Raw genomic sequence first — 285,217 nt, 5'->3', positions numbered from 1 at the left:
ATGTGGCTAGCCAATTATTCCAGCATCATTTGTTGAAAAGGGTGTCCTTTCCCCATTTTATGTTTTTGTTTGCTTCGTAGACGATCAGTTGGCTGTATGTATTTGGGTTTATTTCTGGGTTCTCTATTCTGTTCCATTGGTTGATGTGCCTATTTTTATACCAGTACCATACTGTTTTGGTGACTATGGCCTTATAGTATAGTTTGAAATCAGTAATGTGATGCTTACAGATTTGTTCTTTTTGCTTAGGCTTGCTTTGGTTATTCAGGCTCTTATTTAGTTCCATATGAACTTTAGGATTTTTTTTTTCTAGTTCTGTGAAGAATGATGGTGGTATTTTGATGGGAATTTCATTGAATTTGTAGATTGCTTTTGGCAGGATGGTCATTTTCACAATATTGATTCTACCCATCCATGAGCACGAGATGTGGTTCCATTTGTTTGTGGTGTCTATGATTTCTTTCAGCAGTGTTTTGTAGTTTTCCTTGTAGAGGTCTTTCACCTCCTTGGTTAGGTATATTCCTAAGTTTTTTTGTTCGTTTGTTTTGTGGCTATTGTAAAAGGATTTGATTCTCAGTTTGTTTGCTGTTGCTGTACAGCAGAGCTACTGATTTGTGTACATTAATTTTGTATCCTAAAACTTTGCTGAATTTATTTATAAGTTCTAGGAGTTTTCTGGATGAGTCTTTAGCGTTTTCTAGGTATATGATCATATCATCAGCAAACAGTGACAGTTTGACTCTTTACCAATTTGGATGACCTTTATTTCCTTCTCTTGTCTGATTGCTCTGGCTAGGACTTCCAATATTATGTTGAATAGAAGTGGTGAGAGTGGGCATCCTTGTCTTGTTCCAGTTCTCAAAGGGAATGCTTTCCACTTTTCCCCATTCAGTATTATGTTGGCTGTGAATCTGTCATAGATGGCTTTTATTACATTGAAGTATGTCCCTGGTATGCCAGTTTTGCTGAAGGTTTTAATCATAAAGGGATGCTGGATTTTGTCAAATGCTTTTTCTGCATCTATTGAGATGATCATGTGATTTTTGTTTTTAATTCTGTTTATGTGGCATATCACATTTATTGACTTGTGTATGTTAAACCATCCCTGCAACCCTGGCATGAAACCCACTCGATCATGCTGGATTATCTTTTTGATATGCTGTTGGATTCAGTTAGCTAATATTTTGTTAAGAATTTTTGCATCTATGTTCATCAGGGATATTGGTCTGTAGTTTTCTTTTTTGTCATGTCCTTTCCTGGTTTTAGTACTAGGGTGATAGTGGCTTCGTGGAATTATTTAGGTAGGATTCCCTCTTTCCTCTTTCTTGTGGAATAGTGTCAATTGGATTGTTACCAATTCTTTGAATGTCTGATAGAATTCAGCCATGAATACGTCTGGTCCTGGACTTTTTTTTCCTTGGTAACTTTTGTATTACCATTTCAATCTCGCTGCTTGTAATTGGTCTGTTCAGGGTTTCTAATTCTTCTTGATTTAAGCTAGAAAGTCAACAAAGAAGCAGTGGATTTAATCTATACACTAGAACAAATGGACTTAACAGATATTTACAGAACATTCTACCCAACAGTCACAGAAAACACATTCTATTCATGAGCACATGGAACTTTCTCCAAGACAGACCATATGATAGGTCACAAAACAAGTCCCAATAAATTTAAGAAAACTGAAATTATATCAAGTACTCTCTCAGAACACAGTGGGAAAAAATTGGAAATCAACTCCAAAGGAACCTTTGAAACCATGCAAATACGTGGAAATTAAATAACCTGCTCCTGAATGATCATTGAGTCAACAATGAAATCAAAATAGAAATTTGAAAATTCTTTGAACTGAATGGTAATAGTGACACAACCTATCAAAACCTCTGGGATACATCAAAGGCTGTGCTAAGAGGAAAGTTCACAGCCTTAAATGCCTACATCAAAAAGTCTGAAAAAGTACAAATACATAATCTAAGGTCACACCTCAAGGAACTAAAGAAACAATAACAAATCAAATCCAAACCCAACAGAAGAAAATAAATAACAAAAATCAGAGCAGAACTAAGTGAAATTGAAACAAAAAAATACAAAAGATAAATGAAACAAATAGCTGTTTCTTTGACAACATAAACAAAATTGATGGACCATTAGCAAACTTAACCAAGAAAAGAGAGAAGATCCAAATACGCTCAATTAGAAACAAAATGGGAAATATTACAACTGACACCACAAAAATAAAAAAGATTGTTCAAGGCTACTATGAACACCTTTACACACATAAACTAGCAAACCTAGAGGACATAGATAAATTACTGAAAATATACAACCCTTTTTCTGTTTTCTTACTCAACAATTTCTGCTTTGATCTTTACAAATTTTCTGTTTCTGGTCTTCCCTTTGTTAATGTTGTTTATATGCTTCTAATCTCTTCGGCAATTTCATTTTGTTTTGTTTCATTTAAGTTCATTTATCCTTATTATTTTCGTTAAGTAATAGAAGTATTTCAGGCTATTAAGTTTTCCTACAATAAATATCTGTGTACAGTATTCATTAATATATGATACTTTTATCCAATTTTTTTAAGATTGCTTACAATTGTTTTGAGTTCCTGTTTAATGTAAGAGTTATTTTTGAATGACTTTTTAGTTTTTCAATTTTCTAGTAGGTGGGGTTGTTTTCATAATCATGTCAGTTTTATTATTGTCATGGAATCACTTCTGAATTGAACAATCCTTCTAAAACATGTCCTTGGTAAGACTTAATTGAATATGTTTAACACTAGAAACTTACAATAGGAAAAGTAACTGATCTATTGAGTTTTACAAGCAGAAGAAGAACTGGCACCAGATACCCTTCCATCCCAAGCAGACTGATCTCCTGGCTTGAACCTTCCTGGGAAGGGAGTAGTTAGGATTCAATGCATCAGCTAAAAGGATGGATGGTGTCTGTCAGGTACAGAATCCCAGGTGTGCAACCAGGAGTGAGGCTTTTTTCATTGCTTCCTTCCATGCTCCGTCAGAAGCAAGTTCACTCTAAGGTCATTATGGTAGACAAGGGTCAGCAAATTTGTTCTATGAAAGGCCAGATAGTAAGTATTATAGATTTAGTGTGCTGGGTTACTAATATTGCATATGGGACATACTCATAATAAAAAAAAGTTTATATTTATCTCAAACTCAAATTCAACTGGGTGCCTTATATTTTTATTTGATAAATCTGGTTGCCCTACTCATAAGCCATATGGTCTCTGTGGCAACTACTTAGCCCTGCTGTTGTAGTGGGAAACAACCATAGACAATACATGAATCAGTGGGTGTGGCTCTGTTACAGTTAAACTTTATAAAAATTGGCAGTGAGCTATATTTGGCCTGAGGGCCATGGTTTGTCCACCCCTGCGTGTTTTTTTTTTCAACATTTAATGTGCATCAGAATACCATGGAGGGTTTGTTAAAACACTGATTGCTGAGCCCCATCCCTGGAGTTCATGATTCCCTAGATTTGGGGTGAACCTCAACAGATTGCATCTCTATCAAGCTCCCAGGTGAGGTGGCTCCTGGTGGTCTGTAGGCCACACTTTTGAGTATCATTGCATGCCAGGAAATGCCTTATTGCCCTTTTGTTCCTAAAACCCACTTAGAGTAACATAGGCATTTTTATTGTTATTCAAAGACTTCATCAATCTTATGAGACAAAAACTTTTAAATGCTGAAATTGAAATATTCTCATGTCCAGAACTTCCTAGCCAGCAAGGCTTCTCTAACACATATGGAAACTTTGGGCTAATTACAAAAAGTCACTCCCACTCAGGGAAGAATCAGAAAAAAGGCACAACTTTTTTTTCCTTCAACTTTTATTTTAAGTTCAGGGGTACATGTGCAGGATGTGCAGGCTTGTTACATAGGTAAAGGTGTGCCATGGTGGTTTTCTGCACAGATCATCCCATCACCTAGGTATTTAAGCCCAGCATCCATTAGCTATTCTTCCTGATGCTCTCCCTCCTGCCAGCCCCCAGTGGGCCCCAGTGTGTGTTGTTCCCCTCTATGTGTCCATGTGTTCTCATCATTCAGTTCCCAAATATAAGGGAGAACATGCAGTGTTTGGTTTTCTGTTCCTGAATTAGTTTGCTGAGGATAACGGCTTCCAACTCCATCCATGTCCCTACAAAGGACGTGATCTTGCTCCTTTTTATGGCTGCATAGTATTCCATGGTGTATACGTACCACATTTTCTTTATCCAGTTTTTCACTCATGGGCATTTAGGTTGATTCCATATCTTTGCTATTGTGAATAGTGCTGCAATGAACATACACGAAGAACTGCTTTTTCTGTACTCACATAGCCCCTCGCCAGGATACACAGTTTGGTCAGCTGAGTGCAGGCCAGATTTCAGCATCTATTCTTCCCTTCAGGAGCCTCTATGCAGTGCACAGACTGCATGACACTGCTGCCTGACCAGAAAAATATTATCTACAATTTACTTAATCAAAACAACACATTCTAAATTTAAAATACTCCATATGAATGTATTTCTTTTCTTGCAGTGAAAAGAAAAACATGAAAGAATATTCTTAAGGAAAATCCCATACACAAGCTGACACCTGCTCTCCTTTCCTCATATCTCAAGGGGAGAAAAGAAACAGAAGTTTAAGAAGTGTTTAAGAAAATTTAAGAAATAAACAGAATTTTAATGTCTAGTTTTAGTGTAGTGAATATAGTCTGAACTGTTTTAGCTTTCTGGAATTCATTTCAGTTTTCTTTATAGTCTAATATGTCAACAGTAGTATTTTGTAAATGTTCCATGACCCTTCACAAGGAGGTATATTCCCTATTTGGAGATGATAGACTTTAAAATATTTCTACTGATAAACATATCCTTTTCTGTTAGTAATGTCCATATGTCATGGATTCTCTATATTCTTACTTATCTTCCTGATAGAAGGATGACTTGGGATGTAAGAGAATCCCAATAAGGGAAGGGAGAGAGTTTCCATGTGTCATTTTGTATCCCTGCCACATACCACAATACTTACAACATAACAGGCACCCACCTATTAATTGAATAAACTCTTTTTGGCTGTAGAGTAGGTGGAGTGCAATTGGCCCCAGTGATCCATTCAAATAAAAATGGATTTCTATCTTCTTTCCTTTCTCCCTGCTGGGCTTGTAGTATATTCCCTAAACTGGAGTCAGGTATAATTGGTGCATTTTAATTTAAAAAATCAGTTAATTTTTTCTCCTATATTTCTTCTCTTTGGTTTTGGCCTTATTCATTGAGGTTACACAGACAAAGTAAATTCTGTCTTCTAAATGGAAAACTCGTAAATATCCATGTTTGGCTTTCAGCAAAAGAACTATAGCAAAAATTAGAAAAATTTGTGAACCCCAAAATAACAATGAAACTACACATAATTTTGTGGAATATAGCTAGGGCAGTCATTAGGGCAGAACTTTCTCTTAAAAGAAGTTAAAATTTTAAAAATTAGCAAACAACTTAATCACAGAATAAAATACATTATGCAAGGAAAGTGAAAGGAAGAAAAAATGCACATGATAGATGGATTCAATGAAATTCAAAGATTAAACTAATAAAGGTCAAAGAAATTAATACTTTGACAGTCCTCTGGCATGACTTATGTTTTAAAAAACAGGCTTAAATAAACAATATTAAAAATGAAAGGGGCACAGATGTTGCAGACTGATTTATAAGGGGGGCTTCTGATTCTAATATTTATAGACCAGGTAATTTGGATCAATCATCTCAATAAAAACAACCAAAAGCTCGACACATTTTAAAATATCTACAATAAGGTCATTAAAGAACTAAATATGCAGTGAAGAATTTTAGGGCCAAGATCCAGGAGCATTCACTATGTATTTAGGCACATTAGAAATAGCTGATGTGGCCGGGCATGGTGGCTCACACCTGTAATCCCAGCACTTTGGGAGGCCAAGGCAGGTGGATCACCTCAGGTCAGGAGTTCGAGACCAGCCTGGCCAACATAGTGAAACTTGTCTCTACTAAAAATACAAAAATTAGCTGGGAGTGGTGGCGGGCCCAGCTACTAGGGAGACTGAGGCAGGAGAATCACTTGAACCCGGGAAGCAGAGGTTGCGGTGAGCCAAGATCATGTCATTGCACTCCTACCTGGGCGACAGAGCAAGACTCTGTCAAAGAAAGAAAGAGAGAAAGAAAGAGAGAAAGCAAAGAAAGAAAAGAAAGAGAGAAAAGAAAGAAAGGAAAGAAAAGAAAGAGAGAAAAGAAAGAAAGGAAAGAAAAGAAAGAGAGAAAAGAAAGAAAGGAAAGAAAAGAAAGAGAAAGAAAGAAAGAAAGAAAGAAAGAAAGAAAGAAAGAAAGAAAGAAAGAAAGAAAGAAAGAAAGGAAGGAAGGAAGGAAGGAAGGAAAGAGAGAGAGAGAAAGAAAGAAAAGAAAGAAAGAGAGAGAGAGAGAGAAAGAAAGAAAGAAAGAAAGAAAGAAAGAAAGAAAGAAAGAAAGAAAGAAAGAAAGAAAGAAAGAAAGAAAGAAAGAAAGAAAGGAAGGAAGGAAGGAAGGAAACAGCTGATGTAGCTGATGAAAGAACTGGTAAAGTAAGTGACTCACGCCTGTAATCCAGACATTTTGGGAGGCTGAGATGGGAGGATTGCTTGAGCCCAGGAGTTCAAGACCAGCCTAGGCAACATGACAAAACCCTGTCTCTACAAAAAATACAAAAAATTATCAGGGCGTGGTGGTGCAAGCCTGTAGTCCCAGCTACTCAGGAGGCTGATGTGGGAGGATAGCTTGAGCTCAGGAAGTCAAGGCTACAGTGAGCCATGATCATGCCACTGTACTCCATCCTGGGCAACAAAGCAAGACCCTGTCTCAAGAAAAAAAAAAGAAAAAAAGAATTGGTAAAGTGGAAGGTATGTCATAAAGAAGATGAAAGAAAGAATGGGTAGAGCAAAAGCAGTATTTGAAGAGAAAACAGCTTGGAATTTTCCAAAACTGAAAAAGACATCAGTCCACAGATTAAAGAGGCCTTAAATATCTCCAAAATATTTTATTTATAAAAAGAAAGCCATAGCTTGACACATCACTAGAACTTCTGAAAATGAAAGGCAAAGAGAAAAACTTAAGAGGTGCCTGGGGAAAAAAAAAGGCAGGTTACCTTCAAAGGAACACAATGAGGTTGACAGTGTTTTTCTCAATGATGCAAGTCAAAATATAAAATGTTCTTGTCACACACCGGGGCCTATCATGGGGAGGGGGGAGGGGGGAGGGATTGCATTGGGAGTTATACCTGATGTAAATGACGAGTTGATGGGTGCAGCACACCAACATGGCACAAGTATACATATGTAACAAACCTGCACGTTATGCACATGTACCCTACAACTTAAAGTATTAAAAAAAAAAAATTCTTGTCTAAAATTCCATTGTAGCAGACTAGAGAAGGGTTGTAAGTCACAGTGATATGCTCCTGCTGGCGTGAGCAAACATCCATGCTGTGAACTGCCTGTGGGGGCTGTGTGGCCAGGAATTCTAGGAGCTGAGACCAATCCCCAGATGACAGCTAGTAAGTCATACGACTGCAAAGAAATGATTCTGCCAGCAACCAGTGAGCCTGGAAGAAGACCAATGCCTCAGATGAGAATGGCAACCCCAGCTGACTCCTTGATTTCTACCTAGTGAGACTGAGCAGAAGACTCAGCTAGTTCATATCCAGACTCCCCACCCATGGAAATGGTGAGATAATTTTCACTTGTAATAGTAGAGAAAAATTGTAAGCTAAACTTTAAGATATTGTAAGATAAGATAAAGCAAAAAACCATAAGGTACATTTAATATAAGCCACTAAATTTGTGGTAATGTTACACTGCAATAGAAAACTAATATATGTTTTAAATATTTTTAAGAAAATACTATGGAAAGTTTCATGCCATTAAATCTGATACTGTAGATAAATGAAACGTTAATAGAAAAATATAATTCTCCAAGTTGAAGAACAGAAAACATAAACACACATATAGGCATGAGATTAAATGAAGAGTTTAAAAATATTTCTATAAATAAAAAGCCAGACATGATTTTAGGGCAGATGCTACCAAACAATTAAGGAAAAAAATGCTAATTTTGAATACAGTAGAAAACAAGGAAGCACCTCAACTTTTTTAGTGATGCAAATATAACTTTGATACTAAAATTTGCCCCACCCCACCAAAAAAATATAATTTCACTCTTGGACATAGTGGCAAATTTCCCAAGCAAAATTTTAGCAAATTGTATATTACAATATATTTAAAAGATAATACCTTATATTATGACCAAAGTAAAGTTTATCCCACTAATTCAAAGTTGATTTTTTATTTTTATTTTTTAATTTAATTTAATTTTTTAGAGACAGGACAAGGTCTCTCTTTGTCACCCAGGCTGGAGTGCAATGGTGCAATCAGCCTCAACCTCCTGGGCTCAAGTGGTCCTCCTGCCTCTGTCTCCTGAGTAGCTAGGACTACAGGCGTGAATCACCATGCCTGGCTAATTTTAAAAAAATTTTTTTAGAGATGGGGTCTCGCTATGTTGCACAGGCTGGTCTCGAATTCCTGTCCTCAAGTGATCCTTCCACTTCACCCTTCCAAAGTGCTGGAATTACAGGCATGAGCCACTGTGCCAGCCTTGAAGTTGATTGATTTAACATTAAAAAATGAATTAATATAAATTACCACAGGAACAGAAAATGAAGAAAAATCACATAATCATCTTAAGAGATGCAGGAAGACCATCTATTTTATTGAAAATTCATGTCTGCTTGTAATTTTTTTTTAAAAAATCTCAGCAGACCAGGAATAGAAAAGAACTTCCATAAGCTATTAAAGTGATTTTAAATCAAAACCGCATAGCAAACATCATCTTTAGTAGTGAAACATTAAAAGCATTATCTATAAGATCATAAACAAGCCTAGGTAACCATTATCCCTACTTTTATTTAAGATTATATTAAGGATCTTAGGTGGTACAGTAAAGCAGGAAAAGAAAAAATAATGTAAGAACTAGAAATGAAAAATAAAACTCTATTTACAGATGATACGATTGTCTTCATAAAAACTAAAAGGATGCACAAAAAAATTATTAAAATTAATAGAATTTAACAAAGTTACTGGAAACAAAATCAATATGCAAAAATCTAACTGCATTTCTGTTACCAGCAAACAAAATAGAAAATGTAATTTTAAGATACCATTTTAAATACTATGCAAAGTATATAAAAAATGAAAACTATATGATCGTCTCAATAGATGCAGGAAAGCTTTTGATAAAATCCTGTATCTCTTTATTATTTTTAAAAAAAGCCCTCAATAAACTAGGCATCAAAGGAACATATCTCAAAATAACAAGAGCCATCTATGACAAACCGACAGCCAACATTGTACTGATCGAGCAAAAGCTGGAAGCATTCCCCTTGAGAACTGGAACAAGACAAGGATGCCCACTCTCACCACTCTTATTCAACAGAACTGGAAGTGCTAGCCAGAGCAATCAGACAAGAGAAAGCAATAAAGGGCATCCAAATTAAAAAAGAAGTCAAACTATCATTAGTCACAAATGATATGATTCTATACCTAGAAAACCCTAAAGACTCACCAAAAGTCTCCTAGACTGACAAGCAACTTCAGTACAGTTTCAGGATACAAAATCAATGCACAAAACTCAGTAACGCCACTCCACACCATAACATTCTAGCTGAAAGCCAAATCAAGAATGCAATCCCATTTACAATAGCTGCAAAAAAATAAAATACCTAGGAATGTATCTAACCAAGGAGGTGAAACATCTCTACAGGAAGAACTACAAAACACCACTGAAAGAAATCGTGGATGACACAAACAAATGGAAAAACATTCCATCCTCATGGATTGGAAGAATCAATATTATTAAAATGGCCATACTGGTCAAAGCAATCTATAGATTCAATGCTATTCCTATCAAACTACCAATATCATTTTTCATAGAACTAGAAAAAACTATTCTAAAATTCATATGGAGCAACAATAACAAAAAAAAGCCCAAGTAGCCAAAGCAATCCTAAGCAAAAAGAACAAAGCCACGGGCATCATACTACCCAACTTCCAACTATACTACAAGGCTACAGTAATCAAAACAGCATGGTACTGGTACAAAAACAGACACATAGACCAATGGAACAAAATAGAGAACCCAGAAATAAAGTTGCACACCTAAGCCATCTGATCTTTGACAAAGTTGACAAAAATAAGCAATGGGGAAAGGACTACCTATTCAATATATGAAGCTGGGATAACTGGCTAGCCATATGCATAACAATAAAACTGGACCCCTACCTTTTACCATACACAAAAAGTAACTCAAGATAGATTAAAGATTTAAATATAAGACTTCAAACTATAAGAACCCTAGAAGAAAATCTAGGAAACACCATCCTAGACATTGACCTTGGGAAGGAATTTATGACATTCCTCAAAAGCAATTGTAACAAAAACAAAAACTGACAAGTGGGACCTAATTAAACTAAAGAGCTTCTGCATAGCAAAAGAAACTATCAACAGAGTAAACAGACAACCTTCACAATGGGAGAAAATATTCACAAACTATGCATCCAACAAACATCTAATATCCAGAATATATAAGGAACTTAAGCAATCCAATAAACAAAAAAACAAAAACCCTCATTAAAAAGTGGGCAAAATACATGAATAGGCACTTCTTAAAAGAACACATACAAGCAGTCAACAAATATTTTAAAATGTTCCACATCATTAATCATCAGAAAATGCGAATCAAAACGATAATGGGATACTATCTCACACCAGTCACTATGGCTATTATTAAAAAGTCATAAAATAACAGTTGCTGTTGAGGTTGTGGAGATACCTCAACAACTGTTGGTGGGAATGCAAATTAGTTCAGCCACTGTGGAAAGCAATTTGGAGATTTTTTAAAGAACTTAAGGGGCGGAGCAAGATGGCCGAATAGGAACAGCTCCAGTCTCCAACTCCCAGCGCCAGCGAGCAACACAGAAGACAGGTGATTTCTGCATTTTCAACTGAGGTACTGGGTTTATCTCACTGGGGAGTGCCTGACAATCGGTGCTGGTCAGCTGCTGCAGCCCGACCAGCAAGAGCTGAAGCAGGGCGAGGCATTGCCTCACCTGGGAAGTGCAAGGGGGAAGGGAATCCCTTTTCCTAGCCAGGGGAACTGAGACACACAACACCTGGAAAATCGGGTAACTCCCACCCCAATACTGCGCTCTACCAAGGATCTTAGCAAAGGGGCACACCAGGAGACTATATCCCATACCTGGCCGGGAGGGTCCTACCCCACGGAGCCTCCCTCATTGCTAGCACAGCAGTCTGCAATCTCGAGGCAAGGCAGCAGCAAGGCTGGGGGAGGGGCGCCCGCCATTGCTGAGGCTTAAGTAGATAAACAAAGCAGCTGGGAAGCTCTAACTGGGTGGAGCTCACAGCAGCTTAAGGAGTCCTGCCTGTCTCTGTAGACTCCACCTCTGGGGACAGGGCACAGCTAAACAACAACAACAACAACAACAACAACAAAAAGCAGCTGAAACCTCTGCAGACGCAAATGACTCTGACAGCTTTGAAGTGAGCAGTGGATCTCCCCAACACGGAGGTTGAGATCTGAGAACGGACAGACTATCTGCTCAAGTGGGTCCCTGACCCCTGAGTAGCCTAACTGGGAGACATCCCCCCCAGGGGCAGACCCACACCCCACACCTCACACGGTGGAGTACACCCCTGAGAGGAAGCTTCCATAGCAAGAATCAGACAGGTACACTCACTGTTCAGCAATATTCTATCTTCTGCAGCCTCTGCTGCTGATACTCAGGCAAACAGGGTCTGGAGTGGACCTCAGGCAATCTCCAACAGACCTACAGCTGAGGGTCCTGACTGTTAGAAGGAAAACTAACAAACAGGAAGGACACCCACACCAAAACCCCATCAGTACGTCACCATCATCAAAGACCAGAGGCAGATAAAACCACAAAGATGGGGAAAAAGCAGGGCAGAAAAGCTGGAAATTCAAAAAATAAGAGCGCATCTCTCCCTGCAGAGGAACGCAGCTCATCGCCAGCAATGGGTCAAAGCTAGATGGAGAATGACTTTGACAAGATGAGAGAAGAAGGCTCCAGTCCATTAAACTTCTCAGAGCTAAAGGAGGAATTACGTATCCAGCACAAAGAAACTAAAAATCTTGAAAAAAAAGTGGAAGAATTGATAACTAGAATAATTAATGCAGAGAAGGCCATAAACGAATGGACAGATGAAAACCATGACATGAGAAATACGTGACAAATGCACAAGCTTCAGTAACCGACTCGATCAACTGGAAGAAAGAGTATCAGTGATTGAGGATCAAATGAATGAAATGAAGCGAGAAGAGAAACCTAAAGAAAAAAGAAGAAAAAGAAATGAACAAAGCCTGCAAGAAGTATGGGATTATGTAAAAAGACCAAATCTACGTCTGATTGGGGTACCTGAAAGTGAGGGGGAAAATGGAACCAAGGTGGAAAACACTCTTCAGGATATCATCCAGGAGAACTTCCCCAACCTAGTAGGGCAGGCCAACATTCAAATTCAGGAAATACAGAAAACGCCACAAAGATACTCCTCAAGAAGAGCAACTCCAAGACACATAATTGCCAGATTCACCAAAGTTGAAATGAAGGAAAAAATGTTAAGGGCAGCCAGAGAGAAAGTTCGGGTTACCCACAAAGGGAAGCCCATCAGACTAACAGCAGATCTCTCGGCAGAAACTCTACAAGCCAGAAGAGAGTGGGGGCCAATATTCAACATTCTTAAAGAAAAGAATTTTCAGCCCAGAATTTCATATCCAGCCAAACTAAGTTTCACAAGTGAAGGAGAAATAAAATCCTTTACAGATAAGCAAATGCTTAGAGATTTTGTCACCACCAGGCCTGCCTTACAAGAGACCCTGAAGGAAGCACTAAACATGGAAAGGAACAACCAGTACCAGCCATTGCAAAAACATGCCAAAATGTAAAGACCATCGAGGCTAGGAAGAAACTGCATCAACTAATGAACAAAATAACCAGCTAACATCATAATGACAGGATCAAATTCACACATAACAATATTAACCTTAAATGTAAATGGACTAAATGCTCCAATTAAAAGACACAGACCGGCAAACTGGATAAAGAGTCAAGATCCATCAGTCTGCTGTATTCAGGAGACCCATCTCACATGCAGAGACATACATAGACTCAAAATAAAGGGATAGAGGAAGATCTACCAAGCAAATGGAGAACAAAAAAAAAAAGCAGGGGTTGCAGTACTAGTCTCTGATAAAACAGACTTTAAACCATCAAAGATCAAAAGAGACAAAGAAGGCCATTACATAATGGTAAAGGGATCAATTCAACAGGAAGAGCTAACTATCCTAAATATATATGCACCCAATACAGGAGCACCCAGATTCACAAAGCAAGTCCTTAAAGACTTACAAAGAGACTTAGACTCCCATACAACGATAATGGGAGACTTCAACACCCCACTGTCAACATTAGACAGATCAACGAGACAGAAAGTTAACAAGGATATCCAGGAATTGAACTCATCTCTGCAGCAAGCAGACCTAATAGACATCTACAGAACTCTCCACCCCAAATCAACAGAATATACATTCTACTCAGCACCACATCACACTTATTCCAAAATTGACCCCATAATTGGACGTAAAGCACTCCTCAGCAAATGTACGAGAACAGAAATTATAACAAACTGTCTCTCAGACCACACTGCAATCAAACTAGAACTCAGGACTAAGAAACTCAATCAAAACCGCTCAACTACATGGAAACTGAATAACCTGCTCCTGAATGACTACTGGGTACATAATGAAATGAAGGCAGAAATAAAGATGTTCTTTGAAACCAATGAGAACAAAGATACAACATACCAGAATCTCTGGGACACATTTAAAGCAGTGTGTAGAGGGAAATTTATAGCACTAAATGCTCACAAGAGAAAGCTGGAAAGATCTAAAATTGACACTCTAACATCACAATTAAAAGAACTAGAGAAGCAAGAACAAACACATTCAAAAGCTAGTAGAAGGCAAGAAATAACTAAGATCAGAGCAGAACGGAAGGAGATAGAGACACAAAAAACCCTCCAAAAAATCAATGAATCCAGGAGTTGGTTTTTTGAAAAGATCAACAAAATTGATTGACTGCTAGCAAGACTAATAAAGAAGAAAACAGAGAAGAATCTAATAGATGCAATAAAAAATGATAGAGGGGATATCACCACCGACCCCACAGAAATACAAACTACTGTCAGAGAATACTATAAACACCTCTACGCAAATAAACTAGAAAATCTCGAAGAAATGGATAATTTCCTGGACACTTACACTCTCCCAAGACTAAACCAGGAAGAAGCTGAATTCCTGAATAGACCAATACCAGGCTCTGAAATTGAGGCAATAATTAATAGCCTACCAATGAAAAAAAGTCCAGGACCACATGGATTCACAGCTGAATTCTACCAGAGGTACAAGGAGGAGCTGGTACCATTCCTTCTGAAACTATTCCAATCAATAGAAAAAGAGGGAATCCTTCCTAACTCATTTTATAAGGCCAACATCATCCTGATACCAAAGCCTGGCAGAGACACAACAAAAAAAAGAGAATTTTAGACCAATATCCCTGATGAACATCGATGCAAAAATCCTCAATAAAATACTGGCAAACCGGATTCAGCAGCACATCAAAAAGCTTATCCACCATGATCAAGTGGGCTTCATGCCTGGGATGCAAGGCTGGTTTAACATATGCAAGTCAATAAATGTAATCCAGCATATAAACAGAACCAAAGACAAAAACCACATGATTATCTCAATAGATGCAGAAAAGGCCTTTGACAAAATTCAACAGCCCTTCATGCTAAAAACTCTCAATAAATTCGGTATTGATGGAACGTATCTCAAAATCATAAGCGCTATTTATGACAAACCCATAGCCAATATCATACTGAATGGGCAAAAACTGGAAAAATTCCCTTTGAAAACTGGCACAAGACAGGGATGCCCTCTCTCACTACTCCTATTCAACACAGTGTTGGAAGTTTTGGCTAGGGCAATCAGGCAAGAGAAAGAAATAAAGGATATTCAGATAGGAAAAGAAGAAGTCAAATTGTTCCTGTTTGCAGATGACGCGATTGTATATTTAGAAAACCCCATTGTCTCAGCCCAAAATCTCCTTAAGCTGATAAGAAACTTCAGCAAAGTCTCAGGATACAAAATTAATGTGCAAAAATCACAAGCATTCTTATACACCAGTAACAGACAAACAGAGAGCCAAATCATGAATGAACTTCCATTCACAATTGCTTCAAAGAGAATGAAATACCTAGGAATCCAACTTACTAGGGATGTAAAGGACCTCTTCAAGGAGAACTACAAACCATTGCTCAGTGAAATAAAAGAGGACACAAACAAATGGAAGAACATACCATGCTCATGGATAGGGAGAATCAATATCGTGAAAATGGCTATACTGCCCAAGGTAATTTATAGATTCAATGCCATCCCCATCAAGCTACCAATGAGTTTCTTCACAGAATTGGAAAAAACTGCTTTAAAGTTCTTATGGAACCAAAAAAGAGCCCACATTGCCAAGACAATCCTAAGTCAAAAGAACAAAGCTGGAGGCATCACGCTACCTGACTTCAAACTATACTACAAGGCTACAGTAACCAAAACAGCATGGTACTGGTACCAAAACAGAGATATAGACCAATGGAACAGAACAGAGTCCTCAGAAATAATACCACACATCTACAGCCATCTGATCTTTGACAAACCTGACAAAAACAAGAAATGGGGAAAGGATTCCCTATTTAATAAATGGTGCTGGGAAAATTGGCTAGCCATAAGTAGAAAGCTGAAACTGGATCCTTTCCTTACTCCTTATACGAAAATTAATTCAAGATGGATTAGAGACTTAAATGTTAGACCTAATACCATAAAAACCCTAGAAGAAAACCTAGGTAATACCATTCAGGACATAGGCATGGGAAGGACTTCATGTCTAAAACACCAAAAGCAACAGCAACAAAAGCCAAAATTGACAAATGGGATCTAATTAAACTAAAGAGCTTCTGCACAGCAAAAGAAACTACCATCAGAGTGAACAGGCAACCTACAGAATGGGAGAAAGTTTTTGCAATCTACTCATCTGACATCTACTCTCTGTTTCCAAGGCTGACTTTTTAACATTCCACATATAAGTGAGATCATGTGGTATTTGTCTTTCTGTGCTTGGTTTATTTCATTTAACATCACATCCTCCAGGTTCATCTATGTTGTTGCAAATAACAGAATTTCCTGCTTTTTTTCTAAGGCTAAATAGTGTTCCATTGTGTATATATTCCACATTTTCTTTACCCATTTGTCCGTTGATGGGCACTTAAGTTGATTCTCTATCTTGGCTACTGTGAATAATGCTGCAATGACTGTGAGAGTGCAGATGTCTCTTTGACATACTGATTTCGTATCCTTTGGATATATCATATGGTAGTTCTAATTTTAATTTTTTGAGGAACCTCTATAATATTTAACAAATGACAATACCAATTTCCATTCCCACCAACAGTGTGCACTTATTCCCTTTTCTCCACAGCCTCACAACACTTATCTTTTGTCTTTTTGCTAATAGGTGTGAGGCAATATCTCACTGTGGTTTTAATTTGCATTTCCCTGATGATTCGTGATGTTGAGCATTTTTTTCATATACCTGTTGGCCATTTGTCTGTCTTCTTTTAAGAAATGTCTATTCAAGTCCTTTGCCTATTTTTAAATTCAGTTGTTTTCTTGCTATTGAACTATTTTGAGGTTTTGAATCTCATAAATACATAACTATTTGCCTCTTAAAAAACATCTATTTCATAGTCCAGGACGCTCAGTGTGTTTCAAATTTTTCTCTTCTGTAACTTATAGCTATAGATGATAGTACTAATTCTCTCTGATAGGAATTCTGTCTCTCTCTCTCTCTCTGTCTCTCTCTCTCTCCTTCACTTTCTGTGTGTGTGTGTCCTCTTTCTCTCTCATATCTCTCATTCTTTCCCTTTCTTCTCTAAGCTGTTTAGAGTTAGTCCAATTTTTTTCAGGCATTTAAAATAGCAAAATAGCTCAGATTAATCAATGCCATGGAACAGCTGAAGTTATTATCCAGTCCACTGATGTATCGTGGTTCTTCTTGATTACTAAGTTCTTTTGAACATACACACAGAGGAGCATTATCATGGGTAGCTTGGCATATCATTTTCTCTGTCTTTCCCTTAGATTTCTGGTTGTTTTACTCTTTGTTTAAATCTCCATATTGAAGGTGACTGTGAGAAGGGGGAGGAGCAGCAAGTCTAATCTGGTTTTGTTATAGCTTTTCTAATGGAATAGTAGATTCACTTTAGTGCTCAGCTGGAGAAAGAAGGGATAGGGACCATGGAAGGTGATCATGTCTTATGATATAGAGGGAGGCACAATACGGAATTAAAACCTCCACTATAAAATTAGGATGAGGTTATTTTTGGTATTTTCATTATTTATTATGTCTTCTGTGGAGTCCTAATTAGGGAAAAGGAGTCAGGCTGGCAGGACCAAGGGAAAACAAAAAAAGAAAGCAGATAAGCTATAAGTCTGCCTTTCTTCATGGTCCAGGACATATAGCCCTCCTGCACAAATAACTCACAATCTTCCTGTACCCAACTATCACCAGACACCCTGAAGTTAGCTCACTGCAACCTTGGCATTATCAGTACTGCACAAAGCTCTCTTCAGCATACAGCATAAACTCTATTCTATAATATAAACTCTCCAGCAAGCCTGTTTTTTTGCAGTCAGCTTCTCTCGTGCTGATACTGCCAGTTGCCTCTCAGCCAAAATATTTTCCTACTTTCTCTAGTAAATCTGCCTTTCTGCACCTACAATTTGCTTGGTAAGTTCTTTTACCCCTGCACCATCAGCTCAGATAGTTGTTTCTTCCCAGTAACATCTCCCTTTAATGCAGTAAGTAACCTCCCTTTAACCAATAAGAAGGACCTTCCAGGACAGTTTGTGCCCTACACTTACCTTTTGTAGATCACAGGGATCTGTCTCATCACAGGGGTCTGGCATGCCAAGTCTGGATATATTCATAATACTTGGCCTTGGCTAGGTGTCTTCAGGTGCTGCAGGTACTTCAGAGATCCTCACTTTCCGAGGGATGTGGAGAAATTGAAGTGGATATGGTAGCAAAGAGGTGAAAGAAGCAAAGTGAAGGCAGAAAACATGGGGAGGGAAGCAATGAGAGAATTTAGAACACTTCTACAATTTAACTTAACAAATCTGTTGCAAGGCGTGGCACCATGAAAGGCAAACTACTCACTGTCCATCTTGCTGAAGAAAAGGGAAATGGGAATCAATTTAAAATGGAAAAGAAAGGAAATGGACAGGCCTGTAGAAGCACTTCTGAAGTGAGTTTGTGAGACATCGGAATGAGTTGCTACATTGCAACAGAGTTGTAAGCAGAGGCCTCCAGGAACTCACACTAAGGCTTAGTTGCCCTTCATTAAAAGTCATTTACATCTATCCTCCAAATGTCTCCCCAAACGTGGGTCTACATGCTTTTGTCTCTACAACTTCATTAGGAAATACATGGCAAAAGTTTATTGTTTGTTGTTTCCTGATTTTATTCCTAGCAGATAGGTCTTAGTGAAAATCACAGAGTTCCGAATTCTCAAATTTTAAAATCTTTAAAAATGCCATAATTACAGGGCTTTCTGGGTTATATGTAAAATCAGATGGAGAAACAGCTAGTTTTTTTCTGGCCATTTAAGGATAGAGTAAGGCCTGACCTTGTGTTTCTAATGGGGGCTGGTGCTTGGTCAGAGAGGTCTGGCAGACAAGGGCTCTGATTTTTTTTTTTAAACATAGTCTGGTTCTGTTGCCCAGGCTGGAGTGCAGTGGTGCGATCTCAGCTCACTGCAACCTCTGCCTCCTGGGTTCAAGCAATTCTCTGCTTCAGCCTTCCCAGAAGCTTGGATTACAGATGCCCGCCACCATGCCCGGCTAATCTTTTTGTATTTTTAGTAGAGACGGGTTTCACCATCTTGGCCAGGCTGGTCTTGAACTCCTGACCTCGTGATCCGCCCACCTTGGACTCCCAAAGTGCTGGGATTACAGGCGTGAGTCACCATGCCTGGCCAAAGGGCTCTAATCTTACAGGGACTTTTGCTATGGGCTGTTCTTTTTTGATTTCTCTCTTTTTGCTCCTGGTGAAGGGTCTGTGTAGTTTCCTCTCTTTCTAGCATTCCTGATGCAAAACACCTACCCAACCAGATGCAATTACTTGGTTCTCTCCTTGCACAAATAGGCAGCTGAGTCTTACAAATGACACTGCAACTTGTGCATTCTCCCCTTCTCTCTCCGGTTCTGGGTAACCCTGGTCTCACTAATAAGGACCTCTGGAAGATCCTGGTTGTGTTTGTATTTTAGCAGGGCTACTTCCAGGGCTCATTCCTCGTTGATTTCTAAAGCTAGTCATCTTATCTGTATTTTAGAATGACTACAGGTCTTTTCTTTGCTTTTATTAGTCTGATTTCTAAATTCTATTAGTTTTCCCATTTAACAAAAACATATGCATTCTCTTAGTTAACAAAGAGAAATTGACTTACCACTTTAGGGCAAACTATGTGCTCTCTGGGCTAGAATCAGGAGGGTGGATGGTTTTGCCTTCTTCCTGTAGACTGCCTGTTGATTTAATCTTATTCGACCAGGGAATTTTCACAGTGGGAAGAGGGAAGAAAAGTCCTGTAAATCCTAAGTGCTGGCTCTAGTTCTCTGCCTTGAGTAGCAAAGAAAATGTCCATTCAATTTTCAAATAAGTCCTAATTTAAATCTTCTATATATTCAATTTCAAAATGATTAAGCATTGGCCATTATAGGATTTACTACCTCCAATCAGTCCACTCATTATCAAATTCAGGGACAGGAATCTCTGTTGTTTATCTTCCTTAATAAAGATGAAAGGGAAACTGCTTTTCCTCACTGAGTGTATGTTGTATACCACAATAATCACACATCCACGAACAATTCAATTACCAAATGAACATTTTTTGTGACTACTTTCTGCCTCTTAAGGCATTCCTCAAAGTTTAGGTACAATTTCAAGTTTATACCTAAATGGAAGACTTTCTGGACTTAATTCTTGTTCTCACTTAGATTGGTCATATTTTGGTTGTTATTAAAAAACGTCTTTTTCCATGAACAAGATTCTTTCAATCTGTCAGTTATTAGTAGAAATTTTCTCTCATACCTATTTTTAAAAATTATTTGTGCATATTTTTCCTATTTTATTGTCTCATTACTGTTGGGATCCACCAGTACTTTATTGAAGCCCTATTAGAGAATACTGGTGGTAGACGGCTGCTCAACTCTCTCTCAATCACTCTCCATTGGAGACACTTTTGAGGAAACAAACAATTCAGCAAGATAAAAGAACACTTTTTCAGACCAAATAAATCTGTGGGAACTTTGTGACTTCAAATCAGAAATTTTTAACCCTTCATGGGCTCCAGCCGCCTTAGGGAAGTTGATAAATTGTAGACTCACCAGGAAAAATGCTCTATTGCTCACAACTTTTCCTACAACATTTCAGAGATGCACGGACATGTCGATTGATTCCCTGGGGAGTCCATGAACACCACATTAAATGTATCTACTATAAAGTTTATTCACCCAGAAAAAAACAATGTTTTTCTGCATCGTAAAATGATGCATTTAATTTAATCCAAAAAGTAAGAGATTTAAGTATGCATTGGATAAACCAGGTTTTAAGTGGTGTAAGGTTTGAAATTATGAGAGGCACGTTTTATTTAAAGCAGACCTACAGAAGATAGTCAAGCCTCACACAGGCTGAAGTTTTCTAAGAGAAGACTTACATGATTTAAACAAGGTCGATGAGTTCATTTACAATGTAAGTGCACTAACCCCATTCCTAAAACAGATTCCATAGACTAAACCATAAAATATGTATTATATTTTATTTCCTGTGTTTATAGCATGCTAAGAGAACAACAGAAACACTTTGCTGTTGAATGTATTCAATACTGTCCTGCCCCTCTTAGGTAAATACGACAAGAATCAGAGCCTTACATTATAATAAGACATTTTCCCACCAGTCTAGTCTACAATGGGATACTTTGTTCATTGTACTCCTGTGGTCATGGAATGTAGACTTGTGTCCCTTAATTCACCCACATTGTACTTTGAGAATGCAAAATATGTGTATCACCAGCATCCTTTCCTTCCAGGACCTGCTAGACATTATTATGACTGAGTTTATTTTAATTATAACCAAAACTCTATTGTTTTCTTTGTTTGCAATTTTATTTCCACACATATAATAATATCACTTAAAATAATTGTTTGGGACCTTGAGGGGGATACAGTAAACAATATTACTCTTCCCATGTGGTTCTGAATCAACTGAGAAATAAGACAATGAGTCTGCAGATGGAGGTCAAAATATCACCTTTATTAATAAGCAGACATGGACTTCCTAATACAGAAGCACAGAGTCAGACAGACAGACAGACATACTCATTCCCCTGTCATTGGCAGCACTGGCCAACAACAGAGGCTTCCCAACAAGGGGCAGAGCCTGCCCTGGAGAAGTCCACTCACTCCCAAGAGGAAGGGGAGAAGAAAGGGATAGAACACATGTACTCAGTTTCTCCTTCTAAAATCATCAATCAGGTAAGCCACTCCACCTCCTGTGGAGAAGAGAAAGGTCAGGAGTATTATGTTATTACAATTTCCTTCAAAAAGAAGGAGACATCAAGAGTATGGAAGAAGTTATTTCTCACTCTACCACACCCCTAACAGTATCCAGCATTTTATTCTCTTAGCCGATGAAGTCTATGCCTAACCAGGAATGCCATAATTAAAACAGTTCTAATTCCATTCTCATGTCGCTGCTCCCCCAGTACCAATCACCGCTGTTTCGAGAGGCTCTTGGAACTGTTGGGCCATTTTGATTTTGCCTGCAGATGGTTCTAATATGGGTCAGAATCATAGGTTAATTAAATCAAACATGACACCACTCTAGATCCACAGCTGAAAATTAATTCCCTCTTTTTTTCTCCTTGCCACACTGTGTTCAGCTACATAGTCCAACATATCTTATCAGAGGTTCTTCACTGAGATTAAATCACATCATTTAGATACAGTAACAAAATGGAGACTCAAATGTTGTTATGTATATGAGCTACTTTGTAAACTACTGTTAATTTAAGAAAGATTACAGACCCTCAACTCTTTAAATAGGAAACCCAAGGAGTCATGGTTGACTTTTTATTTTATCTCTACGCACCTGTGATTAAAAAAAAAAAAAAAAAAAAAAAAGATCCTCTTCCAGTTTAACAAAGAAATTTCCTAAGTATATACTGTGTATCTTTCAGAAAACAGAGATATCTTTTTAAATATTACTATGGCCATGAATTAAGACAACCAATAAAAATTACATTTTAGAGTTCAAGATTTGTTGTAGAAGACCTAGCAACAATGTCTGAAGTCCATTCTTCAACGATTCTTTGTTAGAAATGGTGTGGTGGCTCACGCCTGTAATTCCAGCACTTCGGGAGGCCAAGGCGGGCAGATCACAAGGTCAAGAGATCAAGACCATCCTGGCCAACATGGTGAAACCCCGTCTCTACTAAAAATACAAAAATTAGCTGGGCGTGGTTGCACACACCTGTAGTCCCAGCTACTCGGGAGGCTGAGGCAGGAGAATCGCTTGAACCCAGGAGGTGGAGGTTGCAGTGAGCCGAGATCATGCCACTGCACTCCAGTCTCGTGACAAAAAATAATAATATGTGCAAGGACAAATTTTATGTTACAGAATGACATGTGTTTATCTGCTGTTACAGGAATAAAGACATGAGTGTTTTTATTTTCTTGCTGGTGTTTCTTCAACTAACGGGGGGAATGTCATTTTCAAGTCAAGGTGCTAGAATTCAATTCATTAGCACCGAGACAGAATTTTTAAAATCTGAGAAGGTCCAAATATACCATCTGAAAAAGATGGGGCAGAATGAGATTTTTAGCAAACGGTATATGGGGTGTCATGGAGTCAGAGATCACCTTTAACCCTCCTTTTAGATCTTAGTGAGCTCTTTAGCTGGATTTAGAAACCAAATTGACACTAAGCAGATTAATAAAAGGATACAAATTATATTAGTTTTATATATACATGAGGATCTTGACAAGAGAGTGGTCAAAGCAAGGCGTTTTGTATTGTTTTAGACAAAGAACAATGATTTTGAGAAGAAATGACAGGACAAAGAAAATCTGGCTAGAGGCAGTAAAATGTTTTAGGAGAGTCACTAGGAGATATATGGGAGGGCGTGTGAAGCAGGTGGAAGGTGGGGTTACTTTGTTCAGTATGTTTATTTAGGTTTATTGTAGTCTTTAAGTCTCTGGTGATAAGGGCTATTTTTTCACCCTGGTATGAAGAAAGTACCCCTGCCAGTGGAATCTTTATGGCTCGATGTAAGAGACAGGTCAGCTCTGAGACTACAACTTTTTCCTTTTTTTTTTTTTTTTTTTTTTTTTTGAGATGGAGTCTTGCTCTGTCATCCAGGCTGGAGTGCAGTGGCGCAATCTCAGCTCACCACAACCTCCGCCTCCTGGGTTCAAGCGATTCTTCTGCCTCAGCCTCCTGAGTAGCTGGGATTACAGGCATGCACCACCACACCCAGCTAATTTTTAGTACAGACGGGGTTTCTCCATGTTGGTGAGGCTGGTCTCGAACTCCCGACCTCAGGTGATCTGCCTGCCTCGGCTTCCCAGAGTGCTGTGATTACAGGAGTGAGCCACCACACCTGGCCTTCAATGTGTTTAACTCAAAATAATCAATATTTGGGAGGCCAAGGCAGGCGGATCATGAGGTCAGGAGTTCGAGAAAGCCTGGCCAACAGGGTGAAACCCCGTCTCTACTAAAGATACAAAAAATTAGCTGGGCATGGTGGCACGTGCCTTTAATCCCAGCTACTTGGGAGGCTGAGGCAGAAGAATTGCTTGAACCCAGGAGGCAGAGGTTGCAGTGAGCCGAGATCATGCCAATCCACTCCAGCCTGGGTGACAGGGCAAGACTGCATCTCAAAATAATAATAACATACCAGTCTGGCATATTTGGGGATGGCACATCTTTCACTCCTTCAAGGGGCATGTAAGTTTTCACGCCTATACTATAAAGTGTATACACATGCAACTTATCAATGTCATTTAAGTAGACATTCATCTCTAAAAGTATAAAAGAACAAAGTCATCAGACACACCTTCTCTTCCAGAGTGGCCGGCCAGGTCAGATGATCCTACCTGGACCAGCTTCTCTTCAAACACTATGAGATGTTTTCTGTTACTCATTACTTGATTCAGTGACAAACATCATTATCAGCCAAGAAACAGAATGAGGTAGGATGTGATTTCCATGATATTGTCCCATTTATTTAGACAAATCCTTCACCGATTAACCTCTAATGGTAGCTAACAAGGCGCTAAATGCTGGGTATCACAGAATTCTTTCTGGCACAATAAACCACAGGCAAGCATTTATCCTCCAGTAGGGCCTAGTAATTCCTCAGGTCAAATCTCAGTTTCTTCTTAGACAAATCCCAGGCTTCTCTGGAGTGTAGCTCACTGACTTGTTTTGCCCAGACTGTGACCTAAGCCCCAACATGTCCACTGAGCACAGGCTTCCAAGAAACATCTTAAACAGTGCTTTCTGCCCTTCTCTTCCTTTTCTGGGCCCCCAAGAGAAGTCCTAGGCACAAGAAAAGTATCCCAAAGTAAAGATGATGGGAGTAGCCTACTGCCCAGTCACTACCTTGACCTAGCATCAAATCACAACTGGAGGGAATCTAGAGCTGCAAGGAGTGGCAGTGAGAGGGTAGGTAGCTCTAAATCCAGATCGAGAATATGTGAGATTGAGAGACATGGAGAAGACAGGGGAGTTTGACCAGAGTAAGATAAACGGCAGGCAACCATCACCACAAATGGGAAAAGGAGAGGGAGAAGAATGAGGATTGGAAGTAGATTGAAAAAGGAAAAAAGACTAACAGAGTGTAGAGTGAGACTGTATAGAAAAGGGAGTAGGAGAGGAGAAAATGAAGAGAAATGGCTCGCAGAACTGAAAGTTAAGCAGGAATATAGTTATCATCTATAGGCATCTGAAGGTGAGGAGGCTGGGTGCAGTGGCTCACACTTGTAATCCCAGCACTTTCGGAGGCCAAGGCAGGAGAATCACTTAAAGCCACAAGTTCAAGACCAGCATAGGCAACATAGTGAGCACCTGTCTCTATAATTAAGTTAAAAAAAAAAAAAAAAAGTATAAGCATCTGAAGGGAAGGGATCTGATACATCCTAACCCCAAAACAAGATGAAAAGCATAAGACAGACTTAATATGAACATAACAACTTCCTAAAAGTTACAATAGAGAGATAAGAGCATAAGAATTGTGACTGCTCATTCTCTGAAAATGGAAAAAGAACAAGAGTTATTGCCAGAGACAAAGGGACAGCTGAAAGTTCTCTGAAGGTCCATTCCAGAAAGGTTAAATATATGCCCTGCTCATAGCTTCCCTTTTCACACAGGGATAGTTGGATCCTTTCCACCTAATTGTGTGTAACCGTAAATTCCAACCCCAGGAGGAAAACTGTCTCCTGTTAGGAAGGCATGCATGAGCGCCCACCCAGTCCCCAGCTCCAGCACGCACAGCATGGGTGGCTGCGGTAGCAGCAGGAACTGCTGGGCGAGTGAGTCTGGAAATAGGTGGGTGACTGGGAAGAGCTTGACATGTCTCCAGAAAAGGTGCAAATCACTGTTAGCTGAGGGACAATCCTGAGGATTAGAATGTTTTTATTTTCCCTGAAACTTCAACCCATTCATCATTTTTTTTAAATTATTTATTTATTATTATTATACTTTAAGTTGTAGGGTACATGTGCACAACGTGCAGGTTTGTTACATATGTATACCTGTGCCATGTTGGTGTGCTGCACCCATCAACTCGTTATTCACATCAGGTATAACTCCCAGTGCAATCCCTCCCCCCTCCCCCCTCCCCATGATAGGCCCCCGTGTGATGTTCGGCAGCCGGGCGCCGTGGCTCACGCCTGTAATCCCAGCACTTTGGGAGGCCGAGGCGGGCAGATCACAAGGTCAGGAGATCGAGACCACGGTGAAACCCCGTCTCTACTAAAAATACAAAAAATTAGCCAGGCGCGGTGGCGGGCGCCTGTAGTCCCAGCTACTCAGAATGGCGTGAACCCGGGAGGCGGAGCTTGCAGTGAGCCGAGATCATGCCACTGCACTCCAGCCTGGGTGATAGAGCGAGACTCCCTCTCAAAAAAAAAAAAAAAAAAAAAAAATTAGGCACACAGAGATTCAGCATTTTTTTCTTCTAGAAAAATACACCTTCAAATAGGTCAAGTATTTCCTAAATACAATCTTCTATAAGCTGATAGCCACCATCCCTTTCCCTCACACACTCCATTCTTCAATTCCTAAAACTTTTCCTCATTTGGCATGGGCCCCAGACCCAATTATTTTATTTTTTCACCTCTGAACACATCCTGGTTAGTGGCTAATCCTTCAATATTGAGGGTTCTGGAGCAGATGCAATACTTCACTTGATGCCTGATCAAACCAGAGTAAAGCACATTACAACCAGCACTTCCTTCATGTTTTGATATTATGATTCTATGTATGCAGCCTGTGGTGACCCTGACATTTTTACCACCCCATAACACTGCCAAATTACTAGAGTTTACTAAGTTCCAAAAGGATGACCACCATTCATCTATCCTGTTTTATAACTGGGCTTCTGGGACCAAGTTGGTACCTTCTGTTACCCCACAGCTATATCCTTGTGCTTTTCCCATCTTCCCTCCTCAAGCAGGCCCCAGATGCTAAGGAATGGCAGCACAGTGACAGAATTTATCCTCGTGGGCTTTCAGCAGAGCTCCACTTCCACATGAGCATTGCTCTTTGCCCTCTTCTTGGCCCTCTACAGTCTCACCATGGCCATGAATGGCCTCAACATCTTTATCACCTGAACAGACCCCAAGCTCAACAGCCCCATGTACTTCTTCCTCAGCCACCTGTCTCTCCTGGATGTCTGCTTCATCACTACTACCATCCCACAGATGTTGATTTACCTCGTGGTCAGGAACCACGCTGTCTCCTTTGTGTCTTGCATGACCCAGATGTACTTTGTCTTCTGTGCTGGTGTGGACGAGTGCATCCTCTCGGCTTTTATGGCCTATGACCGTTACGTTGCTATCTGCTACCCACTTAGCTATGTCCAGAGCATAAGCTAGAAGGTCTGTCTCAGGCTTGTGGGAACTGCCTGGTTCTTTGGACTGATCAATGGCATCTTTCTCGAGTATGTTTCATTCCGAGAGCCCTTCTGCAGAGACAACCACATAGAAAACTTCTTCTGTGAGGCCCCCATGGTGATCGGCCTCTCTTGTGGGGACCCTCAGTTTAGTCTGAGGGCAATCTTTGCCGATGCCATCGTGGTGCTGCTCAGCCCCATGGTGCTCATTGTCACTTCCTATGTGTGCATCCTTGCCACCATCCTCAGCAGAGCCTCCTCCTCAGGTCGGGGGAAGACTTTATCTACTTGTGCCTCTCACCTGACTGTGGTCATCTTTCTCTGCACCTCATTCTCTTCCATGAACCCCCACAGCACACACGGGCCTGACGGAGACAAACCTTTCTCCCTCCTATACACCATCATTACCCCCATGTGCAACCCCATCATTACAAGGAAATGAAGGAGGCCATGGTGAGGGCACTTGGGAGAACCAGGCTGGCCCCGGCACAGCCTGTCTAGCAGGAAGGCCCTGAAAGGAAAACTCCTTCACCTGGGGTATGGGAAAGTTACCCCTTCCCCAGCGCTGGCAGAGGAGTAACTCTCCTATGCTGAAAAGCTCCAGGAAGGAGCATGGCTTCCTTGGTTCATGGCTTCCTTGGCACTAGAATCAGACCTGAAAGTTCCTCCTGATGTCCAATGTCCTGATGTTATCTCTCTGACTTCACTTCCACATTGTTTTTTCTTGGACCTTCCTCAGGTCCAAGAGGAAAATTTCAGATTTTCCTTAGTTTCTTTTCCTCTTAAGTTCTCACAACAGGATTCAATAAATAAGCATACTTAACTCCGTTTTATTTGTATTTACATGCTAGTCCCCCAACCTGAGTTGCGTACATACATTTAGAAGTAAACTTTTTTATTTTTCAGCTTTTCATTTTACTGTTTTTCTTTCTTAAATTTCACTCTCACTTCCTGAGTCTACCCTCATCTACCCAATTCCTATGCAAAGTAGGTAAAGAAGCAAGAAGAAAAGAGCTGGGTGCAGTGGCTCATGATTGTAATCTCAGCACTTTGGGAGGCTGAGGAGGGAGTCTGAGACCTGCCTGGGTAACATAGGGAGACCCATCTCTACAAAAACTTTTCAAAATAACTGGGCGTTGTGACACATGCCTGTAGTCCCAGCTACTGAGGAGGCTGAGGTGGGAGGATTGCTTGGGCCTGGGAAGTTAAGGCTGTGTGAGTAATGATAGCACTGCTGCACTCCAGCCTGAGCAACACAGCAAGACCCTGTCTCATTTAAAAAGAAAAAAATAAAAAAGGAAGGAAGGAAGAAAGGAAGGGAGGAAGGGAGCAAAGGAGGGAGGGGAAGAAAAAGAAACTAGGGATAAGTATTCACATAAGAAAAGTCAGAGAAAAAAAAAAGATCAGCACCCTGAACTTCATCTTCTTAGCTTCCACCAGTCGTGGGGGGAGAATGATACTAAATGGCAACAGTGCACTCAATTTGTCTGTGTAGTGTGTTGTCAGGGAGGGATGGGTGACACAGGCCTGTGTGCCAAACCCCTTCTCCTAAATCCTCTAGCTTCCTTTAGCAACAGGACCGTCTGCATATTTCCCTTCCCATGCAAGTGGTAAGTGCGTCTACCAAGCTTCTCAGGTTACCTATTTCCTTCCCTGTTATCCATACCCCAAATTAACTCCCCTCTTCCCCTACTGCCTTCCTTTTTCGTTTCCATCTTTCAATTCATTCCACCTCAATCCTACTCCACCTTACCTCCTCATCTTACACGGATCCCTGTATTTTAAGGAACCCTTCTGCATACTACCTCCACCATTGCAGAAGTCTTTTGATTTGTAACCCTGCCCTCTGTGGCTTCCTCTAGCTTCTCACCTTAACCAAATATAGCTTTCTTTGAGAAGGTACTACATTCTCAGCAGTTCTCTTTCTTTGAAAATTGCATTTTTCTCATACCTCTTCATAATAAATAAACAAAGGGGTAGTCCTGTTCTTTATTTCCCAGTGCACTTCCATAATATGAATGGATCTCATTTGGGATGCTCTCAAATAGATGTACCGCCCTTTTCACTCATGCACATCACACATTACCCTTTGCAATGATGACTTAAAACAGTAGCTTCTGGCAGGGCGTGGTGGCTCATGCCTGTAATTCCAGCACTGTAGCAGGCCAAGGTGGGCAGATTACTTGAGGCCAGGAGTTCAAGACCAGCCTGGTCAACATGGTGAAACCCCATCTCTAATAATAATACAAAAACTAGCTGGGCGTGGTGGCGTATGCTTGTAATTCCAGCTACTTGAAAGGCTGAGGCGGGAGGATCACTTGAACCCAGGAGGCGGAAGCTGCAGTGAGCCGTGATTCCACCACTGCACTCCAGCCTGGGTGAGAGAGTGCGACTCCATCTCAAAACAAAACAAAACAAAACAAAAAAACAAAGCAAAACAAAAACAGTAGCTTCACTCCACAAAACTCCAATCTTTTGAGTCCAAATTGATTTCTCTAGAAATCAGAGGATGTAAGAAGCTCTTCTTAACAAGGAGAAAGGAGAAATCACTGTAATTGGGAAGAAACAATAAATGCACAACCTAAAATTTCCATTGTCAAAATTTGCATCAAAGTTAAACAGGCAAGAAAGACCTTAAGACTACTGCAATATGAGATTAAACTCAATGCTACTGAAACAAAGGTCTGGGAAGTTTTCAAGAGCTGCTATGGGGGAAATCACATGACTTCTATGTTTGCTAATTGCAAAGGAAAAGGAAACTTTCTTGTATCTTCAAAACAAGCTGTAGTTTTACAATTCCAAACAAGGCACCCACAGGTTAGGCTCCCACCCTCCCACAGAGCCTGAGAGGGGTGCTATCTTCCTTGATAATTACATTTCAAAGGGATGGCTCCCAGGTCCTTGAGAAAGACATTCCCTGGGTCGTAAAACTGGCATAAGCTTCTAAGGAGATTTATATACATTTCAAAGGAGCACAGAAGAATTTGCAATCACAAGTTTTCTAAAGTTAACACTCAAAGAAAGGGGAGGTCAGGGGCCTAACGTCCAGAAGAAACCTGTCTAAAGTTGTCAGACTGGGGTGAATGTTAAGGCTCTTTTGGTCACCATGGAGAAAAACAACAAAAGGTCCCAATCTTTCCCCCTAGGGTCTCAGCTTCTTCTGTAGGTTTGAAAATTCCTATGTCAAAGAGGAAAAAGTGAAGGAAAGGAAGAAAGGGAAAGGAGAAGAAAGACTGCTTTTAAAAAGTTTTCTAAGAAATCATTTCTTAGCTTTACATTTGCCCAGCACTGATAGATGCTGAGATTATAAACAAGACAGTTCCAACTTTTGAGAATCTCAGTCTAGTAGGGCAGACAAGAACAAATAATGGTAATAGAAAGGGCAAGAGTTATAAAAGGCCTACACCAAAGTACTTTGGAAGCACATATGATAACATACTTATTAAGCACTTGTTGTAAGAGCTTTCCATTTAATCCTCACATAACCTTATGAGGTATTAGTATTATCTCAATGCTAAGATGCAAAAACTGAGGCTCATAGAGGTCAAATACTCAAAACCCACAGCATTTACAATGGCATAGAGGCCTGCGCCTATAATCCCATAGGCTGAGGCGGGAGGATTGCTTGACCCCAGCCTGCAGTAAGCCATGATACCGCCACTGCACTCTAGCCTGGGCGACACAGCGAGACCCCACCTCTCTAAAAAATGAAAAATAAAAGCAAAATTAAAATAAAGAAAAATAATAAAACGGCATAGCTCCTGTTCCTAAGCTAGCACGGCGCAGGCTTTATACCAAGGAGGTGATATTGGCTGAGCCGTTAAAAATACGCTGGAGTTGTAAGGTAGAAAATTGGGGCAGAGGGTTCGATACCAGGGACGAGTGAAATTCCAGGCAAGAGGAATCGCTCGCTTCGTCGTAGAACTGGTGCTGTCAACACGGATGGCAGAAGGCGAGCTGGGGCCCGGAATGCTGGAAAAGCAGGCCGAGTGACCTAGAACTGCTTTTTCAAGGGCGAGCACTGTCTCATTCAAGGACCTGGGCTGACGGAGGGACGGCCGCAAGGCGGGAACGGACGCGAATGGAGCTCGCACAAGAAGCGAGCTCGCACAGCCTTGGCTGCGTCTCCCCTGCCGTAGCTTGGGCCCAGGTCCCTGGTCTCTGAAGGACACAAATTGCCCCCAGACTCTGCGAAAACCCATGAAAATGTAATTAACCAGAAACTACCCTGAAACTAAACGGCACTTTCCAGTCCCCTTTCATGTCCTAATGCAAAGACACTTCTCGCCGGTGGGCACGCAACTAGGCTCTGGGGTTACCACGGCGCAGCCCAAAGACCGAAAATGTGGGAAGGGTACCCAGGAATTGCCCCCCGCAGGGTTTGGCTGGGCCCTCGGCTCCCTCACACCAAAACCTGAAGTTGACGCCATATTTCCAGGGCCGGCTCCGCGACGCACTTCCAAACTACCCAAGAGGCTGTAGGGCCACTGACCTAATTAGAACCTGGAGAGGAGATAGGAGTGGCCTGCGCAGACAGCCTGTGACGAATCAACCTTCCTCCCCCTCTCGGACTGGGGCTGTGGCAGCCAATGAGCGCCCTCTCTTTGGCCGCCTTGCTTGCGCCGAATTGCGGTAACCTGACAACCTCTGGGGAACAAGATCTATTCTGGGACACCAGTGCGGCTGCTCAGTCCCTCCAGCGGGAGATGCGGACCTTGAGGCTTAGGATCCCCTGCTAGCCGAGTGGAATGGTTGGGATACTGCGCCCCATTGGCGCAGGATGGGATGGGAGCGAAGCAAGACTTGACGCAGACCTGAGCAGAGGTTTCTGCCAATCACATCCGGCCTCCATAGCTCCCAGCTTTGACCGCGGATCCGAAGCCAAGTTCTTTCGCAGTGATAGCCCCGACTCAGCGAATTGCATAATTGTTGAATCCTCTTCCCTCCATTGAACAAGTGTCCTTTGAGCTGCCTTACCTCCCCTTTCCAGGTACCCACTCGGTGAAACCTCCCATAAGCCCTAGCCCTTTCTGGGTTTACTAGACTTTCTTTGAGTTCCCTTAATAATCTGTGCGTTTTTCTGTCACTGTACTCCCTTATTGTTTTAGAGTGTATTTACTTTCCTATCTTCTCCACTCGTCTGTGATTTATTTTGTAATTCTTCGCACAGTATCTGGCCAGAGGAGGTACTGTTGTGCTGTTTCCTCAATGACCTCTTAAGCAGAATCCTGATATATTAACCAAATAAAAACAGAGCTGTTCTGATAGGAGTGGAGCGGTAATGTCCAGGGCCCTGAACCCTCACGGAAGCCCCCAAGGCACCTATTATTGGTGACTTCCTTTGAAATATTCAGTTTAACATATAGAAATATGGTTTATCTAGGAGATGAAAAATATATTTAGAGCCTCAAGGAGCACTTGGTTTGGTTCAGCCTTGAAGACCCAGCTGCATTCTTACTCTTGGGTTCTGTGAAATAACCTTACGCCCATATAACAAATGCTTTTTGTTGTTGTTTGACTTAAAGCTGTCTGAAATGGATTTCTGTTTCTTGCAACTGAAGAGTCTTAGCTGAAGAGTCTTAACTAGGACAACGATGTTTCAGTGTGGTTATGAGGATTAAAAACATAAAGATTTCAAGCACTTCAATTAGCACCTCAAGAAATGTTTCTCCCCTCTTCCAACTGTTAACAGCATCCCATGTGCCCAGAGCATCAGACTTACCTGTGTTTTGTACATGATCAAAATAACAAGTCCAGTTTTTGAGACAGAGACGGAGTTTCGCTCTTGTTGCCCAGGCTGGAGTGCAATGGTAAGATCTCGGCTCACCACAACCTCCACGTCCCGGGTTCAAGCGATTTTCCTGCCTCAGCCTCCCAAGCAGCTGGGATTACAGGCATGCGCCACCAATACCTGGCTAATTTTGTATTTTTAGTAGAGACGGGGTTTCTCCATGTGGATCAGGGTGGTCTGGAACTCCCAACCTCAGATGATCCGCCCCCCTCGTCCCCCCAAAGTGCTGGAATTACAGGCGTCAGCCACCGTGCCCAGCCAGTTTTCTTTTTTGCAAGTTTTTCCTCATTCCAGCCTTCATCTTTCAGGTGTTGTTATGATTTATGTTTGCTTTTTTTTTTTTGGCTATGTTTTGAAGTTTTGTTTGTTCCTGAAAGGATTGAGTTGGTCATACTCCTCAGTTCATGGCACACTATCATCGGACCCTGACAGTAAGGCCCTCTTGTTTTATTTTTTTTATTTATACCCTTCAAATCCCACTTTCCCCTATAATAGGCAATTTTCTAATGTGCTTAATGTGCATATTTCCATTTATGTGTTTTCTAAACATAGTTATTATTTCATGGGCATGCATTATTAAATGTACTCCAAAGCTACTCAGATATTTGTCTCATTCCATGTATTTGTTTAACCTAAGCACTGTTTTTTAGCTCCATCCACATTGCCAGATGTTAATATTTAATCTGTTACTTCACATTGATGCCTAATAGTCCGAGGTATGCATCTGTCCACTCTTCCATTGATGAGCTCCCATGCTGCTTCCAACTCGATGCTACTACAAATAACCCTGCACTGAACATCCTTGTATTGGTCCCCTTGTGAACTCGTAAATAATTTGCTTTATGTTACTTAGGGGAGGAATTGCTGCTGGGCTACTGGGTATGAATCTGTTTAATGTGTCCAAGTAATGCCATATTGCTTTCCAAAAGTGGTGGAACCAATCTTGCAGCAGTGCAAGATTCTGTATTTCCACGTCTGACAACACTTGCAATTTTTCTTTTTCTTTCTTTCCTTTTTTTTTTTTTTTTTTTTTTGAGACAGAGTCTCACTCTGCTGTCCAGGCTGGGGTGCAGTGGTGTAATTATGGCTCACTGCAGCCTCTCAGCCTCAACCGATCCTCCTGCTTCAGCCTCCTGAGTAGCTGGGACTATAGGCACATACCACCATGCTCAGCTAATTTTTAAAATTTTTTTGTAGAAGTAGGATCCCACTGTGTTGCCCAGGCTGGTCTCAATCTCCTGGGGTCAAGAAGTTCCCCCGCATTGGCCTTCCAAAATACTGGGATTACAGGCAAGAGCCACTGCACCCAGCCAACACTTGCTATTTTCTAGATTTCTAATCACTGGTTTGATAGGAATAAAGTGATATCTCATTATTTGTTTAGTTTGCATTTGATTACTAATGTAAATTTCCATATACTTACTAGCTTTCTCCTCTGCAATTAACTGCCTGTTCATATTCTTTGCTCCTTTTTAAAAAAAAAAATTGGGTTGCTTTTTCCTGTTCATTTGCAGGAGTTCCTTATATATTTTAGAGTGATATTACACCCTTGTCAGTTTTAGACAAAGCAAATGTATTCTCCATCCTGCCATCTGCCTGTTAACTTGGTTAATAATGCTCTTTGTGGAACAGAAATCCTTGATTTTTTAATAATGAAACTCCCCAGCTTTTGCTTTATGACTTGCACTTTTAAAATGTTGAAATATGGGTACCACTTTCTTAGTTGTGCTTATTCTTTGTCAGATATCTCTCAATCTGAATTCACTGGTGAGGTCTCTCTAGGCATTCCATTCATTCCTCGTCACTGAACTCCAAAGTCACTGTTCTGACTGAATTTTTAACCCTCTTTGAACCTTTTCCCTCATACAGTCTCAAGCTATGAAAATCATAGCCTTTAACTATTTGAAGTCAAGTTTTTCATCACCTTAGACACATATTTCACCTTATTTCCTTGGCTACGAGAAACTCAGTGACATGGTTACTTTCTCTCAAAGAGTTTTCTTCACTTCCATTTCACTAATCAGTTCCACCTTTGTGGGTCAGAATTAGATCCAGAATAGCAATCTGTACTATGTCACCTCTTCCTTCTGAGGAATGACATTTACGTCAAATAACATATCCTCCGATTCTGGAACTTGGTTTTGTGCTGGTTTCATTATTTGCTTCTGGGATCTGTAATCCAGTTTATATATCTGTTTTGTTAGCCTTGGCACATTTTAAAAACAACGTGACTTATTTGCTCTCCTTTATATTTACCTAAACGATTCCTTTCTTGCTTCCATGCTCAAGAATATAAAAAGCCCACACAAGACTCTACCTTCGTGATGTAAAGGGCTACTCTGACTTTCCTTCTATCATTTTCTTTTGTTTTTATTTCATTCCTTGCACTTATTTTATCTCTTTCTTTCCTTCCTTCATCCCTTACTTGCCCTTTTTTTCCCTCTTTCCTTCCTGAATTTTACAAATGCCGGGGCAAGGGCTAATTTTCTGCAGATCACAGCAAAGCAGCTGCTTCTTACCCAGAAGCAGGTTTCCCACAAACACATGGTATGTGTCCCATAACCTGCAACCCTTTTTTAGCTGCGCATCAGAACTTAGTTATGTTTCTATGGAGCAACATACTGTACCTTTTTCCCTGCCAGGTTCCAGGTGTGAATCCCATCCTACCATGTTTCTGTATGAGATTTTCTTTTCCTCATCATATAAAATCTAAAATTCTATTGTTTTATTACCTGTATTTTGTGCATTGGTGTGGACACCATACATAGGTTTTTTGTTTTGTTTTGCCAACTCCATTGTACTTACTTTTTCCAGAAAATTACTAGGATGCTGCCTCTGCCATGGCTCTTCCTACAGTGTCATACTTGATGTCCTCTGTAGCATAAAATGTTGTGGCTTTTCTGAGCATTTTTTAACTTCCTTTTTTTAAAAAAAATTATTTTTACAAGCCCACAGCTAACATCCCACATTTTTTTAAACTTCTTCTCCATTTTACCTTGTCCCACCTGCATACATACCTGTGCCTCCCACACACACACCATTCCCATTTTAAAACTGAAGTGCTTTCAATTTAGTGGGCAATACTCATAGAAAACAGATTTTCCCTTTGATCTTCCGAGAAGCACCCTGTCCTGATTCAAGAACACTCTGTCTCAATTCAATTATTCTCTTATAATTAGACTGTGAGCTTCTTAAAGGCAGGGACCATGACTTCCTGGAGTCTGCTGCAGTGCCCGCTGCCTTCAATGACACATAGCAGGCAGTTGGTAAACACTTGCTGACAAATTCACTCAGTCATGGTTCTCTTTTTGGATGTATTTTTCCATCATGCTGATAAGAATTATTCACCAACTGTAAAAAAATTTTTGATTCTTTATTCTTAAAGCTGGATTCAAATCACAATAAGCTTTCCTTAGCATATTGTAACCATTTATAGCAGATTAAAGTGTAGTACCATTTAATGGGAAAAAAAAATTCTTGTATAGTTCAGGTGAACAGGCTTCTGTTCCTAACACTGTCATTAACTGTGTAACCTTGGGCATATCACCCATTTCCTTAGTTATGTACAACGACATAATTAATATTTGCTCACCGGCAATTCTCTTAGAAGGAGGCTGTACTTTTTAATGAAGTACTTGGGGTAAAAATAAGATAAATTTCCCCTACCCGGGGGGCTACGTGTGAAAGAAACTATTTTTCTCAAAATATGAGAATGCACTGGTAATGCTGAGCAAGCAGGCAGGAGCAGAAAGAAAGGAAGGAAGGATGGGGTGGAGGAGCCTGTTAAAGGCGTAAACTTCTTCATGGGACTTTCCCCAGGATCCCTACCCCACCCACCTCCATTTTCCTATTCAATCTACTGTAAAATATTTTAAATGCCTAGCAGGATTATGTAATAGTTCTTCTTGAAACCAATGAAAGGGTTTTTATGAGTCCTACAGTTGATAAGGAATGAAACTGAGGCAGCCTGCATGGACTCAGGGGTGTGGATGCGAGGGATTGGGGATGGGCTGATTCTCTCTTTTTGGAATCCAGGATCTGGTATAAAAATGAGACCCTTAAGTTCTGGAAATCTGTTTTTCCTTCCATCTCTGTCTGCTTATTAAGCCATTAAAAACTGCATGCTTTAAAGAGAAACTTAAAAACTGGCAAATGAGAAACCTTACAACTACAGGATCTTCTGTCTATTTATATGTATTGTGTGTGTAATGTTTATATAAAAGAGCTCTATTAATTGGCTTAAAGAAAAGCACTTAAATATTTTCTCAGAAAAATTAAAACTAATGCTTTTTAGTTCATGTGACTATGGTAAACTTTCAAAAATAAAGACAGTTTTAAAGACTATTGGTAAAATAAAAATGTCTTCAAAATTTAGATATTTGGTCTAAATTAGGTCAGATATTAGGTTTTCTAAGTGTTTTAAGGTCATAAACTGCTTCTTTGACTTTTGGAAATTGTTCAGTGTACCTACCTTGAAGCAATTAAATTCTAGATAAAGCCTGGGGACATGTGGAATTAGCCATGCCCCCTAGCTATGCAAAGAAGGTTATAAAGAAAAGAGATTTTTATATAAGAAGTGATCTTGTATGGTAAATTATTATCCTAAAGCAAAATGACTGGTTGTTTAAAAAAAGGGATGTTTAGGGCAAGTAAGATAGTCCAAGCATGTGGTAGGTGATCTGTGTGAGTCATGAAAGGACTTGTGAAAGGGAATTTATGCAAGAAAAGTTGTACAATTCAAAGGTTGTTAGACCTCCTAAATCCTTCGTAAAATGCCACTATGACTCTTACTGTACAACTTGCCTAGCTTTACAGTTAGGTAAGGCCTGAGACATGTGGAGAATCAAGAGGAAAATAAACTATGAGACACTGCAGAAATTGTATGGAATGCTTTGGACTTCCCAGGTTTGGAACTGAAATTTGGGTCAAATTTAATCAGATTCTTAACAGACATGGGTACTCCCTTCAGACGTCTGAGTTACATACAAAATGGCTGTATGAGGCCTGGCGCAGTGGCTCACACTTATAATCCCAGCACTTTGGGAGGCCAAGGTGGGCAGATAGCTTGAGGTCAGGAGTTCAAAACCAGCCTGTGCAACATGGTGAAACCCCATCTCTACTAAAAATACAAAAATTAGCCGGGTGTGGTGACACATGCCTGTAATCTCAGCTACTCGGGTAGCTGAGGCAGGAGAATTACTTGAACCTAGGAGGCAGAGGTGCAGTGAACTGAGATTGTGCCACTATACTCCATCCTGGGCGATAGAGTAAGACTGTATCCAAAATAAATAAATAAATAAATAAATAAATAAATAAATAAATAAATAAAATGGCTGTATGATCATCACTAAAGTTTATTTCACCAATAACATTTTCTAAGATTCTAAGGGATGGTAACGTGTGTTTTTTTATTCCCAGCTCTAAAATCTTGTAATTCTTTAGATGTTATATACTTGTTTCAATTATACACATTTTCTCCCTATTATAAGAAAGATCCCTTACTACTAATTCCAGACAGACTTCCCCGGACCCCATGTTGTAACATCTCTGAAATGGAATGTGTCTTACAATTGATGGCAGCCTTCAATTACTGTTGGCCATGCAGCAGTCATGACACAGTTGTCATTGCATATACATGCCTGATCCTAGTTGTTATCCTAAGTGGCATGACTGCACATCTATAATCCCTTGATGTTTCAGTTAATCAACCATTTAATGACCATTTGAAGGAATACTAGTCCTAGTTGTTGTCTGAACACCTTCCCTGAACATGTTCTAGCAAGATCAAAAAATGTGCCAGCATTAAAACTTGCACACTCGGTATTGTAGCCTGGAAGAAATTCCCATAGCCAGTAGTAGAGGACTTTTTTTTTTTCTTTAAGAAATGCCACTTCATGAATATTCAAAATGGCCCAGCGAATAGAAATGCATGGGAAAATGCATCAACAATTCTGAGTCAAAAAGTAATTCAAGTGTCAGACTCAATGTGAAAAAAATTAAATAATACCATAATGACTTAGTTATTTCAGTGCATAGTAGTGATTTTTTTTAAGTTCTATTCCTAAACAACTCTAAAAGAGTTATTTAAATAAGAATGAAACTTTAAAATATAAATGATAAGAAATCATAGTGATAGTTTGACAGTATTTTTTCCTTTCTTAATGGTACCTAAAATAGGATGCCATACAGTCAATGGTGCCTTAAAGTCAATAAAATAGATACTTCAGAGACTATAAAAATGAGAAAGCAGTTCCAGCTCTCAAGATAACTGATAATCCAGAAGGGAGAACGTAAAAGCACATAAGGAATAATAGAAGTAAGGCAAAATGCAGTTACCATCCCCCAAATAGGTACAAAGAAAAAGATTTGGACATTTTAAGGAGGAAGAGAGCACATCAGGAAAGGCTCCACGAGGGAAGTAGCATTAGAGAAGGGCTTTAGAGAACCGATAGAATTCTAACTAACAGACATGATGGAGCAGGAAAGTAAAGAGAATGACCAGAGAATCAGATGCAGGAAAATAAGGGGCATTTCTGGGAAATGGTGAGTAGCACATTTTGACTAGAGTTAGTTACCCTTTCTGACTTTACAGGCTTCTTTAATAATTTGATGAAAATTATGAACCCTACTTGAAATAAATGCACAAATTCATAGTCAAAGTTTTGCATGCTATTTCTGTGGATTTCCCATTCACAGGTAGCGTGAGAGAGGGAAAAGGGGCAAGGGGAGGTGAGGAACACCTCTGAGAGGCTCGTGCAGGTGGCCCAGCCTGCAGAAGTCCTTTTTCTGGAGGAGATGTGCATCCGACTGCACTTGGAAAGAATGAGTGAGAGATACGGAATTGAGGCCAGAGGGCGCTCATTTAGACAGCTCACTCAGGGATTAAAGAAACTGGGATACCCTTGGGAATCATTTCCAGCTTTGACTTGTATGATATGGGCTTCTCACCTGGTGGGATGGTGTCCAGAAGATGTAGTTGGGAAATGAAATATACAGATTGAAAAATATTCCGGGCCTAATTAGGGAGGACCTTGACTCTCCACGCCCACTGGATTTTAAACTTAGCTTAGGAAGCACTAGGGACACACAGATTTCTGAGAAGAATGAATGTTCAAAGCTCTGGTTTAGGAAGATTAACCTTCGGATGAATGGTATGTGAGCAAGGCCAGGGGAGACCAGTCAAGAGTTTATGGCAGTTGCTCTTTTACATTCTTCAAATACATTCTATTTATTTACTTTCCCTTCTCTCCTCGCCACCCACCATTTGGCAGAGAACCAGGCCTTTAGCAGGTATCTGATAGTGCTTGCTGAAGTGAAAGCCATAAATTCCCTTAGAGGCTCCCCTTGTAATGTCCCTGTTCCCCGACAGGTGGCACCATTACAGCATTATTTACAGAGCAGGATTCCTTCTACAAGCACAGTGCTTCCAAGCAGAAAGAGAATTCACTTTCTGGGGACAGTCTAAATGTGAGGGGGAAATGGTAGCTGGAATAAAGGATTCAAAAACATGTCTTTTGTTCAAAAACATTTCTTACCATAGCAAAGTATCCTGGCTGAATTTATTCTTCAAGGCATATAAATGAGGAAGATGCTTTTGAAAACCTGCCTTTTCAAAGATGCAAGCAATTTTATGTCTTGCAAGAAGTATACATCTAAATATATTTGGGTAAGGACTATTCCTTAGTTCAGGGAAAACTACTAGGTGAGCCATTTCATCATACATATCAAACAGAGACTATCATTTATGGTGATCCTGAGATCATGTAAAACTAAGCGTTCATGTTGGAGGCTAGCTTACATCTCTTAGGGAAATAACAGTTTCTCTAAGAGCAGATTTTAGCCCTACCAGGATAAAATTGTAGCTTACTTCTATGAAGCTATACATGTTTTCATCTTGAGAATAGGAGCTAAACCCTGAGGGAGGCGCCTTAAACCAGTGTGAGACGGGAGTGCCAGAAACTGAAAGAGTTGTGATGAGTTACATGCAGCACAGCATGTGCTGGCCCCAGACATAAAATGGTATGAAGCCATGGCGGGGTTCATTTCCTCACCTCCACATCAGCAGTGCTCCAGCAAACTCCTAGTACTAGCAGACTTGGAAGTATTGGGAGACAGGATTTTTAGCACATCATGGGTGTCAACAAAATTTGAATGTGTTGATTAGATGGTGAGTAATCAGATTTCTGTAAAAATTTCAATTCAGTGTGGAAAACTCTGGAGGAAAAGGTGCCAAGAGTACCAGGTTCAGGAAAAGTCATTTCCCCTAGGGTATTTCTCAAGTTAAAAAGTCTCATTACCCTTTATCTCAGTGATTCTTACTTTTTTTAACTTAATTCTTATTTTTTAAGAATAAAGTTGAAACAATGTACCTTTCTCTAGAGAATGTATATACTTAAATGACTTTGCATTCAATTTCAAGGGGTTGTGGCCCTCTGGAGTTCAACTGTGACCCTTGCCCATGAGTCTGCACTTAGGAATCCCAGCTGACACTCACTCATCAGAGAAAAGAAGAGGCCGGGAGGCATTACAAAGGAGAAATGCAAGAGAAGAGTGGGGAATAGGAAGAAACAAGGACCTCCTACCTGTGCTGGATCCTTGTGAGATGCTGGGTGCAGGTGACTGAATAAGGTTGAAGGATTGCTTTTTCTGGAGAGATTTTCGTCTATCTGGGACTTGAGGGGCAATGGTTAAAGAACTTCAAAGAGGCCTTAAGGGACTGAGGACAGTGGGCATAAGAAGGGGAACTGGAGTCAAAGGCTAAAAGACTCTGCCAGAATGTTCTACAGAGGCTAAAGAGCTAAACTTCCCTTGGCTTTTTTTTGAGACATGGTCTCACTCTGTTGCCCAGGCTGGAGTGCAGTGACACAATCATGGCTCACTGCAACCTCAATCTCCTAGGCTCAAGTGATCCTCCTATGTCAGTCTCCCAAGTAGCTGGGATGACAAGTGTGAGCCACCATGCCCACCCTAAGTTGCCCTTGGGATTCATGTCAGACTCTGGAGAATCTGAGATATAGAGAGCGGGAAAGAGGCACAAGAATGGAGCTGTGTGAGAGAACACTTGGGAGCATCGGCTTCTTCCTCCTGGAACAGGTCCAGGAGGCTGTCTTCTTGGTGCTATTATTATATTACCACCCACTGGACTCTGGGAAGGGTCGCTAACCAAAATCTGAACTGCAATTTCTTTTTCCAACTAAGAAGATGAAAAGTAACCAAAACTAAGGTTATTTCCTTTTCAGGATTCGTTCAGGCTCTTGATTGGAGAAATACCCTTATTTCTCCAATATGAAGATTCCTCTCTGAAGATCCAAATAAAAGAGCAATTAGCAAAGTGGTTCCATCTAGGGCTTTTTAAGTCAGACAGACCTGGGTTTAAGTCCTGGCTCTGCCAAGTACTAGCCTGTGACCCTGAGTGTCTTAGACTCTGTTTCTGAACTGTTATATGAAAATAATAATAGTACCTATTTCATAGGGCTGTTGAGAGATAAAATTGGGTACAGTGTCTGGCACATAGTAGATGCTCAATAAATGACAGTTATTATTGTTTTTCTTAGTGCCTACTGCTGGAACTATAATAGGAACCTATCTCCCAGTCCTCAGGGACACTTTCCCACTTATATACTTTAGCAGCTCTCTCTAGGGCCCCCAATACACATTCTCCAGTCACTGCATAACTCAAGATTCCTCTGGCCAGCCTATGTGTTCAGGGCTGGCTGCCCCCAAGACGTTTTTGGCCCATAGTTACATGACATTCATGATGACCCTTTCATTTATGATGAAAAGGTCCATGCTAGCTTAGGAATCTCACCATTCCCCTTTCCTTAGCTCCATCTAATTCTAAATAACTAGAATTCTGTAGATAGAATCAGATAAGTAGAATTAGATAGAATACCTAATATCTAATTCTAAAGAAGGATAAGGGATCTTTTGTTTTTTTGTCTTTTTTGAGACAAAGTTTCACTCTTGATGCCCAGGCTGGAGTGCAATGGCACAATCTTGGCTCACCACAGCCTCCGCCTCCCGGGTTCAAGTGATTCTCCTGCCTCAGCCTCCCGAGTAGCTGGGATTACAGGCATGTGCCACCACGCCTGACTAATTTTGTATTTTTAGTAGAGACGCAGCTTCTCCATGTTGGTCAGGCTGGTCTCGAACTCCTGACCACAGGTGATCCACCCGCCTTGGCCTCCCAAAGCGCTGGGATTACAGTTGTGAGCTACTGCGCCCAGCCTCAAGGATTCTTTGGATAGGAAAAGATTATATAAAAAGAAAGTTTCTAGAGCCTTCCGTGGGTAGCTTTGTTTTCCCAGAGGAGCCAGTCACCACCCCCCCCCCCCCACTCCAATAAAACTATAAGGAAACTAACATTTGCACAAGACTTCTTAGGAGTCCTATATATTTTTCTCCCCAACAACTTTTTGTTCCCATTTTACATATCCAGAAACTAAGCCTTGAGCACTCAATTCAGTGTTGGAACTGAGTTTTAAGTCCAGATCTGTGTCTTTAGTGCTCTCTCTTTCCACCACTCCACAGCTACCAGCAGCAAGAAAACACACACACACACACACACACACACACACACACACACACACGGCACCCTAGCTCATTCTGCTCTCAGATTTTGTTCAGGGTCTCCATTGCCCAAGGGAGTAGACTAGAGCTGTCAGTTAAGCCCTCTGGGGAACACCTTCCCCGGGTTCTCCACTAGAGGCCTGAGGCAGTTATTGTGGTTTCCCTTTGTGATGTGTCACTCTATTTCCAGAGATCCCAGGTAATCCCTCCAGAACAATACCCCCACCCCACTCCCTCCACAGAACAGGTGCAGTACCTGCCATTCCAGGACGCAGATTTGGAAATCATCTCCCAGGGGCCAGATGCTTCACTGAAAAGTCTCCTGCACATTTGGAGTTCTGGCTACTAAAAACTCATGTTAGCATAGGAGTCTCAACACTTACCACCTCCTTCCCCAGGGCAGCTTGAGGTCAAGGTCCAGGACAGAAGGGAAAGCAGGCGGAGCTGGCAATGCCTGTCCCAACCAGGACAGGAACAGTCAACTCCTTGAACTGGAGCCAAGGAGAGAGGAGGGAAGGTATGGTCCCTGCAGTTCCCACTAAGCCCAACCCTGATATCCCTCTAGTATCAGTCAGCAAGGAGGGGAGATGACGCCTTTTTATTAAGGTTAACACCAAGGAAAGTATTGCGAAGGAATACAGAAAGGAGGGGGAGGGCACACAAAGTCACCACTTGAGGAGGTGGGAGGGCGGCACATCAATAAAAGAACCTCAGGACAGCCACATGCTCCATGCCCTGATTGGGAGAAGAGGGAGGGAAAAGCGCCATGATAGCTTGGAGCTCATAGAAGGGTCTGAAGCCCCCTGAACCTAACATCAGAGCCACAAGCCCTGACCCTGAGGGCTCACACACTACTACACAAGTAGACACACATAACACACACAAGACATGAAGGCAACACCGAGAGGCAGCGGGCAGGGACATATTGACAGAAAAAGGAACTGAAGTTAAGCAGGTGTAGCCAGGAGAGACAGTTTTTGGCTGCGGCCCCGAGTCCCTCAAATGTCCCCTAAATCTGGGTTGCTGCTGAGCACCCCCGAGTCTCTGCCTGTGAACCGGGCTCTTTGTTCTGTAAGCCCCAGTGAGTGGAAAAGCAATCCCAGATGAAGTCAGTGACAAGGCAGGATCCGCTCTGCATGCAAAATCCTAGAGGTTGAGCTATTATGTCTTCATGCACATTCATAGCCAGCTCCTCCCAGCCCAGGGGCCCTTGGAACCCCATTCACCCAGATTCCTAGGGCTGCAGTTCCCTCCTCAAGCTTCCTTTACCAATCAGCAGCCGCAGAGATCTGTGAGGGGGAGAGGCTTCTGCAGAGCACTGAATATCTTGGATTTCAGCAGAAGGGTAAATTTCCTGTTGCCAGAACAGAATACCCCCAATTCCTTAATTTCTAGGTAAATTGTTAGAGATTATTTGCCATGGTCCTAGATAAGTCCTTTTTCAGAATAGAAAAAGCAGAATTTTATTTACACATTTCAGGGGTTCTCCTGTTGTCTGGGGAGGGGGAAAGGACAGGATAGGGATGGATGGGAGTCCAGAGATGGGCGCTTCCTCTCCCGGAGCCTCACCTTTCCGCAGTTTGCTATAATTCGCTTAGTTGGGCAGAAAGAATTCTTGATGCTCCCAAAGTCCTTCACCCTACAAATCCTTCCTCGAGGGAGTCTCTCTCTGCCTGACCCACAAGAGCAGCTGTCCAAGGGAAGCATGCCGCACCGCGCCGTTCAGTCCCCTCGCGTCATGCACTCGGAAACCCAAAGACAGCCCGAGAAGGTAGTGCCCCACGGAGTCCCCTCACAGGGAGGCCTCGCCCTCCAGTTGCAGCAGGGTAATGTCGGGCATGTCAAGGGGCTCCATAGGTGGCCCGTCCCCCGCAAGGAGACCAGCACAGGGACTCTCGGGACGCTCACAGTGACTGGTGGGTGTGGCGGGGCTGGGCATCTCCTTCTCTTCTTCCTCGTCCTCCTCGTCCTCGGGATCGCGACCCAGTAAGCCGCTGTCCCCAATTCCAGGTGAAGGAGTCTCCGGCTCTTGGGGGTCGCTCGGGAAGCTCCCCTTGCCGCTGACCACGCCCAAGCCGCCCTGGCGGGGCGCAGTGGTCATAATCTGGCACATGGAGACGATGGCTCGCTGGTTGGCGCACACGTCGTCCGAGAGCACCTGGATGTGCGAGGCCTGCTCGTCCAGGGCCCCCCTCATGGCCCTCACGTCCTCAAACAGGGCTTGCAGCTGGGCTTTCAGGTGCTCCATCAGTTCCTTCATGCCGCCGTTGTACTCCCCGGAGATCACGTCCCCCACGGCCGGCACGGTGGACACCTCCAGGGGCGCCGGCATGTCGCCGCCGTCCTTGGTCATGATCTCCAGCAGACCGTCCTCCATTGAGTGGCAGAAGCGGGTGGCGGCGGCTCTGGGTCGCGTCCAGCCCGGCCTCCGGGGTGGGGGAGGGGGTGGAGGGGGAGAGGTCCCGGAGGGGTGGGGAGGAGCGGAGGGAAGCAGAGGCTCCCGAGACTGGCTGGGAGCGGACGTGAGAGACGAGTCCTGGGCAGAGGGCGCGGGCAGGGTCGCGGGCAGGGTCGCGGGAGGCCGAGAAGAGGCGGCGGGACGAGAACCCGGAGAGGGTCCCAGAGCCGGCGTCTCTTGGGCTCGCCCCGGGACGAAAGTGCCCTGCCCTGCCTCACCTCCCGGATTGCGCCCGTGTCAGCGCCGCCCTCTGGGCGCCACAAGCAGAGAGCGCCTGCCGGTTCCGTGGGTCACAGACGCGCTCGCGGAGGGGTCCGGGTCCGGGCTGAGGCCAGCGGCGCGTAGCACTCGGGACTCCCCCAGGCCATTAACTGGCAGCGCCCGCGAGTGTGGCAGCAGCAGCTGGGGCGGGTCTCCCGGCGGCGCCGCGGATGCTCCTCTGTTTCCAAGGCGACGCACGGCACGTAAATGACGTGTGTCTCCATGGTAACCAGGAAGTGGAGAAGAAAAAGGGAGGATGGCTGGAAGCTGCAGTGGGGCTGTGGAGTCTGGACTAGCGAGGTGGGGGGAGGAGAGGGGACGCTGCAGTGGCTTCGGCCGAGGCTAGAAAGAGTGTGTGGTTGCAATGTTTAATAGGGAAGCATGAGAGAGCCGTTTGCTGCATAAACCTCCAAGTCCGGGAGAGATCGTCCCTCCCCTAGCCGGGGTATGAGACCCAGCGCGACTGCCCTGGAAGGATTTTTCCAGCCCGCATTCCTTTCTCAGAGGATGGCGCTAAAGTCGAGTCCTGCCTCTCTGTCCTCCAGCGGTGCGCAGGAAAGCGGAGAGGGTAGAGAAGCTGATGCTAATCATCCCAGAGTTGAGCTGGGGCACGGTGGCGCTCTGGAGCCGGCCCCACCGGGCCTGGCGGCGCAGAGGCAGGAGGAGGAGGGCACTACGGAGGTTTCTGCAGTAAATCAGCCCTCTCGCTATAGAAATCACCGGAGCTGGGAAAGGATGGGACTCCCTCCTTTACGAGACCCTACCGCTCCTACCCAGGTCCCTGGGAGTTTGTCCCGGATGGGGAGGCCAAGTACTTAAGTTTTGGCAATGAAAGCTCCATAAGGGCAGAGATTTTTGTCTCCCCTGCATCCTTCATCACGGAATCCCCAGCTCCTAAAATACTGCCTGGCACCTAGTATGTAGACGCTTAATATAGTTATTGAATGAATAACAAAAACCACCAAGTCCCATGCTCTCATCCGGAACTCTCCAAGCCAAACGTACTGGGTTTTAGGAGACCTGAATTCAGTTTCGTTTCTGCCACGTATTCATTCAGAGACCTTGGCCACATCATTTTCCTCATCTGTTAGGGAATTGAACTGGATAGTCTATAATATTATTTCTAATTCCGAATAACACTCTGCATCATCTCACAGGTGAAAAGGTAAACTGTTGACGGTTGCATGGAGGGGATGGATGGGATGACTGTGTGTTAGAGTAATTCCCGCTCTCTCTTTCAGTGCCCAAGTTCAGACATACATTGAGTATCCACAACCTTTGTGACAACCCCTTTCCCTATTTAAGGGGTGGAGCAGGAAGGGCGGAGGAAGAAAAACATTGTCTTTAATATATGTAGATGATTCCAGATTGAGAAGGAATCAGCACCTGGGCAGAGCACATTAATAATGACCCTAGGAAATTAGGGAAGCCAAGTGATCAGAAACCAAAAATGAAGTTCACAAGAATAAATCTGGGGAAGAACAAACCATATCACTTCAAGATAGAGAAGAACTAGGGAAAGGTGTTTTGTAGACTGGCGGTTCAGTTACAGCAAATGTGTTACCTTTGGGTTTCCCTGATTATGTGGTTGGTGATGAAGAGTGAGACTGGCACAGGGAAACTTTTGTGACACTAGAGGACTGTTTGGCCTATACCAATCTTACTGCTATTAAAATAGAAACAAGTGGGGACTATCCTAAATGACCAGGAGCAGAATGTTTAAATAAACTAAGGCAAAATTGCTCATATATAAAGTATTATGCAGCCATTAGAAATTTGATTTCCCAAAACAAATATATGAACAAATTTTAAAAACACAGTATCGTATTTTCTGAAACTAATGATTCAATCCTATTTGCTTGCTTATTTCTTCCTTCATTCTACAGATTTCCAGCACTCTTATCTTGGTTAGGACTCCTACCTCTACTATGTACCCCATAAGTGGTAATGACACCTTAAGTTACTCCTGAAACTCTGGCTCAGGAGAGGACAGAAATGTTTTTCCTTGGTTTCCATAAGCACAACTGAAGTGGGCTGGTATTTACAAAGAGACTTTATTAACAACTATAGGAAAATTAGAAATAGAGACAGGACACATGAAAACAACTGAGCTTACACAGCATTAGTTTCTGATTATACTACAGCAAGCATGTTCTCAGGGCTTATGGGTTCAACCCTGCTTTCATCCTTCCCATCCTTCCCAGGAGAGCTCAGCTATAGCCAGAAAAGACTGTCATGGCTTTCAGGCTTTCTGTCTGGGTCTGTTACTTTACATCTCTTGACAAGCACTTCACATGGAAAATTTCATCTTGCCAGTTCAGGCATGTCCCTGCCTTCTACCTACAAAGAGTGACTCTGTCCCAGTGGGGGACCTCTCATCTTTGAAATCCCATAAGCTTACATTAAGCATAGCCCCCATACAGGAGGAGCTGTGGCATGTCATCATACAAGGCCTTTTGCCACTATTGTTGAGGATACCATTTATGTCAAGGCTTTCAGCATAAGATTACATCATGCTGTCCAGAGGTGCTGGCTATGAAGTCCACTGAGAGTACAAGGGATCTGAGCCCAGAGGGAGGGGAAATTATTGGAGAAGCACAAAAGACCATGGGAAACATATGCAGAGATCAAGCAGTGTGGCTGGTCCAGTCAAGTTCCAGGTCAAACATTTGAGAGTCAAGGGTAGGTGGGAACTGGGGGAGTGGACCAGTAGCAGAATTTGAAAATATAGGAAGGTGACTGGGTACGGTGGCTCATGCCTGTAATCCCAGCACTGTGGGAGGCTGAGGTGGGTGGATCACTTGAGATCAGTAGTTTGAGACCAGCCTGGTCAACATGGTGAAACCTGTCTCTACTAAAAACACGAAAATTAGCTGGGCATGGTGGTGGGCACCCGTAATCCCAGCTACTCCAGAGGCTGAGGCAGGAGAATTGCTCAAACTAGGGAGGCAGAGGTTGCAGTGAGCCAAGATCACGCCACTGCACTCCAGCCTGAGTGACAGAGCGAGACTTCGTCTCGAAAAAAAAAAAGAAAGAAAAAGAAAAGAAAAGAAAAAAAAAAGAAAGAAAAAAGAAAGGAAAAGAAAATAAAAGAAAAAGAAAATATAGGAAGGAGACATTGGTGCGTCTGATAGAAAACCAGATCATTTCAGGAACTCTGTGTGAAAATGAGACAAGGTAGAAAGGTCTAGTCTCAGGAAAATAAGGAGAACAGTGGCAGAGCCTCAGTCAGCTAGCTGGGTTACAGGCCTGGGCCCTCTGGATCCCTGTGCCCTATAGTTAGTTGCATGGGTCCATTTCTAAGCAAAAGGGGGCAGATGTGTACCCCAGCTATCCTACTAGAATATTCAGAGGAACTGCCACATAATAAGAGAATATAACCCCTACACGGCTTCTGCTTCCTGCTTTTCTATTGTCCTCTGGGAATCACCTTAGCTGTTCTCTTTCTTCATCCCACTGTCATCAGTCTGTGGTGGGGAGAGACCCTCATGCTGCCGACATACAGGTTTCCATCAGGTGCACCTAGTTTCAAACATCATATTCTCACTAAAATTGGGATTCAGAAGAGGCTCTGCCATTTACCTCTGTCTAGTATCTAGTATATCTCTAGTTTATACTTTATATGGCTGGTGTATTTTTTGCACTATAAATCCGATAATGCTGGCTAGACTCAGTTCTAGAGCAATGATCTAAAACAAGGTACAGTTGACTGCTGTACCTTAGGCCCCAAATCCCAGACAATATCCCCCAAGTATAACTTTTATGAAGCTGAGCTGCTTTGTGGCCCATGGCAGCGTGATATCACATTCAAAAGAAACATATCCAATCGCCAAAAGCATTAAAAAGCAATTTAGATTTTTATTACAGTCTCTGGGAAAACTCTAAAGGTGTTTACATTCTTAGTGCACAGCAAAACATCTGAAACTTGTCTTCCTTCCTTCTCTATTTGTTCCACACATTATGGCATAGCTGTTGCTGCTGGTCTCTCTCCTTTCTCCCCAAACACCCTCAAACTTTCTCTCAAGCCTGACCCTTGCTTTCTCACTCCCTGGCTCTCTTCACTTCTTGGATGTATTCTTTTTCTCTTCTCCAAGAAGAAGCTTCCTGTCCTTCTCACGTAAATCAGGCCAAGCTTATTTTAGCTCTTTTGATTCTGTCCTTTATTCCCCCAATCTGCATGAGTACTGAGAACTCCAGCTATCAATTACAGAGGTCTTCTCAGAGCATAGAAAAGATGGAGAGGCTGAGAATATTTGCATTGTTGTGGGTTTTGCCTGTCACATAGACTAGTTTTTCTCAGCACCAGAGAGTGGTTTACCTGGCATTACAGCCAATCTGCTTTGTTCATCTCCCCGACGTTCGCACAGTAAAATGGACATGGTGGTTTGGCAAGACCCTAGACCTGTATGAGCCTCTGACTGGAGAGGTGATCCAACTGTCCACAACCTCAAGATTATTTAGCGTCATAGACATGGTCATGTGGTGAGCCACCTACCCACACCTCATGTAAGGTCTGAACTACACTTCCAGTTGCTTGCTCTGTGACCTCAAACTGTTTTTAGGAGTCTTTAAGGCCACCCCTAACCCCTTATTTCTCTTCCATATTAACTTTACTCAGAGCAAGAATTCCAGGGGACCTTCCAACTTCTCATGCAATATGAATCTCCACTGACAATAACCCTCCATTCCAATTAAACCTGTTTTGCCAGTGTCATCCCATCTCCCCTTTCTGCACTGCCCCCTGCAGCAGCTTCTCTTAGATCAACACTTGCAGAGGCTTTTCCCCCTCTCGGTGCATATTCAAACATGTATTCGGTGTCACTGTGATGTCACCAGTTCCAACCCAAGTCTCTAGGTAACTGGCCATGGACACAGAAGCATATGGAACGCCAGAGCCACCAATGATCCCTGGTGCATGGCCTTAAGCACCTTCCATCTTCTCCATAAATTATTTTGCCCCTAGAAAGTTACCATTTTTGCAACAGCTCAGAGCCTGATTTGGCCCCAAGTCAGGCACTGATAGTGCTGCACCACCCAAAAAAGCAATTTCTAGTTCAATGGGGGCAATTTTGTTTGATCAATTGCCTCTCCCAGAGTATCAGTCCAATTTGAAGGAAATCATGTCCAAATATTTATGGTAGGATAGGGACTATGGTATGTGTGCCATAAACTTCCCTTTCATTAAAGATATTTTTAGGAATTTAATGTCCCTCATAGCTGACTTATGCAAACTTTCAGGCCCTTCCTTGCCTGTCATATCTTGAGGAAGCCTGTGCTATCTATCCTACGTAATTCTACAAAACTTTGTAGGTCTCACTCTTACTAATACATCTAGTTATAGTAAGTCCATCTCTCTCAGAGGCCCCCCAAATAGTGTCAAAAGTTATTTCTAACACATTCTCAAGGACCAGCAAGGCACTATCAGTTACAGTTTAGCAGCCACTACAAGGGTGCATTCTGTTTCCATTGCCCAGACACAAATGGAGACTATACTAGTATTTGTGAAGATACCATGGACAGGGACCCCAAAATGTAATCCATGTCTTCAAAGAACTGTAGAAGTGCTAGATCTTAGGCAAAAGTGAGGAGAAGGACCCTTTCTCCCAACTTTTTCACCTAGAACCCTGAGGCTCCTATTTTAAGAAGTCTTGCATGAAAATAGCTCCATCTTCTATGGTTGACCACAGTTCATAGGCACAATGCCTGCTCTTTTGTTTGTTTTAAGGCACCAGGATTACTTTCATCCTGGATCTCTAATCCTTTTCTTTGCTTTATTCTTCTCCACACCAGTTATCAATATCTGTTATCCTGTATTTTTGCTTATTTATTTTATGTATTATTTATTTATCTTTTACTCCCAACTAGGGTGTAAGGTCCATTAGGGCAGGGGGTTTGTTTTCTTCACTGCCATGTCTAGCACCTTGAATAGTGCCTGGCACATGGTAGATGCTTAATAAATATGTGTTGAATAGCTGAATCTCCAACTCTGCCTTTTCTTCAAGAACATTTTAGCTTTTTCAGTTTCAGCCATCTACTTTGGTAACCTACGGCTTATGGTCACACTATTAAGTGGCCCCGTTGGTGGCCTTTCTTGAACAAAGGAATACTTACTTCAGAGACAAATGGAAGTCTCCATTTCTTACAAAATAGAAAAGTGCTTGCAGCTTTGAAATGACAGCTGTCACCTACCTACCCCTCTAACCTCCCTTGGCATATTCCACCACTATCCCCATCAAAGTCTCAAAGATACCAGGCCAAGTTTTGTCAGAACTCAGGGTCAAAGAAATGCACGTTCTCTGCTCCCCTCAGCATTATCAGGGAATGGGATGATGTCAAGCCTGTATCTTCATACTGCATATTAAGGAGAACTCCTGATTTATATTCTTATTCTGCTGGAGGCAGCCTCAAAAAAAAGTACCCTGTTTCTGGTTGTAAGAGTAGTAGCCAACTGAGAAAGGGACATTATGAACATAGAGATTACTATGCTTTAAATCTAGTGTACCTCTTCTCTTCATATTCCTAAACTGGTAGACTATGGTGATTTAGGGTAGTGTTAGCACCGAGTTACACGTTTTACTATAATAAAATTGAGTCCTTTTTGTCCCTTGCTGCCTGCTTTCCTTGCTTCTGTTTTAAAACCAAACCAAACAAAAACTCCCCACATTGATCAAATATAACAAAAGATATATAAGGATCAGCCTTCCCAGGATAGCAAAACTAAATTAAAACCAAACAGCAAACATGGATCGGAAATATAATATTCCAGAAATTGAGGTTAGTCTCTAAACAACCTAAGTGAGACATTTTTAGTAAGGTCTTGTTATTCTCCACAGTGTTGTCTGGGTCTCTAAGACACAGAAGGGAACGGTATGTGAGATTTACTGGTAATTGCCTGGATCAAATGAATTAAACCGGGATAGATTCTCCTCAGAGGATGATCCCGAGTCACATATCCAATCTCCCATTCATCCCAGTTCATCCATTGCCATATCACACACTGGCTTCCAGCTGCTTCTTATACTATTAAAAACCAATTCCCTCTTACCAAAGGCATTAGAAGCTTTTGCTCCTCATTAGAACAATGAGTATCATCCAAGACACTTCCAGGTATATTAAATAATAAACTGCTCACAATTTCACATATTCACATTGAAATCACTGATGTTTAAATTGCAGGGAGATCTGTGGGACATAAGCTTCTCTGGTTCATACTTGTGGACTTAAACTAGTGTGTTAGGGGAGATTCTCTTCCTAGAAAGGAGAGATTGTGGAGAAAGATTCTAAGAGATGGAGATAATGTAATTTGAAACTTACTGCCGTAATTTGAGATCTAAGACCTAATGGAAGAAAGCAAATAGTCAACAAGCTCCAGCCTGGGCGGCACATCAAGTATTTTAATGTAATGCAACTGACATTTCAGAAGAGCCATGGGCTAAGAAAGTATATTTAAAAATATGGCAGGGCGCAGTGGCTCACGCCTGTAATCCCAGCACTTTGGGAGGCTGAGTCGGGTGGATCACCTGAGGTCAGGAGTTTGTGACCATCCTGGCTAACATGGTGAAACCCCGTCTCTACTAAAAATACAAAAAATTAGCCAGGTATGGTGGCAGGCGCCTGTAGTCCTAGCTACTTGGGAGGCTGAGGCAGGAGAATGGTGTGAACCTGGGAGGCGGAGCTTGCAGTGAGCGGAGATAAAGCCACTGCACTCCAGCCTGGGCGACAAGACCAAAACTCTGTCTCAAAAGAAAGAAAGAAAGTATATTTTTAAATAATGGCTAAGCCTGGGCACGGTGGTTCATGCTTGTAACCCCAGCACTGTGGGAGGCTGAGACGGGTGGATCACAAGGTCAGGAGTTGGAGACCGACCTGGTCAACATGTTGAAACCCAGTCTCTACTAAAAATACAAAAATTAGCCAGGCATGGTTGTGGGTGCCTGTAATCTCAGCTACTAAGGAGGCTGAGGCAGGAGAATGGCTTGAACCTGGAAGTGGAGATTGCAGTGAGCCAATATTGTGCCACTGCACTCCAGCCAGGGAGAGAGAGTGAGGCTCCATCTCAAAAATAAATAATAACAAACAAAAAGCTAACATTTTTCCAAATTTGAAAGCTCAATAAAATCCAGGCAGAATAAACAAATAAACCCATTCCCATGTACATCATAACCAAGTTGCTACAAACCAAGCATAAAGAAAAAAATTCTAAAAGCAGCCAGATGAAAAAGATACATTATAGGCCAGGTGCGGTTGCTCATGCCTGTAATCCCAGCACTTTGGGAGGCCGAGGCAGGCGGATCACCCGAGGTCGGGAGTTTGAGACCAGCCTGACCCACATGGAGAAACCCTGTCTCTACTAAAAATAAAAAATTAGTGGGCGTGGTGGTGTATGCCTGTAATTCCAGCTACTCAGGAGTCTGAGGCAGGAGAGTTGCTTGAACTTGGGAGGCAGAGGTTGCAGTGAGCCGAGATCATGCCATTGCACTCCAGCCTGGGCAACAAGAGTGAAACTCTGTCACAAAGAAAAGAAAAGAAAAGAAAAGAAAAGAAAAGAAAAGAAAAGAAAAGAAAAGGAAAGAAAGAAAGAAAGAAAGAAAGAAAGAAAGAAAGAAAGAAAGAAAGAAAGAGAAAAAGAAGAAAGGAAGGAAGGAAGGAAGGAAGGAAAGGGAAGGAAGGAAAGAGAGAGAGAGAAAGAGAGAGAGAGAGAGACATATTACATACACAGCAGGGGTTGGCAAACTATGACCCCTGGGTCAAATCTAGATTACTTCTTATTTCTGCAAAAGGAAGTTTTAGTGGAACACAGCCATACACACTCATTTATGTATTTGCTATGGCTGTTTCTGTGTTACAATGGCAGAGCTGGTAGTTGCAACAGAGACCATATGGCTTGCAAAACCTAAAAGATTTACTGTATGGACGTTTACAGAAAAGTTCGTCATCCCTGATGTAGAGGAATAAAAAAATAAGGCCAGCAGATTTCTTATAAAAGCTGTGTAAAGTGAAAGACAAGATTGAGCCAGAATTTTTTCTACCTCACAAAAATGTCTTTCAAAAATAAAGGTGAAATAAAGACTTTTAAAAATACCAACAAAGGTGAAGTGTTAAAGGAAGTTCTTCAGGTGAAATAAAAATAATAACAAAAATTTGACCAATATAAAAAGATAAAGAGTGTGAGAAGTGATAAATATAAGCAAAATAGTTAAAACATTTTCTCACTATTTATTTATTTAAAAAAGAGTCTTGCTCTGTCCCTCAGGCTAGCGTACAATGGTGCAATCATGACTCACTTCAGCCTCAACCTCCCAGGCTCAAACAATCCTCCTCCCTCAGCCTCCCTGGTAGCTGGCACTACAGGTGTGTGCCACCATGCCCAGCTAATTTTTGTATTTTTTTTTTTGGTAAGAACGGGGTTTCACCATGTTGCCCAGGCTGGTCTTGAACTCCTGGGCTCCAGTGATTCTCCCACCTTGGCCTCCCAAAGTGCTGGGATTACAGATGTAAGCCACTGCACCCAACCTCTCACTTTTTGATCTCTTGAAAAAATAAATGACTATTTAAAGTAGAAATAATAAATATCCAGTTGGGTTTTAGCATACGTAGAAGCAGTATGTATAACAAAAACAATAAAAAACATAAGGGAGAAACTGAAAGTAAATTGCTATAAGATTTTTACACTATTTGAAAGTAGACTATGATATGTTACAGGTGTGTATTGTAAATCCTAGAGCCGCAGTGTCCAATCTGCTAGCCTCTAGACACAGGTAGCAGAGGAATAGTCTTACAGGCAGGAGATTGCAAGGGCCTGAGTATGGCATTGCTTGGGGAAATAGGGAGAAAGAAAAGGATTCGAGAAGCATCTGTGGTTATTAAGAGACTGTGGTAATCTTCCTATTGTGAAAAACATGCAATCATTTCAGGATTCATTCAACTTTTGGTTTGGAGTTAAAATGTGGGTGGTAGAATTGCTGAAATAGCACCGAGCTGGTCTCAGGGATATGTAAATCTGTTTCTTCCCAAGCTAAACTCAGACAAGTAAGACTCTCTTCTGGTATTTAAGGCTTCCTGGAGAGGAGATGCAGGCTCCTTCCTCTCTCACACATCCATCACTCTCAAACTTTTAAAGAAATCTAACCTAAATGCCTCATCCTGCATATTGACCTCACAGTGGAAGTGGGAATAATGCTAGTTTGTCTCAGAGTTAAAAATCCTTTCAGAAGTTCTTTCTAGCTTTTCCTTCTCTCACAGTGAGCTCCAGCCTGGGCGACAGAGCAAGACTCTGTCTCAAAAAAAAAAAAAAAAAAAAAATTGATACTCCTAATTTTATTCAATATTAAACTTTAAAATTTGTGCCACATTATTGAAGTATTACTTACTTTGACCTACAAGAATTGTATAGTTAAACTAAACATAATTTAAAAATAAAACTATTTACTTAAAATAATATAATTCTCCTTTAGTAAAGGTAGCTTTATATAAAGAGTTTGGCTTCAAACTGTCATTGCTGTTTATTGCTGGATGAAATTCCTCTCTTTGGCCTTCATTCTCCAGAAACAGGCATATTTCAAATCATATTTAAATTAATAATTTGCAACAAGTTCCTGATGTTTTACAATTCTTTCACACTTGTGGAAATTCTTCCAAACGCATTAAGCAATACTACTTTTTGTCTGGTTAGATGGAATTCTTAATTGGGCCCACTTTCTGGCACGTGTGTTATCAATTTCTTTGAAAACAAGATCTTGAGAGCAGTGCCAAATCCTGAGCCTAAAGCTTTCCCCACGGTTGACATTTAAACCAACCAATGCAATCCCTATTTTTTGAAACACTTCTATAATGCAGCCTAAAATCTGTCTTTAGTTACTTTGCTGCTTTTTCCATCTCAAGCCAAAAACATTTTAAAAAGAATTCCATTGGCCGGGCGCGGCAGCTCACGCCTGTAATCCCAGCACTTTGGGAGGCCAAGGCGGACGGATCACGAGGTCAGGAGATTGAGACCATCCTGACTAACATGGTGAAACACCATCTCTACTAAAAAATACAAAAAATTAGCCGGGCGTGGTGGTGGGCACCTGTAGTCCCAGCTACTCAGGAGGCTGAGGCAGGAGAATGGCATGAACCTGGGAGGCAGACCTTGCAGTGAGCCAAGATCATGCCACTGCACTCTAGCCTGGGCAACAGAGCGAGACTCCATTTCAAAAAAAGAAAAGAAAAAAAAAAAGAATTCCATCAAAATACAAAAGAAATGATTTGACTTCCTAAAATATTTCCAGAAATAACTTTTTGTTTTCTGAATCTTGAATAGCTGAAAATCTGGATGCTCAGAGAGTGGTTGCATTTTAGATTAAAATTAAGGCCTTATATATTCAGCGTCAGGGTGTGCCGTATGACATCAGCTTCACAGACATTGTCTGAGGAGTCATCTTGTTTGGTCCACTGAAGAATAGTCTTTTGTGTTTTCCAGCTCAGAGATTTATCCACAGATCCAAGTTGTTCAGCTTGTCCATAGTCTTCAGTGAGATTATTGGCATCTTCAGAACACTTGTAGCTTGCAGTTTAAACACTAGATGTTTACTTATTTGATTTCACATTTTTATTGCTTCTTACACTAAACTTGCTTTATCTTATAAAATACACAAAATAGTTTTACAATACCACTATTAGAATAATAAAATTACAGAATGAAACTTAAGAGTTCTTTGTAGTTTGTGTTGATCCTAGAATATATTTCACTAAGAAAAGACAAAGTCTTGTGTTTAAAACTCATTTGAAATAAATCTTTCTTTTTGGTTATGTTATCAACCTTGTAAACAGCTTTATTTCACTTGCTTCAGTTTTAGGGATTGTTCTTTTTTCTCTTTTTGGTTTAACTTAATTTTTGAATATATTAAATGATTATATGATTCTAAAGTTGAAACTACATAAAAAGGTATACTCAGCTGTATCTCCTTTACATTCCTTTTTTTTTTTTTTTTGTGATGGAGTCTCACTTTGTTGCCCAGGCGAGAGTGCAGTGGTGCAATCTCAGCTCATTGCAACCTCCACCTCCCAGGATCAAGTGATTCTCCTGCCTCAGCCTCCCAAGTATCTGGGATTACAGGCGTGCACCAACATGTTCAGCTAATTTTGTATTTTTAGTAAAGGTGGGATTTCACCATGTTGGCCAGGTTTGTCTCGATCTCCTGACTTCAGGTGATCCGCTCACTTTGGCCTCCCAAAGTGTTGGGATTACAGGCATGAGCCACCGTGCTGGCTTCTCCCTTCCATTTTCATCCGTTTTCCTTCCCTACTCTGTGTAGATAACCACTTTTATTAGTTTTATATTTACTAGTCTTTTATTGCTTTTTTCTTTCCAATGTTTCATTTTGCACTAAAGTAGCTTCTCATAAAATATTATGGCTATCATTCTAGAGCAACACATACAGATATACCTCATGTTTATGGGTTCATAGTACTCCACTATATACTACAGTTTATTTAACCACTCAACTGCTCCCCTATTGATGGATATTTGGGGAGTTTCTAGACTTTTGTCACTCAAATACCACAATGAATACTAACCTTGTGTTTATAATATTTCAAATTTGTACAGAAGTACTTTTAGTGTAGAGTCCCCAAAAATATCATTGCTGGGTTAAAGGACAAATTAATCCATTTGCAATGTTGCTAGATCGTACTAAATTTCCCTCCTTAAGGACTGTATCACTCTATACTTCTACCAGTAGCATATCACTGTGTCTCTTTTCCCTATAGCTTTAGCAATAAAATGTACTCTCAAACTTTTGAATTTTTGCCAACACAATAAGAAATGCTGTTTCAATGTAATGTAATTTGCCTTTCTTTTTTGAGTAAGTTGTGCATGTTTTACTATTTTAAGGGCCACTTGCATAAATTATTTCTATCTGTTCACGTCTTGGGCTCATTTTTCTACTGGATCTGTGTTGTTTTATTTCTCAGAGCTCTTGCATATTAGGGAGATTACTTTTTATTCTGTGGTAAAAATTGCAGTTGTTTTGTGCAGTGACTCATTTGTCTTTGGCTTTGCTTATGGTATTTGGGCCATACATTTTTTTTTAAAAAAAAATATGTAATAGAATTTGGTGGCTGGAGAATTCATGTGTAGATCAGAGTGGAAGCAGGTGTGAGAGGGTCCAGCAGAAGAAAACATGGCAGCCAAAGTGTTTGAGTCCATCAGCAAGTATGGCCTGGCCTTAGCTGTTGCAGGAGGCCTAGTGAACTCTGCCTTACATAATATGGATGCTGGGCACAGAGCTGTCATCTTTGACCGATTCCGTGGAGTACAGGACATTGTGGTAGGGGAAGGGACTCACTTTCTCATCCCATGGGTACAGAAACCGATTATCTTTGACTGCCTTTCTCCACCACGTCATGTACCAGACATCACTGGTAGCAAAGATTTACAGAATGTCAACATCACACTGCCTATCCTCTTCCGGCCCGTCGCTAGCCAGCTTCCTGCATCTTCACCAGCATTGGAGAGGACTATGATGAGAGTGTGCTGCTGTCTATCACGACAGAGATCCTCAAGTCAGTGGTGGCTGGCTTTGATGCTGGAGAAGTAATCACCTAGAGAGAGTTGGTCTCCAGGCAGGTGAGTAACTACCTTATGGAGCAAGCAGCCACCTTTGGGCTCATCCTGCACGACGTGTCCTTGACACATCTGACCTTCAGGAAGGAATTCACAGAAGGGTTGGAAGCCAAACAGGTGGCTCATCAGGAAACAGAGAGGGCCAGATTTGTGGTGGAAAAGGCCCAGCAGCAGAAAAAGGCAGCTATCATCTCTGCTGAGGGCGATTCCAAGGCAGCCGAGCTGATTGCCAACTCATTGGCCACCGCAGGAGACGGCCTGAGCTGCGCAAGGTGGAAGCTGCGGAGCGTAACAGCTCTCATGCTCTGGGAACATAATCTACCTGCCAGTGGAGCAGACTGTGCTCCTCCAGCTGCCCCAGTGAGGGCCCGCTCACCCTGTCTGCACCTCCGCGGGCCAACTGGGCCACAGCCCCGATGGCTCTTAACACCGCCTTCCCCGCCGCCCTCCACCCCAGAAATCACTGCGAAATTTTGTAAAACAACTTTAAAAAATACATACATGTATATGTAATAGAATTGACTGGTCTTTTATTGATTCTGGGTTTTGAGACATAGAAATGCTTTGCCCACGATTCCCAGGGTTGCGTAGGTAGATTACACGGAAATCTACACATGCTTTCTTCTAGAACTTGTAGAGTTTCCATGTAGTCATGTTTAGCTAACCAAGCCACGTGAAGTTTTTCTTGGATGTGCAGTATAAGCAATGGATCCAATGTTACCTTTTTCCACATGGTACCCAGTTGTCTCAACAGCATATATTTTTAAAGTCCATTTTTCACATTGTTTTATAATGTCTAACATACATTAAATTTTTATATGTACTTGGATTGATGCCTAGACTTTCTACTATGTTCCATTAGTGTGTCTGTCTATAGGCACCAGCTTTATACTAGTTTGATTATGAAGGTTTTATAATATCTCAAATGTCTAATAAGCCTGGCCCCTCCTCATTGCTCTTCCTTTCAGGACTTTCTTGGATATTCTTGTTTATTTCTTCCATATGAACTTAAGAATCAATTTGTATAACTAAAAAACAAAGTGAAACCAAAAAATCCTTGACTTTTTTGTTGGAATCATGTTAAATTTACAAATTCACTTAGAATGTCTTTCATTTTTTCAGATCTATTTTATGTCTTTGAAGCTATTATATTAACAGTTTTCCTCATAGGCTTTACATATTTCTTTTTACCTTTATACCTAGGAGTTTTGTAATTATGGTTGCTATTACCAATTGGCTCTTGATTCCATATTATTTTCTAACTGATTCATCCTTGTATCTTATGTATGAAGCCTGTTGTCTTCTGTATATTGCTTTTATATTGTGCTACCATATAAATTCAACTTTTTGTGTGTGTAGTTTATTCATTGATTTGCTTTTGTTATCTAGATATAGCTATATCATCAACAGTTTTCACACATCCAATAGGTTTCTTTTGTAAAAATGCGTTGACAAATACCTCCAACATTATGTTAATGTTATAGTGATGGTGGGTATCCTTGCCTTGTTTCAGACATTACCAGGAATGCCTCCAGTGTTTTCCTATGAAAATAGTAAGATGATGATAAACAAGATGGTTTATGATGTTAAAATAATTATCTTCCACCCCTCTTTTATAATTTACTTTTATAGGAAATGCAACTTTAATTTTTTCAAATGCTTTTTCAACCCTAGGAAGATAATTACAGGATTTTCCTTCTTAGATATAATAATATTAGTTATATTAATGAATTTCCTAACATTGGACAATCTTTACATTCACAAAACAGTTTCTACTTTGCCATGACATACTGTGCTGTCTGATTCAATTTGCTAATTTTTTAGCATTTCTGCCTATGATATTCATAAATGATATTGGTTTGTAATTATCTCTTTTGTATAATCTGTATCAGGTTTTGGTTTCAATGTTATATTTATGTCATTAAAATTTTTTGAGTTGGGATAAGAGGTCTTCAAAGAATATAATTTTAAACAATCTTGGATACTTTTAGAAAGATATATGCTGGGCATGGTGGTTCATGCCTGTAATCTCAGCACTTTGGGAGGCTGAGGTGGGTGGATCACCTGAGGTCAGGTGTTCAAGACTAGCCTGGCCAACATGGCAAAACCCTGTGTCTACTAAAACTACAAAAATTAGCTGGGCAAGATGGCATGCACCTGTAATCCCAGCTACTAGGGAGGCTGAGGCAGGAGAATTGCTTGAACCCAGGAGGCAGACATTGCAGTGAACTGAGATGGCGCCACTGCACTCCAGCCTGGGTAACAGAGCAAGACTCCATCTCAAAACAAAAACAAAAACAAAAACAAAAAGGAAAGAAAGAGAGAGAGAGAGAGATACATAGGTTGTTTGTTTGTTTGCTTGCTTGCTTTTTGAGACAGAGTCTCTCTTCTCTCTGTCACCCAGGCTGAAGTGCAGTGGCACCATCTCAGCTCACTACAACATCCACCTCCTGGGTACAAGTGATTCTCCTTCCTCAGCCTCCTGAGTAGATGGGATTACAGGCACCCATCATCACCTCTGGCTATGTTTGTATTTTTAATAGAGGTGGAGTTTCACCATATTGGCCAGGCTGGTCTTGAACTCCTGACCTCAAATGATCCACCCACCTCAGCCTCACAATGTGGTGGGATTACAAGTGTGAGCCACCGTGCCCAGCCTAGGAGTCTTTCTTGACCACAGTACCCCTCATCTCCAGCTTGTAACCAATCACCAAGTTCTATCAATTCTAACATTAAAATATTTCACATTCACCCCCTTCTCTCCCTTTCTATGGCCACCACTCAAATCTAAGCCTGCTTGACTTTTTGTCCAGATCACTTAGGCTGCTGTTTTCTCTATTTTAATCCTTGCCATGGGTCCACTATAATCCATTCTTCTTCAAAAAGTCAAAGTGGTCCTTTAAAAACACACATGGGGTCATGTCACTTGAATAAAACCTGTTGATAGACTTCTTGTTCTCTTGGGATACAGTTCAGAATCCTTAACATGTCCCCCAAGACCACACCTGATCTGGAGCCTCCCTACCTTTCCGGGTTCTTGTCTCTTTCTCATTCTCGCCTCTTCCTTGTCTTCCAGCTTCCTCAACTCTTTCCTCCTCAGGGTCTTTGAATATCCTGACCCTGCTCCATTGGCCAGCCCCCTCCCACTCCCCACACTTCCTCCACACCTTTGACCTGGTTGTTTCTACCCATCTTCCAGGTCTATGCTTAGGGAAGCTTTTCTTGGCCTCCCAGCCTGAATTAGGTCCTCTATTGAATTGTCCTATTACCCTCCCTACTATTTATCTTTGTTTATGTGGGCACTATAACAAAAGTACTGTAAACTGGGTGCCTTGTGAACAACAAAAATTAATTTCTCACAGCTCTGGAGGCTGGGAAGTCCAAGAAATCCCAATGTTGGTGTCTGATGAGGCCCCATTTGCTCTTTCTTACTGTGTCCTCATATGGTGGAAGGGGCAGAGGTCCCTCTTTTAGAAAGGCACTAGTCTCATCACGAGGGCTGTGCCCCTATGACCTAATAACCTCTTGAAGGCCTCACTTCTTAATACTATCACGTTGGGGGGGTTAGGATCTCAACATATGAATTTTGAGATGACATAAATATTCAGTTCATTGCACTTTTCCTTTATAGAAGTCATCACTATTGTGATTATTTAGGCATTGAGGTAACTATCTAATATTTGTTTCTCACATCAAACTGTAATTTTTCTGGTGATTAGGACCATATTTCTGTTGATCTCAGCTGGCTGGATCTTTAGTGTCTATCACAACAAACGTCACAGTGACAAAATTTAATAAGTATTTGTTGGATTAATGGATGAATCAGTCAACCAATTAATGATATAATCAAAGACTCAATGGATGAACCAAAAACGAATCATTCAACTTTGGGCAAGAAGCAAGAAGGAGCAAATGCTCTACTTGCCCTCCAGGGGGAGACACACTCCCATTAGAAATAGCATAGGCCCAGGTGAGCAGAAAATTCTGACATCGACTGTAATTTGCTTCTCAAATGGATTCAGAGAACCAGATCTTTTCTCTTTTCCTTTCTTTTCTCTTTGTCTTGCTTGTAGGACTCTCCAGATTAGTCTGGACCACCCAATTGTACCAAGCAAGTAGTCATTTCCTCTGTAATTTCCCTCCCCTGGGTGACGTTAACTGTCCTGCCAGAGTTTGTCCACTTCAGTCTGGATTTGCTAGGTAATTTAGCTATAAATGCCTACATTCTTGGAAAAATAGTATCATGTATATACAATTTCTGTATTATCATTAAAATTGTTATATGTATTTTTACTGTACTTTTTTTTCCAAAATCCTTCAGGCAATTTTTCTCTATGAAGACTAAAAATGTTTTATAATTGCTCTGATAGTGGAAAATATTAGTAGAACTATGTGACCAAAAATAATAATAAAATATTGATTAAAAGCTAATTTTCTAAAAATAGAAAATTCATAAAATTTCCCAAGCCCTGGGGAAAGTTAAAAGGAAAAAAAAAAAGAGAGAGAGAGAGTAGGGTTTGGCTATTGAGCGCATGTCTGCCTCTGAGCAGTTTCTGAAAGAAATCCTTGTTTAATCCTGATGGCATGTCTTGGGAGAGTATCCCTGCTGCACATTAATACTGTTCTTTTCTTTGCTGAATTACTTTCTCTAGTACAAGGTTTAAGCATATGAAAGGTTTCATGAGACTTACATTATGTTTCCTCTGAACTTTCTTTTTCTTTGCTCTAGTTCCAAAGCTTCCTTTTCAATTTTTCTATGTCAGGGACTAGGACATAGAGGCACTCCACTATTCCCATTTTTGGGAGATCTGTTCACTTTAGTTCAATTCCATTGTATTTATTAAATAACTATTTTGTGTTTAGAACTGTGCTATGACAAAAGAGATGAGTATAAGAAATCTAAATCTCTGCTCTTTCAAAGGTGCCACAATGTAACTGGAAGGATGAGACATTTGGTAACCTCCTTGAACAAATATAAAATCCTATAAAGATGACGTGTCAACATTTATGTAGTTTACAAAACCACTTTTCACAAATGTGGACTAGGTTTTATGAAATTAACTTTTGGAGTAGGTGTTAATACTCTCATCCCATTGTACAACTGAGACTCAGGTAAAGTACTACTTACTTTAGTCAGTAATTTTACTTTTACTTATAAAAGTACTTACTTTTACAAGTAAAGTAACTAGAGCTACTATCAGAACTGGAATCTTGGTCTTTATGAAGTTTGCATAATATTACATTATTTCTAAATATGAGGAATATGCTAAAAGGGATAGTCCTAAAAATTGAACAAATTCAAAGTAAAGTAAAATATTCCATTATTGAGAGAAAGCTATTGTTTTCCAACTAGCCAACTAGTCTGACACTTGGATCTTATTTTTTTACCCTATTTTGTAAACACTGACTGATTCCCTCTCTTTCCTTCACTCTTAGGGTATCTCGAACTCCTTTGCGGTTTGTTTCTTTTTCTTTGGTGATGGATAATTTATTTGAAAGGGGTCCCTTCTTCTTACTTAACTTGCTTTTATCTAGGAAAGGTGTCAGGGAAACGCTGCCATCATTAGCCAGGCAGCCCCTGATGGAGAAGGATGAGGCCTTTAAGACAGGGGAGTATTTGATAATTTCTGGCCAGAGATTTTAAAAGCTGTTGTGAAAGACTTCATGTTACCACTCAGAAGCTTGTAATGCAGAATTACTCTCCCCCAGCACACTGTCATTCTGAAAGATCCACTCAAAATCAGGAAAGGGTATGGAGGCAGCCAAGTGAATAAAGGAGTTTTTACTCCAATTAGGAGTTGCTCAAAAGCCTGTGGCCATTTAGTACTGGCAAGACTCAAAGGGCAAGACACCCAGGTCTGCAACCTGGGATACCCTGTACCCACAGAGCCTGGATACTAATACCGTTGAACAGTGATAGCAGCAATCATTACAGGCAAAACATCATTATCAAATTTCCAGATCAAGTTTATGCCAAGGTCTGAAAATAGGAACATTAGTCATACTGTTGATCAACATCATCTAATGAGAACTTCTTTTTTTTTTTTTTTTTTGAGACGGAGTCTCGCTCTGTAGCCCGGGCTGGAGTGCAGTGGCCGGATCTCAGCTCACTGCAAGCTCCGCCTCCCGGGTTCACGCCATTCTCCTGCCTCAGCCTCCCGAGTAGCTGGGACTACAGGCGCCCACCACCTCGCCCGGCTAGTTTTTTGTATTTTTTAGTAGAGACGGGGTTTCACGGTGTTCGCCAGGATGGTCTCGATCTCCTGACCTCGTGATCCACCCGTCTCGGCCTCCCAAAGTGCTGGGATTACAGGCTTGAGCCACCGCGCCCGGCCCTAATGAGAACTTCTTGAGAGCAGAACTGGAATCAGGAGAGAAGGGAAGAAAAAATAATGACCTAAAAGTCTTATGGGAGACACAGCATACTAAAACACAAAATTCATGGAATCACTTGTAATCAAAACATCAAGAACAGAAATAACCAACTAAAATATGCAGAGATGGAATCTGAATAGTGAATGCAAGATTCATGGGATGTGATCAAAATACAAGTTTATTTTTTGTCTTTTTCCACTTTAAAAATGTTTTTGTCTGGCTGGGCATGGTGGCTCATGCCTGTAACCTTAGCACTTCGGGAGGCCAAGGCAGGTGGATGACTTGAGGTCAAGAGTTCGAGACCAACCTGGCCAACGTGGTGAAATCCTGTCTCTACTAAAAATACAAAAAATTAGCTGGGCGTGGTGGCGGTCACCTGTAATCCCAGCTTCTCAGGAGGCAGAGGCTCGAGAATTGCTTGAACCTAAGAGGCAGAGGTTGCAGTGAGCCAAGATGGCACCACTGCACTCCAATCTAGGTGACAGAGCCAGACTCCATCTCAAACAAACAAACAAACAAACAAAAACATTTTTTACTGGAGGATAATAATCTTCTCCTGCTCCTGAATAGAAAATTGGGAAGATTCCCTGACTTTTTGATTAACTCTTTGATAACTGGCAATCCTTTAAGTAATAGTCACTTTAAACCAAATAGTCTCGGCGGGCATGGTGACTCAGGCCTGTAATCCCAGCACTTTGGGAGGCCAAGGTGGGCCTTGAGGATCATGAGGTCAAGAGATCGAGGTCATCCTGGCCAAGATGGTGAAACCTCTTCTCTACTAAAACTACAAAAATTAGGCAGGCATTGTGGTGCCTGCCTGTAATCCCAGCTACTTGGGAGGCTTAGGCAGAGGAATCACTCGAGCCTGGGAAGTGGAGGTTGCAGTGAGCCGAGATCGCACCACTGTATTCTAGCCTGGTGACAGAGTCAGACTTCATCTCAAAAAACAAAAAACAAAAACAAAAACAGCTAAGGAGATAGGGCAGGCTTTTCTTTCTTGGTAGGGTAGGTCTGTACTACCTGGGTCTTGCACATGGTTAAAGCTGACTCTTTTTCTTAAAGCGTGCTTTTAAAGGTTCTTTGCAGATTCCCATCACCAGAGATATCTGACTTGAGTTCCTTTGGCCAAAACCAGTGCAAGTGGTTGACTGTGACAAACTGTGGATTGTAGCACCCCTGTGTTCATTTCTGGCTTCTGGCCACTGGGTCCCCCCATACCTCTAGACAGCCCATTTGGATGGACAAAAGATAACCCCAAGTTGGCTGTCTTCATGTGGCCCACATCTGGTCCAGGTAAACATTTATACATTTGTCATCCCTGCTGAATCTGGGTGTCCAGACAGATCCCAATGCAGCCACATGTACTTTGTGGCTGCAGCCCTCTTTAATTTATAAGTAAGTATTGGTGCAGTTTTTGTTTTACAATTATGGGGAACAATCTTCAAGCTCTCTGATCCCACAGAAGCCCCTCTTCAGGCAACATCAGTACTTCCTTTCCCTCTGGATAGGAGGAGAGTGGGGACTCAGCACATACAAATTTCTCCCCAAGAAGTCTCTTCACAGACCCTTCCTTCACTCTCTTGAGCTCACCATAAGGTAGAACCATTTGTCAACAGTGACTTTGGACATAACAACGTTGTTGAAATAATCATCTTTAATTGCAACTGAGGACGTTCATATCTGTCTCCCAACCCTTGATGATAAGAGACTGTCTCTCTCCATTTCTGTCTTCCCTGGAGAGTTGAGCACAAAGCCTGGAACAAAGTAGGTGCTCAGTAAGTGTTTGATGAAAGGATGGTTGAATGTATCTGAAACCAACTTTCATTGTGCATTGAATTCTCAGAGACACTTCAAAGTAACCAGTATGGGGCAACTTTGGCGCCTCTTGCCTGGCTGACATGAGCTTTGGGGCCCAGCCAAGTAGACAGTGAGAGTGTTGCCAAGGCAATTCTGCATGCAAGAGGAAGTGTGGCATGACTGGAGGCTCGCTGGTAGCTGCCTGGGAAGCCGGCCCCTCAGGCAGTGATACCACCAACCACCCTTGAGGTGGTCAGGACCTGAGCAGAAGGACTGTAGAGACTGCACATGCCCCTTGAAGCCCAGGCCTATTTCTTGGAAGTCTTTAGCATTCACATTTGCTATGGGAGGAGGTTTACTGGCTGGAGTGAAGTATTCAAAATAGAAAAGACAGAAGCTAGAGAAGAAAAAGCAGTGAAGCATCAACAAGCCTTTATTGGGGGACCATTTTCCCTCACAACACATTTGGAGAGCCTAAAACTGACAAAGACTGCCTGGGTCAGTGGCTGTTGATTTATTCTTGTTTCAGTCATTACTGGTATCTTTGCAGAAGAACTAGAAAAAATGATTCAAGTTGTGGATGAGATAGTATTCCAACTCTGCCAAATTTAACTTTTCATCACCATTGACCCAGAGAGGGACACAAAAAAGGCCATTGCAAATTATGTGAAAGAATTTTCTCCCAAACTGGTTGGCTTGACTGGCACAAAAGAAGAGATCAATCATGTGGCCAGAGCATACAGAGTATATTATAGCTCTAGCCCCAAGGATGAAGATGAAGACTATGTTAGTGAATCATACAATAATAATGTCTTTGATTGGGCTAGATGGTGAGTTTCCAGATTATTTTGGCTAGACCAGGAAGAATGCAGAAATTGTTAGCCAGTTCAATTGCTGCACACATGAGGGCACACAAGAAAAAAGAGCTAGCCAAAGCAGTGATGCTGGGTGCAACATTCTCTTGTTAAAGAGGAAGGAAGTGGCCAGGCGCGATGGCTCATGCCTGTAATCCCAACACTTTCGGAGGCCAAGGTGGGTGGATCTCCTGAGGTCAGGAGATCGAGACCAGCCTGGCCATCATGGTGAAACCCCGTCTCTACTAAAAATACAAAAATTGAGGCCGGGCGCGGTGGCTCACGCCTGTTATCCCAGCACTTTGGGAGGTTGAGGCGAGCGGATCACGAGGTCAGGAGATCGAGACCATCCCGGCTAACACAGTGAAACCCCATCTCTACTAAAAAATACAAAAAAATAAGCTGGGTGTGGTGGCGGGTGCCTGTAGTCCCAGCTCCTCGGGAGGCTGAGGCAGGAGAATGGCGTGAACCTGGGAGGCAGAGCTTGCAGTGAGCCAAGATCGTGCCACTGCACTCCAGCCTGGGCGACAGAGCGAGACTCTGTCTCAAAAAAAAAAAAAAAAAGTACGAAAATTAGCCAGGCGTGTAATCCCAGCTACTCGGGAGGCCGAGGCAGGAGAATTGCTTGAACCTGGGAGGTGGAGGTTGCAGTAAGCCGAGATCATGCCACTGCACTGCAGCCTGGGCAACAGAGTGAGACTTTGTCTAAAAAAAAAAAAAAAAGAAGAAGCTTTGTCTTCCATATAAATATATATATATTTATATGGAATTAGAATTTTATATATATATGTATATATATATATATATGCAACCTACAGAATGACCTTTGTACCATTGTACCATGAGAACACTTCTATTGTGGATTGCCATGTTACTCTTGGGTTCAGTCAAAACAGACTCTTGGAACTGTAAGATAACAACTCAAAGTCTCCCAAGTAGCTGTGGTGAGACCAGAGGACCAAGTCAAAATGAAGTCAGTAAAGAGTGGAGGAAGCTCATGGAAGGACACAGCATAGGGAGGCACAGCCAGTACATCTCCCATTATGAATGGGCCCTCCCAGCAGCTTTGTTGGCTCTCCAGTGTTTCGGACCCTTGCTCATACAGGCTGTGGAACGGAATTTCACAGAAAAGAATAATTTTCATAGTGCTTTGGCTTCTCTCTTCTTGAGTTATTTGCTCTTCTGAGTTCTTGGTGGCTGATGATAGATTAGGCTCTCTGCCATTCAGAGTTGATCTTTATACCTGAAAGCGTAAGTTTTGTCTTCTTTGTTAATGAATATCACTGTCAGCTTTGCTCCACTGCACTATCAGCAGATGCTGATTTGACTAATAAAGATGAGATCTACTGTTTGGGGGAAAAAAGTTAGTTTGATTTCTCTAGGGGTCTTTCATGTGATTTTTAGCTTAGCGATGTGCTAGGTTTTCAAAGACACGCCAAATGGAAATAAGAGGATATTGATCATGAGTGTGACATAGAGTACTTTTCTGCATATACTGAGTTGCACGCCATGTAAAATAAAAGTGTATTCAGTGTTTCAATAAATAAGTAGAATAACCTGTATTGAGAGCCTATTTTATCACTCCCTGGGAGACTCCACTCATTCTTACATTTGTAAGATGCTGATGGTTTCCCAGAATTTATATACTTCAGCATTTCCCAACCAAGAAATTTGAGAGATGTGGTCCAGCATGGTGACTCACGCCTGTAATCCCAGCACTTTGGGAGGCCGAGGAGGGTGGATCACCTGAGGTCAGGAGTTTGAGACCAGCCTGGCCAACATTGTGAAACCTCATCTCTACTAAAAATACAAAAAAAAAAAAAAAAAAAAAAAATTAGCCGGGTGTGGTGGCAGGTGCCTATAGTCTCAGTTACTTCGGCAGGAGAATCACTTGAACCCAGAAGGCTGAGGTTGCAGCCAACTGAGATCACGCCATTGCACTCCATCCTGGGTGACAAGAGTGAAACTACGTCTCAAAAATTAAAACAAACAAACAAAAAAACACTGCCAACATTTGCAACTTGGAAGAATTCACTTTTTTAGAAAATCTGTATTTCAGCTTCTTTTGAAAAAAATGGACAATCTCACCATGGTGCAGTGGCAGGAGGTGGAGGGCATATTCCTACCTGGCAAAATTCCTTTGAGTCTGGAGCTCAAAGGAGGCTCACTCCTCAGACCAGGTCATGAACTTTCAGTTCACCATCCTCTCAATGATGTACATGAACTGTCTGGGCCTGCTTTAAATCTCTAATTGGTTAGATTTGGTTGCTTAGAACAAGCTTTGGGGAGTAAGTGTGGGGCACTCTGGTTAAACAGGCTGCTGGGCAGACCACAACTCTTGCAGTCTGCCTGAATGGGCTGCTTCACTCCTTCCATGCACCACCACCATGTGCTGCTGACTTTAAAATGTTTATACTTTGCACAGAAAGTCTGTCACTCAGAGGTGTCATCATGTCTTTGCACAGGAAGGTTCACTAACCCTAATAAGAGTTATAAATAAGGGTCATTTATTCCTCTACATTCAGAATACTATACCTCTTGGGTAGTTGAGTTTGTCTTTGATATGGTTTACTTGAAGGAGAGTGGACAATGTACAGGAGGGTTCTAAGGAGTATAGATTCGTTCCACCATTATGAATAATGCTGGAAGTATTTTTATTTGTCACAGACACTTCTTATTAGGAGTTTAGTCTCCTAAGTAACTGAACCATTGTGGATGGACCCCCTGCTGGCCTGGTCCACGCAGGTGCAACCATATAGAATCGGCCCAACGCCCAGGGTTCCTGAGCTTTTTTTTCCCCACTGCAGGACCAAGACCCGAACCCTGCCGCTGTGGCCGAGAACGCCGCATTGAGCCTGCGCACAAAGCCTCTGTGAAAAGGAGAAAGTAACCCCCTAACTAGGCCTAGTGAGGACGGAAGCTGCTGCACAAGTCTGCGCAGGCGCGCCCCAGTGACGAACACTCATCAGTACGCAGGCGCCCATCTTAGTTGGTCTTCTTGTCCTGTAAACAGAGGGGCCTGCCCCCGACAGCTTCTGCTTCCGGGTCACGCCTTGACAGCGGCTTTCAACACCCACCTCAGCCCGGCAATTGGGTAAGTGCGGTCCTTGGTACGGGTCTACAGCCAGGTGTCCTAACCCAGGGTACCACGCCCAATAACGCTTCCTCTGCTCCCCAGTGGAAGTGCTCTAGCTCTCGAGGCTGAGACTTAGTTCCGGGCCTTAGGGGGCAGATCCGGGAGGGGTTGGTCCGCGTCTGAGGCTCCCCAGCGCAAACTGCGTGATTCTCTTTCAGTACCAGACCTGCCGGGATTGCTGCGATCTGCTGGGAGCCCGTGCGGAAAGTGACACCGCACGTCCTTGCATTTCGTACCTTTGCCCCCCGCCCCCTAGCCTCAGCTAGACAGCTGCCGCGACCCCTCCCGCAGCAGGTGCGGTGGGATTAGGGGCGGTGCGGGCTCCGCCAAGGTTCTCCTGGGGCGGGAGGGGACGGGGCCGAGGCCTCCTCGCATCAGAGCTGTTGTGTCTTCTTTTCCATTTTGCGGTTTTTTTTTTTTTTTTTTTGAGACGGAGTCTCACGCTGTTGCCCAGGCTGGAGTGCTGTGGCGCGATCTCGGCTCACTGCAAGCTCCGCCTCCCGGGTTCCCGCCATTCTCCTGCCTCAGCCTCCTGAGTAGCTGGGACTACAGGCGCCCGCCACCGCGCCCGGCTAATTTTTTGTATTTTTAGTAGAGACGGGGTTTCACTGTGGTCTCGATCTCCTGACCTTGTGATCCGCCCGCCTCGGCCTCCCAAAGTGCTGGGATTACAGGCTTGAGCCACCGCGCCCGGCCTTGTTTGTTTTTTTTTTGTTTTGTTTTGTTTTGTTTTCCCCAGCTTCGCAGTAAATGCCCTTTGGTGTTTTCTCTGGATCCCGTAGCAAAAGAAAACGAGGGAGACAGGGCTTTCAGCTCTAGCAGAGGAAAGGGCCTTTCAAGGGAATCAAACCGTACACGGGCTGCTGTCTGGTGAGATCGAATTTAGATTTCCTTGACCCATCCTCACAGTGAATGCTGTCAATCTGCCCTGAAGTTTCATTCCTTTACCGGGAGCTTCCAGGCAGCAGCAGACCGCTGACCATACTCTCAGGAGTTCTTAGCCCGGAGTCCAAGAGCGCCTGGAAAATGAGTGCAGAGTTTAGTTTCATCAGATTATCATGGCCCAGAAATGGTTAACAAAACCACTTTTTAAATTTATTTTAATTTTTGAATTTTTTTGTAGAGACGGTTGGGTTTTGGGGTCGTCTCGCCATGTTGACCAGGCTGGTCTTGAACTTCTGGGTTCAAGAGCTCCTCCTGCCTTGGCCTCCCAAAGTACTGGGATTACAGGCAGCAGAACTACTTTGGTCCAAGCCTCCTGCTTTAGATGCTCTGTCTTCTGCTGCTGTTCTTGGAATTACCAACTCAAAGGCACCTCTGTATTTTTTTTCCTTGAAACAAAAAAGTTATAAGATACAGACACTTGTCTCAGAGCAGTTTTGTGGCTACTGGAGAGATTAAAACCTCAGGTGATCCACCCACCTCAGCCTTCCAAAGTGCTGGGATTACAGGTGTGAGCCACCATGCTCCGCCTTTAACTCATTTTAAAATCTTCAAATTTTCCTAAAACTGAAAAGTATATTTTATTATTGTGAACTTTAATTTTTTCTTAGTTTTATATAGATGATTCTAGGGTAGTTATACTTGTGCTTTCCTTTCTTATTTTAGACTATTACCTCAAATATTTCTTTTATCTCTTCTGAAGACATTTGAAAATATTTCAGATGCCTTTTCATTATTTAGATATATTTGCTCCATAGCCTTCTTCCTATCTTTTCACAGATGACAATCACTTCTATACTGTTTAGTCGTAACCAACCAATGTTTGTTAAATACCTACCTTTTGTGAGATTCGGTGGCTGGCCTTACATGGATGAAAGAATAGAAGACAAAGTCCTTGCCTTCCAGTTGATTACAGTATAGTTGGAGAAACAATATGTACATAACGATATTGCAAGGCCCAGTGTTATAAATAACTTAATGGTGGTGCTGATCATAAAAACCACAAAATTCAAAGACGGAAAATAATGTTTTGTGACCTCCTCAGCCTTTTAAAAATCCTATTCCTTGCCTAGTCTTGTTTGTAAACCACACAGAGCTCCATGGGGGTCTTAGTACCTCTTGGGGAAATCTTGTGTCCAAGTTTATCGAACTCCCTAGGCAACTATTATCCAATTCCTTATGATTATGAAAATAGTATTAATCATTCCTTGAAATCTGCTTTTAGTATTGGGAAGGGAAGGCCTCAGAGAACACCTAACCCTAAAGACAGGTGTGCTCAGTAATACTGTATATGCCGAAAACTTCTTTGTTTCAGGCAGTTTGGAGCATGTGAACACCCTGAGCCTTGATGAGTTCCAGTATGTGGTATATTATGCAGAGCATTCAGAGCAAATACTCTCTCTCAGAGCGCTTAATCCGAACAATTGCTGCCATCCGTTCCTTCCCACATGATAATGTAGAGGACCTCATCAGAGGGGTGAGTGTGCTGGTATTGACAGGAGAGTCCTTGCGATGTGAAGTGGGAAAGCTCTGTAAATCCTCATGGATTACAGATTTGCAGCTTTGTCTCAACCCAAGATCACAGGGAGTTTTTATATTTTGCTAACTGCATTAACTTGATCATTAAAATGTATTTCCCCTATGTTTGCTTCGCTTCCCTTCTCCCTTTCACTTTGTGTATCTGACATTTTTCTTCATGGAATATGTTCTCAATAACCCTAGTCTCATGTTCTTTGTAAAATATCTAAGTATGATGCATATGTAATCCATTGAGCTCAAAGTCTTCTATACATGTTTTATTAAGAGAGGAGGTGAGCAAAGCAGAGGTGGTTTTTATTTTTATTTTTTGAGACAGGGCTTCACTTTTGTCACCCAGGCTGGAGTGCAGTGGTGCAAACATGGCTTACTGCAGCCTTGACCACCTGGGCTTAAGCGATCCTCCCACCTCAGCTCCCTCAAGTAGCTGAGACTACAGGCACATGCCACCCATGTCCAGCTAATATTTTTTTTTTAATTTTTTGTAGAGACGGGGTTTCACCATGTTGCCCGGGCTGGTCTTGAATTCCCAAGCTCAAGCGATCCACCTGCCTTGGGTTCCCAAAGTGCTGGGATTAGAGGTGTGAGCCACTGTGCCTGGCTACAGGGGTGGTTTTTAAATCCTGTGAGCTTTTCTTCATACCTGGGTTATAATAATTACATGGAGAGATTTGTACTTACATTCTATGTTAAAAGCAGCTACCACTTCTAGCTCTGTAGAGGATATCAACCTCTAAAATGCATGGTAATTATAGTTTAAGAAAACACCTTAACCATCTGATGTTTAATCACCGCTCTCCAATAATTGTTATATGACTGGTATCCTAGAAGGTCTTTACTATCCTCTTCTATTTATTTTTCTTGTTGAAGAGAAGTTACAGAGTAATTTTTTGATCACCAGAAAATGCATCCAGATGGTTACTTCTGTATATTCTAAGACTTAAGGCTCCTCATTTACAGCCTGGATCTCTGTAGCTGCTTCAGAGTTATTGGGCACAACTGGAGAAGGAAAAGTCATGCAGTGTTAGCTTATTCTCTGCAAAAGTGGTGTCAGAAGACTCCGCGGTGGAAACCTTGTCACATTCTAATTCTAGCTCTGCTGCTGAGTCATTCAGTGACTTTGGTCTGACTGGTATCTCCATCTCCTTTGATTTTTTTTTTTTTTTTTTTTTTTTTTTGAGATGGAGTTTCCCTTGTCTCCCAGGCTGGAGTGCGGTGGCTCAATCTCGGCTCATGGCAACCTCTGCCTCCCAGGTTCAAGCAATTCTCCTGCCTCAGCCTCCCGAGTAGCTGGGATTACAGGCGCCTGCCGCCGCACCTGACTAGTTTTTGTATTTTCAGCAGAGACAGGGTTTCACCATGTTGGCCAGGATGGTCTCAAACTCCTGACCTCAGGTGATCTGACCGCCTCAGCCTCCCGAAGTGCTGGAATTACAGGGGTGAGCCACCGTGCCCAGCCTGTCCTTTGATTTTGAATAGAAGCACCAGCAAAGGCTAGGTGGTAAAGAATGCTGATACTAAGAGGCTACTTTGAAGATGTTTATAAATAAGGAAAAATAGTGTTAATATGATGCCACTATTAGTGATGGTCATTTGCTGAATGGCCAAAAATGCATGCCAGTTCTGGCCTCAGTCTGACAGACTCACTTTCCTACTTTTTCAGAGCATATTGGCCATAGAAAGTGGATTGCTGGTCCAGCTTTCCTGCCTGATAAGATTTCCAGTGCTTTGACACATAAGATTATGTCTTCAATAATGTCCAGATGACCATCTGGCAGGCTCCCTTGTGGAGGAACTTAGTAACTTGATCTAAGGAATTAACAGTTGTTTTCCTTCTTCTTCAGTGTACTCCTTTAGTTTGGACATTGGCATATTAATTAATAGAAAAGGAAACAAGGAACTAGCAGTGTACCTATAAAATAGAGAACGCTCTGTCCCCTGGACTCAGTTCTGAATTCTGTCCTGCTGGGCAAGCCAGAGCTGAGCACACTGACTGAAGTTGTCTTCTGCCCACAGGGAGCAGATGTGAACTGCACTCATGGTACACTGAAGCCCTTGCACTGTGCCTGTATGGTGTCAGATGCTGACTGTGTGGAGTTACTTCTGGAAAAAGGAGCCGAGGTAATGTTTTTAACACATTCACATTAACGATTCACTAAAACTTGAGCTTCATGCTTTCTTAGAATTTGTCCCCATCACTCCTCCATCTCTTCCCTCCTCCAGTCTGAAATTCTAACTCAAGGTAATGTTGGCACAGCCAATATTAAGGAAAATGTAATGGTAAATATATAAAATGATCTAAGGATTTCATTCCTTTGCCTTTCTGTCCCCACCCTGCTTGCCCCATTTTATAGTGCTGATACTCTGCTTTTCTTTCTTCTCCTTAACTTAAGCTGTCACTGGCCATCACTTCAGGAAGCTTACCTTGTAGGTGCTGTTTATATTGCCATTTAATCTTCTCATTGCTTATTGTCTATCCAGGAAATATAAACGCAGAGATCCCTCAACTCTAATTAAATCTAAAGTATCCTTAAAAGTACTTAAAGTACTTAAGAAGTGGTACTTAAGATAGGTTTTAGCCAAAAGAAGGTTGAACTTACTTAAATGTTTCAGGGTTTTTTGTTTTGTTTTGTTTTTTTCATTGATGAGGGAATATGCTATTTGGAAATGTGAAGAAAAAAACTGCAAGTGATACTGACTGTCAGCAAGCCAGCTGCTTTTCCAGCACTGGGAGATTTGTGTTCTTCCTATCACATACTTTCATTTGGGTTCTCTCGTGAACCCACAGCATATTTTTGGAAAGGTCTGACTTACATTCTAACATTTTGAACTTCTCTGTATGGTTAAAGAACATAGCAAAAGCTGTGTTTTTCAGTTTGATTGCTACATTAGCCACAGGGTACAGAAAGGGTCAGGATAAGTAAAATAATCCAAAACTCTGTGTAGTCAAGCAACTTTCCAGTAAATATCTTTCTGAGCAGTTACAGGGACTTAGACTTCCTCTATTCCTGCCTTACCCTTTACTCTGTGGTAGAGTTTCTAACGAATAAATGAACATTGCAGCAAAAACCGAAATAATGCAGACCAGCTAGTCAATGCACATAATAGTGTTGACTGTTTGAGGACAGTTCTTTTCCATTTTGCTCCTAAGCTCCTGTCATATCTTCATCTTTATCACCAGCACTCCCTGGGAGTTGCTTGTTGACCCTCTTGTTCAGAGCACTGCATAGCAAAGGTAGTGGGTAACCATGTAAGCTTCTTTGCTGCTGTCCTGTCTTCCTCTCAGTAGTCTGTCTACTGTAATAGTTCCTCCCTTTTTACAGGTGAATGCCCTGGATGGGTATAACCGAACAGCCCTCCACTATGCAGCAGAGAAAGATGAGGCTTGTGTGGAGGTCCTATTGGAGTATGGTGCAAACCCAAATGCTTTGGATGGCAACAGAGATACCCCACTTCACTGGGCAGCCTTTAAGAACAATGCTGAGTGTGTGCGGGCTCTCCTAGAGAGTGGGGCCTCTGTCAATGCCCTGGATTATAACAATGATACACCGCTCAGCTGGGCTGCCATGAAAGGAAATCTTGAGAGTGTCAGTATTCTTCTGGATTATGGTGCAGAGGTCAGAGTCATCAACCTAATAGGCCAGACACCCATCTCCCGCCTGGTGGCTCTGCTAGTCAGGGGACTTGGAACAGAGAAAGAGGACTCTTGCTTTGAGCTCCTCCACAGAGCTGTTGGACACTTTGAATTGAGGAAAAATGGCACGATGCCACGAGAGGTGGCCAGAGACCCGCAGCTATGTGAAAAACTGACTGTTCTGTGCTCAGCTCCAGGAACTCTAAAAACACTTGCTCGCTATGCCGTACGCCGTAGCCTGGGACTCCAGTATCTCCCTGATGCAGTGAAGGGCCTTCCACTGCCAGCTTCTTTGAAGGAATACCTGTTACTTTTAGAATAGCCCGGAGAAGATGTTTGCACCATCATGCAGGCAACTCTGGGTGAGGTTGTGCCTGCAGTACTCTTTGTCACAGAAAACAGAAAAACAGTTGTTCCTGTTGTGTGGTTTATAGATTTTGAAGCAACATGTCACAACAGTAAACTCCATAGCACCTCCCCTTCCCAAACCAAACAACCAAACAAAAAAAATCCCTCACTTTTGTTTTCTGTTTATTGCTTACTTGGCTTTTTATATTGCACTTTGCAGAAGAAGTCTCCCTCAATCCTCCCCCTTAGGGAAGGAGTCAACAGTGCAACTAAATTTCTCTGGGAAGATGGAAAGTACTTAAAGAATGTGTGTATGGTTTTCCTTTGGGGACATGGTTAATGGTCCAGAAGAATCCCTTCTAGAAAGCATTTTAGGCCAGGCATGGTGGCTCACACCTGTAATCCCAGCACTTTGGGAGGCTGAGGCAGGCGGATCACCTGAGGTCAGGAGTTCGAGACATAGTGGCATGCGCCTGTAATCCCAGCTACTCAGGAGGCTGAGGCAGAAGAATTGCTTGAACCTGGGAGGCAGAGGTTACAGTGAGCCGAGATCACGCCATTGCACTCCAGCCTGAGCAACAAGAGCAAAACTCCGTCTCAAAAAAAAAAAAAAATTTTTAATTGATCTGTGAAAAAATTTAAGAAAATCACAATTTCAGCTAACAGCAATTGCGTCCCAAAGATGAGGATACTATAACCTCAAATGATGCAGATCCAGAACTGGGCTGGATGACATCCCTAGTGTGCCATGTCCTGGGCCATTCAGAAGGGACTGGACCTCTTTCCCCTCATCAAAGGAAACAGCAGTCTTTGCCTCTTTCTCTTGGTTGTGCCCAAGGGCTACACAGTAGCTCTGAAATAATAAGAGCTCTGCAATAACAGTAATAAATAGCTCTGAAATAACAGTCCTAAGAACTCCTAAAGCCCTGAGAACTTCTCTTGTAATGCAGCTTTTTCTCTTCCTGATAGCCAGTGTGTTCTAATGAGCTTCGCAGGCAGTTCCTACACCTACAGTGTGTGTGCCAGCAGGGAGGACTTATGGGCTGGGCTGCCTCTTCCCATGGGTCTTCATTCCCAATGGAAAGCTCACTCTGCTTAGTTTGGAATTATTTTTCTTTCAGTTGTTCTGGAACCTTTGCTTTTTATTGATTTATACAATACAATTGGCGGGAGGGTGGACTTGGGATGGGAGTGGGAAAAGCATATAAGAGCTTCTTTTGTGATGGTCCATCTACCCAAAAGAGATCTGCTTTAGTGAACAATACTCTTTCATTTCATGTTTCTAAACTAGATCAAGTTGTTATTGATTTTAGATGACTTGTATGCAAATTTGAAAAACTTTTTTTTAAAGCTGATTGGGAACTACAAACAATGAATGGAATCTACTGACACAGCTAATTGGAAAACAGATGTCTTTTGTCCTATTGATGCTGGTGTTTAAAAAACACCATTAAAAAAAAAGAGGAATAAATAGTTCTAAAAGCAAGTTTGGCAATTTCTACTTTTCCTACTTTTCTCCAACCCCCCTTAGAAAAAGTTCTTCTTTTACTGCCTGGCTGTTCAATGTAACTTTTCATCCCAACCTTTCTCCCATTAGCAACAGTGATTCTGGGCATTGCTGGAGTGAACAAGAGGGCTTGGGCAGAGTATCTGAAGAGCTTCCCCTTCCTTTATACCTTCTCCCACCCCAAATTTGGAATTACTACTTTTATGTTCTCAACTCCAGCTGCACATAAAATTACTAAGAAGGCTTTTTAAAAACACTGGTGCCAAGACTTCACCTCATACCAATTCTTTGGAATTTTCTGGTCTCTGGGGGCTTGAGTGCTTCAGATGTAGCCAGGAATGAGATCCCACTGCGTTAGTCAGTGGTTCTCAAGTCTAGTTGTTAATTAGAACCACCTAGGAAAAATTTTAAAAATACTAAGGCCCAGGCTTCACCCCCACAGATTAATTTAATTGGTCCAAAGCAGACCTAGTAGGGCTGGCCGCAGTGGCTTATGCCTGTAATCCTCACGCTTTAGGAGGCCGAGATGGGAGGATCATTTGAGACCAGGAGCTGAAGTCCCCATCTCTACAGAAAAATAAATAGACCTGGGCATGAGTATGTTCAAAGGCCTCAGGTGATTCTAATATTCTGGTAGATTTATAAACTGCTTTAGATGCTATTTCATTTCTCATCATAGATACTTAATATTCTGGAAAGAGAAAGTTTTGTCCATGTGGGAAAAAATGTCACCTGTTTCTCAGTTACTTCATAATCACTCCTGGTTGGTGGCTAATAACTTCTGCTTTACTTCCACTTAAGAGTTCAAACACAATTTCACTTATCTTTTTAGCTCTGGGAAAATAGCATGTACCTTCACAGGTTTTCGTTTTTTTGTTTTTAAGTGGTCTTCACTATGCCTTTTTTTTTCCCAGATCGTATCATCATCCTAATTTTTTTAGTCTTTACAGAGTGACATTTTCCCTCTGATTAGCTTCCCCTGAGCCATCCTTCCCTCTTCATTTTCTCGAGGAAACAGCTCTTAAGATTAAAGATAGGAAAGAGAACCTATAAATCAATGGCAATTAGCATTTAAAATGTTCTGAATGAATGCCTGCACTTTCCCTTTCACTTCATTTTCATAGGCCTTATGGCTCTGGGGATTTGATATGGCATGGTAAGGAAGCAGAGGAATGGGGAATGAGGATGAGGTTTGAAGTCAGAACTGAGTTTTGAGTTCTACTTGAATAATATTGAAGGAGACATTATGTAATCAATCATCTTGAGCTCCAGTGTCCTCCTTTCTGAAGTCAGGCTGTCACTATTGCCCTCCAAAAGCTACGAGGCTTCAGTGATGAAATGCCTACCACAGTGCTTGATATATATTGTTAATTTCTCTTCCCACTGAAGAACTGTGCAAAGAGTATCTGGCTGCCTTAATCCCTGACTCCAGCAACAAACATTCTCAGTCACTATTTAGAACTGTTTTTAGAGTTTGGCAGTGATAATTTTTCAGACAGCCAGCAAGTAGTGTACTAGAGACAATCCCTTCCTCCACCCCCTGTGATACCCTTAACATTTTTACTGCTTCATCAGGCAAGTGTCTGATACATGGGGCTGACAGTATTACATTCCACTTGGGAAGATAACAGGAGAAGCGAAAGCACAGTGACCAGTTGGCGTTTATTAGTGTAGTTACAGTTTGTCACTGTAGTAAAAGTAGTAGAGGAACCAAGACTCTTTGTTATCACAAAGAAATAAATAAAGCTTATTTTTAGGAAAATTCTAACTGAGCAAGTGATATCTAGCAGTAGCACTAGAGGTGCCCAGCCTTGTGTAACAGATAAAGCTGGGGCAGAAGTCATGTTAAATTCTACCTAAAAGGAGCTCCCACCCACTGCCCCCTCCAGCTCCTGGCCAGGACTGATCATGGCTGCAAGGTACAGAATAAAAGGAAACCTAATGAAAAAAACAGCTAAAACACTGAGAAGATGTGTACTTATCAGGGGGTGAGCTGACCATGATCAGATAATCTGTTCCCCTCACTCCAGAGAGGTTTAAACAGCCCCTTCCCCAGACCGCTTCCGGGTGATGTGCTCCAGGTGGGCATGGTCTGAAGTGTCCAAGTCAATCTCGTACTTGGCTAGGATTTTGAGGATGGGCCTCAGTTTCAGCCACCACTGTTCCTTGGGGATTCGATGCCTACGGAGGAATGAGGTAGATGATGATATAATCTTTTAGTACCCTAATCAACTTCTACCAAAGGTTTATAGAAAGTAGTTGGACAGAAGAGGTTAGATTTAGGACATGTGCATCACATCTGAAATGGGTAAGAATACAGGTGTTACTCCTTAAAAAAAAAGGATTAAAGACAGTGAACAGGTTGAGGACAGTAGAGCTTGAAACTACCAGGGAGAGAACCACTCCAGAAAGCAGAGGTACTCACTCAAAATCTGTCTGGCCCTGCAGCTCAGTCACTGGTTGGAAGAGCAGAGCCCTCTTACGCATCCCCAGAACACAGCCCGAGTCTGGAGTATTGGCGAAGATCCGCCCTGCAATAAGGGATGGTCAATCAGCTTCTATACTGGGGAACCAGCCTCTACAGAGGGCACTCGGTCTCTCACCCCACCTACCATTACGGTAACTCTCTTTGATTTTCCCAGACATCCAGTTCATAGCCTTGGCACCCATCTTAGTGGCAAAATTCCTATCAAATGGGGTTGGGCTCCCACCCTGGAGAAAGAAACATAAAAATTACAGAGGGAAGGACTCTAATAAACTGGCAGAGATATCGAGACACACAGAGAAAAAGGAAAGATGGGCCCCAGGTTTACGGCCCAAAACAGGAATCCAGAAATCAAACTATGAAAGAGTGTCCTGAGGCAGTGCCAGGATCCAAGGCCAGGCTGGATCCAAGGCCAGCACATTTGGCCATGCATCAGATATAAGAATAACTAAAGAAGATGATTGGCCCCACAATCCCCTCTTTTAGCTCCACAGCTGCCAGATCCTGTTTTAGTCTTATTGGCCAAAGGGTCAGCTGCCTGCCCCTCTTCAGCCCAGCAGCTTTTGTTGGTCACTGTCAATGATGACATAAAAGTGTTTTTTGTGGCCCAATCTGGCTGCCCTTGGTAGCACCTCAGAATAATACAAAATATCATACAGATTTCCTTTGAATTAAGAGGAAGCAGGTGGGAAAGTGGGAATGTTTGGAGACATTTTTGTTACAATCGGGAGTGAGAGGGAGGTGCTACTGGCATCTAGTGGGTAGACACCAGGGATGCTGTGCAACTGTCCTACAGTGCATAGAACAGCTACCCATAACAAATCATCATCTAGCCCCAAAAGGCAAAGCTGCCAAGGTTGAAAACCCTCCCCTAAATGAAAAGGATAGACCATATAATCTCTAAAGTCATTTCCAGGATAAAGATGTTTTGATTCTATGACTGTAAGAGACTGCAGGCCCATGCTCTATGATGGCACTAACAGGCTCCTCCAGAAGACTGGAAAAGGCCAGTGGAAGCCTCAGTGGCTGTTGGCAGGTACGGCTGTCTGATGAAGGGCATGACTAGGGTGTCTTCCCTACCTGCTGCATGTGACCAAGCACATTCTTCCTGCTGTCGAAGATGCCCTTCCCCTCCTCAGAGTACAGGTTGAAAATGAAGTCAGTGGTATAGTTCTCATTGCACTTTTCATTCCTGCCAGGTGGAGACCAAAAGCCTGTGACTCTGTGGTTGGCTTTCCATCCCCCCTTTCTGCCTTTGTTCTTTCCTTTCAATTTTTGTCTCCTCCCAGGATTCAAGGGATAGGCTGGCCCCCTCCCTTTATATCTACAGATTCCTCAGGGTGTCCCAACCCTGGCCATTCTATGAGTTTGAGCCAAAGCTTATTTTTCTTCTCCACTTAGGAACCATGGATGAGGTACCTTAACACCAAGCCCCTTTTCACAGTTGTTTTCATCTTTTGCACCAGGTGTTCAACATTTGCCTGAAAATGAAAGAGTAAATCCTAAGCCTAATCGGGAGTGGGTAAGGTTGGGTATAAATCTCTCTTCTTCCACACCACACCTCTCCAGGAAGGAAGAGAGACATGGAAGAGAGTTGTTTACAATCCTGGGCCTCAACTGGGCCTAATTCCTTTAAGAACCTCAGTGTGGACTAAAATTTAAACAATGACTCCAAATGAGACAGAACTGGAAGAGGGAGCACTACAGATAGCTGCAGTAACTGTCAGTGTTCAGCCCCTCGCCCTCTCCAGTCTCCCTTTCCAAGCCTTTCTGGTTCCCCTTGCCTCAGAGGGCTGACTTGTGGTACCAGTGTCAGTTTTGACACTTTATGTCTCTGTTTTGAGACAGCATCTCTCTCAAAAGCAGAACGGGAGTAAGGGAAATCTGAAGGGGAGACATGATATAGTAAAAAGATCACTGACTTTCTCAATCAGTTAAACCATCTGCTCACTTAGGAGTTTAGAAAAGTTTTTTAGCCTCTCTAAACCTTTCTCCGTTATATGGAGATAGTATCTTCTTTGCATGTCTATTGTGAAGGTAAAATGCAAAAATGCCCACAAAGGGCTTAGCACCAGGCCACCTGATTCAAAATGAGCATTCCAACAATAGTAGCTGCGGTCATGCCTGTGAGGTGACACCAGAGAATGCCTGCATAGTGCTCTTTCTGGTCTTCACAGGATTCCACAGACCAATCAGCTCTGTCCTCAACCTGAGCTCTCATAGTTTAGATCACTGTGGAAACAGTCTGGAGACAGGGGAGAGCTACCTAGCAGGCTCTGGGTGGCCAGCTACCTGCAGGTCTCGAATGGTGAAGGGCTCCTCAAAAATGTAGGCAGCATCGGCCCCAGCTGCCAGTCCAGCCATGGTGGCCAGGTAGCCACAGTAGCCACCCATAGTCTCAATGATAAACACTCGACGCTTGGTGCCAGCTGCTGACTGCTTGATGCGGTCACAGGTCTGCAAGGACAATGCGTTATAGTTAGAAAGACATGATCAGGGGCCTGATTCTTGTCACTCTTTAATCTTTGCCACTAATTAAACTCTGGAACTATATTCTCTATAGGCTGGCAGGGCCCCTAGAGCAAGTTCTTGCATTTAGGGTAACAGGCATATTTGCCAACCACACTGCAGAACATCTCTCCTGGGAAGGAAGCTGTACCTATCCTTTCTACTGCTCAGAAAATTAGACTGCACGATCTCAGAAAGAAAACACAAAACATTTGGTATTCAGGGTATTGGTGCATTTCCAGGTGAGGAAACTAAACACTTTGTCACCCAGGCTGGAGTAAAGTGGCACGATCTCTGCTCACTGCAACCTCCGCCTCCCAGGTTCAAGCAATTTTCCTGCCTCAGCCTCCCAAGTAGCTGGGATTATAGGTGCCTACCACCACACCCAGCTAATTTTTGTATTTTTAGTAGAGATGGGGTTTCACCATGTTGGCCAGGCTGCTCTTGAACTCCTGACCCCAAGTGATCTGCCTGCCTCAGCCTCCCAAAGTGCTGGCATTACAAGTGTGAGCCACCACACCCAGCCAAAGAATCGTTTTCAAACATTCCCATTTGTTTGGTACAAAGAGAAGCTCACTTTTCAGGACCACACTCAGTTGAAGGATTACAATCCTGGCCAAAAGGGATGGGAAGTGGTGGTGGGCTCTCACCGTGCAGATAGTATTGAGTGCTGTGTCAGCCCCAACGCTGAAGTCTGAGCCAGGGACGTTGTTGGAGACTGTAGCAGGAATGACCACAAATGGGATGCAGAGCTCATCAAACTGCTTCCTGCCCTCCATCAGTTCCAGGCCACCTGTGTAAGCCTAAGAAGAAGAGAGCACAAGGGCAGGATTGGGGAGAGGGAGAGGAAGTGGGAGGGAGAGAGGGAGACACGGTGGCGGGCACTCACCTCAAAGCCCCCAATGATGACAAGGCCCTGAATGTTAAACTTAGTTATATTGGCACTGATCTGTTCAAAGCTCTTCTTGGGTAGAGTCCTAGTTGACCAGTGATGGGGGGGACAGGAATGGGAATTTGTGGAAGAGACAGGAAAATTGAGGGAGAGAAAAGCTAGAGTTAGAGGCACTTTATTTTTAATTTCTTGACCTGTGCCCCACTCCCTAGCCCACCCTCTCAGTCCTATCCAAGGATACACACTGGAGTTCTAAATTGCCAGAGCTGCTGAAAGATGTTGAGATGGGCATGTCTGCCCTCATGGCAGCAACTGTGAAGTTGGGGGTGGAGGACCCAGAAAACAGGGTGGTTGAAGCAGACCCTGGCATAATGAATTGACACCCAAATCCAAGGGCAACTTGAAGAGGTCACTGGGAGGAGGTGCCTCTGCAGTACTACTTACCTTTTAGTCCCAAGTTTAGAGCCACCTTGGCCAGTCCAGCCCCCAACATAGCTCCAGCCAGCTTCCTCTATCTGTGGGGAAAAGCCACAGAGCTCTGCTCAAAGCTAAAGCACTAGGAGGCCTGTGTGGGACTGGTGCCACTGCTTGAGTTCTAACCCCACCCCTGGATCCCCCTTGGTTGGAAGAGGTACACCAGGTATTAGCTTTTCCCCATGCACTGAACTTCTTCTACCCTTACTGCTCATTCACCAATATTAAGCATCTACCTATGCCAGGCACTGTGCTGAGCTTTGGGATAGAGAATTAAATAGGACATGTTGTTTGCAATGGTGCATTCCAGTAATTCCTGCCTGTTCCTACTGCCCTAACATTAAATATCTACTTCTGCCTGGACCCTGAGAGAGGAGAGAGAGGTAGTGAGGAACAGAGGAAGCCAAGAGAATGGACAGGTCATTCTTGCTACACTTATCTTCCCTATGACTGCTCCTGGGTCCTAGAATATGTGCCCTTCTTCCTTTTAGTCTCCATACCTGCCCCTTGGCCAGGCCCTCGAAACCATCATGGACAACGAGCACTCGGTTGCCCTGGATAAGTCCAATCCTCACAGTGGAGCGAACAGCAGCATTCATGCCTGCAGCCGGAGCCCCCACATTCATCACAGCCACTGTGTGCGAACCACTCTATACAGGAGGAAGCAGGGGAAAAAGGAGGACAGAAACCCAGTGTGGGAATAGGGAGGAGGTCAGTAAAGGAGGCAGAGCTCTGAACCCTTGTCATCCAGGGATCAGGACATCTGCCTGAGACAACACACACCCCTCTCCCAAGGAATGCCAGCACAACTTGCTACCACATACTATGGAAGCAAAATTCTTGATCACAGATCAATAAACAAAGCTGCTGTCCCCCATCTCAGATATCAACATTATACAATGAGAGACCTTCCAGAGCAGCACTTCCCAAAGTGTGATTCTTGGATCACCTGCATCAGAATCCACTGGGGGAGCCTGTTAAACCTGCACATTCCTGGCCTCTACCCAGATATGAATCTCCTCTGAGAGAGGGGCCCAGGAGTTTGCAAGTTTAATAAGCAACCCAAACAATTCTGATAATATACTCAATAATGACAACCACGACTCCAATGGAAGAGGTGGCTCAGATACACTTAGATGTGATTATTCCTAGATATTCCCAGAGAAAAAGTACATAAGCTCTCTTTCCCATTCTTTGCATGCTATCTTGCCAGTCCTGAAGTGGGCATGGGTCTTGTGTTAGAGATATCCAGGATACACTAAAAAGGGGGCTGGTATCTGGGGTGGTTAAGAGAAAATCATAATAATAGGGCCAGGGACCCAGCACTGAAGATCAGAGTGGGGCAGAGAAGTTGGCAAGGTTTACGTTGTATGGACTGTGGTAGCACTTTATGAAGAGAGACTGGGGGAGTGAGAAGCAAAAGGGGAGAGGGCAAGTCAACTTGCCAGTACCTTAGATACCGGGGGTCTGACATGAGCTAGAAGCTTGTATACCTCCCAGTTGTTCATGAAGCTCCTGTAGGAAGTACAAATAGAGAAAGGTGTCTTCAGGCCATTCCCCACAGCCAGCAGCCATGGGGATCCTGGTCTGAAGTTTTGCTCCCAGAGGGAAGTTCCATAGGGCAAACCTCTGAGGACAGAACTGGGGCAGAGCAGGGACAGGGCAGGGTCTGCAAAGGGGCCACTAGTTCATCCAACACTCGCTCAGTACTCTTCTCCAGGCACTGTGCTCGGCACAAGAGACTGTCCCTTGCTTAAAGGAACTTATCATCTAGCTGGGGCTCACATATAGAAATAACAGATTATAAAAGGTTGATGCCAGGGACCGCATCCCTGAGATGAACTGATCCTTCCAGACACCTGACAACTAACTTTCTTGGGCAAGAACTTGCTGCAGAGAGAATCAGAAAAGGAAGCAGCAGAAGCTTATGTTCTGGGCCTGGAGTCATGGAGATCTTTGACTTCAGGCATCTGATTTCTGTAGCTAGTGAGCTTCCCGTCGTTTCCTCACCGGCCTCTCAACTTCAGGGCTTCATCAAATTTCTTCTCTTCCATGGCCTTGGTCACATCTTTGGTCTGAGGGGGGAGCAGTGACAGTTTCAACTCCAGGGTCACAATTCTGCACAGCTGAATTTCCATCCCACAGTCAAACTCTGCCCATCTCTGGGATTGTGACTAGATTCTGCCCATTCTATACCCCACCTTTCCTATGCCCCCAAACTTTCACAGAAGTATTTTTGTTTTTTCCTGAGTTTTCTGAGTAATGAGCAGCAAAAGAAAAGAACTGATTCTATGCTCTGTTTATTTTATTTTAATTTTTATTTTTTTGAGACGGAGTCTTGCTCTGTCGCCCAGGCTGGAGTGCAGTGGCGCGATCTTGGCTCACTGCAACCCCCTGCCTCCTGGGTTCAAGCGATTCTCCTGCCTCAGCCTCCCGAGAGGCTGGGATTATAGGAGTGTGCCACCACACCCAGCTAATTTTTTTTGGTATTTTTCACCATGTTAGCCAGGATGGTCTCGATCTCCTGACCTTGTGATCTGCCTGCCTTGACCTCCCAAAGTGCTGGGATTACAGGTGTGAGCCACTGTGCTCAGAACTATGCTCTGTTTATTAGAAGTATGGGTAGAGTGGAAGAATGCTCACAGATAAATAGTATCTTCCATTCCACACCCAGGTCCCCAGCCTTAAAGCAGCCTCTAAAGTCATGAGTAAATGAAGATCCTACAGGTAACCAAGTTAGGAAGAAGGACTGATCCCTGCTGTGTGCTTCTCAACTACTGATTTCAGCTCTGTGGGCCAGTGCCTTCGCTTTGGAGCTTTCACAGATACATTTCCAAGCAAGGCTGCAGGTCACTGGGACTCCTGGGTCTCAGAGAGGAGGAGGCCAGAAGAAGCGGAGCATTTAGACCAGCCCTCAGAACCAGGCCAGATACCCTAGCTCTCGCTCCCAGCCTCCCAGCCACCATGTTCACTCTGTGGTATCAAAGGAGTGATTCCTTCATAATAAAGGCCACCATTTCCTGAGCACTCAACATTTGCTAGGTACTGCATCACATGCTAATATAGTTTATCTCCAATCCTTACAATAACCCTCAACGTGAGCATTAGTAACCTCATGTTGGTTCAGAGAAACATGTTCAAGATAGAAATCAGAGACAAAAACTACCCAGCTAGAATTTAATAATATTCTCCTGCTCTTAATAAAGTTAGGAGGAATATTGCATTCTTCTTCCAATAAAGACATGATAAAAATGTTTGAGGTTGTATATTATGAGATACTGGGTTTCATTACTAAGGAGGATGTAGAATCTCCCACCTTCCTTAGGAACATTTTACTGATGGGAACACTGAAGCTTAGTTAAGAGCTCCTATGCAAAACCCACTGTGTTCTTTCCCCATATGTCTCTTACTATACCATCTTGCCTTTCCACCTGCTCCTACACCAGTGGCCTTAGATGTTGGTCTCATGCCCCATGAACTCCAAGGCAGGGGCTTGAGACTCTTAAGAAAGGGGTTTAGGATCAGTACTTACCACCTGGACACATTCCATGAGGGGCAGGCGCACAGCTTGGTTACCAGAGAGGCTCACTACACAGGCTGGGGTATCTGGGGTCCCCTCCAAAAGTGCCATCACTGCTTCCACACCCATTCTGCTGCCCTGCAGGAGTCCAGAGAACAAAGACAGTCTGGCTCAGGCTGCCTCATCTTGGCTCAGCCTAGAGAGTCAGGATACTTGAGGCCTTTTCCAAATCACAAGATTGAGTCTCACAATTAAGAACTGCAGCAAAGAACTTACTGGGCTTTACCTCCCCAAACAGATTCCATCTAAAGCTTGATGACTCTGTATTCTTGCCATCAGAACCTCAAGGATTCTACTTAGTTCTAGAGAAACATGCCCACTACAGTAACCAACAGGATTACTGGGGCTTAATAATGTTCCCTTGTTATTGACAAAACAAGGTAGGAGATTGCTTTGCTCTTCCAATGAAAATAGGATAAGAGGGTTTAAACTGAGTGTCTAAGGTTGGGATTACATGCCCGTAATTCCAGTATTTTGGGAGGCAGAGGCAGGCAGATCACCTGAGGTCAGGAATTCAAGACCAGCCTGGCCAACATGGTGGAACCCCGTCTCTATTAAAAATACAAAAAGTTAGCCAGGTATGGTGGCATGTGCCTGTAATCCCAGCTACTCAGGAAGCTGAGGTAGGAGAATCCCTTGAACCCGGGAGGTGGAAATTGCAGTGAGCCAAGACTGTGCCGCCGCACTCTAGTCTGGGTGATAAAGCAAGACTCCATCTCTAAACAACAAAAAAAAGACTGGTCCCGGTGGCTCATGCCTGTAATCCCAACGTTTTGGGAGGCCGAGGCAGGCAGATCACAAGGTCAGGAGTTCAAGACCTCCTGGCCAACATGGTGAAACCCCATCTCTACTAAAAATTTAAAAAATTAGCCAGGTGTGGTGGCAGGTACCTGCAATCCCAGCTACTTGGGAGGCTGAGGCAGGAGAATCCCTTGAACCCAGGAGAGAATCCCTCCACCAGGAGGTGGAGGTTGCAGTGAGCTGAGACCATGCCACTGCACTCCAGCCTGGGGAACAGAGCAAGACTCCATTTCCAAAAAAAAAAAAAAAAAAAAGAAAAGAAATACCACTATATACCTATCAGAATGGTTAAAATTTAAAAAAATTTAAAAATAAAAAAGTGACAACCCCCAAATGCTGATAAGGATGCAAACAAAACAGGTTGTTCATAAATTGCTGACGGAAATTAAAATGGTACAGCTATTCTAGAAACAGTTGGGCAGTATCTTTGAAAAAAAAATTTTTTTAAGAAACAAAAAAACTACCATACAACCCAATTGAACTCCTGGGCAATTACTCTGCAGAAATGAAAATTTAAGTTCACACAAAAAGCTGTACACAAATGTTCATAGTTGCTTTATCCCTAATAGCCAAAAATTGAAAACAACTCAAATGTCTGAATGATTAAACAAACTGTAATACGTCCACTCCATGGAGTACTGCTCTGTAGAAAACTGCAAACTATAGAAACAAACAACACCTTTGATAAATATCTAGAGAATTATGCTGAGTGGAAAAAAAAAATCCTAAAGGGTTGCATATTATGCAATTCCATTTATATAATATACATGAGATTAAAAATTACAGACAAAGAGACAGATTAGTGGTTGCCAGAGGTTAAGAATGAGGAGGGATGGGTGGGGGTAAAGTACATGTGGCTGTAAAAGGACAACATGAGACATCCTGTGGTAATAGAAATGTTCTGTAGCTTGACAATATCAATGTCAATATCCTGGTGATGATATTGTACTACAATTTTGCAAGATGTTACCATTGAAGGAAACTGGGCAAAGGGTATGTGGGACTATCTCTGTATTATTCTGTACAATTGAATGTGAATCTACCATTATTTCAAAATTCTTATTAAAAATATACGAAACAAAACAAAACAAAAAGATATTGCTCCTCACCATTAGGAAGGCAAAGTCTCTCATCATTTTTGTAACAGAAGAGGACCCTCAAGTGTATGGGAATGGGTCAGTGACCAATGCAGCCCAAAGGCTGGTGGAGAGGCAACACAACCAGTGGTGTAAGTCCCTATCTGGTGAAGTGCAGCCCTGAGGAGGAAGGACTACAAGGTTGAGGGTTTTAAGGCATGAAGGCCACAGAGCCCAGTGACTTACCAGAATTCTGTCAAAGGCCGATGGCGTCCCACCCCTCTGCACATGCCCCAAGACAGTAACCCGGGTGTCATATCCCAGACGCTTTACCACCAGCTGAAGAGACCAAGAGAGGGACAGAGAGAGGGTTACGCAGAGTCAAAGGAAGAAAACAAGCAGAGACTTGGGTGAACCGTGGACAGCTCAGCCTCTTGTCTTGTAATGGTTCTTTGTGGGAGGCAACCAGGGGCAGGGACCCAGGGAGTGATGTGCAGAAGGACCAAGGGGAGAAGCAGTGTCAGGAGACTCAGAAGCCAGAAGGGAATGGGCTATGGAGTCTAAGGCCTATCTGGTTTCATTCATACGAACATTCTTGATGTCTTCTGAGGTGATTGGTTTTCCATTCCTGTCAATTGCACCCTCAGCCACAATGATGATGTTGAGACGAGAACCACGAGTCCTTGTCTGGTTGAGAACAAAGGGTAAAATGATCAATGGAATGAAGCTGATGGGTAGGAAACAGATCATCAGTGGAACAGGGTGAGGGATTTCTTAAGGGCAAAATAAAGTGCCAGTACCTCGCTGAGTCGGCGACAAAGGTGCTCCTCCCAGTCGTCATCTGGTGGACATTCAGGAATAAAAACCCAGTCGGCCCCACAGGACAGAGAGGTGACAAGGGCCAGGTATCTGAGATGAGGGCCAGAAGCATCCTGCTAGAAGTTGTATTCTACAAATAGCCTCATCCATACCCAACAAGTTCTCCTAGTTCTCATAGTTGATAAAAGGTCTGGAGAGCCTCCATTTTATTCTTGGGGCAAGTGTAAGAGCACCAGGGCCCCTCAATGAGATTCTGTCTCTAACGGACACCTTCCACTTATGTTCACCTGCCACAGTGGCTTCCAGCCTCAGAGCACTGCCCACTCTTTACACCAAGCATGTGCCTGAGCATGTACACACATGCATGTGTGGGGATGTAATGGAGAGGGATGGAGGCAGGAAAGGGAACCACACCACAAGGAGCATGTGCACCTCCAGATCTGCTGCTACTGAGAGACCTCACTGGACTACCTGGGGAAAAGGAAAGGGCTATTGCTAGGTCCACAGAATAAATGGGTCAGAATGAGGATCTTACCCACAGTGGCGGCCCATCACTTCTAACACAAATGTCCTCTGGTGGCTGCAAGAGATACACATAGGACACAGTCCAAGAGACCGTATGGCCAAGATCAAGCCACCACCCACATCTAGGCCAGTTACCCTCTCTGGGAGATACATGTATGCTGCCAGGCCTTCTAGCAGACTTCCTGAGACCAGGAAGACCTAGGGGAATACTTTAGCCACAAGGTATCCTTCCCAGGCCTGAGAAAACACAGCAGTAAAAGGTATCTATACAGAGGTTCTGTTCCAGAGAGGAACCGGGTCAGGGAAGGAAAGGAGAGAAAAGGATAAGAAGTGAAGGGAGGACTGGACTAACTGGAATCCTCTAGGATTACCCTGGGGTAAGCGATTACCCTTCTATCCTCCCATCCTACATTGCCTCCCTCCAGGTCCTCTTCTCTCTGAGCCATGGTGGTCATAGCAGCACTTATACTTTCTATGATATGGTGGGAAAGTGTAGCTCATGTCTGGGCTCCCTAGATTTGCCCAGTCTGAAGAATAACCATTTAGCCCAAAGATATGAAAGACCTCAGAGCTGCATATTTGGACAGTGGGCCAGACAGTGGCAAAAGGCAAATCATATATCATTAAGGGAGCAGTGCAATTTCAGTGCTCTAGATAATTTTTAGTTAAAAATAGTGTTCTAGCCCCAGAAAACTGGTCATTATAGTCACCATAGCTCAAACACTTCAGTCTTCAGCAGCCTCTAGCCCTTTAGCCTGTCCTAGCTGCCATCTTCTTACACTGCCTACCTCCCAAGTCCCCTTACCTCTGGGCAGTGGTAGTGATGGCATCTACAATTTCTATGATCCGGTGCAGGGCAGAGTCAGTGCCAATGGTCATATCGGTGCCACAGAAGTCATTGTCAATTGACCCAACCAGGCCCACAATGTTCAGGTAGCTGGACTTCGTAGCCTCCTCATCTGTGATCTTACCTGACAATGAGAAGCAAACCAGGAGCCACTGGGTGAGGTACCTGGCATGCCTAAAGAGGAGGTATCTAGAGAGAGAAGAAACTCTAGCCAAAAGGAATTGTAGACAATATCAGAAAAAGGGGGCAAAGACTGCCTATTTGTGTCTGGGTAACATTTTTCTCCAATGGGAGGTAAAAGGGGGGCAGGGGTGATGTGTGTGTGTACACGCGTGCACATACCCACACAAATAAGCAATACTATTGTGAAAAATCTCTTACCTGCTTTCTGGAGGTCACCCAACAAGTCACTCCACTCAGAACGGAAGGTGTCAGCCCCAGTGAGGCTGCCATCACCCCCAATGACACAGAGATTGGTGATCCCACGCTTCACCAGGTTGTAGGCAGCTCGGAGTCGTCCTTCTCGTTCCCGAAAGTCCTTGCACCGGGCACTTCCAATCACCGTGCCTCCCTTTGGAACAGGTAGAAGTCAGCTCTCCAGAGACAGGGCTCAACATGCTGAGATATCCCCTATTCCAACGCTGTGATGGCCTAACATAACTGTGTGAGTCCCTAGAAAGTTCCTTGACATCCTTAAGAGTGATCTGTCCTTTCCAAAGTAAAGGGAAATGATGCTGGCTGAGGCATCATAGGGTCATTCTCATATTTTGCTATACATCTTAGAAGACTGCTAAGAACCCATTTCATTGAAGGTTTTGTCATCTGTGACTATCCTAAAAAGAAAAAGTGAATACACACATATCTGTTGGCTTCTCAAATAATCTCCAACTTTCACATCTTAGAAGCAGTGACTTCAGTCTTTAGAAATTCTCCCTAATGGCCTGATATTAAATTATTATTAGGAGTTCATCCCAATGTGTTTTGTAGTATTTTTCCTCTCTCTACACTGAGATTTCTAACTGTACCCAGGTACTGCCAATCCTTTCCCCTCAGCTCCTTGCAATCCATGGTGCCAGTAGCAGAAGCTGCAATATCCAGGTATTCACAGGAAAAATAGCTCTGGGTAAAGAAAGCCTTACAGATACCCCAAGAGAGGTATCTGTAAGTCCCTGGGAAATTAAGGCTTTCTATCCCTGATTAGGTTTTCATATCTTATGCCCTCCTGTGCAGCCATGACTTTGGGATACTGGTGGAGAATTCTGGTTCATTCTCAGACCACTTTATGGCAGGCACCATTACCTAGCACCTAGGTAGAGCCTTCACTAGATACTGCATATTAAATTTTTGCCCATGGATTTTTAGGGAACTGAGCTGAAAAAAGGGGGATACAAATGTAATTTACAAATTTTCAGTAAACCAGCAAATGATTGTATTTCTCTCACTCGCTGTAGGCTAGCCCACAGTGGATACACATGAGAAGCCTAACACAACATGGAGCAAGTAGCATAAAGGACTGTGGAAATCCTCAGGATATTCTTAGGATTTTTTTGAGACTCCAAAAGTCTGTCTCAGTTCCTTCGTCCTTTAAGTGGTCTGGTTTCAGGTCACCTCATCTCCATCACATGAGGACTGGCAAATTTCAGCTCCACTTCTGGCTCTGGCTCCAGTCCTCTGGTAAGGTTATTTTCAGGGCCAGACCTTCCCCGTGACCCTAGAGTAAGACCTGCTTATGTGTCAGTCCCCATAGTCTTGTTTATGACCTTTCCATAAAGAGCAAAGCATCCTGTGATCAGTCCTCCACCCTCTCCCTGCCCCAGGAAACCAGTGTGATATTTTCAAATGCTAAGAGTAAAGGGCAAATAGGGTCCCTCTCTTGTCACTGAATTCCTTCCCATGAAACCACATGACAGGGAATTTGGGAGACCATGAGACCAAACCAGAGTGGGATGAAACAAGGACAGAGCAAATATGGGACAGGGAGTTCTCTGGAACAACATACCAGCTGAAGCATCATCGAAACGCTCTCCCAGGTGGCTTCCTTGATGTTATCTCCACCATCCACCAGGCCTTGATAACCCTGTGGGACATATTATAACTGTTAAGCCCTTGACAGGCTTCTCCCTAAATTCCCAGGATTAAGACAGGATCCCTGGGAAGAGGTTCTCTGAGAGTCAAGCCACCTCCTCCCACTAGTGAGTCCTGGATGCTCGTGAGACTATATTTAACACAGTCCAAAGAAGGAGACGTCAACTTTTGCAATACTCTCTTCTAGTTTCTCCCATTCTTTAAATATCGGGATGTGGATATCCTTCCGAATAATCTTAATTCTTATTTTTGGCTCACCCTATCTCCTCCAACCTGCTTCACAGGGGACCAATGATAACAGATGGTCTTGATAACCATGGAGAAAAGGAGAAGGGGAAGTTGGTGGGAGGGAAGGAAAGAAATGTGACTTTCTCTAAGAGACTATACAATCTGATAGAAGAAAGCGGGTGGACCTTATAAAAAGAAGAGTGGGTAAAGCATGAGAGAGTACTGGGAGAAGGGTGCAAAAGAAGAGTGAGAACCTCAGGAAGTTATGCAAACTACAGAAATACAGCAAGGCTCTTCCCTCCTGGGGCTCTTCCCCTGGATATACTAAATTTGCTATAAATACTACCCATTTCCATTTCTTTCTCTGTTTTGAGGGAGATGAAAGAAGAACTGAGAGTTACTTTTTCCTTTAAATTGAACAGGCAACATGAAGACCCAGTTTGTAGATGCCCGGGTCCCACCATCCCTATTGAGTCAAGAGTAGGAAAGAGTGACTCATGAAGATAGGGAGCCAAGGAAAATCAAACATAGCAATGTAACTAACTGGGAGGTAAGGACACAGAACGTGGGAAGGGGATAGAAGGCAGATTTAGAAGAGGGCAGAGAAAGAATGATGAAGAACAAAGTACAGAACTAACCTCATGGACAAAGAAGACACGGGCACCGGTGAAAATACCAACTCGAACCACAGCCCTGACAGCAGCATTCATACCTGAAAGGAGGGACAAAAGAAGTCATGGAGGGGTTGCTCCTAAGAAAAGGTGCCCTGGAATCCACATATATTACATTTGGCTAAAAAAAATGAATCAGTACTTTACTTAGTCTTTTCTCTGAATCTAGAATAATCCTCTCATCAAAGTCTTCTGACCTCCCCATTCCCAATTACTGCAGTCAATGTTACCAGAGCTTCAGATAATCTGCATTCATTGCTCCTCAAGCCCCGCAAAAATCCTGCCTTTCCCAAGACCTTTCCTTGATAGGACCATCTGGGAAATAATAACAACTAGAATAAAGCATTTTCCTGAATGTGTATTGTGGGCTAGACACTGCCAAGAGCTTGTCAAACATCATCTCATTTAATCCTGTCCACAATCCTGGAATTGTCTCCATTTTAAAGATTTGGAAACTGAAACTCAAAAAGGTCAAGGGGCACAAAGCTAGTACTTTTAGAAAGTTCAGATTAGAATTCAAGTTCTCAAATGCCTAAGTTAACACTATCAGCCTCTAAGGTTTGTCCTACTAATCTCAATGGCTGTACTAGGTTTTTCCTTGCTTTCTGCACTATATCGAGACATCAGCTTTTAGTAGGCATTTAAGAACAAGGACATGACTCTATATGGTTCAGTAACCTGGCAAGTCACAGTCTATTCACAAGTTCACAAGTATATCTGTTACTGGACAGCTGATTCTCTCAGTCTACACACACACACACACACACACACACACACACACAAATATACCCCTTTTTTGTGTCACTTGAGTTGGTCTATGTTCCAATGTGTGCCACACAGTTGTGATTCACTAGTTCCCACATTGCCAGAAGAGGCTGTGACCAAGTGTGCAGGAAGAATTGGTGGGGACTCTATTCTCTCACTGCCTTCTCCTGGCATTTCCTCAATTAGTCAACGAATATTTGTTAGTCTCTTCCTGTGGCCCTGTATATAAGATGTTTATGGGGAACTCGAAAAGTATGCTGTAAATCATTCTCTCTCTGCTTCTACTGGAAGAAAAACTTAGGACTAGGACTGGGCATGGTAACTCATGCCTGTAATCCCAGTACTTGGGAGGTCAGCTGGGAAGATTGCTTGAGCCTAGGAGTTCGAGACCAGCCTGGGCAACATAGCAAGACTCCATCTGTAAAAAAAATAAATAAAATTCAAACAAAACAAAACAAAAGCTTAGGACTAAAATACAGAGGCAATCCTTTTCCCTTTTTCACAGATGAGTATTATCCCTCTCCTAGTAGTTTTTCAGTGAAAAGAACTCTCTTCCAGGAGCACTGTGAAAAAAACCAGCTCTTCCCAACACACAGCAGGTGTCCCATATGTGTGTTTCATATTAGGAACAATGCACTGATCCTGTGCTAAGCATGGCCTTATTGGTGACAGATGGGAGACATTCCTTTCCTACCATGTAATGTGAGGAGGAGCACATGGTGATGCACAAGGAATCTTACAGCCATGATGGGTCAACTTCTTGTGAATCATTTTAGCTACCCTCTCTTAGATATTCTACTACATATTTTTGTTTCAATCTAAAATCTGTTCATGTTGTCCTTAACCCTGCCTGGAGAAATGTAATATACCAGCAAGCACCAAGAGAGCTAGTAATCGGGAAAACCTGCAGCACCAAACTAAAAACCATCACAAACTTTTGAATAATCCAAAGCTATCAGGAATAGGATGGAATAAAAAAGATCAAAATGTTTCTTTTTTTGCAGGTTGGTATTACATGGCTATTAGCTCCAAATTGAAGGTTCATTTGTTCACTTAACAAATATTAACTGAACACCTATCATGTTCCAGGCACTGTGCTAGGCACTGGGGGGTACAGCAATGACCAACACAGAATCTGGGAATACCAAGATAAAGGACTTGGTAATGGTCCTCAAGATATGTGGAGAATTACAATATGGTCTATTGGTCCCTATAAAAGACATGAGCCAAGCACAAAGGTGCATGCCTATAGTCCCAGCTACTTGGGAGGCTGAGGCAGGAGGATCACTTGAGCCCAGGAGTTAAGTCTAGTCTGGGCAACACGGTGAGACCCCATCTCTCAAAAAAGACAGACAGAGGGAGAGAGATACAAAGTACAGTGGAAACAGGGACAAAGAGTATCTAAGCCTGCCAGAAGGAAGTCAGAGAAGGTTATACAGAAAAGACAACATTTGTCATGGGACCTAAAGGACAATTTCCTCTAAAATTTTTCTGTCAGGTGGAGAATTTGAGGGAGAGTGTTCTTGGCAGAGGGAATAGCACAAATAAAGGTGAGGGTCAAAAAACAACCATAGGTAATTTGGTATTATAAAGAATATAAACTAGGAAGTGGTGAGAGATGAAGCTCTACAGGTGGGCAGGCACCTATGTGCCATGAGAAGTTTGAGTTGTATTCTACAGGCCAGGGTTTAATTGGAGATCCATGGGTGATGGGTTTCGGGGAATCCAGGAACCCCACAAAACTGTATGAAAAGTTCTGCGGGCATGGACATTTCTTTTGAGAGAAGGTCCACAGCTTTCATTTGATTCTTAAAGGGGTCTGTGACCCCCTCCAAAAAGAAAAGTTGCAGACAACGAAGAATCCCTGAAGAATTTAGCGGGCAGAGGGACATGATGAGATCTGCATCTCAGAAGGATAACTCTGGCAGCAGCGTGAAAGACAGCTTGAGAGAGGGATTTCTAGCGTTAGGAGGCTACCTGGCATCCTAGATAAGAAATGTGGAAGACCTGGACTGGAACAGTAGCATTTGGGACAAAACAAATACTGGATAGAAGACATCTAGGAAACAGAAGCAATAGGACTTATATCCAGTTGGCAATGTGATTACATTTTAAGGGTCAGAGAGGGAGAAAATGTCCCATGATTGATTTAGACAAAGGGTAAAAGTGTGGTACCATTAACTCAGCAGAGGCAGGTTTTGGTTTGGGCAGGTTGGGGTGGGGGTGATACATTCATATTTGGATATGTTGAGTTTGAAGTCCTTATGGAGCATCCATGTGAACACAGAAGAGACTATCTCAAGAGAATATGTGGAATTATAAGAGAAAAAGGCAAGGAATGGAACCCTGAGGAAAACCAACATTGAAGGAACAGGAAGGGGAAGGGAGGTTCCATGATGAAAACTAATAAGGGGCAGCAGGAAATACAAAAGAACCAGGACTTAGCGATGTCTCAGAAGTCAAAAGGGGACAGTTTCAAGAAGTGGGAACAGTGCCAAATGCTTCTGATAACTAGTCTAAGGTAAGGCCTGAAAGGTTGGACTTGTCAACAAGAAGTCATTGGTGAGCACTGATGTCAAAGCTCACTTATGACATCACTAAGGCAAAGCCCCATGAAGTCTAGAAGCCTAAGTTCACACCCTTAAGTGGAAGGCATCAAAACCAAAAAATCTGTGAAGAGAGGGGCTTTTCAGTAGCTTGAGAAACAGCCTATGTGTGTGAAAGGAACAAGGTCAAAAGTCAACACAAAGTCATCAATGCTTTAGGAAAGACGAATAAAGTCAGCTCAATAAGATCAGAATAGATATGAAACTAAAGTTTGTTTTCCAGCCTGTCACAAGGCCTATGGGATTCTCTTCTGGATACCTGGAGTTCTGGAGTATGAACTTGTAATTTTAGGAAATAAGGGAAAAACTGTTCTGAAATGTATAGGTTAGAACATTGTTTCTTGCTCCCAAGCTGAGTAAATGTTCCTGCAAAAACTCTAACTTAATGCAATCCTGTTGGTATACCCAGAGTTAAGAGAGACAAATGACTCAAAGGTTTTCAGTACAAAAGCAAACAACAGACGGTGGACAGGGACTATCCAAATCAGTTGGGCATAAGAAAAATCTTACAATAAGGAAATTATCTTCTCCCTCTGCCTTCTTCTTACCTCAACCCCACCAACTTCCAGAAGTCATTCATCCTGTCTCCAAACTGAACATCTGAGTGTCTTCCTAGAAACCAAATTTTAGGATGTTCTTTGTGCACCTGGTACCTGCGCCTCAAACCCTTAGTTCCCTAAAAATCACAAACTTTGGGGTACACAAATAGTTTATACTAAGGAGCCCCAGTAATTCTTTGAGCTCTCCCAGCCAATCTGACCAGCCTAGTCTGGCCCCAAGCCAGTCCTGGCCAGAGTCTCCTTGGCTGTTCCATGTTGCCCTAAATAAACCTCTATGGCAGCTGTCTGACTTATTAGAAGCAAGACGAAGGATAAGATTACAGGCACCATCCAATAGGTATTCTGGGTATAGTCAGGAGGGGCTCTGGAGAACATCATAAGCACGTAGTTTGGAGTCTCCAATTACGGCATATTGGGAAGAGGTTTTAGAAAGAAGAACTGTGGGTGATGGGTCTCTATGAGACTAGACAGAAAAAATCTAATAAATGACTTGAGCATGACTTTTTTGAAAGCTGACACTAAATAATTTCTTTCTGTCTTAACTTTCATAAGATTTTTTAAAATATATGAGGAATAAACATTTGTTAGAGATGAATTACACTTTCTAATGGATATCATAAGTAAAAATTATAAACCCTAGAATAGCAAGCCAGAGAGGTAAAGGAATCTCTGTTCGCGCGAACCTTTAAAAATAGAAAAGGCCAGGTGTGGTGGCACATGGTCTGTGGTCTCAGCTACTTGAGAGGCTGAGGCAAGAGGATTGCTTGAGCCAGGAGTTCAAGTCCAGCCTGGGAAACATAAAAAGATCCCTTCCCATTTCTCTCTTTTTTTTTTTTTTTTGAGACAGAGTTTCACTCTTGTTGCCCAGGCTGGAGTGTAATGGTGTGACCTTGACTCACCGCAACCTCTGCCTCCCGGGTTCAAGCGATTCTCCTGCCTCAGTCTCCCAAGTGGCTGGGATTACAGGCATGTGCCACCACGCCCAGCTAATTTTGTATTTTTAGTAGAGACAGGGTTTCTCCATGTTGGTCAGGCTGGTCTCGAACTCCCGACCTCAGGTGATCTGCCTGCCTCGGCATCCCAAAGTCCTGGGATTACAGGCGTGAGCCACCGCACCCAGCTGATCCCGTCCCATCTCTTAAAAAAAAAAAAAAAAGGATAAACATACATTTGTAATGGCTGGCTATTTGGAGACAGAGGGCCAGAGCAGATGACTGACTGAGGTCCTTTCCAGGGTTAGAATATGCCAATGTTTATGACAATGTTTATGGCTACTAAAGGTAGCATAGTTTTGGTGGCTGAAGCCATTCCTAGGCTGGAAAGGGAATTAGGATTTGGTACGGCATCAGCCCAGCATCCCAGAGTTCTTCGTTTTTGAGCTCAGGATATCCGATTCCTGGCCATTTTTCTACCTCAAGAGATGATTAGCTTCGCTGAGTTCGGGGAATGACAAAGCTGTGACCTCTATGGATTTTAGACAGCTCAATCTCACTTTTCCATGTGGCCCACAAACCCTCAGGGGAAAAAAAACAAAAACATTTCTCTGTTTTCTCCCTGGGAGAACTAGAGTCCATCAAACTCAGCTCTGGGCAGGCGACTTCTGAATTTGAGCTTCTCCTTCAGCTGGGACCTTTCAGCTCTATTTTGAGTTTTCTGTTTTGCCTCCTTGCCTCCATAGAATTTTAGTTTCTATCACTCTCAATCCCTAGTGATATGCTGCTGTGATGTTATGGGGATTTGCAGGTGGGATATTTCCCTGGATACACTATGCCTATCAGCTGGGTCCTTCAGAAATTAGCTAATCTATAGTCCCTGCCTCCATAAAAGAGGGTCTTTCTCTTATAGCAGTGAGTTATGGCCATCACTAGATTCAGAGGGCCTCACGGCTCAGGATCAGAAGGTGGAAGGGCTCTGCTGCTCTTAGACCCAAGTTAAATCCTAGGCTGACCTTTTTTTCCCCTCTTTCCCTCTCTAAAAATATCTTCTTCATTTTATAACTCTGTGTATCTCACTTGGATTGTTTAGCAGGCTTTCTTCTCTCTTCCCCTGATGTGACAATCTGGGTCCACAGACCATTCTACCAAGGTTTCAGGATCAATGCTCAAGTGCATGTTAAAGAATTCAGTATTGGCATGGTACTCTGCCAGCAGAGAAGAGAGATGCAAGAAAAGCCAGGTCTGTGGTTTCTGCAAACTCAACTAGGACTCTGCATTCCTAATCTGGTCACTATTCCTAAACTCAGACCTCCATACTCTCCTTCCTCAGTTTCTTCATTCTAGCACTTTCTGATTTATAACCTATATCACAATTATAACAAATATTAGTTTAAAAAGTCTAGCTTTACTAATATACTAATAAGTATCATGAGAACAAAGATTGTGTCAGACTTTTTCACTGATGTATCCCTAGTGACCTGATCATCCTGATTGACACAGCAGATACCAATTCATTTTTAATTAATTAATGATACATGTATTGAGTATTTATGATGTGCCTGCTACTGTTCTAAGCATCTTACTTAAATAAAGAGTTCAGTGTCTTGAAATCTACCTTCTCCATGAAGTTTTCCCTGATTAATTCAATCAGGGGCTATCATTTCATTATATAAGTAGATTCCACTTGGTTAATGCACACTTGCTTGTTTTCATTTATGTGCCTTATGTAAGAATTCTAGTTTCCTCATTAAACTATAAATTCCTAAAGGAATTCAACTTCTTCACAATATACAAGACAGGGCTCTATACAAAGTGGTCCTTAGCACAAAGTCTAAAAGAGCCTAGGGACAGTGGTGCTGAGGAGGGGAGCCTAGCTGAAATTGCTTTCCTTCTCTCTTTTTTCCATAATTGTCTCCATGTCCTGTATCCTTTCAAAGAAATTCTTCCTCTTTTCAATGTATCAGAATATATCAGAAGATCAAATGAGAAAAAGTTTTTTTAAAACAAAATCACATATTCTCTCTCTCGCACTCCGTGTTTCCTATACACCTACTTTTCATGACTCCCAGGTTTCTTAAATTCAATCTAGAAAAAGGTTTTTGCTGGCTCATTTTCTGCCCCTCCACCTCATAGCGGATCTGTATTGATTAACTGCTGCTGTTCCTATTTTTTCAAGGGGTAATGAAATGGAAGAGGAGGAAAGGCCAGAGAAAACCGAGTGCCTGACTGACCCTGGTCAGTACAAGAACTCTCCAGACATCAGAGTTAATACCTGAAGACCTCGTTGGGACCCACCAAATACTAATTCTGGGTCTCCTCCCATCCCCCCCATGACCAAATACACGAGTTAATCCACTTACTGCCTTCTGAATAACTTTCTCTCTTTAGTTTCTTTCCAATGCTGCTTGAGAAAACACCACTCTTTCAGGTTTCCAAGGACCAAAAGAGTCCCCAGTCTTCAAAGAAACTTTGAAAGAAGTTTTATGAAGATGTGGGTAAATAAAAGCAAGGCAAATAAAATTCAAATGCACTTGAGGACTTAGGCCTCACAGAAATTTTTAGGAAAGCCCAAAATTCCAGTGAACCTACAGAAGAATAATTCTATTGTAAATGCCAACTGAGTCAGTAAATTCCAAAAGCCCCAACAGTCGTGTTTTTCGTCCCCTCCTCCTTACCTTGGGCATCTCCGCCAGAGGTTAAGACGGCGATGGCTTTGCCAATCCCCAGGGTTTTGGCTGCATGGTGCTCTTCATGGGTCATGATCCACTCTAGAATTTAAGACAATGGCCAGTTAAGACACAGCAGGAATCAAGATGCCACTAGCTCAAGAAACGGCAGTTAGACTGGCTAGAGCCACCTCAGTCAGGCTCTCCCACTATACCAAGTCTGGGCTTTGCAGCCTGAGAGCTTTGGGCTTCTTCCAGAGGAGAGCCACACCCTTGTAGACTGACAAGCTGAAATGTCATGTAATCAAGCCCAAGACTACTAAGGTTCTAACTAATCCCTCTCTGATCCCTCCCACCCCAATTAGAACCTATGTGGGGAATAAACTAAGGTCAGGGAAAAGAGAAGTTGACTGAATAGAAATGAGAAAGGGAGGAGAAAAGTTGAGTTAGCCTCAAGGATACCTCCCGTTTCAATGAAGGCATAGGTTATTGCAGAGAGCTGGAATCAGATGAGGTTTAGGGCACTGATGACAATCAGCAAAGTAGAAGTAGGAGAGCAAGGGTACGTTGGATTATAATTAAGATTAGGGTTGGGTGTTATGGAATTGTGCTATTGGAATGGGGTTAGGTGATATGGAGTTGAAACTGTAGTCTGAGGTTATAAAGGCACATCAGAGTTAGGCAAATTAATGGTGTCAGTCTCAAGAGTGGTCAGGGACTTTCTATGGCTCTTCCCTCTCAGGCTGTCAGCCTCCTGAGCATCTCTTGATCCTTGGTCTTTGGGTCTTGCCCCTCACATTACTACCTGCTATGAAATGAGAAGATTAATACAAAGTCACTGCCATATATACACAGATGTGTACATATGACATGGGAACACCCTCATATTTTGTTCTTTAGGGATCACCTCTCTCAAAGGAACACATAAGAGGACATACTTTTGTATCCATAAAATGCCAGTGGAATTATCACTCTCCCAGTTTTCCAGGCTAAAACCTGTTATTTTTAATTTATCTCCTCCCTTCCTCTCAGATTCAAAACAGTAACTAAATCCTATTATTCTCCCTTCTTATTATCTTCCTTTATACATCCCCTCCTTTCTATCCTCATTGCCATTTTCCACCTGAATTGCTTACTACAATAGCTAGTCTCACTGTGCTTGTGTTCCTTTCTTCACTCTATTAGACACACAAAATAAACCTTTATAGGAAGGTCATAGGTCCCTAGGCTTCAGTAGAGATGTGTATTCATTCACAGGAACCCAAGTTTTAAGGGCAGCTTGTGCTTGCTTCTACCCTGCATTTGGAGAACTCAAGGTAGCTGCCTATAGAAACATAGGTCACATAAACACACAAATCCACACAAATAATAAAAGAATGCAATGAGACATATACGAAGACATACATTCACAAACATGCATTGTGTTAAGAGACAGAGATTAATGAACATACTACATATAATCAGTACTGACAGATAAGTTCTCAACTTGTTGGGTTGGCATTCGAAGCTTCTACAATCTAGCCCTTGCATGTAGCTTCAACTTTTGGTCCTACAGATCCTCTGCTCCATTGTCACCTGAACATTACTTTGCTGTTCCCACTTTTGTGCCTGGGCATACTGCATCCCTTGTCCTGGTGGCTACCCTGGCCCTTTCCACAGATTCATACCCCATTCCATCATTTAAGGCCAGTGATAGTTGTACCCTTATTAAACCTTCACTGATTACCACAGGTCAAGGAAGCCTTCTTTTGGACTTCCTCTAATCACATGTTGTCTAAACTGGATCACCGCCTCCCAGGTTCAAGTGATTCTCCTACCTTAGCCTCCCGAGTAGCTGGGATCACAGGCATACACCACCACACCTGGCTAATTTTTGTATTTTTTATTGAGACGGTTTTCACCATGTTGGCCAAGCTGGTCTGGAACTCCTGACTTCAGGTGATCCGCCCACCTCGCCTCCCAAAGTGCTGGGATAACAGGCATGAACCACCACGCTAGGCCTGCTTTATGTGGCATTTTAATTGTTTCTTATGCACTGAAAAGAGGGTTGGACTAGATCAGGGTCAACGTACAACAGTCTGTAGGCCACATCCAGCCCTTCTCATGTTTTTGTATGGCAGTAAGCTGTGAAAGGTTTTTATATTTTTTAGTGGTTGCAAAAAGTACTTCATGACATGTGAAAAATGTTAAGTTCAAATTCCAGTGTGTGTACCACCTTCATTCATTCACGTACTGTCATGGATGTTTTTGTGCTACAACAGTAGGATGGATATTGTGACAGAGACTCATGAGCCGGCAGTCTAAAATATTTACTATCTGGCCTTTTACAGATGAAGTTTGCCAACCACTGGACTGGATGGCTATTAAAGTCATTTTCCCTAAGTAGACTGAGAACTCCTCCAGGGCAGGGATCATGATCATTTTTAAAAACTCTCCCACAGCCCACTAAAGACTCGCAAAGTCTATGCACATTACAGGACCCCAATAAATACTTGTTGAAAACAATGAACTGATGAACTACATGAAATACAAATGTATGAAAAACGTAAAATAGGCTTGGATACAGATATACCTCCATATTCTACTTTAAAACACACTCCTAACTTGGACTTCAGAAATCATATAGTGGCAAACAGTGAAAGGAACATACAGACACACGTGACTAGAGACACTCTTATTTAACTGGAATGTTCATGTTCAAATTTCTGCTGTTTTCAAAAAAGAAAGATTAAGTGACTAGGGCAAACAGGAAGGAAAAAAGATGGAAAGAAAAGAACAAGACATCTGGGTATGCTGATCCCTTTCCTCCCGTTTTTTTTCTCATTCACTCTTGGAGCTCATGACGGGGGTAGAATCCCACACAGAGCTCTTCTACCCCTGGCAGCGTCAGTGAGGGAGAAAATTCGCCATAACAAGAGGAGTTTAAGAGTGCTGACCTGTAAAAACCAGCTCATATTCTTCTACTGAAATCTCTAAGGCAGTTACAGAGGCACAGGACACAGAAATTCATGCAGACTCATGTATAAGCATCCCTTACAGACCCACAATGACACGCACGTAGAGAGAAACAGATATTAAAACATATCTCTGAAATCACGTGTGTATATAAGCACGCGGCAGGGAGAAACAGACAAGCAGCATCACAGGCGCACAGATTTGAATTGGGTGAGTGCCAGGGTAGGGTCAGGCAGCCAAGGGCAACCCGTCCGAGCCCCACCCACCCATCCCTGATTCCCGGGGAATGCAGCTGAGCCTGCAAGCGGAGGGGGCTGGCCAAGGGGCTAGGATTCTTCACGACTGCCCTGCCCATCCCCCTCTCGGCTGGGCTTAGGATGCCGTATCTCCTCTTCTTTTCCTTTCTGCTCCTTTCAGTTCTCCCTACCGCCTACTCCCGGCCCATACCTTCCCGCCTCACTCCCAGCTCTCCCCCTTGCTCTTCACTCAACGGCCCCTCTTGCCTTTTAGTCTTAGCTCTCCTCCGCCGCTGCTTTCTTGCAGATTGTCCTTGGGAAAGGGGGGAGGTGTGCTGGACGAACACGGGGAGGAGCCAGGTGGAGGGAGGGGGAAGGAGGAGGGGGAAAGGAGGAGAGGCTTCCCAACCTCCACTAACAGATGCTGACAAGAAGGCTCCGCCTCCTCCTGCTTGCCTTTCTCCTCCTCTTCCTCCTCCCCTTAAGAATTCGGCTCAGATATGGCAGCGGCTTAGTTTCTTCACTCCCCACAGCCCTGGGGTCCTCATATCTATCTAGAGAGCCATCAGCATCTTTATTTAATGGGAATAGGAAATTATTTCGTTGCTTCTCTTGTTTTCAACACATAACTTTTTCCTAGTCCAGACTCCCTGAGACACCTTGCAGTCCAACATGTTCAGCAACTGATAATAAAACCTGCTCCTGTGGCCCCCATCCGTCTTTAAGCAAACATTTATTGGGAGTCTGTGTGCTAGATTTTGCATTAGGTGCTGAGATATTTTTAAAAAATAAATAAATATAGTCCCTGTCTTTGAGGAACATTGAATTATGACATCTTCTATAGAATAGCCTCAAAAACTTCTTTTACATTTACATTACCTTTCTCAGAGAAAGTACAGAAAAGCTAGCTACTTGGAATGGAGGTGTCAAGAGGGAAGGGCGTGGCTGTGACAGCCACTTCTCAAGCCTGCTGTAGGGAGGGATGGGGGCGGGATTCTGGCAGTGAAGCAAGCATGTAAATTAGGCTTCACAGCAAACAGGATCCACCCTGGAAAAAGGGTCAGATGCTCCCAGAGCAAGAGGTGCATCCATTACTCAAGTCTCACCTACCCTTGCTCCACCTATGCGTTTGCTTCATTGTCTCCACAGTCAGGTCTCCTCTTGCTTCTACCACTGCCCTCTTCCTCTTGCTTACTTTTATCTCTACCCCTGCACATTCTGGCACACACAATACAAATGCAAGTGACTAGGAGATAAAACCCCATTTGACTACACAAAATAAAAGCATTTGTGCTCCAAATTATACCATCAAGAAAGTGGAAAGACAACCCACAGAATGGGAGAAAATATTTGCAAATCATATCTCTGATAAGGGGCTGGCATCCAGAATAAAGAAAGAACTCATTTGCAACTCATTAAGAATGTAAACCAAAAATAAAATTCTAAGCCCCTCAACCATCTGAATAGACTCCTCCTCTCAGTCAAGGGTATTCCAAAATTAATCTGAAAAACTAGTTCAGACCTTGATGGAAAGGGGGAGCCAGACATGCTTCATTATATGCTCCTCCCTTTTGGAATTACTGATAGAACACACTCTTTAAGTCTGATAAAAACCATTTACAATCTATTCTCTGAAACCTACTACCTGGAGGCTCTGTCTACCTGATAAAACCTTGGTCTTCACACCCCCTTATCTTAACCCAGACATTGCTTTCTATTGATTCTAAGTCTTTGGACAGTAACTTAACTCTTTTCACCAATTTCCAATCAGGAAATCTTTGAATCTACCTATGACCTGGAAGCCCCGCTCCCCACTTCCCACTTCCAGTTATCACGCCTTTCCGGACTGAACGAATGTACATCTTACATATATTCATTGATATCTTATATCTCCCTAAAATTTATAAAACCAACTTGTGGCCCGACCACCTTGAACACATGTTCTCAGAATCTCCTGAGGGCTGTGTCATGGGGGAGCTGTTGGTCACTCATATTTGGCTCAGAATAAATCTCTTCAAATGTTTTACAGTTTGACTCTTTTCACTGACAATAAAAAGAAAACAACTCAATTTAAAAATAGGCAAAAGAGTTGACCAAAGAAGATATATACAGGTGGCAAATAACCATGAAAAGATATCAACATCATATGTCATTAGGGAACTGCAAATTAAAACAATGAGACATAACTACCCACCTATTAGAATGATTAAATGATTAAAATTCAAAAATCCAAATGCTAATGAGAATGTGGAGCCACCGGAACTCTCATTAATTATTGGTGGGAATGCGCAATGGTATAGTCACTGTAGAATACAGTTTGACAGTTTTTTACAAAGCTAAATATTGTCTTACCACATGATCCAGCAATAGCACTCCTAAGTATTTACCTGAATGAGCTGAAAATTATGTCCACACAAAAAACCTGCACATGAATGTTTATAAAAGCTTTATTCATAATTGCCAAAAGCTGGAAGCAACCAAGATGTCCCTCAAAAAGTGAATAAACAAACTGTGATACAGCTATACAATACAATATTTTTCAACAATAAAAAGAAATGATCTATCAAGCCATGAAAAGACACAGTGAAACAGGCCAGTGTGAAAAGGCTGCATACTGTATGATTCCAACTGTATGACAGTTTTGAAAAGGTAAAACTATGGAGACAATAAAAATATCAGTTGTTACCTGGGGCTTGGGATAGAGGAGGAGAGATTAATAGGTGGAGCACAGAGGATTTTAGGGGCACTAAAATGATTCGGTATGATGCTATAACAGACACATGACATACATTTGTCCTGACATTATGCATTTGTCAAATTCATAGAACTACACAACCCAGAGAGTAAACCCTAATGTAAACTATGGAACTTAGCTAATAATAATGTATAAATATTGGGTTATCAATTATCATAACTGTATCACACTAATGCAAGATGTTAATAGGGAAAACTGGTCGGGTGCAGTGGCTCACCCCTGTAATCCCAGCACTTTGGGAGGCCAAGGCAAGTGGATTGTTTGAGCTCAGGAATTTAAGACCAGACTGGGCAACATGGTGAAAACCTATCTCTACAAAAATACAAAAAGTTAGCCAGGTGTGGTGGCGCATGCCTATAGTGCCAGCTACTTGGGAGGCTGAGGCATGAGAGTGACTTGAGCCTGGGAGGCAGAGCTTGCAGTGAGCCAAGATTGCACCACCACACTCCACCCTGGGCAACAGAGTGAGACCCTGTCTCGAAAATAAAAAATAAAAAAATGAGCAAAGGCTTGAATAGACAGTTCTCTAAAGATGATGTATAATGGCTAATAAGTACAAGAAAAGATGCTCAACATCAATAGCGATTAGGGCAATGCAAATCAGAACTACTTCACTGAAGTGAGAATACTACTTCATACCCATTAGGGTGGCTATTATCAAAAAAGAAAAAAGAAAGGAAGGAAGATAGAAGGAAGGAGGGAGGGAGGGGTGGAGAGAGAGAGAGAAAGGGAAGGAGGGAAGGAAGGAAGGCAGGAAGGAAGGAAGGAAGGAGGGAGGAAGAGAGGGAGGGACACAAAGAAATAAAGGAAGAAAGGAGAGAGTGAGGGAGAGAGAGAGAGGAAGGAAGGGAGGGAGGGAGGGAGGGAAAGGAAAGGAAAAAGAAAGGAAAGTGTTAGAGTGGATGTGAATACATTGGAACCCTTCTGCATTGCTGGTAGGAATGTAAAGTGGTGCAGCTGCAGTGGACATTTGGTAGTTCCTCAAAATGTTAAACATAGAGTTGTCGCATTAACTACCAATTCCACTCCTAGGTATATACCTAGGAAAAATGAAAACGTGTTCACACAAAATCTTGTATACCAATGTTCATAGCAAAATTATTCATAATGCTGGCAAAATGTGGAAAGAACCCAAAGTCCATCAACTGAAGAATGGATAAAATGTGTCATATCCATATGACAAAAAGTGTCAAAATTTGTAAAATATTTGAAGATATTTATTCTGAGCCAAATATGAGTGACCAATGGCCTGTGATACAGCCCTCAGGATATCCTGAGAACATGTGCCCAAGATGGTCAGGCCACAACTTCATTTTATACATTTTAGGGAGATACAAGTCATTCATTAATACATGTAAGATGTATTTGTTTTCCTTAATTCTCTCAGCATGCAAAAATACATGTAAAATGTACATTGGTTTGGTCTGGAAAGGTGGGACAACTGGAAGCAGGGGTTTCCAGGTCCTAGGTAGATTTTCTGATTGGCAATTTGTTTAAAGAGTGATTATCAATAGAAAGGAATGTCTGGGTTAAGATAAGGGGTTGTAGAAACCAAAATTTTACCATGCAGACGAAGCCTCCATGTATCAGACTTCAGATAGAATAGATTGTAAATTTTTCTTTTTTTTGTTGTTGTTTTTTTGAGAAGGAGTTTTGCTCTTGTTGTCCAGGCTGGAGTGCAATGGCACCATCTCTGCTTGAAAGGACACAAAGATGGATGTGTACCCGCCCCCCACCCGCTACACCCTTGTTCTGCTCTCTAATCTTTGCACGTACCAGAGGTTTTGTAAGTTCTGTAAGTACATGTTTCTCTTTCTGAGGCCAGGTCACAAGGAATGTTTAAGTAAGATAGCCAGGTCACAAGGTGTGTTTAAGCAAGATAGCCATAAACTGGTCGTGCAACCTGATGCAATATAATTAACTGCCTTTGTGTAAAACTGCTCTTCTGCCTCAAGGGTTGTACTGAAATATCAGAAATGGCGGGAACCAATCATAATTTGCCAAATCGCTTTGTTCAAACTCCAGCCAATCATACCTCTAATTTGTATAATGATTCTATGCCTACTTTCCTTAGACTATATAACATTGTTCGGAGCTCAGTAGGGGAGCTCTCCTGCCCGTCTCGTTTCACGAGCAAGTGAGAGCTCCAGGTTCGAACCTGTAATAAAGATCCTTGCTGCTTAGCTTTGACTCTGGACTCTGGTGGTCTTCTTCGGGGAATAAACGGTCTGGGCATAACAAATGGGGGCTCGTCCGGGATTTCCCCCAAGCCCACCAGACCCCCAAGTCAACGGATCTTAATCTGTAGGTAAGCCGGCTTTGTCACTGTCTCTGTCTTTGTCTCTGTCTGTCTCCCTGAAATTTCGCGAAATCCGTAATCTGTAATCTGTATTGGTCTGTTCTGTAAGTGGCACGGTCTTGGCGGACGCGCTAGAAGACAGCCACTCGGGACTGGTGGGAGACGTTCCCCAGTGCCCATCTGGGGGCCTCCATCCTTGGTTGCCCCGTCTGACTCAGGTCGGAAGTCCGACACGCGCTCGCGAATGCTCATCGTTATTACTGTCTGTCCGTTATTGTTAAGTGTTAAGTGTAAGCCCAAAACGAAACATAAAACCTTTTCTTCCCCCTCCAGGACCGGACCTGTCGGATACTCCCCTCTGCTTCACACTCATTTTCGTCCCCCCTTCTCTTTGTAGGAGCAGTCCAAAAATGGGCAACAACCAGAGCACGCCGCTCTCACTCCTTGTTACCAATTTTAAGGATGTGAAGGCTCGGAGGCGTAACTTAAGCGTAGAACTAAAGAAGGGAAAGCTAGTTACTTTCTGCCGTTCGGAGTGGCCCTCTTTCGGCGTAGGGTGGCCCTCTGAAGGAACTTTCTGTCTCTCTATTATTACTAAGGTAAAAACTAAGATTTTCCTGCCAGGGCAGTCAGGACATCCTGATCAAATTCCTTATATTCTAGTGTGGCAGGATCTTGTGGAAAACCCACCACCCTGGATAACTCCATTCATCCTTGAGCCCTGCAAAGTCCTAGTAACGCGACCTACAAGACAAAAGACTCCCTCTGCTCCCTCGGCCCCTGTGCTGCCGGACAGCCAGGACCCCCTAACGTTAGAACCCACATTTCCCCCACCATATCAGCACCTTATCCCGCAGGACCCAGTCCCCCAGGGTGGTGCTTCCGTAGAGGGAAACCGAGAAGCGGAAGCAGCCGAGAGTGAAAGTAACCTGGGGGGGCCGGCCGGCCGAACACGAGGCCGCGTACAGCGGGACCAAGCTTCCCGACTCCCTGACTCCACTGTAGCCCTGCCTCTCAGAGAAATAGGATCGCTCGATGATACCGGGCTCTCCCGTCTCATGTATTGGCCTTTTTCCACCAGTGATTTATACAATTGGAAGTCCCAAAATGCTCGGTTCTCAGATAATCCCAAAGATCTAACCTCGTTGTTAGACAGTGTCATGTTTACTCACCAGCCGACCTGGGATGACTGTCAACAGCTCCTCCGAATCCTGTTCACAACGGAGGAGCGGGAAAGAATCCAAGTTGAGGCCAGAAAACTGGTTCCAGGAGATGACGGCCAGCCAACTGCAAATCCTGACCTCATTAATGCGGCTTTCCCTTTGACCCGGCCCAGATGGGACTACAACACGGCAGAAGGTAGGGGACGACTGCTCATTTATCGCCAGACTCTAATGGCGGGTCTCCGGGCTGCAGCTCGCAAGCCCACCAATTTGGCTAAAGTATATTCTGTGTTACAAGGTAAGACAGAAAGCCCCGCTGTGTATTTAGAGAGATTAATGGAAGCCTTCAGGCAGTTTACCCCTATGGACCCGGAAGCACCGGAAAATCAGGCAGCGGTAGTAATGTCCTTTGTAAACCAGGCAACACCAGATATTAAAAGAAAACTCCAGAAATTAGAAGGTTTAGAGGGAAAGCAGATTCAGGACCTCCTTCAGATGGCCCAGCGAGTTTATAATAATAGGGATACTCCAGAAGAAAAACAGTTCAAGGCAACCAAAGAAATGACCAAAGTCTTAGTAGCAGCTTTCCCCCAGGCAGGAAATGGCCAAAACAGAAAGCAGAAAAAGCAAGGCCCTAGGCAAGGATTAGAAAAAGATCAGTGTGCTTATTGCAAGGAACGTGGCCACTGGATTAAAGACTGCCCAAAGAAACGGAGACCAGCTAACCCTACCTCCGTACTCGTTACCCAGGACTCTGACTAGGGAGGACGGGGTTCGGACCCCCTCCCCGAACCCAGGGTAACTTTGCAAGTGGAGGGGTCCCCAGTTCGCTTCTTGGTCGATACTGGGGCGGAACGCTCAGTCCTAACCAAACCAATTGGAAAAATGTCTAAGAAAACATCCTGGGTGCACGGGGCCACAGGCATCAAAAAATACCCCTGGACAACCCAGAGGACTGTAGACTTAGGAACGGGAAAAGTCTCCCATTCCTTCCTAGTCATCCCAGAGAGCCCCTGCCCTCTACTAGGGAGGGACTTGCTGACAAAGATGGGGGCCCAAATCCACTTTGAGCCAGAAGGGCCCAAGATAACTGATTCCCAAAACAGGCCAATATCTATCCTGACTGTCACCTTAGAAGATGAGTACCGACTCCATCAAGAGCAAAAGCCCCCCGATCAGGGAATTGACTCTTGGCTCCAGCGTTTCCCTGAAGCGTGGGCAGAAACTGGGGGCTTGAGGCTAGCTAAACATCGACCTGCCATATTTGTGGAAGTTAAGCCAGGGATGGACCCCGTTCGGGTTCGGCAATATCCTATGCCCCTGGAGGCAAGAGAAGGAATTACGCCCCATATCCGCCGACTCCTAGACCAGGGAGTCCTACGGGCTTGCCACTCATCCTGGAATACTCCACTGTTACCTGTTCGTAAACCCAACAGTACGGACTACAGGCCAGTACAGGATTTAAGAGAAGTTAATAAAAGGGTCATGGACATACATCCCACTGTGCCCAATCCATACACCCTTCTGAGTGCCTTACATCCCAAAAAACAGTGGTATACCGTTCTTGATCTAAAAGACGCTTTCTTCAGCCTTCCTCTGGCTCCCAAAAGTCAAGAACTCTTTGCATTTCAATGGACGGATCCTGAGAGGGGCATCAACGGTCAGCTAACATGGACCAGACTGCCACAAGGGTTCAAGAACTCGCCAACTCTGTTCGATGAAGCCCTTCATGAAGATCTGGGTGAGTACCGGCGGCAACACCCTGAAATAACTCTTTTGCAATATGTTGATGATCTCTTAATAGCGGCCAGGTCCCCGGAAACTTGTGTTCGAAGGACTGAGGACCTCCTGAAGACTCTGGGGGAGCTAGGCTACCGAGCCTCAGCAACAAAGGCTCAGATCTGCAAGTCGGAGGTAACTTATCTGGGGTACCTATTAAAAGGGGGGCAACGCTGGCTAACCAAAGCCCGAAAGGAAACAGTCCTACGCATCCCTAGACCCCAGTCAACACGGCAAGTGAGAGAATTCCTGGGGTCGGCAGGGTTCTGTAGGTTATGGATACCCGGATTTGCTGAGTTAGCCAAGCCCCTATACCAGGCAACAAAGGAACGGCAGCCCTTCAATTGGACGGAAGAGGCTGAGCTGGCCTTTCAGCAAATCAAAACTGCCTTGTTATCAGCCCCCGCGCTGGGGCTCCCTGATGTCTCCAAACCCTTCCACTTATACGTGGATGAAAGTAAGGGTGTTGCAAAAGCCGTGTTAACACAGTACCTAGGCCCCTGGCAGAGGCCAGTTGCCTATTTGTCAAAAAAATTAGATTCAGTGGCTGCTGGCTGGCCACCCTGCCTCCGGATAATCGCGGCGACCGCCCTAATGGTCCGAGATGCTGATAAACTTATCATGGGGCAAGAGTTGCGCGTTATAACCCCGCATGCCATTGAAGGCGTCCTCCGGCAGCCGCCGGACCGATGGATGAGTAACGCCCGGCTCACCCACTATCAAGGACTGCTGTTAAACCCCCTCAGAATAACTTTTCTGCCCCCAACCTCTTTAAACCCTGCTTCACTGCTGCCAAATCCAGACTTGGACGCCCCGTCCCATGAGTGCACTGAGATACTGGCTCAGGTGCATGGGGTGCGGGAGGACCTGCAAGATCGTCCGCTCCCCGACACAGAACTCACCTGGTTCACTGATGGCAGCAGCTATGTCCACCAAGGCCAGCGGTATGCAGGAGCGGCTGTAACGTCAGAGACTGAGGTAATCTGGGCGGAACCCTTGCCTCCAGGGACATCGGCCCAAAGAGCCGAACTGATAGCCCTTACACAGGCCCTCACCCTAGGGGCAGAGAAAAAACTAACAGTATACACGGATAGCCGCTATGCTTTCGCTACTGCGCACATACATGGGGCCATCTACAGAGAAAGGGGACTATTAACAGCCGAAGGCAAAGAAATAAAAAACAAGCAAGAGATCCTAGCTCTATTAACTGCTTTGTGGAAACCAAAGAAATTGGCTATTGTACATTGCCCTGGGCATCAGAAACCAACTACGCCAATTGCTCGAGGCAACTTCTTAGCCGACCAAACCGCAAGGAGCATAGCAAAAGCTCCCAGTCAGCTCCTCGCGCTCCAGCTCCCCGATCCTGGCCCGCGAAATTTGCCATGTTTTCCCGACTATACCGAACAGGATCGCGAATGGATGAACACGCTTCCACTAAAACAGGTTAAAAATGGGTGGTGGACTGATATAAATGACCAAACCATCCTACCAGAAAAATTAGGACGGCAGGTGTTGGAACACATCCACCGGACAACCCACCTGGGTGCCCGGCGAATGATGGACTTAATCAGGCACGCCAAGTTTAGAATCAGGCGCATAGCTGAACTGGCCAGCGATGTCACAACAAATTGCAAAGCCTGCCAACTAAACAACGCTTGCCCCCAAACCCAGACCACCACAGGAATTAGGTGTAGAGGAACTAGGCCTGGTATCTATTGGGAAATAGACTTTACTGAGATAAAGCCTGGAAAATATAGGTATCAGTACTTACTTGTCTTTGTAGATACTTTTTCAGGATGGACAGAAGCGTTCCCAACTAAGAGAGAAACTGCTCAGGTTGTAGCAAAGAAAATTTTGGAAGAAATCCTCCCCAGGTATGGCTTTCCTGTCCAAATAGGGTCAGACAATGGACCAGCCTTCGTTGCTAAGGTAAGTCAGGATTTGGCTTCCATTCTGGGGGCAAATTGGAAATTACATTGTGCTTATAGGCCCCAAAGCTCAGGACAGGTAGAAAGGATGAATCGGACTCTGAAGGAGACCTTAACTAAATTGACCATGGAGACTGGCGCTAATTGGGTAGTACTTCTCCCCTACGCTCTGTTCCGGGCCCGAAATACCCCTTACAGACTAGGCCTCACACCATATGAAATCATGTATGGCAGACCCCCACCCCTGGTCCCCAGTCTAAAAGATGACTTACTCAAACCTGAAACTGAAAATGTCTCTGAGCTCCTGTTCTCCTTACAAGCCTTACAGAAAATTCACCAGGAAATTTGACCCAGACTACGAGAACTGTACGAGGCAGGACCTCCGCCGACGCCTCATCCGTTCCAGCCGGGAGACTAGGTCCTAGTCAAGCGCCACCGGCAAGAAACTCTTCATCCCAGGTGGAAAGGACCACTGCAAGTACTCCTGACTACTCCCACCGCTCTCAAAGTAGAAGGCATCGCTTCGTGGATCCACTACACACACGTCAAACCAGTGGACCCAACATCCGACCTTCTCAAGCCGTCTGGAGCACCGGTTACATGGACTGTAGACAAAGCTAAGAACAATCCCTTAAAGCTAACCCTGCGCCGTCATCCCCATAGCCGTAACCATGTCTAGCTTACCTATGCTTTTATGCCTTATGCATCTGACTCTCCTCACTGCTGCGCCGTCTAATCCCTATGTCTGGAGGTTCTGGCTCTATGAAAACAAAACTCACCCCGGGGAAACCCCCCAAGCGGGTAAACTGCTAGCTAGCACAGACTGCCCCCCCTCAGGGTGTAATACTATAGTTTACCTCAATTTCACTAGGTTCCAGATTGCCCAACCAGCAACACCCATGATCTGTTTTGAATACGATCAAACCGAATATAATTGTAAAAATTATTGGTGGCACCAGAGTGCAGGTTGCCCATATAGCTACTGTAAGACGCACTCTGTCCGATACTGGAGAGAACGACAAGGGTGGTATTTTTACAAAACTGAGTCTCCCGTCACTTACACTTGGATAATTAGAGACCCATGGGACTCTCGGTGGACAACCCCACAACATGGGGGAATATATTACTCATCAACTAGTACCTGGCCCAGTAGCCATTTATATCTGTGGAGAAGTCTAGTCCAGATTCAACCCTTAATCCACACACAAATCCACAGGCAAGAAACCAAGTTATCACAAGACTTGCAGCCCTTCTCCTGGCTAACTCTATTACGGGAAGGGCTAGCATTCGCCAACCTCACTGGTTTAGGCGACCTGTCCTCTTGCTTTATGTGTGCAACCCTAGGAAGACCACCATTAACGGCTGTTCCTCTATCCTCCCCTCCCACAAACTATACAGGTTTTAACTCATCGATAGTCACGATACCCGATGTAGCCCTGTACCGTGACCCATACCAAGAGAAATACCCCTATTGTTATTCGGCATTTAGCAACAGCCTCTGCAACCAATCGGCTACATACCCTAATAGTCCCATATATGCTCCCCCTGGTGTGTTCTTCTGGTGTAATATGACTCTGTTAAAAACTCTGTCCAAAAGCATCTCTGACGGACAGTTGTGTATCCCTGTTACCCTAGTTCCCCGACTGACACTGCTAACCCCGGCAGAGTTCATAGGCTGGGCAGGGACCGCCCCAACTAAAACTGCGCGACATAGACGAGCAGTTTTTCTACCACTAATTGCCGGAATATCCTTAACCACCTCTGTCGTCGCAGCGGGGTTAGCAGGAGGGGCCCTACAACACTCCATGATAGAAAACGACAAGCTGTTACAACAATTCTCTGTTGCTATGGAAGACTCCGCCTATTCCCTAGCCTCCCTTCAGCGGCAGCTCACCTCCCTAGCACAGGTCACCCTTCAAAACCGCAGAGCCTTAGACTTACTCACGGCTGAGAAAGGAGGTACCTGTATGTTCCTCAAAGAAGAATGCTGTTTCTATATAAATGAGTCAGGGTTAGTTGAGGAAAAAGTCCAACGCCTACACGAACTAAGCTTAGAAATGAAAAAGCAACAATTCACTACAGCCGCTAACAATTGGTGGAGCTCTTCAATGTTTTCCCTTCTGGCACCCCTTTTAGGCCCCCTAATGTCTTTACTACTTCTATTCACTATAGGCCCCTGTGTGGTAAATAAAATTTTACAATTTGTCAGAGAAAGGTTTGATACCATCCAACTAATGGTCCTCCGTAGCCATCACCAGCCTCTCCTGCACCCAGAAAGTGAGGCTATATTATAAGACTCTGGAAATCCAAGATTGGACATCCAGTTACTTATGAGAAGGGAAAAATGAAAGGACACAAAGATGGATGTGTACCCGCCCCCCACCCGCTACACCCTTGTTCTGCTCTCTAATCTTTGCACGTACCAGAGGTTTTGTAAGTTCTGTAAGTACATGTTTCTCTTTCTGAGGCCAGGTCACAAGGAATGTTTAAGTAAGATAGCCAGGTCACAAGGTGTGTTTAAGCAAGATAGCCATAAACTGGTCGTGCAACCTGATGCAATATAATTAACTGCCTTTGTGTAAAACTGCTCTTCTGCCTCAAGGGTTGTACTGAAATATCAGAAATGGCGGGAACCAATCATAATTTGCCAAATCGCTTTGTTCAAACTCCAGCCAATCATACCTCTAATTTGTATAATGATTCTATGCCTACTTTCCTTAGACTATATAACATTGTTCGGAGCTCAGTAGGGGAGCTCTCCTGCCCGTCTCGTTTCACGAGCAAGTGAGAGCTCCAGGTTCGAACCTGTAATAAAGATCCTTGCTGCTTAGCTTTGACTCTGGACTCTGGTGGTCTTCTTCGGGGAATAAACGGTCTGGGCATAACATGCTCACCACAACCTCCGCCTCCCGGGTTCAAGTGATTCTCCTGACTGAGCCTCCCGAATAGCTGGGATTACAGGCACGCACCACCATGCCTGGCAAATTTTGTATTTTTAGTAGAGATGGGGTTTCTCCATGTTGGTCAGGCTGGTTTCAAACTCCTGACCTCAGGTGATCTGCCTGCCTTGGCCTCCCAAAGTGCTGGGATTACAGGCATGAGCCACCACGCCCGACCAATTGTAAATGTTTCTTATCAGACTTGAAGGGTCTGTTCTATCAATAATTCCAAAAGGAGGAAAGGAGGAGGCATGTCCAGCTCCCCCTTCCCCTGATGACCTGAACTAGTTTTTTAGGTTAACTTTGAAATGCCTTTGGCTGAGAGGAGGGGTCTATTCAGATGGTCAGGGAGCTTAGACTTTTATTTTTGGTTTATAAAACATAAAAACATTATGCTACGTAGAATAAGCCATTCACAAAAGACCACATATCATATGGTTCCATTTATACAAAATGTCCAGAATAGGCAACTCTGCAGAAAGAGAAAGTAGATAGCAGTTGCCTGGGACTGAGGGAAATTGGGGAATGACTGCTAATGGGTACAGGGTTTCTTCTGGGGTTGATGAAAATGTGCTAAACTTACAGTGGTTGCAAACTGTATGAATATAGTGAAAACCATTGAATTGTACACTTTATTTATTTATTTATTTATTTATTTATTTATTTATTTTTGAGATAGAGTCTAGCTCAGTCACCCCGGCTGGAGTGCAATGGTGCAATCTTGGCTCACTGCAACCACTGCCTCCTGGGTTTAAACGATTCTCCTGCTTCAGCCTCCCAAGTAGCTGGGATTACAGGCGTGCATCACCATGCCCGGCTACTTTTTATATTTTTAGTAGAGACGGGGTTTCACCATATTGGCCAGGCTGGACTAGAACTCTTGACCTCAAGTGATCTGCCTGCCTTGGCCTCTCAAAGTGCTGGGATTACCAGAAAGAGCCACTGTGCCCAGCCAGAATTGCATAAATAGGTGAGTTTTATGATATTGGATTATATCTCAATGAAGACATTAAAAAACATTTAGAAAGAAAAAGCCTGAAAAGTTCCTGTAGGAAACTAAAATATGCTATTGTAAAATACACTTTGGCATATTTTAAGATAGCTATTCAGAGGCTGCGACACAGGAAGGGTTCTGTAAAGCTGTCCTTTGTGGGGAGATTTGCATTTGTAGACAAAATCTACATGAATGAAGTAAATAGTGGATGCAAACAGGCTTTCTCTTAGGCCCCATTATCTGCCTCATCCAGATCTAGGAAAGATTAACTCATAGGAAAAAGAGACTAAAAGTCTGACACTTGTCAATGTTCGATGGATAAACTTTTACTACAGGCTGAAATTTGAGAGGCAATGCATTCCTTTCTCTCTTTACCCACTACCAACTCCTATGTCACCATTAAAAGTGCTTTTAATGGGCTGGGCACCATGGTTCAAGCCTGTAATCCCAGCACTTTGGTAGATGAAGGTGGGAGGTTGCTTGAGCCCAGGAGTTTGAGACCAACACAGTCTATGTTGGTTTATGGGGCAACATAGTGAGACTCTGTCTCTACAAAAATAAATGAATAAACAATTTGGCTGGACATGGTGGCGCGCACCTGTAGTGGGAGGACCACTGGAGCCCAGGAGGTCAAGGCTGCAGTGAGCTGTGATCGGACCACACTGTACTCCAGCCTGGGTAACAAAGCAAGGCCCTGTCTCAAAAAAAGAAAAAAGTATTCTTAATGAATTATTGCACTAATAAGTCTATCTTAATTAGGTGAAGGCAAGGAAATGTCACTCATTTACTCACAGCCTTATCCCGAGACATTTAATCTTTTTTTTTTTTTTTTTTTTTTTTTGAGATGGAGTCTCGCTCTGTCGCGTAGGCTGGAGTGGTGCAGTGGCCGGATCTCGGCTCACTGCAAGCTCCGCCTGCCGGGTTTATGCCATTCTCCTGCCTCAGCCTCCCGAGTAGCTGGGACTACAGGCGCCTGTCACCTTGCCCGGCTAGTTTTTTGTATTTTTTAGTAGAGAAGGGGTTTCACCGTGTTAGCCAGGATGGTCTCGATCTCCTGACCTCGTATTCCGCCCGTCTCGGCCTCCCAAAGTGCTGGGATTGCAGGCTTGAGCCACCGCGCCCGGCCGACATTTAATCTTTTAGATCCCTTTTTCTGTTCAGGGTGTTTAAAAAAATTATTCGATGATACTTGCTAAATCACTGTAAGGGGCTGGGTGCAGTGGCTCACACCTGTAATCCTAGCACTTTGGGAGGCCAAGGTGGGCAGATCACCTGAGGTCAGCAGTTTCAGACCAGCCTGGCCAACATGGTGAAATCCCACATCTACTAAAAATACAAAAATGAGTCAGGCATGGTGATGCGTGCCTGTAGTACCAGCTACTTGGGAGGCTGAGGTAGGAGAATCGCTTGAACACAGGAGGAGGAGACTGCAGTGCCATTGCACTCCAGCCTGGGTGACAGAGTGAGACACCATCCCCACTCCCCCCGCCAAAAAAAAAAAAAAAATCACTGTAAGAAAGACTTTATTCAGGACCATCGTGATAGGTATAGGGACCACACCAATGGGATTTTGCAGTGGAGAAGACAGATTGGGTTCAACTCCAATTACAGCATGGGCAAGTGGGAATTTATGGCAGGGTCAGGGTCAGAAATTACTAAGAGGAAACATCAGGGGAAAGGAGGATTCTGGCTAAACCAAGCTAACAGGATTCTTGCCGAAGACAGACCAGGGTAATAAGGCATCCCCTGGCGGGTGGTGGAGGGAGAGAAACTTGATCAGATATTGAGGATGACCATATATTGAGTTTGGGGGGGGGGGTTCTTGATAAACTGACTTAGCAGGGTTCTTTGCTAAAACTGGATTTTACAAGAAAGTGCATGGATAGGTCTAGGAGAAGGTTCAGGAATCTGACTAAAGTCTTGCCAAGCAAAAAATCTTTGTCAAAGGCTCAATCATCCCCAGGAGTTCCTGAGAAACTAAATGAGCACAAATTAAGAAAAAGAGGACACAAACAAATGGAAGAACATATCATGCTCATGGATAGGGAGAATCAATATCGTGAAAATGGCCATACTGCCCAAGGTAATTTATAGATTCAATGCCATTCCCATCAAGCTACCAATGACTTTCTTCACAGAATTGGAAAAAACTGCTTTAAAGTTCATATGGAACTAAAAAAGAGCCCACATTGCCAAGACAATCCTAAGTCAAAAGAACAAAGCTGGAGGCATCACGCTACCTGACTTCTACGGTAACCAAAACAGCATGGTACTGGTACCAAGACAGAGATATAGACCAATGAAACAGAACAGATCCCTCAGAAATAATACCATACATCTACAGCCATCTGATCTTTGACAAATCTGACAAAAACAAGAAATGGGGAAAGGATTCCCTATTTAATAAATGGTGCTGGGAAAATTGGCTAGCCATAAGTAGAAAGCTGAAACTGGATCCTTTCCTTACTCCTTATATGAAAATTAATTCAAGATGGATTAGAGACTTAAATGTTAGACCTAAAACCATAAAAACCCTAGAAGAAAACCTAGGTAATACCATTCAGGACATAGGCATGGGAAGGACTTCATGTCTAAAACACCAAAAGCAATGGCAACAAAAGCCAAAATTGACAAATGGGATCTAATGAAACTAAAGAGCTTCTGCACAGCAAAAGAAACTACCATCATAGTGAACAGGCAACCTACAGAATGGGAGAAAATTTTTGCAATCTACTCATCTGACAAAGGGCTAATATCCAGAACCTACAAAGAACTCAAACAAATTTATGAGAAAAAAACAACCAACCCCATCAAAAAGTGGGCAAAGGATATGAACAGACAGTTCTCAAAAGAAGACATGCATACAGCCAACAGATACATGAAAAAATGCTCGTCATCACTGGCCATCAGAGAAATGCAAATCAAAACCCCAATGAGATACCATCTCACACCAGTTAGAATGGCAATCATTAAAAAGTCAGGAAACAACAGGTGCTGGAGAGGATGTGGAGAAATAGGAACACTTTTACACTGTTGGTGGGACTGTAAAGTGGTTCAACCATTGTGGAAAACAGTATGGCGATTCCTCAAGGATCTAGAACTAGAAATACCATATGACCCAGCCATCCCATTACTGGGTATATACCCAAAGGATTATAAATCATGCTGCTATAAAGACACATGCACACATATGTTTATTGCGGCACTATTCACAATAGCAAAGACTTGGAATCAACCCAAATGTCCATCAGTGACAGACTGGATTAAGAAAATGCGGCACATATACACCATGGGATACTATGCAGCCATAAAAAAGGATGAGTTCGTGTCCTTTGTAGGGACATGGATGCAACTGGAAACCATCATTCTCAGCAAACTATGGCAAGAACAGAAAACCAAATGCCGCATGTTCTCACTCATAGGTAGGAATTGATCAATGAGATCACTTGGACTCTGGAAGGGGAACATCACACACCAGGGCCTATTATAGGGAGGGCGGGGGAGGGATGGCATTGGGAGTTATACCTGATGTAAATGACGAGTTGATGGGTGCAGCACACCAACATGGCACAAGTATACATATGTAACAAACCTGCACGTTGTACACATGTACCCTAGAACTTAAAGTATAATAAAAATACACAGACCCACACACACACAAAATTAAAAAAAAAAAAGAAAGAAATCATCATCTCAAAGGACACCTAGGCAACATTCAGGTAAGTTAGGGGTTGGGGTCCTAGTGAAGGAGAATTTTCTCAGAAGCACTTACGTCTTGCCTATGGTCATCTCAAGGCAATCCACAAACTGAAGATGTTGTTGAGTTAAACTAGTAAAAACCAACACAAAATAGAGTAGCTGATGGAAGAAACACTTCATATTAAGAAATGGCTGTAAATTTCTTCCTGACAAGAATCTTGAGAAACTCCTATTTGTTATTAATTCATTCATACATTTAACAAATACTTATTGAGGACTCATGTGCCAGCCACTGTGCCAGCTACTAAGCTATATAATAAGCTCCCAGGGAGTTTATAATCTAGAGGGATTATCAAATGTTCGTAGGAAGTTTACATGTCATTGGACGGGGAATATAATTGAAAAAAAACAATAACCCCATTAACATTAATAATGTATCATATTTTAATGACATGAATATATTAAAGCAGAAGGAGTAAAAATAAGTGGTACCTGGATAGTGGGAATTTGTCAGTGTTTACTCAGTACTGTTTATGGGAAAGATACCAGTGGATATGTTTTCCAGCATTAGAGATGAATGATATGATGAAACAGGAATAGTTCCTTAAAAATGGATTTTCTTTCCTTTAATCCTAAACTCCAAGACCATGCATTTCCCTTTTTTCCTAATATTCTATCCATCAAACAACTTTTAAATTTCAAATATAGCTTCCCAAGAACTTTAACAAATTGGACTCAACACTTTAGCTAGCTATTGTTGACTTGCCTTATTAATAAAAATTGGATTCATAATTCTATGATGGATAGATGTTGGAAGAAAATGTCTGAGATCTAAGCAGTTCTAGAAAATATGGTATCTGTCCAATTGACATTCCAAGGAGTGGGAGTGAGGCTGAGAAGCATACATTAGGACAGAGTGTTGGTGCATGAAGCCTACAGATGAACACAGTGCGGTGACTAAGGAAGAGTGGGCTGAGGAAGAGCTCTAAGCATTATCATACAAGCTAGGGTGACTACGGAAAGTGTTGGGAGTAAAGTGCACAGCTCAGCAATGTTAGAGGACCATGGACAACAAGAGCAAAGAAGCAAGTTACATAGTCAAATAAGAGATGGCACCAACAAACTCTTGAGGCAACCAAACTAAGCCAGTAGCTAGATTTTCACTCATTCCAAGATTATTTTCATTGCTATTATGGTATAAGGGGGCTGGAAAATAACACCTTGGACCCTTCCTCCAGAGCAGAAAGCTGAAATGTCCTGGGTTTGTGCTGGAAAACAACCTGGGGCCCTCTGATAGGCCTCTCAAGAGGGCTTATGTCTATTCCAATGATTAAACTATAGGAATTTGCCATGATACTGCTGGAAATCTAGAACTTTGTCTAGAATACACCCAGCTTTCTTCAGCTGCTGAGGCTGGTAGCTACAATTCAGAATTTAGGGTAGCTGGACCTGGGAGGAAGCGAAAGAAAAAAAAAAAGGATTGAATGCTTAAGAGGGAGGTCAGTTGGAGCCAGAAGACCATGAGATTAAAGCCCATCATTCCCTCTACCTTCAATTATCTGCTGGTGGTTTTCCTATTTTCAGCATTTGAGATAAAGCTGATGTGGACAGAGGAGAGCCAAATGATAATCTCGTATGAGGATCAGCATGAAGAATATGCCTTTCAGCAATTGCTTTATGCTGATCCTCAGTGCAAAGGAAGACATTAAGAAGGTCCTCAAGCTTCTTAGAGCTCTCCAAGTATCAGCCAGCCATTGGCGTGTTAGTGAAGTCCAGTCACATAGTAGGGTCAAAAATTATAATTATTATGAAAGAAGGAATTCTGGGGGAGATAAGTATGAGATGTTTAAAGAAAATTCTCAGCTGGGTGCAGTGGCTCACACCTGTAATCCCAGCACTTTAGGAGACCGAGGTGGGCGGATCATGAGGTCAAGAAATCGAGACCATCCTGGCTAATACGGTGAAACCCCGTCTCTACTAAAAATACAAAAAATTAGCCGGGTGTAGTGGCATGTGCCTGTAGTCCCAGCTACCCAGGAGGCTGAGGCAGGAGAATTGCTTGAGTCCCTGAGGCGGAGGTTGCAGTGAGCCGAGACGGTGCCACTGCACACTCCAGTCTGGGTGACAGAGCAAGACTCCCTCTCAAAAAAAAAAAAAAAGAAAGAAAGAAAAGAAAAGAAAAAGAAAGAAAGCAAGAAAAAGAAAATTCTCCAGCAGCTAGTTAGGTAGTACCCTTGAGTAGAGCTGCAGTGGTATTCTAAAATACCTAATACATATCCTCTGTCTGACCATTAACCCTGTATGTCATGGATAGGTAAATGAAGACATGCAGAGCTTTGGGCAATGCCTTCCAAACCAGGATAAAACCAAACATTACTGCCAGGCAGTTGAGTAGTTCATGTAGATAGAAGATCTCTTTGACAATGATTACCAGAGGCTGACACGGGGTGGGGGGCAGTAAGAGGATGCTGTATGCCATATACATGAATACATTCACCACCATGAGGATAGTATCATGGCTATTAAATGAGTACAGATCTATGTTAAGACCACTGTGATGAAAAAATGAAGAAGATGCTGCTACTGATGGTGTACCAGGACATTTGGGAATGAGAAGTAGGTATGGCAGTCATGCAGGTGTGACTGTAACCCAAGAGAAAAGCAAACAGCATATAACAGGTTTCATGTATCCATTCAACAAATACTGTAAACCTAGTACATGTTAGGCACTGTTCTAGGCTCAAGGGGATCCCGAATTGGAAAAACAAAATGAAACAAAACAAATACCTCTGTCTTCATGGAGCTTACATGCTAGTGAGCAAAGCATATAATAAACAAATTAGTCAAGTGGTGATAAATGCTATGAGGAAAAATAAAGCAGGGCAGAGAAGGAGAGTGACATGCATGCTATTTAAGTAGGGTGAACTAGAAAAACCTCGCTGAGGAGATGATATTTAAAAAGAGGTCTAAATAAACAAGGGAGAAAACCATGCTAAGTACGATATAGGGGAACTGCTTTCAAATAGAGACAATAGCAAAGGCAGAGATCTGAGACAGGGAAAAGTTAAGAACCACTAAGATTCCTTTGGACTGGAATCAGAATTACACATGGGCAATAATGATTCGGCAGGTTGATGTTGTGAAACACTTGCAGCAATTAGGTATAGGTCTCTCTCTGGGTTGAAACAATTATATATCTGGCCCTCTCACCACTACACAACCCATGGAGCTTATCTAGTCATTACCTGACGAATATACTGCTTGTTATCTGCTTTTCCCCACTAGAATGTGGCTCCATGATGAGAGACCCTGGGCACAGGCATGAAACCATTGTCTGGAGAGTCATCTTTAGCTCCTGGGATAGGATGATCCCTGGAGACAAAGCAGACTCCACAAGTCACTAATACTGAGGTTCCTGACACAGGGCACTTGTTTGGCTATTCCACCTCACCTAGCAGGGACAGGCTGAGTTTCTTCAGGTACCCTAGTTGGTTTAAGACAATGGTTCTCAGTTGACACTAGTGGAATCAGTATCATCTGGGAACTGGTTAGAAATGCACATTATTGGGCCCTACTTGGGATCTACTGAATCAGAAACTCTGGGGGTGGTATACAGCAACGTGTTTTAACAAGCTATCAGGGTGAGTCTGACACAAGTCAAAGTTTGATAAGAATTGTTCTAAGCTGTGGAGGTCCAAGAACACCATCACTTGAAGAATGAATCTGTCAGCCTCAAAGATCTGGATGGCTCTTGTGGGGTCACTTACACCAACTACAATCAACTTACTGAGAGAGACAGTTCAGGGAAGAGGTCACAGGAGACAAGATGATTCCCATTATAAACTAAAGCTACCACTTTCAAGATTTGATTATGGCAGAGGTAAACAAACTTCAGCAGAGGAATGTAGCCTCAATCTTGAGCCAGATAAACTTTTTCTTTCCTTAAAAAAGTAAGCTTTTGGGGATATCAGAGCAGAGAAGACAAATAATTATTGTATAACACAATCCTGGGAGTCTTCCTCTTCAGATCTGCTAACCCCTAATCAAACACAACGTGGAAGCCTTAGCTGTTTAGCAAGTACATAGTCCATGGAATATACCTCTAGGCCTGTAAAAACACGTCCCTGGATAACTGAGAGGTAGTTTAACATGGAACCACCCAGAGAAGGGTGGTCCAAGTGTATATATACAAAATGATAGAAGATGAAAGAAGTGTTCCATAGATCTATTGATATCCTTGCATACTTGACTGAAAGAAGAGCATTCGTAAGGTGGTATTTCCCACTCAATGACTTTCCCAATTCAGTTGGCAATGTAAGAGCCCTGAAAATTTTAGCTCCAGGAGAAGACTCAAGTTCTGTGGAACTGATTCTGGAAGTCTGGGGTCAGGAGGTCAATGACGAATGGTGACTATGTTGAGATTAAGGCAATCTTGATAGAGGCAGAACTCCCATTGATTTTCCTTCAGCAAGGGTCCAGCTTCTTGGATTGCTACAACATAGCATGTATAGAGAGAATCTTGCCTCTGATGCAGAAAGCAAATACACCTGCTTGAAGGGAACTTGGATCATGGACAGCAATTGTAATCTCTACATTTCAGTTGCACTCACAACGTTGGGGTAACTGCATCCTTGTCTGCATAATTCACCTAGGTGTGAGTGTACAGAATACCCAGGTACAGAGAATCAGAAGGGCAGCAGGGGGCATGGGCAATGCTGATGATAGATGGCCTAGATGAAGTGAAGAATATGATAGTAAGGTCTTATCTTCCAGGGAGAAGCTGTGACACAAGAAGCAAATGGGTGAAGCACCACTCCTTTGGAATGCTTCCCCATTTTCAGGTCACTAAAAGTAGTCTTGAGAGTCACTAGTTACCTAGGCAGGTTGCCCATCATCGAAGTCTTTATATACAGGAGAGGCTTTCTGTCTAGTGGGCAGCTGGATCTGCTGGATCAGAGTCTGTACCACAAAGATGCCTGCTACCCCTGAGCTTTTGTCCTGGAGGTAGTTGTCCCACACTCTTACCTATCTTACCTATCTTGAAATGCTAACTACCTTTCTTTACAAAGCCTAGGGGTCAGGACATAGGGGTAAAGGGTACAGCCTAGGTGACTCACACCCTTGCTACGCCCCAGTGCAGGATCAAGTGGCTTTCTTATGTCAGGAGCTGATCCTCTACGGGCCACACACACACACAGCCTGCCTCATTATAGTACAGGCAGAGCTGCTTATACTGATAGGCAAGATGTTGGAAAAAACAACAGCTGCTTCCCTGCCAGGTATGAGACAAGAAAGAAATATATTCCATTTTTCTTAAGGACTAGAGCACAGAATCTCCATGTACAACTGCACTTAGAACAAGGAGCAGAACACCCTGGAGGGAGTCCCTGTGAATTTCTTGGGCTGGCAGAAGCAGAAAGACATCAGGCGAGGGTTTTTTTATGTTTGGGTACCAGTAGCTCTGTGCTCATCTCTGCTGTTTGATGACATGAGTTCCTCACCATTTCACTGGTGCCCTAGAGTGATGCATTGCCTAGAGGTAAGAAATGGAGCAAGGTAATGGCATTCATCTCATCAGAGCAGATAACTACCCTTGTACCTCTCCAATCCATCCCCCACCCAGGAGCCAGAAACATGTTTTAAAAGGCAACATGATCCTATCATTCTTCAGTGATTTCCCAGAGCTCAGAAGTGTCAACAAGACCTAGAAGGCACTGCACAGTCTGGCTCTTACACCATCTGTACAGTTCACTCTCCCGCTATTCCTCCCATCATCAGGTCGCATTGGCCCATTCTACTCTTTCCCATTTCACAGTCTATTGTCCCCTTTTCTGGAAAGCTCTTCTCTCTTTACCTAGCTAATGCATACTCATCCCTCAGGCCTTCCTGAGAAACATTTTTCTGACTTCTCAGGCCATATTACATCCCCTGTTTTATCCTCTGATTACATGGTATTATTTTCTTTCATTGCACTAGCACCATTCTAGTTATATAACCATGTGTGTGATTGTGTAATTACTGTCTTAGTCCCATAAGACTATAAACTTCATGAGAGCAGACAATGTACCTGTTTTGTTTACTACTTTATTCCCAGTGCCAGGTACAGTACCTGACATAGTATGTGCTCAACAAATTCTCTTGGAAGTCAAAGGAGGAAGAGTAGGAGGGAGGAAGGAAGGGAAGAGGAAAGGATGAGGAAGGAAGCAGGGAGGCAGGCAGAAGAGGAGGAATGGAGACCTTATTGGTGCTGGGAAAATACTGGATTTCCTTCTCCAGTAGGAAAGCTGAAAGGGTTAAGAGTGGCCACTTACCTGAGCCGCACAGACCCCAGGGTTTAAAGGTAGAAGTTGAACATCAGAATTTTGTCCATGAGACAATGCTGAGTTCAAACCACAGAAGCAGGTCCAGATGAGTCATCAGAGCAAAGGGAGTCTGAGGTGAGTATTAGGTACATCAGGGAAAAGGAGAATCAAAAAAGCAGGAAAGATGAGGGCAAATAAGAAATAATCTGTACAAAGTCAATAAACAATAGGAAAAAGCTATCAGCTGGGTTTATTTCTTGCTGCTTTCTATGCAGGGGCAAAGGAAGTCTCATTAAAGGGATGTAGACCACAAACAGTTGCAAAACGAAGAAAAAAAAAGAAAAGAAAAAAGGAAAGAAAAGAAAAAGAAAGGAAGGAAGGAAGGGAGGAAGGAAGGAAAAGAAAAGCTGGCTCTGAGCAGTCAGCTGGTTCTTCCCTTCTCTATATATCTATGACTTCTTATTTTGAACCAATTCAACATTTTGAACCAAAGTTATTAAGTTCTTAACTTACACATTGTTCCATATTATCTCCCCTCCTTAATCATAAGATCATAGGAAACAAGGAAAGTGTCTAGTTCATTTTCTCATTTCCTAGAGAGTCTAGTCCAATGATTTCAAATGTGAGTGCCCAAAAATATGGCTAAATACTGATATATATATTTCATAAGTGCTAGGAGTTGTTACTTTAATGAAATTATTAACTTTCCGAGGAAAACCTTTTAGTCCTGAGTTCCTTCTGAAAATATAAGAGAGTTGAGCTAAATAATCGCTAAGGTATTTCCAAACTGTAAGCTACTGGGGCAATGGCAAGGATATGTCTTATACGTATGTTTTATAACCTATCATTTCTAGTATATTATTGGGCAAATAGTGGGAACTTGATAAAGATTTGCAGTGAATTGACTCCAATATAGATGTAATTAAGTTGAGACGAAACATACAGATGTGTTTCTGAAGCTTCGTATAAATTGCTTGTGAATTGAACATTATTTAAAACATACATGAGAAATCTATTATTAAACGGTTTCCTAAGATGAAAATTTTTTACAATATTTGGAATCATTTTGTAAAATAGTAACTCTTTTAGTCGATTTTTTTAAGTTTCACATATTTATATATCAAGGATGCTGACAATAGGATAAACCAGATTAGTAGTTTACAGTTATGAGCCAACTGATTTAATATTGATCAAATTAAGTTATTCTTCATAGAGAGAAATGTCCATTTCCCTACAGTTTCCCAGATGATCCATCCCCCACTCTCTCCCTTTTTCCTTTCCCTCCCCATCCCTCTTTCTCTTTCTCTCTCTCTCTCTCTGTTTCACACACACACAGATTTTCCCCCTTGGGTCTTAACTTGTATTTCAGCTTTACTTCAGTAGCTCTACCCTGATTTATAACACTATGCATACAACTTTCACTTTCCCATATTCCTTTGCACATTTCTTGCTGTTTACCCACATGCCTCACCAGTTTTGAAAACAGGTATGCTTCTCACGGTGTCTGGATCATCCAAAGTATCTAGACTCTTCAAGGTGTCTGTCTTTGTTGGTGGCTTTGGTATGAGCATGCTGGAAGTAGAAGCTTCCCCAGCTGAGAAACAATAGTTTTAGGTCACCCTCAAGGTGGGATTCAGGGAAGGGAGTGTTTCTTACTCCCTTTCATTTTTCCTATGACTCTGAGCTGTTCAGGGCTTTCTTTCCAAAAATCCAGTGAAAAATTAGAGAAGCGATGACTGTTCTCAACAACTCTCTTACCTCAAAAAGATTCCATTTCCTTGACATACATGGGGGAAAAGCAGAACATATAACTAGATACTTTGAGGTGGGGTGGATGAGAAGGCCATTTTTCCTTAAGGCTTGATTTACTTGATAGTTTTGGAGTGTCAGTTATAATGACAATAAAGATTCCCACAGATGAGCCCAGACTGGTCAAAGTAATTCACATAACAACACAGAAATCAATGAACAACTCATGGGGTAAATTTTGTTCCCCCCTCAACTCTCAAGTCCTCCTTATCTGCCTGGTGACTATCACAACAAACCAGGTCAAAAATCTTACCTGGAAAATACATGACTCAGAGATCAATATTTTATCAAAGTGAGAATGTGATAAACTAGTCAGTTGACCCCTAAAATCCGTATTTATACTAGAAAGCTTCACATCCTGTATTGAGACTTCTTGTGAGAGAACTCATTCTCTGTCACTGGAGTATGATCAGGAGACAATGGTACCTGTTCTCTGAGGAGTCCTGACTAACTGGCGAGATTGAATCACACACATGAAAAATTTCAGATGAAACTCGTCTTTATGCATGGCTCCCTCCTAGAAATAGAGACAGAGTTTAATCCAAATGAACAGAGCTCTGGAATAAGATGTCAATGACTGACAGACCAGCTATGCTCACTACTACTAGGCCTTAGGACTTGACAATATAAAAGTATCAGCATATGAGGCAACACAAATAATCTACTTTGATGTATTTGACAGGGCAGGATCCCCTGAACTCAGTAAGCTTCTGAGAGTATCAGAAAGGCTGGGGGCCTCCACAAACTACCCTTCTTCAAGTCTGAGCTCAGACTGTGCCTGTGGCTGTGATCTGAGTGTAAAGGACCTACTAAGGGGGCATTTCTCTAAGACTTCTACAGGGCCTGGGTCCAGAGGCCTGCCAAGCTGAAGTGCTTGACAAACAGCCTGGATGAACAAACATATTTCTTCCCATTATTTTATTTTAAAAAGTATGTCAGATTCCAGGCTAATCAATGTGTCCCAGGAACAACAAAGCCCTTCAGAGGTCAGAGGTGATTCCTGGGTCCTTCTCTATCTCTACCCAGAAAAGCAGATCTCTAGTGGGCTCCCAAAAGCTTTCCTCACAGCTCTGCCTGTCTTTCAAATTCCTCCAGAGTTCTCGAAGTTTCTACATCTTGCCAGCGTCTAGCCTAATCCATCCTCAAGATGCTTTCTTCTTCTTTTTTTTTTTTGTTTGCTGAATGGTCAATCAAGCATGAGGTGGTGCAGAGTATAGGACTGCAAGTTAAGAAACTTGTTTCCTAGTCTTAGATGGGCCGTGCACTTAAAATCCTTGGGAAATCCCTTCACTTCTCTGATCCTGGTAACACTAAAATATCTCCAATAACCTCTACGAGCACTAACGTTCTGTGATTCTCAATAAAACACGAGATAGCCTGAGATCGATTTAGATCTCAGGTCCCCATCTGTCGGGGGAAGCCACAGGTTTCCGCAGATTTAGGGCCACAGCAAAAAGCTGCCATGGAAACTGGAACCCAAGCAAAACACGCCGTGCGGAACCAGAAGGCGGTGAGTAAAGGAGCTGAGGGAACACAGAAAAGCATAGGACGAAGGGCACACTAACAGTATTCCGAGTACGAGAAAGCGAAAACGCCCAGACTGAAAAGGGTACTGAGAAATTACAACAAGTCTTAAACGCTCCCTTGGCTTCTCGGGCCTCGCCACACCGCGCAGGCGTCCCACTGGTCCTTAACTCTGTTCTTTGACCTCCTGCCCCAGACCCCTCCTCTGCAGCCACCTAGCGGCTCTTCCGGTGCTGTGAAGGCGGTTCCGGTTCGCGGCGGTTCCCGGGTTTTGCGTTCCGCGCCCGGCCGGAAACCCCTTCGCATGGCAGCCGGTTCCGGTTCGGTGAGTGGCGGCGGGAAGCTGGGGGAGGGGTGAGGATGGAGGGATCCTGCTCCAGGAGACTGTGTCGGACCCGGTGCGCCGGCCCGGGCTGGACTGGGCGGAAGCGGGGAGCACGGTGGGGCCGGCGCCTTTTCCTCTGCCCCGCCCCCTGGGACCACCTCCCCTCCCCCCTGCTGTCCGGTGGCCGTGCTGTGGCCGCCGGTGGCCGTTAGGCTACCTGAGGCCGTTCCCTCTGGTCTCTCTCTCCTGGGCCGCGGAGAGGCCGTCTCCCTGCCGTTACAGCAGGCCCCATCCCAGCGCCCAGCGGTACTTGGGAAAAGGCCGGTTGCGATTCCGGGGCTTTCCCGCCAGAGCAGGGTCTTCTCTAGGGAGAGCTGTTTTCACCGGGAAGCTTGGCTTTCTGTGGTACCGGCTTCATCTCCCGCCTTCCTTGAGACCCCAGTGATATTTCTCGACTACTTCTGCGTCTCACGTAAACATTTCTCCAACTCTCTTACTCTGTGGTATCTCCCTGAGATGTGATATCGCTAGTGCCACCACCAGAAAGAAACGTCTGGACCCTCCTGCTCAGGTTATGAAAATCCCCTTAACTACCACAATTTGCTTACCTGGCTCATCGCCTCCTGGTAATTCCCTTGAACCGTCTCTTTCTTGGTGTACCCTAACGTGATCTCTGGATCGTTTCTCTTTCCTTGAGCTTGGTGATTTCTGTTTATCGGTGCCTGTGCAGTATTTCCACTATCTGGTTGGCAATAACTTGCTCCTTTATCACTTTCAAGTCAGCCTTGTTAAAGTCATTTTACTTCATATTTGGTACACTTAGTATATTTGGAGTGGTGGTGATTCTTGTAATATTCATATAAAGCCTTTTATCTACTACCAACTATTTGACTGACGGTCTTTGTTATAACTGGTTATTCTGGATGGATTAGATCACATCATCTCCTAAATCTTTATTCTTCATAAAAATAATTTGTGTTAAGGACTCATGTTGAAATACAGATTACCCTGACTTTGAAATTACAGTTACAATGCAACTTTAAGCATCTCTTTAAGCATGATCCCTTAACTTACTTCCAGTTTACATCTCCCCCCGCCCAACCACCCTTTATTTTTCCTCTCTAGTCCCTTTTAGGAAGACTTTTTCATTTTTAACTGACTTCAATTAATTATCCCAACTGCAAAGATGGTCTTCATATCACTCATCTAATGAGTTGTCTAGAGGGAGTGGATGGGTACAAAAACAGGTTCTACTACTTCTGCCTAAGGGAATGCAGTTTTTGACTATTGCTTTGGACCTCTGTCCTTTTCTTCCCAACTTCTACATCTTCTATCAGTTGTACCACCTCTACTGTCTTGCTGTACCTGTTTATGGATCTGGCTTTCCCTACTAGACAGTGAGCTGCCCAGTGGCAGGGACCCTTTCTTAATGCACATAGTTGGTGCCCGGTAAATGAATGTGTATGGAAGAATTTGAATACTTAGGGTTTACGGCGTTAGAGTATTAAGGTGTTTAAGGTGTTAGAGTCTGATTGGGAGAGATTACATGTAAAAATAGAGGGGAAGAAACCTCAAACACATGACGATATAATACACACTATTGTACACATAATTGTTTTTCAGAACTTGGAAAAGGGCGATTTCACGTGATTGCTTTCACACCCTTCTTATAAATTGTTCTAACCACATCTTGGTCCTGGATAAAGCTAACATTGCGTGTTTCTCTCTCTCTCTCTCTCTTTCTCTCTCTCTCTGTCTGTATATAGATATATATAGGTGAAATTATATCTATCTATCTATATATTTTGAGATGTAGTCTCGTGCTGTCGCCCAGGCTGGAGGGCAGTGGCGTGATCTCGTATGCCAAGAAAACTTTAAGCAGCCTTCCTTTGTGTGACTTTCATTATTGTGACCAGAAAGAAGGCCTATATAGATATATATAGATCTAAATATATATATATAGAGAGAGAGAGACATAGAGATACAGATATAGATATAGATATAGATATAGTTTTTTTTTTTTTTTTTTTTAGACAGAGTCTTGCTCTGTCACCCAGGCTGGAGTGCAATGGCGTGATCTCGGCTCACTGCAACCTCTGCCTCCCAAGCGATTCTCCTGCCTCAGCCTCCTGAGTAGCTGGGATTATAGGCACCTGCCACCACACCTGGCTAATTTTTGTATTTTTGGTAGAGACAGGGTTTCAATATGTTGGCCAGGCCCATCTCGAACTGCTGAACTCATGATCCGCCCTCCTCGGCCTCCCAAAGTGTTGGGATTACAGACGTGAGCCACCACGCCCGGCCTCAATACATATTTTCTAGTGACTTCCTTACAGCACTAAACATTGTCTTTTATAATCCCCTCTTTGCGTATGTGTAAGGTTATAAATGTTTCACCACAGTTGTGAAGACTGTGATCTTTTTTGTTCTTTCAGATTTCCCATTACCTTGTGTTCCTCTACTAACCTGACTTCATCTGAATATTTGTAATGGTTTATGTTCTTTCAGTAAATTACATGACCAGTGTATACTAGGAAATGAATTATTAGAATCATTTCTTAAAAAAGAAAACATTTTTACAGTTGCATGAATTTGGTGGCATCAAGGTTCCAGATCCAGCATTTTCATGGAGAATCTTGGGGTGAAATATTCCTTCTCCCAATGTAACTGCAAGTGGCTAAAAGAATGTACCGTAAGCACACTGAAGAAGCTGGATATATTTGTATTAAAATATAAATGTGGGGTTTTAATTATTTAAAATTATAAATCAGTGTGGATTCCCCAGGGTTAGTGAGGGATTACTTTTAAATTGCCAGTGTGTATGAATCTTTGAGGTTGTGTTAAAGGATTTGAAGTTGTATAATGTTTGAAATGTGCCTTTGCCCTGGAGTCAGGATACATGGATTCTTGTCCTTTTTTTGCCCTATCTGTGTGATTTCAGGCAAGTCATTTAACCTCTCTGGATATGATCGGTAAAATTCTTTGAATTTCTAGCTTCCTTTTCTCTTCACATCTATCTTAACAAAATGCAAGGAAATTAACGTGGGATTATTCTTTTGGGCACCAAGCTTTTAAGTTGGCATTCTTCTTAGTAATAATTTTAAAAAGGCTAGTAATGACAATTATGAAGCAACTTTAAAATGTCAAAAAAGTGTTGCTAATGTATTGGTTGATAAGATTTTTTCCCCCTTAACCTGGAACCAAAGGGAGTCTACTCTATTAAAGAAGAAAGAAGGGGAAAAAATAACCTGAAGAATTTTTAGATAAAGAAGTCTTTTAAGTTGAGCATTTGGAAATACATTTGAAGCCTAAATCTAAGGCTTAAATTCTTTAGGGATCCTTCCTGGCAATACTAGGTAATCAGATAATTACTCTGCTTAGTCTATAGCTCTGCCAAGAAAACTTTTTTTTTGAGACGGAGTCTCGCTGTGTCGCCCAGGCTGGAGGGCAGTGGCATGATCGCATATGCCAAGAAAACTTTAAGTAGCCTTCCTTTGTGTGACTTTCATTATTGTGACCACAAAGAATGCCTATTATCATCATCCAGCCTCATGAATACATTGAAGCCCTAGTATTGCTATGTGGTTGATGAAGTGCTTAATATTTTAAAAAATATGGTTATAAGATTATAAATATATATAGGTGTGACTATTACCATCCCTAGTAGCCTCCTCCTCTTGGAAATCTGCCAAGACCGTATGTGCTGAGGATATGTTTATTAACCTAGTTCCAAGCAGTTTGGTTGTGGTTTTTTTTTTTTTTTTTTTTTTTGAGACAGAGCCTTGCTCTGTTGCAGTGGCGTGATCTTGGCTTACTGCAACCTCTGCTTGCTGGGTTCAAGCAATTCTCCTGTCTCAGCCTCCCGAGTAGCTGGGACTACAGGCACGCACCACCACACCTGGCTAATTGTTGTATTTTTAGTAGAGATGAGTTTTCACCATGTTGGCCAGGCTGGCCTCCAACTCCTGACCTCAAGGTATCCGCCCTCCTCGGCCTCCCAAAGTGCTGGGATTACAGGCGTGAGCCACCGCACCCGGCCAGCAGTTTGGTTTTTAACACCTTTATTTTGTGGAAAAAGTGGATATATCAGAGGAGACAGTAATTTTTATATAGGCAAAGGGGCTTTGGTTTGTAGCAGTTTGATTGATGATGTTGGGGGAAGTACTTTGTACTCCTCCAAAGTAGTCCTTGATTGTCGTTAGAGTATCAGGCCGCTGAGTAAGAGATGGAAGAAAAGTCTTAATAGGACCATCACAAAGTCTGTCACTTGTTTGTGAAGTGATTTAGCATGAGGTAATAGAACAATGAGTTGGGAAGAATTTCTAGGTTATAATTTTGGTGTAGTTGCTGACATTATGACTTTATGCAAAGCACTCAGTCTCTTAAGGGTTGGCGCTCCCAGCTTGCTTCTTGCTTTAATATTCTGTGATTCTGTGGGTAGTCTGTAATTGCTGTTTAATGTAGCACAGGTTGCAGAAATGTTTGGAAGCACCTCAAGCTAGTTTTAGTTTTTACCCTTTTCCCATCAAGTCAACTCTTTACCACCTTAGATTTTTCTCCACTAAGAACACAAACAAATGTCACTTCTAGTGGCTGCACCTTCTAAAATTAAGTGAAGTAGGCGTTTCAGTATGTAATTTTTCTGTTTTGTGTCTTCTTTTATAGGACTTTGTATCTTTGCTAAAGTCAGTGATGTGAAAAGACTTGAAATGGGTAAGACTAACTAGTTGTTGAATCCTTTTAGCTACTCTCATTGGTTAAGCTAGAGTGAAAGAATGGGTTTTCCTAACATTTTCAGTATTTGTATCTTTGTGCTTAATAATAATTTTAAGAGAAATCTTAATCCTAATTATGTAATACTATATGCCAAACATAATAATTATTATTATTATTATTTATTTATTTTTTTAAATTTTTTATTTTTTTTTTGAGACGGAGTCTCGCTCTGTCGCGTGTAGTGTTGCTCTGTCACCCAGGCTGGAGTGCAGTGGCACCATCTCTGCTCACTGCAGCTTGTGTCTCCTGGGTTCAAGCAATTCTCCTACCTCAGCCTTCCAAGTAGCTGGGATTACAGGCATGTGCCACCATGTCCAGCTAATTTTCGTGTTTTTAATAGAGACAGGGTTTCGCCATGTTGGCTAGGCTGGTCTCAAACTCCTGACCTCAGGTGATCTGCCCACCTCGGCTTCCCAAAGTGCTGGGATTACAGGCATGAGCCACCGCGCCCGGCCCACATAATTATCTTTTGGTTAGAGCATTGTTTATGTACTCATTTAGGAGTATTATCTCATTGATTATATTGAAAAAGCCAAATATACCCTGGCAAACATTTACTGTGTACTAGACACTGTTCTAAGTATTTAAAATATATTAGTTCATTTACTCCTAACATCTTACAAGGGTACCTAATAGCACCTACCAAGTAGGTTACTGTTATTATCCCTATTATATCACGAGGAAACTGAGACACAGAAGTTAAGAAGCTTGCCTAGAGTCATGTGCTATAACTGGCAGAGCCAGGATTTAAACCTAGGCACTCTGGTTCTAGAGTTTTCTAGAGTTCTTGTTCTTTTTTTTATTTTATTTTGAGACGGAGTCTCACTCTGTCACCCAGGCTAGAGTGTAGTGGTATGATCTCAGCTCACTGCAACCTCTGCCTCCTGGGTTCAAGCAGTCCCCGTCTCAGCCTCCCAAGTAGCTGGGATTACAATCGTGCATGTGCCACCACATCCGGCTAATTTTTGTATTTTAGTAGAGATGGGATTTCACCATGTTGGCCAGTCTGGTCTTGAACTCCTGACCTCACATGATCTGCCTGCCTTGGCCTCCCACAGTGCTGAGATTACAGGGGTGAGCCACCGTGCCCAGCCGAGAGTTCTTGTTCCTTAGTACTATGTTATACTGACTTATAAATGACAATTTGATTAATGTAAATATTTTATTTCATTTAGCTAGTGTTACTGAGAATTGTGATTAGGACATTTTTCACTATTTCATTTATAGTACTTTATGTCTGTTAAGGCGATCAATATAAGATCAGGACTAGTAGCTAATTTAGAAATAAGTTGAAAAATCTATACACTTAGATTTTATAATATCCCTATGTTCCTTTTAGATTCACATTAGCTTTCTCTCTATTCTGTGTTTTCCTTTTCCTTAGTCTGCCTTCTCCTTCCCTGTTCATTTGTTTGCATTTTCTCTCATTGCTGATACCAGTGTAAGTCATTGAATTCTGTTACCTTTATTGCTTCTATTCTAGCTCTTCTGTAGTAATAAAGTTATCAAAAATGGTTCAAAAGTAAAATTCTGCCCTAATGTTATAGTTATTGAGCTGATACCTATTAAGAGCAATATGAATAAAATTATGCTTCTAAAAAATTTCAGGCAGATGATGATGATGATGATGATGATGATGATGATTCTTCTTATTATTAGAGACAGAGTCTCACTCTCTTGCCTAAACTGGAGTGCAATGGTGTTATCTTGGCTCACTCCATCCTCCGCCTCCTGGGTTCAAGCGATTCTCATGCTTCAGCCTTCCAAGTAGCTAGGATTACCACTATGCCTGGTGTATTTTTAGTAGAGATGGGGTTTTGCCATGTTAGCCAGGCTGCTCTCAAACTCCTGGCCTCAAGTAAGTGATCCACCCACCTCAGCCTCCCAAAGTGCTGGGATTACAGGTGTGAGCCACCACACCTGGCAGGTGGATTATGTCTTAAAGCACTTTTTTGTGTTAAAACAGGAAATGAACCAGTGTTAACAGTGTTTATTACTGAATGGTGAATTTTTTGCCCCAATCTTTTATATTTAAATTTTTTTCTGTAGTTAAAATGTTTAAAAAGTTTCTTTTGGGAGCATTTTTGTTTTTTGTTTGTGTTTTTCTTTGCTGTTTTCTGAGATGGGGTCTCACTCTGTCGCCCAGGCTGGAGTGCAGTGACTCTGTTATGGTTCACTGCAGCCTTGACCTCCCCACGCTCAGAGGATCCTCCCAGCTCAGCCTCCTGAGTAGTGGGAACTACAGGCATGCACCACTACGTCTGGCTAATGTTTTGTTTTGTTTTGTTTTTTAATAAAGACGAGATTTTGCCATATTGCCCAGGCTGGTCTCGAACTCCTGGGCTTAAGCCATCCGTCTGCCTCAGCCTCCCAAAGTGCTAGTATTACAGGTGTGAGCCACCTTGCCTGGTTTTGTTATTTTTAAAACTTTAAATTAAGCTGTTTTTATATGTGTACAAGTTTTGAATTGTTTTGAAATTAACTGAGGCCATCTACCAATGAGCCAATTTCTGTACATGGACCTCTGTTGACAATGACAATATGAGATTTTTGCCTTTAGTTAGCTATTAAAGAGGCATTTTATTTTATTGCAGAGTTGTTCTTCAAGTTCTTTTTTTGTCTTTTTTTGTTATTATTGTTAGACACAGGGTCTCTCTCTGTCACCCAGGCTGGAGTACAGTGGTGTGATGATAGCTCGCTGTAAATTTGAACTCATGGGCTCAAGGCAATCCTCCTGCCTCAGCTTCCCAAGTAGTTGAGGCTACAGACATGTGCCACATTGGCTGGCTAACTTTTTTATTTTTTATTTTTTTGAGATGGAGTTTTGCTGCTGTTGCCCAAGCTGGAGTGCAATGGCGCGATCTTGGCCCACTGCAACCTCTTCCTCCCAGGGTCAAGCAATGCTCCTGCCTCCACCTTCTGAGTAGCAGGTACCCGCCACCATGCCTGGCTGATTTTTGTATTTTTAGTAGAGACGGGGTTTCACCATGTTGGCCAGGCTGGTCTCGAACTCCTGACCTTGTGATCCACCTGCCTCGACCTCCCAAAGTGCTGGGATTACAGGTGTGAGCCACTGCACCTGACCTGCTGGCTCATTTTTTAATTTTTTGGAGAGACAGGGTCTTGCTATGTTGCCTAGATAGGTCTTGAACTTCTGGCCTCAAAAAATCCTCCTGCCTCAGCCTCTCTAAGTGCTGGGATTACAGGCTTGAGGCACCATGCCTGGGTGGGAAGTGTTTTTATTTGGTGAAAAGATTGGTTCATAGGGGAAACATTATTGAAGAATTATGTGACTTGAACTAATCCAGACTCTCTCCCTAGATGATATTGCTGATAGGATGAGGATGGATGCTGGAGAAGTGACTTTAGTGAACCACAACTCCTTATTCAAAACCCACCTCCTGCCACAAACAGGTTTTCCAGAGGACCAGCTTTCACTTTCTGACCAGCAGGTTAGGAGCAATTTTCTTCCTTTAATTAATTAATTATTTGGGCTCCTCATACGTTTTCATCTTATGTAGTTTAAATACCACACTCAAAAATATAAGCATGGATATAAACTTTTTAGAATCAGTAATTTTAGTGTTTGGAATTCTGCTCTATATATTAAAATTAAGACAAGGAAGTTAAGACAAAATAGGCTATGTATGAGTTCTTTGAGAACAGTACCTTTTAGAAAACTCATTGTTTTCTGAATTTTAAAATTACTTATATGCAGATCGGTGTTCTTTTAAACTAGCGCTTAAAATTGCTGAGCATTAAATGGGGGAGAAATGTGAAAATATAGGGCAGCTCTGAGATGTCTGTGCCTGGTTTTCAAGGTCTGGTTCAGGACCAACAGCATCAACATTACTTGGGAGCCTGATAAAAATGCAGACTCTCAGGCTTTACCTCATATCACTGAATCAGAATTTATATTTTAAAAACATCCTCATTTGATTTATATGCACATGAAAGTGTGGGGAGCACTATTAATAAAGCAATCTTTTTCAATAGGAAAGCCATTAGTAATTTGGATGAGATCATTCTTTGATGTGTGAATCTTTCCTAATAGGATATTTAGCATCCGTGAGCCCTAGGCACTAAATACCTGTAGCATACACCTCCCCCCCCATAATCATTTTAATAGTTAATGTATGTCCACACATTTCCAGATATGTACCCAGGGTACAGCACCACCTCTGATTAAGAGCTATCTCTGTAAAGTTAGCAAAACAACCAAAACCAGATTGATTTTTCTCAGCCTTTTTAATATGTGTTATAACTGGCTTTCAGACAGGATGTACTAAATACATACTTACCTTTTAGTGAACATTCTTTGAATTAAGTTGTATAACAGATATTTTGCCTGTTTTTTTTCTTGAAGCCTGAATTATTTCATTAGATTGTCTACGTGTTTTCCTTTCTTATTAGTATGTAGTACTAATATGTATAACATGTAAATATAATTATATTGAGTTCTGAAATAGTCTTAGTTCTGCTATAGTCTTTATTTATTTAGAGACGGGGTCTCTCCGTGTTGTCCATTGCTAGTCTTGAACTCCTGAGCTCAAGTGATCCTTCTGCCTTGGCTTTGCAAAGTGCTGAGATTATAGGCATGAGCCATTGCACCCGGCTTATAGTCTTGTTTAATTATTTATTTTTCCTAATATATGCTTTTATTTTATTGTTAAAAAACATGACATGGCCAGGCATGGTGGCTCACGCCTGTAATCCCAGCACTTTGGGAGGCCAAGGTGGGTGGATCACCTCAGGTCAGGAGTTCAAGACCAGCCTGGCCAACATGGTGAAACCCTGTCTCTACTAAAAATACAAAAATTAGCCAGGTGTGATGGCACATAATCCCAGCTGTAATCCCAGCTACTCAGGAGTCTGAGGTAGGAGAATCACTTGAACTTAGGAGGCAGAGGTTGCAGTGAGTAGAGATCATGCTGGTGCACTCCAGCCTGGGCAACAAGAGTGAGACTTTGTTTCTAAAAAAAAAAAATGTGACTTAAGAAAAATCTTCTGCTTTGTTTAGATTTTATCTTCCAGGCAAGGACATTTGGACCGATCTTTTACATGTTCCACAAGAAGTGCAGCTTATAATCCAAGCTATTATTCAGGTATGACACATTACTTGGAGTCAAGGGACTTTATACCTTTTGGATTTCTTTATAGCATATCTTTTATGTTTATCATCTCCAAAAGTAAAGACATTGTCAAAAACAAGATGGTATTTTCTTCACTAGAACATCATTTGAATGGCTTTTCCTGTGTATGTGGTTGCTATGATACTTTACTGATTTTGTCTCATCCAAATACTAGTTTTCTAGTGGGAAAGTGTTTTGAGAATCTAATCTAACTGTCCATTATGCCATTGTAAAAAGCAATACAACTTTGTTTTTGACTTTTTTGGGGGATATGTGTATGTGATGTGTGAAAAGGGTGTTTGTTTTGCATTAATTTAAATCACAGAGCTAGTTTATTTCTGTTCTACTTGAAACCATGAAACCTGAAAATTTATTTATTCCTGAGCTTGTCCTTCTTTCAGGGCAGGAAATGTTAACTGTGTGTTTCTGTCTAGCACCTGCCACAGCCATATGCTTGCATATTCAAGGGCTTGCCTATTTAACTTGTGATCCATGACAGAAGTCAGCATTCTCTAGGCTGTTCTTATCCTGTGACCTGCCTGACTTATCTATCATCTGCCCTCTTACTAGGGTTTGAGATCCTCCCACCTCAGCCCCCTGAGTAGCTGGGACTACAGGTGCATACCACCATGCCTAGCTAATTTTTGTATTTTTTGGTAGAGACGGAGTTTCTCTGTGTTGTCCAGGCCAATATAGTTTTAGTTTTTCATCTGTCGACGTGTTCTTTTTTAATCATTTTCTGCTCATTTCTAATTCATGAAATTGATACGCACATCCACAATCCCTTCTGTGCAATTCCAAATCCAAAAACCTCTGAAAACCAAAAATTTTTTTTCACAACTCATTTGGCTTCAAAACCTGACCTGAGGCTGGGTGCAATGGCTCAGGCCTGTAATCCCAACACTTTGGGAGGCCAAGGCGGGTGGATCACTGGAGGTCAGGCATTCGAGATCAGCCTGGCCAACATGGTGAAACCCTGTCTCTACTAAAAACGCAAAAATTAGCTGGGTGTGTTGGAGGACACCTGTAATCCCAGCTACTTGGGAAGCTGAGGCAGAAGAATCGCTTGAACCCAGGAGGTGGGGGTTGCAGTGAGTGGAGACTGCGCCATTACACTCCATCCTGGGCAACACAGTAAGACTTCATCTCCAAAAAAAAAAATACCTGACCTGAATTAATTCCTTGGCAAAACCTACTTGAACTGACACTAAGCTGTTTATATTTTTTTCTTTTTTAAAATCTCTGTAAAAATGAGTATTTTCACATTTTGCTGCAGATAACATGTTTGATTACGGAGTGCTGTTACAGATTATACTTGAAGGTGTTACCTAATATGCCAGGTTATCTTTCTAAAATTCCAAAAATTTTAAATTTGGATATAGAACTGGACGCAAGCATTTGATTTGGGATAATGGGTGTGTGCCTTCATTTGCTTCATTATTTTCCTTATGGTTTAGGTGCACATTTACCCTTAACCATTTTCAGCTGTTGTTAATAACATGCCCTAAAAGCATTGGTATATAGAGCTTTTTTTCTTCTAAGTTTCAGTAAACCCTTGATACTCACAAAGAATATAACTAAGGTTATCTTAAGTTCTAATATAATATTTGGCCAGATTCCTTGGCTTTCTACTCAGTTACATAATTGTTGAGAGTTATATTTTTCTTATGTTTATCCTCATACCACAAGTTGATTCCTATATCAACAGTCTTACACTAAAAGCTTCATGTCTCACTTGAGTACCTTTTTTTGGAGAAGAAAATAATTACAACAGTTGCTATATATAGATGATGAATAGAGAATAACAATAGTGAATAATAAAGTCATACTGAAATGGGGATGCTAAATTACTCACAGCTTGAAGCAGAGTACTCAAATTTGTGTCTAACAAATCTCATCTAGTCCCTGATGGAACAAGCTTATGGCATGTCACAGACATCAAAGGTCACTTTCTAAAAATCAGTATTTTAAATCTGTGAACGTCAGTGGTCTTATATATACTTTTTTCTTATAATGAAGTCTTTAATTAAAACCTACTTTTTACTATGGACTTTAAAAAAACTTCTTCCTCTTTCCATACTCGTTCCAATTATGCTCTCTCCTCTGGATATACTCTTTTCTAATAATCCCCACATCGATTGCAGTGGTCATCACCTTCTGCCTTACCTCTTGATTGGGCTAGACACGGACCCTCAGTTTACCTGCCTTAATCTGCTGATCCTGATTTTACTGGTATTTGTCTTCTCTCTCACCCTGCTGTCTCCTCCTCCACCAGGATGAAAATGAGCAGGAAGGCCCAAACTTTAGGATCTAGGATCTGGAACTTCTCCTTTATTGCTTTATTGGGTTAACATCTCTAGATCAAGCTTTTTAAAAATCTACCTCTCAATCCACTTAAGATTAGAGTATTTAAAATATTGATTTTTTTAAAAATAAAGTATTAAAAACTTTGTTACAGTTTACTTTGTTACAGTAAAACTTTATATGCCTGTACTCCCAGCACTTTGGTAGACCAAGGCGGGAGTATCACTTTCGCCCGAGTTTGAGACCAGCCCAGGCAACGTACTGAGACCTTGTCTCTACAGAAATAAAAATAAATTACCTGGACTTGGTGACATGTACCTGTAGACCCAGCTACTGAGGAAGCTGAGGTGGGAACATCACTTGAGCTTGGGAGGTCAAGGCTACAGTAAGCTGTGATGGTGCCACTGGCACTCAGCCTGGGGGACAGAGGGAGGCCCTGTCTCAAGAAAAAGAAAAAGTTAGGCCGGGCGCGGTGGCTCACGCCTGTAATCCCAGCACTTTGGGAGGCCGAGGCGGGCGGATCACAAGATCAGGAGATCGAGACCACGGTGAAACCCCGTCTCTACTAAAAATACAAAAACTTAGCCGGGCGCGGTTGTGGGCGCCTGTAGTCCCAGCTACTCGGGAGGCTGAGGCAGGAGAATGGCGTGAACCCGGGAGGCGGAGCTTGCAGTGAGCCGAGATCGCGCCACTGCACTCCAGCCTGGGCGACAGAGCGAGACTCCGTCTCAAAAAAAAAAAAAAAAGAAAAGAAAAAAAGTTTAACTGTAAACAGAGAAAAGTAGGATGAAAAGAAATAATTTTGCTCATGCTTAGAATAATTATCAATGTCTTCTCTTTGGAAAATATGTTAAATTAGGTTACCAGAATGATACTTGGTAGGTAAGATTATTTAAACATCCTGCTATTATTTTAACTAAAGTTAACAGGAACAACTGGTAGTTACTTTCATAGTAAGTAGTTACCTGACACATTCTTTTTTTTTGGAGACAGAATCTCACTCTGTTACCCAGGCTGGAGTGCAGTGGCATGCTCTTGGCTCACAGCAACCTCCATCTCCCGGGTTCAAGTGATTCTCATACCTCAGCCTCCCTAGTAACTGGGACGACAGGCGTGTACCACCATGCCTGGCTAATTTTTTGTATTTTTAATAGAGACGAGTTTCACCATGCTGGCTAGGCTGATGTCGAACTCCTGGCCTCAGGTGATCCACCTGCCTCGGCCTCCCAAAGTGTTGGGATTACAGGCATGAACTCTACCACACCCAGTCTTGACACATTCTTTTTTAATATGAAGTTTATTATATTCATAAAAGTATTGCTTGTCCCTGCAGAAAATTTGTACAGAAAAGTAGAAAAATACCCATCACTCTATCATTAGAACATAACCACAATTAAATTTTTGGTGTATTTTCTCCTAGTTTTGTGTGTATGTATGTACACATAATAGGTAATCTTTTTTGTGGTGTTTGTAACTCTGATTTCTTACAGAAATCAGTGATGACAGACTATCATGTTAAACTCTTATTATATGTGGCCAGGCACAGTGGCTCACCTGTGTTATTTCAGTACTTTGTCTTTGGGAGGCCCAGGTTGGAGTATCACGTAAGGCCAGGAGTTCGATTCCAGCCTGGGCAACACAGTGAAACCCTGACTTTCCAAAAAAATAGAAAAATTAGGCATGTATGATGGTATGCACCTGTAATCCCAGCTACTTGGGAGACTGAGGCAGGAAGATTGCTTGAGCTTAGGAGTTCGAGGCTGCAGTGAGCTATGATTGTGCCACTACAGTCCAGCCTGGGCAACAGGGTGAGTCCCTGCCTCAAAAACAAACAAACAAAACAGTATCTGTAGTTTCCTCTTAGTCTGTCTCTAGCTTTGCTTGATCCCATCAGCAACAGAACACCATTCAGCGATTGATTTCATTAAGTGTAGTTGGAACCACCTTTTTCTGTTTAAGCAGACTGCTGCCTGATCTTCTGCTTTTCTCCTTGCATTTTGAAGCTGCCGTCTCTGTCACATGCCATTGAGAATGCTACTCTGACTTATCCTTGGTCTCAAATTTCACACCTGTTAGGGTAACTTGTATTTTTGACAGACCGATTCCTCAGACAGATATCTCTATTTAGATCATGCCCTAATCAAATTTTAGCCAAAACGTGTGAGAGACAAATATTTCTACTGTTATGACTTTAAACTTAAGTCTAATAATTTTCTAGTTTTTTACTAAGACTCATTTTCATTAGCCTCATGTTTCTGTCCTCAAAGTTATAGTAATAGATGCTAAGCATAGATACTGATTACAAAGGAACAAAGTTACAATTCATTTTGAAAGTAAATTAGCTTATTTTAATTATCAGACTAAGGTCACCAACTGTTGAATTAATTAGTACTAATACCACCCTGACTGCTGCTTTTTTCTTGTCTTATTTACCCTACATCCTGACATCTTGATTAGCTTACAGAAACACAAAATTATATTTTTGAAGGCTGCCTATTTGGATAGAGTATCAAAAGATACATTAAATATTTTTAATAGCATACATTTACAATATTGTGAAAAGTTCTATAGTAATATGCGTTAAAAGAATATCTTCAAAATAATGTCAGCACTAGAAAAAAATTCCAGAAGTAGAGAATTATTATTCTTATGTTTTCACTGGAGCTCCTTAGAGTTCCGTAACTTAATGTCTGAAGTTATTTTGAGGGAGCTGTTTTAAATTGTCCAATTCTGCAGATAGGGAGAGGAGGGTATAGAAATTATTCTACCACTCCTAGCTGAAACTTCAGGAGGTTTTTGATATCCCAGATTGTAATCCATAAGTTAGAAAATTCAAATAATAAGTAATTCTCAATTAATCTGATTGTAGTAGCAAACACTGGAGTAATAATATGTTTGATTATGGCATTAAATGACTGAAGATTATTATACCAGAACCAGATATATGTGATGGGTCATTCCTTGCCATAAACCAACCAGAATAAGCAGCAATTAGGTTGTCTCTGCTCTTTGAGAGAGTACCTGAGTCTTGAACATGGTAACTAAAAAGAAGAAAGTGACACTAGCTGCTTAGTAAGCAATAACTGTTGTTCATTTGAATTACAATTCTCATTGGCCCCCCACCTGCTTTCTTACTGGTCTGGCCTACCTTCTTTCAGGCCCAGGCCTGGGAGTGCTTGCAAGATATAGTTGGGGTAAAATGTTGACTTTTGGTGGACACCACGGAGTCACATTGATGCAGATAAGGCACATGGCTGTGGCAGGATTCAGCTCCTTCATCAATTTTCAGGTTAGTATGGCTGAATCAATTATAGTTTGTAGAAGTTCCCCTACTGCAGACTTTACTGGCAGTTGAGACTGGGATCTTTCTTCCATGAGAGACATGGTGATATGCCACATTACTTTGGAATACAATAGTTGGTCATGGTTGCAGTCATAAGGAGAACCACCTGTAGAATTTGTTTAATTTATTCAAACTTTTATTTTTTTAGATAATCCTTCCTCAGACAGTTTTCTTGGCTCAGGCGACTTAAGAACCTTTGGCCAGAGTGCAAATGGCCAATGGAGAAATTCTACTCCATCATCAAGCTCATCTTTACAAAAATCAAGAAACAGCCGAAGTCTTTACCTCGAAACCCGAAAGACCTCAAGGTTGGTATTTTGTCATCTTAGTTCTCAAGCCCTTCCTCAGATATAAGAGAAAGTGACTAAAAGGTAGATAGTTACTACATGGGGATTTTAAAAGAGTAACACCATCTTTGGACTTTAAACCTTAAGGATATGAACAAATCCATGTTACATTTTCAACTTCTCATTTACTTAGTGCTGAATTTTTATGATAGCTAAATTTTACTGGAAGAGAGAATTTTAAGTAAATCTTGGTGGATATGAGAATATTGGGATCCTTAAAGAACAGTATGGCTCTTGCAAATCTTAAAGTGAAAATCAGTCAATCTCTGCAATTTGAGCGGAAAGAAACACATTTTACAGCTGTCATGTGAGCAGAGACCTGACTTAAACTAAAGCAGTTCTCTACCTCATGACATTAGTCAAGTAGATCAAGCTACTTCTATATATTAGAAAATAAAGAGTCACAGGCCAGGCACGGTGACTCATGCCTGTAATCTTAGCACTTTGGGAGGCCGAAGCAGGTGGATCACCTGAGGTCAGGAGTTCCAGACTAGGCTGGCCAACATGGTGAAACCCCGTCTCCACTAAAAATACAAAAAAATTAGCCATGCATGGTGATGTGTGCCTGTAGTCCCAGCGACTCGGGAGGCTGAGGCAGGAGAATCGCTTGAACCTGGGAGGCAGAGGTTGCAGTGAGCTGAGATCATGCCACTATAGCTGCAGCCTAGGTGTCAGAGTGACCTCGTCTCAAAAAACAAAAAAGATAGTCATAGAGAACTTTATCCTAGTTATTCCAACTTCATAAGCTCTACCTAACAAAACTTACATGGATTATTAAAGGAAGATGAAATTTGGCTTAGAAACTTTTTCCCTCAGGTATTTTATTATATTATTATTTATTATAGTATTTATTATATTAGTAAATATCTCTTTTTAAAAATAGTATTTATGACTACTTAAATTCTGCCCTGGTGTATTTTAGGAATGTGGGATCATTTAATGTACTGTTTAGTCAAGTTTGAGCTTTGTGGTGTTGATAGAAGCCAACAAGATGGCTTTTATTTTATTATACACATGGACTCCAGGAACATGTGTCAGTACTCCCTGGGATCATGTTCCTCACTTAACTTTTAAAAAATTATACAGTAATTCACTCATACACTCACATTGTAGAAATCAATATGTTACCAACAAAGCTGAAGATCCCTTGACTGCTACCCACAATCCCAATCCCTTCTCCTTGGTGTGTTTCTTTCCAAACCTTTTCCTATACCTGTTTCTTTCTTACTGTTTCTTACTCATATATAGTATGATATATATGTTATGTATACCATTAAATGTATGATATTATTTTGTCTTCATTAAAGATTTTCTCTATGCATCATTTTACAGGTGGCTTTTTTAATGCAATAAAGCCATCCTGTTATTTAAAAAAAAAATGTTATTACAGAAATAGTATAAATACTTTGGAAAAATTTAGAAAACATAGTTAAGAAAAATAAAAAATAAAAACATCATATTGCCACCAGCCTGAGATCAACTCTGTAATATCTCAGTGCATATCCTTCTACATACTTTACTTTTTTCCAAAATGAGTTCATAGTGTACATATTCTTTTGTAAATTTTATTTTATACCCTAAGTCATATTTAAATTTTCTCAGTTGACCCAGTTAGTTTGGTTTTGCATCTGGAAGTTATTGGCTTTGTCTCTTATAACTAGAACAGCCTCCTTTTTTTTTTTTTTGAGACGGAGTCTCGCTCTGCAGTAGTGTGATCTCGGCTCACTGCAACCTCCGCCTCCTGGATTCAAGCGATTCTCCTGCCTCAGCCTCCTGAGTAGCTGGGACTACAGGTGCCCACCACCACGTCCAGCCAATTTTTGTATTTTTAGTAGAGACGGCGTTTCACCATATTAGCAAGGCTAGTCTCGAACTCCTGACCTTGTGATCTGCCTTCCTTGACTTCCCTTCCTGGGATTATAGGCATGAGCCACCATGCCCGACCTCAGCCTCCTTTTTTTAAATGACATGACTTTTCTGTATCATGTTCTAGTTTTTGGATTTGACAGGTTGCTTCCACATGGTATCATTATTTTGTCAAAAAATCACCTGTATTTTTTATAAGCTAGGTTTTTGATGTGACTAAAAGGTGATGCTGCGTTTATCACATTTGAAAAACAAACAGTATCTTGTTTTGGTTCTATTATTCATGATACTAGACTGACCTCTGGATTGAGGAACTGACAATCTGGTAGTTAATTGTACAATTAGGTTTTTCCCCTGTGACTTGAATGTAATCTAAATAATGTTACTTTGGCATTATATGAATGATGAATTTCACATCAGCCATCACCTAATAATTAATATCATTTGATAATACTTAACTGAATAGTTTTATTACAGTTAATGAAATAATATTTTTCTAATTTTATCACTTCTACACTTCCTAATTGGCATTCTGATTGCATTTTTCCTTTGCTGGAGCTATTAGAGTGTCTGAAATGTGTTTCCTATGGGAAAGGCAGGATAAATGATTAGATTTTACTTTTTCATTACCAGTTTTCAAAGCAAGGTTTTTGTAAAATAGACACTTCATATGTTTCAAATGAATTTGTCTGTTCCTTTTTTAGTGTCATTATGGATTCAGTGTTTTGCAATCCACTATAATTGTTATACTTTTAATGCTTACATTCTCAGAAATTTGGCTAGTGGAAGCCCCTTAAGCTTGCTTCTCTGTCTGTTTGACCTTAGCTTATTGATTTTGGGTAACACCCTTGCTTTCTGGCATTGCAGGATGCCCTTGTACTGTTTCTTTAGAAGAGTAATATTTTATGTTAAAAAGCATGCATAGGTGCACACATACTCTGGGAAACACAAATACAGAAGACATTGTGGAGAATCCATCATGTGTTTACCAAACAATTACACTGCCCTTGCCATCTTTTCCTAGCTGCATCCACTCATCCTAAGAAAACAAGCCTGTTCCTAAAATTTTAAGTCCTTGCTCGTTTCCCCCTTCTTTTTTTTTTTTTTTTTTTTTTTTTGAGAGAAGCAAGAATATGAGTTTAATTTAACGTCAACAATGACACTGTGTAACAGCACAGGGAAGAGGTAGTGGAGAGAGGTGGTCAGGCTTCCTGTTTCTTAACCAGCCTTGATTTTAACAGCAGAGCCCCAGCAACCTAGAAGTGCCTCACCTAGCCTCTTAATGGAGTGGGAAGGGGCAGGGACTTGGAAATTAGAGGCTCAAAATGTAAAGAAGGCTGATGGCAAGCCTGAGGAGAGGCCTGGAAATGAGGGAAGGGCTGAGGGCTGTGAGGAGTCCTCACACGAAGACCCTAGTGCAGATCTTCAGCAGTGAACATGCCCCTGGCCCTGCGCAGGATGGAGTCCTTGGTGGCATCATATGGGTGCTCCTTGGAGGGGGTCTCCAGGACAGTGGGGATGGTGTGCTGGTGGGCGTCTAGGGCCTGCCGCACCATTTCTGCTATGTACTGGTTGATGAGGATGATGCCGATGTCATCCTGGTTTAGAAATTGCCAGAAAGTGTCTTCGATCTCATGAATGGTTGTATCCTTCTCCATCACCAGGAAATTGGGGTGGCAGTTCTTGTTAAGCTCCCCTATGCCGCCCAGCAGGAAACGAGTCACTGTGTCCTCGTCTCCCATCACTGTGATGAGCTTCCCTCTTTCCGCCATCCTCGCAGCCGGGCAGAGCTCACCCCAGAGCACCAGAAGCCACTCTCATTTCCCCATTCTTAACACATGTACAAACCCAAGAAGACTTAAAGAGAATTGTGCACTTTTTGATTTTCTTTAGATCTTGTCTGATTTGGATTCAGAACACATATAATGATTTTAAAGAGTTGATTTCATTGAATTTAGAATATTCAGCTGTGTTTCTGTAGTCTGAGTCTTGAAGAAAAAAGAAAATTTATTATGCTAAGAATAAGTACCTCAAACTTTCCAGGTAATGATAGATGAAAAAGAGCACATAGAAAAACTCAGAATTGGCTGGGTGCTGTGGCTCACATGTGTAATCCCAACACTTTAGGAGGTTGAGGCAGGCAGATCACCAGAGGTCAGGAGTTAAAGATCAGCCTAGCCAACATGGTGAAACCCCGTCTCTGCAAAAATACAAAAATCAGCTGGTTGTGGCGGTGGGTGCCTGTAATCCCAGCTACTGGGGAGACTGAGGCGGGAGAATCACTTGAACCCAAGAGGTGGAGGTTGCCATGAGCCGAGATCGTGCCACTGCCCTCCAGTCTGTGTGATAGAGCAAGAATCCATCTCAAAAAAAAAAAAAAAAAAACCTCAAAATTAGTAAGCCTTGGATGTGAGACAGGGTTTTTGAGTTCACAATATTCTTCATGCCAATTTGCCAGTTCTTCCCTTTAGATGGTATAAAGAGACAAAAAATTCTTCAGAGGAAGTAAATAGGCCAGAAGGAGAATTTAATGACACAGCCTAATAGTTGTTTTTAATGAAGGATGGGAGCCCTCTGTTGGGCTTTAAGGAAATTTTAAAATTCAGTTTAAAAGCTTAGTTGAGAGGCTTCAGCCTTTATGCATTTTTACATATTTAATCTTAATTTCCTCCAATAGGCTGAGTATCGGGTACAGGGAATAATAGAAAATGTATTTTTTTTTTTTTTTTTTTTAGCATACCTGGAACCCAGGTCTTTTGAAGACATCTAATCTGTTATTCTTTGTCATACCACAAAGCTATATTGTTCCTGACCAAAAGAAATTCTAGATTGTGGATCTAAAAATACAGTTTTAAGTATTTGATAATTTTGTGTTTTGACAATGTAAGATCGTTTAAGTGGCAGAACCTGATGCAGCATCCTTATATATCATTTATTCATTTATCGTATATTTCCCTCAAATGGTACCACCTATTGTTTTACCTGTTTTGTTTGGTTGGTTTTATATTTTGAAAGTGAAAATAATCACTAGATTAGATTTATTTTACTTATTGTCTGTTCTTATCTTTCTTACAAACTCTTTTTTTTTTTTAGTGGATTATCAAACATTTTTGCGGGAAAGTCAAACCATCACTGCCATGTATCTGCATATGAAAAATCTTTCCCTATTAAACCTGTTCCAAGTCCTTCTTGGAGTGGTTCATGTCGTCGAAGCCTTTTGAGCCCCAAGAAAACTCAGAGGCGACATGTTAGTACAGCAGAAGAGGTAAGGAAAACCTGTGACAAAAGCTACTAAAAGTTAGGATCTTTCCCTACGTTGAGCCGTTTGCTCCCTATTAATAATTAGATGTTTAAGAACCATTCTATTTTATCCTTCCTGTGCTTTTTCTGTCTGAATTACTCTTTTTGAGTATTATCATCTATTCTAAAGAGATTAAAGAGATGTTTTATCAGGACTTCATTATTTGTCTTACTTTTATATTTTCTATTCCTGCTGTACAACTGACTTGACTTAATCTTTAGTGTTGCCTGAATGGTTTCTCATACATCAAACTCTCTCTCTTTGATCTTTGCTAGACCCTTCCTAAACCCTTGTCTTCTGTGGAAAAACTGTTAGTCTTCCTCAGCAGTTTTTGATAAAATTTGATTTTGGTCCAGGTGAGGTGGCTCACGCTTATGATCCCAGCACTGTGGGAGGCCAAGGCAGGTGGATCACTTTAGCCCAGGAGTTCGAGACCAGCCTGGGCAACATGGAGAAACCCTGCTCTACAAAAAATATAAAAATTAGGCAGGCTTGGTGACTCATGCCTGTACTCCTAGCTACTGGAGAGGCTGACGTGGGAGGATTGCTTGAGCCCAGGAGGAGGTTAAGGCTGCAGTGATCTGTGATTGTGTCACTGCACTCCACCCTGGGCATCAGAGTGAGACCCATCTCAAAAAAAATTTTTTTGTTTTAATTTGATGAAATACCTGTTCTTACTAGGAACAATTTTTCTTCAATATAAGAGAAAAATCAAGAAGCTAGTTAAACAATTTATATCCTTTTATTATGAGTAAGACCTTTTTTGAAGTTACAGACTCCTGAAAAGAAAGATGTTCTGTTGACACTTGGGTTGTTATATTCATTCAGTAAACCTAAAAGAAAAGTCAATTTCAAGAATATAATATAGCATATAATTCGCATGACAGAATGTGTGCACATGTCTGTTAGATTACATATTTAATGTACGTCTAATTGCTATGGTTGCTTGGAGATACATATGAATAATAATTACCTTATATTTAAATAGCATTAGTGCTTCCAGTGTATTTTCCATGTGTATTATTGTTTTTAATCCTTTTAACTCAGCAAAATAGGTAGAGATGAGGTAATAGTCATGTTTTACAGATTTGGAAAATAAGAGTCATAGGTTACATGACTAATAAATGGCAGGCCTAGAACCGAGAACTTCTGAGGAGGTTTGGTCAAGTATGCTTTCTGTTGTCCAACACAGCAATATGGTTCCTGCCCAATGAAGCTTACTGAGTATGGAGTCAAGAATACAGCATTACATGCTAAATAATTACATAATTTGGTAATCAGTGATCTCTTAGGTGTCAAAACTCGATTATTTGTGATATGGTTAGTAAAAATGCTGTTCATATTTTTGGTTTAAAGTTTGTATTGAATCTAAAACGTTTGGCTGGGCACGGTGGCTTATGCTTGCAATCCCAGCACTTTGGGAAGCCAAGGCAGGAGGATTGCTTGAGGCCAGGAGTTTGAGACCAGCCTAGGCAACATAGTGAGATCCTGTCTCTACAAAATAAATTAGCTGGGCATAGTGGCAGGTGCCTGTAGTTCCAGCTGCTCAGGAGGCTGAAGGAGGAAGATCATTTGAGCCCAGGATTTCAAGGCTGCGGTAAGCTGTGATTGTGCCACTGCACTGCAGCCAGGGTGACAGAGCAAGACACTGTCTCAAAAAAAAAAAAAAAAACCAGAAAAAACCAACAATCAAGTGGAGCGTGGCAGAACTACTAAGTCATTTAGCAGGGTAAGGGATAGACAAGGAACTGGCAACATTTGCCTTTGGTGGTAAAGCTGAACAACAATGATAAAAAGGAGATTTTTTAAAAAATAAACTTTTTTTTTTTTTTTCATTACACAAATTTTCATGTCATCTTTGTACAGGGACCATGCTAATCTTTATATTGTTCCAGTCTTAGTATATGTGCTCCTAAAGTGAGCCCAAGATTTATTTTTCATTATACCTTTTATGCTATTGAATTTTATATTATATTTAAATTATTTTATGCATAAATAATTACCGGAGTTGTGGGGTTTGTGATTATGCTGGAGTCTAGACAGCCTAAAGGGTACAGAGAGACTTTGTGGAGGAGACAGCAGCAGCATGACAGCTGGGTACAGGGCTCCTAACTCTCCCCTGCCCCATGTTTCTGTTGCTCAGTCTCACCAGGATCCTTTAATTCTGTGTTCATTGTAAGTTTGCCATTCACCCACCAGCTCTGTGGACTGTTCAGCCTTTCTTCCTTTTGCCTCCTCTGCCAGCCTGAGGACTGGGGGTTGCTTGGGCAATTTTACCCTTCCAAACAGCCCTCCAGGCCACTAGTCGGGTCAATGGAGAACATGAAGCTGGAGTTTGCCTTCCTCCTGTAGTTCAAAGAAGCAGCTAAGAATCTAATCTATGAAACAAGTGATGCAGGAAATTTTGCCTGTTTTTAGTTCTATGTTCTCCTAGTATGAAAGTCGAGCCACCTGTACTACAGAATAAGCCATATAACATGAGTAATACAAAATACTGGGCCAAACTTTATTATCAAACTTTCAACAAATTTATTTAGATGTTTATTTTTGGATATTACAAATAATTCAGATATAATACTTTTTAACCCTGGGACTAAATTTATTGATGGGAACTTACAAACTGGATGAAAAGTCACTTTCCATGAAACGTTGGGATCCTCAACAGAGGTACATTTGGTTATGTTAAAGGAAGATGTATTAACCTTAATGCCGGATTTGTCCGTCAACTTCAGGAATATGAAGTCTTCTACAAAATTAACAATTAAGATGATGTCACCACTGCACTGCTCAGTCTTGCAACAGAGGTTTGAAGAGAACACATGAAGAAGAATTTAGGTATATGCAAGCAGTGGCTGTGCAGAATGGCTGACTCAAGAGGCAACATCAAAAAGCTGTGCTATTCAGTAGGGTAATGGCTAGCCACCAGCACTGTTTAAATTAATTCAAATTCAAATTTAAAATTCAGTTGCTCAGTGACACTAGCCACATTTTAAGTATTCATTAGCCACATGTAGCTAGTGGTTACCATATTAGACAGGGCAAATATAGAACATTTCTATTATTACAGAAATTTCTGTTAGACAGTGCTGTTATAGAGGATATAAAGTTCTGTTTGGAAAAGAGAAAATACTTGTGACAATAAAAATGTAAAATGGCAAAAACACAAGTAGTTTCTTTTCATTTACATGTTGCTTCTAGATATGCTTCTTTGCAAATTATTGAGCAACGTTTTAAGATACTGGACTTTTGTAATAGGTGACAGTGATGGTTTTATACTTTTCTTAGAAATGCTTTACAGTTTTGTCATAAGTCAAGCATTTGGGACTCAGAAAATTATTGAAATTTGCACTTTTCATATTTTATATGGTATAAAGTTATTACTTTAAACAAAATGAAAATTAGGAGGAGCATTTATAAAGTTATTGGGGGTAATTTATAACAAAACGGTTTATCAGTGTCCTAAAATTTATTTGTGCTCTCTATTAAAGTTTTATAATTTTACAGTTCTTTTATGATGGAGCCTTTTTTTTTTTTAAATTATACTTTAAGTTCTAGGGTACATGTGGATAATGTGCAGGTTTGTTACATATGTATACCTGTGCCATGTTGGCGTGTGCACCCATCAACTCGTCAGCACCCATTATGATGGAGCCTTTTATAGAAACATCACCTAACTGCAGGACTCTGTCCCTTTTAAAAAATATAATTCAGCACCTTAATTAATTATTTTTATACTTCAAAACACTCGTCGTAGTATTTTTTCAGGTTTTAAAATGTAACATTAGCTAGCTTCTTTAACTTTATCATGCTATGCAATTATTGCTTCCTTTCCTCTTAAGATCCTAATTTTCTTTTTTTATTTGAGACAGAGTATTGCTCTCTTGCCCAAGCTGGAGTACAGTGGCGCAATCTTGGCTCACTGCAACCGCCGTCTCCAGGGTTCAAGCGATTCTCCTGCCTCAGCCTCCTGAGTAGTTGGGACTACAGGCGGGCACCACCATGCCCGGCTAATTTTTTGTATTTTTAGTAGAGATGGAGTTTCACCATGTTAGCCAGGATGGTCTCGATCTACTGACCTCATGATCCACCCGCCTCGGCCTCCCAAAGTGCTGGTATTACAGGAGTGAGCCACTGCACCCAGCCCCTAATTTTCTTATTCAGTAAAGAACAGTTAGGGCTTTTTAAAATTTTAATTTATTTTATTTTATTTTATGAAATAGAGTCTCAGTGTGTCACCCAGGCTGGAATGCAGTGGCGCAATCACAGCTCACTGCCGCCTCAACTTCCTGGCTCAAGTGATTCTCCCTCTTTTGCCTTCTGAGTAGCTGCAACTACAGGCACACGCCAGTATGCAGCTAATTTTTTAAAATTTTTGATGTAGAAACAGGGTCTCACTTTGTTGCCCAGGCTGGTCTCAAACTCCTGGGCTCAAGCCTTGACTTCCCAAAGAGTTGGGATTATAAGTGTGAGCCACTGTGCTTAACAAAAAGAACAAAAAACAGTTTAACAAGTAATTTAACAGAGAAAGATGTTTTCTTTTACTGATAGTACCAGATGGTCCAAAAAAGATTTTTGTTTAAAGTTTTAGGTAACTTTCATTTTGGCAAAGCGAAAAAAGTTACATGTGTTATTTTGGGAAAGGAAGAAATAAGATTGTCACTGTTTGCTGACAACATGATCTTATATATAGAAAACCCTACAGATGCCACCAAAAACTGTTCAAACTATTAAATGAATACAGTGTATATATGTGTGTGTATATATATAGTATATGTATATATGTGTATATGTGTGTGTATATATATGTGTGTATATATATAAAACCCTACAGACTCCACCAAAAAACTGTTAGAACTATTAAATGAATACAGTATAGTTGTAGGATACAAAACAACACACAGAAATTAGTAGTGTTTCTATGCACTGTTAACCATGAACTGTGCAAAAAAGAAATCAAGAGAACAATCCCATTTACAATAGCTACAAAAAAAAAATCAAATTTAACCAAGGAATTAAAAGACCTATATACTGAAAAACATACATTGTTGAAAGAAATTGAAGATACAATTAAATGGAAAACTATTCTGTGTTCATGGATTGGAAGAATTAATATTGTTTAAATGGCCATACTACTCAAAGCAATCTGCAGATTCAGTGCAATCCCTATCAAAATTTCAATGTTATTTTTCATAGAAAAAAATGGTAAAATTCATATGAAACCACATAAATCCCTGAATAGCCAAGGCAATTATGAGCAGAAAGAACAAAAAAGAAGCTACCACACTAGCTGATTTCAAACTATACTACCAAGCTATAGTAATTAAAACGGCATGGTATTAGAAATAGACATCAGCCAATGAAACAGAATAGGAAACCTAGAAATGAACCCGTTATGCCTGTCTTGGCGGGGGGAGGGGGGAGGGATAGCATTAGGAGATATACCCAATGTAAGTGATGAGTTAACAGGTGCAGCACACCAACATCGCACATGTATACATATGTAACCTGCATGTTGTGCACATGTACCCTAGAACTTAAAGTATAATTAAAAAAAAAAAATGAACCTGTTATATGGCTAGTTAACTGATTTTTGACAAAGGTGCCAAGACTACACAAAGGGAAAGGACAGTCTCTTCACTAAATGGTATTGGGAAAATTGTATTTCCATAGAATGAAATTAGGTCCTTATACCATATACAAAAATCAACTAAAAATGGAATAAAGACTTTAAGACTAGAAACTCTAAAACTGCTAGAAGAAAATGGGAAAAACTACACAACAGTGGTCTTGGCACTGATTTTTTTGGATTTGCATGCAAAGTCACAGACAACAAAAGCAAAAGTAGGCAAATGTGAGTACATCAAACTAAAAAGCAAAGGAAACAATTAACAGTGTACAGAGACAACCTACAGATTGGAAGAAAATATTTGCATCCATTCTATAAGGGGTTGATATTCAAAATATATAAGGAGCTCAACTCAATACCAAGAAAACAAAACTGTTAAAACATAGGCAAGACATTATCCTAGGCAAACTGATGCAGAAACAAAACCAAATACCGCATGTTCTCACTTATAAGTGGGAGCTAAATATTGGGTACAAATGGACATAAAGATGGGAGTGGTAGACCCTGGCGACTACAAGACGAGAGAGTGGGAGGAGACCAAGGGTTAAAAAAATACATACTGGTGGCTGGGTGCTGTGGCTCATGCCTTTAGTCTCAGCACTTCGGGAGGCTGAGGGGGGTAGATCACGAGGTCACAGATTGAGACCATTATGGCCAACATGGTGAAACACCATCTCTACTAAAAATACAAAAAAAATTGGCTGGGCGTGGTGGTGCACACCTGTAGTCCCAGCTACTCGGGAGGCTGAGGTAGGAGAATGGCTTGAACCAGGGAGGTGGAAGTTGCCACGAGCCGAGATTGTGCCACTGCACTCCAACCTGATGACAGAGACTCCGTCTCAAAACAAAACACACACACACAAAAAGAAACCCCTACATATTGGGTGCTGTGGCTCATGTCTGTAATCCCAGCACTTTGGGAGGCCAAGGTGGGCAGATCACTTGAAGTTAGGAGTTCGAGACCAGCCTGGCCAACATGGTGAAACCCTGTCTGTACTAAAAATTAAAAAGCCGGGGTGTGGTGGCGTGCACCTATAGTCCAAGCTATTCCAGAGGCTGAGGCAGGGGAATCACTCGAACCCGGCAGGTGGAGGTTGCAGTGAGCCGAGATGGCGCCCCGGCACTCCAGCCTGGGCTGGTCAGGAGATCAAGACCATCCTGGCTAACACGGTGAAACCCCGTCTCTACTAAAAACACAAAAAATTAGCCAGGCATGGTGGCGGGCACCTGTAGTCCCAGCACATATTGAAATATCACGGTACAAGATGCCGCTAACCCTGACATAATGTTTAAAATTATTTTGTGAGGATTGGTGGTTGTATTAAACTGTATATGAGATTAAAAATAAATTGCCAGGGCATATTACTAAGTGCTAGTGAACACAGCCCATTGAGTCATGGGACCTGTATAGAATTGATGCTTTGCCAGAGTTATAAGTTCTTATATAATCTGGTTCTCTGTCAGGTGATCTCATTTCTTCCTACTCTTCTGATTCACATGGACCTTACTGTTTTTGGAACGCATTAAGCACCTTCCCCTCTCAGGGCTTGGCATTTGTTGTTCCTCTATTTGGAATATTCTTTTATATGTTTCTAGGACTGACTTCTTCCCTTGGCTTTAGGTTTCTGCGGAAATACCACCTTTTTAAGAGAAATCTTACCTGTTCCTGCTGCTCTCCTTCCTAACTTTCCATTCTCTTACCCTTTAATTTTCTGCATTCTACCTGACTAATTTTTTGTTTAATTCCTTTCACTGCAATATAATCTCCATAAATACAGGAACTTTATTTTATTCGATGCATTCATTATCTTTAGTGACTGGAGCATAGTAGGTGTGCATGACAATGAATGAATGTTATGAAGTATATGGTTTTCCCTAAATGTAGTATTGGGGCTTAAAGGAAAAATAAATAAATAAATGTTGGAGATGAAAATTGTCTCTGGAAAGTAACTGCACTTAAATAAAATAGGAAACTGTTGGCAAGATATTCCACTCCAACTGTTTTGGACTATTCTGGTTACTTCCTTGTGATTTTTCTAACAGGTTTCAGGAATCAAGGGATTTGTTGGAATCCTAATTTAGAGGCCCTTTATTTCTGGGACTCTTTTTTGACTCAGAAGTGATTACCTGCTGCCTTTCTGGTTTTATAGCCTATAGCTTCTCTGCACTATTATTTAAATATATATTCCATAATTTTTCAAAGTATATTATCTGGTATTTACTCAACCTCTCTTTTACACATTTGATAATTTTATATATATATATTTCTTTTTCTTTTTCTTTTTCTTTTTTTTTTGAGATGGAGTCTTGCTCTGCCCCCGGGCTGGAGTGTAGTGGCACGATCTTCGCTCACTGCAACCTTCGCCTTCCAGGTTCAAGTGATTATCCTGCCTCAGCCTCCCTAGTAGCTGGGACCACAGGCATGTGCCACTACAGCCAGTTTTTTTTAGTTTTTCTTTTGTAGAGTTGGGGTCTCACTATGTTGACTGGGCTGGTTTTGAACTTCTAACCTCAAATGATCCTCCCCGCTTGTCCTCCCAAAATGCTGGAATTACAGGCATGAGCCACTGTGTCAGGCCCGTAATTCTTAATTATCTTAAGGATTCTGCCTGAGCTTTGGCAGAGCTAGGATTCCATTTACATGCTGGTTTGAGAAGTACTTGCCTTATTGCATGTGTTTAAACTGTTTTTTTTTGTTTGTTTGTTTGTTTTTATAGACAGTTCAAGAAGAAGAAAGAGAGATTTATAGACAGCTGCTACAGATGGTCACAGGGAAACAGTTTTCTATAGCCAAACCTACCACACATTTTCCTTTACACCTGTGAGTCACAGAAGCATATTTCAGATGAATTTAATTCTACAATTTATTATTTGATATTGAAACAATATTCTTCTCTTGCTAGGTCTCGATGTCTTAGTTCCAGTAAAAATACTTTGAAGGACTCACTATTTAAAAATGGAAACTCTTGTGCATCTCAGATCATTGGCTCTGATACTTCATCATCTGGATCTGCCAGCATTTTAACTAACCAGGAACAGCTGTCCCACAGTGTATATTCCCTCTCTTCTTATACCCCAGATGTTGTTGCATTTGGATCCAAAGATTCTGATACTCTTCATCAACCCCATCATCACCACTCTGTTCCACATCAGCCAGATAACTTAGCAGCTTCAAATACACAATCTGAAGGTAAACATGGTATCATATAACTACATTTTTAGTCCTAATAGCCAATTAACTGTTTATTAGCTCTATTACAGGCAACATTGTAATATACATATAAATAAACATACACAGTTTGAGCATACCGAATCTGGAAATATGAAATCCAAAATGTTCCAAAATCTGAAACTTTATGAATACCAACATGATACTCTAAGGAAATGCTCAGTGGAGCATTTGGGATTTTGGATATTTGGATTTGGGATGCTCAAATTGTATAATGCAAATATTCAAAAGTCAAAAAAATCCAAAATTTGAAACTTCTGGTCCCAACCATTTTGGATAAGGGATATGGAACTTGTAAGACATGTACTTCCATACTTTAAATACATATGATTCAATTAACCATGCTATGAGTAAATTAAACCCACAAATAGGATATTCTTTTTTTCTTACCTCAAGATGCAAATGATTTGATACTTTTTATTTAAACAATTAACTTTCTAAGTAGAGGCTAGAGTCAGAGTATATATACTCAGCCCAATTGCTTCAGCACTTTCTCTGTTTCTATGACTTTACAGTGGTAAGTAAGAATTCTGAAGTTGTAGGAGTTTTGAAACATCAGATAAATATTGAAGCTTAAGTATTTAGGTTTGTGTGTTTTAGAATGATTGTCAGCATTGGAAACAAAAAGCTTTCTACCTAATTTTCAACTAACTGAAATATTCACTCTCTTTGCATTCCAGTTAATTAACGTTTTGTTGTGATAGATTTCTTTGTTTCCTTAATTTTCCCCTTCTTTAGGTATGTATTATGTATCAATTTATGGTACGTACTTAGGTATGTAACTTAAAACAAGTTTTAGGTTAAATGGTTAAACATCAGGGATTTTTTGATAGATGGAGCACTAGTCGTTCCCCTCCTTTCTCAGGTTGTTTGAGTTTTGTTTTTTTTATCTACTTGTCACTTTATGAGAATTCTCACTCAGGATTAAACTTTTTGGCAGCATCACTATATAGCTACACATATCCATGAAGACTCTTGTTATATTTTGTGAGGTGATATACTGAGAACTGTAAAGGGAAAAAAAAAAGCCAAAAAAACCAAACTCCTTTAACCTCAGAAACATACATTGTGTTGCAGATATTATACAACTAAATTGAAACAAATATACTACATTGCACTGTTTAATTACTTTCCTTGTACCATTTAATAAATACTCTGAGGATCTAATCATAGCACTTTAGAAGAACACGATTCCTGCCTTTGAGTAGTATTCAACAGAGAAAATACATAATAGAATGATAAAATTTGTACTTTTTAGATACCTCCTGGGGTGATATTTCCTTCCCTGTCCCCCTTCCCTCCTTCTTCCAGTTTCCTTCCCTCTTCCTTTCCTCCACCCCTTTCCTCCTTTCACCTAATTCAGTCTCATTGTAGATCATGAACTACAGTAGTTCCCCCTTATCTGTGGGGGGAGGATATGTTCCAAGACCCACCCCCAGCCAGTGGGTGCTTGAAACCATGGAGAGTATACTATATATACTATACCCTATACACATAATATACATACATACTTTTGATTATAAATTAGGTGCAGTAAGAGATCAACAATAATAACTAATAATAGAAAAATTATAACAATACACTATAATGAAAATGTTACTTTTTTCTTATTAAATCAAGAACTTTCACCCTTTCACTTAAAGGAAGTAGGTTTTTTGTTTTTTTGTTTTTTTTTTGAGACTGAGTGTCACTCTGTCGCTCAGGCAGGAGTACAGTGGGACCACCTTGGTTCACTGCAACCTCCATCTCCTGGGTTCAAGTGCTACTCCTGCCTCAACCTCTTGAGTAGCTGGGATTACAGGTGTGAGCCATCATGCCCAGCTAATTTTTGTATTCTTAGCAGAGATGGGGTTTCATCATGTTGGCCAGGCTGGGGAAGCACTTTTTACACCTTCTCTTTGGCATACCTGAATTGCCAGCATCATTACTTTTGCCTTTTGGGGACGTTATTAAGTAAGGGTTACTGAACACAAGCACTGCTATACTGAGACTGATGACTGAGGTGACAACTAAATGACAGGTGGTGCATACAATGTGGATATGCTGGACAAAGGGATGATTTCATGCCTGAAATAGAGCTGGATAGAGATTTTTATCACATTACTTGGAATGGCATGCAATTTAAAATTTACTAATTATTTCTGGAATTTTCCATTTAATATATATGTACCATGATTAACTACGAGTAACTGAAACCATAGAAACCAAAATTGCAGATGGAGGACTACCATGAAGACTTTTAAGGAATCCTGCCATTTTCTTGTTCTCCTGAAACAGACAGGAAGCACAGGGAGCAAGTGCAGCCTAGGAGTAGATGCTGAAGGGCCAATATGCTTGTATTTCCCAGGGACTTTCTTATTTGTGAAGCAAGTTCTTCACAAAGACCTATTTCTGTTCTCAGTGACAATGGACTTACCTCTCTTTCTCTCCCATCTGACCTTTGTTCTTATGTTATTTTTGTGGAAATAAAATACAGCAAAGTATGGAAACTTAAACTAAGATATCTAGAAAGTATAACTTTGTGGAGTTTTATTACTAATGAAATGCTCTTGTGTTTCTTTATTTAGGATCAGACTCTGTGATTTTACTGAAAGTGAAAGATTCCCAGACTCCAACTCCCAGGTAAACTTTGGAAAAAGCTTGTTCTTTATTAATTAATTAATTAATTTTTTTGAGACGGAGCCTCACTCTGTCACCCAGGCTGGAGTATAGTGGCGCAATCTTGGTTCACTGCAACCTCCACCTCCCTCGTTCAAGCGATTCTTCTGCCTCAGCCTCCCAAGTAGCTGGGATTATAGGCGCACGCCACCATGCCCAGCTAATTTTTGTATTTTTAGTAGAGATGGGGTTTTGCTATGTAGGCCAGGCTGGTCTCGAACTCCTGACCTCAAGTGATCCACCCGCCTCGGCCTCCCAAAGTTCTGGGATTACAGGTGTGAGCCTATGCCTGGCCTAAAAGTTTGTTCTTAACATTGTTTTGCCTTTCTTTAATCACAACTTTTTCACTAAAAGTTACACAATGTAAAACTACCTCAATTCAGACCTCTGTCACATATTACTTGAATTATTTCAGTGGCTTTATAATTGTTCTTCCTTCAGCCTCTATTTTGTTCTTCATTCCATCTTCCACCATACCATGTTCTTGAAACAATTCTTCTGCCTTGCTCTTTTTTCATTTGTTTTTGTTTTTGTTTTGAGACAGGGTCTTGCTCTGTCACCTAGGCAGGAGTGCAGCGTGGCACAATCATGGCTCACTGCAGCCTTGAACTCCTGGGCTCAAGCGATTCTCCTGCCTCAGCCTCCTCAGTAGCTGGGACCACAGATGCTTGCCACCTTACTTGGCTAATTTTTAAATTTTTCTTTTGTAGAGACAGGATCTCGCTATGTTGACCAGGCTGGTTTTGCACTCCTAGCCTCAAGCGATCCTCCTGACTTGGCCTTCCAAAGTGTTGGAATCATAGGTGTGAGCCACTGCACCTGGTCTACTTTGTTCTTTAGTCCATCTTCCATACTGCAGTCAGAGTGATCTTTCAGAATATGTGTCTGATCATTCATTAAAGGGGTTTAATGATTATTTGTTAACCTCCTTCAAGGGTGGTTTATTAGACATCGAATTAAGCCAGGCTCCTTACTATGCACTTACAAAGCACTTCTTTCACAAGCCTCACTTTCTCACTTTAACAAGTATTTACCAAGAGCCTACTGTGTGCCAGGTACTAGTATAAATATTGAGGATAATAGTGAACAATGTGAAGTCCCTATTCTCAAGAAGCTTGCATTCTACTTGAGGGGAAGGATGAAGGACAGATAGTGAACAAATAAACAAACGTATATGCCTTGAAGTGATAAGTGCTATGAAGAAAATTGAAGCAGGGTAATATATAGAGTAGGATTGGGAAGATACTATTTGTATAGGGTGGTCATGGAAAGTCTCTGATCAAGTGACTTGAGCAGAGACATGATGGAGGTAAGAGGGAGCCATATGGAAATATGGGACTCTTTCATGTGTTTTTATAAGCTGGACTATTTTCAGTTTGTAAATACAGTAAGCATTTCTTGCCTTCACATTCAGTGTTCTTTTTGCCTGGAATGTCCTCCATACCTCAGCTTTGTCTGTCAGTAGTGTTTTATCTTTCAGGTCTCAATTCACATGTGAACTTCTGCATGAAACTTTACTTATCTGGAGGTATCAAATACTTCTTGCTCTGTGATCCAGTAGGTTACTATGATTGGTGTGCCTTTGCCATATATGGCTTTGGGAATTCAATTGCTAGGATGAGAATAACATCAGTTTTCTATTGAGAAGATTAAGGGTAATGAAATATTCTTTCTCATCTTAGTTCCCCTACTTCTTTGCAGCTCCCCGATGTGTTCTAAGCTTTAAATATTTCTTAAAATTCTCTATTTGTTAAGTCTTTGGGGGAGACTTCATAGTTTAGATTCTTTATTTCTTATATCTTTTTTTGGAGTCAGATCTGCCTTCTGATTTTGGGTTGGAAAAGGCTTCATGTAGCTTTGGACAACTTACTCTTCTGAACCTCAGTTTCCTTATCAATAAAATGCCAGTATTGATACCTTACACTTAATCGTGAAGATTAACTTACAGATAAAACACTTATTTTTATATGTGCTTCATGTGAAATGCCACAAGATGTGTGCAGCTTTCTTGGGAAGAAGTTGATCTCTCAGGTAAAGAGTTGATCTCAGTTCCTTAGGTTCTTTACTAAAACTGCCTTTCATTTACGGAGGATTTCTCCTAATGATGACTAAAGAATGAGTTGGCAGGAAAAATGGTCTGTAGGGTAAGGCTGTTTGAGTGATACTCTTTGTCAAAGTTGGAGCCTACTCTGCTGATGCTTGGTTTATTGGCTCTCTACTCTTAATTCTCCACTACTGCCTCCCAGTTAAGTTCCAGTAATGAAGATCTGCTTTTATTTCCCAGAATATGCTATGCTGTGTCATACCTCTTTGCCGTTATACTTTCTGTTTGTTCCGTCTGGATGTCCCTTTGTCTCTCTGTCTACTTGATAAGCTCTTATTTTGCTTTCCTTTCTTTCTTTCTTTCTTTTCTTTTCTTTTCTTTTCTTTTCTTTTCTTCTTTCTTTTCTTTCCTTTCTTTCCTTTCTTGTGTGTGACACAGAGTCTTGCTCTATCACCCAGGCTGGAGTGCAGTGGCACAGTCTCTGCTCACTGCAACCTCTGCCTCCCGGGTTCAAGCAATTCTCGTGCCTTACCCTCCAGGGTAGCTGGGATTACAGGCATATGCCACCACACCCAGCTAATTTTTGTGTTTTTAGTAGAGATTGGGTTTCACCATGTTGGCCAAGCTGGTTTTGAACTCCTGACCTCCGGTGTTCCACCCACCTTGGCCTCCCAAAGTGCTGGAATTACAGGCATGAGCCACCATGCCTGGCCTTAATTTTGCTTTTCCAAATCTCACCCAGGTGTTATTTTTTTTTCTCAGAAGATTTCTTTGACTTCGCCAGATAACATTAGTTTTTCCTTCCATCCTTCTACCTTGTTTGTTACTAATACCTTTGTACCTGTCACCCATTGCTGGTCATGGTGCTTGGCATATGATGGGTGCTTAGTAAATAAATCTTTGTTAGATAAATGAATTTCCTAGGTAGGCTGAAGTGCTCTCTTGAGTAGCCCAAGTACTCATTTCCCCCCGGCTTTTTTTTTTAATGCTTTGATCTATTGAAAGGCACAGTCGAAAGAATACAGTCTTTGGAATTGGACAGATAAGACTTCTAATCCTGGCTTTTCAAGATAAATAATCATTTTGAACCTCCTTTCTCATTTCTGTACAGTATGAGTAATAATTCTTTTTTATATATTATGTTGAGGTTTAAATAATATGGGCATTTTCATTAGGCTTAACTAATACATAAAACATCTAGAGCAGAGTTTTACATGTAGAGCACTAAGTATGTGCTCAAACACAGTTGTAGTTATTATTACTATATGCCTCAATTATATGAGAAATAATACATCTCTTTGGAAAAGCAGATTTTCCCTGCATTTTGTTTTCCTGAGCCAGTGGATACCTTGATCCATTGAAGAAAACTGCTGGCCCCTACATTACTTGTTCATTCAAGAAATACTACATGGCTGGGCATGGTGGCTCATGCCTGTAATCCTAGCACTTTGGGAAGGCCAAGGTGGATGGATCACCTGAGGTTGTGAGTTCAAGACCAGCCTGGCCAACATGGTGAAACCTCGTCTCTACTTAAAAAAAAAAAAAAAAATTAGCCGGGTGTGGTGACGGGTGCCTGTAATCCCAGCTACTCAGGAGGCTGAAGCCAGAGAATCTCTTGAACCCGAGAGGTGGAGGTTGCATTGAGCCGAGATTGTGCCACTGTACTCCAGCCTGGGCAACAGAGTAAGAGTCAAAAAAAGAAAACTAAATGCCTACTATGTGCCAAGCACTATTCTAGTTGCAGAGGATTTTGTTTTCTTTTGTTTTGTTTTTAAGAGACAGAGTCTCCCTGTGTTGCCCAGTCTGGTCTTGAGCTCTTGGCTCAAGCGATCCTCCCTCCTCAGCCTCCTAAAGCACTAGGATTACAGGAATGAGCCACCATGCCTGGCCTCTGATCCAGGTCTCTTAACTCCCAATTTGATGCTGTTTACTTATTCTGTATATTTAAAAGTTTTCTTTGGAAAAGTGTTCACTCTTTTTCTTTTTGTTTCTGTGATAGATCCTGCCTAGTTAGAAGTTTGTAGATAAGGAAGTTTGAAATAAACAAGAGGCTCTAGGACAATTAATCATGCCTGTGGCTCTGCTCAGCATATCACTTGGGTTGTCAGCAAGAGCCACATGGACCTAGAATTGACCTGTCATCTTTGGAATGAAGTTGTGTTGCTGATTCTCTGCTTTGGCTCATTGGCTTGTTAGCCATTTGATGTAGATTATTTTGTGGGTGGGGATTTTTAATAAATTTTTCAATCTGAATCATTTGGGAAGAGCAATGTTCTAGCTTAATGTATTATTTTGAGAAGTGATGTCCTCTTTCACGTAATGTTGGTCTCTCATGCAAGTAGGGAGCTATGCCAAATATAATATCTCTGCTGAACTTTGGGTCACCTTTTTAACTAATATGTATCCATATGATTTTAACTAATATGTATGCGTAAGGACTGTGTCTCCTTATTTCCTAATTACAGTTATTTTATGTCATTTGGATTCCTTTTACTTATTCCATACTTGTAAAGCATTCGTATAAACTATTTAAATTATTGTTTTTATTGATGAAAATATTTTCATTTTCTCATAAGCCTCCTGCTCATTTGTCAAATTTTTCTTTTCCTACCCATAGTTCTACTTTCTTCCAGGCAGAGCTGTGGATCAAAGAATTGTAAGTTATTTTTGGTATCATTTTTCCTTCTCAATCACTTTGTTTTTTGCCAATAAGAAGTACCTGTTTAGGCTGGGTGTGGTGGCTCACGCCTGTAATCCCAGCACTTTGGGAGGCCGAGGTGGGTGAATCATCTGAGGTCAGGAGTTCAAGACCAGCCTGGCCAACATGGTGAAACCTCATCTCTACTAAAAATACAAAAATTGGCTGGGCGTGGTGGCACGCGCCTGTAATCCCAGCTTCGTGGGAGGCTGAGGCGGGAGGATTGCTTGAACCTGGGAGTCGGAGGTTACAGTGAGCCGAGATTATGCCACTGCACTCCAGCCTGGGCAACAGAGTAAGACTCCGTCTCAAAAAAAAGAAAAAAGTACCTGTTTATACTTTTAAGTTGATGAGTTTTCAAAATTTTGTTGGAGTTGGAACATTTCTACACTTATGTTTATTAAATCTATAACAATTGTTGAAGCTAAATTAAATTGGAAAAATAGAGTTAGCTATTATGTAGTAGGGACAATAAACGATCCTATTTTGGCATTTGTAAAACTAATTTATTGAATAATTCATATTTCTGGACTTTGCAAAATCACTGAAAGCATTTAGTCTTGTTTAAGAAACTTACTTTATTGAGTTATCCAAACCCCTTGGTCTCGGTAATTTTTTAAAAATCTATCAAAAATATAGTATTTGAATTAAACTTCAGCAATATCTTGTATTAGTTTCTCCTTTGGGGTTCAATCCCATTTTTGGATTTCCAGACTGAAGTTTTGCTTTCATTATAATCTTAAAAGCATGTTAAGAAAAGAACTATGTGTTTACAAATGTTAACAAGTCATCTGTTCACATTTAGCAATGCACTGATATTTTTAGTAATTTCAGTAAAAATAGTTTGGGTGTGGTGGCTCACATCTGTAATCCTAGCACTTTGAGAGGCCAAGGTAGGGGGGTCGCTTGAGCCCAGGAGTTTGAGACCAGCCTGGGCACCATAGTGAGACCCTATCTCTATAAAAAATAATAATAATGTCCGTAAAAAGAGTAGAGTAATTTCAGTAACATGTGGTTTCACTCTATGTCTTAAAATAAGGATGATAAGTTAGTGTAAGGATTTTAGACTTTCTTTGTGAGGGTTCTGTATTTAATACTCAGTGTACATCAACAATATGTTTGATACTGAGAGTGGTCTACATTTGGTCACATTCCTTTTCATTTTCTAGAACTAGTGTTTATGATTCTCGAGCACGAGAAAGATTGCGCCAGATTGAAGAACAGAAAGCATTGGCCTTACAGCTTCAAAACCAGGTAAAAAAGAAAATTGGAATAATATTGCAAATAAATACTACATCGAAATAGAAACTATTTTGGAAAGTTACCCAGATTTGGGTAATTGCTGTTGTAATTCCAAGATCGTATGGTAGCATAGCATGTTATGATATGTGGTAAATGTTCTCGGTCTGTTCAGTCAGTACTACTCATTGTACATAAGACAAATATACATAGTCCCCTACTTGTGATGGTTTGACTAATGATTTTTTGACTTTACAAAAAAGCGAAAGCAATAGGCATTTCAGCATGCTCCTTGACTTATGACAGGTTTATTGGGACATAACCCTATCATAAGTCAAGGAACAGCCACAGATTTCTTTATCCTGCTTATTCTGAAGTTTTATCTTTCAGAGATTGCAGGAGCGGGAACATTCAGTACATGATTCAGTAGAACTGCATCTTCGTGTACCTCTTGAAAAGGAGATTCCTGTTACTGTTGCCCAAGAAACACAAAAAAAAGGTCATAAATTAACTGATAGTGAAGATGAATTTCCTGAAATTACAGAGGTAAATTACATACACTTAATTTCTACACTACCAAGTATTATGTTTAGAAAGAATCTCTCGGACGAATTTCAAACATAAAAGCAATAGTGGTCAAGCACGGTGGCTCACGCCTGTAATCCCATCACTTTGGGAGGCTGAAGCGGGTGGATCACTTGAGGTCAGGAGTTCGAGACCAGCCTGGCCAACATGGTGAAACCCCGTCTCTACCAAAAATACAAAAATCAGCTGGGCGTGGTGGCAGGCACTTGTAATCCCAGCTACACAGGAGGCTGAGACAGGAGAATTGCTTGAACCCGGGAGGCAGAGGTTGCAGTGAGCTGAGATCGTGCCACTGCACTTTAGCCTGGGTGACAGGCCAAGACTCCATCTCAAAAAAAAAAAAAAAAAAAAAAGCCGTAGAACACTTGGTATTTAAGTTTTCTTGTATATTTCTGCTTTCACTTATTTTACATACCAATCTGGGCTTTATTTTTAAAATATTGAAAATTTATGAAAGAACTGTTGGTGGCTTTTAACAACTTCAGTGGAGAAGCATTTAATACATTTGTCTTTCCTGTCATGTGCGTTTTTACTTACTGCACACATACAATAGTTTGATCCTAAATTGTAAGCTGAGGTTTGCTCTTTTTTTAAGTAATAAAACCCATTATAGAAAATTTAGAAAATACATGGAGGTCTGTGTACATTTTTAGATAATCCGTTTCTTTATCCATACGTCTCTTTGAAACCTACCTTGTAGCTAGTGAGCATAACACACTTACTATAGTTGTACTGAATTCTGTATTTTATATTTTAAAAAAGATCTCTAAGAAAGTAATTTCTAAAAGATACTGCCTTTACTCTCTTACTATAACCTTTCATTAAAAAATCTGTTTCTCAGGAAGTTGTTTGGACCAGAGATATAAAATATAGTTAATTTTTCTCATGACTTAGAAAATTTGATAGCAGAAGGTTATTTCAGATTTTAGGAATTAATATGGAAACAAGGATCTGAATGTTGTGCTGAAAAAGAGAAGGGAGGACTAGATGAAGTGTAAAGAAGTAATCAGGGATTACTGGGAAGGAATAGAAACCAAAATGTTACATAGAAGTAAACTAACAGTAAATTTATAAACAATCGAATGGTGATAAATATAGTCTGAGGATTTCATGGGGCTTGGTGAGAAATATGGTTTTCCTGAAGCCACGCATGTTTGATGTCTTGACACCTTTTGTTTTCTTAGGAAATGGAGAAAGAAATAAAGAATGTATTTCGTAATGGGAATCAGGATGAAGTTCTCAGTGAAGCATTTCGCCTGACCATTACACGCAAAGATATTCAAACTCTAAACCATCTGAATTGGCTCAATGATGAGGTAATATTGCATCTATTTTTACATACAAATAACAAACATTAAGTGGCAGTTAAATTAAGGCATTATCTCACTATTTCTCAAAATGTGGTCCATGGATGACCCGCATTGAAATCACCTCTCATAGGCCTCTTCATTCTTGTAACCATGAGGGAGTGTGGTGGAGACAGGCATTTTTAACAAACATCTCAGGTGTATTTAAGAGTCTGAGAACCACTGAATTTACCTTTTCTTGTATTGAAGATTTGAACACTGAAGAAGACATTCACTCATTGGTATTCTCACTCTCTTTAAGGCTCTTGTTCTGCAGTTCATCTCTTCTGAACAAATAAGTATTAGCTGACCGTTTTGCAGCATGAAGGAATACTTTGGGATTTCTTTATAGGAATCCAGTTTTACTTCCCTTTCTACCTAAGTTCTACTCATTTTAGATCGCTTACAAAATGAATGATAAGATTTCCAAAATAGCCTCCATTTATGTATGATATTTTTTAAATGGACATTGACAAAGTTATATTATTATTAAATATTTGAGGTATTGGGAAAGTTACGGTCTTCACCTCCTAACTCCAGTTTATTTTAAGTATATTAATTACACTACAATTTTTAAACTGATCTATTCCTAAACCTAAACCTGTAAGTAGCTATTTTATTTTAGAAGGTTATTTTTACAGCAAAGGAAAACTGGGTTGGGTATCTTTTCCTAAGTACCTTCTTTCCGTGAGCATCCCTGCCTAATCTGGGTATACTCAAGCTTCACAGCTGTGGAGGATCTTTAGTTTCTCAGTATAGTAATCATTAAATATTTTAGATATCCATATCCTGTTTTTGCATGATCAAGACCTTCCAAATAATATTTGCTAATAACTATTGATCATTTACCTCATTAGGTACGATTCATGTTTTATGTGTTTTATTCTTGTAATAGTCATCATATCTTTGGAGGTAGATATGATAGTTTTATCATCTCCATTCTACAGATAAAGAAACAAGGCATAGAAAGATTTAAAAACTTGCAAGGTTATACAGCTAGTAAACAGCAGAGCCAAGATTAAGACCCAAGTATTGGGTCTTATCTACTATATCTTACCACCTCAGAATCTTAAATTGGATCCTGGTCTTAAGATCAGATATATAGAACTTAGGAGCCATGTATCATGTCCAGGATGCTGGGTTTCTCTGGGGCCAGCCCCATTCTTTTTGCCACTAGTTGGTTTATAAGATAAAAATTTCAGGAGCTCATCACTCCCTGAATAATATCTGTGACCAAGAATAATAAGGAAGACATGGTTTGTTACTATCTTTCTTTAGAAGAAACCCTCTTTGCTTCTTTTGGCTCAGATATTAGAACATTGGTTCAAATAATAGAAAAAAAGAGTTCACCAAATCAAAGGAGGAAATGAAAATCAAGGATAGTTATAAGTATCCACTGTTACGTTATTTTTGATCTGTGGTCTTTTGCCATTTTTTTTCCTGCCATTGCTGGTGGGGAGAGGTCGGTTATTCTAAAGGGATAGTAGGCTTTAGTTTGTTGTAAATCATGGAAAACCTCCTAGAGGGCAGCAATGAGTAGGATATGAGCTGAGCTCTTGCGATTTACTGTGGCATTTACCTCAGTGAGATTCCTTACAGAGACAGCATTCATCAGGACATATTTTCCATTCACTGGGCCCATCAGAGGCTGGAGTTTTAGCAAGCTAAGTTAATGGAAATTACATTATTTTAGAGGAGATGAGAGGAAGGAAAGATTCTTTGTCTGCTTTATCCCTACCACACCTAGCCACAACTTTTGTAGAAGGAGTGCATTTCTTTTCAGTTCAGAATAATGTTATCCTTGAAAGTGAGTGCCAATTCACATGTCCATAATAATGATGGGAGCTATCTTAAAAAGCACCATTTTCAAAGTACCATGCCTCGTAGGCTTTCAAAGTTACTGCCCTTGAGAAGCTAACATCCTGATGGAGTATTAGTAGATGTCCTTAAGTATTGATACTCATTGAAGAATACTGAATTTTGGCCAGACGCAGTGGGTCATGCCTATAATCCCAGTGCTTTGGATGGCTAAGGTGAGAGGATCACCTGAGGCCAGGAGTTCAAGAGCAGCCTGGGCAACATAGCAAGACCCCATCTCCACAAAAAAATTAAAAATTAGCCAGCCATGGTGGCATGTGCCTGTAGTCCCAGCTGTTCAGGAGGCTGAAGCAGGAGGATTGCTTGAGCTAAGAAAGAAGGATTGCTTGAGTTTAGGAGTTTTAGTTTATAGTGAGCTATGATCGAGCCACTGCACTCTAGACTGGGTGACGGAGCAAGACTCTGTGTCTTAAAAAGAAAACAAAACTTAATTCTGTTTCTCAGTTGTGAACTACCAGTCTTCTTTTGCAAATGATTTGTCCTCTGTTCAATTCTCTTCTTCCCTCAAGTAGATATTTTCATTAATAATCATTTCTCTTCTTTTTCTGTTTCCTTTTTTATAAGATGTATTAAAACTTTGTCCAAAATAAGTGACTGATATATTGTTCTTACCATTTTATAAACAAAGTACCATACTTCGTAGGCTTTCAGAGTTAAAAAGGAATATAAGAACCAGGAAGTAAAAGGAATCAGATTCAGTTTATAAGGAAATTAAAACCCAGAAATCCTATTTTTGGAATATGTATGGAAAGCCGTTAGGATACCCTGTTCCTAAAAGAAAAGTAGACCACAGTACCTATTCATACAATAGGTTTTAAAAAAATTTTCATAAATGGATTTCTCTATAGGTGAGTTTGGTTAAATTCCGTACAACTTCAAAGGACTAATGATTGACAGGATTAATATAATGAATGTGGGAACTGGCTGCCATATAAAGAATACCAAAGGAGGCAAGAAGACTGTTAAAATCAAGACACTGTAGATGGGATTTCTATATTGGGTCAGGAGATTAGTTATTAATAGAAATATCTAATTAAGGAAGGGAGGATGGAGTTAAAGCGAGGAGAAATTACGCTGGGAGCAGTGGCTCATGCCTGTAACCCCAACACTGGGAAGCTGAGGTGGGAGGATTGCTTGAGCCAGGCTGTCGAGGCTGCCGTGAGTTATGATTGTGCCCCTGCACTCCACTCCAGGGTGGGTGACAGAACAAGACTCTGAGACCCTGTCTCTTTAGAAGAACAGAGAAAGGAAAAATAAGTTGCAAAAGTAGAAGTAGATTGAAACAGTCAAGAAACAGAAGGAAATATTTTCAAATGGGTGTCATTATTAGAAACTATGCATTAATTCCTGGAGATTGAATTGGGTGACTTCTGGAATCCCTTCCAACTTTAAGATTCTAGGTTTACTGTCCTGAGTACTGCTTTAGGCTTTGTGTTTCTCTTTATGGCCAAATGGTTCTCCTTTGAGGGACTAAGGATTGTTTTAAAAGGCATCAGATAAATTTAGAAATACATGGATATAATTTAGGTATACAAGTAAATAAAACTGACTTTTGCTTCTGGTCATGACAAAGGAAACAAGATTTACCCTTTCAGCTTAACTAGAAAATTAGACAAAACATGAAGCAACAATTTTCAGACACTGGGTAACAGGTAGTACCAGGCAGTGATCCCTGAGGGAAGGGAAATAAAAGGGATGCATGCTATAATATCCCCAGCTTTCTAGGGTGGGGTGTGTGTGTTGTGAAGGAGGGACTGGTAGAGCCTGTGCAGGGGGGCTTCCCTCCAGTCTTTGGCTGAGTACCAATTTGTGCATGTATGAGAAGAAGCTACCGGAGGCTGGGGAAAGAACCACCAGAAAGAAGGGATCAGCACAGTTTTAGAGCCGGCACAGGTGTCAGTAGTTTATGTTCCAACCAGTTAGAGTAGAAAAACCTCCTAAGTCACAGGGCATTGAATAGAATCCTCAGAGGGGTATTGCCTCAGAAATAGGGCGAAACTGACCCTAGAATAAAACTGACCCTAGAATAAAACTGACGCTAGAGGATCACCTGAGGCCAGAATAAAGGCTGCTCTGGACCCACCATCACAAAGCCTAAAAACAAGCCTCAAAAGCCTGAAACTGATCCAGATAACCTATATCCCAGAGAAAAGCCTAACAATATTTAAAGGAATACAACAAATTCCAGCAACAACAAGGCCCAACATAAAATTTGCAATATCCAGCATCCAACTAGAAATGACCAGAAATACACGAGGAAGGAAAGTACAATTTATGATGGGGGAGAAAAGAAACACCCAGAAATGACCAAAATAATAGAACTAGCAGACAAGGATATTTAAAAAGTTACTATAAATATCTTCCACATATTCAAGAAGTTAGAAGAAAATGGACATCATGAGGAGAGAAATGGAAGATATTTTTAAACAAGACCGACATTGAATTTCTAGAAATGAAAAGTATATCTGAAATAAAAATACATAAGGTAGTATTAATAGTAGATTAGACACTTCATAAGAAAAAATTCGTAAACTTGAATAGCAGTAGAAACTGGAATATGAGACACACAATAAAAGTCAAAGAAAGATGTCAAGAGCATCAGTGAGCTGTGGGATTATACCAGACAGGTTAAGCATGTAATTGGAGTCCCAGAAGGAAAGGTGGGGGCATAGGTGGTGTTAGAAATTTATTTAAAGAAATAATGATGGAAGATTTTTCAAATTTGAAAACTGAACTGACAAGTTTGAGAAGTTCTCTATACCCCAAGTAGAAGAAACATCATGCTAAAATACATAGTAATCAAGTTGCTGAAAACTGGTGATAAAAATACTAAGTGCAACCGGAAGGAAAAAGGCACATTAAGTACAGAAGAACAAAGATAGGTATAACTGTCAGAAATAATGTAGGCCAGAAGACAATGTAGCTACATCTTTAAAGTACTGCAGAAGAAACAAATTTGTCAGTAGAAATTCTATACCCAGCAAATATATCTTTCAAAAAATAAGGCTGTACTTTTCCAGACAAACAAATGCTGATAAGAGTTCATCACCAGCAGACCTGTACCAGAAGAAATATTATGTGTTCTTCAGGCAGAAGAAAAATTGCAAATGGAAATGTCAGTCTACACAAAGGAATGAAGAGGAGTGGAGTTGCTCTCATTTTTTTATATGTCTAGAAGAGAGGTGACTAAGGCAGAACTAAAACAACATACTGTGGGATTTATAACATATAGAAGTAAAATATAATCACAGCACAAAGAAGGAGACAAAATGGACAAATATACTATTGGAAGATCCTTATACTCTACATAAAGTGGTATAATGTTATATGAAGGTAGACTATGATAAGTTAAAGGCATAGTAAATCATAGAGTAACCACTAAAACATAAAAATTAAAAGCAAGATATATTTACTAAGCCAATAATGGAGATAAAATGGAACTTTAAAAATCCAAAAGAGTTGGAAAGAAGAAAAAAGATAAAAAGAACAGATAGAGCAAATAGGAAAAAAAAGCAAGATGGTAGATTTAAACCCAACCACATTGATGTTAAATGTAAATTACCTAGGTCAGCATTGTCCAACAGAAATATAATGTGAGCCACATATTTTAAATTGTCTAATAGTTACTTTTAAAAAAGTAAAATGGGCCGAGTGCAGTGGCTCATGCCTGTAATCCCAGCACTTGGGAGGCCAAGGCGGGTGGATCACTTGAGGTCAGGAGTTTAAGACCAGCCTGGCCAACATGGCGAAACCTTGTCTCTACTAAAAATACAGAAAATTAGCCCGGCATCATGGTGTGTGCCTGTAATTGGGAGGCTGAGGCAGGAGATTCACTTGAACCCAGGAAGCAGAGGTTGCAGTGAGCCGAGATCGTGCCACTGCACTCCTGCCTGGGTGACAGAGCAAGACTCTGTTTCAATTAAAAAATATACACATATATAAAAAATGTATATTTAATATATGTTATATATAAATAATATATTTTTATATAAAAACATATATAATATAGACCGGCCACAGTGGCTCACGCCTGTAATCCCAGCACTTTGGGAGGTAGAGGCGGGTGGATCACCTGAGGTCAGGAATTTGAGACTAGCCTGACCAACATGCTGAAACCCCATCTCTACTAAAAATACAAAAATTAGCCAGGTGTGGTGGCAGGCGCCTGTAATCCCAGCTACCCGAGAGGCTGAGGCACAGAATCGCTTGAACCCGGGAGGTGGAGGTTAAAGTGAGCTGAGATCACACCACTGCACTCCAGCCTGGGCAACAGAGTGAGACTTTGTCTCAAAAATATATATATAAAATATATAATATGTTAATATATATTATATAACATATATAAAAATATATAAAATAATATATATTTATATATGTAATACATATTTGATATATGTATATGTAATATGTAATATATAATATATATCAAATATATATTTTGTATATAATATATAAAAATAACATTATTTAACCCAATATATCCAGAATATGTCATTTTGGCATGTAGTCAAAATACTATTGAGATATTTTACCTTCTCTTTGAATGTGCTATGCAGTTTACACTTATAGTACATCTCTAGTTGAATTAGTCACATTTCAAGTGCTCAATAGTCACATTTGGCTAGTGGCTGCCTTACTGAACAGTAAGGTAAATAAACATCCAATTAAAAGGCAGAGATTGGCTCTCCTTGGGGAGGCCAGCAACTTTCCAGATAAAGGGAGCTGGTGGGCAGGAAAAAGGCATGCAGCGGCCCTCTTGAGCCAGAAGAATAGCTGCTGACTGATGCCTGGGGGACCAAGCCCATAATTGTGGAGCTGAAGCTGCACTGTCTGACCTTTGGGGAGCCTGCACAGTCTGACCTTTGGGGAGCCTGCACAGTTCTGACCTCAGTTAGGAGGTGAGGGGAGAAATTTGAGAATGTTTGGCCCTGTGTAACAGCAAAAGGATTCATTGGTGAGGGTGTCTGGCAGGTATCTGTAAAGATAATAAGATGAAGGGAACATCGCTGTTTGGAAAGTGTCGTGATACGATACACAAGTTGTGCTGCCTCTGTGGCTGTAAGGCCTACCGCCTTCAGAAGTCAACCTGTGGCAAATGTGGCTCCCCTGCTAAGGGCAAGAGAAAGTATAACTAGACTGCCAAGGCTAAAATAAAATACCACTGCGACTGGTTGAATGAAGCACCTAAACATCGTATACTGCAGATTTAGGCATGGACTCTGTGAAGGAACAACACCTACACCCAAGAGGGCAGCAGTTGCGTCATCCAGTTAATCTTAAGAATTTCAGTGATTAGTCATGCAATAAATATTCTGGTTTTTTAAAATGTATATATGTTAAACATATGTTTATATGTATATGTTATATCTATATTACATATATGTGAAAGGAGGCAGAGATTGTCAGATTGGATTAAAAAGCTGTCTGTAAGAAACCATTTATTGGCCGGGCGCGGTGGCTCAAGCCTGTAATCCCAGCACTTTGGGAGGCCGAGATGGGCGGATCACGAGGTCAGGAGATCGAGACCATCCTGGCTAACACGGTGAAACCCCGTCTCTACTAAAAAATACAAAAAAAAAAACTAGCCGGGCAAGGTGGCGGGTGCCTATAGTCCCAGCTACTCGGGAGGCTGAGGCAGGAGAATGGCATAAACCCGGGAGGCGGAGCTTGCAGTGAGCTGAGATCCGGCCACTGCACTCCAGCCTGGGCGACAGAGCAACACTCCGTCTCAAAAAAAAAAAAAAAAAAAAGAAAGAAACCATTTATTTATTATTTATTTTTGAGATGGAGTTTTGCTCTTGTCACCCAGGCTAGAGTACAATGGCGTGATCTTGGCTCACTGCAACCTCAGCCTCCCAGCTTCAAGTGATTCTCCTGCCCCAGCCTCCCGAGTAGCTGGGATTACAGGCACCTGCCACCACACCCAGCTAATTTTTCTACTTTTAGTAGAGATGGGTTTTCACCACGTTGGCCAGGCTGGTCTTGAACTCCTGACCACAGGTGACCCACTGCCTTGGCCTCCCAAAGTGCCGGGATTACAGACGTGAGCCACTACGCCTGGCCAAGAAACCATTTTAAATGTGAAGACATAGGTTTACAAAAGTTAAAGGACAGAAAAAATATACCCTGCAAACATGAATCAAAAGAAAAAGTGACTTATTAGCATTATACAAATTAGATTTCAGAACAAGGAATATTATCAGTAATAGAGATATTTCTTAATGATAAAAGGGTCAGTTCATCAAGAAGGCTTAACAACCTAAATATGTACACACCTAATAACAGAACTTCAAAATAGGTGAAGCATCATCTGATAGAACTGAAAGGAGAAATAGACAAATCTATTACTATTGGAGGTTTCACTGCCTCTGAGTAATGGATAGAATAAGTAGAAAATCAGTAAGGATGTAGAAGACTGGAACAGTTAGATCGATCCTATGCACCCAAATATTTGTACACCAGAAACACTTTTTCCTCTACTCAGCCCTCTATGCCCTATCCTACGTGGAGAAGCAGGATAACTGGAGCATTTCCTGTCTCTCTATTATTTTCCCTCCAAGACCCTATTCTCCCTCTCATTCCTTGCTGTCAGTTTACATGGATGAATTGGAAAAATAGCAAGCTGACATGTCTCTTTTTTGGGGGATGGGTTCTACTCTATAAACACATATTAGTTATTACCACTTGTTTCCAATTGGAAAAGCATTGGACTGTTGGAATACGGCATTTCCAACTTCACCAGCTAGTGAAAGGCCAAAGAGAACCAAACTCATAGGAAATATGGGGGACAGGAGGATAGTGAAGGAGGAATTAAGATAGAATCTACATAGCAGACTGTAATTACATTGAAGCCACAGGTAACCAGGCAGACTAATTACCTACTTGGTAAGCTTCATCTCTGAAAAGGAAGAGATGTCTCGGCTGTTCAGCATCACAATAGCCTAGTGTATAGAGAGCGTATTCTTACTTGATTGGTAGTATAAAATAAGAAGTAAAACTTTATAGTGAAGTACCAAAGTCACCTGATTTTTATTGCAGAATCAGAATCTGGAACCAGAGCACTTGCATTTTGATGAACATTCTTTTTTTTTTTTTTTTTTTTTTTTTCCAAGTCAGGGTCTCACTCTGTAACTCAGGCTAGAGTGCAGTGGTGTGATCATAGTTCACCGCAGCCTCAAACTCCTGGGCTAAAGTGACCCTCCTGCCTCAGCCTCCCAAGGAGCTGGGACCACAGGAATGTGCCACCATGCCTGGCTTTTTTGTTTATTTTTAGTTTTTAGAGAGAAAGTCTCACTATATTATAGCCCAGTCTGGTCTCGAATTCCTGGCCTCAATTGATCCTACCACCTTAGCCTCCCAAAGTGCTAGGATTGTAGGCAGGAGCTCACGCCCAGCTTTGTCTAGCATTCTAACTTTCAGAATATATATATATATATTTTTTATGGGAATGGGGGGAATTGGTAGTGGTCATAGTTTGATAATTGTTTCCAAGGAGTAGTTAAATTTGAGTGATGCTCAGTAAAGAGAGGAAACAGCTTGCAAAACATTTAAGTTCAACTAGACAAACCTAGCCTTAGGAATCGGTTTTCCTTAGAGAATAAAAGCTGATTGCATAAGAAGGAAAAAAACTAGGCAAAATGAAATAAATTAGTTAAGTGAATATGATGAATCCACCATGTGCTTGTACACTTATGTGTGGAATAAAATGATCAGAACTAAAGTGTTTTTTTTTTTTTTTTTTTTTTTGAGATGGAGTCTCGCTCTGTCGCCCAGGCTGGAGTGCAGTGGCTGCATCTTGGCTCACTGCAAGCTCCGCCTCCCGGGTTCACGCCATTCTCCTGCCTCAGCCTCCTGAGTAGCTGGGACTACAGGCACCCACCACCTCGCCCGGCTAGTTTTTTGTATTTTTTAGTAGAGACAGGGTTTCACCGTGTTAGCCAGGATGGTCTCGATCTCCTGACCTCGTGATCCGCCCGTCTCGGCCTCCCAAAGTGCTGGGATTACATAACTAAAGTTTTCTAACATGACTCTTTGGCATCCAGATTATTGGTTTATCTCTTTGAAGTGTTTCTCAATAGAACTAGCCTTGATTAACCAGGGATTTATGGAAGGTCACATGGAGAATAGTAGTTATTCTCCATAAATGACTCCATTAACATGTTGCTTGCCTTTCTCTAAAATTTTAGCTATAATTCTGATAATTTGTTCCTTGAATTGGCATGTGAGAAAAATTCTGTGTGCATATTCGCAGTGAGGGAAACCTGCCTTTCTGGTTTCTGTAATATGACTAGGTTAACTCCTATGAGTGAATGACCTGACCCACTATCAAATGCTGCTGTTCAGTTAGTCTTTTGGACTTTGTGGTTGACAAGGGTAAATTTAATTTGAAAATCAGAATGGGGAGGTCAAGGTGAAAATCTAGAGAGGTAAAATTGGAAAAACGGCTTTTGTCCCCCCAAAAGTTGTCTTAATCTCTGCTCAGAAGTATTGTCATGCGCAGGCCTTTTAGAACATTTTTTCTCAAGCTGATTAGACGGGTTCAAAGTATAAGCATGAGAATGGCTAAAAATCAAGACTTTACTGGTAGTGAAATATTTCTAAAAACATGAGAAAACAATAGTTTGGCTGGTTTACTGGGGAAGAGGGAAGATGCAAATAGCATTGGTCATTTATGTCATTGTGGTAACATGCAGGAAAAGGGGATTGAATCCTTAATTTGAAAACATTGTAGGCGTTTCTCTGAAAGAAAAGCTTTTTTCAGCTTCAGCCTGGCAGCTCTTCAAATAAAATCTCGGAGGAACAAGGCACTATAAACAACCCACCCATCCCTAAACATGACTGCATAGACAAGTAGATGCTTATGGCCAAGCCTGCGAAGGCAGCAGGAAGGGCAGCTCCTTAAGCACCAAGAGCCACAATGAGCAAATAGAGGCAAGTGTGGGTCCCAGAAAAGGTGACAGGTGGACTAACGTTGACAGTAGTCCTCAGATTGTGGTATATTGGCGAGACAAACAGCAAGCACAGGGCTGATCTACTTTTAGCTCCTTATTTCAAAGGGAATTTAGGATCTGCTGGTGCTAAGAGAGTCTTGTTTGAGTAAAGGGCTGTTGCCAACTTGGCGTAGGGGACCGTTGTCTTCACAAAATGCAAGCAAATGCTGTGACCATCACTGCTCCTCTTTCATCTTGAACACTGTGATCCCTTCTCTCATTTCTTTTTCCTTCATTTTCAGCCCTCCTCTGTGAGATGACATGTAGGACTTCTTTGTTCTCTCTTAGCTTGTTTTTTTGGTATGATGGTGTCTTGGCTGAACTGTGGCAATTTTCCTCATTTGGATGGAGTAATAGCTAAAAAATTGAGGAGAAAGACTTGAATCTAAATTCTGTCTCAGATGTCAGATTTACATTCTCAGCTAATGTGGGGAGCATTGAGGTCACCAAACTCCCTCCTACTGGGATCTAGGGGAAATGAAAAAGAACCCAGATCATTCCTTAGAGCTAATTAACTAGTTGACTTTGGAGGAGGCCTTTTCCCTCTCAGTTGAGAAACTTTGGTTGGGTGCAGCAATGGAAGAGGAATTCTCAAAGGGAACAGATACCGTGCTGTCTGATCACTGGGGTTCTCTGTTCTTGTTCAACTGTGTTGGTCCTGAGCTTTCTAGTGAACCCTCTCAAGTTGAAAAAACAAGCAAAACTCAGGCTGTGTAAGTCCAGCTAAGCTTCCTTGGTTTCTGGAACTCTTTCCTCTTGAAAAATAGAATAGTGATGTATAGCATGACACTCATTTATGTCATTCTTTTTTTTTTCACTTCAGACTTACAATTCCAGAGGTAATCTCTGATAGACACCTAGGGGAGATGTATCTCTGTGGCTGTCAGGTGCTTCACCGTCCTTATCTGTCTGCCTGGTCCCTTTCATCTCCTGCTTCAGTCGTTATTTCTTTTTGGAGTATGTAAGCTGTCTGCCCCATGGATGGTTTCACTTACAGTGACTGGCAGGTCATTTGCTTATGTCTTGGGTTGAAGGGCTTACCCTATAACGTGGCCAACATTATAAGATGGGTAGAAGGCCAGAGGAATCAGTGAATTCCTTCTTGCCAATTTTTCCTCATTAGAGAACATAGTTTACAGCCTAGAAATCTACTTGCTGAGAAGATCCTACTGCATTTGTGGCTGCCTTTAGAAACCTAGAGGCATCCTTTAGCACCATTATCCTGAGGGGCGGAGTTAGATTGGAAACTTATAGTTGAGAAATACCTGATTCTAATTGTGTCTTGATTAAGTATCATTATCTATAACAACTGAGCTCCAGTTATCTGTTGGGCATCGCACTAGGCAGAGAATAAGCCATAACCTGAGTCCTTTGGGCTGACTGGGCCTGTTGCTCAGTCATCAGAGCTGCAGAGAAAACAGTGTCTTTCTTCAGTCCTAGCCTTTCCCACCTCAGAGTTCTGCCTCATGGCGAGTGTGGTTTCCCGCAGCTGCCTAGGCATCCTCATCTATAGGCCCTTTCTCTGGTCTAGACCATGCTCCGGTGTGTTCCTGGCAGTGTTCACTGCTGCCTACCCAGTATGTCGTTGCTTACTGTTGGGCAGTAGCTCACTGTTCTGGCATCCTGGTGTGTAAATATTTGTCAAAGAACAGGGGCATTTTCCCATTCCCCAAAAAGCATTCTGAAAAATGTGCCTGTTTTCTTAGTCATATTTCCAAGCTGTGGATCAGTTAGCCCATTCATTCCTTGCAGTTGACAGACACTGGCGTGACCTCAGCTGGCCACATAAAGTAAGTATGCAGTAACTTCCGGCACAATAACTTTCAGGTTTTAGTACCAAGAGTCCTGGACCTAATGGAACCATACACAACAAAGTCACTATTGGAGAAGATGTTGTTTCATTAACAGAAAGAATCACACATCTCCCCACTCAGGCATTGTAATTTCTTTCCACACTTGATAGTGAAGGCATAAATGGAATCAACAAAGATGAGAAAGCTAACCATATAGATTCTGGGGTAGAACTTTACTCTTCATGTTTGTGACTTGACTTTTAGGTCTCATATAAGGTAGGTTTTTATGCTTCCATGTGTGCCTTTATATAAAGGTGACGTTGCTGAGCTACTATCAGTTTACAGGTGTTTTTCTAATATAATTGATGGCTTCTCCTGTCACTTAGTTCTACTTGAGACCAAAAGAGTTTGCCTCTGCAGGATGGGTTATTAAGTTGAAAAGGCAGTCTCAAACCGTGGAGCAGAGTTTTCCATCTTTGTGCAAAACCATGTGGCTCTAATATAAAGTGTGAATTCTTGATTTTAACTTGACTAACACTAGGCTCTAACTGAGCTCAGTATCTACTTAAATTGCTATCACAGTTCCAGTAGGTAAAGGTAACTGCTAATGTACCTTGTTAAACTGTTTGCATGCCTTCCTTTCCTTTTCTATAAGCCTCACCTTCTAACATCCCTGTCTTTCTGCAGTCTTTTGACCTAACCTTCAGTCTTCTTCAAGCCTCGCCAGCGTCTGCCCATTTGTACTCCCAACCCCATAATATATGTCAGCTTTTTCTCTTTTCACTGTTTATAGCACTTCAGCCTTCCCCCTTCTAGTCAGAATTTGATTTAGAGAAATGAGTCTGTTGGATGTTGAAGACTTAATTCAGTTTATTAGGAAACAATTACATATGCTATTCAATACAGCAACTGCAACTGCTTTGAAAGGCTAGGCCTGAGTGTCTATTCTAATAGGTATAACTTCTTCCCACAGATCATCAATTTCTACATGAATATGCTGATGGAGCGAAGTAAAGAGAAGGGCTTGCCAAGTGTGCATGCATTTAATACGTTTTTCTTCACTAAATTAAAAACGGCTGGTTATCAGGCAGTGAAACGTTGGACAAAGAAAGTAGATGTATTTTCTGTTGACATTCTTTTGGTGCCCATTCACCTGGGAGTGCACTGGTGTCTAGCTGTGAGTACCCCTTTCATTTTTGATAAAATGTAAAAGCTATGTAATTATAGAACACACAAAGGGTAGTGAGTAGTAGTTCTACATTTTCCCTTGATTGTTGAGAGAGTGTTTAGTAGTAGGTTGACTAAAATCAGATAGATCAATGAAGTTCCTATCAAGATTGGGATATAGATTTTGAAGAAAGCTATGGAATTTCCTTTTCTGGAAATATTTAAAAGAGAGTTATAGGGTGTCTAAGCAGTCTTAAAGGAAGGCATGGGGGAAAAAAGTGACTTATTAATGATGCTGCCACTCAGATTCTGTGACTGTTATTTTCAGCCTAATCGTGACTTACCTTGCATACTTGGTAATTTAATATTTTTATGACTCCGTGAGCATTAGCTTAATGTGTTAATAAAACTATTTCACAGTCTGTTTTGGATTACATTTGAAAAGCATAAAGCTAAAAGGAACTTCTCAATATAAAGAAATAAAACCCAGAATCTGCTCACCATCTTTCTGAAACTGTGGAAATGATTTTGAGATACTCACCTTATATTCCCTGAAAATCATGTAGTTTCTTCACTGTTGCCCACTTTGCAGAGGGAGAGAATGAACATTAGAAAAAGGCTTCACAGCAGTAATGGGGCCACCCGTTGATCAGTGCCATCATAGTTTTATGTGAATAACCCCTTCATTTTTTTTCTCTGCAGATTAAGCATAATATAATGCAAAGTATCAGTCAAACTTACCATGATTTTGTAGGAAGTCTGGCAGAAGGTTCCAAAGGGCAAGAAAGGGAAAAGCTTAAACCAATTTTCTTCACTTCATAAACACCCAGATTTTTTTTCTTATTCTCAGGTTGTGGACTTTAGAAAGAAGAATATTACCTATTACGACTCTATGGGTGGGATAAACAATGAAGCCTGCAGAATCCTCTTGTAAGTAGGGAGTTGAGGACAGAAGAGTTTGATATCGGGTATATGTGGTGTTTTTCCAGTAATAGAACTCAGTTGTTTGATACCTTCAGTGGAGTGATTGATAAAATCTTCATATTAAGTAAAAATGCATATTTTGTGTCTAAGTAAGTTTAGTTTAAAAACAATACCAAAGTAAGCCCTAACGGGAGCAATTACTATCCTAATGCACTAAAATATAGACTAGATATAAAGATATAGATGCTACTTAGAAATTTAATCCGACCTCCTCATTTTTCAAATGAAGAGACCAAGGCCCATAGAGGTGCCTTTGATTTGCCCAAGTCCTATTAGTTAGTGGCTCAGGTGGAAACCAGAATGCAAATCTCTTTATGCTCCACCTGTTTCATTTTCCAAAACACCTATTCCTCACTGTACCACTCTGATGGCCAGGAGGAAGTAGATTCCACAATGGTAAACAGTTTGCACTTAAGAGTGCTCTATTGAAGGTATTCTCAATACATTGTTGATTTGGATTTAATTTTTACATAGGAGAACCAAGCTAACAATAGTAAATAAATACCTCAGTAGTGCCAGAAAAGCACTTTTCTTCCATTGGATTGAGTTCTAAAGGACCATATAAACTAAGGAAAAGATAAAAAGAATCATTCCTCAGAAGGAATGGTAGGTAGAAGGAGCTTAACTATTATAGGCAGAGGTCATGTTCCTTTTGAGTTGACAGAGTGGACATCAGAAGAGGCAAGCTAGAAGAGGCAAGCTCAGCTCTGGAGAAAACTGAACAATCCAGAGATTCCTTGCCCAGCATTATATACTCTTTTCCTCAGAAGAGCAGATGAAACAAATTTGTTCCTAGGGATTGTCAGCTGCATTCTTAGTGTGGCAGCTGTCATCCATGTTCTCCACTGCTTGTCTCATTCTCTCCTGATACCTTTAGGCAATACCTAAAGCAAGAAAGCATTGACAAGAAAAGGAAAGAGTTTGACACCAATGGCTGGCAGCTCTTCAGCAAGAAAAGCCAGGTACTTTTCATCTTGATGAAATAAAAATCCTAAGAGTAGGGTATCTGGGGAAGAAAGAATTTTACTGCTTAATTCCCATGGACCACCTGTCTTAGTGTCTAGCCTGACTTCAGCTTGGTTGGTTGGTTTCTGGGGGAGGATAAATTAAGCTATCCGTAGGAAAACAGTGTGTTTCTTATGTAGAACTAGGTTTGCTAAATGCCCAGATATTTTCCTAAGCTTTTCACTCCTAAGGGGAATGTTTGCTGATTATTTGGCCTCTGGGGGAGGGAGCAGTTTTTATACCTTTAGGTGCCATGGAAGTCTGAGATAGTCTCCAGTGTGATTACTATGAAGTACATAGACCTGACTGGAATGTTATATTTTGTTTCTTTGAGCCTCTGTTGTCCTGACTGAGGGGGCCAGAGTCATCTGTTTATAATTTAGAGAAACCTGTATAATTTATATCGTTTCGTTCTTATTTTTAATCTAAGAAGGAGAGAAGCTTGGAAAGATGTCATTTTTTTTTTGTTGGTCTTCCAGGAAATTCCACAGCAGATGAATGGAAGTGACTGTGGGATGTTTGCCTGCAAATATGCTGACTGTATTACCAAAGACAGACCAATCAACTTTACACAGGTGAACTGAGCCTTCCATAGGGAGCTCTAGGATTACCTTGTCTCCAAGCTGCCCTGTAGATGTTTTTCTCTCCAGTTCTCTTTAGGAGCCTCTGCCCTAACCTTTAGCGTGCTTCAGCCCATGATTCATAACACTAATGGTTACTGCCTGAGCCACATCACAAAAGAAAGAAAATTAGTGATAAGCCACGTCCTGGGTTACCACACCTCAGTTATTGTAGTAAAAGTTTCCTGGTCAAGAGCAGAACCTTCTCTGCCTGTCTCCTCTACCTACTGTAACTTCTAAAGAGAACTGGGACCATAGCAAGTTTCTTTAGTTCCCTTGCATTCCGTTAGTAGTCAGGTTTGGGAATAGGCCATACCTCAATCTCTTAGTGTAATTTGTTATGCTGCCCCCTCCCCTGACCCCTCACTTGATGAATCTGGTCAGTCTTCTCTTAGAGAGTGATTGGTCATTTCTGTCCATGTGGTCCCTCAGACCAAAGTGGATTGAGACTAGAGATTATGGTTTATTCTGATGTGTTCTCCACTTAAGTCTTTTACTTCTGTTTGAATCAGTGGCTTTACCAGATTTTTCTACCATAGCCCTTTGTCTAGACCAGCCTGAGCTGACTCTTGAAGTTCCCTTAATTCTTCTAAAAAGTGGATTTTTTATTTTTAGGCCTAGGCTCGTATCCTCTTAAAAGTTCAACATAGAGGACTTATTAGACACCATTCTCAAAATTCTTAGAGACATGTGGGCATAGCCTGGGGATTCCTGGAGATACCCAGTGTAACTTCTAAGGCTATAACAATGAAAAATAGCAATAGAAATTACAATAGAAAAAACAATGAAAAGAAAAAAACCACATGTAATCAAGAATGAATAATTTAAAAGACCAGAAATACAACTGAGACTGTTTGTTGAAAACCTTGCAAAAGAAAGAAGTATGGGGAGGCCGGGCGCGGTGGCTCAAGCCTGTAATCCCAGCACTTTGGGAGGCCGAGACGGGCGGATCACGAGGTCAGGAGATCGAGACCATCCTGGCTAACACGGTGAAACCCCGTCTCTACTAAAAAATACAAAAAATAGCCAGGCGAGGTGGCAGCGCCTGTAGTCCCAGCTACTCGGGAGGCTGAGGCCGGAGAATGGCGTGAACCCGGGAAGCGGAGCTTGCAGTGAGCTGAGATCCGGCCACTGCACTCCAGCCTGGGCTACAGAGCGAGACTCCGTCTCAAAAAAAAAAAAAAACAAAAAAAAAAAAGAAGTATGGGGAAAGGAGTATTAGGTCTAGACAAAAGCATTAAAAATTAAGGGTGTCTCTGTGTCTCTACAGCAACACATGCCATACTTCCGGAAGCGGATGGTCTGGGAGATCCTCCACCGAAAACTCTTGTGAAGACTGTCTCAGTTAGCAGACCTTGACCATGTGGGGGACCAGCTCTTTGTTGTCTACAGCCAGAGACCTTGGAAACAGCTGCTCCCAGCCCTCTGTTCTTGTAACACCCTTGATCCTGGACCAGGCCCTGGCGAGATGCATTCACAAGCACATCTGCCTTTCCTTTTGTATCTCAGATACTATTTTTGCAAAGAAACTTTGGTGCTGTGAAAGGGGTGAGGGACATCCCTAATCTGAAGAGAGAGACTGCTTTTCACTTCTTCGGTTCTGCCATCTTGTTTTCAAAGGGCTCCAGCCTCGCTCAGTCCCTAATTACGGGACTGAGAAAAGCTTGGAAAGAATCTTGGTTTCATATAAATTCTTGTTGTTAGGCCTTACTAAGAAGTAGGAAAGGACATGGGCAAAAGGTAGGGATAAAAACCACCAGCATATACAGGACATACACACACACCCACACACACACACAATTTTCACGATGTATAGTCAGGAATGTGACTGTAAACTGGATTTTGGGGCACAGGCATAAGTCCCCTCCTCCAGGACCTTTCCTATTTATATGTCCCTATACAAAATCCACCTGCTTTTATACGTAGCTGTTTTATCATCTGTAGCTACATCCTATCCGGAGGCACAGCACATGAGCCCTGGACAGGTCCCAAAGTTCCAAGCAGTCCTTTCCTTAAAAGCAGGGGTTTGCATGTGCTACCAACACATGATATGGGGAAGACCCACCCAGGGAGCGGTTTCAGTGGCGCAACAAAGCACCACTTTTACTGTTGCCTGCTTCTGACCAAGAAGAAGAAGGACCTTAGTATTTAGCATAAAATTCCAGCGTTGGATGAATGCAGGTCTAGTTTGGTCTGTGGCTAGTTTAAATATGTTTCTAACCACAGAGAATTTCATATGTATACATATATATATACATATATATGTATATATATGTATAAAATTTCACAGGGATATGCTATTTTTTTCTTTTTTAAAGACTGAATGTGTTCACCATTTAGCCTGTAGATTTATTTCCATTTTCCAAATTCCAGCACACAGAGATCCCAGCCCCTATGAGTAGGGTGTTTGTGGACTACCTAATGGAATATTTTGAGGCCTGGATGAACTTTGCCATATGGGTAGAGGTTACAGAGGGGGATGATATTTTCAGCTAAAAAAAACGGGTGGAGCTTGGACTGATCAACTTGAGATTTTAAAACTGCTATTCCTTTTCTTTCTAGCATCTCTCCCCACCCTCTGAGAGCTCCTCAGGCTTAGATAGTGAAGTGATCAATGCCAGTGTCATTTTGTACTTAAGTTCCAAAGTAGGAACATTTTATACTTTTTTCTGTATTGTAATAGGTAGTTTTGTATGAAATCTTTTCTCCTCTCCCCTTGTACCGCATTCTTTCCAGCATTGTGCTTTTTCCCTGGGCTTATTTGAAAATTTTACTGTTTTATACAAGCTTGTTTAGTACATTTTTCTATGTTTTACCACAAGTTACAATTTGAAAAGAAAACTATTTTTTTTAAATATTCCATTGTTAACTGAATGTTACTGTTTCCACTCCAGCAACTACATGTCCTACCTTCAACTGCCTGCCTTTTGGGGAAAGACCACCTTTTGTGTGCTTGTTTTCTCTCTCTCTCTTTCTTTCCCTTTCTGTTTCTGTCTCTCTTTATTTTTCTTTCTTTTTCTTTGTTTTGAGTTTTCTGTAGGAAATAAATAGCTTTCTATATATGAGTTGCTGGGGACCTTCACATTCTCTTTTAGAAAGCTGTGGCATGCAGGCTCATTGCAGGACTCCTGGAATATTGTCTAGTTCTTGGTATTTACTGTATGTAAGCAACAACTTGAAAGGTGGCAATATGGTATAGATTTGGACTATAAATCAAAAGACCTTTTTCAGGTTCTTTCACTATTGTCTGGGGGACTCAGAACAAGATTGTTCTCTGTATTTATTGTTTGTCCATTTAGATAACATCTGTCTTACCTTCCTCACAGACTTTGTACAGACCAAAGCAACAAATATTTATTGCCATGTATAGCAGAAAATGAAACATGCAACAAAAGCACTTTGAAAAATATATAAGGAATTGTTGAGCCTGTCTGAATTTGGGCCCCCTTTCTGACTAATGCAGTTTTGCACAAGGTAGAAGTTAGTGACCCTGAGACCATCTTACCACCCTGGACCTGGTCCAAATACAGACTTACACAGTGGACCATTCTTTCCTGAGCTAGCCAACAAGATCAGGAGTAGTATCTGGAAACTTTCCCCTTTGTTTAGGGGTAGTCTTTGATGACCAGGAAAAAAATATGTATTTCTGCATTTTATGGCCCAAAGGCATGTTATTAATGTCTTATGTAATTTGCTTTAAACTAAGTAAGACTTTTTTTCTCCTGTCTTCCCCTTTCTCCTGTGTTCAGTGCTCAGATTCACCTGCCTTCCCTAAGAAAGGAATATTTAAGGGATGATACGCACTAGATGCCAGCTATAGAGATCTCAACAGAAACCATAGACCCAAGAATCACTCTGAGACCCTGAACAGAGAATACCAGATAGACCTTTCTTATCCATTTGAGAAACACATGGTCTGAGGCACAGAGGATAGTTACATCCCATTTGTCACCTGGGACCCACCATTGCTCCAAGGAGTCCTATTTAGGGTTGAATGTAACAGTACTTTTCCCTCATCCAGCCTGGGGAATTTGTGTCAACTGACTCCTCTATATGAGATGCTTCATACTTTTATGTGGAATTAATTTCTGTATTCTTTAGCCACTGTAATCATGCTGGCATCTTCTAACCACTGCCCCCAGCAATGTTAGCACCAAGATCCTGAGGTAGAAACACAGATAACCTAGAAAAGCACTTCATTACTGCCTGGTTTTACATGGCCCTTAAGCAGCTCTAATGGGTAAAGGGGGAAGAGTTCACTTAAGAGCCCCAGTGTTTTTAATGTTGCAGCTTCTGGTCCTGTGCCATCCCTCTGGCTTTTAAATATGTCTTGCTGGAGTAAGAGAGAGGACTGACACCTGCGGTTTCTTTTTGTTTGGTCCACCTGGATGGACCAACATGAGGTGGAATATGATGCTTTCACCCTGGGAGTTCACGTACCTAAGAGAGTTGGAAAAAGAGGTGTTAGATTATTAGGCCCTATTGTTAAACAGGCCACGTGCTAAACTCCTGGGAAGGGTACCTTATTTCCCTGCCCAGGAGCGATGCATCCACAGCTTGGAATTTCAAAAATATGGGAAGGGACAAGGCTCATCCCAGCATCCTTTATTATAGTCTAGGGCCTTGTTTTACCTGTACTGACTCCTAACATCTGTCTACTAAGAAAACACACTACTATTCCCAGCTTTGAGGTGGAGAAGGAAACATGGGACAGAGGGTTATGCGGGTCACCTGTTAAAATAAAGGATACTTACACATACTTCCTTTGTGGGAGAGAAAAGAGTGGCTAGGAGGCTTTGAGCTGGAGGAGGGACCTTGAGGAAATGTTATTGCGGGCTGTCTCTCTGGCCTGTCAGGGAGATGGTAGGGATAATTCCAATTGTGTGAATGGTTGGACCAGGTGTCCGGGGGCCTTATCAAACTCTTAAGATTCTGGAATGGTATTAAGCGCCACAATGCTGCTGGGAAAAGGAAGTCAAGGCAGAGATTCAAAGTTAAATTTTTAAGGCCACTGGCTTAACACTGGCTTGGTTTTAGAGTTAAGGCGACAAGACCTTAGCTGCAGACTTTTCTCCATTCCAATCTAAGGAGTAGCCATCAATTCCTTCCTTCTGGAGATTGCCTTATCCTTTGCAGAACACAAGTGCTAGGAAAGGAAAAAGTGTGGGAGAGTGGCACACAAGAAGTCCGGAGTTCAGTCCACTGGAGACTCCTCATTCAATTTACTTTTATTCTTTTCACAAATACCTACTGAGTAATCATATGCAAATCCCATCTCTTTGATGCCTTCCCTGATAACATGATAAAATCTCTCATCTGGACATCTGCAGCCCTTATAATCAGAAATAATATAAGTCCACATTGTCTTTGTATTGTAATTCACCGTTTGCATCATGAATGGACTGAGACATATAGCCACCAAGGGCAGGTAAATGATTTAGTGCTTTTCTTTCAAACCAGGAGTAAAAGCTGTTTCTTTCTGGCCTGCCAGTGATGAGGTAGAGGTAATTATTCAACATTTATTTAGAAAGACAACATCGTGGGCCAGGCACAGTGCCTCACACCTGTAGTCCCAGCACATTGGGAGGCTGAGATGGGAGGATCACCTGAGCCCAAGAGTTCGAGATCAACCTGGGCAACACAAAAAAAATTAAAAAAAAAAAAAAAAAGTATTGTGGAGGGTGGAGGAAGGAGGACTGCTCATGGCAGCCTGCAACCTCCTTTGTGGTCCCAAATGGTTCATCTCTGGCCTCAAACCTAATGCCTCACTCTACCCTTAACAAAAACACCTTCCTCAGCATTTAGCATGCTCTTTGGGGTGGGTGGGGGTTCTCAGTCTCTATCCCAGGGTCCTCGTGGAAGTATTTTCTCTAACTACACAGCTTTCTGTTAAATACAGTTTCCTCCAACCTTTTTATTTCCGGTGATATTGTGCATCCCTCATAGATTGAGACTCTGAGTCTCTTACTTCTAGGAAGCCCCTTAGGCTAGGTATTTTACAAGCATGTGTTTAAGCACTGGGCTTAGAAACCCTGAAGGGTAGAGTGAAAAGATGGTTTGACTATGGAAATAAAAGGCACCTTGTCCTCAGGGTTTTATAGCCTGCTGACCTTGTTCTGAGGATCTTAGAGTCTGTAGACCTCATAGTTAACTAATTTAGGAGGCTAAGCAAACACCAAGCAATACACCTTATCAAGAAGGCAGACTCATAGCCTTGTAGTTCCATACAAAGCTAGAAATAGAGGATGAAGGGGCAAAGGTGGAGATTAGTCAGGGATAATGTTGCCTTTATCTGCCTGTCTATATGATTCTTCCTAATTTTTAAAAAGTTGACTTATTTAAAATAAACTGTGGATCTTGCTTTCTTGCTTTGACTGGAAACTCCATGGTAAAAAGGACTTGGTGGTGTTTGTCTCTCTGTCCCCCTGTCTCTATGACTGTTTGCTCTGTCTCTGTGCCTGTGTCTCCTGATCCAAGCTGGACCAGTGATTGGATCCTCGGTGTGGTCTGGATTTCTGAGTCCACCCCTTACCCAGGAGTCTGAATACTGTTCATTCATTTATTTCATCCCATATACCTGGAAGTGAAGACTGGAACGCAAATAACATGCAAATTTGTGGCTCTTTGGCACTTTTAAAAACCAAACCTGTCTGTGGAGCCTGCCAAAGAACTTTCCTGAGGCCAAACACACCAGTCAGGACTTCCAACTCACTGCTAACTGTGGCCTTGTATTCTTGCTCCTCTCCTGCATCCCTTTCTTCTCAATATAACTTCAAAGTGAAGTGCTTGCCACTTTTCTACCTGTAAAACTCACACTCACGACAGTAAAACATAAGAAAGCACCAACTTCTCAAAAATCTATTATTTTGGGGGAACAGTTTTCTCTATGTTGGGTTAGAAGATCATCTTCTGGTCCCCAGGATGTTCTCAAATTCTAAGGTTTTCTTTTAGTCATGGTTAAGATTTTGAAGCCAATTGAATATGGAGTGAGTAGGGAAATCTTCAAGCCACGTTCACTCTTCTGATTCCTGAATGTGGTTAAAGATAGCTGTCGAATGCCTGGGCCTGCACTGGGTATCACCAGGCAGGCAATAGACTGTCCCTGAGAATGGGGACCTGGACCTAACCATGAGTCAGAGTCAGCCTTTATCCCAAACCACTCCCTGGGTACCTGGTCTGGTCTTGGGCTCTGCAGAAAGTTACAAAGGGAAGGGGGTGGGGTGCGTGTTCCTTGAACCCTAGGAAAAATATTTCACTTCCTCACCTTCCTGTGCCTCATTTTTCCGTTGTCCCATCACTAGCCAATCATCTCTGCCTGTAAGAGTCAACCCACCGCTTTTCCAGTAGCATCCCCTACCACTCTCCCCTGTCCACTCTGCCTCAGCCACAATGGCCTCTTTGATGTTTGTCTAAGAAGCCAAGCTTGCTTCTACCTCAGGGCCATTCTACTAAAGGCTTCCTCTGGGCTCTGGTGGAATGTCACCCTATACCCCAATTCTCACACCCCATAGCTTTCGTACCCTCAATTTTTCCCCACAGTACTTAACAGCATCTAACTATATTGCAAGTTGACCCTGCCTTATCTGAAATGCTTGAGACCAGAAGTGTCTCAGATTTTGGAATATTTGCATTATACTTACCAGTGGAGCATTCCAAATCTGAAACCCAAAATGCTCCAATGAGCGTTTCCTTTGAATGTCATGTCAGCACACAAAAACATTCAATTTTGGAGCATTTCAGATTTGGGATGCCCAACCTGTATTAAATGATTTGTTTTATCAATCTCTCACTAAAATATCTGTTCTGGTCATTATGTATTCCAGGTGCCTAGAATAGCTGAATGAGAGAATAGTTGAAGGGACGAATGAACTCCTGTTATTTAGCATCTTTGACCTGTGCTTCACTTCCGTCATGAAGCCTCCACCCTATTCCAAGTTCTCGCCTCTTTGTGTCTAGTTTATCATACTTCCTACCTCAGAGTCTCTGCCTTCAAGTTCATCGTCCATTTGTCAGTTAAGAGTTGTTGTCTTCAAATAGTGTTAATGATAATATAAACATTTATTGAGACCTTGGCCTGAGACTTATATGTGAATTACTTTATATGTATTACTTCATTTAATCTTCACAAATCTATGATGTAGGTGTATTATTATCCCCATTTCTCAGATGAGAAAATGAGGAGGATAAGAATTGAATAATTTCCCCAGAGTCTCACAGATTTTCAGTGACAGAAACAGGGAGCATATGACTCCAAAACCCCTAAAAGTGCAGGAATCTGCTGCTTCCACATGGCCACACGACTTCATCTCAACAGGAAAAACGCCTGACCTAGACTCCATGGGGACTCGACCAAAGTGAAACCAAATAAGATAGGCATCTCCACACCACCAAAGCCAGAGCTTGGTTCTCAAAGTCATCTCCTGCTTTTCTCTTGTGAGCAGGATTGAGGTCCTTATTTGTCTTTTCATCATAGTTTGGAGATCAAGGGGAATGAGAAGGTCCCTCTGCCATTGGGTTCATTTTCTCTTGGCTTCTCCAGACAGGGATAACAAGGAATTCTCCTCACCTCTCCCACGACAACCCTTTCCCGTCTGTTCTTTTTCTTTTTGGCTCCTACTTTCATCCTCTGCTCTTGGCTGCGCACATTAGCAAACCTCTTCTCTCTCGAGGTCTCTAGTCTGAATCCAGAAAGGGGAAGCCTAGGGATTGAAGGTGGTGAGGTAGGGAGATAACAAGTGGATTCAGCCTGTCCCCACCGAGGGCCTCAGCAATCCAGTGTGCCAGGTGGTGGCCCTCTCTGGGGATGACCTGGGGACCTATACTTGTAGGAATTTGGAAACATTTCTAGTGCTCCATTTTATCTTTTTGCCTGGGTCTGTGTCTCCCACTCTGTCTCTTCAGCAGGGAGTTTCCTCGGCTATTCCTACTGGTTTGAGAATGTCAGGAATGCAGAGGCTTGTGCCCTCCCTCTCCTCCACCTCCCACCCCCATACACAGAGCCCCTCTGCCCTGAAGAGGCAGAAGTTAGTTCAGCTAGAGGCTGAGGGGGAGGGGTGCCGCCCTGTTACCGGAGAAGGAAGACAGCACACACTCTGGCTCAACCCTTCCTCCCACCCTCTCTCCTATTTCATCCCCAAAATCAGTCTGCCACTTTCATCTTCCTCTTCAACAGACAGCCTTTCCCACCCTCACCCCTCACTGGAGGCCTCTCTTGATGGTAATTACTCCTAATTGTTTTCCCTTGGCTCACGAAGCCTTTCCTTGCCTGCCCTGAGCCAACAGCTCTCCTGTGTCTGCTCAGAAAATGGGCTCAACTCGCACGGAAAGAGAGGCTAGCCTCTTTGGGCCTCAAAACCCTGGCTTTCTAGATCTAAATCAATGGGGAGGCACCCACTTGGGTTCTCTCAAGGCAAACTGCAACAGAGAATAGTGACCAAAACCCCAGCAGCAAGGTTTCCTGAGGAGCTCTGAGCATTTCCCTGAAGATCTCAGCACCAGAGAAGGTCCTTTGGGTCTGGCTAGGAAAGGGAACTACAGGACTCTTGAATGAAGTCTCCAAGCCCCACAGTTCTGGCCTTGGTGATGTGGAGATGCCTCTCTCTCATCAGCCATTCCCCTCCTCACCAGAGGACCATCCTCCACCTCCCATACCCCTCAGTTCCATGTGCCATCCTACACCCCAGCCAATAAGGTGAGGAGGCCTTTCCCCAGAGCTTGAGACCATCTCACATCCCCTCACTCACTTGGTCATGCACACACAGGCTGGCTTTATGTTGCTCCCTCCTGGTAGCCCCTGCTTCCTTATCGACACCACAGTAACTGGTGGTCGGAGGAGGGTGAGGATCATGGGTAGTGGGGTGGTGAGGAAGTATATACACTGTCCCTTTCTCTTTCAGCAGGGCTACTGATCCTGATTCATTTTACCCTCAGAAGAAGGTCCCTAGTGGTCTAGGGCTCTTGAAAATCCTGTCTACCCCCAGAAAAGGATTTTGTGATATCACTGAGAGAGAAGAGGACATAGAAATATTTTATTTATTTATTCATTCATTCAATAAATAAATATTTAGTGAATGCCTACTGTGGTGCAGGAAACTTTCTGCATCTCTTGGCCTAGGCATGTAACACTTTGCTCTAGCCCCAGCCTAAAATATCCTGTCCCAGGGCTCAGTTTCATGGCACCTGGCAGCCTGAGCCACATCGCCTTCCACCCACCTCCACCCCAACTCATTGCTGCTTTGTGAAGCTATAAAGCTTCTTCTAGTGGGCAAAACAGTTCTGCAAGAAGAGGCCTGAGACGTAGACATAAGAATGTAGGAAAAGCCAATTTTACCAAATCCTAGACCTCTAAGGAGTCTCGAAGACACACCATAAAGGGCCTGAGCTGAGAGATTTCCCCTAGACTCAAAGATAGCATGGTTGGACCTTCTGAAGCTGGGTCTCTTCTTCCTTCTTTCCTATATTGGGGCCACGGAATCACATTCAATTTTTATCAGAATGTTTACATGAATCTAAGAGTCTTTATTTATTTATTTACCCATCTCTCCATTCATCCTTCTATTCATTCAACTGCTTACTCACTATTCTAGGAGCTACTCTGTGCCAGGCATGGGGATAGAGGGAGGAATGTAGTATGGTCACTGGTCTATGGGCCTATCCTTTGGTCCCCAAGTTCTCTCTCTCAGCCTTGGCTACCTCAGATCTTCCTTCTCTCCTTGTGTAGGGGACCAGACTCCAACCCAGGAAGTCTCTCAGTGGGTAACTGGAATTCCTGCATCGAAGGCCACTGGTAGTCAGGGCCAGCCAGGGGAATAGAGGCCGGGCTGGTGATAGGAGGAATGAGGAAGGTGCTGCCAGGCCACTGAGCCCATCACTGTGGTTTGGCTCCTCTGGTGAAAAAATAGCAAGCCTGGACAACCATCTCCCTGTGTCCTGAGCTCTGGGTTGCTCCCAGATGGGAGTCGCCCCATTAAGCAAACCACAGCCAAAGGCAATAGGGGCCCAGGCCCAGAGAGCACTAGAAAGGGGAGTGGGAACATGGGGCCCAGGACAGAATGTGAGCCAAGCCTGTCCATCACAGGCATAGTGGTGTGAGTGAGGGCCATTGGCTGGAGGAAGAGATGAGCCCACGTAGCGGGAGCTGCAGGTGAGTCAGGGAATGAGTTGCCACTCCCAGACTCAGGCACAGGACAAATCTGAGACAGCCGCAAAGCAAATAAAGTCAGCTTTCTAGAGTCCGATTTAGGAATTAGCTGAAGATTCTTCCCCCAAAAGTGCCCAGCTGGGTAATAGGTTGAGAATAGGGTTGAGAAGAGAAAGTTATGACCAGACACCAGTGGGGTGGGGAGCATGTGTGCACATGTGCATGTGCTATTTTGAGTTTGGGTCTGTGTAATTTCTTTCTCCTGTGTCTTCTACTTCAGTCTAAAACCAGAAGAACTCTGAGTGGTTTGGGCTTCCCCAGGCCTCTCCTCCCCTTTCCACATGTGGCTGAGGGTGAGTTAATGGGACCTGCACACACAGAGGCTCACAGAGCTTTGCAGACAGAGGCCCATTCATACCAGGAGTGCGCGGCACCTCTCTCCCGGGCTGGCCTGCAGTGCTGGTCCTGTACCACCAGCATGTGAGTGAGGGACGTGCGCCCTTGCACATGCAGCCTTGCTCTTCAGCACACACACACGGCCACACTAAGCTCTTTTAACCCTTCACCACCATGTGCAGGGCGGCTCTTGGCACGTGACTTGGGCTCTGGTTTTGCCTTTTTTAGTCTCTTTTACCCAATCCGGGACCCACCTGAGTTAACCCTTAAACAAGCTCCTCAGAACCCCAGGCAGTCCACCCTGGTGGCACTTGCTAACCTTCCAGTGCCCGGGTAGGGGAGTGAACACAATTTCAGCCAAACAGCAGCACGGAGATGCCACCTTCCAGTGCAGGGAGAGAGAAGACTGTTAAAATCTCGACATAAGCCACAGCCAGGCCACTAGCCAGCTGTGGGACCTCAAGCAAGTTATTTGACCCCTCTGGACTTCAGTCTCTGAACTGTGAGGGGAGAGAAGAGCTTGAGGAGGGGTAAACCTGAGGGCCACAGATAACCCCCTGAAATGATACACAAAACATATCGAATTCTACATTTTGCTGGAAGGTTTCGTGAGTTTAGCCAGCTTCTTCTGGGTCCCTTGAAGCCCCTCAAAACCTGAGAACCAGTGAACTTGAACATTCCAAGACTCTGTATGAGTCAGTTTCTTTGTAAGTGATGCGGATATGGCTATTAGAGTGCACTCAGTCATCTAAGGTCAGTGTCAACGTCACCCTGACCCTAGTGCCTGAAGTTAGTTCCCCTACATGATCCCAATCCTATACCCCTAGGTTGTGGAACCACAGGCCCCTGTCACATCCAGGAAGAGCTCAGCTCCAGGTCAGACTGATGCTTTCTCATCAAATGGACCCCTTTGTTGATTGGGGTCCAGTCTAGCAGGAGCCATGGGGCAAGATGGAATGGAGGATGGGTGAATATCAGGAATAATACCACGATACTGGTGTCTACTGAGTGCTTACTATGTGCCAGGCATTGTGTAACAAACCACTAAAGCACATAATACCATTATTTCCATTTCACATATGAGGAAACTGAGGCTCATGGAGATTGTCAGTTGCTTGGGAGCACTCAACCAGCAAACAGAAGACACTAGCACTGAGAGAAGATCTGTCTGACTCCAAAGTCTCTACTCCTAGAAGAGAAGGAATGAGAGGACATTGCGGGGATGACCCCATCTCTGGTAACATTTCAGATGCGTTGGGCACTGTGGTACAGCATTTGGGGCACAAAGCTCCATGAGGGATCTCTTTGGGGAGAAGAGGCCAGAGCCAGCAGTCTACCTGAGCCAGTCCTTGGGGGTATGAGGGCAGCCGGGATGCTGGCTGAAGGCACTGGCTCTCCAGAGCTTTCACCGAGGCCGCACTCAAAAGCCTCTTTGTTCACTGTTCCAGCTTCCACGAGAAGCTCTCCACCCTGGGTCCTCAGGGACCTTGGGCTGCTCCACCAGCATACAGGGGTCTCCAGTCCCTCCCACCATCGGCCAGAAAACAGCCAGCCCTCATCACCCCACAGGATTTTTAAAAGGATGGGTGGCTCAGGGACAAGGGACAGGACTGCTAGGGAGATAGGGTGGGCAGGAGGGACTGTATTAGGAAGAATCAGTGGAAGGCCTGTAAGCCAACTGCTCACCAAACAAACATTTTACTTCTTTCAGAGGCCAGGAATGAAAGATTTATTAGCTGTTTATATTACTTTAAAGAGTTTGCAAATGCTTATTAATTTGCAGTTATTAATAATAATTATTATTGATTATTAAAGGACTCAGAATCCACTTGCTAACACTGTTTCTCTGTCTTCTTCCTGTAATCCCTCCCATTGCCCCCTTCCAGCCTCTGTGCTATCAGAAAAAGTGAGGAAGACTGGAAAATATGCCAGTGGGATACTTGAAGGGTACCCTTGAACTGAATTCTAGCCTTCTTCATCCCCAGACTGGCATCTAGAAGAAACCAGAGTATGCAGGAAGGAGTCCCAGCCCGAAGGTTCTGGAGGGTAGAGTCAGCTCCACTGGGAGCAGGGAATCAGGGCATCTCTAGTGTCTTTTCTACTCCTCTTACTGGACACTCCTAAGACTGGTTTTCTTCCACTTTTTGCTATGGCCCTTCTGAGGTCTGTCTCCTCCTGAGGGTAGGGATGGTGGTCATTGTTGCATTTCCTAAGCTCAGGAAGAATATGATTTACAGCTCTGTGGGAGCCTAACTTTCTGTGGCTCCTCCTGCTTGCCTGGGCCCCACTCCTGAAACCCCTCCTGCTCCCTGCTCCTGCTCAACAGTCACCTTCTGCTCCGCTCCAGTACAGCCTGTCTTTCTGCTCTGCGGCTTGTGGTGGTAGGAGGTCCTCGGGACTAGGTGGGCCAAGGACAGACTAGAAACTACTTAAGACACAGGAAGGCAGGGGTACTATATAAAAAATTAAGATTTGATTTCTGATGTTTCATATTTTTAAAGCATCAAAGTAATCCTCATGGCAAAAGTTAGAACTTCGTCAGACTTCTTTATATTTAATCGTTAGAATTGCTTTTATTTTGAAGACCAATCGTTTCAAAACTTGGTATTTGTAAAGGTTTTAATCCAGCTCCAATAGTTTTGCACTGTCCCTAAACAAGAGAAAAAGCAGCCTGGAAAAATCAGCCCCGCATGGCCCCAAAATGGAGGCAGAGGGATGGCAGCGTGCTATGAAGAGCACAGCATTTGGGGCCGAAAGGCCTGAGTTCAAGCCTCAGAGCCATCATTTGCTAACTGAGGGCCTTTAGAATTACCCTCTCTGATTCTCCATTTTCTCCTAAGATGGGCATAATCTCATCTATCTACTACCTACATAATATTAGCCAGTTACTTCGCATATTGTAGTGAAGGCCAAATGGGACTGCAGGTGTCTAAGCACGTTAAAATAGTCACTGCATCAACATTAATCTTCATTAGAGCAAAGAGTGGAAGGAATGTCCCATAGCGACCACTAGAAACTTTACAACAGCATCTTGTCTCCTTCCCAGCCTCCAGTCTAACTCAAACATATCCAGGGAGTAGATCCCAGCCCACCTCACTCTAATTCTGGGCTCAAAACTTAGGAAGGTCTTTCTGTTGCTGAAATAAACACCTCTTGGTCACACGAACAATCGTTTAATTCAAGGCAAATTTCTAAAAGTGTTCCCTTTGCTTTACGAACACCACCTGACCAGGCCTGCAAGGGAAGGGGAACCATTTTAAGGAGGTCCCACCATGTAGGGCGGCTTGATCACTGTGCTGTCGATGGGGACATCATCTGCAAGATCACTGTTTTCCCTCTGGCCGTGGTCGCATGAAGCCCAGTGTGCTGTTCTCATTGTTTGGACACAGCATCACAGGCTATGAGTTGAAAACTGGCTCTCCTTGGACCGTCCTCAAGCACTGCATTTTTTTCAGTGACTCTCACCAGACCCACAGATGAATTTATCTTCTCTGCGTGTGCCTTTCGACTGGTTCTGTTTCAGGGAACTGCAAGCTCAATGAGCTCCACTCTTCTACCAGGCTGGACAAACAGCCATGTCTCTGTTCTCTCTGCCAGACCCTGAGGCCTGGAGCCCTGCCTTCGGGATTCCAGAATTCTAGGAAGTTAGAGCTAGACAAGACCTCAGCCTTCATCTAGTCTTGCTCCAACCACTGTATGTATGGGGAAACCGAGGCATGGACTGGGGATGACTCAAGGAGTATAAAATGTTGGGCTTTCTTTTGTCAAGCCCAGCATGTGCCTCCTATAGGCACCAGTGGTCTTTGCAAGTCCTGGCCTGCTGGCCTCGCAGCCACAGAGGGCTCGGACTCTCTCAGGCAGCTCACTTCATTGCTGGAACAATAGCAATGTTCTTCCTAATACTGGGCGAAAATTGGCCTCCCGTCTTCCTTTAATGCGCCTGCTTATGCAGTCTCCAAGGATAGATAGGTCTGGCCTGCATAGAACAATTGGAAATTAATTCATCCTCAAAGGAAGTGGAGCAGACTGTCCCAGGTCATTCTTGGGCAACCTCTGCCATCAGATTGGAGAAAACGCCCAGCACTCTGGGTCTACACAGATTCTGAATATAGAGACCTGGATTTATGTTCTGTTGCCTAAGAGCTATTAATACATGATGGTGAGCATGTTACTAACCTGTTTAAGCCTCAGTTTCCTCATCTGTGAAAACAGAGATAATAGGAGTTTCCTATGTTGGGTCATCCTCAGTATGGCTCACCCATGATCCTAAGATGGCTACCCAGAGAAACATGGCTAAAGGAATGGGTCATTCCCTCTTGTCTTGCTGGCACCATACAACTTGGAGAGCCTGTTCAGATATGCTTCCATAGATTTGCTCCATAGCCCTGGCAGGTAGACAGGGAGGTTTACTATTTATGGTTCAGATAAGAGAACCAGGCTGGGAAATTTTAAGTGGTTTGTACGAGATCACCTGACTAAAAAGCAGGAGAACTGGGACTTGAATCCAGGCCTCCTGAATCCAGTGTCAGTGCAGACTCGCTCCTTGCCATCAGGCCTGGCTCCTGGGAAGGAACACTTTGAGAAGCCTTAGTGGGGCCTGGTCTTGTGCCTCACCCAGGGCCCGGCCATAGTGGGTGCTCAGGGGACCTTTGTCTTTTCTGCCACAGCCTGAGCCAGAGTGGAAGCTGGACTGTGCAGCAGAGCAGGAACCCAGCAGGTGGCAGGGACAACCCGGCTGTGCCTGCCTTCTCCCTTGGTGGTGGGGACCACATGCTAAGCTACATCTGTAAACATGGCCACAGCCTCTGTCTGATCCCTTGAGCTCTGTGTCTCTGCATACACGTCTCTTGGTGTTCTTTCTCCTTTGGCTTCACTCTCCTCCCCACTCTCGCCATGCCCCTCCTCTATCCTGGACTTGATCTTCTGTCTCCTGGCCTCCTCGTCTCTCTCAACATCCAGTGTATCTTGGTTTTCACTCTTGTTGACTTCCTCTTTCTCTCTCTCTCCCTCAGTTCCTCCTTTGCATCTTCCCGGGTCGAGCAGACAAGTGAGAGGCTTCTGCTGTGCTCAGGGCGAGAGGCTGCTGAACTGCCCTTCCGTCCCCTCCTCCTTCCCCACGCATCCCTCTCCCTTGCCCTGGCCCCTCATCACCTTAACTGGCTCCTCCTTGATGCATGGGCTGAGGCGAAGGTACAGGGAGGCAGTTAGAGCAGCTTCCCTGGATACAAAAGCTTCTTTCTACCCCTCGGAGATGAGGTTTCCAGGCAGGTTATTTTTATAGCAGGGCTCAGGCAGGATTCTTCAGAGAAAATAAACAAAGTCATACACACCAGTCCTTCACACCCTTCAGCCCCTTACCTGGAGAGGGGCCCAGCCTAGCTGTGTCGACACAGGGACGCCCACCACCCCAGAGGGGCTGTGGGGGCTGCTGCCAGGTTATCAAGAGGCCAGGGGTCTGGGATGGGGGAGGGGGCACCAAAGGGGGAGACTGCCAAAGGTCCCCTGCAGCCCCAATCAGGCCAGGAGGAGACGGCTGAAACGTTGGGGTCCCTGCCTCACCCCTGGGGCCAGAGTCTTGGGTCCGGCATCTGTAGGGGAGAATCAGATTCAAATGCAGGCTTAACCCAAATGTTCTAAATGCCTACCAAGTGCCAGGCACTGTGCTTGCAGTTTACAAACACATTTTACTTATTCTTTGTCACTGAATTCACTGAATTCAGTAGAAGTCAGTTCTACAAATTGCCATTTAGTATTGGTCTCTATGTGCCTAGCACTCTGTTAGGTGCTAGGGAGACAAGATTAAATGACACGTGGAGGGCTATTCTCAGACAGCTTTCCAACTGGTGAGGCATTGATTAAATCCCTTACTGTGAAGATTTCAAGGTGGATATTTTTATGCTCATTTTGCATATGAGAAAAGAGACTCAATGAGGTCAAGTGACCTGTCCAGGGAAGCTTAGACCTTTGATGTCAAAGGCATAAGGGATCAGGGACTCAGAGATCTCTTGGGACAGGTTTCTTGGGGGTAGAAATGTCAGCTAAGAGGGTGTAAAGGGCAAGAAGCCTGAGATGGGTTAGGCGAACAAAGTACAAATCCACGTGCAGTTTTCCTGGGTTCTCGAGCCATTCCAGACCTAGGGTGGGGCACACATGGTCCCTCATTCTTGAGGGCAGGCAGTCAACAATACCTTGTCTAGCAGATCCCAGAAAGCAAGGCCTTTCATAAGGAGGTTTGCTGCAGTCTTCTCAAAGCTCCTTTATGAGGAAGCCTCAGGTTAAAACAACTTCATAAATCATGTGCATTCCCCGTCGGGCATGACAAAAATACATGGCCCCTGCGGGTCCCTGCCCAGTGAAGGCAAACAGCTCACTGAAGCAATGCTGGGAGTGCACACAGGCCTGCCTCTGTCCTCCACCTCCCTCAGCCGAGCATGTTCCCCAGCTCAGGGCAGCCCCCGTCATCCTTGACAGGACAGGGAATTCCAGATACCAGACAATCATTCTAATGACCCTTCAGGAGTGAGTTTCAGTGTGCTGCCTCAGCCTCCACAGGCATTCGGCCTCTTTTTTCTTTTTCTTTTGAGACGGAGTCTCACTCTGTCACCAGGCTGGAGTGCAGTGGTGAGATCTCAGCTGGCTGCAGCCTCTGTCTCCCGGGTTCAAGCAATTCTCCTGCCTCAGCCTCCTGAGTAGCTGAGACTACAGGCGCGTGCCACCATGCCCAGCTAATTTTTGTATTTTTAGTAGAGACGGGGTTTCACCATGTTGCCCAGGATGGTCTCCATCTCTTGACCTCGTGATCCGCTTGCCTCAGCTTCCCAAAGTGCTAGGATTACAGGCATGAGCCACCACTTCCGGCCTCATTCAGCCTTTTTATGACTAATTCTGGAATGAAGGAATGTGTCTGTTTCAGAAGTTCCAAGTATCAATAGGTAGAGTTCTAGTGAATTCCCAGAATCTGGGGAGCCCCAAAATAACACATTCTAGTGTCTACATTTCCTTAGATTTAAAAGGGAGCTAATAATACGTCTTGGGGTACTAAGAGTTTGCAGACAAGCAGTGCTGAGCCCAGCGCCTAATGCATGACGAGCACTCCAGCCGCCTCCTGCGCGCCAGGCTCAGTCTCCACTCATTCATCAGGTGCGCGCCGAGTGCCTGTGGTGTGCTGAGCGTGTGCTGGGAGCGGGGTTCAGAGTCTCCTGGGGCCCAGTCCCTGTCCTCCAGGAGTTTACACAGAACAGCCTCTGGGACTCCCAGCATCAGGCAAGACAAGCTGGCGGCCCTCCCCAGCCTGAGTCAGGGGTACCCCCCTCAACTCCCCAGTTACCTTCCCACCACTCTCCAAGGTCTCAGTTTATTGTTTTCTCATTCTACCGGGGGCTGACCTTAGTTGTGGTTTAATGGCCTTTTCCTCCTGCGGCCCCTCTTAACTGACACCTGGAATGCCTCTCCGAGCTGCCTCTCGCCTGTCTCTGCTAATGAAGTTTGTGACAAAGCCATGTGTCACTGGAAGTCTGCTCATAGAGGGACTGCTGGACTGTAGCCTGGGGCCCCGGGCTCTGTGGGAGGAAGGGGATGTGGCAAAGTGGGAGAGCCAAGGCAACACAACATTTCTTTCAGAAAAGTCTGAGGCCTGGGGCGAGGGAAGGCAGTTTCCCTCTGAGCATGCTCCAGGGTGGCCACCAGCTGACAGCTGGAGAACTCGCCCCAACCCCCAGGCTCTAGAGAACTCACCCCAACCCCAGGCTCTGGAGCTGTCTTGGTAGCCACCTGAGCAAGGGCTGAAGGACTAGGGCCTGGACCTTGTAGGGTGCACCTAGCTTGGTGCCTGGCACAAGGAGACTCTGGGTGTGTGCTAGTGGCTTCTCTCTAGTCTGTCCACATGGGTGGGCTTCAGAGAAGATGGCCTTGAGTGTCCCCAGGCACTGTCCTCTCTGTGCTGGGGAAGGTCTATGTGCATCCCCAGCCAGGCCTGCTTCTGGAGGATTCCATCTCCTAGGCCAAACTTGACGGAGGAAGACAAGCTCCACGAAGAGCCCTGGAGACCAGACCTTCCAGAGAAGAGACGGCTGTGCGATAGGCCAGGAATAAGTGCTCTCCAAGTCTCCACAGGGCTGTTACATCCAGAAAAGAAACTCAGCTCTCAGGCTCAGGGATCAAGAGATTGTATGTAGAAAACACATCCGTAATCAGCCAACAGATACCTATCTAGCAACTACTCCCTGGACAATGAGTGCTGAAAGGCTGCTCTCGGCAAGAACTAAACTCTAATGAAGGCACAGCCATGCAGTGTACTTGCTGTTACTGTGAATCTGGTACTGTCTTTTCATTCAGTTCTCCCAACAAACCTGGGAGGAGGAAGATGTTGCTGCCATTGCCCCCATAACAGATGAGGCAACTGAGTAACAGAGAGGTTAAGCAATTGGCTTAAGCACACACAGCTGGCAAGCAGTAGTTGTAAGATTAGAACTCAAGCCTGAACTCGAGCATGATGCTGTACTAGCTGTCCCACTTGCAGGGAGGGGGAGGTTTGGGAGCCTGGGGGAAGGTGGGGGAGCACGAACAAGTCAGAGGCCAGTGGGCGATTCGTGTCAGCAGAGCAGTCTAAGCAGAGGGGAAACCAAAGGGAAGAGCCATGCCGTCCTGGCCCTGAGTACACTGGGCCTGGTGGAGAGGCCAACCAGGGACAGAGACAGGAAAGCTGGATGAGAAGGGCCTTGGGTGCTGGTCTGAGGAGCTGCCCCGTGCCTGTAGACAGTGTTTCAGTAGAACAAGTCTGACTGAGTGCAGACTGGTGAGGGACAGGCAGAACCATGACCGAGGGAGCCGGGACAAGTCACTAGAGCTCTCTGGATAAGGAGCAGGTCCTCTCTCTGACCAGCCTGGGACAGGACCTCCCTGTGTAGATCAAAATTGTGTCCATCAGACTGCTGTGTCCAGACAGCTCTAGGTGAGGGCTGAGATCACATGCAGTGTTCCTGGATGGATTTGCCAGATCTGAGGGTCACCTAGACTATGACTGTTTTTATGGTTTCCTTAAGTCAACTTTCTCATTCTCTTTTACTTCACTCAAGTTTATTTGAAATGAAAACTCGGTAACATGGGATTGATATTCTACCTTTTCCTCCAATACTTATTAAAATAAATATATTTTACAGGTTTGGTCTCTGCCAAAATACATATACATGTACATTAAAATACAGATACTATATATAACACTATTAGAATGCAAAACTTTCATCCAAGTTCTACCTAAAATCACCCAGGGACCTTTGCACTTAGGAAACATTGCCTTGTGATGTTGCTCTCCAGTTGAAGTGACTTCATTCAAAGATTTCACACTTGGAAAAGGCAAATCAGAAAATCACTCAGAGCCAAGGGAGGAAAGGAGGCCGGGCTTGGGCTGGGGGCGGGGGCTGGGGGGCACCCTGGTGGGCTTGAGACCCAGGGGGTAGGGGCAGGCAAGTGAGCTGCCTGGGGCCATGAATGAGGCCTTGTTGAGAGCTGTGGCAGCTCGGCAGTGTGCAGAGACCGTGCTGCAAATGTAAAGTTTCCAATAACTTTTATGGGTGGTTTCTTAATAAACATCTGAGCAGCCTGTCTGGACTGAGAGCTGTGTTGTCCCAGGTGCCCAGCAATGGAGCTGGGTGAGGGGCTGCTGTCTGCAGTGTTGGCCTCTGCACCCCACCCACAGCCTCCCATGGCACCCCCTCCCCATCTCCCCTTTGTCCTCCTCTGTCTTCCTTTTTACTGTAATGAGAACAGCTTCCATTTGCTGTTTGTTGACTGAGTCCGGCACTGCACTAAGCTCTCTCTACATTTTGTCTTAGTGCTTGCAGGCACTTTATAAGGTATATGTGAGTATTGTGCCCCTTTTACGTATCAGGGAACGTATGAACACATCAGGTTGCTCAGCAATGAAGTGGAAGAGCATCGATAGCCCTTTGGGCACAGATCTGTGTGCCTCCAAAACCCATGCTCTGAGCACTGGTAACCTCTACCCCTCTTCTTCCTCCCCTTGTCAGCATCAGCACTCCACCTTCCCTTTCCTCATCCGTATTGCATCTCAGAGCCAACTTCAGCTAGTGCCTCTCCCTTCAGAAACACCTCCGGGAAATACCTCCTCCCAGATCACGCCTGCCAGAACCAGCAACACCCATGAGTACAGCACATGGGTCTGCAGGTCAGTTGACTTGTCTGTGATGGGACTGATTAATCGAATGCTGAGAAACCTTTGTAGCCATTTGAAAGCCATTTGGATTATTGGCCCTGGCTTCAGATAAACACATTCAGATACCCTTTCTCAGAATTTGGCACATCAAAGTGAAGTCCTAGATGGAATGGTAAACTTCTCACAAGCACCTTCTAGTGGAGTCCCTTGCTTTGTTTAGTTGACTTTTCACTAAACATATGGGCTGTAAGGATTGATAATATGTTTTGTAAAAAGGGCAGATGCTCAATGGCCTTATTGGGCCTATCCAAAGATAGAATGCTATGGGAAAGGAAAACACCTTAAGAAGAAAGGTTTTTGGGCGAGGTGCGGTGGCTCAGGCCTGTAATCCCAGCTCTTTGGGAGGCTGAGGTGGGCAGATCACTTGAGACCAGGAGTTCGAGACCAGCCTGGTCAACATAGTGAAACCCCGTCTCTGCCAAAAATACAAAATTTGCCAGGTGTGGTGGGTGCCTGTAATCCCAGCTACTCAGGAGGCTGAGGCAAGAGAATCACTTGAACCCGGGAAGTAGAGGTTAGAGTGAGCCAATATCATGCCACTGCACTCCAGCCTGGACGACATGGTGAGACTCTGTCTCAAAAGAAGAAGAAAGAGGAGGAGGAGGAGGAGGAGAAGAAGAAGAAGAAGAAGAAGAAGAAGAAGAAGAAGAAGAAGAAGAAGAAGAAGAAGAAGAAGAGGAGGAGGAGGAGGAAGAAGAAGAAGAAGAAGGAGGAGGAGGAGAAGGAGGAGGAGGGGGAGGGGGAGGAGGAGGAGGAGGAAGAGGAGGAGGAGGAGGAAGAGGAGGAAGAGGAGGAGGAGGAGGGGTGAGGGGGAGGAGGAGAGGGAGAGGGAGAAGGAGAGGGAGGAGAAGGAGGAGGAGGAGGAAGAAGAAGAAGAATAAGAAGGAGAAGAAGAAGAAGAGTTCTCAGATGTCAGGAGACAGAAATGGTGACCTTGAAATGTAAACACTCAACCCTTGACTTCAACCCTGTATTTCTTGGGTCTGGAGCCTTTTGTAGGGTTCCATGGGTGTGTAAATATTCTGCAAACTCCTAACCTGGAAGCAGTCATTTAGTGGCTCTAAGCTGTGAGCAAGAAGTGCTCCAATTATCTGTCCATTAAGATTATTCAGAACTCTGGGTCACCAATGCATATATGTGTGATGCTGAAGCACTGCCTTCCAGCCTCTCTTTGGTTGTGTTTGTCTGATAATTATGAGATCCATGAGGACAGAGGCCACAGATCAGGGATGTCCTTCTTCCGAGATGGAGACAAGGGCAGAGCAGGTGGCAAATTGTGGCCTTGGGTTCCAGGGGGGCGTGTCTACACTTCACACTCTGATTGTGCATCTGGCTTGCAGTGTGGCTGGGCCTCTCGAGTTGGAGCACTCTCATTTGTTCTACCCTAACACAATCAAGAAAGATAAAAAAGAACACTGTAGCCAGGGAATCTCAGCTGCTGTGCCAATCACCAGCCATTCATTGTGTGGGACTGAAGACCTAGCTGGGAGTCAGGCCTAAGAACTGGTTCAGCTCCTCCCCTTGCCTCGTCTGTGAAGGCTGCTCAGAGGAAAGGAACGTGCACCCAGGCTCTCAAAGCCTTCACTGAAGGACAGAGAGTGCTTGTTACAGGCAGTTCCTTCAGGGTTGAAATTCCATTTCAGGTCTCAGCACCTAAAGTCATTTTTCTTTCTTATTTATGTTTCCTGTGGAAAGTCTGAAGAAAAACTGTGGAGCATCTTTTGAGTTTGCATTTGGAAGGGAGAAAATATGCTCCTTCTCTGCTGGGCAAACATTGCAAACATTGGTGCTTTCACAAACCAAACACAAGCTGGTTTTCAAAGCCTCCGCTTGGCGACCCAGGGAACTGGGTGGAGGGGAGGAGAAGGATGCAGCCACCTGAGCTGGGGAGGTTTGCTTTGGGAGCAGAGCTTGGAATTTGTGAATTTTCTACTCCAAGAACATCCAAATAGTGCAACCCCAGCCCCCTCCTGCGTGAGCTTGCTCAGGCAATAGGGGCTCTACCTGTCTGGGGTCTGGATGGAGAGCCAGGGCCTTGGATGACCACCTCCTTGCCCCTTTGCAGCCTGGGGTGAAGTGGGGAGGGGAAGGGTGAAGAGGTGTAGGAGAGACGGTGCAGATGAACCAAGATGGCCTCAGGGATTCTAGTCCCTCCCTCTGGGTGATGCTGAGGATAGAGAGCAGGGGTGAGAGTGAGAAGGACATGGCTCTGCACCCTCAAATTTTCCAGGCTTTCAAACACTGATCAGGCAAGCCACTGGGCAGTTGTTCCTATAAAGCTAGAACTATGAGAATAGCAGATGTATACTATGGTCTGGTTCTTTCAGCGTAGTCTGTAGCAAAGGTTTCCTCCCTCCCTCCCTCCCTCCCTTTCTTCTTCCTTCCTTCCACTTCTTTCATGACAGAATAATATAAATTCCCAAGCACTCATCACTAGCTTTAATAACTATCAACTAATGGCCAATCTTGTTTAATCCATAACTGCACCTGCTTCACCCACTCTTTGTCCTCCAACTGAAATGTTTTGAAACAAATTCTAGACATCATATCCTTTTATCCATAAATATCTAGATTTTAAAAATATTTGATATTGAACTCTGATGATACAGGGAATCTCCTTCCCCATATCTTAGGGAAAAATGCCCTTCATAAGTCTACATATACATTTTGCAAATCATTGTAGGGGTTCAGGGAACCCCCGAAGCTCATCCAAAGACCTTAAATTTAAAACCTTGGTATATAGGATAATCACTAGCTCCCATGGAACACATTCCTTTTGGTAGCCTGAAGCTATTAGCTGTTCCTTTGAAGGAGATTTACTTTCTTGTTTTATTTGCAATAGGTATGCACTGAGTGCATTGCGACCATGCTGGGTTATTGTGGGTAAAGGTGAGAGGAGGCAGGGCACTCAGGGCAGATGATTACATTCCTGCCGGGAGGGCTGGGGAGCCCTTGGAAAGCAGCAAGCAGCCTGCAGGCTGAGGAAGCAGGGACTCCGGGATCTGCCCTCAGGGGCTACAGGAAGGAGGAACCATTTCTGAATAAGCTTTCCTGGTGGTTTGTTTATTGGCCAGCGTTAGTTAGGTCTCTGAGTGGTTGTTAATGTGTTTGTTTAGGGTCCATTGTAATGTCTTTGAGATAAAGACCTGCTCAGTTTACAGGCAACTGTCAAGTACTGGGCTTGGAGCCCAGGGAGCCAGTGAGGGAAGCATTTCCAATATGGCAATCAAAGCCACACTCAGGGCCTTCTTAAGCTCCTGAAACAACCTTAGAAGGTACTCCAGGAGAGGGTCAGCAGCAGGCACAGGGTTAGACTAGGGGGCTCTTTCAGGCTCGACAAATAGCTGTTTAATAAGGAAACGGACTTCTTTGTTCTCTTTTTGTTTTATTTTGAGAGAATGTATAGGAGCAAAGCCGTTTTAGATGCTAGAGGTTATTTGGAGAGAGCCCAGAAGCTTTCTGATCTTCAAATCCAACTCTTTTGCTATTTCCCCTACCTCCTCATCCCACCTTGGGGTCAGTAAATCTCCATGTCTGCAGACCCAAGGACCTGTAGTCAAGTTGCATGGAGCCAAAAAAAAAAAAAAAAAAAAAAAAAAAAAGGGACTGTGGTGCTGGTGCTTGGATACACACGGCAGGGGACACAGAAGTACTGAGATGGGCACAGACAAACTCTGGAATTTATAGTAGAGCGAGGATGGCATTTCAAGCAGTTAGGAAAGATAGACTTTTCTTGCTGTCTCCCAGGCTCGAGTGCAGTGGAATGATCTCGGCTCACCACGACCTCTGCCTCCTGGGTTCAAGCAATTCTCATGGCTCAGCCTCCCAAGTAGCTGGGATTACAGGGGCGTGTCTCCATGCCGGGCTAATTTTTGTATTTTCAGTAGAGACAGGGTTTCGCCATGTTGGCCAGGCTGGTCTCGAACTCCTGACCTCAAGACATCTGCCTGCCTTGGGCTTCCAAAGTGCTGGGATTACACATGTGAGCCACTGTACCCAGCCAAAATAGACTTTTCAATAAATGTCCCAGCACAACTGGACAGACATTTGGGAGAAGAAACAGTAAATTCAGATGTATATCTCATACCTTAAAATGAGATCAATTGTATGTGGATCAAAAATTTAAATGTAAAAATTTAACCCTAAAAGAACTCAAAGGAGCCAGGAGAAAAAAATTAAAATCTATGAATGAAACCAGAAACCATAAAATAAAATAACAATAAATTTGACCATATAAAAATAAAAAGTGTTTGCATGGCAAACAAAAAGAATCATCATAAACAAAGTCAAAAGCCAAAATGAGGCCAGGCACAGTGTCTCATGCCTGTAATCCCAGCACTTTGGGAGGCTGAGGCAGGCGGATCACTTGAGGTCAGGAGTTCAAGACCAGCCTGGCCAACATGGTAAAACCCCGTCTCTACTAAAAATACAAAAACTAGCCGGTCATGGTGGTGCGGCCTGTAGTCCCAGCTACTCAGGAGACAGAGGCAGGAGATTCGCTTGATCCTGGGAGGTAGAGGTTGCAGTGAGCCGAGATTGTGCCACTGCACTCCAGTCTGGGCAACAAGAGTGAGACTCTGTCTCAAAAAAAAAAAAAAAAATCGAAATGAAAATCATCAAGAATTACTTGCAACTCTTATTATAGGCAAGAGGTAATGTTGTCTATATAAAGATCTCACGTAAATCAAATAAGAAAGAGAACAACAGTTGAATAGAAAAGCAAGCAAAGCATATGAACCAACAGTTCCCAGAAAATGAAACAAAACCAATACAAAAAAAGGAAGGAAGGAAGGAAGGAAGGAAGGAAGGAAGGAAGGAAGGAAGGAAGGAAGGAAGAAAGAAAGAAAGAAAGAAAGAAAGAAAGAAAGAAAGAAAGAAAGAAAGAAAGAAAGAAAGAAAGAAAAAGAAAATACAAATTAAAACCACACTGAGGTAGCATTTTTCACTTTTCAGATTGGCAAAGACCAAAAGAACTGATTTCTATACAAGGAGTGGCTATGGTGGTGAGATTTTTCCTCTGTAAACCATGACAGTGGTAGCTGGCAAAGGTTTGGTGAAATAGGCATTGGCGTACATTGTTGATGGGAATGGCACATGCAGTGTTAAAGGGAATTTAACAATATCTGTAAAATTTTTTTAAATATACTTCAATTTTGACCCAGCAATTCTGCTTCTAGGAAATTATCCAACACATAAATGTGCATGTGCAAAATGACATATACACAAATATTTACTGCAGCGTTATCTCAGCAAAAGGCTAGAGATAACCCAAATGTCCATCAGAAGGGGACTGGTTAAATTAATTGTGGTATATCTGTACAATGGAATATTAAGCAATCTTAAAATAATGAGGACTTCCAAAACGTGTGGGTGTGGAATCTTTCCAGGACACAGAAAGTGAAAAAGTCCTGTGCAGACCAGTGTGTGGAGTACCATTTGTGCCAGGAGAGGAGAGGGGTGATTTTTACCATTTGAGACGGGAGTGAGGGATGATTTTTAAACACAGTTGCTTGCATATGCTTGGAATCTCTCTGGAAGGAGACCTGAGAACTAGTAATATTGGCCCCCTATGGGGAGGGGAATGAGTGGAAGCAGAGGAGACTTCACCTTTTGTACCTTTGGAATTTTATTTATTTATTTTATTTATTGAGACAGGGTCTCACTCTGTTGCCCAGGTTGGAGTGCAGGGGTGTGATCACAGCTTGCTGCAGCCTCAATCTCCCGGGCTCAAGTGATCCTCCCACCTCAGCCTCCCAAGTAGCTGGGACTACAGATGTGTGTCACCACACTCGGCTAATTTTAAAATTTTTTCTGTAGAGATGGGGTCTGCACTATGCTACCCAGGCTTGACTTGAACTCCTGGCCTCAAGTGACCCTCCTGCCTCAGTCTCCCAAAGTGCTGGGATTACAGGCATGAGCCACTGTGTCTGGCCAACTACTGGAATTTTGAATTGTGTGAATGTATGTCTATTTTAAAAATAATATTAAAATTATGATTTTCTTGTTTTAAAAAGAGAAGAGTAAAGGAAAGACTATGACACAATAAAGGAAGAGGAGACAGGCCAAATGTCCGTTCCTTTCTTTGCAGCAGACGCAAAGTGGACCCCGCTTAGTTCTTGGTGGCAGCTGAGCCTCGCTTCACTCACTTCCTACCTTTCTCCCTCTTTATGGGATTCTTAACAGCCACACTCACAGAGATTTTTAAGGAGTGTGTTCCCTGCAAAATCTCAATACCAAATGATGATTTCCGTAAGTTTCCATAAGTTGGTAAGTTCCAAGCCTTTCCTCCAAAGGAGCATGGTCATCCCCATAGATACAGGACGTGAATGGCAACAGCGCTGATGTTGGGCAGGGAACATGTACTTGCTCTGAGAAAACTGTGTGGGAATTACATGACTCTGCAGTAGAGAACCCTGGAGAAAAAGGGGGCCAAAAAAGATAAGAAAAGAGAGAACAAGAAAGACAGAGAGAGAACAAAAAGAAGCAACCGAAAGTCCATCAATAGACAACTTGTACATCCATACAGAAGACCATGTCATGCAGCCATTACAAAGAAAAAGGAGCAGGATCCTTGGTGCCCAGTTGTTGAAGATTGTTCACCCTCTGTGTACCTGGGGCTGTGTTCTACGCCCTGAGCACCAGGTGAGTGGGAGAAGCACAAGTGTAGCGAAGCCTGATCAGAGACACAAAACTCTTTGGAAGGATGTCAGCTGGATTTGGAAGGAAAGTAAAGGGTTTCCAAAGCAGTGCAGGTGAGAGAGGATTGAGCTGGGGCACTGGTCCACATTTTGACGTTTTCCTAGATCTCTTATCTCACTGCAGTATCAATATTTTGATACTATCTCAACAATAGTGCCTTATTTAAGGAATAAATCTGCAGTTTCTGGAATTTTCAAATACAGTTGCTTCTTTGGCTAGGCAAAAACCATGTGAAAGTGTTATTATTCCACAAGTTCACCACCCTGCCTGCTGGAGCTCTCTACTTGTTTGGAGAAACAGGACTTTGTACTTGAAGCTGACAGAGAAGAAGGAAGTGGACAAGTTGGAAGACCCAAGCTCTCTTTTAACCTCTTGATCAAAACTAGTGTCACCTTGGGCAACTCCCTATTCTCCCTGTCAGGGCCAGGCCCAGGATGCACACTTTAAGAGGCACCAAAAAACTCAGTCATCAAGATACAGACTAGTTTAATGCAACATTTTAAAAATAAAAATTAATGCAAAAATCTATAATGAACAAAATACCAGACATTTAAATAAATATAGGATCAATATTACTGCTTCTTCCTTTTGCTGTGGCTCCATTATGGCTGGACACAGCATTGTCCCCAAGGCCTCATTTTCCGCATCTCTAAGTCAAGAGGGTTGGACCATTTGACCGCCCAGGAACCTGCTGGGCCCCGTTGTTTTATGGCTCAGTAATGAGGTGCCACTGAAGAATGAGAGAACATTTAACAAAGTGCTAATTGTACAGCCCAGACAATAGTGCGGGTGGGGTGACGGGGAGTCTTCATGGGGACAAGGGATGGCAATAGAGTCCAGGCAGCTGGGGGAGATAACAACATTTGGCCAGCTTTCTCTTTGTTTCCACTGGACACAAGCTCACCTACCAGCGACAGGAGGGGGACAATGCTCCGGAGCCTCCTCCCTCTTTCTCCCCTGGAACTGTGCTCAGACCTAGTCAGGGGACAGGGAGAGCCTCATTCACATGTGGCTTGTGGCCCAGCGACCTGCTGGCTAACACAGCTTTCTAAGGATATCTGAGAGAAGCGTGGTACTCCATAGGAGGAAGGGAGCACAGCAGAGGTGCCCTGCCTGATATCCTGGGACCCAACCAGTGCCGCCCTCTTGCCTCATCCCAAGATGGGCAAGGCAGCACGGCTTGCTCTCTTGTAACCTTCACGAGGGCATCATTGTCTTGACCGAGTCCTCTAAGGCCCCCATAGAATGAATGCATGAGAACAGCTGTGAATACAAAGGTTAGGACATTCTGTGGACATGTTGAGACAAATTAGCTAATAATCATATAGCTAGGGAATTCCATTTCCAAAGTGAATAACTTGCACCTCCCCATCACCCAAGTCAAGGATAATATTTCTCAGTGAGGCTTCAAACCCATGTTCCACATGGGGCTGCAGCTCCACCCCTTGGGGCAGCCTTGCTGCTCGTGGCACCCATTTCCTGAAAGGCGGGTTTCAGACTGCTTTTCCCAAATCCTTACCAGCTCAGAGACGAAGCTTCATCTCTGCAAATGTCATTCATCACTAGAAAGTGGCTGGGGCCTCTGATGTCCTGTTCAGATCAACAGGATGAGAGAATCCCGCTCTTCAGGAAAACCCACCTCTTCTCTTTGGCCCCAGTGCCCCTCGCATTCTTGCCGAGCTGCAGGAGGGCAGCTGAAGACAAGTGACATTGGAAAAAACAGTGGCCTCCACCCTGGACAGGAAGAATGGCTCCCTTCATCGGGACTGCTCCGGGATGCCAGGGTTATCCAGGTCCCCAAGTGAGGAAGTGAATCAACTCTTCCCAGCCTTCAGTCATGCAGGCTGCTTCTGTACCCTTCAGTGGTGTGGTATTTAGACATGTTTTGTCAAAAACTAATGAACATCTCACTTAGATATTGGAAACAAACATAAGCCCTAGCCAATTCTTACACTTGCTGAGGATGAATAAGTCCCTTTGGCTTCCCAGCTAGCTGGGTCCAACAAGTGAATTTAGAGGCTGAGAAGTGAGTTGTTGGCCCTCACATGGACTTACCATCTGAGTGTGCCCTTGGCTGGCTGCACAGCCTGAGAGCAGCGGTTCTCAACCTTAGGCACAAATTGGAATCACGTGGGGGGCTTAAAAAACACTGACCAGGGTCCCCCCACCAAAAAAAAAATTCTGGTTTAATAGTTCTGGGGTGCAGTCACAACATTGGGATTTTAAAAAGCTCCCCAAGTGATCGCAATATGCAGTCAAGACCGAGAACTACTGCCCCACCCGGACCAGTGCTGAAACCTTCACATGTAAACAAATGACCTCAGGATCTTGTTAACATGAAAATTCTGATTCAGCAGGTCTGGGGTGGGACCTGAACTTCTGTACTTTTCTTTTCTTTTTTTTTTTTTTTTTTTGAGACGGAGTCTCACTCTGTCACCCAGGTTGGAGTGCAGTGGCGCAATCTCGCCTCACTGCAACCTCCACCTCCCGGGTTCAAGTGATTCTCTAGCCTCAGCCTCGTGAGTAGCTGGGATTACAGATGCATGCCACCACACCCAGTTAATCTTTGTGATTTTAGTAGAGATGGGGTTTCACCATGTTGGTCAGGCCGGTCTCAAACTCCTGACCTCGTCATCTGCCCACCTCAGCCCTCCAAAGTGCTGGGATTACAGGCATAAAGCACTGCACCCAGCCAAACTTCTGTACTTCTAACAAGCTCCCAGGTGATGAGATGCTGCTGGTCTGCAGAACACACTTCAAGCAGCAAGAGCACACTGCATTGTCCAACATGGTAGCTAACAGTCACACATGTTGCTGCTTAATTAAAGTTTAAAACAACTTAAACTTTAGAAATTCAGTTCCTTCACTGTGTTAGCCACATTTATGTGCTCAGTCAGCACATGTGGCTAGTAGCTACCATAATGGATGGCACAGAGAGACTCTCCATCATCACAGAAAGTTCTTTGGGGCAGTGATGTCTTAGAGCATCTCCTTGTCTCTAAACTTCTGTTCAAGTTGCCATCTCTTGAAATGCGGATTGAAGCTTCCTTGGTGGCAGGGACTATGAAACAGTCCCTTATACTCCCCATGTTGTGTCTGTGAACTAGAAATGTAATAGGTGCTCAGTTAATGCTTGCTTTAGTTAGGGTACTTGTGTCTTTGTCCAAAGACTACCACCATATAAACACTGACTGATTAATGTCTACTTGGGCATCAATGAGCAGTCTTATGGAGTTGCATCCAGTGGTTCAGTGGACATGTCAGCTTGGAAGAGGTCAATGATCAGGTTGCAATAGGAATGCTTCCTCTATCCCTGGTTGGCCCATGGTTCATGACAAAAAAACAAAAAAAAGCACGGCTCCAGGTGGCCTCTGTCAGAGCATCTGTCCATCATTAGTCATTTAGCCTGGGAGATGGGCTGAGATGCTCAAGTTTACCTAACAGGACCTTTCATCTTTCAAGCCCAATTCAGAGGAGACAAATCTGGATATATTCTCTCTCTGGGCATTTTTCCTGGGCCTTGGGGAAAGGGAAGTTCCTGGAGATTGCCTGCTTCCTATTCCTGCATAGCTGCTCTGTCTTTCCTTGGGCAGCTGTCACAGACACAGGAGGCAGAGCTGGGATTGGGGTGCTGGGTCCCAGAAGCAGAGGGAGTTTCCATCTGCCTTAGCCACACCGGGTGGGTAAGTTAAACCTTCAGCTAGGTGCACTCTTGTTTTAGCTTCACAGCAATTGATTTTCAGAGTTAATTGATAAGTCAGTGTTCTGCTAGGAAAAAGCGGTAGTGGAAAAGAAACTGGAACGGGAACCATCACAGAGCCATGTGTGGCCACCTCATTTCACCGCTGAAGCATCTGAAGCCCACAGAGTACAGCAATTTGATTGAAATCACACAACATGTTAGACACATGGTTAGGTGTAAAATGTAGGTTTCCTGACTCCCAGGCCAGTGTTCTTTCCACTCCTTCATGTCCATGAGGTTTGCAAGAATGTATAAGCCACTCAGATAGAATAGAAATAGAATATTACATAAATATGTATCTCTAGTACAATACACAAGGTAGGTGTTCTTTAGTACTTTTCTGGAAAGGATGATAATAAAATTGCTGTTTTCCTACTTTCTCACTTACACTCACCACATCCTACTGCTGGATACACATTGCATACTCCTTTGGGGAAGGCTAAACCTTCCTTCCACCCCCTGCACATATCTCAGCAATAAGGCAACATCTTTAATGAGTAACTCACCATGAGTAAAGAAAGATGAACCGGCTGGGCATGGTGGCTTACACCTGTAATCCCAGCACTTTGGGAGGCCAAGGTAGGTGGATCACTGGAGCCCAGCAGTTTGAGGCCAGTCTGGGCAACATGGTGAGACCACATCTCAAAAAGAAAGAAAGAAAGAGAGAAAGAAAGAAGAAAGAAATAAGAAAGAAAGAAAGAAAGAAAGAAAGAAAGAGAGAGAGAAAGAGGAAGCTGTAAGCACTATAATCATAGGAAATGTTTCCAAGTGGGTAAAGAAGAGAATGGTAGCTTCTTTTGCAGGTCTACAGACACATCACACTGGAAATTTACAAGCCATGCAGCCCCAGACACCAAGGTGGTCATCAGTTGGCTCTTAATAAATGCATGAACTTACATCAGCCAACATTTCTCAAAATCGTCTTACTGCTTCTCTACCCCAGTACTGATCACATTACTTGCTAGTTTTCAGTCTAGAAAACCATGCCAGTGTTACCACTGAGTGTTATCTCCATTCATAATCTGTACTACACAAAGGTACTGCCTGCTCTTTAATGCCAAAGACAAACACACAGAAGTGGACAGATGCAAGGCATTAATATTAGGGGAAACTAACATTTCCTAAATGCTCTCATTTAGTAAATATCAGTAGTTATTACCTCATCAAGAGCAAAATACATTCAGTATGTTCACAAGTACATGTAAGATATTTACGATGCTTGTGGAAAAGGAGAATGACATGATGTTTGCAGTTAGGTTGCATTTGCCAAGTCAGCACTCCTGGGCACTTTGCCTGCAATTGTGACCCTCTGTCACAGGTGAACTCTGCTTTAACTAAGGACTGAGTCTGAATAACCTGGCACATGTACTTCTCTTTCTTTCTTTTTTTTTTTTTCAATTAAGATTTCTTTCTTTTTTTCTAAGACAGGGTCTTGCTCTATCACCTAGGCTGGAGTACAGTGGTACAATCACGGCTCACTGCAGCCTCGACCTCCTGTGCTAAAGCGATCCTCCTGCCTCAGCCTCTCCAGTATCTAGGGCAACAGACATGAACACCACACACAGTTAAATTTTTAAAGGTTTTTGTAGAGATAGGGTCTTGCTATATTACCCAGTCTGGTCTCGAACTCCTGGGCTCAAGCGATCCTCCTACCTCAGCCTCCCAAAGTGCTGGGATTACAGGCGTGAACCACCACACCCAGCCTCACTTTTCTATTTAAATACATCTTCCCTACAAACTAGAAACCTTAATTAATACACCTAAGTACAAAGATCATGGAGAATCAGGATAGGTAATTTAGAAATAAAGTTACAAAATTCCAAGCAAGATTTAAAGAAACAGAAACACCTATATACAATCAGGCATCTTTTGCACTCCCTTTAAACTGTTTCTGACTACAAAATATAGTATAGGCACTATCCACACGTGAGAAGGACCAGCTTTTCCCTCTTATTTCTTTGAGTTAGATCCTTTAGAGCTTCTTATCAAACCAAATTTAAAAGGCCTTGCAGACAGTTTTTTCCCAAATAGTAATCTTTCCACAGTTACATCATACTTGTCTTTTTGTTTAAGATGATAACTAATGAGAAGGCCAATACCTATCAATACCTATGATAAATTGAGAAGTTCCTGTTCTTCTTAGGGAAAACTTGTGCTGAAGAATTGGGGCCACTTATCCTCTGTGCCAAGTTTTTTTTTTTTTTTTTTTCCAGGTAATATTGAAAGTTTCTTAATCTAATTTTTATTCCTAACTGATTTTAAAACAATTAAGATGTTTTCAATGCTATACTTTAAATCCCAGGATATTCGTCAATCAACCTAGATCTATCGGCTGTAATCCAAACTCATGCAAACACAACTGTTAAGACAAAAATTTTTATGAGACCCAACTAAATTAAAAACAGATAAATGATATTGTCTCTTTACGGTATGGCAGGTGTGTGCAGGAGGGTAAGTCGGATGCAGACCAAGGAGAGTAGTACTAGCAATAATAAACATTTACTCTAAGCCTCCCATGTAAAGCACTTGCCGAGGTTTCATGTTTGTTACTTCATTTACTGCTCACAACAAGCCCATGAGTAAATTACTACTATCCCTGTTTTACCGATTACTTCCATGATGCTCAGAGAAGCGAATTCACTTGCTCAAGAGGACAGAGCCAGGAAGTGCAGTTGCAGTGTCTAATCTGGGGAAATTAAAAGGAAACAACCCTCACTTCTTTGTATTTTTACCCAGAGAAGCATTAGGAATGTGGTGAGTTTCTAGGCACTTTTTCAACACCCCCCCCGCCCGCCCCCCGCTCTTGTTTCCCAGGCTGGAGTGCAATGGCGCAATCTCGGCTCACTGCAACCTCCACCTCCCAGGTTCAAGCGATTCTCCTGCCTCAGCCTCCCGAGTAGCTGGGATTACAGGCACCCGCCACTACACCCGGCTAATTTTTTGTATTTTTAGTAGAGACGGGGTTTCTCCATGTTGGTCAGGCTGGTCTCGAACTCCTGACCTCAGGTGATCCGCCCGCCTCGGCCTCCCAAAGTGCTGGGATTACAGGTGTGAGCCACCGCGCCAGGCCTTTAGGCACTTTTTCTTTTCTTTCCTTTTTTTTTTTTTTTTTTGAGACGGAGTCTGGCTGTGTCACCCAGGTTGGAGTGCAGTGGCACGATCTCGGCTCCGCATCCCGGGTTCACGCCATTCTCCTGCCTCAGCTTTCCAAGTAGCTGGGACTACAGGCGCCCACCACCACGCTCGGCTAATTTTTTTTTTTTTTAATTTTTGTATTATGCTTTAAGTTCTAGGGTACATGTGCACAACATGCAGGTTTGTTAGATATGTATACATGGGCCATGTTGGTGTGCTGCACCCATTAACTTGTCATTTACATTAGGTATATCTCCTAATGCTATCCCTCCCACCTCCCCCCACCCGACTACAGGCCCCGGTGTGTGATGTTCCCCTTCCTGCATCCAGGTGTTCTCATTGTTCAATTCCCACCTACGAGTGACAACAGACGGTGTTTGGTTTTCTGTTCTTGCAATAGTTTGCTGAGAATGATGGTTTCTAGCTGCATCCATGTCCCTACAAAGGACATGAACTCATCCTTTTTTATGGCTGCATAGTATTCCATGGTGTGTATGTGCCACGTTTTCTTAATCCAGTCTGTCACTGATGGACATTTGGGTTGATTCTGAGTCTTTGCTATTGTGAATAGTGCCGCAATAAACATACATGTCTTTATAGCATGTGTCTTTATAGCAGCATGATTTATAATCCTTTGGGTATATACCCAATAATGGGATGACTGGGTCAAATGGTATTTCTAGTTCTAGATCCTTGAGGAATTGCCACATTGTTTTCCACAATGGTTGAACTAGTTTACAGTCCCACCAACAGTGTAAAAGTATTCCTATTTCTCCACATCCTCTCCAGCACCTGTTGCTTCCTGACTTTTTAATGATCACCATTCTAACTGGTATGAGATGGTATCTCATTGTGGTTTTGATTTGCATTTCTCTGATGGCAAGTGATGACCAGCATTTTTTCATGTGTCTGTTGGCTGCATAAATGTCTTCTTTTGAGAAGGGTCTGTTCATATCCTTTGCCCACTTTTTGATGGGATTGTTTGTTTTTTCCTTGTAAATTTGTTTGAGTTCTTTGTAGGTTCTGGATATTAGCCCTTTGTGAGATGAGTAGATTGCAAAAATTTTCTCCCATTCTGTAGGTTGTCTGTTCACTCTGATGGTAGTTTCTTTTGCTGTGCAGAAGCTCTTTAGTTTCATTAGATCCCATTTGTCAATTTTGGCTTTTGTTGCCATTGTTTTTGGTGTTTCAGATATGAAGTCCTTGCCCATGCATATGTCCTGAATGGTATTGCCTAGGTTTTCTTCTAGGGTTTTTACGGTTTTAGGTCTAACATTTAAGTCTCTAATCAATCTTGAATTAATTTTCGTTTAAGGTGTAAGGAATGGATCCAGTTTCAGCTTTCTACATATGGTTAGCCAGTTTTCCCAGCACCATTTATTAAATAGGGAATCCTTTCCCCATTTCTTGTTCTTGTCAGGTTTGTCAAAGATTAGATGGTCACAGATGTGTGGTATTATTTCTGAGGGCTCTGTTCTGTTCCATTGGTCTATATCTCTGTTTTGGTACCAGTACCATGCTGTTTTGGTTACTGTAGCCTTGTAGTATAGTTTGAAGTCAGGTAGCGTGATGCCTCCAGCTTTGTTCTTTTGGCTTAGGATTGTCTTGACAATGCGGGCTCTGTTTTGGTTCCATATGAACTTTAAGGTAGTTTTTTCCAAGTCTGTGAAGAAACTCATTGGTAGCTTAATGGGGATGGCATTGAATCTATAAATCACTTTGGGCAGTATGGCCATTTTCATGATACTGATTCTTCCTATCAATAAGCATGGAATGTTCTTCCATTTGTTTGTGCCCTCTTTTATTTCACTGGACGGTGGTTTGTAGTTCTCCTTGAAGAGGTCCTTCACATTCCTCGTAAGTTGGATTCCTAGGTATTTTATTCTCTTTGAAGCAATTGTGAATGGGAGTTCACTCATGATTTGGCTCTCTGTTTGTCTGTTATTGGTGTGTAAGAATGCTTGTGATTTTTGCACATTGATTTTGTATCCTGAGACTGCTGAAGTTGCTTATCAGTTGAAGGAGATTTTGGATTAAGACGATGGGGTTTTCTAAATATACAATCATGTCGTCTGCAAACAGGGACAATTTGACTTCCTCTTTTCCTAATTGAATACCCTTTATTTCTCTCTCCTGCCTGATTGCCCTGGCCAGAACTTCCAACACTATGTTGAATAGGAGTGGTGAGAGAGGGCATCCCTGTCTTGTGACAGTTTTCAAAGGGAATGCTTCCAGTTTTTGCCCATTCAGTATGACACTGGCTGTGGGTTGTCATAAATAGCTCTTATGAGATACATTCCATCAATACCGAATTTATTGATAGTTTTTAGCATAAAGGGCTGTTGAATTTCGTCAAAGGCCTTTTCTGCATCTATTGAGATAATCATGTGGTCTTTGTCGTTGGTTCTGTTTATGTGATGGATTACATTTATTGATTTGCATATGTTGAACCAGCCTTGCATCCCAGGGATGAAGCCCACTTGATGATGGTGGATAAGCTTTTCGATGTGCTGCTGGATTCGGTTTGCCAGTATTTTATTGAGCATTTTTGCATCGATGTTCATTGGGGACATTGGTCTAAAATTCTCTTTTTTTGTTGTGTCTCTGCCAGGCTTTGGTATTAGGATGATATTGGCCTCATAAAATGAGTTAGGAAGGATTCCCTCCTTTTCTATTGATTGGAATAGTTTCAGAAGGTATGGTACCAGCTCCTCCTTGTACCTCTAGTAGAATTCGGCTGTGAATCCGTCTGGTCATGGACTTTTTTTTTGGTTGATAGGCTATTAATTGTTGCCTCAATTTCAGAGCCTGTTATTGGTCTATTCAGGGATTCAACTTCTTCTTGGTTTGGTCTTGGGAGAGTGTATGTGTCCAGGAATTTATCCATTTCTTCTAGGTTTTCTAGTTTATTGGCATAGAGGTGTTTATAGTATTCTCTGATGGTAGTTTGTATTTCTGTGGGGTCGGTGGTGATATCCCCTTTGTCAGTTTTTATTGCGTCTATTTTATTCTTCTCTCTTTTCTTCTTTATTAGTCTTGCTAGCGGTCTATCAATTTTGTTGATCTTTTCAAAAAACCAGCTCCTGGATTCATTGATTTTTTTGGAGGGTTTTTTGTGTCTCTATCTCCTTCAGTTCTGCTCTGATCTTAGTTATTTCTTGCCTTCTGATCGCTTTTGAATGTGTTTGCTCTTGCTTCTCTAGTTCTTTTAATTGTGATGTTAGGGCGTCAATTTTAGATCTTTCCTGCTTTCTCTTGTGGGCATTTAGTGCTATAAATTTCCTTCTACACACTGCTTTAAATGTGTCCCAGAGATTCTGGTATGTTGTATCTTTGTTCTCATTTGTTTCAAAGAACATCTTTATTTCTGCCTTCATTTTGTTATGTACCGGTAGTCATTTAGGATCAGGTTGTTCAGTTTCCATGTAGTTGAGCGGTTTTGAGTGAGTTTCTTAATCCTGAGTTCTAGTTTGATTGTACTGTGGTCTGAGAGACAGTTTGTTATAATTTCTGTTCTTGCACATTTGCTGAGGAGTGCTTTACTTCCAATTATGTGGTCAATTTTGGAATAAGTGTGATGTGGTGCTGAGAAGAATGTATATTCTGTTGATTTGGGGTGGAGAGTTCTGTAGATGTCTATTAAGTCTGCTTGGTGCAGAGCTGAGTTCAATTCCTGGATGTCCTTGTTAACTTTCTGTGTTGTGGATCTGTCTAATGTTGACAGTGGGGTGTTAAAGTCTCCCATTATTATTGTATGGGAGTCTAAGTCTCTTTGTAAGTCTCTAAGGACTTGCTCCTGTATTGGGTGCATATATATTTAGGATAGTTAGCTCTTCCTGTTGAATTGATCCCTTTACCATTCTGTAATGGCCTTCTTTGTCTCTTTTGATCTTTTTTGGTTTAAAGTCTGTTTTATCAGAGACTAGGATTGCAACTCCTGCCTTTTTTTGTTTTCCATTTGCTTGGTAGATCTTCCTCCATCCCTTTATTTTGAGCCTACGTGTGTCTGTGCATGTGAGATGGGTCTCCTGAATACAGCACACTGATGGGTCTGGGTCTTGACTCTATCCAATTTGCCAGTCTGTGTCTTTTAATTGGAGCATTTAGCTCATTTACATTTAAGGCTAATATTGTTATGTGTGAATCGGATCCTGTCATTATGTTAGCTGGTTATTTTGCTCATTAGTTGATGCAGTTTCTTCCTAGCATCGAAGGTCTTTACATTTTGGCATGTTTTTGCAGTGACTGGTACCAGTTGCTGTTCAGCAATATTCACTCTTCTGCAGCCTCTGCTGCTCATACCCAGGCAAACAGGGTCTGGAGTAGACCTCGAGCAAACTTCAACAGACCTGCAGCTGAGGGTCCTGACTGTTAGAAGGAAAACTAACAGACAGGACATTCACACCAAAACTCCACCTGTACATCACCATCATCAAAGACCAAAGGTAGATAAAACCACAAAGATGGGGGAAAAACAGAGTAGAAAAGCTGAAAATTCTAAAAATCAGAGTGCTTCTCCCCCTCCAAAGGAATGCAACTCCTTGCCAGCAATGGAACAAAGCAGAATGAATGGACAATGACTTTGACAAGTTGAGAGAAGAAGGCTTCAGATGATCAGACTTCTCCGAGCTGAAGGAGGAAGTTCGAACCCATTGCAAAGAAGCTAAAAACCTTGAAAAAAGATTAGACGAATGGATAACTAAAATAACCAATGTAGAGAAGTCCTTAAATGACCTGAAAGAGCTGAAAACCATGGCGCAAGAACTACGTGACAAATGTACAAGCTTCAGTAACTGATTCGATCAACTGGAAGAAAGGGTATTAGTGATTGAAGATCAAATGAATGAAATGAAGTGAGAAGAAAAGTTTAGAGAAAAAAGAGTAAAAAGAAATAAACAAAGCCTCCAAGAAATATGGGACTATGTGAAAAGACCAAATCTATGTCTGATTGTTGTACCTGAAAGTGATGGGGAGAATGGAACCAAGTTGGAAAACACTCTGCAGGACATTATCCAGGAGAACTTCCCCAACCTAGCAAGGCAGGCCAACATTCAAATTCAGGAAATACAGAGAATGCCACAAAGATACTCTTTGAAAAGAGCAACTCCAAGACACATAATTGTCAGATTCACCAAAGTTGAAATGAAGGAAAAAATGTTAAGGGCAGCCAGAGAGAAAGGTCGGGTTACCCACAAAGGGAAGCCCATCAGACTAACAGCAGATCTCGCGGCAGAAACTCTACTAGCCAGAAGAGAGTGGGGGCCGATATTCAACATTCTTAAAGAAAAGAATTTTCAACCCAGAATTTCATATCCAGCCAAACTAAGTTTCATAAGTGAAGGAGAAATAAAATCCTTTGCAGACAAGCAAATGCTTAGAGATTTTGTCACCACCAGGCCTGCCCTACAAGAGCTCCTGAAGGAAGCACTAAACATGGAAAGGAACAACCGGTACTAGCCACTGATTTGTGTGTGTGTGTGTGTGTGTGTGTGTGTGTGTGTGTGTATTTTTAGTAGAGATGGGGTTTCACCATGTTAGCCAGGATGGTCTCGATCTCCTGACCTCATGATCTGCCTGCCTTGGCCTCCCAAAGTGCTGGGATTACAGGCGTGTGCCACCGTGCCCAGCTCTAAGCACTTCTAAGATGAAGATGGGCCTCTTGACAGGCTTGCATGGGAGGAAACTGGGGCACGTGTGGGATTTTTTCCTCCTATATCCCATGAGAAGGAAGCTTACAGACCACTGGCTAAGGATTCCAGAGTGGCGTCTCCATGAAGCAAGGAGCAAAAGCCATTGTGAGGTAGCCCAGTGAGGTACCATTGCTGGTAGCCCAGTTAAGCTGCCAGAAGAAACTCACGATTGGAGGTACAGTTACCATTGCAGAGGAAGGCAGGTCTCTGCAGATCCTAAAGATTAGTTACACCATGGGACAGATGTGACCAAGCTGCCTTCACTACCCAAGACATTGTCAGGAAGAGCTATTTTTAGTGAAAGGGCAGAACAGAGGTCTTCTGTCCATGACATTGTATTGTGCTACAGCACATCATAGAATGCCACATAACATCACAATATATTATAACTTGTTTACTTTACAGTTTGCCTTTTTGTGTATCCCCTGAGAGGTAGTCATCTCCTTGCGTGCAGGATTCATGTCTAATAGAGCTTTCTTTTGTCCCTCCATACCACCTAGCAAGTGCCCGGTGCATAGTTGGTGCTCAACACAGAGGATGAAGAAATGCTGGCTGAGGAATGAGAGGGGGAATGGGACAGGAGTGAGGGGAGGCAGTCGAGCAGGACCCCAAGGTTTTGAGCCCAGGATTCTGGGAGGGAGGGTGTCAAGGACAGTGGGTTGGTGATCAGCTGAGGAGCTGGCCTGGAGCCTGGAGTGGAGATTGGGGCAGTGCAGAGCACAGTGGGGCCCTGGCTGCCTCCGGACAGGTGCTGGGTGTGGGGACAGCCAAGCGGCCTTCATGGGGAAGGGCAGTATGCACTGTCCTGCTCCCCCTCAAGGTTGTTTTTGGCAAAGGAGCTCACTAGAAACTTACCACATCTTCCCTGGGGCTTTTCAGGGACTTCCCAGAGGGCTGGTCCACTGCACCCTGCCCCCTGCACTGGGGCAAGATAAACTTGGTTTGCAGGGGCCTGGCTTTCTCTGAGGTGGCACCCACCCTACTAGCCCTAGGGACATCATAGTTAGCTCCTCGCTTTCCTTTCCCACCTAGGAGGAGTTCATCAGTCAGGAGTCCCTGGGGGGCAGTGCTAAGGGACCACTGTGGGAAGGAGGCTTAGGTGGCCAACTCCGCTCCCCTGCCAGCTCTGCCCCGACACTGTCTCCATGGAATCCAGGGTTCTAGTTCTAATCATGGGTCAGTCTCTTCCTTGCACTGGACCCAATTCCTACTTGAAAAAAGGGTCATAGGAAAAGTGACCCCCCCAACCGCTTTAAAAAAAGACTGCAGCAGGCTTTACAAAGTTGTGCATTCATCACCTCCTTTAGGGTCCTTCATCCATTCCTCTCCTTAAAACTCACTTCTCCTTTCTGCCACCTTTAACTCAGGCCCCTCCTTGCCTTGTCTGCCTCCAGTGCATGCCTGAGCCCAGTCATGTGTGACTACAGACCATGCAGACCACATGCCTCTGTTAGCCAGGGTCACATGGAACTTTCCATGGGCCAATATTTAGACCAGCACGTCTCCAGCCTTCATGGACATATGAGTTATCTGAAGAGTTCAGTAAAAGCCAACTCTGATTTGGTAGGTTCAGCTTTTCCAAAAAGCTTCCAGGGTAGATTGATGCCACTGGTCCATGGACCACATTTACTATGTGACCGCACTGTGCCAAGCAGGCTTTGAGGGGAAAAATTAGGTGCGTTAAGGTATGGCCACTGCTATCAAGGAGGCATGTGAATAGACTCACATGGGATTTCTTCACATGTTTGAGGGAGGAAGGGATGGATGGATGGATGGATGGATGGATGGATGGATGGATAGATGGATAGATGGATGGATAGATGGATTGATGACTATCTAAAGGCAAAACTCCACAGAACTGGTTGTACCCAAATGCAATAGGAGTTCAAGGAAGGGAGAGAGATGGGGAGAGAGAGTTTCACCTGTTTCGTGGGTTGTTGACCTCTCAAAGGGTATCCCTTGGAAACCCCATGTTGTGCCATTGCTTGAGAAGTGCCTGGAACAGATGCTCTCTGGCTCTTGGGAATGGTGGTTTACTGTAGAACCAGTTGCTTTGTATGGAACTTCTGCTGGAAGTGCTCAAACATCTCTGCATTTAAGCATTTGTGTTCTTCCTTTATCTCAGAACCATCAAGAGCTGATGAGAGAGACAGATGCTCCTTAAAGGCAAAAAGTTACCCACCTTAAGAAAATGAAAGATTTTGCACGAAGTTTGTTGTCTTTGTTTTTAAAGTGAAATGGGAAGATCATTTCTGTATAAAAATACAGACATTTCTTCAAAATGTAAGCCTTTAAAAAGCCCAGACGCTTTTATCTTTTCCCACAAAGGTCTAATTAGTAGGAGGTAAGAAGAAGAGGGGAAAATGAGAAGAAAGGCAGATCTGAGCCGGATTCAGTGGCATTCAAGGAGTCCTCCATGTCTGGCCTTGCCTTCACCCCTTACTGCCATGTCTTATTCCTAGGGCCCTGCAGATGGCTCCACACCGTCCTGGGGCCACTGCCATGTCTTCTGGTGCATCTGCCCTTCTTTGCTTCCATTTGGGAGCCATCCTGCCCTCTCACTGTACCTCTCTGAATTTCAAACCCCCACCCATGCTTGGAGACACACTTCTCCTAGGAAACCTCCCCACAGCTTACTCCATGGCTTCCAGAATGCCATTCTTTCTTTCCTTTCTTTCTGTTTCATTCTTTTTTTTAAGGGGTTGAGGAGAGTGGGATACCTTTTTTGCAGCATTTTGTACAATCATTTTTTTCCTTTTTCCCCTACAGATGAAGAGGTGGTATCTAAATCCTCTGTATCCCCATCTCATACAGAAGTAGGTGTTCAGTACGAGTCCTAAGCTGAATTTGTATGGCACTGTGACAGGATAGAGGAGACTGGGTGGGATTCTTAGTGCTATTTGCATTTGAGAATACATAGTAACACATTTATGTTCCTATGGAATGGAATGTACACCATAAATCTGGAAAACCCTATCCTGGACAGTCTTGATCCTGTTACTCTACCCCAAAAATGCCAAAAGAAAACATAAACACATCTTGAAAGGCTGTCTGAACTGAGCCCAACCAACAGAAGCTGAGTGTCATTGAGTAAGCTGGGCTCACCCTCCGCCACGGCTGCTGTGTGAAGTCTGTGCATTCACCACCTGCCATATTTGGGGTGGGCTTACCTCTTTGGAATGTGAATCCTTCTTCACTTTATCACTATTTTTAAATGGGATTTGTGCAGAGGAAGAGAAAGAGATCTTTTCTTTACAGCCTCTCTACAAATATCTTTCCCAATAAGGCTATGTCAACCTGAGTCTAAATTTAATGCTTCCATAAAAGAGAGAAAAATAGTGAAATGGTTATTTTGTCTGTACAACACAATATTGCTGATTTAATCCATCTGTTTCTCTGAATTGGGCTGACTTGGGGTAGATACACTGATTGCGACTGTTTAATTTCTTTTCTTTCTTTCTTTCTTTTTTTTGCTTTGAGATGAAGTCTCGCTCTGTTGCCCAGGCTAGAGTGCAATGGCGCAATCTCAACTCACTGCAACCTCTGCCTCCCGGGTCCAAGAGATTCTCCTGCCTCAGCCTCCTGAATAGCTGGGATTACAGATGCCCACCACCACACCCAGCTAATTTTCATATTTTTGTAGAGATGGGGTTTCACCATATTGGCCATGCTGGTCTCGAACTCCCGACCTCAAATGATCCTCTGGCTTTGGCATCCCAAAGTTCTGGGATTACAGGTGTAAGCAACTGCACCCTGTTGTACCTGTTTAATTTCTAACTGTTCTACCTACTGTTACCCATACTGTACTTAAAGGTGTGAGTGAGTGAAGCTGATCATGTGCGACACTCAGCCATCGATGCTCTTTTCCTACCAACTGGGGAAATCAGAAGCTCTTTGTCTTCAGTTCAGCAGCTCTAGAAATTGCAGCATTTCCTTATTGATCTGACACTGCTATGATAGAAGATTTTTCACATTAAGTGAATGAACATTTATTTACAACCTTTCTAAAATATGGAATACATATTTACCTGTCTCCTCAAAGAGACCACATTAAACCTAAATTAGCATTTTATTGGACATTTCAGTTATGAATCACAGGGACTACAGCAGATGCTGTAGATGAGGATATTCCCTGGAAGCATTGATGACTGTAGGGGCAGTGGCCCTACCCCATTGACCTTCGGTTACCATGTTTTGTATTTGTTGTGTCAATTTCATATTGCTTTTCTGTTTCCTCTCTTATTCTCCCTTTTTGCTGTTCTCATTGTGCTTCATCAACAATTGCTGCTCTCCTATCTTACCTCTAGTTTTCTGCATCTAATTGGTGAGGTCAGATGCCATTATGTGTTAATATAATACCTAAACTATGAATTAACAGACAAGGAGTAAAAAGGGCTCTACTATGCACAAAATGCATAGCTTTATATAACATCAATTCTGGCTATTTAGTGGTTTAGTTCCCCTTCTTTTCAGTTGCTTGGGTATGGTGTGGATAGTGAGATTGTTGGACAAGTAATTTCCAAATCAGTGATTTGCATATGTGTGCTACATATAGGTCTAATTCCAGTTTGAGTCACAAATTAGAGGTTTTTAATTAGTTGTTTGGAGTCACAGATGGGTAAAATATTAATGTTGGTGTTCAGTTGGCTTTATAATTTAAATAATTTCCATAGTTTATTTAGGCTTGCCAATTTAAATTTTAAATTTTATTTTTCTTATGTCAATTCCCACCGCTGGCGAAAAGAAATTTTCCTACAGGGGGTGGAGAACTTAACTTGTATTCATAGATGGACCATGATTGCTGGAAGGAATCCAAAGCTCTTACACGTAGATACAGTCTACTGGCAAAGATGAATCACAGAGCTAGAGGATGAAAGTAAGAACAAACTTGCAACGAAAGTCTGTCCCACTTTGCTGCTCACTAAACCAGATCATTCTGAACTGGGCTTCGATTTTTTCCATATACTTTAGTGTTTTCTCCCAAATTCTTTTCTTTCTGCTGAATTTTTATGACAACTTGTATTTGAAGTCAGTCGTATAAATGCCTTTATAGTTGTATCTGAACTATTAGTCCACAGGGGCTTTCCTAACTCCTCCTGTGTGTTAGAATTGTGCTAGGCACAGTTCTTGTTCCCAAGCATCTTCCAGGCTCATTGATGAGATAAAGACCAATGGATATAAGGGGAAAAAATTTAAACTACACAAAAACATATGTAGCTTAGGCTATAAATGCCAGGGGGATTCAGAAAGGCAGGGAGACGTTGTGTTCTCGAGATATCAGAGAAGGCTTCTCAGAGGGGCTTTAACCTAGGGGGTCTTGATAAATGAGTGGAATTTGGTCATTCTATCTTCCAGGTAGAGAGTATAGGATCCTCTGAGCCCCAAAGAGGACATGAGGCACTGCTAGCAAGAGAACAGCTTTTTTCTAGCAGAGATTGGGCCTGAGGAAGAGCCCAGAGCTTAATGCAAGCCCCTGAATGGGAGCATGGAGATTCAAACAAGTAAGGCCCGTGGAAGGTAGGGGAGATGCTGGAAACAGTGGTTGAATTCTTCCCCATCTCCATCCAGACTGGACAAAGCATGGAAGTATTTCCTTCAACAATGAGTTCTTTCCCTTTCCAGCCAGTGCACTTGCAACTCCAGCCTCTACCAGGACAAGTGTCAAAGCCTGATAGGCTAGGGATGGGGTCCCATGACCCCTGGTGGAAACCTAAGGCCCAGAAGTAGCTTCTTCCAAGTGCTCTCAGCTTCTAGGGGGAAAGCTCCAGAGAAACCAAATTGCCCAGGAGGGCTGAAGTTCTGGTTAAGTCAGATCCCAAATCCTGAGTTTCATTTTGCCTAAAGTTCTTTGGGGGACCATATCACTCAAGAGGAAGGTCTGTTTGGGGACGTTTCCTCCCTGGTATGAAAGGAGGCACCGGAGACCAAGAGAAGAGACCATCTAAGCCCTGGGGAGAAGGCAGTTTGGCTAAGGTGAGAGAGGGCGCTCACCGGGGAAGGTGAGGTGAGGCGGGAAGCGGAGGGCCAGGGGGCCGACTGGGAAATTCTGGCGCTTCTCCCCGGCTCACAGAACTCGCCAGCTGGATCGGCCTCCCCGATCCCTGGCCAGGGCCGCAGCAGTGACCAACCGTCTCTGGCCAAAGCTGCTCTACCCCGGCCGGCAGTGCCCACTCCCCGGGGGACTCCCGGACCCCAGCCAGGAAGAGCAGACACCACGTCTGAGCCTGGAGCTAGACAGTCCCCTGACAGCAGGCAGCTTGCACCGTTTAGTCTCCGCTCCCTCCGTCCTCTGTGGCTCCTTCAGTCCCCTTCCCAGGGCCTGCCCCTGCCCCCCACACCTTCACACAGGTCTCCTTCTGTGCAGTAACACACCAGCTCCTTTCCTGGCTGTCGGCTCAGGCCAACTTCGGCCTGGACTCCAGAGGAGGCTTTCATCGCAGAGCTGGATGGGGGAGGGGTGGAGGGCAGGCGCTGTGAACGTCAGGTGGGAGTCTGGGGACCAGGTACTGCAGGAAAGGGCTAAAAGACAGGTCGGGGCAGCCCTTCAGACCTGGCTCAGCTAGCTTGTCTCCAAGATTTAGGACTCTGAATAACTCTATGGGCTCCTCCCTGTCCCCACTCCCAAACGCCCGACGCGGTGCCCCTTCTTCCTCCGCTGCTCCTTCTCCCTCCGCTGCTCCTTTCTACCGCTTTCCCTCCTCCCTCCCGTGTCTTTTCCGTCCTTGGTCTAGGGCTCTCGGCCTGCGCCTCTGCAAACACCCCCCTCCCCTCCAACTCCGGCAGAACTCCGAGGGGAGGGGCCGGAGGCCCCCCTTCCCGCCTGTGGTCAGAGGGGGGCAGCGCGGCAGCCCCGGGTTTGGGGGGCAGGGGCCATCTCTGCGCCCCGCCCGATCAGGCCACTCGGCGCCCTAGGGGTGGGGGGCGGGAAGCGGGACTCGCAGAGAGGGGGGTCCGGCTTGGGCAGGTGCGGGCACTGGCAGGGACCAGGCGGGCTCCGGGGGCGGGGGGCTCAGGTTACAGCCCAGCGGGGGGCAGGGGGCGGCCCGCGGTTTGGGCGAGTTCTCCAGCCTCGAAAGGGGCCGGGCGCATATAACGGGCGCCGCGGCGGGGAGAAGACGCAGAGCGCTGCTGGGCTGCCGGGTCTCCCGCTTCCTCCTGCTCCAAGGGCCTCCTGCATGAGGGCGCGGTAGAGACCCGGACCCGCGCTGTGCTCCTGCCGCCTCGCTGCGCTCCGCCCGGGCCCGGCTCAGCCAGGCCCCGCGGTGAGCCATGATTCGCCTCGGGGCTCCCCAGACGCTGGTGCTGCTGACGCTGCTCGTCGCCGCTGTCCTTCGGTGTCAGGGCCAGGATGTCCGTAAGTCGTCCCCTGCCCCTGCCTGCCTGCCTTCTATGCGTCCCTCAGCATCCTTCTCCCCGGCCCGCTCCAGCTCTGGAGCCCGCGGCTCCGGGCTAAAACAGCTCCCGGGGTCGTAGCTCGCTGACTTAGGCACAGGACACGCAGGAGTTCACCGAGCAGAGTTCTGGGAGTCAAGGACTCTGTCCCAGGGTCCTCAGTGCCCATCGCGGTTGCAAGTATTTGCAGGTCCTTACGTTGCGCTAGAATACTGAACTTGCAAAGTGTTGGCTGGGAGAAGTTTGCGCACAGATATAAATGCGCTCTTTTCCACCAGCTTTGATAATTAGGCGCACATGCATGCAGCTCGCCTCTTCGAAGCACTTCGAGTTCTGCAAAAACAGATCTTAACTCATCGAACTTAGGAGAAGTAGAAAAGAGAGAACGCGAGCGAGGGAGCAAGCAAACGCCAAAGGGTTGACTTCACAGCCTGTTCAAGGCTTGGTGGCTGGTGGGCTCAAAGGAGAGTTAGACAAAGGGGACTAACACTCTGACACTGGTGGGCTGAGATCCCAGGCCACAAAGAATGGCTTCGGAGAGGCCCTCTGAGACCTCAGCGCCTCTTTAGGGTACTCTCCCCACCCAGCTGGCCCTGGAGCAAGGTGCAGCCCTCGCGCTCATCTCGACTTCCCTCCGTCCGCCTGCGCCTGTCTTCTGATAAAGGGTACAGAAACTTCCAGTAGGAGAGATCGTCTGAAAGACGATAACATTCCAACCAGACCGTGCTTTTCAAATGCCCCCGAAAATAGCGCCCCCTTCCCCGCGGTCTTACCCCATTCCCCGCCGCCCGGAGGTACTACAATGAGTTACTTTTCTAAATTCTGGAACTCACCTAGCCAGGCTGCGTGGTGTGTGTGTGTGTGTGTGTGTGTGTGTGTGTGTGTGTGTGTGTGTGTGTGTTTGTGTGTGAGGGAAGCGGGGCAAGCTGGTCGATTGCTACGATTGCTACAACTATTTCAACCGGTAGAGTTAGAGATGGCTGTTGTAGTCGGGTCCAAAGGCTGTTCGGACTGCACCTTTCTTTCTACCCCTCCTTTGGTAAGGTCCACTGTCTGGGATTATATTCAGGACAAACGAAGCCTGGAAAGTGTATTAGGTAGAGAGGATTTTTTTTTTCCACGTGTTTGGGCACGTTTCCGACGGCTGGGATTCCAGCCCTGTCTTTGTATGTTACAGATTGTAAATCAATCGCAGAGGGAAACTCTTCGGCAGGGGGAATCAAAGTCCTCTGCCTTCGAGGCTCTGTGGGCCCTCTCCTGCCACCAGGCTGTCTCCAGGGATAGCGTGGAAGGCGGCGGGCTCAGGCGGGCTTTCCGTTCATTAGCGCGGCGGGGGCAGGGCTGGTGCCTGCGGCGCAGCTGCGAGGAGCCGGGAGCAGGAGACTCTGGCCGGGTCACTCGGTAGTGCGCTGAGCTGGAGGGGCGCTCCCGGGCATTTGAGGAATACAGCGTGACTATACATGGCCTGGACTCAGACTGACTATATTTTTGTACTAAATTTGCAAGCACACGCCCACAAAGATGTCTTCTTGACTGACCCCTGCCTTAGTTCGCAATGGAATTAGCTGGGTGACTTTAAAATAATTCTCAAATTCTCCATCCGGTATTAGGGTCGCTTGCTTAAGCGGTAGAGCTCTCTCACCGCCGCATCTTTCCTGGGAGGTAGTGATTCCACAGCTTCTCCGGCCCACACCTTCCAGTCGCTCCTCCTCCTCCCAGAGGGAGTGTGATTCTGCATCCGAGAGGCTGATTTTGCGCCCTGGAGCATCCCACCTTTGTAACCCCTCCGCCTGGGGTCAGCGGACCCCTAGGTGTGACGTGGGGAAATGCGCAGTCTGCATGGACGTCAGGAATGTCAGAAACCTAGAGCTCGGCCACACCCCTCCTCCCCATCTTTCCACGAGTTTGAGAAACTTCTTGGCGGCGACGTCTTTGACCCTCATCTGCATTTCAGAGCCCTCGCCTCCGACAGTGCCCCTGGCTCAGGGGAGAGATCTCAATCCTCCTTTGTGAGGCTTGTTTGCGTTGGGAGATTGGCAGCGATGGCTTCCAGATGGGGCTGAAACGCTGCCCGTATTTATTTAAACGGGTTCCTCGCGGAGACCTGTGAATCGGGCTCTGTGTGCGCTCGAGAAAAGCCCCATTCATGAGAGACGAGGTCCGGTGGGTTCTCTCGTACTGCCCGACCCCCTCTCCCACAATGCCCCCCTGTGCCCGCCCGCCGCCACCTCCCGGCTCCAGCCCTGCGCAGAGCGGCGGTGAAGCAAAACAGTTCCCCGAAAGAGGTAGCTTTTTAATTGGCTTGCCACAAAGAATCACTTATACGGCCTTGCGGTAATGAGGGGAACCGGATCAGGCGCGCCGGGATGCTATCGGCAGCCGTTTTAGAGCAGCAATTATGGTGGTGCTGGGCTCCTCCTTCCACACCTAGGGGATCCGGTTACGGCGCTGGCTCCTTTCTGGGGCAGTCATTTAATCCCACTTTTCACTCTGCCAATGTCTGTGAGCGAGCCGTGTCCAGAGCCGCAGCCACAGAGTCACCCAGCGGCTCTTACACCCAGCGCAGCCTGGCCCCGCCCCTGCGCCCGCGCATCCCGGGCCGCCCTTCCCCGGGAAATCTGATCCGCACGGGGAGTGGCCCCTCTCCAAGCATTTCCCCCTCTCCTCGCTGGGTCCTCATGGGTGTGGGTGGGCTCTTCCTTAGTCTGGGCTGGAGCGCATTAACCGACGCCTCCTCTCCCACACCTTCCTCACCGCCTGCATTCTACTGCTCCAGCTATTTTAACGGTGGGTGTGTCCCAGCAACTTCTGTATTTTCCCTGGGATCTCTCACCCTCCTGTGATTATCTTGCCCAAAGGCTGAGCGGATTTCTTCTAGTGGGAAAGTAAAAAGGAACGTTTATCTTTAGATTTTCACTCTCCTTAAAGAGCAGTGGGCAGGCTCGTTTCTCTCTCCACCCTCTGGGTTTGTGGCTCTTTCCTATTATTCATCTCCTGCTGCTGCCATTGCCTTGGGGATTTTGATGAGAAAAACAGCGCTGGGCGCTCCCTAGCACGTGGTGCGGGCTCTACAGTCCTTGGCTGCTAAGGAGCGCTCTTGTCAGCACAGGTTTCATTTGCAGCATGAATTCCAGACGGCAGGGCGCTGGTGGAGGGGACTAGTCCCTGCTATTCGTTCTCTGCGTTCTTGGAGGAGGCCAGGCCTGGCCTGGCCAATCTTAGCCCTAACCAGGTATTCAAGGACCCCTGCTCCCCAAATCAGGGTGCTGTTTTCAGATGGAGGCAGGGCATCTCCAAGCAGGGCTACAGGTGGAGGTCAGCACTGGGGGCGCTTTAGCCCCCTTGCCGCCTAAGTAGTTTATAGCCTGCCCAAGCCCCGAGTGTATCGTTTGAATGGGTCTACCCGCTCCCCAGATTGGTCCTAATTCTAATATGGTTCAAAGAATGAGACAAGATCTTAAGTCTAATAGCTCATCTTTTCACCCCCCTCTCTTATATATCTATTTTTGGAGCCTGGCTGCTTATAGATTCCAATTTTTGTAGGTAGAATTTTCTACATCCCCTCTGAATGTTAGCTGTCAGTTGTATTTAGCAAATCCTGTAATTCCCAGAGGAAGGCAGAAGAAAGAAGACTTCTCTGGTCCTGGGCTGGGGGAGGGCAGGTCTCACCATTTTTCTGTCTCCTTTCTTTTTATAGTCCCAGAGTTCCTATTCAGAATATCTCATCTCCTCCCTTCTGCTCACCCTTCAACTCCCCCCACCCACCCCATCACCTGGTCTCCCCCATATTAGGTGGGTAAAGAGAATAGTATAGTAACCCCCCACCTTCATTGCTGGGTCAAGATTTTCACCGGTGAATAGAGAGCATGGTGCAAGGTGCATAATAAATATTTGTTGAATACATGGAAAAATCAGTGATGTTTTAGGAAAATAATTTTTAAGTTCTATATGTCCAGGTGGCCCCAGCCTACATTCTTCAGCATTTGAATTCTGTCAAGTTGACTGCAACCTCTCTCTTTTTCTCTCTGGCTCCCCACCCCCTCCTTCCCTTGGCTCTCTGCTTCTCCCTTCCCACCCTTGGTGCAGAGGAGGCTGGCAGCTGTGTGCAGGATGGGCAGAGGTATAATGATAAGGATGTGTGGAAGCCGGAGCCCTGCCGGATCTGTGTCTGTGACACTGGGACTGTCCTCTGCGACGACATAATCTGTGAAGACGTGAAAGACTGCCTCAGCCCTGAGATCCCCTTCGGAGAGTGCTGCCCCATCTGCCCAACTGACCTCGCCACTGCCAGTGGTTGTAATTTATTTATTTCCTGTTCAACATAAATAAATTACTTGCAAGCACCGCAAACATGCTCCCATAGATGCTGGTCATCTCTGCAAAGCAGAGGGGCTAGTTATCCATGGGACCTGGCAGCTGGGGTAGAAATGAAAGGCCACTTCTCACTTGCAGGTTGAAACTGAGTAAGGGAGCTTGAGACGCTAGAGGGGTCCTTCTTTGCCCAACATCTCTAAGACACATGAAGGACAGATGTGATTCTACAAAAAAAAAAAAAAAAAAAAATCCTCTCTGAAATCATCTCTGCAAATTACTAGAGCTACTATGGAGATCAAATGCTCTGTCCGGCCAATCCATGAATTAATTCCTCCTCTGCCACTGACATCTTCTCTTCTCCTTAGAAGACTTCCATGTATGTGGTCTTCAGTGTGAAGAAAGCTCTGCCAGCTAGTGGGGAGACAGTAGGGGCAGGCTCCCTCATTGAGTTATGGAACATTGGTGGTAGTTTCCTACCTGCTATTACCTCTCTTGGAGTTGACCACTAATTCAGAAGCAAAATAATAGCAGAGGGAAGGGCTAGACTTTGGGAGTTCTAGTGGGGACGGGTGGAGACAGAGCCCCATATGTCTGCACTGTGGTGGGTGGTTATAAACTCCCAGTTAGATCCAGTGCTGGTGGATGATATATGTGCAGGTGACCCCTTCCCAGCATTCATACAGATGTCCTATCCTATCTCCCTGCAGAGTGAGTGGGGACACTTGTCTAGAGTTTTTGGGTAGTTCTTGCTGTCCCCTTCCTGCTGAAGTAGAGAAGGCTGTGGCAAGGGAAGTGAGAAGTTGCCTTTCCTTAACACTTCAGCAACACTGGCTCCTTAATGTATAAATTCCCAGATTCTTTCTGAGGGGCCCATGTGAGCGAAGTGTTACTTGCCTTTACTATTTTGCTGCTACTGTAAGGGAGGGGTTATTGACTGGGGATGGCACAGGATCTGATGCTCCAATACTCTTCATAACTCATATGCCTTGCTGTTTTTGTGTTTTTATTTGTGCTTGCTTCAAGGAGACGCAGCTCTAATGTAAGACCTTTCTAAGTGCCTAACTCTTCCTCTGGGAGGGCTTGGGGTTCGGGAAGGGCTTCCTACCCTGTGGGGGGAAGAGAGACTGAATCTGTGCTTTCCTTCTCGTGGCTGATAAGACCTTGAGTTCTTCATTGCCTTTCTGTGCTGCCCTTGCTCCTTTCTTTTGCATGCTGTCTGCTTTTTGAATAACAAAGTCTGGGTCACCTCCATTCCTCATGGGACCTCAGCAACCCCAGGGCCACAGTGGCCCTAACACCCCAACAGAGGGGTTCAGTGGAGTCACAGGAAGCTGCCACCTTCCTTGGTTGTGTCCTTTTGTTTGATCTAATGAATGTTTGAATGACAAGAATTGGTATTTTTCCATCTCAAGATTCTTACCTTCTTCTTCTCTATTATTTTTTTTTTCCCCCTTGCAGGGCAACCAGGACCAAAGGTAAGGGCTTTCTTCTTTTTCTTTTTTCATATTTTTTTGCCTTTAGATTTCCTGCTTCAAAAGCAATGCTATGCTAATCCAGTCTGTGATTTTTTAGACATCAGAAGGTATCTGTTTCAGAGGGCACCTCAACACAGGGGCTGCTGGCAGGGTTTTAGACTAGGGGCTTAGTGGGCTTACTCAGCTTAATCCTGTGAATGGTTCATGTTTCAGGGACAGAAAGGAGAACCTGGAGACATCAAGGATGTAAGTTCAAATTATTCTCACCTGGTGTCCCAGCTGCTGCTCGAAATGGGTCATTTCCTTGTGCTCTCCTCTAACTAACCATCCTGTGGGGTTGTCTCTCACAGATTGTAGGACCCAAAGGACCTCCTGGGCCTCAGGTAAGAAAGGGGGAAATCCCCTTCTGCGTCCCTTCCTCACTGCTCGTGAGTTACTGACCTGCAGGTTCCTGGCCTTGCTGTCGTCTTACCATGTTCTTCACCTTCAGGGACCTGCAGGGGAACAAGGACCCAGAGGCGATCGTGGTGACAAAGGTGAAAAAGTGAGTAAAAAGCAATGCTGCTTGACTCTGGTGGACTTCCCAGGACCCCCAGGGCCCTACCATGTGTTTAAGAGCCTGGTCACCTCTTACACAGCAGCCCAGGGACAGATGGCGCTTGGAGAAACACGGCTTCCCATTGATGCCTTTTTCTCTTTATGCCAAGGGTGCCCCTGGACCTCGTGGCAGAGATGGAGAACCTGGGACCCCTGGAAATCCTGGCCCCCCTGGTCCTCCTGGCCCCCCTGGTCCCCCTGGTCTTGGTGGAGTAAGTATCCTTACTTCCCGTTCCTTCAGGCTGTCCCTCCAGAAATGTGGCTTTTAAATTGCTACTTGCACTTACCTGGCTGGCTCCCAGGGCTGCCAGCAGTGTGTACATAGCCTGTCCATGGGCTTTGCCCTCAGGCCTATAATTTAGTAGAGTCACATATTAGGCATGAGACTGTGGTGCTAAGGGCTGGCTTTTTTTTTTCACTAACTGGGATTCTATAAAGAAAGTCTTCAGTTACCTGGCTTCCAGGCATCTGTACCGTGTGGGTGATGCTCGGGGGTGGGTGTAAGGGTTAGGAGAAAGGATGACTGGGCACTTGTATTTCCCTGGAAGAAGAGTGACCACTGTCCTTGGAAGACATTTATTCTTGGTCCTTGCCAAGTACATTCCAAGCAACTATTCACTCTCATGAAAGAACTCCACTGAGTGAAGGTGTGTGGCTAAAGTCAATTTTGGAATCAAACCAATCAGCAAATTATATGATTGCCTAGTTTTTGCAGGTTTGCTATTTTGACGTTTGCTGTATTGTAAATTCTTAAACTTAAATGGGCTCACAGATGCCTACTGCATCTCTTGCTGAAATATTCCAAGACTGTTGATTTTAGTCTTTTGCTGGGCATTAAAGTCTTAAAGAATAAAGAACACCCTTAGAAGGTTTGGTTATGTTTCTCCATATATGTTAAATAATATCTGCCGTATTTTAGAACATAAAAATAATTTTATAAAATGACATGCGAGGAACTGATACTTCTCCAAATAACACTTTCCCTTCCAGATTTTGCCACCTTATAATCCATTCCCCAAAGTACTTTCCAGGCATCAGTGGTAATTCTGATCAATGATAGGTTAGTCTCCAACAATCAGAGTTTATCTCAGTAGAGTTCTTTGTATCCAGATAGAGCTTACCTAGCCAAGTAGGGAAGACCTAGTGCCTTTCAACCTCCTAATGTTGGGTTTCTTTGCAGAACTTTGCTGCCCAGATGGCTGGAGGATTTGATGAAAAGGCTGGTGGCGCCCAGATGGGAGTAATGCAAGGACCAATGGTAAGAAAAGACACTAGTTCTTTGCAGCGAAAATGGCAGGAGGTGGCCCTTAGCAGAGCCAGAGAGTCTGACAACCTCTGCTTCACAGATAATTGCTTAGAGCAGCTCTCCTCCATAGTTATGTAACCTCCCATTCAGCTAGCCCAAAGTATTTGGTTTTTAATGGCAATGGATGCCACTTTTAATGATGCGCTGGAGTGACTAAGAAGAATGAAGATGGAGAGATGCATATAGGCTGATCTGTTAGAAGGCCAGTTGCTATTGCTCTTGGAATGAGAACTGAAGAATGCAGACAGCAGCTACTGTTCTCCAGCATCCACAGACTTCCAGCAGGAAATCTCAGCCCCGCAGCTCTGACTTGGCACATGCTAAATGAAACTCAGCCTTTAGTAAACATGGCTACTGTCCAGGAGAAAGCAAGGCCAGCTTTTCTGTCCAAATGGTGCCTATAAATAAAAATAGAGTGTTGCGTGGGGAGTGGGAAATGAGAGGGAGCAGCCACTCTAGGCCCCTTGCCCACAGAGTAACTTCTTGTCCTTTGTCTGGGCTGTTGGCTAGGAGAAGATGGCACACTGGAGGCCACTGGTGAAGCATGTGCAGTAAACCCCTCATTTTCTGTTCTGGTGCAGGGTCCCATGGGACCTCGAGGACCTCCAGGCCCTGCAGGTGCTCCTGTAAGTACCTACAAGTCTTTTTGCCTCCATGGTGTCACAGATGATTCCCAAGCACTATGATGTTTTAGTCGTTTATAGGGGTTCACCTGGTGTCCTCATTTTACTTTTTAGGGGCCTCAAGGATTTCAAGGCAATCCTGGTGAACCTGGTGAACCTGGTGTCTCTGTGAGTACCGACATGGCCCTGTCCTCTCTCCGGGGGAGCCTGTAATGATAGACCACTGGGACCACAGCTGCTGTCCCTCCCAGGCTCTGCCCAGCCCTTTCCCACAGTTGGTGGCCCCAAGGAAACTCAGATGTCACTTCCTAGCTGTGGAGGAACTCTGACGGACAGCCCAGTGTGGCAAAGGCCACCAGGGACTCTGTCCTACCAGCCCCCTTTCCGGGTCACCCCAGCGTGTGCTGCTGCTGCATCCCACTGTGGTCTCTGCACCTTTGTTCTGACCTTCCCATCTTTCTTCTTCATAGAAGAACTGGCTTCCAAAACTACGATGTCCAAGTTTTGTCCATTGCTCAGGTGTCTTCCCGCTCTAACCATCTCTTAAACTCTCTTCCTTTGTTTGTAGGGTCCCATGGGTCCCCGTGGTCCTCCTGGTCCCCCTGGAAAGCCTGGTGATGATGTGAGTATACATGAGTAGACAAATGAGGAGCTGCCTCCTTTGAAAGGGCCTGGAGAAGGTGTGTGCTGGGGGAGTGACAGGGAGGCACCCAGGGTGGAGATGTCTTGAGGAGCAAGACTGGGCTGTCCCAAACCCTGATGCCATCTCCTATCTATATGGCCACTGTGACTGTGCTGGCAAGTTCCCTGGGGACTGCTTTGGATCCAAGGGGAAGAGAAATAATTAAAACATCATTAGCCCCAGGAAGGGAAATTGAGAAATGAGAGAAGAGAGAGAAAAAACACAAGGCAGAAAGATGTAGAGAAGAAAAAATAAAGAAAGAAGCGTTCAACAACCCAGCATTATCTTAATTGTAAATGAGTTAGAAAAAGCGCAGCCTGAGTCAGGATGTCTACAAAGGATGCAAACGAAATGAAGAGACAAGAATTGGCACTCTTGGGCTATTTTTATGAATAGCATTAGACAGTAAAAGTCTCTCAAGGTTAGGGAGAGCACGTCCAGTCAGCAGAGCCCAGGAGAGAAGAGAAAAAGCCTCTCAGGGGAAGTCAGAGGCTGGTGAGGACAGAGGAGCTTGCCCATGGGCTATGCATGTGTCCAAAAGAATAAATCGCGAACCATGAAAGGCATCCAGGCATGTGGAGTCTGAAGGAGTTGAGGGAGATGAGTGAGCCAGTGGGCAAAGGCATGGACGGCTGGAAGGAGGGAAGCCCTCTGGGGTGCCCCCACTATGCTACTGCGTCTCTGAGGCAGCTGGGGTATCTCTTTCTCCCTTCAGGGCGAAGCTGGAAAACCTGGAAAAGCTGGTGAAAGAGGTCCGCCTGGTCCTCAGGTAAATGCCACCTTTCCCAGCCTCAGGCATCTTTCCCAGCGTCTCCCTCCCCATGGCCTTAAACCCAGTGCATCCAGTTCAATGAGGTCACTTCTGAGATGGAACACCAGTAGCCCCTATATTTATCACGACCATGTTTGTAATCTCCACTCAGGCTCCCATGAGGGAGGCTGGGCAGTTGTTATTTATACCACTTTGCATAAAATGGGGGGTATGGGGAGGGGTGGTCTGGGTTTTACTGAAAGAGCTGTCCAAGTGTGGGGATTGGAGACAATGCCCTGGTGGCCCAAGGGAGCTGGAGGCCCTCTGCAACCCAGGGCAGCTTCCCCCTGTTATTTTACTCTGTGCTCTGAACACCTCCACTTTGGATTGCAGGGTGCTCGCGGTTTCCCAGGAACCCCAGGCCTTCCTGGTGTCAAAGGTCACAGAGTAAGTATCATGGGTGAGGAGGTTGGAAGGAAGAGATGCCTGTGGGGAGAGAAAAGCACTTTGGGGCTCGTGCATTTCTTCCAACTTGAGTTTCCCAGAAGTGTGATTGAACATTTTCTCATGTTCCCTAGGGTTATCCAGGCCTGGACGGTGCTAAGGGAGAAGCGGGTGCCCCTGGTGTGAAGGTGAGAGGCCAGAAAGTGCAATGGGATGGGGAGGAGGGAGACATTGAGGAGTCCCTCTTCCTAGCCAGGGAGACACTGTGGAGCTCAGTGGAACTAGCTCCTCAGAACAGCCGTGGCTGGGAACACCAGCCCTACATCCTGATGGGCCAACAGCAGACCTGGAGAGCTCAGGGCATTGTCCTTCACAGGACTGAAGTTTGTGTCAATGCAGGCTGAGGTGACTAGGGCTTTTGGCGTCTTCCCTAGGAGTTTTCTGGGGGCCAAGAATGGGGTCCCAGACACTGACCTTGTGCATCATTTTTCCAGGGTGAGAGTGGTTCCCCGGGTGAGAACGGATCTCCGGGCCCAATGGTAAGTATGGACACCCTCCAGGAAGGCTTATCAGAGACTCTTCAGACTAGCAGATGGCTGCAAAGAGCCTCCTTTGTGCAAAGTTCCTATTCAATGTTGTGGATTTCATCTGACTGTGAGCAAAAAGCAAAATGTATTAGATAGATGATTTGTTCAAGATTTCACCAACATTTCCTTAAGATAGCCATGTTAACACACTAAAGATGCTCCCATTTTAAAAAATTCTGTTGAGTCTCAACATTTTGTCAAGCTCATCTACTGCAAGGAGCAAGGTAGGTGTGCTTGTAACAAAGGTTCTCAATAGGTAGCAACAGGAACATCTGTGTGTTATGCCTGGGGAGAAAACTGTTGGGTGTGATCTGAGGCATCCTGGCTAGTCAAGGAGCCAGCACCATCAGGAGGTCCTTGGTTTCCTGGGTGTGTGCACCCTCCCTCTCCTCTGGTATCTGCAAAGGGCCCACAGGTAGAAATGGTCACCCTGAGCACCGTGAAGCCAACTCATGCTTAGGCTGTCCTCGTGTGTGTTCCAGGGTCCTCGTGGCCTGCCTGGTGAAAGAGGACGGACTGGCCCTGCTGGTGCTGCGGTGAGTAACTGACAAAGCCAAACACCACCATTTGCCAAGCACTTTAGAGTTTACAGGTTTGTTTCTCTTGACCCTTGAAACAACCCTGCAAAGCATAGGGAGTATTGTTATCCCTTAAGAATTCACCCCGAGTGTGCCCATCAAAAATTCCCAGGCTAAGTCTGCACAGTTGAAGGAGGAGGGATGGGAATGGGAGGGTGGATGGATGAAAGCAGGATTCTCTTAACAAATCCAGATTATCAGGTAATCCCTTCAACAGACGCCACCCACTCCCTGGGCAATCCAGTTGGAGTTTACAGACAGACTTAATTGGCTATAGCACCACCGTGCTACTCTCTGTTCTTCCTGGTTGCTCAGATGCCCTAGAAAAGTGGAACAGGTGAGCATCAACTCACAGGGCTCTGTGCTGGCTGCTGCTGTGAGTGATATTATGCTATAGTGCCGGGGGCCACCATTCCATAGGCACTTCCTGTGTTTAATACCCTATATGCTTTACCTGGTCTCATCTTCCTCCACATCCTGAGAGGTGGTTCTATTCTTCTCCCAATTTTACAAATGAAAAAACCGAGACACAGAAAAGTGAAATAGCTTAAGATAAATGGTGCCTTGCAGCCTCAGACTCTGGTGGCCTCTACTTAATGTGGGAAATTAAGGGTGAGGGGATTGGCAGCTGAGGGAGGGTGCAGGGTGCCAGACGGAGGCGTTTAGCTCTGATTCCTTAGCAATAGAGAGTCCTTGTAGGCGCTTGGTCAGGCGAGTGATGCGATGAAAGCCGTGTTTAAGAAAGATTATGCTTTCTGCTGATTTCATACCCCCACCACCCAAGCTCTGAGGCCCCTCCTCACAGGTCCTTGCAGGGCTGGCCAAAATAAATCAGCTTCACTCTGTTGTGCTGCTTTCCAGCTAATGTGTCTTGTTTGGCAGAAGTTTCCCTCAATGGCAGATCAGTGAAATAAGCAGCAGCCTCGACCCCCGCCCCCTTTGTCAGCCAGAGCTGCTGAAGCGCCTTGCCCCAGGGTCACTCTGTGTGAGGGGATTAGAGAGCACTGGGGCTGCCAAGAAACACTGCCGTTTCTACAGATTAGCAGGATGCTGGCTTGTGGCCTTTTAGCGAGGCTCAGAGCTGCAGTGGCCCTGGTCTGCATGGGCTAAAGACAAGCTCCATCCCCTGTCCTTGTTCCCTCCTTCCTGGGCACAGCCGCTCTGTTTCTTGCTTCTCTTTGCTGGTTCCTGTCCCCATGGTAGTTAGGCTGGCAGCGTGTATAGGATTTGGCTTGGAAGATTGACAACGTTGCCTCTGAGCCCTTCTTTGCTCCTCCTCCTTCTCCCCTCCCATCACACTCCTCTCTGGAGTCTGCTCTGCGAGGCCCCTACTCTGTGGTCTCCCAGCAGCCTTCTCAACCTTGACTTCCAGAGGGAGCTGTAGCAGTGTCGGGGTGTGCAGGCCCCAGACGTGGGGCAGGCTCACGGAGATCCAGGTGCTGGTCTGGTGTCAAGGCTGGCCCAGAGACTGGGCTGGGTTGGCGTCTGCCTGCTGTGGTCATGTGCCCTCCCTTGGGCCTGACTGTGTCCTCTCTCCAGACTTGCTGCAGGGAGAGGTGACAGATGCCAGCCTAGTTCTGGCCTCTCAGAGCAGCGTGGCAGCTCCCTTTCGCTCAGGCCCAGCCTGGGCCTCCCTGCTGGCCTACCTCTGGGGAGAGGGTGCTCCAGAGCTTCCCAAGGAACAGTTTCCTGAAGCAGCCAGGCCAGCCCAGAGGGGCTGTGGCCAATCCTGAAGCTTTATGTTCCTGCTGACATTTTTTCTAAGCCTTCTCTTGCTTTCCTCTTAAATGCCAATCTGGAGAGTCTCCGTGAGGAGAAATGGACCCCAGCCAGGAAGAAGAGTTGAGTTGTATTTAAAACACGAGCTCCCCCTAAAGCATCCTTCTCTAGCTTCTAAGGAGAGGCAGAGACTGGCAGACAGGACTCAGCAGGGAAAGGTTCCCCCCGACCTGCTCAGTCAGGCCCTAGGCCCAGCTCCACCCAGCCTGTGGCCCCCAGAGTTTGGGTAAAGAGTTCCCTGGGCCCTAAGGAACCCTGAGAGAGCATTTGAGGGGTGCCACCACAAAGTTGGCAGAAAAACCCTCCCCCTCCAAGTCCAGTCCTAGAGAAGGAGCTGGCAACCTTGCCTTGCTTTGTAAGCCAAAGCCTCTTAGGGCTTGAGCTTAGATGTAGTCTTTGAACTGTGGCTGGTGCCCTGCCCCATCAGGGAGCCAGTGGAGGACATCTTGTGAGCATCTTTGTTTTCCATAAGAGCAGGTTGTCTGGGGATGGGCCACAGGAAGAGGCAACCTGGAGTCAACCAAGAGGAGGCCTTAACCAAATCTTAACCAGAGAGGTTTACCAAGCCTTGAAAGCACTTCAAGGCAGGAAGCACTGAGTCCACATGGTTGTCTCGCTGTTTCATTTCCTTGCACTCAGTTCTCAGTCTTTAAATGATCACTTGGCCGTGAAGTTAGGGATGTTTGGGGTCTGAACTGAAGTTGAAGAAAAGAAGAAATGATTTAAGCTTTGTTTAAGATTAGGGGCCAGGTGCAGTGGCTCACACCTGTAATCCCAGCACCTTGGGAGCCCGAGGCGGGTGGATCACCTGAGGTCAGGAGTTCCAGACCAGCCTGGCCAACATGGCAAAACCCAGTCTCTCCTAAAAATAAAAATAAAAAAATTAGCCAGGTGTGGTGACACATGCCTGTAATCCCAGTTACTCAGGAGGCAGAAGAATCGCTTGAACTTGGGAGGTGGAGGTTGTAGTGAGCCGAGACCGCACCACTGTACTCCAGCCTGGCATCAGAGCCAGGCTTTGTCTCAAAAAAAAAAAAGATTAGAAGAAACCCACTACTACCCTCCGGTCACCCACACAGACACCAAAGCTGAAGCCCACACCTCACCATCCTTGTGCTCAGCCCTGGGACACCCCAGGCACAGTGTCTCCTTCATTTTCTGTAAGGGTGGGCTAGAAGCAGGGACGGACAGGGCCTGTGGGTACCTCTCATGGTCACTTCCTTCTTGCTCACAGGGTGCCCGAGGCAACGATGGTCAGCCAGGCCCCGCAGGGCCTCCGGTAAGTTCATTTTATCCTCAGCAGGTCATTGTTGTTGCTGTGCTCTAAGTCCTATTAAGCAGCCCGGTGACGTCTGCAGGGTTTATTGGGTGCAACCACAGCAGCACTCAGATGTCTACTGGAAAGGAGGAAGAAAGAGAAGCAGTTCTTAAATATCACTTGAGCATGTTGATAACAAGCTTTGAAGCATGGGCTCATTTTCCTCAGCCATCCTTTCAGCAGTCTTTTTAGAGGAGGAAGGTCAATGGAGATTCTTGCTTCTCACTACAGATGTAGTCAGAAACTTGCTTTGCCTTCTGAAGCCAGGCAAAGGTTTCTGGGGACGCTGGCAATGGGGACAATTTTCATCCAAGGCTTTTTAGCCACAATGGATATGGAGTGAAATCAGTATAGAGGAGGGAAGGAGTGTGAGGTGTGGGGGTGGCTCGCTTTGGAGGTCAGAACTGGCATTCACCTCTCTTCTCATCCGCCTACTCTCTCCAGGGTCCTGTCGGTCCTGCTGGTGGTCCTGGCTTCCCTGGTGCTCCTGGAGCCAAGGTACATGCCCTGTTGTCCAGTCTGGAATTTCTGGATGCCGAGAAGCTGTCCTTTCCCTGTAACCCTTGCTCATTGCTCCCTCAACAACCACCTGCTCCCATCTGAGAAGTAGCTCCCCACCACCCCACCCACTGCCCCCTCCATCTAGGCAGGGCAAAAAGCCAGACACTCGTAGCCTCACCTGGAGGGAAAGTAAGACAGAAGATAAAATGTGGGAGATCCAGTTACAACTTTGGAGTGGGGAGAGGTGGACAGAGAAGAAGATGGGGATACACCAGAGGCCTGGCAGGGGCAGAAGGCCAGGAGTGGCAGCAAAGGGAGGCAAACCTAGGGGAGACCCAACAGCTGAGCAAGCTCGGGGCCCTGACGGGCACTGGAGGGGGCTGGACAGGGAAGAGGCACAGGCAGGGAGCCTCTGCTGCCCTCCAGGTTTCTGCTTCATTTGGGGTGCCTGGCTCTTCCAAGCCATGTTAATGGAGATCTCTGGAGGATTACTAGAGGCCAGTGGGAGGCCAGCCAGTTCAGGGCCAGGCCCCGCAGCCCAGGAGGGATTCCAGTGTGAATGTCCCTGGGAATGAATAAGGAGCCTCCATGTGTCACTGGCATCAGGTTGCTTTTCCCCTCCTGGGGGTTTCCATGGCAACCAGACAGTGTCTGAGGTCCCGGGAGCCGGGTGAAGGAGACCCATTGTGAAGAGGGACAGCGGAAGGTGAGGGGGGCTGACCTTTGGAAAATAATAATTACCGAAGTGAAGCAGGAATGTTCTGAGAAGAAACCTGAGGAGGCTCTGCCCTCTCTCCAGGTCGGCAGCCCTCCCCAGGGACTCTGCCATCTCGAGTGGGTTGTAATTTTTAGGAAAAAATGAAAGTAAAAGCACAGGCCATTTTGGGGGGAGGGGGCTTGCCAGAGGCCCCCCCTAAGGGGAATTGGGTTGCATTGAGAGCAAGGAGGGGCAGAGTCCCCATGTGCTTTTGTCTTGGATTTCTGGCTTACTGAGAACAGACTGGGGCCAGGGCCGGGGTGTCACTCTTCACCCGTCAGCCAGATGGGAGTGAGATGGTGCTCTGAGCCCGGATGTTCAGAGACTTAGAAGGGACCTCAGTTCCTCAATAAAATAGAAAAACAGGAGGTGGTAGGAGAGAGCGGTGTCCATCCATCATCCCAGGGTGCCAAGATGGCAGGGTCCCCAGCCCACGCTTTTCTGATGGTGTCGATGGAACCGTGGGTTGTCCGTTGCTGTAGTACGTAGCTGTGCCGTGGCGTGTGGAGGCTTACTGTGTAGAGAGGAGGTGAGCAGTAGAGGAGGCAGGTGTGGGAAGTCATCAAGTCATTAGCTCAGTCAGGCAGGGACAGAAATGGCAGCGTGACCTGTGTGTGAATGCGCATGTTCAGGTGCGGGCTTGGGTGCATGTGCATAATCCAGGGCTGTGCTCGCAGCTGGCCCTGAGCTGTTGACTGCCCACTAGAGGTCTGTGTCCCCTCTCTTCTTCATTTCATCCTTCCTGTCTCTTCCCAGGGTGAAGCCGGCCCCACTGGTGCCCGTGGTCCTGAAGGTGCTCAAGGTCCTCGTGGTGAACCTGGTACTCCTGGGTCCCCTGGGCCTGCTGGTGCCTCTGTAAGTGCAGCTTCTCTTTGGCCTGGGGGGTCTGGGGTCTGTGGCCTCAGAATTCTTGACTCTGTACTTTGCTCTGACGGCCGTGGGCTCCAATCACCAAACCTTCATTCTGGCCCAATGCCTGTCCCCATCTCTAGATGTATCCCCTTCTATCCCATCTTCCCCGTGAAACACATGGTGGGAATGTCCCTGAAATGGACAGCACCTATGCCAGGTCCCTGGATCTGGACCCTGGAGGGCTGGAGGTGGTTGGGGTTCATTCTTTGCTGCTTATTTGACAATGTCTCCTTTCTCAGGGTAACCCTGGAACAGATGGAATTCCTGGAGCCAAAGGATCTGCTGTGAGTGTTGCCCCTGGACTTTGCTCCCCCAAGCGAGCCTGGTCCTGCCTCTCCCCTCTCCTGACACCCTTCCCTTCTGCTCATGCTGACAGGGTGCTCCTGGCATTGCTGGTGCTCCTGGTTTCCCTGGGCCACGGGGACCTCCTGGCCCTCAAGGTGCAACTGGTCCTCTGGGCCCGAAAGGTCAGACGGTAAGAGCCCAAAGTGACCCCCAAGTCCCATTGACATCTCTGGAGTCAAACCCCATCACCCATCTTTCCCATGCTCTCCTGCCCTGGCCTCACAGCGGCCTCCATCCGAGGGCATCGTGAACAGGGGTTCTGGGGTGGGGCAGGCTCCCTGGAGAGAATCTGGTGTGAGGACCTGCCTCTCTTTTCAAGGGTGAACCTGGTATTGCTGGCTTCAAAGGTGAACAAGGCCCCAAGGGAGAACCTGTGAGTATCTGCCCCCAAGCTCTTGTCTTTTCTACTGCTGTTCTATGGGTCACAGGCCTCCTCACCTCCTCCCCACTGCCCCACCAGCCCGCCGCCTACCCCCTCCGGGGCTCTATCCCCCAGTCTGGGTCCTTTCAGATTATGCCTGGAGGAGACTTAACAGGGCTGAGAAGGCCCAGATACAGCTTCAGCTCCCATCCTTGGCTTGGCCAGTGTGAACAGTTGGATCTTTACGCCCTCTCATTTCCCTCTGCTCTGCCATGGCTGGTCCTTTATGGCCTCTCATCCTCAAGCCCCCTCTGCCCTGAAACAGTTGCCAAGGCTACTTCCTCCATACTCTGAGTCGAGGCTTGCTCCAGGCCCAGGTGAAGGCTCACTCTGTTTCTGTTTTTTGGTGGTCCTCAGGGCCCCGCTGGCCCCCAGGGAGCCCCTGGACCCGCTGGTGAAGAAGGCAAGAGAGGTGCCCGTGGAGAGCCTGGTGGTGTTGGGCCCATTGGTCCCCCTGGAGAAAGAGTAAGTGAATGAGGAGGCTCTATCCCACGGGGGCTGTGATCTCGAGAGGGAAGTGGAGTCCTTGTGGTCCGTGTTCTGGTCGGAGCCCATGACTTTTCCGCATGTCATCCTCCTCTTTCTCCATCCACACCACGGGGAGAGGGAGTCTGACCCTGAGTTGTGCCCCCCACCGCCAGGCTGACATGAAACAGTCTGAACTCCTTCCCAGGAAGCGGGGACAGGCTCCAGAAGTTAACCTCTGAGAATCCTGCAGACCACAGTTACTGCTCCCCAGAAATTGGGATTGGTGGGTTAGTGGGATGGACCCGCTGGAGCCTGGCTGGGTTAGGGGCCGTTCTCATTCACTGCCTCTCCTCCCTGTGGCTCCTTAGGGTGCTCCTGGCAACCGCGGTTTCCCAGGTCAAGATGGTCTGGCAGGTCCCAAGGTGAGTGGGGGAAGAGGGGCTGGGGTCCCTCTCTGCATCGCTGGTCACATGGTATCCTACTGACTCCCTGTGTACCCTTGTTTAGGGAGCTCCTGGAGAGCGAGGGCCCAGTGGTCTTGCTGGTCCCAAGGGAGCCAATGGTGACCCTGGCCGTCCTGGAGAACCTGGACTTCCTGGAGCCCGGGTAGGTAGCAGAGCCGCTGTTGCCCTTGGCTTCAGACTGTGGGCAGACCCTCAGGCCCTTCCTGGCTGGCTCCCTCCAGCCCTGCACTGCCAGGATTGGGAGGTCCTGGGGCCGGCTCCTGACCCCACCCTCTTCTCTTTCCTGAACAAAGGGTCTCACTGGCCGCCCTGGTGATGCTGGTCCTCAAGGCAAAGTTGGCCCTTCTGTAAGTCTATCCTCTGAGGGCTGCTGGAGGGTGGGGAGATCTCCCTGGGGAGGCAAGAGAAAAGAGAGATGGAGTTTGGGTTGGGGAGGCCTAGAGTACTGTGAATTTTGAGAATTGCGGTGGGGGTAGATGGTAGGCACTGGGGCCAGATGTAGCCCGTGCAGTAGCCGTGAGCTCTGAAAATGCCACTCTATTATGCATTTGGGGCTTATCCTTGGAGGAATGATGACATTGTGTGTGCACTTTCTTGGGCAGCTTTCTAAGCTCAGTGGTGTCTTGCTATAGATGGGCCCATGAGTGTGGTGTGGTCAATCCTAGATACTGAGCATGTGTGACTGGTGCCTAGTTCTAGGTCTATCATGTAGGCCCTTAGTGGATGTTAGATGGATGGATGTAGTCAGAGTGTCTGTTATGAGAATGGTGTTCTCTCTTTCAGGGAGCCCCTGGTGAAGATGGTCGTCCTGGACCTCCAGGTCCTCAGGGGGCTCGCGGGCAGCCTGGTGTCATGGGTTTCCCTGGCCCCAAAGGTGCCAATGTAAGTAATAATTTGCTCTTCCATTTCCTTCCATGTGGTGCTACCTACCTCCCTGCCCTCTTGGGGAAAGGGCTGGGTCCTGAGTAGAGTTTAGCCAGGGACAGTGATGAGTGGGGCTCCTGTGCCATGGGTGGCAGTGGGGGTCTGCATGTGATCTGGGGAAAATCCACAGCCCCAGAGAGCGTCGGGGCATTGCAGCCATACATTGTTCCATGTGGCAGTGCCCAGCAGGCTGGCTGCCATTATGGCCCCTGAACAGAAGAGAAGGGCTGGTAATTTGCTTTATCTCGGCTGTCCATCAGGATGTGGCCCCAAGCCTCAGTCCCTGCAGCCCGCTCTGCCCCTAACTCCCTACCAAACCATCTGCCCCATGGCCCTGCCCTCTCTTTCCTCTAGGGCGAGCCTGGCAAAGCTGGTGAGAAGGGACTGCCTGGTGCTCCTGGTCTGAGAGTAAGTATCCTTCCCCATTGCCCATGGTTTGGTGTTGGCTGGGCATTTGCAGGGAGGACAGGGGAATGGCATCTCCATGGCATGGTCCTGGGACCCCTTGGTATTGAGTGTTGATCCCTGCGGCTGAGCCCCATGTTGGCTGGGCCCTTTGGGTGTCTACACAGGGAGACTTCTGGTTGCCATTGGTCAGCAGGCCAGGGAGCTGGGGAAGGCTTCCATGCTGAAAACAGCTAAGAAAAGATGGGGCTTGGGAAGGAAGGGAGGGAAAGGTGTGGAAATGGGGTTCAGCTGGGGTATCGTGGAGGTCTGGAAACTGTGGGCCAGAAGTACCTTTGCCCAGTCCTAGGGGGACTTCAAGAGGGAAAAAAAGCGTGTCATTACATTGTCTTTTTCTCTTCCCTCTAGGGCCTTCCTGGCAAAGATGGTGAGACAGGTGCTGCAGGACCCCCTGGCCCTGCTGTAAGTACCTTCCTAGCCTCCCCGGGTGACCCTGGGGGCAGGGGCTGGGAGGGGTAGGGGTGGGAGACCACAGATCCATCCAATAATGGAGCTGACGGATGTGGATGTGGGCTAAGCTGGTACACCAGACTCACTCTGAGCTGAGGCAAGGTGTCCCAGGAGGCTGTGTGGACCCGCGTTGGTGGAGAGGAGTGTGGGTGGCTAATGGGAGTGCAGGGAGGCATGCACGTACTGTCTGAGCAGCGCAGGAAGACGCCTGTCCTGCCCACCCTGCTGACCTCCCCTGGGCCCTGCTAGCTGTGGCTCTCAGGGTCTCTGGAACACTGGCTCAGCTCACCTTTTCTTTTCCTCTGCAGGGACCTGCTGGTGAACGAGGCGAGCAGGGTGCTCCTGGGCCATCTGGGTTCCAGGTAGGTGGCTGGACCAGGCTCTCTGTCTAGTTCTTTGCCATACCAAGGGCTTCCTGGGACAGCAGCAGGCACCATCGCTGGAGGGCCCACGCCTCTTGCAGGGTGCCAAGCATTGAACCTTCCCTGCACCCCTGGCTCTCATTGCTGTTGCCTCCTTCCTTTGGGTCTACCATATACTGTGCCTCCCTGGGGGCCAGGGCAGCAAACTCACTCCTTTGATAACCCTTGTCACTTTGGCTTCTAGGGACTTCCTGGCCCTCCTGGTCCGCCAGGTGAAGGTGGAAAACCAGGTGACCAGGTGAGTATGGGGCTCTTTGGACCTGCAACCTGTTTAGATGGGAAGGTCGTTTCTGATGCTGGGAGGCAAGGGCAAGAGGGCATGAGGAGCCCTGTGAGGCCTGGGAATGTCCTGGACCCACATCCCAGCCTCTACAGATGACACAGTCCCCCACGGGAGGAGTGATGTTCAGCCCCACCATGGAGGACTATTCAGGGGTCTATGACATGAAGACTTCACTCTCACGCATCTTTCTTTATTCTCCAGGGTGTTCCCGGTGAAGCTGGAGCCCCTGGCCTCGTGGGTCCCAGGGTGAGTGTCCTGTTGGCTGCTGCAGGCGGCCTCCTTGGGCCTGCCCTGGGTTCTAGGCTCCTGCTCCTTTCCCCACCTCCCTGCTTCTCCCTGGGCCTTCTCCCCCATTGCTCTTGGTTGATCACTTCTTGGTGTCTCTGCCGCAGGGTGAACGAGGTTTCCCAGGTGAACGTGGCTCTCCCGGTTCCCAAGGCCTCCAAGGTGCCCGTGGCCTCCCTGGCACTCCTGGCACTGATGGTCCCAAAGTAAGTGAGGCTGTGTCCTGTAGGGGTCTTCTCAGCAGCCTGGGAGTCCCACTGAGCAGGGAGAAGGGGAGCGGGCTCAGGAGGAAGGAAGAATAGAAGTGGGGGGGCGGAAGATGGAGCTGGAAAGGAGGTATACACGGGAGGAAGGGAAGGAAGAGGGGTTTGGGGCCCTGGTTACCCAGGCTCCGCAAACAGGGGTCCAAGGGGAGGTGCTGTCCACTACAGACTCCTTCTTACCTCCATCCCAGGGTGCATCTGGCCCAGCAGGCCCCCCTGGGGCTCAGGGCCCTCCAGGTCTTCAGGGAATGCCCGGTGAGAGGGGAGCAGCTGGTATCGCTGGGCCCAAGGGTGACAGGGTAAGTACTGGGGTTACGGCCTCTCACCAAAGATGTGGCTTTGCCACATTCCTGCCCCTTGTGATTGCTTCCATTCCCTCGTGGCACCTGGTGATGAGGGTTTCTGTTAGCCCTTCTTGAGGAGCTTAAAGACTCCTTTCCAAAGCTCCCTGCCTTTTAGTGACATCCTCTCCCCTTGTTCCTTCGTCTTGCCCCTGCTGCTGCTGACCCACCCTGAGACCACAGCAAATCCCTCTTGGGCAGGGACTGGGCTCTCCCTAGCACCCCAGCCTGGGTGGGACTGAGCCAGCCACAGGGGTCCTGGGGTGCCCGGCTGAGGTGGCTGGTTTTCTCTTCCCCCAGGGTGATGTTGGTGAGAAAGGCCCTGAGGGAGCCCCTGGAAAGGATGGTGGACGAGTAAGTGAATGCGGGTTGCCGGACTGCCGGGCATTGGGATCCCAGCCCTGCACCCAGGAGAGCTGGGAAGGGGGCTGGGCAGTCTGCCAGTGGGGTCCCTGGTCCTGTTCTGTGGGGGCTGGGCAACTGCAGGGACTTCTCTGTTAAACTGGGGCCAGAGGGTAAGGGGGAGCTCTGGAGGCGGTGGGAGGGCACACCAAGGTCCTCTTGGTGTGGAGTCCCATGTGCTCGGCTGGCTCAGCCTGCCTCCCTCACCTCTACCTGCTCTCCCCGCAGGGCCTGACAGGTCCCATTGGCCCCCCTGGCCCGGCTGGTGCTAACGGCGAGAAGGTGAGTCCTGGCTCCTTTCCTCTCCACGCCTTGCCTCCCTGTCATGCCTCCTTCTTATCTCCTGCCAAAGGCTGTTCTGTCTTGTCCTCACTCACCAGTCACCTTCCTGCCCGCCGGGGCTGTGAGGGTGAAGAGGGGGTCCTCTCAGAAGTGAAGCCACTGGCAGTGTTCCCTGTCGGGTGGGACAGCTGGGCTGGGGGTAAAAGTGCATTCAGCAGAGGCCGAGAGGGTGCGCGTGTGGGCTGCACAGTAACACAGGCTGTGCCAGGGGGACCTGGAGCCCCCTCCCCATGAGCAAGGCCCCCCAAATGCACTTTGCCCTCTCCCACTCGACTCTCCACCTTCTCACCCCCGGTTCTTCCTCCCCTCCCTGCCCTTAGGGAGAAGTTGGACCTCCTGGTCCTGCAGGAAGTGCTGGTGCTCGTGGCGCTCCGGTGAGTGTCTGCCCCTCTGAGCCTGGCTCTGCCCTCGGCCCTCAGGAGCCAGAGAGCCAGGGAGCCAGGGTGGGCCCTCGTGCTGCCTGGTGGCCCTGCATGCTGCCAGGCACTGGCTCCCTCCCTGCCCGCTGGGTCTAGGGAGGGAGGAGAGATGGGAAGGGAAGGCGGAGGGCACGTCACTCCCATGATGTGCTCAGGTTGAGGGCTTTTGGGTTAACAGAGCCTCAGCCTGCGTTTAGGACTAAGGCTGCTTTCAGTTGCCCGTCTCTGGGGAACAGGAGGCTGGGCAGGGCCCAAGGGGCTCTCGGAGGGGAGAAGAAGCAGGTCAGGCAGCGGGGCCTGACCTCTCGCCATGCCCCCTTCTCTCACAGGGTGAACGTGGAGAGACTGGGCCCCCCGGACCAGCAGGATTTGCTGGGCCTCCCGTGAGTATCTCTCTCCATCTGCCTGGCTCCCTCCACTCAGGCCAGCTCCACATCCAGCACCCTCGGGCATCAGAGCTTGTCGGGGAGGGAAATGGAGGCTCCTCTCCTCTCCTTTGCTGCCTCCATACCAAGAGAACCATCGTGTCCAGGCCAGGGTGGACACACATGCAGATACTCAGAGTCTCCCGCTCCTCTGGAAGAGCTCCAGGGCTTTGGCCTGCCTCTCACTCGCCCACCTCCTCCCTCCCATTATAGGGTGCTGATGGCCAGCCTGGGGCCAAGGGTGAGCAAGGAGAGGCCGGCCAGAAAGGCGACGCTGGTGCCCCTGGTCCTCAGGGCCCCTCTGGAGCGCCTGGGCCTCAGGTGGGTAACGCTGCACTCCCCAAAGAATTGTTCCCTCAAGGAAGGGCTCCTGGGGTGCAGATGCGGAGGCCCCAGCAGGCGGTAGACAGAGGCTGGTTCACAGGCCTGGGAACACCCCCATGTCGGTAGAAGGAGCTTTCGTGGTCCCCATGTGGCGTGTGGGCTGTGTGGGTGGGGTGGAGGGACTGACAGAGTACAGGCTGGCCACCGACCGCCATAACCAAGCTGCTGGTCTCCTGGAGAGGAGGGAGCGGTGGCGGGAAGAGCTTCCCGGGAGGCCAGACCCCAGACCAGTTCCGTGGTTGCCTGATGGGCTTCTACTGGAACACAAGTCTCCTGCGGCAGAGAGGACAGACTTGCCTGGGGCAGCCTCTTCAGGCTGGGTTTTTAGTGCCAAGAAAGCTGCATCTTTGAAAACCTCAAGGGTCCATTGTTGGGGCTCAGACAGAAGCCCACTGACCTCCCCGGGCACTGGGCCTCACTGTCTCCCTCTTTCCTTCCCAGGGTCCTACTGGAGTGACTGGTCCTAAAGGAGCCCGAGGTGCCCAAGGCCCCCCGGTGAGTGAGGCCTCTCACAACCCACCCTGTACCTCACAAAGAGGGCCTGGCCCCAGACGCTCCCATGGCGGGGGGTGTTCTGGGATGCCCCCCACTCTTTTCCCAGCCCTGCATTGGCCCCCAGCCTAAGGCCACCCACAGCCAGGTGGGAGAGAGGGCGCCTGAGTGCACAGTGGTCCCGGAATCCCCAGCTCGAGGCTTGCCCCTTGGTCAGCTCCCTGAAGCGCTGACTGCAGAAGTCGGAGGCAGGGGAACAGCCTGTGCCTGCTTCTGTGGCCAGACCTGGGGGCCCTTTCTCCCTCCCTGGCTCCCCCCTGCTGCTTTGCAGCCCCTCACCCTTTCCACACCAGGCCCTGAGACCACACCCCACGCCCATTTGAATCTCGAACCTCCTGAGGGCTTGAGGTTCTCAGGGACTCTCCTCTCCCCACACAGGGAGCCACCGGATTCCCTGGAGCTGCTGGCCGCGTTGGACCCCCAGGCTCCAATGTAAGTGATTCTTCTGGCATGAGAGGCACAGGCGGCATAGAATAGCCTGGCCAGCACCCAACAGGGTCTGGATTGCTCCAGGTGACTGCCCTGCTGGCTCGGTGGGCAGGGCAGGGCCGCCATGATTACCTTCATCCTGGACAGGTGTTTCTTCAGCATGTTCTGTGCACCTGCCCGTGTGCTTTAAAGCAAGTCCACATGTCCTGGGTCGCTCTCAGGGAGTTTACATGGAGGGAGTAGGGGTGATGAACTCACTGAGTTCACCAGCGCCATAGGCAGAGGGAGTGAATGCTGGGGTCAAGCTCAGGGGTCAGAGGGGCAGGGGTGGAGCAGCTCCTGAGGAAGAGGGATTGAGGACAAAGGGAGGAGGAAGGAGGGATTCCAAGTAGATGAGTGAAAGCAAAGCGAGCAGGGGCTGGAGAAGCCAGAGTGGCTTCCCAGAGCTGTCTTACATGGTGAGAAGGTTGCAGAGGTAGATTGGGGTGGGGGTTAGGTTGCCCTTAGTGTGGGGAGGTAGAGAAGCCCCCAGAGAGGAAACTGCTGTCGATGAGGCCATAGTGACTTTGGCAGCCTGGATGAGGAAGGGTGAGATGAGCCCTCACTTCCCGCATTTTCTCCTTCTAGGGCAACCCTGGACCCCCTGGTCCCCCTGGTCCTTCTGGAAAAGATGGTCCCAAAGGTGCTCGAGGAGACAGCGGCCCCCCTGGCCGAGCTGGTGACCCTGGCCTCCAAGGTCCTGCTGGCCCCCCTGGCGAGAAAGGAGAGCCTGGAGATGATGGTCCCTCTGTAAGTCCCTTACCAGGCCCATGCCAAGGTCCCTGGGAGCAGGGTCGTGAGTGGCTTCTGAGCTCACAGAGCATGGGGTGGGAGGGAGCAGGGGCCGTGGGGATGCCAGGGAGCGGGGCTGCACAGACAGAGCTATGCTGAGAAGGCGGAAGAGGCTGGGCTACTCTGTCAGTTCTCATCTCCCGCCTCTCCTCTCTCAGGGTGCCGATGGTCCACCAGGTCCCCAGGGTCTGGCGGGACAGAGAGGCATCGTCGGTCTGCCTGGGCAGCGTGGTGAGAGAGGATTCCCAGGCTTGCCTGGCCCATCGGTGAGTGTGGGGTGTCCCTCCCTCCATCCAAGCTGGGCCCTGCCTGCCAAAGCTTCTGCCTCCCTCAGCACCCTCAGGACTGTCCCTTGTCTGCCCTCTCCCTGAAGGGTCAGTGGGCCCTGGGCAGGGGTGCTTACCATGCGCACTCATCGTCCTTGTCTCTGTCCCTCCAGGGTGAGCCCGGCAAGCAGGGCGCTCCTGGAGCATCTGGAGACAGAGGTCCTCCTGGCCCCGTGGGTCCTCCTGGCCTGACCGGTCCTGCAGGTGAACCTGGACGAGAGGTGAGCAGTGGGACTCCCTGGGGTGGCTCTGATTGGAGAGAGGGGCCCTGTGAGTCTCTGTGCTGGGCCAGCCAGAGCAAGTCCCAGGCAGGGCACTGGAGAAGCAGGTGGCAGCGTCAGCTGACAGGCCTGAGAGCCTAGGTGCAATGGGAAGGTTGTGGGGGAGAGAGACAGGCATAGAGACCAAGAGCTGCTTCCAGAAGGAGGAGGAAAACTCAGTGAGGAAGCTTTGGCTTCAAAGTGTGAGTGAGTTAGGCAGAAGAGGAGAGGCCTGGGCTTCTGAGGAGGGCTGGGGGAGCAGAGGTGGAGACGGGCAGGAAGCAGCTCTAAACGCATTCTTGTTTCCCTTTGTCCAGGGAAGCCCCGGCGCTGATGGCCCCCCTGGCAGAGATGGCGCAGCTGGAGTCAAGGTGAGTGTCTGGTGTCTGTGTATGCAGTGGGATGGGGAGGACATTGCCTCGGGCCTGACAGGTCAGCTGGGGGTGGCTGGTTGGAACCAGTCTCATCTCAGCCTAGAAGAACCTTCTGTTCCTGTCTCTTCTGGAACATTCTTCTCTGAGCCTGAGACCTCTCTCCTGACAGGGTGATCGTGGTGAGACTGGTGCTGTGGGAGCTCCTGGATCCCCTGGGCCCCCTGGCTCTCCTGGCCCCGCTGGTCCAACTGGCAAGCAGGGAGACAGAGGAGAAGCTGTAAGTATCCTGAATTCAGTTAAAAGCCGCCTTCCCCTGAGCAGTGGGGCTGAGGCAGTCCCCGGGTTTAGGCGGTCTCTGGACTACAGAGCGGTGGCCTCAGTGCCCAGCCCGGGGCAGATGCAGAGGAGGCCCTCACCTGTCTTGGCTTTTCTCTGACGCTGCGCTTACTCTCCTCAGGGTGCACAAGGCCCCATGGGACCCTCAGGACCAGCTGGAGCCCGGGGAATCCAGGTAAGTATCCAAGTGTCCTGCACTGAGTCCCCACCAGGGGTAGGCCTGGAGGGCAACCGGCCTCCAGGTGGTTCCCGGGCCTCCAGCCTTGTGGTTCCGGGGATTCCTCAGCTTGGGTGGGACAGGAGGGGGCTCCTGTCCTGCCCCTGACCTGACTCAATCTGTGTCTATCTTGTTCCCAGGGTCCTCAAGGCCCCCGAGGTGACAAAGGAGAGGCTGGAGAGCCTGGCGAGAGAGGCCTGAAGGGACACCGTGGCTTCACTGGTCTGCAGGGTCTGCCCGGCCCTCCTGTGAGTGTCACTGCCTGCGTGGGACTTCCCGAGGCCTCCTGCCACTCAGAGCCCACTTGAGCTCCCTGTGCTGCCAGGACAGCTTGGGATCACCCTAAGCAGTTTCTAGGACTTCCTCATGGCTGGAGGGAGGAGGAAGTGGAAAAGGAATGGGGCTGGGACATAAAGCTGCTCCCCCAGCTCCCAGGATATAGATATGTCTGTGCTGACCGCGGCTTTTTGCCTCTTCCTTCTACACAGGGTCCTTCTGGAGACCAAGGTGCTTCTGGTCCTGCTGGTCCTTCTGGCCCTAGAGTAAGTGACTTGGAGTTGGAAGATGGAGGGGGCCCTTCAGAGGGTGCGGGCCTGTGTTCCCATGAGGAGGGAAATGCTGCTGCTTCTGGGGAAGCTGTGGGCTCAGGGGTCCTCACTCAAAAGTGGGGGCAGGACTGGCACATGTGCCTATGGCCAGAAAAGCACTTGAGGCCACAGTGGCTGCAAGACAAACACGAAGCAGCTCTTGCTGCCAGAGAGACCCCTGGTAACAGCATTTTACAAAGAGGAGCTTAGGAGGGTAGGCAGGCCATGGAGCTGTCCTGCTGGTTCTTGGCCAAATAGAGACCAACTTAGGCTTCCATGACTGAGCATGCGAAGAACGGGGGGTGGAGCGGCTGGTGCTATCAGGACAGCCACCTACCCAGCCCCGGCGACTCCCCAGCCTTCCCTGTGGTGACCACTCTTTCCTCACGACCGCTCTCTCTTGCAGGGTCCTCCTGGCCCTGTCGGTCCCTCTGGCAAAGATGGTGCTAATGGAATCCCTGGCCCCATTGGGCCTCCTGGTCCCCGTGGACGATCAGGCGAAACCGGCCCTGCTGTAAGTGTCCTGACTCCTTCCCTGCTGTCGAGGTGTCTCCAGCATCTGGGAGGCTTGAGCTCTTTTTCCCTCAGGGCCTCTTTTAGGGCATCAACCTGCAGTTAACAGTGATGGCACCCTTTATCCTGAGGTCTCCTCAGAGGTTCACAGGGCCCATGATCAGTGCTGGGAAACTGAAGAGAAGGGTTAAGGAAGAAATAGGCATGGTGCTGTGGTTTCCTTGGTCCTGAAGTGGGTTCCCTTCTAAACAACTGCTACACCTCTGCCCCACCCATGGGACTGGGAAGAGGGATACTCTAGTACATTCTAGCAAATGGGGATGGACACGGAGGGGCACTTTCCCACAATCGTGGCTGATCTCTCTGTTTCCTGCTGCAGGGTCCTCCTGGAAATCCTGGACCCCCTGGTCCTCCAGGTCCCCCTGGCCCTGGCATCGACATGTCCGCCTTTGCTGGCCTAGGCCCGAGAGAGAAGGGCCCCGACCCCCTGCAGTACATGCGGGCTGACCAGGCAGCCGGTGGCCTGAGACAGCATGATGCCGAGGTGGATGCCACACTCAAGTCCCTCAACAACCAGATTGAGAGCATCCGCAGCCCCGAGGGCTCCCGCAAGAACCCTGCACGCACCTGCAGAGACCTGAAACTCTGCCATCCTGAGTGGAAGAGTGGTAAGCTTGGAGGACAGGATCCCCCGCCCTGGGAAGCAGGGAGTCAGCCCTTAGGCACAGCAGCAAGGGAGGAGATGCCCCCTACTACAGGGCAGAGCTGGGCCTGGAAGGTTCTGCCAGAGGGTTCCTCTCTCATTTTACAGCAGAGAAGCTGCAGCCCTGGCACCTGTCCTGCCATGGCTACTTGGCCAAGGTGACCTCAGGGTGGACTCCATCCACCAGCCGGGCACTGCTCCTGCCCTCTTTGCACGTGTCCTTCCTTAGAGCTGGACTTAGCTCATGCAGATCTCCCTGCCCCTGCATCCTTCCAGGTTCCCCTCCTTTCAGGCCACGTGTGAACCTCATTCCTTGTCCCTGTAGGCCTTTCTGTCCCTTTCAGTCAGGCCTGGCCCTCTCAAGCTTTTGTGTCTGTGCCTGTCTGAGCCCCCATGGGTGCTGCCTCTTCCCCCTGCAGGAGACTACTGGATTGACCCCAACCAAGGCTGCACCTTGGACGCCATGAAGGTTTTCTGCAACATGGAGACTGGTGAGACTTGCGTCTACCCCAACCCAGCAAACGTTCCCAAGAAGAATTGGTGGAGCAGCAAGAGCAAGGAGAAGAAACATATCTGGTTTGGAGAAACCATCAATGGTGGCTTCCACGTGAGTACCTGGGTGCCCTAGATGATGAGCAGAGATGGCTCCTCACACTCTTTCTTTTATTTCTCTCTGGAAGCTTTTAGCACCTTCCCCATATTTTCCTCCAGTTTTCTGTTGGGCTTGAGAGGAGGGAAAGAGGAGGAAGAGTATTTTTTTCCCACGTGGAGGTGGGAAAAGAGGTCCTCTGAGCTTGCTCCACTCCTGGAAGCAAAAATATCCAACTAGCTCCCTGCTGCCCCAGCACCCTTGAGGTCCTTGAACCATGAACTCTTGGCAGCCCCTACAGTCCCTGGTCCCATTGAATGCCAGCTCCCAGGCCTCACACTGCTGCTGTCTGCCCCAACAGTTCAGCTATGGAGATGACAACCTGGCTCCCAACACTGCCAACGTCCAGATGACCTTCCTACGCCTGCTTTCCACGGAAGGCTCCCAGAACATCACCTACCACTGCAAGAATAGCATTGCCTACCTGGACGAAGCAGCTGGCAACCTCAAGAAGGCCCTGCTCATCCAGGGCTCCAACGACGTGGAGATCCGGGCAGAGGGCAATAGCAGGTTCACGTACACTGCCCTGAAGGATGACTGCACGGTGAGTGGGGCTGCCAGAGAGAAGAGCGGCCTGTGACTGAGCTGCCTGGAGCAGGGCTGAGGGTTGTCAGGTCCTAAAGTGACAGGATCATAAGAGGCATGAGTTTGAGGGTCATGTAGAGAAGATAGGCTGAGTGACAGGTGAGGGAGAGGCACATATCATTCATCTTCTCCATTCCCCTGACTCAGGGGAATAAAACCCTACCTGGAACCCAATGACTGTTATAGAAGTGTTCTTACAATGTGTACAGGGTGAAGAAGAGGTCACAGGTTGGGAGCTCACTGTAGGGAGTGGGGAAGGACAGGAAGGGCAGAGTGGAGGAGGGCCCTGCTGCTAAGGATAGGAGTTGAAGTGGAGAGGCCTTTGGCAAGCCGAGAAGAGGTCTCAGGAGCCCCCTCAGTGTGGTTCAACCTTGTAGGCTCTGATGCTCGCCAGTTTGTTCAGTTTTGGGCTCCTGGGCAGCTGGAACTGGATAGCAAGGCATCTACTGAACAGAGCCTCCTCCTTTTTTCTCCCCTAGAAACACACCGGTAAGTGGGGCAAGACTGTCATCGAGTACCGGTCACAGAAGACCTCACGCCTCCCCATCATTGACATTGCACCCATGGACATAGGAGGGCCCGAGCAGGAATTCGGTGTGGACATAGGGCCGGTCTGCTTCTTGTAAAAACCTGAACCCAGAAACAACACAATCCGTTGCAAACCCAAAGGACCCAAGTACTTTCCAATCCCAGTCACTCTAGGACTCTGCACTGAATGGCTGACCTGACCTGATGTCCATTCATCCCACCCTCTCACAGTTCGGACTTTCTCCCCTCTCTTTCTGAGAGACCTGAACTGGGCAGACTGCAAAATAAAATCTTGGTGTTCTATTTATTTATTGTCTTCCTGTAAGACCTTCGGGTCAAGGCAGAGGCAGGAAACTAACTGGTGTGAGTCAAATGCCCCCTGAGTGACTGCCCCCAGCCCAGGCCAGAAGACCCCCCTTCAGGTGCTGGGCGCAGGAACTGTGTGTGTCCTACACAATGGTGCTATTCTGTGTCAAACACCTCTGTATTTTTTAAAACATCAATTGATATTAAAAATGAAAAGATTATTGGAAAGTACCTATTGACTTGTGGTTTGTTCTTTAGTTTCTTTTCCATTAATTCTCCATTCTGTAGGCGTGCCCAAATAGCAGTCCTAAGGACTTCTTCTGTTGATTTTTCAACCAAGAGTAAGGACACTGAAGCCACACTGCTGGGGTTAGCAGCCTCACACAAACATGAACTTGCCTCTCTGGTAAACCTTGGCACTATGTGGAACCCACTGTTGAACAGGACCAGAGACCAAAATTTGGGAAGGGAGGTATGCCAGAGGAATGGCATTGCTCTTGAAGGTAAACACTGAACACAGCTCTATGACACATGAGTGCCCTGCCAGCTTAGGGTGTAAGACCACATGTGGGCTGCATCCTGCTGGATCGGAGATGTGGGAGATACTCCCTCGAGAAAGGGAGAAGATAGGGGAGTTAATCCTGCAGGGGCCCATGGTTAAGTGCACACAATCAATCTAAGTGATCTATTTATGTCCCCCTATAAGACGTTTGGTTGTAGGTCAAGGAGAGGTGGAAATGTGACCTGCCCCACCCATATTCCTCTTTCCTGTCCCCACCCCTCTAGCCCCCATTCTTCACTCCCTGGGCCTGCACTTAAAAGTTTCCATATACTCTGAACACCAGTCTTAAGAATGGACTGCTTCCCATTTCTTCCTACTCTTGGGTGTCCCTTGCCTTTCAATGACCTGGACAGGTGGCAACAATAAGCAAGTTGTCCCCTTCTCCAGTAGAGGGCCACAGTGACGGGAATGCATGAAGTGGGCGAGAGACTCCAAATCAACCAGAGGGCAGTAGTATTTTGTGAAGTAAATTTCCAGATATTTGGCACAGCTGATAAAACAGAGAGCTACCCCTTTCTCTGTCCCCTTCTCCCATCCCTGCCCCTGCTTCCTCCACGTTAAGGTTGACAGCTTTTCTATTAAATAGTAAAAATAAATAAGACACTTGTGTTGGATTTGTATGTATTAATGCTCAATTTATGATATAAATTATCACCAGATAATTATAATAATCTATACCTACATACTATTATATTATAGAATATACCTATATATTATTATATATTATTATATAATATATACCTAGGTTTATATATGTATGTATATACACATACATACATATACATCTACAATAATAATATATACCCCGTCAGAGCTAGTTCATGACAAAGGAGTAAAATGAAAACACGATAATTGAAAACACATAATTAGAATAGCTATCTCATAAGTTAACCTTCCACCTACCAAGAGCGCTAATTAGGGTCGGAAGAGAGGTGACATATATGAGTTCCTAGCTGGAGCTACAGTGTTGAGCTCTGCTCCAACCTGTCAAACTCCAGAGCCTACTTACTCTTAATTAAGTAGTTCAGTAGATTGTCACCATCAGCTTAGACCTCTGCAAGATAAGTCCCAGGATCAAGGTGATTCCTTGCAGTTCACCTGCTTCTTGAGTGCCTAGTCAAACCTAGAAGTAATAGCAGCTGCTCCCTAGGTAACTGCCGCACGAAGCAGAAGGAAGAGCCCAGGGTGGTGCACAGAAAGCTCTACCTCTGCCTGCACTAGGGTCAGGTGGAAATCGCCACCCTGGCTGGCAGGGCTGTGCTCCCTGTGCTGCTTCCTTGTCTTCCCTTGGCCCAGAGGGGAAGGTGAGAATAACCAGGATCGCTACTAACTTCTGTGATCCCTGATGCCCCCAGAAAGGAGATAGTCTCACTGGTCAGAATAACCTGTCGGATAAATTCCCGACCCCAGCAGGACTCAGGATAAATTCCACTCAGCAGGACTGAGTGGAAAGACCCAGCTTGCTGATTTTAAGGGGCTGGGCCAGGCTTTCCCTCTCTTGAGCCTCCTCATCTCCATGGAAGTGTCTGGCATCAAAGACTTTGGACTAGGAGTTGGCAGTCTCAGCTCCAGCTAAGACTTACTTCCAAACCCCTTGGATACTGTACAAATCACAGAACTTCTGAAGTGGGTTCCCTTCTAAACAACTGAAAGAACACAGAATCTTAAAGGAGTGCTAACCAGGTAATATTTTATTTATCAAGGCAAAGAATAAGGATTATTTTGTCCAGAGAAAATAACCTGGGACCCTATTGATTCATGTAGTGCTTTAAACAAATAGGCTGATTCTTTTAATAATTTCTTTCACACTTTGGGCTTGAATCCCTGAGAGTTGACCCAGAGATCATGGAGGTCCTGCATTGAGGTACCTACGGTTGCAGAATAGTTGGTGGAGATAAACTGTGGCCTATATAAGGCCTGGTGAGCCTAAAAGATGTGTGATGGTGTTTTAAACTCTAGCTATGACTCTGGACAAAATGCATTAGAAACTGCAATCCTAGGTACTCAATAAATACTTTCTCAAATGAGTAAATAAATGAATGGACATCTCTGTATGCAGCAACTCTTCAGCCAGGTGATACGGGATAAGTAGTTCGAGATAAGAAAGAGGTCACAGTCCAGATAAGTATCGTTTCTGGCCAAGCCAGAAATTACAGAGAAGAGATAGCTAACAAAGCCTCTCTCCAAGAAACACACTCTGAAAACTTCAATCCATCGGGAACACCATGGTGATGACAATGATACCAAAGCCAACCACTTCCTCTTTCTATCTGGGGGTGCTGAGAGAATATTCCAGGCATTTGTTCAAGAATTGACAGACACCACAATAAAGCTATGCAGAACATCCCAAAGTGCAGTCTGAGATGCTAATAAGCAGATACGGAAATTGATAGTATTATAACATCGGATTTATTGCTGTATGTTTTAAAAATGTAAACGCTCTCATTCTAAAATAATAACTGGATTTTAAGATAATATCAAAAGCAAGAAATGTTACTAAGGCATATGGTCACAAAAGAAAAATGTTTCAAAACTGAAGTACCAGTATGAGTATCTTTTTCAAAATTCCATGAAAAATCTGTTACATAGGCTATTTGGAAAACAGGAAAACTAAAGAGCAAATGTAGCAATGTGAACATCTTCATGTGTTTAGGGCATGTTTTGATTAGGGCAACATTCTCAGAAATGGTGCACATTTGCTTCTGTGTCAGTGGTGATATCCCATCATCAATCCACATCAGTCATCACTGTCACGTACACGTGTCACTACATGATCCAGGGCAACACCGAAACTTAACCCTCAGCTTCTGGGTTCCTCCGTTATGGTCAAAGTCAGCCCAACAGTCATGAAATTTAGCTTGAAGATTCAACACTATACAGATCATTACGCAAATATTGAAAACCAAGCTATGGGAATGGAGACAAAAACTAATATACAACCCCAGCCACCATCTGTTGTTGTTAGGGTCCCAGTGCTATGGGAAGAGCTAACTTCTGACACCTGACTACTCAAGCTTCTTAACTAGATTCTCTGTCATCCTGGGGCTGTAGCCTAACCTTAGGTGGCAGAGCAGGTGGAGATGACCCACGAAACTTACAATCTCAAACCAGGATGTCTTATTCAAGACTGAATTCCAACCTCCAGGGGGCACTGAGTGCTCTGTCCTGGAAGGGAACAGGGTAGCCCCATGCCGCAAGAGGCAGATGGAGGAAAATGAGGCTGCTTGCTGTGACAGGAACTCATGGGAATGGGAGTACAATCGGTACAATCTCTTTCCTCCCATTCCATCCTGACCCACTTGGCAGGGAACTATTCTACGGTTCCCCCAGAGATCCCTACAAAGACACCCAGGCAATCAGAGGAGACACAGATGAATCAAAAGCAGGGTTTATTTTTCTATCAATCCCCAATCCATGTTCCAGCCAATGGATGAAGGATGAATCAAGCCCCATGTAGACTCTCGGTAAAAACAATTCTAACATTCTAAAAAAAAAAGCCAACACACTTTTTTCTTTCTTTTTGAAAAGCTCACAGGCCTTTGGGAACAGCTGAAACAAATTCACATCCTGAATAGGTCTGTTTTCTCTTAGGTATTCGGATGGTCCCTCTCTGCTGCCACTTCTGCACAGATGAGGCACTGATAATGGCCTGCAGCTCACTCACAGTCCTAGCTCCACGTCACCCCATGGTTTGATAACCTAGAACCACGTTATGATTTCCATTTATAATGCCCTAAGAACAGCTGAAAAGATCTGTATTAAATTCTGAAAACCTTTATTGAGTGCCAACTATTTGCTGGGCACAGGCTAGGCACTGGGCAGTGATTCTGCTGGTTCTGAGAAACATAAGTGGTACCATAGGGAGGTGTCTCCTCCTAAGTGGCAGGAGGATGTTTGCTGGGAGTTAATTCCTCCTCTGCTTACACCACATGCGGGTAGGTACAGAACTCAGGCCTTGGGAACAGATGCTGTGCTCTCTTCTACAGGTGCTATGTGGAAGAACCAATAACAGTTGTTAAATAGCTGTGGAATTTCCTCCACAATCCACATAGTGATGTGTCTCCAAGGAGCTCTGGGTCATGAGGCCAATGTATGAAATCTTCACTGAAGTTCTAGGGAAAAGAAAACCAAGAAGAATTAATTATGTTTGGGGGATGCAATAAGCCATAAAAATGTCCCAGGAAATTTTTTGCAAGTTCAGGCAACAATACCCAGGGGCCCCAGGCACACACCCTCATGGTTATGTAACCAGGAGGCCAGAAAATCTTTCCACATTCACAGAGATACTGTGCCAGGAGGTGGCCTTCTAAACAAGGGTTCTCAACTGGGAATGATTTTACCCCACAGGAGACTTCTGGCAATGCCTGAAGACATTCTGGGTTGTTACAACTAAGGGATGGAGGGTTTACTACTGGGATCTAGTGGGTAGAGGCCACGAATACTGTTAAACATCCTACAATGCACAGAACAGCCTCCTACAACAAAGGGCTGGCCCAAAGTGTTCATAGTGCCAAGGCTGAGAAACTCTGCTCTAACCCTCATAGTTCACGCCTGCAGCAGAGTCATGTCACTGGCAAATTTAACAGCCATGGTTCCAGAAACAACCCTAAAGGTCCATGACCTGTGGTAACCTGTGTGGCTAGAGAGGAAGTCTGGTCAAATGCTCAGTACTTAACATCTTGAGAAAGCTTTTCTGTTCATGACTGTCTCATCTGGATTCTGAGGGGATCATGTGTTTAGTTAAACTAGACCCATTTTATGGAGAAAAGGTTTGACTGCTCAGGGTGACTGGTGATTTGTGAAGGGCACGTGGACACCACATCTAGAGAACACCACGGGTCTACTGTATCTGTGCCTGTGAGGCACTGGGTGTCCCCTCGGGCTAGGTGTCTCTGCCCTGTGGCCACACAGGGGCCTCCTGAGCAAAGGTGGTGGGCTCACACGGCCGCACAGGCCTTCAGGATAGGGAAAAGAGACGCACCGCATGAAGATCACTATGTTGTGCACCAGGATATCAGGTACCGTGCAGAAGAAGCTACCAAACAGCAAATATGGAAATAGTCAGTGTTTTTTGTTTGTTTGTTTGTTTGTTTTAAAAAGCTTCAGCAGAAGAGTGCAGAGTTATACTGTCCTGTTTGGGGTGAACCCCCTCCCCCTTCCGACCTCAGTGCTGCCAAGGCTCATCAGCTCTCAGTCCCTGCCACTGTCATTTTCATCCTCCCACAGCATCATACCACTTTCTGTTTTTTCAAACGCATCATATAAGTGCTGGCGCTTGGAACCTTAGTGGCTTAACGTTCTCTTTTACAAGTTCCAGTACTTCCGTCACATATCAAATAATACATTCTTCAAATATATGCAGCATAATAATACATTCTTCAAATAAATCTCAATACATCCAAAGCCAGGGAACCTATAGGCCAAAAGCTGAGACCTAAGGCAGGACCAGGCCCCAATCAATGAAGTATGACTTTGAATCCCTTTCCTCCAGTAGAGAGCACACACATAGAGAACAGTGTCCTTACTACACATAGGAAAACGGTCCTCCCATCTCGGCCTTCCCGGTAAAATTCACCTGAAAATAAGATACCAGAGTTGGTCTGTGGTCAAGCAGGCTTGACACAGAACAGTGTTATTAGCAATCCAAAGACCTTGGGTCATTTTTCCATCACATACAAAATACTTCCCTGAGACTGTCCCTAATACAGTCTGTGAGCCTCTAATAGATACTGCCAACCTCTTCCCTTTTGAGAGGCCAATGGACCTCAGGCTATAACACTGCTGCTTCTTAATTTGTAGCAAATCTTTTTCTCTTACAAATTATTCTGCTCCCCAGATGCTTAAATGCTAGCTGGTTTTTTTTCACAATTACTTATAATTACAGGGCCCATCAGGTTTTCCTCACCACCAGTTCCTACAAGTAGAAATGAGAAGACAAAAAGGAAAGTGACACAGCTATGGCATTCCTGCAGCCCCCTACTCTTCTCTCAGGCCTGTGGGGCAAGGTTCCTAAAAGAACAGCATACCAGTTGCTCACTCCGAGGTGGAATAAGGGAGACGTTAGTAGTCACATATGTACCGACCACTGTGTTCATGTACTGAATCTGGCTGGACAAGCTGGTCACTGCCACCGGGTAGAAGTTCGAGTTCCTGATTTTCAGGGTGGCCTACATCAGGGCAAGTCAGGAAACAAGTGTAAGTGTCCCGGGTCCCAGCCTGGCAGGTGCATAACCCAGAGAATGAGACCCTAAGGCTTACCATGATGGTGAGAATTACAAGGGAGTCTTGCTTATTAAATGTGACTTTCACCACTTTGATGCCGTCATCATCCACAAGGACTGAATGCGGAAACAGGAAGAAAACCACCAAACCAGATGCCAGGAGACAAAGCAGGATGGACAGGAGGACATATTGCTTACTGCAAATAACACAGCACATGACCGACCCAGGCATTCAGATATCAAGGTTCAGTGTGTCAAGATTAAACACAAAACCAGGAAAGAGAAGGGAGTGAAAGGGAAGTTCCAAGAGCCAGGAACCATAAACCAGTCAAGAAGCAGTGAAGCAGGAGAAACCTTTTAAAACTCCTTTGAACACTGTTTGCGCTCTGGGAAGAAAAGCTGAAGAAAGGAGCTATGTGGACAGAGACAGTCCCACACCTCCCAGAACACCCCACTTTCCCAATTTCTTCTAATTCCATTCCTTGACCTTCAAAGCATTTCCAGCTTCAAGTTTCTTTCCCCAGACTGTGATGGGGGCAGAGATATCCTGCTCAGGCAAACAGTTACAAGGAAAATGGGGAACTTACAAGAACGTATGTACTTTTCAAAGAATTAACTGGCATTCATACATACAGAAAGAGATTAGGGACAGAAGTAGGTATTAATAGGTAAGAGGCAGGTAACTCACGTTCGCTGAGGGCGCAATCTCTGATCACTGTGTGGGATCAAAGCCACCAACTCATTTACTTGCTCTAGAAAAGAGCCAAACAATTATTTTGTAAATCCCATGTGTTGGCAGTACTTTCCTTCATGTCTCACTTGAGCCTGCCACAACAAATATTCTTCTGGAATAAGACGTTTTTAAAAATACTAGTGAAATTCACGTGTTGGGTCTAATGAACAAGAAACAAGAAAGTGCCACAAATTATAAAACATCTATCAATGCTGCTAGCATAGTGATGTGGAAGTTGAAAAACCTGGGATCCTGTTCTGGCTTTACTACACCGGCTTGGCAGAGTCGTTGAATCTCTCAAGGCCATGGTTTCCTCGCCTTTCATATGGAAGCTTTGGAGTAAATTCTTTGTAAGGTTCTAACCAGCTCTAAATTTCCGTGACTCTCCAGCTAAACTGTTAAAGATTTTCTGAGGGCCAACTTGTTAATAGTAATAGATGATCCTGTACCAAGGTTGAGTGTTTGTCTCTCTCTCCTGACCTGATACATTTTTCTGACCTTAGGCTGTTAAGGATTAGCTGTCCATTTCCTTGAAAAGCAGCTTCCAAGATGGTTTCCCTGCAAAGCTGTCCCAATCCTTGTGAGTGACAGGGATAAAGAAATGCGCCTGTCAACTAACCCCACAACATAGAGCAAACTGAATATTCCAAACCTCAGGAAAAGAACAAGAGTGGAGGTGAAGAAAAGAAGAAAGGGTTGGAAAAATAAGGAGAGGAAGAGAAGTTGTGGAACTGCCCAAGTGTATTAAGTCAGTTGAACTGGCTCCTGTCCAGGGCACTGTCTCTGACTGTTAAGGTATTACTGCCTAGAAGAAAAGTTGTCTGGGCAGACAGGAGAACTCCAAAGGTACCTTGGGATTCTCATCAGGGAATCATCCCTCCGTGATCACCTGTTGGAATGTAGCCTGTCCCCTGGCACGTGAGACAGGTGATGCTATCTCTCCCGGTGAATTCCACATATGGGAACTGAGCAATGGCTTCTTCCTGCTCTCGTTCAGCCAGCAAACCGTCCCTGTCATCTTCTTGCTTTCGCCTGCAGGAGGGGCGAGCAGCAGCTGAATGCTGAGACCCCATGGCCGTGATATGCCACTGGTGTCATGTCCTAAGATGAAAAGAGGGAGTGCATGTTAGCGGCCCCAGTGAATCTCGACAGAAATCGCTTGTTTCTATAAGAAAACTGAAAACGCAGAAATAACAAGTTGCCGCCCTGAGTGTGGTCCCAACACCTGTACGAATTCCATTGGGACCCCCATTTTGTAGTACTGCTCCCCACTCTGCTCTTATCCGCCACACACAGCCGGTGGGGGTGGGGAGGGGGAACGGGGCCTGCCTTTCGCGCACCTGCCTCGATCCTCACCGCCCTGGGACTTGGGGCACCCCCACTCCCACCTGGTTCAGCCTTGCCCCTTCCTCTTCACTATTTGTAAGCTCTGTGCCCTCCTCGAGCAACAAACAAGCACCAAATTGATAACGGGCCTTAACGATTCCCATTCCTCTCCACCCCCCAGCCCCGGGAGGCGGGCTCAGGTCACGCCCCCTGGCAAAAAGCGATGCTCTGAGCCCACCAAAGTGGCCCAGGCAGGAGCGAACGCCAGCGTCCCAGACCTGGAGGGCACGAACTCCCAGCAGCTCCTCTCCGGCCGCTCCCCCGACCACCTGCCAGCTTGAGGACTTACCAGCCTCTTCGGTCGGCGGAGCCGCACGCACTCAGCGCGCAGGCGCCAAATACCAAGCCCGCCCGGGGGACGCCAGAGCGCGCTCGCGCGTGCGCTCTTCGCGGCTCCGGAGGCCTTCCCGTCGACGTCGCCGCTGTCTCGCTCCCTCGGTTCCGGGAGAGGGCGGCAGAGAGCGCCGGGGAGCCGCGAGCCTGGCTGTCCGGCCAGGGTCGTCTGCGGAGTACGGAGGATGCTCTCCTGTTCGCTAGATAGGCTGGGAAAGGCTCCAGTCAAGTTTCCCGAGCAAAACACTTCTCTGCTGCGAGAGGAGGAAGGTGCTGCCGGCTACCGAAGCCATTCTGAAATATTCTTTAGAGCACAGGAGCTGTGTAGTCGCTGAGGCTACACAGATGCAGAGCATCCAGAGAAACTGCCTTTGCAGAAATTGTGAGAAAATTATGACGGTGAAAGAGATCTGACTTATCCAGTTCCGCCTTGCTTTTAATCTCCAAGCTGCCCTTGTTCATTCCTGGGCAGAGGCCGAACTAACTTTGGGAGGAGTTTAGTTTATAGTTGAACTTCGAAGCAAAGATAATAGCCCTTTCCCAAAACAAGCCCCCTTCTTGCCTGGGGACCAGACTGCCTTTGTAAGACTAACAAATTAGCCACAAGATTAGAAATTATGGTTTAGGGGTCATCCAGCCGGAAGTCACAAGATTCCAAACCTTCCCAATTGCTCCAAGGGATAACATCACTATTGTAAAATCTAAGATCGGTGCTGGGGATATTTTTCAGACCCTGCATTCTGAGGCACCAGCTGGCAGTACCCAGACCAGTTATCTGGCTCAGCCATTTCTGCAATCCCACCCAAGATTAGAAGTAAGAACCCACTTAGACCCCCTATGATTTCATCTCCAACCTGACCAATCAGTACTCCCCACTGCCTGGTATCCTACCAGCCAAATTATCGTTAAAAAACCCCAGTGTCTGAATTGTCAGGGAGACTTATTTGGGTGATAAAACTCCGGTATCTCACTCTGCGTGAATTAAATTCTCTATTGCAATTCCCTTATCTTGATGAATTAGCTCTGGGCAGTGGGCAAGGAGAACCCGTTGGGCAATTACATTGGAACCTGTCCTCAGTCCAGGAGGGGAACCAGAGGCTTCATCGACCCCTCCAATACTGTAGATAAAAGTGCTGCTGGAAGTCTCACTCAGAGGGGCCCAGTCTGAGGGAAAGCTTCCATGGGGAGTCCTGCTGGCTTCTCGCAGGAAGGTACCCCAGAGCTGAGCTTTGCAAGCCAATTAGGTGCCAGAGGCGCCAAGGAGTAGACTCATTCTGTAGTAGGGACCCCTTTCCCCAGACCTCCACAAAAAAAGGCACGCACACAAGAGGTTAGAAAGTACTTTTTGTTTGTTTGTTTGTTTGTTTTGAGATGGAGTCTCGCTCTGTCCCCCAGGCTGGAGTACAGTGGCACAATCTCAGCTCACTGCAACCTCCACCTCCCGGGTTCAAGCGATTCTCCTGTCTCTGCCTCACAAGTAGCTGGGATTAGAGGCGCCTGCCACCACGCCTGGCTAATTTTTGTATTTTTAGTAGTTGACCAGGCTGGCCTGAAACTCCTGACCTCAGGATCTGCCTGCCTTGGCCTCCGAAAGTGCTGGGAATACAGGTGTGAGCCACTGCACCCAGCCTAGAGGGTACTTTTGAATGGGTGGGTTTCTTTGTTCGTACTGCCAGGTCGAGCTCAGCCTGCAGCAGAAAGAGTTGAGCACAGACATTAACCAGGTGAAATTATTAAAGATGATGCTGAGGGAGAGGAGATATTCTGAAATGGGATGAATAAGGGGCCCATTTGGCAATGGAGAGGAAGGCTGGCGACCCCTCAGGTTTCTGTCACCTCCATATTTTCCTCTTTCTCCTGTGGGGAATGCCAATGTACCTGCTGTTGTCTAGCCACCTGCCTGACCACTGGCCACAGTCAGCCCACTGAGTCTTTAGTAAGAGGCAACGAGGACCCTGTACTTCCCCTCTCACATCTCTGATCCGCCTCTTTTCCTTCTTGAAATGTTTTTTTTTTTCATCTGTTGGGTCACAGAAAACGATTCCCCAAAATATGGTGTTTGAGCATACTGAGTGCTTTTGAGAATTAAAAGAAAACAAGCCTCAGAATCAAGGTCCCTCTAACCTTGTCTTGTTCCTCCCCTCAACCCCAAGCACAGGGGAAGAGTCTCTCTGGAATTTCCTTGTCTCATCAAGAAAGTTTTTTTTTTTTTTTTTTTTTTGAGACAGTGTTTTGCTCTGTTGTCCAGGCTCAAGTACAGTGCCATCACAGCTCATTGAAGCCTCAAAATCTGGGGCTCAAGCAGTCCTCTGTGAAACAAAAATAAAACTAAGCCTCCTCTACCCCCAGCCATCTGAATGGACTCCTCCTCTTGGCCAAGGGCATTGCAAAGTTAACCTGAAAAACTAGTTCAGGCCATGATGGGAAGGGGGAGTCACACATGCCTCATTACCATTGTGAAAGAAAAATAAATCTCAGGACCCCCAAATCATGAAGCCAGGGGAAAAGTCAAGCTGGAGACTATGTCAGGCAATTCTGCCTCCCATTTTATTCCTAAGTAAGGTAGCTACAAAGATCAAAAGCTACATACACCCCTCACAATTTGCCCACAAGGAATTTCCTTGTGGACAAAGGACAGACAGGACTCAAACTTATCCTTCTGAGGCTCACCTGAGACAAATGCGTATTTGATTGCCTCCTCTGCCCTATGGCGTATGTAAAAATGCAGGTATACTGAACCAGACTAAAGTGTGTATTCAGTGGAAGGCGGATCTAGGACTCAAAAGAATGCAACATTTTGTCTCTTATCTACTTCTGACCTGAAAGACCCCCACCTCGCCACCCTTCGAGTTGTCCTGCCTTACTGGACACAACCAGTGTACATCTTGCACATAATTATTGATGTCTCGTGTCTCCCAAAAATGTTTAAAAGCAAGCTGTACCTGACTACCTTGGGTACATGTTGTTAGGACCTCCTGAGGCTGTGTCACAGGTATGTCCTTAACCTTGTCAAAATAAACTCCTAAATTAATTGAGACTTACCTCTGATACTTTTTTGGATTATACGTCCCACCTCAACCTCCCAAGTAGTTGGGACCACAGGTGTGCACCACCACGCCTGGCTAATTTTTAAATTTTTACTAGCAATGGAGTCTCCCCATGTTGCCCAGGCTGGTCTCAAACTCCTGGGCTCAAGCAATCCTCCTGCCTCAGCTTCCCAATGTGCTGGGATTACAGGCATGAGCCACTGTGTCTGGCCAAGAAAACGTCTTACCAAGAGTTTGTATCCCATCCCTGAAATATCATGATCTATGGCAGAGAAGAAGACTGAAGAATGCAATCATGCCTGGATGGAATTTTTCACAAGATAATGCCTGCCTTTCCTGCTCTTTCAAATTGCAAAGAGAATCATTTACAAGTTAATGTGTCTGCCTTGTCTATTCATTCTCCCTAATCATTTACTGCCCCTCAAAAGAACTGCGTACATTCCCCATCTTCTTTCTCCGCTGTAAAGAAGGGTTGTATCCATTCTCACACTGCTATAAAGAACTATCTAAGGCCAAGCACTGTGGCTCAACCCTGTAATCCCAGCACTTTGGGAGGCTGAGGTGGGCGGATCACGAGGTCAGGAGATCGAGACCATCCTGGCTAACATGGTGAAACCCTGTCTCTACTAAAAATACAAAAAAAAATTAGCTGGGCCTGGTGGTGGGCACCTGTAGTCCCAGCTACTTGGGAGGCTGAGGCAGGAGAATGGCATGAACCCGGAAGGCGGAGCTTGCAGTGAGCCTAGATCGTGCCACTGCACTCCAGCCTGGGCAACAGAGCAAGACTACGTCTCAAAAAAAAAAAAAAAAAAAAAAGAACTGCCTGAGACTGGGTAATTATGAAGAAAAGAGGTTTAATTGAATCACAGTTCCACAGGCTGTACAGGAAGCATGGGTGGGAGGCCTCAGGAAACTTACAATCATGGCAGAAGGTACATGGGAAGCAAACACATCTTAGCATGGCAGAGCTGCAGAGAGTGAAGGGAAAAGTGCCACACACTTCTAAACCATCAGATCTTGTGAGAACTCACTCACTATCACGAGAACAGCCCCCATGATCCAATCACCTCCCATGAGTCCCCTCCTCCAATTCAACATGAGATTTGGGCAGGGATACAAATCCGAGTCATATCATTCTACTCTGACCCCTCCCAAATCTCATGTCTTTCTCACATTGCAAAATACAATT

The 285,217-nt window shown here is 44.2% G+C and overlaps 8 protein-coding genes, 3 long non-coding RNA genes, 1 other non-coding gene and 3 pseudogenes across 38 annotated transcripts in view; 8 read left to right on the top strand and 7 right to left on the bottom strand.

Annotated features, from left to right (window-relative positions):
• The window catches only part of LOC135966222 (uncharacterized), a 19,251-nt gene extending 527 nt beyond the window's left edge, over window positions 1-18,724 (bottom strand). Inside the window, exons 1-2 of one of the 2 annotated variants that reach the window (XR_012420183.1) lie at window positions 18,119-18,724; window positions 1-1,497 (exon numbers count right to left, since the gene is read on the bottom strand). The exon at window positions 1-1,497 is cut by the window's left edge and continues 527 nt beyond it. This is a non-coding gene — a long non-coding RNA (uncharacterized lncRNA). Of the gene's footprint in view, window positions 1,498-11,308; window positions 11,437-18,118 lie in introns of those variants that run through there. The other variant, XR_010579377.2, reaches the window with a different exon arrangement.
• An 8,271-nt stretch (window positions 18,725-26,995) lies between these two features.
• OR10AD1 (olfactory receptor family 10 subfamily AD member 1) lies at window positions 26,996-27,927 on the top strand. The gene is given in 2 exon segments (XM_015430855.3): window positions 26,996-27,854; window positions 27,857-27,927. Coding segments are annotated over 2 exon segments (930 nt in total).
• Window positions 27,928-32,032: 4,105 nt separating this feature from the next.
• Window positions 32,033-42,765, top strand: LOC141408053 (uncharacterized). Its single transcript, XR_012420182.1, has 2 exons — window positions 32,033-32,416; window positions 41,637-42,765. It is a non-coding gene; the product is annotated as an uncharacterized lncRNA (long non-coding RNA).
• A 1,600-nt stretch (window positions 42,766-44,365) lies between these two features.
• CCDC184 (coiled-coil domain containing 184) lies at window positions 44,366-46,662 on the bottom strand. Its single transcript, XM_005570705.4, has one exon. The coding sequence runs from the start codon at window positions 46,161-46,163 to the stop codon at window positions 45,579-45,581; it is 585 nt and encodes a 194-aa protein (XP_005570762.1). The 5' UTR covers window positions 46,164-46,662; the 3' UTR covers window positions 44,366-45,578.
• Window positions 46,663-59,614: 12,952 nt separating this feature from the next.
• Window positions 59,615-60,472, top strand: LOC102135793 (prohibitin 1 pseudogene; annotated as a pseudogene).
• Window positions 60,473-60,524: 52 nt separating this feature from the next.
• LOC102115760 (protein SCO1 homolog, mitochondrial-like) lies at window positions 60,525-69,379 on the top strand (annotated as a pseudogene).
• Window positions 69,380-72,171: 2,792 nt separating this feature from the next.
• Window positions 72,172-80,216, top strand: ASB8 (ankyrin repeat and SOCS box containing 8). Of its 6 annotated transcripts, none has more exons than XM_074006746.1 (5): window positions 72,172-72,564; window positions 73,053-73,140; window positions 74,532-74,689; window positions 76,765-76,869; window positions 78,072-80,216. In XM_074006746.1, exons 3-5 carry the CDS (start codon window positions 74,561-74,563, stop codon window positions 78,702-78,704), a joined length of 867 nt encoding a protein of 288 aa, XP_073862847.1. In that variant the 5' UTR covers window positions 72,172-72,564; window positions 73,053-73,140; window positions 74,532-74,560; the 3' UTR covers window positions 78,705-80,216. The 6 variants fall into 6 exon arrangements, with proteins under 6 accessions (XP_073862847.1, XP_045221077.1, XP_005570746.1 ...); XM_045365142.2 differs by having other exon boundaries at window positions 74,528-74,689; XM_005570689.4 differs by lacking the exon at window positions 73,053-73,140 and having other exon boundaries at window positions 72,172-72,228.
• A 1,664-nt stretch (window positions 80,217-81,880) lies between these two features.
• On the bottom strand, window positions 81,881-136,207 carry PFKM (phosphofructokinase, muscle). 8 transcript variants are annotated; one of them, XM_045365134.2, is made up of 25 exons: window positions 136,076-136,207; window positions 134,045-134,135; window positions 133,281-133,403; window positions 104,770-104,862; window positions 97,196-97,269; window positions 96,244-96,321; window positions 94,626-94,815; window positions 94,203-94,368; window positions 93,408-93,452; window positions 92,854-92,962; window positions 92,645-92,740; window positions 92,300-92,392; window positions 90,129-90,254; window positions 88,607-88,671; window positions 88,048-88,111; window positions 87,097-87,246; window positions 86,567-86,637; window positions 86,120-86,207; window positions 85,881-86,033; window positions 85,015-85,179; window positions 84,142-84,203; window positions 83,803-83,914; window positions 82,850-82,949; window positions 82,663-82,768; window positions 81,881-82,418 (listed from the first exon to the last, which is right to left on the bottom strand). In XM_045365134.2, exons 1-25 carry the CDS (start codon window positions 136,082-136,084, stop codon window positions 82,274-82,276), a joined length of 2,574 nt encoding a protein of 857 aa, XP_045221069.1. In that variant the 5' UTR covers window positions 136,085-136,207; the 3' UTR covers window positions 81,881-82,273. The 8 variants fall into 8 exon arrangements, with proteins under 8 accessions (XP_045221069.1, XP_045221068.1, XP_045221072.1 ...); XM_045365133.2 differs by lacking the exon at window positions 136,076-136,207 and adding an exon at window positions 135,685-136,015; XM_045365137.2 differs by lacking the exons at window positions 133,281-133,403; window positions 134,045-134,135.
• SENP1 (SUMO specific peptidase 1) lies at window positions 135,375-195,807 on the top strand. 7 transcript variants are annotated; one of them, XM_005570702.5, is made up of 18 exons: window positions 135,375-135,467; window positions 140,133-140,180; window positions 143,565-143,695; window positions 145,264-145,348; window positions 151,171-151,330; window positions 156,329-156,500; window positions 164,880-164,983; window positions 165,066-165,352; window positions 167,959-168,013; window positions 172,711-172,749; window positions 173,961-174,045; window positions 174,421-174,576; window positions 175,800-175,931; window positions 189,596-189,799; window positions 190,640-190,719; window positions 191,651-191,735; window positions 192,258-192,353; window positions 193,669-195,807. In XM_005570702.5, the coding sequence occupies exons 2-18, from the start codon at window positions 140,177-140,179 to the stop codon at window positions 193,729-193,731; spliced, it is 1,938 nt and encodes a 645-aa protein (XP_005570759.1). In that variant the 5' UTR covers window positions 135,375-135,467; window positions 140,133-140,176; the 3' UTR covers window positions 193,732-195,807. The 7 variants fall into 7 exon arrangements, with proteins under 7 accessions (XP_005570759.1, XP_015286338.1, XP_015286335.1 ...); XM_015430852.4 differs by having other exon boundaries at window positions 143,552-143,695; XM_015430849.4 differs by lacking the exon at window positions 135,375-135,467 and adding an exon at window positions 135,470-135,582.
• Window positions 153,046-155,622, bottom strand: LOC102139482 (V-type proton ATPase subunit F). The gene has a single exon (XM_074006747.1). The coding sequence runs from the start codon at window positions 155,005-155,007 to the stop codon at window positions 154,648-154,650; it is 360 nt and encodes a 119-aa protein (XP_073862848.1). The 5' UTR covers window positions 155,008-155,622; the 3' UTR covers window positions 153,046-154,647.
• LOC123567747 (U6 spliceosomal RNA) lies at window positions 158,358-158,461 on the bottom strand. The gene has a single exon (XR_006690854.2). It is a non-coding gene; the product is annotated as a U6 spliceosomal RNA (small nuclear RNA).
• Window positions 182,712-183,227, top strand: LOC141408052 (large ribosomal subunit protein eL37 pseudogene; annotated as a pseudogene).
• Window positions 195,808-240,548: 44,741 nt separating the features above from the next.
• COL2A1 (collagen type II alpha 1 chain) lies at window positions 240,549-271,977 on the top strand. Of its 3 annotated transcripts, none has more exons than XM_005570686.4 (54): window positions 240,549-240,785; window positions 244,910-245,116; window positions 246,596-246,612; window positions 246,826-246,858; window positions 246,963-246,995; window positions 247,103-247,156; window positions 247,320-247,421; window positions 248,390-248,467; window positions 249,097-249,141; window positions 249,253-249,306; window positions 249,707-249,760; window positions 250,536-250,589; window positions 250,965-251,018; window positions 251,150-251,203; window positions 251,510-251,554; window positions 252,085-252,138; window positions 255,194-255,238; window positions 255,722-255,775; window positions 257,292-257,390; window positions 257,687-257,731; window positions 257,824-257,922; window positions 258,112-258,165; window positions 258,571-258,678; window positions 259,050-259,103; window positions 259,189-259,287; window positions 259,439-259,492; window positions 259,929-260,027; window positions 260,424-260,477; window positions 260,883-260,936; window positions 261,293-261,346; window positions 261,591-261,644; window positions 261,891-261,935; window positions 262,082-262,180; window positions 262,429-262,536; window positions 262,879-262,932; window positions 263,209-263,262; window positions 263,643-263,696; window positions 264,071-264,124; window positions 264,380-264,487; window positions 264,992-265,045; window positions 265,481-265,534; window positions 266,159-266,320; window positions 266,521-266,628; window positions 266,802-266,909; window positions 267,266-267,319; window positions 267,492-267,599; window positions 267,780-267,833; window positions 268,016-268,123; window positions 268,364-268,417; window positions 268,869-268,976; window positions 269,355-269,643; window positions 270,098-270,285; window positions 270,629-270,871; window positions 271,392-271,977. In XM_005570686.4, the coding sequence occupies exons 1-54, from the start codon at window positions 240,701-240,703 to the stop codon at window positions 271,536-271,538; spliced, it is 4,464 nt and encodes a 1,487-aa protein (XP_005570743.1). In that variant the 5' UTR covers window positions 240,549-240,700; the 3' UTR covers window positions 271,539-271,977. The 3 variants fall into 3 exon arrangements, with proteins under 3 accessions (XP_005570743.1, XP_005570742.1, XP_005570744.1); XM_005570685.4 differs by having other exon boundaries at window positions 244,910-245,119; XM_005570687.4 differs by lacking the exon at window positions 244,910-245,116.
• Window positions 261,859-266,940, bottom strand: LOC123567503 (uncharacterized). Of its 3 annotated transcripts, XR_012420181.1 has the most exons (4): window positions 266,766-266,940; window positions 263,358-263,434; window positions 262,418-262,623; window positions 261,859-262,299 (listed from the first exon to the last, which is right to left on the bottom strand). It is a non-coding gene; the product is annotated as an uncharacterized lncRNA (long non-coding RNA). The 3 variants fall into 3 exon arrangements; XR_006690468.2 differs by lacking the exon at window positions 266,766-266,940 and having other exon boundaries at window positions 261,859-262,231; window positions 263,358-266,165; XR_010579375.2 differs by lacking the exon at window positions 266,766-266,940 and having other exon boundaries at window positions 263,358-264,386.
• Window positions 271,978-275,680: 3,703 nt separating the features above from the next.
• On the bottom strand, window positions 275,681-280,966 carry TMEM106C (transmembrane protein 106C). 4 transcript variants are annotated; one of them, XM_005570680.3, is made up of 8 exons: window positions 280,867-280,966; window positions 280,152-280,363; window positions 279,218-279,281; window positions 278,567-278,726; window positions 278,335-278,475; window positions 277,834-277,883; window positions 277,290-277,343; window positions 275,681-276,420 (listed from the first exon to the last, which is right to left on the bottom strand). In XM_005570680.3, exons 2-8 carry the CDS (start codon window positions 280,333-280,335, stop codon window positions 276,324-276,326), a joined length of 750 nt encoding a protein of 249 aa, XP_005570737.1. In that variant the 5' UTR covers window positions 280,336-280,363; window positions 280,867-280,966; the 3' UTR covers window positions 275,681-276,323. The 4 variants fall into 4 exon arrangements, with proteins under 4 accessions (XP_005570737.1, XP_005570736.1, XP_073862842.1 ...); XM_005570679.3 differs by having other exon boundaries at window positions 280,938-280,966; XM_074006741.1 differs by lacking the exon at window positions 277,290-277,343.
• Window positions 280,967-285,217: the final 4,251 nt, after the last annotated feature.

The sequence above is a fragment of the Macaca fascicularis genome, chromosome 11 (genome assembly GCF_037993035.2).
Source record: "Macaca fascicularis isolate 582-1 chromosome 11, T2T-MFA8v1.1".
Lineage (NCBI taxonomy): Eukaryota > Metazoa > Chordata > Mammalia > Primates > Cercopithecidae > Macaca > Macaca fascicularis.
This window is presented reverse-complemented; position numbering and strand designations above follow the sequence as displayed.

Excerpts from the sequence above, each read along its gene's own strand:
- CCDC184 (XM_005570705.4), bottom strand. The coding sequence starts at position 46,163 with ATGGAGGACGGTCTGCTGGAGATCATGACCAAGGACGGCGGCGACATG.
- ASB8 (XM_005570689.4), top strand. The coding sequence starts at position 74,561 with ATGAGTTCCAGTATGTGGTATATTATGCAGAGCATTCAGAGCAAATAC. Across the intron at positions 74,690-76,764 it reads TAGAGGACCTCATCAGAGGG|GGAGCAGATGTGAACTGCAC; the intron begins GTGAGTGTGCTG and ends TTCTGCCCACAG. Across the intron at positions 76,870-78,071 it reads TTCTGGAAAAAGGAGCCGAG|GTGAATGCCCTGGATGGGTA; the intron begins GTAATGTTTTTA and ends CCCTTTTTACAG.
- PFKM (XM_045365133.2), bottom strand. The coding sequence starts at position 135,759 with ATGGGGCCTGCTGTAACGGCAGGGAGACGGCCTCTCCGCGGCCCAGGA. Across the intron at positions 94,816-96,243 it reads TTTCGATGATGCTTCAGCTG|GGAGGCACGGTGATTGGAAG; the intron begins GTATGTTGTTCC and ends CCTGTTCCAAAG. Across the intron at positions 83,915-84,141 it reads AAAAGGGGCTTGGTGTTAAG|GAATGAAAAGTGCAATGAGA; the intron begins GTACCTCATCCA and ends TCCACCTGGCAG.
- SENP1 (XM_005570703.5), top strand. The coding sequence starts at position 136,042 with ATGAAAATCCCCTTAACTACCACAATTTGCTTACCTGGCTCATCGCCT. Across the intron at positions 175,932-189,595 it reads TGAATTGGCTCAATGATGAG|ATCATCAATTTCTACATGAA; the intron begins GTAATATTGCAT and ends TTCTTCCCACAG. Across the intron at positions 190,720-191,650 it reads GAAGCCTGCAGAATCCTCTT|GCAATACCTAAAGCAAGAAA; the intron begins GTAAGTAGGGAG and ends TGATACCTTTAG.
- LOC102139482 (XM_074006747.1), bottom strand. The coding sequence starts at position 155,007 with ATGGCGGAAAGAGGGAAGCTCATCACAGTGATGGGAGACGAGGACACA.
- COL2A1 (XM_005570685.4), top strand. The coding sequence starts at position 240,701 with ATGATTCGCCTCGGGGCTCCCCAGACGCTGGTGCTGCTGACGCTGCTC. Across the intron at positions 257,923-258,111 it reads TGGGCCCGAAAGGTCAGACG|GGTGAACCTGGTATTGCTGG; the intron begins GTAAGAGCCCAA and ends TCTCTTTTCAAG. Across the intron at positions 267,834-268,015 it reads CTGGAGCCCGGGGAATCCAG|GGTCCTCAAGGCCCCCGAGG; the intron begins GTAAGTATCCAA and ends TCTTGTTCCCAG.
- TMEM106C (XM_005570680.3), bottom strand. The coding sequence starts at position 280,335 with ATGGGGTCTCAGCATTCAGCTGCTGCTCGCCCCTCCTGCAGGCGAAAG. Across the intron at positions 277,344-277,833 it reads GGACCGTTTTCCTATGTGTA|CTTCTTCTGCACGGTACCTG; the intron begins GTAAGGACACTG and ends GCTGTTTGGTAG. Across the intron at positions 276,421-277,289 it reads AACATAGTGATCTTCATGCG|AACTTCAGTGAAGATTTCAT; the intron begins GTGCGTCTCTTT and ends TCTTTTCCCTAG.